This window comes from Coptis chinensis, chromosome 3 (assembly GCF_015680905.1).
Source record: "Coptis chinensis isolate HL-2020 chromosome 3, ASM1568090v1, whole genome shotgun sequence".
NCBI lineage: Eukaryota > Viridiplantae > Streptophyta > Magnoliopsida > Ranunculales > Ranunculaceae > Coptis > Coptis chinensis.
In genome coordinates, this window is record NC_141458.1 from 101,548,754 (window position 1) to 101,837,111 (window position 288,358).

Sequence of the window (288,358 nt, forward strand, 5' to 3'; positions counted from 1 at the left end):
TGATTATGCGAGTGTATTTGGGCTTGCATTGGAATACCTATAGGATATCTACACATGTTATATAAAATTGCTAACTTTCTTTTGCAGGAGGGTAGGACTTAATAATATTTTGTCTTGAGGGGACGGTCCTACCCCTTATGGCCAGATGGATATCGATAAGTGTTAATGTAATGATTTAGATATTAAAATGAGTGATTTGAATGAGTTAGTATAATGGAAGTCTTGCTTGGGAAGACGCTATGCCGGTTGAAATGACGGAACTACCTGTCTTCCAAGCTGATAATGATTAAGTTATGGGAAAATATAAAGTGATTGTTTGGATTATTAAAGTATGATAATGTTTATATGTGGTTAGTCTACTCATACCAGCAAATTTAATTTGCTGACCCATGTTTGCTTTGTTTTGGCAACGTGGGTGTGTTCTTGGGAACATAGGTGGAAGGCAGTGGAACCGCGGAGTGTGATTTGGATTCTTGCCTGGAGCAGTCCGGGAGTTTATTTTTATTAGGTCTGTTTTATTGGACGGATGTAATAACGTAGGTTACATTTTTATATGACATGAGAATATGATGTTGAGGACCTGTTATTCTTAGAATGTTATAGTGATGATTTTTGGATGGGAAATAGACTTTCATAAAGTAATAAAGAGAATTTTGGAGATTTTTGTTGTTAAGTTGATCCTGTTGTGATGTGGGTTTTAGGTTTTGACATGTGTTGTATCCCCCCGTCATAGCCTGGGTTTTTAGACAATTGAACTAAGTGATGGTTGAGATATTTATATTTCAATTATTCATTTTTTTTAATTGTTTAGAAATTCGGGCTGTGACATTTTGGTATCAGAGCTTAGGTTAGCCTAGATAGTGAAGGTCTAGGTGATCCTCGGATTGGGGTGAATGGGTAGTAGGAGTGTTTCTTTGTGGTATTTGGATTGGCTTGTTGTTTTGTGTTTACTTTTATAGTGGAATGTTGGGATATGATTAGGAAAATAAAATGCTTGTTTTAACGGTTAATTTCTTATGAAATTTATAGTCGAAATTTTTGCATGTTATAGTGTTGTTTTCCTAACGGAGTTTTTATTTTAAGTAAGTATTGACTAAAGAAGAAATTATTATTTTAAAATTTCATATTTGAGTAATTTGGAATTTACCCAAGGAATAAGGAAACCCTTTTGATAAAGGTTGGATTTGAAATATTTGATATTGTCCAAGTTATATATATCGTTGGTGTGTGATCCAATATACATAACATCTCTTAGTATGCATCGTTGGTGTGTGAACCAGTGTATACTTGCATATCGTTGGTGTGTGAGCCAGTATGCATACCACACATCGTTGGTGTTTGATCCTATGTGATGGTAGAGAGTTAGTATGCATCGTTGGTGTGTGAACCAGTGTATACTTGCATATCGTTGGTGTGTGAGCCAGTATGCATGCATCACATTGTAGGTGTTTGATCCTATGTGATAGTGGACATAGTATAAGTCGTTGATGATATGAATCTGTTGAACTGTAAAAGAATGATTTTAATTAAGTGTTGGCAATTGAAGAAATTAATTACGTTTATTCTTTTGAGTTGTGAATGCTAGCGTATACACGTATTTCTTGGGTTCAATACGTATATAGACACACTTTCAAAGTATGTGATTTGAATATTAGTATGCCTATCTATATGATATTGTATATGTGTATTCCTTTTAAGGTGTGTATACTTGCGTATACACGTATGTCTCTTTTTATTGGTTGACGTACTGTTGTTTGGTTAATCTACACTCTACCTTGAATCTCGGGACGAGATCCTTTTAAGGTGTGTATATTATAACACCCCGTGTTTTTATTCTTTCTTTTTCCTAATAATAATAATAATAGATAATAGATAAAATAAAATAGGATAAGTGTTAGTGGAAATAGGAGACGTGGGTTTATGGGATAAACCTTCCTCCCTATTTCGGGGGGTTTTGTTTTGAACAGAACAGAAACAGAATAGGGTTGGTCAAAAACACCGCGATAGTTTTATTCAGAAAAATGGGGGTTTTACTGAAGGAAGGAAAGGAAGGTTTTTCCTGGTAGCTAGTAGATAATCGGAGCGCGCTAAAGGTGAGTAGCTATTTTGCTATTTCACCGAACTTATGGTTTTCTGTGTACTGATACTGTTCATTATACTGTTGTGTTGGACTTCGTGTCATTTGTTTTATTAAATTTTATTAAATTTCAGATTTGATACAGAACTGTCGAAACTTTGGTAAAATTGGTTTTAAAAACTGTCGAAGCTATGAACAGGCGTTCATGGAGGCGCCGCCCATGAATCTTACTACCGTTATTATTTTGTTGTTTTTGTTGGTGGGTTAGAAACACTGAACTTAATTAAACTGTCGAAGCTCTGTAAAGCTTGCACGGTTCGTTAATGGCAGCCAAGAAATCGCCAGTAATAGTTTATGTAACTGTGATGGTTGTTTTTCGTTTTTGATTGGGTTGATGTTGGAGGTGAGTGGGGGTTTGAGTGAGTCTTTGTTGAGGCGGTTTGAAGCTCGAGAAATTCATTAATGGCGGCGACCAGTAACGCCCAGACGTCCTCCAGTAATTTGATTTTTATTGTTTTGTTGTTTGTTGATTGATTGAAGATGGATGAATGAATGTTGGGTTGATGTTGGGTGTGTGAGGGCTGTTGAGTGGGCTGTTGGAAGCTTGAGGCCAGCCATTAATGGTGGCCGAAATTCTTAGATCTAGTTTGAAGAAGAGTATTGAATCACTGATATTAGAGTTTTCGATTTTGTTAAAGATATAGGGGTTTCTATGAGGATCAAAACCGTGTGTTTGGAATTGGTGGTCGTGTGGAAGGTGTGGTGGTCGGTTTTTGGTGGCTGATGAGCTAGAGAAGATGAACAGTAACAAATTTCGGTTTGGGCTTTGGGCCTTGGGCCAAACCCTTTTGGTTTTGTTTGGGCCCGGATTCTATATTAAGTTTGTGGACCAGTTAAATTAAAGTTTGGGCCAGTTTCATTTGTTTTGTTTGGGCCCGATTTAATTAAGTTTTGTGGACCGGTTTAATTTAAAGTTTTGGGCGGTTTCAGTTCAAATTTTTGGGGCGGACCACTTAACCTGTTTTTGGGCCAGGTTCTAATATTGCTTGGGGCAGTCCATAGGACTTAATATAGATCCAAATTGGGTCTTTAAATAGTTAGACCTTTGGGCTTTGGTTTGAACTTTGATTGTGGACTTTTGACTGTTTAATTGTGCTACGTTTAGGTTGTAAGTTGTATGGACAAATCAAATGCTAAAATATTGCGGAAGCCTGCATAGATTGGTTTGTCTTTATCTAATAAAGATTTGACGTTGATATGGCGTATTTTAGACACGTGACAAGATTTATATTTTTAGAGACATAGTCATAAAGACCTTTGACTTGGCTATGATTAAGTCTATTGGGATAGGTGCTTGACTTTAGGCTAAAGCATGTATATATATACGTGTGTATGTGTATTAACTACTATGTGATTTTGCAATATTTTATGATATGCAACGTTATGACACTTAGACATCCTTGAAATTAACAACGCGTAAACCAAAAATACAGGAATCAAGATACTCCTTCGTCCTCTGAAATAATATATGTAATAATGTTCAATAATGCGTAAACAAAATTTACCGCACTCTTTTAGAACTCTCCACGCCTCAAGTTTTGGAATTTAGTTTTATGACTGTTGATGTCATATGATAGGTGGGCATTTATTGAATGTGCCATAAATGGCCCGTTAGCGTTATCTATGGGTATTCATTGAATGTGCCATGAATGACCCGGGTATTCATTGAATGTGCCATGAATGACCAGATTGTTTGGACTACCCTAGAGAGGAACTAAGGTATTCGCCTTGCGGGTTAGTTGTATTCCTTGAGTGTACGGGAATGAAAAGTTGGTATTCCTTGAATGTGGCGGGAATGACCTAAGGTACATAGGTTGTGAAATATGTGTATAAGAAAAGTAATTGATTAATTAATAAGATAAATTAATTTGATTATGCGAGTGTATTTGGGCTTGCATTGGAATACCTATAGGATATCTACACATGTTATATAAAATTGCTAACTTTCTTTTGCAGGAGGGTAGGACTTAATAATATTTTGTGCAGGGACGCGGTCCTACCCTTATACAGCAGTGGATATCGATAAGTGTTAATGCAATGATTTAGATATTAAAATGAGTGATTTGAATGAGTTAGTATAATGGAAGTCTTGCTTGGGAAGACGCTATGCCGGTTGAAATGACGGAACTAATTGCCTTCCAAGCCGATAAATGATTAAGTTATGGGAAAATATAAAGTGATTGTTTGGATTATTAAAGTATGATAATGTTTATATGTGGTTAGTCTACTCATACCAGCAAATTTAATTTCTGACCCATGTTTGCTTTGTTTTTTAACGTGGGTGTGTTCTTGGGAACATAGGTGTGGAAAGGCAAAGATGGAACCATGGCGTGTGATTTGGATTCTTGCCTGGAGCAGTCCGGGAGTTTATTTTTATTAGGTCTGTTTTATTGGACGGATGTAATAACGTAGGTTACATTTTTATATGACATGAGAATATGATGTTGAGGACCTGTTATTCTTAGAATGTTATAGTGATGATTTTTGGATGGGAAATAGACTTTCATAAAGTAATAAAGAGAATTTTGGAGATTTTTGTTGTTAAGTTGATCCTGTTGTGATGTGGGTTTTAGGTTTTGACATGTGTTGTATCTCCCCGTCATAGCCTGGGTTTTTAGACAATTGAACTAACTGATGGTTGAGATATTTATATTTCAATTATTCATTTTTTTTAATTGTTTAGAAATTCGGGCTGTGACAATTAGCCAAGCAGCGTGCCACTAAATCAGTGTTATGATTTCAGTTTGTGACTATGGTACACCTTCAGTATTCAGGTTAGGTCATTGCCTACACCGACAGTTTCACCTCCAGAACGTCTCAATAGTTGTTCGAGTTCTTCAACTAAAGACAGCTCTATGCAAAAGGGGGAGCAGTATTCTTATCTTTTGTTTTTTGTAATCCAAGCTGTAATTTGCATAGTTTGCGTAATTACAGCTTGAGGGGGAGTGTTAGAATATGTCAGTATTAGAATATGTCCAATATGGAAAGTCCCATATTTTCCATGTTTCTATAAGTGTGGACATTTATATCTAGTAGTTTCTATTATCATGTTTTAGTTTTAGTATAAGTATGTAACCCCGGGTAGAGAACACTATCTCAAACACCCAAGAACTCTCTAACCCTAATCAATCTCTAGTCTTCTCCATTGTTATTCTTGGTTTCTCTAATATATCAATATCACAACTCTCCTAGCATCACCACTAATATAGAATTCAACAGTAACTATCACTAAATACTACTTTTTATGAGTACTAATATACTAAGGATGCCAATGCGCAACTGACAGATCCCGCACACACCAAAATCTCTAGAGATTCATATCTATATTAGGAATAATATATTTTCACAATACACTTTTATAATATGCCATAGAAAGTTTATGTTAATTGGGAAGGTGACAAAATTTTCCTCATGACTGATTATCAATTTTCCTTTATAGAGGCTTGGGCGAGTTGACTAATTAAGTTTAGAATCACTAACATGGAATAGAATAATATGCTTATTCGCCCCTTGCCGGAATAATAGACAAGTTCAAGTTCCTTTTATGACCACGTAGCCACGATACGTCTAGTGCAGTACATATTCGTATATAATGATTGTAATTGGTTATTATGAAAAGTAATATTGTAAACTTGAAGAAATTCAACAATGTTGATCAACCATCAAAGAAAGCTTAGCAAAGCCTAAAATTTATACTTATATTTTTAATTGGACCAAACATAGGTTGTAGGAATTTCACAGATAAGAGTGGATAGAAAGAGTAGATCGAGGAAATATTACCAATCATATAGGAGTCCTGAGAAGACTCTTCAGCTGAATGGGAGGTTTTTTCCAATTGATGGAACCATGCTAGAAGGAAAGAGAGATAGCATATATAACATTTCCATATGGAATTGATAAGAACTAAAGAAACAAAACCACAGAGGCGATCACTCCCATCAAGAAAAGCAGTTTCCCAGTGTCGATCTGACATAACTTCTGATATTCAAGTGGAAAATCCATAACTAATGAACTACCAGCAACAAATGTAGCATAGAAACTAACCAATCAGCTGGAGGTTCAAAGTATCACTAATCCAACACTACAAAAATCCAAAATTCAGTCAGCTAATGGCTTTAACACGATAAGTACTTCAATCAATCTTAAAATGCACAGACATTGCTAATTGGTTGTTGGAATTTCTATTCAAAGAAGAAGAAAAATTACATTGTTTATAGTTTAGATTGAATAGATTTCAAAACCTCAAAAAATAAAGAATAGATGCGAAATAAATATGCTAAAAAAACGTACTTACAAATCAATAGACTGATTAAACTGCTTCTTTCTTCGTCAATTGTGAGTTCTTCAATCTTGGCGGTTGAGAACTCATGGGATTTTGGTCTTTTGTTGTTTAAGGATTCATAGCTTAAAACGAACCTTTTGATGTATTGTTTATCAAGCTAGGTTTTTTTTTTTTTGCTAAAGGTAGAAAAACATTATCAAATCATGAGATGGGTATCTAAAATTTTAAGTTTACTGGATAAATTTATACAATACATTCAACAAATAGAAAGAGAGAGAATAGTAACATGAACAAATCCACGCTAATACTATCATATTCCATGTAGGCTGTTGACGCCTTGATGGTAACCTGTCGGAAATGATTAACTTGGACACCCGATCTCAATGCTACCTATTAGTCCATCATGTAGACTTAGGCACTGGACATTCAACATCTTGCTATTGGGCATTGCCAAGCATTCAATTGAATTTGTATACTGAAGGTGGAACCAACATATTAATCTGATTCACTTATGGATAAAAACCCATGTCACTTGATTACATCAATTTGCATAGAAAAAAGTAGTATAACAAAATTGAAAAAAGAAAGTGTATCCCAACAACACAGATTTGAAAGTGCATAAACCCAATTCTTAGAATCAGTAAACTCGTAATCACTACTCACGCATAACGAAAGCATGAAACAATACCTGTCATGCTAGTAGCTAGTAATCCAAGGTACTTAGTAATTAGGAAAATATGAGTCACACTCATTTGATCCAGAAGCTTGTTCTGAAAAAACACACAGACACATTCCAATAAACTCAGCTCATACAAATTAATAACACAATCAATCAAACAAATAATACTTTCTTTTGAGTGATAACACAGACAGAATCCTTCCCTCGAACACCAATTGAAGTTATACCAGCCAACTTTACCGCCTTAAATGCATACTCTGCCAACCAATAAAAGATTAAATCTTTTCAATTGATCGATTCAAATTGTGAAGTTGTGAAAATGGATAGAGAATTTAGTTATTTCCACATCAATCATCCAATTGCAAGTTATAAAAAAAACACATTAAGCATGTTCCAGCATCAATGTCAATATGGCAAAAATTGCAAAGCTTCCATGATACCAAGCTACAACTAAGCAAACACTTGAATGGAAATGGCAAACATACATTACCGTGTCAGGAAAAGGAGCAATATTGCCTTCTTCTTCTTGCCCATCGACTTTATTAGCACTCAAACCACCACTATCTTCCGCCGCCATGACTTTCTCATAACTCTCAACATTTTTCCTTGAATTAGTATCACTCCCAACACCACCTTCTCCAATCCGACCACGCAATTCACTCTCCTCCTCCTCAGAAATCATAATAACAGTAGCAGCCTCTCACACCACTAATCTTCTTCTTACTACAACTCATCTTATTATTATTCTTAATCTCAATTCCAACTACCCCTCTCCCTTTCGCTGCAGCTGTCTCTTTAGCAATTGCAGCTCTAGTTCTAACACAATTACTAACTAAAACTTGTGGCTTCTTATTCTTCGTCGCAACAGCCCAGGCCCCGGCCCCTCCTCGACCTTTGAGCTACTTATGTGGCTGTTAATCTAGAATTTGAGCACGACCTTTACTTACTCCACTACACAGTTCAGGCATTCTTTACCCATACAATCCAAAACTACTCCTGATTTTAAACTAACCATTCTCTTTCTCAACAAAATTTTAAGCCCCCCATCACCACTAATTATTCTACTCACTACAAAAAACAATAATTTGATTAGAAATTGAAGTGATGAAATGATGAGATAGATCTTATAGTGGGAGAGAGAAGTATACCTGGTTGGTTTTGAAGGCTTGATGTGTGAGAGAGAAAAGACTCCACCGACTGTAGTAATAATGGAAGAGGAAAGAGGATTCAACTCTTTCCGTTTTTTTGGTTGAACAGAGGTAATCAATTAATCAATCTCTGCTCCTTCCAATTTCTCACCTTTGCAGGTAATAATTTATTTGTGTTTTGATGACAAAAAAAAAAATTGAAAGGGTTTAAAAAATATCTATATAATTGATTGGGTGAGATTTTGACGAAGAGTCTTTTGCTATTTTTTTTTTTAAAAAAGGTTGGTAGGTTTAAGGAAGGGTTTTGTTGAGAATGGAAGCGAACTCGGGAGGTTTTTAGTTTTGACGAAAGGTTTTTTTTTTATCTTTTTTTTTTATTTCGTATTGTTACGCGAACAGTTCCAAAAACTGGGCGTGAGTTTGTTTTTTTTTCGGCCGAATTATTAGAAAAGTTAAGGTGTCCACCTAAGAGAAAAAAAGGGGCTAACGTGTTTCACTGGGAGCATTTTTTACTAGTCAGTATTAATGGTCTTTGATTATCTATGATGTTTTTTTATAGAATCCGTGCCGAAGGCACTGGCATTAACTAGTACAGATACATTTTTTGGTACGCCCATCAAACAAAGGAGTAATGCTATATGTACCAACAGTTGTACCAACAAATAAACACCAACTGACGTGTGATCTAATTTTCCTAAAAACTCCATGCTGACTAGGATTTCCACTAACAAAGTTTACACTCCCATCCATGGTTTATGTCCAACACTTTTTTTGTTATATTTCGATGTACAAAAAAACCGAGATATATCGGATATATTAGAAATATCGGAAATATCCATTTTTTTGTTGATAAGTCAAAATTTTGTCTTGTATCGGATATATCGTCGATTATATCGAAAATATTATCAATATATCAGTCAAAGTCAACAATATTTGGTCAAAGTCAATAATATTAGTTAAAGTCAACAATTTATATCGAATATATGATATATATCGGTCGCTATATATCATTATATCGGAAATTACAAAATATATCGAGAAAAAATAGATTCAATATTCAATTGAGATATATCGGATTATTAGATATTTTTATCTCGATGTACCCAAAAAATGATATATATCGACAATATCTCAAATATCTCGGCGATATTTTGGGTCTTGTGGACAATAACCTATGTGATACTTGGAGTGTTGGACATAAACCATGGATGGGAGTGGAAACTTTATTAGTGGAAATCCTAGTCAGCATGGAGTTTTCAGGAAAATTGGGTAACACGTCAGTTGGTGTTTATTTGTTGAGTTCGTCTACCACGAGGATATCCCTATAGGGACGCCAGCCGAGACCGTTGGATCCGAGATCTAACGGTCCCGAAAATAAAAAACAAACCCATATTCTCTCTCTTCCTTTTTGTTTTTGATTTTCGGACCGTCGAGATCCAACGGTCCGAAAATAAAAAACAAACCCATATTCTCTCTCTCCCTTTTTGTTTTTGATTTTCGGACCGTTGGATCTCGGATCCAACGGTCTCGAAACACTCATCCCTATAGGGATATCCTCGTGGTAGCCCAGATCTTATTTGTTGGTACGTATAGCATTACTCCAAACAAAGAGACTAAAAAAACACACGTACTGCCGTGAGAATACCGCAAGTTTACATAGGCTCCTTGCCTGCCCACTGACGGACAGCGGACCATTAACAGGCTTGGCATTGCAGCTAAACCGGAATAGGCCGTATGAGAGCTTCAGTTTCTAATTTTTTTTTCTCTTTTGATAAAGTTCAGTTTCTATTTTCTAATTACTTTGATATTCTGGACCAAACGTCCAAATCTGATCTCTTCTACCGTTCTACTTAAGGCCGGGGCAACAAGCCCTTGCTACTCAAAGATACAATTTCGTCAAAGCAGTCACTGAAATGACACTAAACGTTATAAATCTGGGCCTCTAAAAAACCAAATGGTGAGGGTGTATTGGCCCATAAAGTCTATAACCAAGGGATGAGATGCAAGCGCACCCATACATCCCGTATATTCTAGAACTGCTAAAACATTATTATCGAAAAAAAACAAAATGACACTAAACCATTCTTTTTTTTGGAGTCATGACAAAAGTGTTAAATTAAATGTCAATTCACAATCGGGCATTATGGGTCCACATTGGCCTTTTTTTTTTGTTTCTTTTTGGTAGAGGGGTCACATTGACTCGTTTCTCTCAAATAGCGACTTTTTCTTTTTTGCTGGAATCTCAGTAAGAGATTTTGGCTAGGACGAGAGTTGCTTCCAACTTTCCAAGGAGTGGAGAAGTCTGTGCGTGTAACACTGTAACCGTGTGTACAGTAGTCCTTATGTAAGATTCCACATTGCAACACAACCTGATCCTAATTGCACATTACGGTTAAACGTGCCGACCCTACGCTGTGAGTTAAGTTTGTCATCAGAGCTGCTTGTTTGAAATACTTCAAATTTGCAACCTTGTGAGTTTGAGTTCCTCAAGTTATATACTAACTGTTCCGACTTCGAGATGCAATTCATAGATTTACTTCTTGGGAGGTGCCCACATTTGAAGTATGTCGCAATTAATCAATCATTTTGTGACGGCTGCACAAATTGTACTAATTATTATAGTATATGTACAATTTATATTGGAGATATCGAAATCTGAAGTGCATTCATCAACTGGAGAGAGCTGAGATCAGTTTGTGCTGCCCTGGAGACAATGCCTTTGAACTTCTCAAGTATTTGATCAAGAATGGAATAGGTTTGAAACATCTTTTCGTTCATTACTCCATAAGAATTTGGTATAATGTATACAGAGTTATAGACAGGATTAGACGGTTAGTGAAGTTAAAATTGAAAGTGGTTCTAAAGTACGCCTCCTTTACATCAAAGCCCCGTGAGAGCTAACACTTGAAGAACTAGCCCTTACAGACCTGGTTATTAAGTAAAAGTAAATTGTTTTCGCTAAATCACTAATAATTTATTCCATTAACAGATATAGCTTAATTCCCCGTAACTTTTGTGTTTCAGTTCATTGTTGTGAGGCACATAATGTCCAGAAGAAACAATGTACTTTTTTGTGTCAAGTTCAGTGCGCGAAATGGACGCTATAGAATAATCATTCTCTTTAAATAATTAAACAATCTTTTGATGAAGAATTCATAGTAGTTAAGAATTACATTACAAGTTTTGTGTACAGAAGAATTGGACTAAATCCCCCCAAAAAATACAGGCAGTATCAAAAAAGAAAAAGAATGGTCAGACTGTAACTTAAATGTCTGGCCAGCAGATTGAGGTCAGAAAAAAACCTACACTGGGTTAGTCCCTTCATCTTCGTTATTTGTCAAAAAGAAAAAAAGAATTCTTACTGAGTTAAGAGCACAAGCAGAGATCATAAGTGATTAAAAAGTTATGAAAATTGTTGGTTCATCAACAAACCAGAACCAAAGAGCAAGCAACTTCATGAGTTTTTGAGTTGGTTAAACTAGCAAGAAGTTGGGATAGGGATCCTTGGGCTAGGTTGTCCCATGTATGCAAGCCTAGGTGATAGTCTGATCTTTGGGCTAGGGCGCGGGGAAGGGATTGGAATGTTGTTCCGATAGGTTCCAGCTGTGACCCTTGGGGATAGGTTGACTTGCTCAAGGGCTCGGCATTGTAGCTCAACCGGATAGTCCCTGACACACCCAATACGTGGTCCAGCACCTGTACTCCATTTGCATGACAATCGTTTGGCAAAGTCGAAAGCTGGCACTTTCACTGTGCTTGCATTAGATACTGTTTGTTCTTCATCTTGCTTTGTGGCAGCAGTGGCCTCCTCTGTAGGCTTACTGACTTCAGCTGCAGCCAAATCTTCAGATGATGCAGTTGTACTGGTTTCCTCCACTGTCTCTGGATTGGAATTACCCGTCTTATTACTTTTGAATGAGTGATTATCATCGTCTACTGCATACCTCTGGAGATAGAATGAGATATCATTAGCATCTTGTTGAAAACTTTACAAACATTATTGGGCCTCTGAGGGCAACCATATGATAACTTGCATATATACCCTGCACCCTTCTAGAGTGCAATGCATACATAAACCCAAAATTCTTGAAATGCATATGTACATTTCTCAATGCATATACTGAGAAAGAAAGATCTAAGTACAAAAGTGTCAGAATGTTACCTTTACATTGGTGAGGTCAACATGGTGCTCCTCAAGGAATCCGAGGAATTCCTTGAAATTTTCTTCAGTCGGGAGGTAATGACCACTGTATGGCCATATAGCCTATGAAAGGGAAAAAAAATATTTTAGGAACCAAACAAATTGAACTTCATATAAGAAAATGGGTGAATGCAAGATAATGTAAATGTATATACCTCGAGAACACCGTCATGGGCAACTAATCTACCAGCAGCTGTTATAGCTCCTCCAGCAAGAAAACTGGAGTGCTGAAAATTGCCTTTCTTCTTCTGCCCGACATACAATGACCTTGACGTGCTGAGAACGAATATCCATTTAGAACCCTCTAAACTATTCACTACTGTCCCACTTTGTTTGTATTGAAGCTTGCCACTTTCAACAATTACTTCATAACACTCCCTTTCTTTCTGCAAAGACAAAGACACGAGACATGAATCAAACAGTGACGCCATATCATTGACAAATACTCACATGTAGTACGTAAATTGAACACACACAGCTATTGCTGAAGTTTTTGGGTGGTTAGAACTTACTGGTCCAAGATATTTGATGCATTGTCGTTGCAGATCACTCCTCGAACACCTTTCAAGATTTACTTCTTTTCCATCTCCGACGTCCAACCTTCATAGTTCAGAAATGAGTATTAGCCTATTAGGAATTGAAACATTTTGAAAAAATAAATTGTACTATGAATATGTCTTCATGTTTCTATCTGTTGTTACAATATTGTAAGGAGTTCTTACCAGTAGAAGAAAGGCTGGGTGCTCTCACTATCAAACCACACATCGTAATAGAAATGAAGATTGTGACCATAACGGTGGCGTGGATCAATCTACACAAACATAAGAGTCGTAAGAATAAGGCTTTGACTTTGATGTCATATAGATACATTAGACTTGAAACCACCATCAGCAGGTATTCAAATGTTTAAGGCACATCTTAATTCAAGATGGAAAAGATTTGGTTAAATGAAAATATTTAGTTGCTGTAGAAATTTTATAATAATGAAGGTTTGGAGCTTACAGCTTCGAGCCAATGTTGCAAGGCCAACTTTTGAGCTTTCTCATCCTTGGACAAGCCCTTACCCACCTGCAATGATGAAAATATCATACTTAGAGATTGTCCAACCATATATATACCCTAACTTTCAACGGATTACTAAGAGAACTGAAAATAGTACCTTTGCAGCCCTGGTCCTTGCCCTTGACCAACGTGAAACCGCAGTTTCTTGCTTGTCAATGTTAAAAAAAGAGACCGAGCTCCGTTTAAGAGCTGCAAAATCTAATGCTTTCCACCTGTAACCATTAAAAAGTACAACTCCATTAGACCACAAGGAGCATAGAAAAAGAAACAATAATTTGATAACATAAAACTACACTTAATTTAAAACAGAGCAAATTAGGAGGCTCACCAGAGCTCCTCGACCACGACAGCACAATCTGCAAGATTTCTTCGAGTTCTATAACTCTTATAGACTTTCTGAAGCGTAACTGCAGCTGCATCAAGCTCACTGACAGGCCTTGGAGAAGAAAGATACGCTGGCTCAGGAAGAGAAATAGTGGGCTTCAGTTTACGAATGGCTTGATTATCTTTACGCTTCGGAGTATTTAAACTAATGTTCAGATTGTCTAGAACAAGATCCTTGAATGAAATAGTTCTTTTTAGTTTCGAACGTTCAGGTTCCCATTTCTTGAAGGACATCGACCCCTCAGTCATCACCTTATCACATCCCTCTGACTTCAAATCAGTCTCAGAATCATTCTTCTTGAAGCTAAAAGTTCTCATTGTCATTTTTCCATCCTTTCTTTTGAAGCTGAAGGATCTCAATGTAACTGTTTGCACATTCTCTGTTGATCCAAAAATCATACTCTTCAGAATCTCTTTCCCAGTTGATATAAGTATTGAAAGCGATAAGCCCATAAAAGTACAATCAGCAACTCTTCTCTTTGTTTCGATGGTCAATCTGCTCAGTAAGATAACAGAACTTTGAAGTAAGCATTTGCAAATTCTTGACCAAAAAAATATTGTACGAAACAGAATAATTAGAATCAGACTTGATATTTAATTTGCAGAGAAAGGCGAGTTTAACGATAATTAACAAGAATGATCTACAATTATTAACACCTCTGGACTTCATTTGATAATGGTGTTCATGACCTTCAATGAACTTGTTGACCTTAAGTTGTTAGATTATTTTTCACTTCAATCTCTCTAAAAACTAAATAAAACACTATCTTAATCTGTTTAACAAGAATCCAAAGAAGACAAATTGAACTATCTTAATTCTAACACTAACATAGAACAATGACAGATCGAGAAACAAAAAGTTTGATTACCTTTCTAGTCCAAAAAAAATAGGTTTCAGAATCACTTTGCTTTCCTTGGAACTTCCTTTCAAGTTCCCTCACTTAAATACCAACAAAGATTCGAGAAGGTACAATATTAGTCTTTGGTACCTTCAAGCACGTATTCAAATTTCAAAACACAGAGTGGAAAATAAGAAACTAGTCTTTGAATCTTACAAGGAATTTTTTTTTTACACAAGAATACAAAATAAAGTTTTTTCACAGCCAGTTTTCTTTGGCAAAACCCGTAGCCTTTTGAGTTGAAGAATTCAAGGTTCAACTTCAAACACTAATAAAAGATTTTGAATCAAAAGTGATCAAAGGAGAAATGAAGTTTGTCTTGTGGTCAAAAGTGATGAACTGATGAACATGAGGTGTGTATATATACCAAAGTCAGCTGAGCATGCAAGTATGCAACAGACTCTAATAATGAGTTTCCATGAAAGAACAGAAATGACACGAGTTCTGTTATTCGTCTTTCTTCAACTTTTTTTCAATTATCACTTGGATGTTGTTTGTTGAGAAAATTTAAGACAGTCAACACATCCCTAGTCCCAGACGCCACTTTGAACAGCTATTTTTTTCTACAAGTTTGACGTTGCATGCTTTGACGTTAACTCGTATTAATTATCTTTGGACCATACCAAAAATTACATTTCAAAATAACCTTGTCGTGTCGTGAAGTGAAATAATTTTTAGTATGATGATCTATTATTAATATCGTGATTGAATTGATGCCAACTTACTTTATAATAATCGACTATTTGCATATTGACATATACTTTTGTATCGAACCTTGTCGGACGTTAGCTAGGTAACGAGCCCACTCTGTAACGCCCGCCATTGTGTATAATCCAATGGATATCTTTTTATGGTTTTTACATTTGGTGAACGTACTTCTATTTTTTTTGGTAAAGAATACCTACTTCTATTATAGAAAAAAAATAGAAAGTATACAATACATTGATAGATATACAATTGTTTTATTAATGCATTTTTCCACACGCTTCAATTATTAAATTTGTGCGAACTAAATAACTTATTTATATTTTATAGTACAACAAAAACAACAACAATCGAGATAAGGGACCGTTACCAAAAAAAAAATCGAGATAAGGGACGAGAGCAACTTGTTATTACTATACAAGCTAAGTATACATCAGGCACAATTAGTATATTTCATATTTTCATGTGGCTATTTGTTTTTCCATATTATATTGTGGACATAAGGGCAGTTGCCGATATACGGTTGGCAGTTTGTGCATTTTATTTTCTCAACTCGGCATCTAGAATAATACAATTAATAAATAAAAAACAATTTTGACATATAACCAAAAAAAAAGGCAGTACAATATAAAGGTTAAACTTTATTTACACTATATACTCTTTCTGCCATTCATATTCTTAGCAAATATATATTTCGCCAATTTCAAATTTTATGTCACTAAATTTGGAGAGGCTAATGAAAGCTGACTCTAAGAGCATTCCCAATGCAATTCACTATGAGGGGAATTTGAGAGTTTTCACCTTTGAATACTAAAAAACCATTGCTCAATGTAAAGGTGACAAAGTCGTTGACTTGTAACTAAGCCACAACGAGGGTAGCACTTGCTAATGAGATTTTTACTGAGTTGTGACCTTCCGATGGAATGTTTTATTCCGTCTCGTGCGTTTTTATATATTTTTTCGGCTTTTTTTTCGAACGGAATGAAATTCACATTCCGTCCCGATTTCATTCCGACCCGCGTGTTTTTTCGACTTTTTTTTTCGATTTTGTTTTTTTTTTTTTTCAGATTGGATGTTTCATTCCGTCCGCCCTTTTTTTTTATTTTTACATTCAGACGGAATCAAACATTCTGTCCGAGGCTTATAGTCACATCTGCATTGGGCAATCTTTTCTTGTTTTTCACCAAAAAGATACCAAAGAGGGAAAATAGTCCTACGTGGAGGTGAAAAAAAGTTGCTTGCATTAGGAATACTCTAACAGTGCTTCTTCTTTTTTGATAATAACTCTAAAGCGCTTCATGTGTGGAAAACCATCAGAAAAGAAAAACTTTGAGACCGTGTGAAATATATACACAGTGGCAGAGCCAGAAAATTAAGTAAGGGTGAGCCACCCAAACAACCAAAAAAAAAAAAAAAATACTCATTTTTTTAAAACTAATATTTCAAACACAATCACAAAACAAGTATAAGATAGATATCAAAATTCATATAAAACGGTAGCAATAAATATATTATAAAAAAGAAAAAAGGTGGGATGCTTTCGTAGAGTGTAACTATTTATGTACTTGGTATTTTTTGGTTTTTAAATATGATGAGAATTATTTGTTTAATGTTGTTATATGAGATAAGATTGGTTTTGAGATAGAGTCTTCATGTGATTTTTTTTATTTGGAGGAATCCAGTTCTGGAATTGGATCAACATGTATTTAACAAAAAATATTGAGAATCAACATGTTTAGCAATGACAACACATTTTAAATAATTAAAGAACATGGAAAGTCGACCAAAATCGTCATTATCTTGTGTCTCTAGAGGTGGTCAATCCAACGCCAAAGGTACTAGTAAGAATAAGAGTGTTCGATTGAATTTACTTGGTCGCTACTCGTTTTGAAGAGCGAAAAGGTGTAATCGGTCGGGGATTAATCGAGCGACTTTTCATAATACTATATTTCATTACAAAATACTTATTAAATATATTTAACTTTGAAATGACAACATAATGAAGCCAATTAAAAACCCAATCAATCAATAAACAATTAAAACACTTAAACAACTAAAATAAATATAATTTAAGTGTAAAACTTTACAGAATTGAGGGTTGGTCGGTGAAATGTCAAGTTAAATGTTTAACATTGAAATAGTTGAAATAATGAACACAATTATTCGGCTAATCGGCTGAGTACTCGGAGAGTTTTCGATCCCGATTGTGATCGGGAATTAAATTGTTAGTCGGGTCGGTTAAGCAGCGAATGGTCACCGATTTAATAGCCAATAGTGGGTAAGTGTTTTTGGGTGGGTTTGGTTTCTTTTTTGTTTTTTCTCTTCTCCTACTTGCTTGGGATTTTTTTTTTTTTTTGTTTGAGAAAGTGAGGGTGCGCCAGGGTGTACCCTACCCCTTAGCTCCGCCACTGGATATGCACATTTACTAAATATGTGCACGACGCTAGTATTATGAAGTCTGAACTTCTTGAGTATTATGGCTCTAGTTTAAACTGTAAATGGAAAGCACATTCAATATCCCATAAAATAAATCCTTGGACCAATATTTTCCATTACACACCTTTAATCAATTTGTCCTAAGTTGAGGTTCATTAAAGTTTGTGTAATATCTCTACTACTTATAAAAGGCATGGGCAAGTTAGCTGAATAAACTGTTTATTGGTTCTGCGGTTCTGCCTCTGCTTTTACATAATTTCGTAACACCGTGTTTATTTGAACCGGTTTTGTTTATGGGCGCGGTATTGGCACTCCTTTGGCAAAAAAATAATAATAACGGTTATTCTTTATATGTTCTTTTATACCCCACATACCCGATAGTTTTACGTCATCGGATTACCGCGAGATCTCATATTCTACGGCAAGCAGTTGCTGCGAAATCGCACAATCAATGGCATCGGGTTGCCACGATATCCCATATCCAACGGCAAGCAGTTGCCGCAGAATATTTTTTTTGTGTTTTTTGTTTTTTTTTCACTTCAAATTTTGTATATTGAACACACACGACATATGTATACCTCATTTTCTTCTTTAAAATTTCTTTATACACTTCACGAACAACACCAAAACCATGACAAAAAATATATACAATCGAGGCATAATTTTGCTATTTCGCGGCAAATATTTTCATATGTTATAAGAAAAACTTGTAATCAAATTAATGAAGAAGAGTTTTAATAATCAACACAAGCAAAAGTTCTATTTTAGTTAACATAACCATCTTGCGGCAACTAACTTTTTTTACGGTGACTATTAAAAAAAATTTAAAAGAAAAAATTATCCACAACAACCACATTCCGTAGAATATGAGATCTCGCGACAACCCGATGCCGTAGATTGTACGATCTCGTGACAATTTCTTAGAGTCAGTATTTTTTATATGATTAATAGATGGTGCTAGCACATTTGAATTAGTCAAAAGAGTACCAATTCCATAAAACATAAAACGGGGGGTTAATTTTGTCTTCTGTTGGCCCGCCAGAAAAAAAATTACAAGAGAGAGAGAGAGCATAAAAGAATAGAGAGAAGCGTTTCCGTTTACTAAGAGAGAGAAAGAGTGTAAAAGATGAGAGAGAGAGAGGCGACAAGACTAGTAAATATAAAGGACCAAGTAGATCGATCAGAGTTTCAAATGGCCGAATTGCCACGTACGTCTTATACTCTATTGTGCCATGAAATCAGAACTTCAGAACAATTTCCATAATCAACGTGTCTTATCGTTGGCAATCTAAAAACATGTCTTATCGCTTCCATCAATTGACTATAATCAATGAACAGAATGTCAGTCTGTCAGGAATTCTGATCAAATAGTTGACCCACGGGTGGCAAAGAGATATCTTATTTTTTGTGTCAAAATTATTATATATCCTGTGGTATGGGCATTCCGGCATTGTCACATTTACGTTCTCGATTGAATATGCTTCCTACATGCCAAACAGTAAATTTATAAAAGTGATCTAGATTTTTGCTATAGGGTTTGATAATATTATCCAGCATGAATCAGATTTTCAGCACGCAATGGACTAGCATTGGTCATCTAGGCCGACATATATTTTGACTTGGCCATATTATTTTAGATTAATTAATCTTACCTGTGATTTTTGTAATTGATTGTTCCGAGATGATTCCTGCAAATTATTTGGATGCAACATCAATGTTACATAGTGCTTTTTGTGTGTGAGGGACGGTGGACCAATGAAATACCCCGCTAAAATACATATATTCAATATTGTATTCTGAAACAGGTTTATATGTCCGGAATTATGCAGACGTGATTCCGTTATGATAATGACACACAATATGATAAGAGTGCCTATGTTATTGGCTAAACAGCTAGCAAGATTACTGGATAGTTGGGTAATTTCATAAATAGTAATCCATAATGTCAATTTGTTTCAATAGTAATTCACTTCTAATTTTGACTTTTCAAAGTAGTTTTTAACATTTTTGCCTTTCAAATAAAAATAAAATAATACTCTCTCTTCTTATACTTTTCTCTCTCCTTATCCCCTGTGTGATATTGACGTATTCGAGTTTTAACAAAACAGTACTCTCTCCTCTTACACTTTTCTCTCTCTTCTCACCATAGTTATCTGACCTAGCCCGGACACTAACCTGGCAAAGGAACTGGGTCACTGGGTCACCAGTTCGACCAGTGGGTCACTGGTTCAACCAATGGGTCAATACTTAAGTTGAAAATATTATATAATTCACTTAGTACATACATTTTCACAACTTTATTAGTGGCCCAGGTGGTCTTAAAGCCACTTCATTTTCCAATAAACCAAGGTTCGAGTCTATAAAAGTTGTTGTGGTGTAATGGTAGAGATCCTAGCTGTTTAATAGTCACCCAAGATCCGAGTCTTAGTACCAACAAATTAAAATTTTATAATTTCTAAAGTTACTATGTGACCCAATCCGGTTTGGTGACCGGGTCTGATAACACGACTTCTCACACTCAATCATTGATTTTTGAGTTTTTTTTTAAGTAATTAAAATGACTACAAATATAATAGATAAAAATAATAAAACAATAAATTTAACACAATCCATCTTCATTCATATAACAAAATTCATATTCCTTGCAAAATAATAAAAGATATCTCACAATAAAATTAATAAAAGATATATTCCATTAAAATGATAAAATTCATATTCTTTTCAAATTTATTACATCAATCCAACAAAACCGAAATTCTAAATCATGAAGTAGTTTCATCAGTATATGAGATAATTATTATTCAATGTACAACAGTAAAGTTGCTGATATACAATGCACATGAGTTTGTCAGCCCCTCACTTATAAGATGAAAATAGATAAATGAATTTGGCGGAAAAACTCTTAGTGGAAAAACAATTAACAATAGTAAAGTTGCTGATATACAATGCATATGAGTTTGTCAGTCTCTCACTTGTCAGGTGGACGGACGATGATGCATGCCATCATAAACCCAAACTCACTATTCTTTTCCTCTTAATGGTGTCCAATTCTAACTATATGTATCTATCATCATTTTTTTGTATACCAAAGTCATATACACATAGCTTACCGTCATCGATTGCCTTCATAGCATGGCTACAAAGAAGACAACCCTGCTGAAAGAAACCACAAGTGCAAGTCCTCTCCAAAAGGTGTACGGTGTCAGTACGATCCACTGATTGTACAGAGTAAATGTGCTCACTTGCCATTACCACTGTGAAAGGTCTACTTATATATCTCGACGAGATGAGCACATCCTAGGCTGATTTGGTCAGTTTTGTCTTCAGCTTTGACTCCATCACCCGGTAGTCATAGAAATATTTCATTATGTTCAACCTGATACCATTGACAAGAGATGTCACTGGCATAGCTCTCTCTAGAAGTATCATCTTGTTCCAGCTCTCTTGTGATTTTTGTAACAAATGACATACCTTCTCATTTTAGCAAAAACACAGCACCACGACTCTTTTGGAATCTTAACAATCTTTGTGTAACCTTTGCTGTCGTAACAGTAAATCTGGCCTATTAGTCTTACAAATTCTGCATGTTCGTAAGTTTCAGCTGCTCTCTTCACCTTCCCTTTTGTCTCTTGCTTAGTCACACAGTTTGAAATGTGTTGTGGACAAAAGCAATGAACCGCATTAGGAAGTATTTTAGGCATGACCTGAAGAATGCTTGCATGCCTATCAGAGAGAAGAACAAAGTTTTGCTCAGTCCCAACAACGTCTCTCAACTTTTCCATAAATCAATCCTAGTGGTCATTGTTTTCCTTTGGGACTATGGCAAAAGCAATTGGAAACGCGTGGCTATCACCATCCGTCGCAATAACAGTTAGTATGACTGACTTGCACCTACCTGTCATGAAAGTATCATGCATCAATCATAATTAATGGACGAAGACATCTTTTGTAAGCTCGGACAGTGACACCGTAGCTAACAAACAAACGTTCAAACTTGTGGGCAAGGGCGGACGACGTTAGCAGCTTGGTGAAACAATCTGAATCCACTATTTTAAGTTCTTTACAATAATTTGGCAACATTTGGTAAGACTGACTGAAGCTTCCCCTTATCTGCAAGCAAAAATGTCAAACGAACATAGGTTAGTAGTTGTTACTATTGCGTTCATCACTTGCTAATATAGCTAAGGCTACCTTTTGCATTGCAATTTCTTTCGCTTTCCAAGCAACTTTATACGACACATTTGTTTGGTGTGTGCTTTTCATCTCCAGCTGCAAATGTTTCGGAGCCATTTCAATATTGTCCCTAAGTTTCGATTTCACAACTTCTGAAACCCATTTTGCATCGACTTGTGGATTAGTTGCAATTGCTTGATCTTGTGGACATATTCCTCAGTATGTAACTCGCTCACAGTTTAACAAATTACAATGTAGATAAACTTCAAAATAAAATAAAATAAGAATAAGAATAATAATAATAATGTTAACTGAGTTCAATTCCAAAAACCATAAAAGTTACTGACATATGTTTTAAAAGTAACTACCATATACATACAATAGATCCAAGAGATACTTAACCCAAATTGTACTAGAAAAAACACGAGTTCAGCATTCAACCAATATCATTGATTACAGGTAAATAAATTACAACTTAGAGAAACTTAATAAAAAGAAATAATAACAAAATAATCATCACTATTTTAGTACCTAAAATATTAAAAATTACTGACAGATGTTTTGAAAGTAACTACCTAAATATGTGCATTAGATCCAAAAGATACTCAAACCAAAATGTACTAAAAAAACACGAGTTCCGCCTTCAACCAATATCATCGATCACAGGTCAATAAATTACAATTTAGAGAAACTTACTTGAAAAATATAAAAAAGACAAAAATAAATAATCTACATCATTTCAGTACCCAAAATCATAAAAGTTGCTAACAGATGTTTCAAAAGTAATTATTAAATATGTGCATTATATCCAAGAGATACTTAGCCCAAAATGTACTAAAAAAACACGAGTTCAGCGTTCAACCAAAATCATCAATCACAGATTAATAAATTAAAATTTATAGAAACTTAATTGAAAAAAATAACAAATAAAATAATCACCACCATTTCAGTACCCAAAATCATAAAAGTTGTTGACAGATGTTTTGAAAGTAACTACTAAATATGTGCACTAGATCCAAAAGATACATACCCAGCCTAAAATGTACTAAAAAAACACGAGTTCAATATTCAACCAACATCATCGATCACAGGTCAATAAATTACAACTTAGAGAAACTTATTTGAAAAATATAAAATAATAATAATAATAATAGATAACCTACATCATTTAAGTACCCAAAATCATAAAAGTTACTGACAGATGTTTCAAATGTAACTATTAAATATGTGCATTATATCCAAGAGATACTTAGCTTAAAATGTACTAAAAAAACACGAGTTCATCAATCAACCAATATCATAAATCACATATCAATAAATTAAATTTTATAGAACTTAATTGAAAAAAATAAAAAATAAAATAATTACCACCATTTTAGTACCCAAAATCATAAAAGTTGTTGACAGATGTTTTGAAAGTAACTACTAAATATATGTACTAGATCCAAAAGATACATACCCAACCTAAAATGTACTAAAAAAACACGAGTTTAACATTCAACCAATATCATCTATCACAGGTCAATAAATTACAACTTAGAGAAACTTACTTGAAAAATATAAAAATAAATAACCTACATCATTTCAGTACCCAAAATCATAAAAGTTGTTGACATATATTTCAAAAGTAACTATTAAATATGTGCATTATATCCAAGAGATATTTAGCTCAAAATGTACTAAAAAAAACACGAGTTCAGCGTTCAACCAATATCATCAATCACATATCAATAAATTAAAATTTATAGAAACTTAATTGAAAAAAATAAAAAATAAAATAATCATCACCATTTCAGTACCCAAAATCATAAAAGTTGTTGACAAGTGTTTTGAAAATAACTACTAAATATGTGCACTAGATCCAAAAGATACATACCCAGCCTAAAATGTACTAAAAAAGCACGAGTTCAACATTCAATCATATATATATATATATATATATATATATATATATATATATATATATATATATATATATATCATAAAAGTTCTTTGAAACATTTGTCGTAAAGAACTTTTATGATTTTTAGTATTGAAATGGTGAAGTATAAAAATGGTGAGTATATATATATACTCACCATTTCAATACCCAAAATCATAAAAGTTGCTGACAGATGTTTCAAAAGTAACTACTCAATATGTGCATTATATCCAAGAGATATTTAGCTTAAAATGTACTAAAAAAACACGAGTTTAACGTTCAACCAATATCATCAGTCACAGATCAATAAATTTCAATTTATAGAAACTTAATTGAAAAAAATAAAATAATCACCATCATTTCATTACCCGAAATCATAAAATATGCTGAAAGATGTTTTGAAAGTAACTACTAAATATGTGCACTAGATCCAAAAGATACATACCCATCCTAAAATGTACTAAAAAAACACGAGTTCAACATTCAACCAGTATCATTTAGAGAGACTTAATAAAGAAAAAATAATATAAAATAAAATAATAATCACCATTTCAGTACCCAAAATCATAAAAGTTGATGAGATATATTTCAAAAGTAATTATCAGATGTATACATAAGATCCAAAATATACTTAGCCCAAAATATACTTAAATAACACGAGTTCAACATTCAACTACTATTTATTTTCTATATGTGACAAATATATTTATCAGTTTATAACTCGATCACAAATCAATAAATTAAAACTCAGAGATATTTATGCTAAAAAAACAAGCATTTTAATATATATTTGGTATGTAAGAAAATAATATATATATATATATATATATATATATATATATATATATATATATATATATATATATATATATATATATATATATTTGTGTGTAAGAAATAATATTTATTAGTGACAAACAGATTTGTCATTATGTAGCTGATATATTGTTTGAAAGTAACTACCAAATTCGTACATTACAGGCAAGACATTTTTTACACAAAATATATTGAAAAAAAACACAAGTTCGTTTTTCAGGTTATTCTAAAACACCTGCTCCACAATCAATTATCCAACACTCATTGTCGATTCAACTTATCACATTAGAATTTATTCTCCATTGGATAATTTACCCTTCAATTTTAAACGTCTTCAAACTACTAAATGATAGGAGAGAGATTGGGAATACCTTTTGACAAAGTTGTTACTTGACAACTTACCTTTCTTTCGTCTTGGAACTATAATGATGTTTTAGCAAACACAAAGGTAAAACCTTTTTCATTTGTTGTACAACCTAACTTTTGACTGTAGCTAAACTAAATGATGGGTTTTACATCTTCTTTAAGTGATTTTTTCATATCAACAACAAAAATGGATTTTTGTAGATTAATGATGAAAATACAAGCAACCAAACTAAAATATGAAGTGAATATTTATTTATTTCATGTGAATTATATATGAACAAAAACTTTAAAATGGATAATATAATTGGTTATGAGAGAATTGTTATTCAAATGATGAAGATAAATGTAGGGATAATGAAAATGGTAAATGGGGAAAAGTGAGTAACAAGATAATTGAAGGATTAAGAGAAAAAGTTGAAAAAAAAAAATAAATCATGTGGAAATGAGTTGAGTAATAAGAAAATGAGATATATTGCTGCTTTACCGCCTAATTATTCCCGCCCAACAATTTTTCCACCCAATTCAATATGTCCTTTGTCACCTTACAAGTGAGAGACTGACAAACTTAGATGCACTGTATATCAGCAACTTTGCTACTGATAATTATTTTCTCGCTAACAGTTTTCCCGCTCAATTATTCCCACTTACCAATTTTCCTACCAAATTCATTTGTCTATTTTCATCTTATAAATGAGGGACTGACAAACTCATGTGCATTGTAAATCAGCAACTTTACTGTTGTATATTGACTAATAATTATCTCATCTACTGATGAAACTACTTCATGATTTAGAATTTCGGCTTTGTTTGATTGATGTAATAAATTTGGAAAGAATATGAATTTTATCATTTTAATAGAATATATCTTTTGTTAATTTTATTATGAGATATCTTTTATTATTTTGCAAGGAATATGAATTTTGTTATATTAATGAAAATGGATTGTGTTAAATTTATTGTTTTATTATTTATTAATTATTTTTATCTATTGTATTTTTAGTCATTTTAATTACTTAAGAAAAAAAAAACTCAAAAATCAATAATTGAGTGTAAGAGGAGAGAGAAAAGTGTAAAAGGAGAGAGTATTGTTTTGTTTTTATTGTTTTGTTAAAAACAAAACTCAAATATGTCAACATCATGGAGACAAGGTGAGAGAAAAGTGTAAGAGGAGAGAGAGTATTGTTTTGTTTTTATTAGAAGGGCAAAAATGTCAAAAACCACGTTGAAAAGTCAAAATTAGAAGTGAGTTACTACTTGGGAACAAATTGACATTATGGGTTACTATTTAGAAAATTACCATTACTAGATATCGAATTACACGACCTACTCTAAAAAGGGAGTTGGTGCTATGTTTTGAAAATCGAACCGGTGATCGAACCAATTTTGTGTTGAAATGGTTCAATCAAGTTCAACTATGGTTTGACTCGGTCGAACCGATTGATATTTATTTAGTAATTTTTTTTAATAATTACAATAATAAAATGAATAAATACATGTGTTCATTATAAATCAAAATGAATTTTTTGTACAAGAAACACAAAATAACATGTTTTTTTTTATAGATAAAGGAAAATACTTTCAAATTTTTTAGGAAGGGTTTCCTTCAAAGTTTTCATCAACAGACAACTGAATCAGAAATCTTACCGTAACTGGGTTCAAACTTAAAAAAAATTAGCTTGCCTTCGGCTTCCCCTACTAGCTAGGGCATAAGCAACAAAATTAGAGTCTCTACTCTTTACGAATAATAGCATGTTGGTTCGGAATTTAGATTATTTTATTTAGTGTTAGGTTCAACTCCTAACATTATCACTTTTTCAAAACAAATTTATAATAAGAGTGGTCCAGTTTTTCTTGGTTTAGAACTGAACCAATTCACCTGGTTTAACTACGGTTTAGTTTAGACCTCTGTTCAATCACCAATCCGGTCCGGTTTTCTAAACAGTAAGTAGGTGTCTTCCACAGTTCCTAGCCTCATACGCGAGAGGAACGGAACGAGAATAGGGTCTTTAGTCTAATTTCATATTGAATTATGAGCTCCTTGACTTATTTGGAGTAACTCTACATAAGCAATTCGAAAATGACATTTATCCAAAGACAGAATACACTAAAATGGTTACCAAAAGCAAAAAAAGATCAAAAAAGAATACTCTTTATAAACAATTTTTTTTTTGCATAATCAGAAAGGACACTGAAACAAAGGATTGTTTCATTCAATATAACGAGTAAGAATTTTCTCGTCCATTAGTCCATACTGCTTTATTTGTGCGTAGAGATCCACACGGTAGTGATGAGGGGTGAAGTCACTACCGTGTTTAAAATGTACGGTAGTGGTACCTTCTGCACGTACGGATGACTATGACTACCCCATTTCATGAGATTCCGCACTGCTGACTCAGTCTAGCTCCCAAATTTAGTGAGTCTAAAGTCTTAACATTCAACTATTCAAGATTGGAGGGTCGTTGGGCCGATTTCACATTTAAGGACTGAAGATCCAAATCAATGAATAGCACTGTGCATTCATGTAAATTTAAAACCGAAAAACTAGTGTGCACATGGTGTACCACTGTACCCATACACTGGCATTTGGACCATTTATATAGACAGAGGATTCATGTGTATTGCAACAAAGAAGTATTGTCAACGGCTCTCATTCCTGCGCACACATACATCGTGATGCACCCTAGATGCCCTCAATTTAAAATTATATGATAATTACCTAACATAATCTAATCAAGCTTAATAGAACTCTCAACTTCTCGAGTTACTAAATTGCTACAAATTAAATGGGCTGGATAAACATTTGGGTGGAGTCTGACTCTCAAGCCACAGTTCATGCATTTCAATCAGACAATGTTTATTAGAAGTCTAGAAGCGAAAATTAAAATTACATGATTGTTATAATCTAGTTTATTAGTGTAAGGCTGAACATCAATGCATTGTGGAGAGGTATATTTCTATGTTAATACTAGTATTCATGATTTCAAATGAAATATCAGAATTCCATTGGATATTTCAGTTTTTTTTTTAAAAACAAAACGGAATCAAAATTTTAATATAGTAAAAAATTACTAATTTTGAAATATGTTTGGAATAATTGAAATTTTGGTTTTTTCATAATTTGAAATTCTGAAGATTTCAAAATCTTGAACTATGACTGATACATGTGCTCGGAAAGGATGTGCGCTAGCTTTATGAACTAAACAATGGTGGAACAATAAGCCATAATTTCTGACAAAACTTGAGGACTCTGTTGCCACAATGTATATATTTATTTCTTGGTGAGCTATTGGAGTTACTCAATGAATTGTGTTTTATGCATTTTTTTTCTTTCTATTTACTTTTATGTAATTTTTCTCTTTCTAGTCAAAATTACCATTTAGCAAAAAAAAAAAAAATACAAATTAAATCACTGGTATGCAGGTAACAAGTTCTTAGATAGAGCATTTAAAACTCTAGCTGGGCATTGATGGCCTTATAAATAAGGTATTTGTTATTGCCGGACTCAAATTTGTGTTGGGCGGACTCCAAAAAAAAAACGATTATTACAAGTGTGCGATTAGTTTCAAAAAATCCAAAAAAAAAAAACAATTATTACAAGTATGTCATTGATTCCCAAAAAATTGAATTCGAAACCCTAAATTTAAACGGACGGCCGGTCGTTTGGATTAAGTCCCCAAACGATTGGCCACACCTTTGAGACTTAGTCCAAACGACCCTACTAGGTTAAGGTTAAAAAAAAATTTTGAATTTTTTCAAAGTTCAAATCGAATAAACGGCGTACGGCCACACGATGCGGGTGAGAAATCCAAAACGATGATGCAACGGTAGTATGGGAATTGAACTTATAAAAAAATAGTCACCGTTTGGACTTAGAAAAATCCCCAACGATATGGCCACACCATTTGAACTTAGAAAAATTTTCAACGATATGGCTACACCGTTTGGATTTAAGTCTCAACGATATATGGCCACACCGTTTGAACTTGGGTTCAAAAACAACGCTAAGTATCGTTTTAGGATTGAACTTTGAAAAAAATTCAAAGATTACGTTTTTCAGGCTCTTGACCGGTGTGGCCGAGTCGTTTAATTTAAGTCCTAAAAATGCTAAGTCGTTTGGGACTTAGTCCAAACGACTTAGCCGGATCGTTTAAGTTTGGGGTTTCGAATTCAATTTTTTGGAAATCAATGACATACTTGTAATAATTGTTTTTTTTTTGAATTTTTTGAAACCAATAATATACTTGTAATAATTGGTTTTTTTTGGTGGGAGTCCATTTAAATTGGGGTCCGGCACCATAAATAATGCGAGACAAACATTTTTGGAGTCGACCATTCATTGAATGTATGATGTGATAGTCTACGGCCCTGGTGCCACCATTTTGAAATTTCGATCTTAAAAGCAATAATTAGGGGTTAAGGACTTGAGGTAGACACGTGACATGTCTCACCTCAACTCTCCGAAAATCTGCCATAAGATATTTAATCGATGCATCTCATGCAAGTATATAGATATCTTTCCTTTAAATAACGCGCCCACTTACACTAAAATTAATATGCTGTTTTTCGTTTTCCGAGTATTACTCTCGCCAAACACTATTATTACAATTTATGTTATATCACTTACACTAAAATTCATACACTGTTTTTCGTTTTCCGAGTGTTACTCTCGCCAAACACTATTATTACAATTTATGTTATATCCATGCCATCCGAAATTTCATCGGAAATTATAGACAAATTTTCATCCTATTATTATAACCTATGCCATCTGAATTTTCAACAATTTCATCGGAAATTCCGGACAAATTTTCAGATATTATTTTTTTTTCCCGACAAATTTAACATATTTAGTCTAAATTAGTGGTTTAGTGGCATAGTTAGGAATTCGCAATACGGCAAAAATTCAAAGCGGAAAATATTCGAATAAAATTCGAGCTTCGATAAGAATTCATTTTTTCAATTCGGATTAAAAAAAACTGAGACGGCAAAAGTTTGGGTTCGTAAGAAATTCAAATATAATACGAAGCTAAAAATAAAAAAAATACGATAAAATTTGACAACATACTCAACAAACTTATAGTGACAATACGAACAATTCGCAAATAATTCGCCGAATTACAAACTATAGTTAGTAGGACCTTTTTACATCTAGAGCAACAAATCGGGTTGGGAATTTAAATTTTTAATGATCGATTCAAATTTAAATTTTGGAATCGGAGTTTTTTATTAACTCGATTAATTTCAGTTTCAGATAGGTAGCATAAAATAAGTATGAAAAACAATAGACACATTGCGCGTGCCAGAATAGATTTCACACTCATCGAGCCGTGCCCAGAATGCTAGTATATCTAAGGAATACGAAGGGCACTCCTCATTGTCAAGATTTATCTAAAGTGCTTGTTTAGAATCCACTTTCACTAGCAACTTTTGCACATGCAACTTTGAAATAGCCCCCATTGCTGCTTCCATTCCTTTAAGTTCCGGGCGTACTCCTTGTCTTTGAGCTTCCAAAATAAGTCATCACAGTACTACGATGCGATCATTTTTGAAATAGGCATTGCATGGTAGGCTCTAGGGGTGGGCAATGGGCTGGGTCGGGCTAGCCCGACCCTAAACATTTAAAGCCCTTCAGATATTAGGTAGGGTCGCCCCCCCTACCCCTAAAGTCGACAGATAGGGCGGGTCATAAGTCTAAATCTCAAGCCCTAAACCTGACCCTAGTCCTCTTTAAGGGCTTTAGGGTCGGGCTTTAGGGCCGGGCCTATATATTTTCTTTTTTTTTACTACATCAATTTTAAAACTCATTTATATTACAAAAATGTACAATAATCTACAAACTCAAAGTCCAACCAATCTAGTAATAATCCGTATAAGTCAAAAAATTTAAAATGCACATCCACAATCTAATGAATCAAGACATCGAGGAGTTGATTTTTGTTCTTCCTTGTACTCAAACCTCACTAAAATTACATTTAACATTGAAATACATAGACAAATAATTATATTATCATTTTAAAGGAAGAAGTAATAGATATAAAGAAGAAACATAATAGTTTTGGTTAAGGGTCATGGAAGTTGTTAAACTATTTGTAATATCATAAATTATTTCTATAATAGATTCAAACAAATATAATATTACCTTTCTTCTAATTTAAAAGTGATTCAAGCTTTGTATATGGAAATGAAAATATTGGCTTTTGAACAAGTGATGGAGAAAGGTTTGAGATTATAAATGTCATTTTTCTGACAAAGGGTGTTTTTTGTTTCTATGTTACAAATGTCCGCTCGTATTTTCTTTAATGGTGTGGAAGGAAACCTTAGTTTTAGACTTGGCTTGGATGTGAATAAAAATATAATTTATAAGAAAATAAGTGAGAAAAGAAATTGAGAATAATAAGTTATGGACTTTGACTTGATGATCAAAGGAATAAAGTCTTATTTTTATTAGGCTAGTGCTCATTGTTCTTCATGCCCCGCTAAGTTGACAAGTTTTTGTTATATAAAACAAGTTATTGGAAGTACCCTTGGGTGTAAGTGATAAATTACAAAGGACAATGTTATTTTAATTGAAAATATTTAACAAAGAGTTAGACAATTATAGTATGTGTATTTATAGTGAAAGTATGAAACAGGGCCGGTTAGGGCTTGGTTAGGGTCGGGCCTATGTTTTAGAATCTTAGCCCTAGCCCTGCCCTAGAAAGCATTAGGGCCGGCCCGGCCCGGCCCTAAACTCTGTGAGGGCTTTAGTTGTGAGGGCTTTATAGGGCTTAGGGTCGGGTCGGTCAGGGCCGGGTTAGGGTCATTAGGGCCAAATTCCCACCCCTAGTAGGCTCCATTATGAGTTGCATGGCTGCACCGTGAGCAGATCAAGTATCATCACATAAACTTCTGTGATGTTGAACTATATATTTCGGCTAAATCAGAATCACATTATCAAGTGCCACCCCTCCAACTCCTCCAAGGATTTGCTAACTCAGAAAGTCAAAATATCTAATTTAACTATTGGGGTGAAAATCATAATTAATGCACTGTGCCGATGACTAGGCAGCTGTATGCCGCGATTTGTATAGGGCCCAACCTACTCATCAATATAATATACTTATAGGGAGGGATCTATATGTTGGAGTTATTCTTCACATGAGGAGAAAATGATTTCTTCTTGCGTACGGAAGCCTTAGTGCGACCCGCGCTTTGAATAGGCTTTCCCAAGGCGCGACCCGTGCTCATGCCTTGGTCGACCTCCAGACACTTTAGCGCGACCAGCGCTCGACTTGGCCTTGGCCAAGGTGCGCCCCGTGCCCATGCCTATTTTTCGAAGAATTCTATTTTGGTGGACCACGAGTTTGCAATACAAGTTGGGGATTTTGACAAAACCTAACTAAGTCAGAAGACACGAGAGACTACACATAAGTCAGAGAAAACCCAATCTTGAAAGCTATCAAGATTGAGAGATAACCCTTACAGAGATACAAACCTGTAAAAAGAGAGGAGTGATCTAGTAAGGTGAGAGACTGCAAAGAGTGATTGTAATCTTTCTTCCTACTTTATAAAATGATTAGCTTTTGTGGAAGTAGGCATCATTGGCCGAACCACGATATATCTTTGTATTGTGGTTTGCTTTTACTACTTTACATTATTATCTGTTGTTAATAGTTGTTTAGCGAGTTGGGCATATTAGTTTGGTTGTAGGGAATATTGAGATTGTTGTATGGAGTTGAATTGTGTTCAAATACAAGTTATCTGTGTAGTGGGGAATCGATTGGTATCAGTGTTTAACCCCAACAAGTGGTATCAAAGTCAGGTTAGATTAGCCTAGGGTATTATCCAAATCTTGGCCGGAAGGTGTTTGACAAAACTCCTGAGAGAAGATTTGAGTTTAAATAACTTGTTGAGATGGACAATTCCATGAACACTCGCATGACGAACCTAAATAGGAAGAACTACACCATTTGGAAAGCCAAGATGGAATATTTGTTTTATTGTAAGGACTTGACACAACCAATTGAGAATGGAGGAGAAAGACTGGAAACGGTTGCTGCGGCTGAGTGGAGCAAGCTTGACAGAAAAGCAATTTGGTACATTCGACAGTGGATTGACAATAGTGTCTTTCACCATGTATCCCAAGAGACTACAGCTTTTGGCTTGTGGAAGAAACTCGAAGACCTCTATGAGAGGAAGTCGGGCGGAAACCAAATGCTGGTCGTTAAGAAGTTTGCCAACACGAAATACCAAGAAGGTTCTTCAATGTCTGAGCATCTTAACGAAATACATAATATCATCAATCAGATGCATTTGATGAAGATTAATTTCGGAGACGAAGTTGAGGCTTTGTTTCTATTATGCTCTCTACCCGAAAGTTGGGATACATTAGCAGTTTCTCTACGCGGAGCAACCAAAGATGGAATTGTTTCCATGGAGATGGCTACCACATCTTTGTTGAATGAGGAGACTAGAAGGAGTTCAAAAAGCAGCTCCTCTCATTCAGAGATCCTTGTCACAGAGAAACCAGGGAGAGGTAAAGGAAGAAAACCATCTCGTTTTAGAAGTGATGACAGAAGTAAACCTAGGGGTGAAGCTAGAACTCCTAAGGCAGAAAGACAATGTTACTATTGTGCCACCAAGGGTCACTTCAGATATGAGTACAGAATATTGAAGAGGGATGAGAAAAATAACTGCGTACATGAAGACATGGTATAGAGGAACGGAAACACAGGTAGAGATACTACCGCACTAGTCGACGACATAGTTGGAATTGTGTCAGATTGTGGTGTACTGTGTGATGTCTTAGTACCTCATGCCATGATACAGAGTGCGTGATAGATACAAGAGCATCCTATCACGTCACACCACACAGGGAATTCTTCACTACCTACAGCTGTGGTGAATATGGTGAAGTGAAGATGGGTAACAGTGGTGTCTCGAAGATTATAGGCATTGGAGATGTTTATGCAGAAACCAATGTCGGCTACACCTTGACACTCAAGGATGTAAGACGTGTCTCTGACATACGACTAAGCCTAATTTCGGCTGAGAAGTTAGATGACGATGGCTTTGTAAACTCGTTTGGTAACATGGTATGAAAACTGAGCAGAGGTTCCATTATAGCAGCCAGAGAGAAGAAAACTTGCTCTCTTTACAAAACACAGGCTAGTTTGTGTAAAACAGAAGTGAATGCGGCAGAAGAAAAAGCTTCCTCCGAACTGTGGCACAAGAGACTGTGTCATATAGGCATAAAAAGGATGGAAATTCTTGCTAAGTAAAAGGCATTGCTAGACATTAAAGGTACACATTTAAATACATGTACTCACTGTTTGGTAGGAAAGCAACACAGGGTGTCTTTCTAAAGATTTCCGTCTCACAGAAAGGACAATATCCTTGAACTAGTGCACACAGATTTATGTGATCCTATAAAAGCGAAGTCCCACGGGGGAGCTTTATACCTCGTGACCTTCATTGATGATACGTCAAGAAAGGTATGTGCATATAGTCTGAACACCAAGGATGAAGTACTTGGCGTGCTTGAGAAATTCCATTGCATGGTGGAAAGAGAGACAGGGAAGTTATTGAAGTGTATTCACTCAGATAATAGGGGTGAGTACATTGGGCCATCTGAAGTGTATTGCCAGAGTTATGGAATTCGTCATGAGCAGACCGTTCTCAAGACACCGCAACAGAATGAAATAGTAGAGAGAATGAACCGTACCATTATAGAGAGGATGAGATGCATGCTATCTCATTCTAAGCTACCTAGAACCTACTGGGTAGAAGCAATGCGTACAGCCGTACATGTGATCAACCTATCTCCATCGAAGCCTCTGAATAGTGACTATCCAGAGACAGTATGGTCAGGCAGAGATGTTGATTATGGATACTTGATGGTATTTGGGCAAAGGGCATTTGTGCATATTCCGAAGGATGAGAAATCCAAGCTTGATGACAAAGCCAAGCAGTGCATTTTTCTGGGTTATAGAGATGAAAAGTTTGGTTACAAACTCTATGATCTGATTATTAAGAAGGTAATCCGAAGTCGAGATATTGTGTTCTTTCACTAATGATCTTGTTGATTCAGAACCAGAAGTTCCTACTGTGGAACATGCAGAAGGCATTGAGAATGCAGAGAACCATGAGTTTGAAGCTCATGATGAGAATCATATTGCTCATGATGGGATAGAACCTATTAGTATAGAAAATGCAGATGAAGTGCATGAACCACCACCAGAGCAAGCAGAATTGCATCCTCCTGAGGCACCAGCAGATGGGACAAGGAGGTCAGACAGAGAGAAACTAGCTTCAACCAGGTATCCACCACATACGTACATTCTACTATCGGATGGTGGATAACCTATGTACTATCAAGAGGCACTTGAATGTATAGACAAAGAGAAGTGGTTGAAGGTCATGCATGACGAGATGGATTCTTTGCATAAGAATCACACTTATGAGTTAGTTGAGAAACCGCAAGGAAAAAAAATTCTCAAGAATAAATGGATCTACAAGGTTAAGCATGAGGAGAACAATCTACACCCAAGGCACAAAGCTCACCTTGTTGTGAAGGGATTTGGTCAAACGAAAGGTATTGACTTTGATGAGATTTTCTCTCCTGTAGTGAGGATGACTTCTATCCGGGTGGTATTGGATATGACTGCAAGTATGAACCTAGAGGTTGAGCAGCTAGATATTAAGACAGGTTTTCTTCATGGAGACCTTGAAGAAAGATGTCTATATGGACTAGCCAGAGGGGTTTGAGGTCAAAGGTAATGAGCACCTAGTATGCAAGCTGATAAAGAATTTGTATGGGTTGAAGTAAGCACCGAGACAGTGGTACATAAAGTTTGATTTCTTTATGGCGAAGCAAGGATACAAGAAGTCTGCTTGCGATCATTGTGTGTTTGTTCAGAGATTTCCAGATGGGGATTTCATAGTGCTCTTGTTGTATATGGATGATATGTTGATAGTTGGCCCAAACATCAACAAGATATCCAAGTTGAAGAAAGACTTGAGTAAGTCCTTTGAGATGAAAGATTTCAAGCAAAGTAGATACTTGGAATGCGGATCACTCGTGATAGAAAGAGTGGGAAGTTGTGGCTTTCTCAAGAAAGCTACATTGAGAAGGTGTTGAAGAGATTCAACATAGATCAAGCGAAGCCAGTCAGTTGTCCGCTTGGTGGTCAATTCCGCATGACCAAAGAGATGTGTCTAAAGGGTGAACATGAGTAGAATCAGATGGAAAAGATTCCTTATGCATCCGCAGTGGGCAGCTTGATGTACGCAATATTGTGTCCAAGACCGGATATTGCTTTCGCCGTTGGTGTTGTAAGCCGATTTCTTACAAATCCGGGTAAGGAACATTGGGAAGGTGTTAAGTGGATATTGAGATATCTCAAGGGCACTTCCAAATCATGTTTGTGTTTTGGTGAAAGTAATCCCTTACTTGAAGGTCACACTGATGCAGACATGGCAGGTGATGTTGACTCGATGAAGTTCACCTCCGGTTATCTGGTTACTTTTGCAAGGGGAGCAGTTTCTTGGCAATCTAAGTTGCAAAAGTGTGTTGCCCTCTCCACTATAGAAGTCGAGTATATTGCAGCCATTGAGTGTTACAAAGAGATGCTATGGATGAAGAGGTTCTTCGACGAACTAGGGCTAAAGTAGAAACAATTTGTAGATCTATTGACAATCAGAGCGCTATCCATCTGAGCAAGAATCCGAGTTTTCATTCTAGATCCAAGCACATACATGTGCGTTATTATTGGATTAGAGAAGTACTCGAATACAAGCATTTGTGTATCGAGAAGATCCATACCAACAATAACGGGTTTGATATGATGACCAAAGTTTTATCAAAAGGTAAGTTTGATGTTTGTTGTACTACCACCATAATGGTAGCAGACTCCTCCTGTTGATTTGGAAATTGCATGGAGGTATCCCCCCTCACTGTTTGGGAGGGGGAGATTGTTGGAGTTATCCCTCACATGTGAAGAAAAGCATTTCTGCTTGCGTACAGACAAAGCTTTTTTAGCGACCAGCTCTGAATAGGCTTGCCCAAGGCGCTGGGACTGCGGCGCAAGGCCATACCTTGTCAACCTCAGGGCACTTTTACCCGACCGGCCCATGCCTATTTTTTGGAGAATTCTATTTTTGTGGACTGCGAGTTTGCAATACAAGTTGGGTTTTTTGACAAAACCTAACTAAGTCAGAAGACATGAGAGACAACACATAAGTCAGAGAAAACCCAATCTTGAAAGCTATCAAGATTGAGATATAATATTTACAGAGATACAAGCCTGTAAAGAGAGAGGGGTGATCTAGTAAGGTGAGAGACTGCAAGAAGTGATTGTAATTTTCCTTCCCACTTTATAAAACAATTAGCTCTTGTGGAAGTAGGCACCATTGGTCGAACCACGATATATCTTTGTGTTGTGGTTTGCTTTTCCTGTTTTATATTAGGGTTATTTAGGGATTGGTCCTACTTATTTAGGGGTATTTAGGGATAGGTCATAAAATTATCGATTATTACGCTTTAGTCCTACTTTGATCGATTGACCTTGAGTCGTCTCAGTTGACCGTGGTCAACCCATTTTATAATATTATATTTTTCATTTTTTTATGAAAATGGCCAAACTACCCTTGAGCGGGCTTGACCAGACTATCTCTAAAATGGAAAGCCCATGAGTTTTATTCCAAATTTTGAGATTGTTCCGATATATATCGGTCAATTTAATTTGTTTTTCAGATTTCCGAAATTGAAGAAACTTGTCCAAATTTCTCACTTTCCACAAACCCTTCTCACAGACAATTCATCAAACACCTACTTTAAACCAACATGTCTCGATCTATTTCTCCTAAGCCGCCACTAGTTTTTCTCTCCACTTCCAACTCCAAATCAAACTACTTTTCTATCCAAATAAAACAACTCCAAATCAATCCCCCTTTTAACAATTTTCTCATAAACCAAATAGGAGCAGCATATATAAGAACTCAAGGAAGAAGAAAATAAAGATGTGTAGATCGACTGATAATAATGATTTTCCTACCAACGAGATCGTTTAAAGATCAAAGTGTTTTATCTCCGCTTATTGATCTTAAACGATGAGAGGCATATCCGGTGACTATTTCCTAAGAAGGTCCAAGTTAGGCTGGTTTCATTCCGTGTAGGCAATCTTGTTTATGGCCAACGAATCCCTTGCTTGTTTGGTGGTTGCAATTGTCTGGGATTTCAATATCAAGCGCACCTAGCAATAGGAAAGCAAGAAGAACTTATTGAGATAATCTATTCAAATCTTTCTTAACTCTGAGCTGTATGGGGTATGGCTGTAGGCGAACTGCTAGATCCATCTTTAGTTCCTAATTCCAATGCCTTTGTCAATCTTACAAAGATGCTTTTTGAAAACCTCTCCCTGAAATAATCACTCTTCGTTATCTCCCTCGCATTAGTGAAAATCATTTGGAAATCAATGATGCCAAGATTCAATCAGATGCATACGCTTACATAACTCTTCACCGAGTCAGGTCAGCTGAGAAGAACAAAGAAGCAGTTTTCGCGAGTCGCGAACGCGTTTGAGTGTTAGGATTAAAGTGAAATTTGGACAAAAACTCATGGGCTTTCCATTTTAGAGATAGTCTGGTCAAGCCCGCTCAAGGGTAGTTTGGCCATTTTTTATAAAAAACAAAAATTATATTATTATAAAATGGGTTGACCACGGTTAACTGAGATGATTCAAGGTCAATCGATAGAAGTATGACTAAAGCCTAATAATCGATAATTTTAGGACCTATTCCTAAATACCCCTAAATAAGTAGGACCAATCCCTAATTAACCCTTTTATATTATTATCTATTGTTAATAGTTGTTTAGCGAGTTGGGCATGTTAGTTTGGTTGTAGGAAATATTGAGATTGTTGTCTGAAGTTGAATTGTGTTCAAATACAAATTATCTGTGTAGTGGGAAATCGATTGGTATCGGTGTTTAACCCCAACACTATATACAACATTTTCTATATAACAGTTTATACATTTATTTATTTTTTAAAGTTGACCTAAGAGTTAATATTTTGTGGGTATGATCTTATCACTATATAGATCATATCCACAAAGTTTTAGTTTATTTTTGAAATCTCTATTCTTTTTAAAAGTAGATTTGAAAATATGATTTTTTTAATGGTTAGGATTTGAAATTTTGCAACTCTCTTTTGGCATGTTTAGAAATTTCCAAACGAACCTATTTTTAGTAGGAATGTTCTTTATGCCTCTATGGTGAGAATGTGAGATCCACAAAAAAATAAAATTTTATATGAATTTGTAGAATAAGATATAGACTATTGTATAAAGTGTTGTGTATAGATCCATGGGAGGACCCACTGTATAGGCAGGGTATTCAAGTGAATACCCTCAAGTTTCTCCCAAAAAAAATAAAAATAAAATAGTAGGCTTAAATGTTTAATATTTAACTTAACCCATTAGTATTTAGCCAAAAAAAAAACTTGGCTCATTAGTTAATGATTTTTAATATTTTGGATTAAGGACTTTGTAAGACTGTAAGGTAGGCCAAGTCCACACTTTTACTTTTACTCCAATGAGTAATTCATTTCGTTTTTTTCTAGTAAATTTTTCAAATGTTTTTGATTTCTCAATCACCTTCTCTATTATTTGGACATTTTCTCGGATTCATTTATCAAACCATCTTGAATTCTCATTTCAATTTCTCGCGGGTATCTTTTTGAAATCATATATTTATACCGTTATTTTTTTTTTATTTTTATTTTACATAACACTAAAGAAAATTTTTGTTGTTGAATTTTCGACTTAGCTTGAATACCTTCGAGGAAACTACGGAGTCTGCCCCTGTATAGATCCTTCCTAATATATTTATATAAATATAATTGTGCATCCCAAGAACTCTGCCACAATGTGTATTAATAACTGATATTAATAGTACATATCATTGCATAATCAATGGCATCTAATATGGGCTGATTGGCAGCATATATCCTAGATTCCTAGAGCTTTTCGTTGTAGAATCGGGTTTTTACCCAGAAGTTCATAACAGATATTTTGGACACACAATCAGTGAAGTGGAGTTTTCAGTTGCCCTCGCAAATGGGCCCACTGCACGACTCACCGCGTTAACATCCGACTTGGAGGTGACGCCAATATAACGACATGTGTTTGTTCAATAATACAATTTGACTTTTTCTTTCATCCTCAATCGGTTTAAACTTGGAATACAAGAAAATGTATGGGCTTGGGCCTAATGTTATGTATCTCTGATAGGGGAGGATACAAACTTCTTGTTCGGCTTAGGTGAGCTGAATGCTAGAATCAAACTCAACCTGTTAACATGCCTTTAAATTCAGCAAATCCTTCTTTTTTGGTTTGGCTTGGTTCAAGTTTGACGGGCATAATATTTTACAGAGATCCAAATCACATTTTTTGGTATGACTACAGTCTACAGTCCATAGCATTTTAATAGGTGTATGGGAAAAACAAAAAGAAATGAAAGAGAGGAAGGAAGAAAAGGAAGAGGAATTAGCCTGTTCATAACCAGTCATTTGGCTTCATTATATGTTTTTTAAAAATTTGTAAGGTACTTTAAAACCTATCCCTATCCCTATCCCTATCCCTATCCGGGCACCTTCTATTTTGTGTTGGATAGACCCAAAAAAAAAATATTACAAATTTATTATTATCCTAAAAATCTATTTTGTGTTGGATAGACCCAAAAAAAAAATATATTACAAATTTGTTATTATCCTAAAAAACATGTTTTGTGTTAACATATTACAACCTCCTTTTGCCTTTACCTTATTTGTCTTCTCCTACATCCCCACTTTTAAAACTCCAAATTCTAAATCAACTTTTTAATGTAATTCCAAAAAACAACATTTAATTGAAATCAACTTCTATATAAAACACAATTTTGAATACTCTTGAGTGGGGGGAGAAGAAGATGAAACCAAAACTGGTTGTAGCCGGTTTTCTTAGTTTTTTTTTTTTTTATTTAGATTCTATGTTGTGCCCAACATAATTAGATGCCATAAGTGGAGTCGGGTCCAACACAATTTGGAGTATGTGAATAACAAGAAAAACTATATAGATCGAAATGGTCAAATAGTAGTTTTCCAAAATAGTACACATGTCATAAAAAAAAAATGGTTATAATGATTGTAGAAGCATGCTTAGCACGGGACGAATTGCATTTAAAAAGACGATGGTCATTCAATGTGTATAAACGCGTCTGTTTAAAAAAATGTTTGACCTTCACCGTGCAAATTGCTAACATGGTATTAGAGTAGCACCAAATATACCCTTTCTGTGGATGTAGTTCAGCTAAACACAGCTAGGTATATTAGATTATTCTTTAACACAATGGAAATTTAACTAGCACAACAACAACAACAAAAATTACTTGTGGTGGTTGTATACTTGTATAAATTGGCAAATATGTATACGGTTTTTATATATTATGTACATATTTAGTTGCGTTCAAGCTAGCTTCAGGGAAGCATTAATTGCATGTATATGAAAAACACTATCGGATGGTGGTGTAAGAAAGAAACATAGCAAATACCTTGTTCAAGGAGTGACTCTCCAGGACAGATGGGGAAAAAGTAATTTTCAGAACCAACTTTTTTTTTAATCACTCACAAAGACTGAGTAGATAAAAGGTTAAATATTCCCTGCAAAATTAAAAACGGCTCGAATAGATGAAAAATCAAGTATATTCTTGACGCAAAATAATAAATGGGCCGACCCAACCAAATCGACCCAGTGTATATAGTATAAACAATCATTGTTCATACCTCAACATAATATGTGCTCAGTAAGAAACTAAGTATGAACAATTATCGTTCGCACCTATTGAAGTATGAATAACCATTGTTCGTATGAACAATCATTGTTCATACCTCAAACAATCACTGTTTATACATCAACATGAGCTATGAATAGTAATTGTCCATACCTATAATCATTGTTCATACCTCAACCTGAGCTACAAAAAATCATTGTTCATCATATACCTATTTGGGATATAAACCTCAACATAAATATGAACAATCATTATTCATATCTCAACATAATATATGGTCAGTAGGAACATTTATTAGAGTATGAATAATCATTGTTTATACCTATTTGAATTGGGATATGAACAATCATTGTTTATATGTTTATATCTCAACATAATGCATGATCCTTAACATAATATATGGTCAGTAGGAACACCTATTGAAATATGAATAATCATTGTTTATACATATATGAATTAGGGTATGAACAATCATTGTTTATACGTTTATATCTCAACATAATGCATGATCAGTAGGAACATATATTGGAGTATGAACAATCACATTGTTCATACCAAAACGACAAAAAAATGTAAAATTGGAAAATATTTATTTCAAATCCGAGCTATTTGTCCTTACAGATTATTTTTAATCGAAAATTGGTTTTTAGGGTTATTTTCACCCGAAAATTGTCCTTGAGAGTGATAAAAAAAACACACTGGTTCTGAGAGTGATTTTCACCCGAAAATGAGCCTTGGGACCAATTTCTTGTACTTGCTTTATGCCACTGCATTTACGGAAAGTATGCTTGGAGGAGTATACGGAGGCGGTACAAAGTTGAAAAACACTTCATTTGCCACAATCATACAAGTTTTCCTGGGAAAGTTGAAAGTTTAAGGTTATTTGGTCTGGTCTTGCCCTTCGTGATACGACACTGCAGTATTGACTTGTTCGCTTAAGGCGTTAAGAGTCAAGAGTCATGGTATCTTATACAAAATGTGATGGGACATGGGTGGTCGATGGTTGAATTGAGGACTAGAGATCGATGTCAGTGAAATAAATTCTTGCATTCATGCAACTGTAGTTTTCTTCAATAACGAGCTTCGATGGTTGAATTGAGGACTAGAGATCGATGTCAATGAAATAAATTCTTGCATTCATGCAACTGTAGTTTTCTTCAATAATGAGCTTATTATGCAATTTCATTCTCTTACTACATGCCTTCCTGCTTTTTTGTTGTATTCCTCCATCATTAGTATCTTCTGCAGCAAACATCTTAAGAAATGGAACAGATAAACATGCCTTAATTACCTATCAACGTTACAAGTTCATGGAATGAGTTTTACCAATTTTGTGAGTGGGAAGGAGTTGCATGCAGTCATAGACATCAAACATGAAAGGGTGTCAATGGAGTTTTCTGGATCCTTTCCTACTTCTTTATTTAATGCTTCAAAGCTCCAAGAGATTAATATGTATGATAACCAATTTACTGGAAACATTCGTCTTCATGTGGGAAATTTAAAGGAGCTTCTTATACTAAATTTAGCGCAAAATCATCTAGGAAGTGGTGAATTTGGTGATTTAGATTTCCTGACTTCTTCAATCAATTGTAGCAATCTAGAAAATCTCAGCTACAACAAACTTGGTGGTGCCCGGCCAGTGAGTCCACAAGTCATTCCGCAGATCAGCTCCTTCGGTTTTATGCACATGGAAATCAGATTTCTGAAAACATTATTCCTACTTAAATTACCAGTCTCCAAAACTTTATTTTATTGACACTATCTGCTAACTCCTTAACAGGTAGTATTCCCATAGACATTGGAAACCTGCAAAAGCTACAAATACTGATATTATTTGGGAACCGTTTATCGGGACAGTCGGACAGACCCTTCCTCCATAAGGAATATGTCTCAACTATTTGTTCTTCATTCCACAAACATGTTTGAAGAAAGTATCGCTTCAAGTCTAGATAACCAAATTTTACAAATATTGGACCTTTCTTCTAACAGGTTTACAGGCACCATACCAAAACAAAAAATTGGTCTTTCGTCTCATTTAATTACCCTTAACTTTGTCACATAATTCATTGAATGGACCCATACCCCACACTTGGTAGCAGTTCAAGTTTGGAATACATCTATTTTCAGGGTAATTTCTTCCAAGGAGCCCTTCCCTCGGCACTTAGTTCTTTGAATGGCCTTCAAGTATTGGATGTTTCACGCACCAACCTATCTGGAAATATTCCTATATGGACCTAGAGAGGTTCAATTCCCTTTACAAAGTTTAAACCTATCTTAACTTTCAATAACTTTGATGGAGTACCAACCATGCAAAGGGATCTTACTTTCTATTGTTGGAAACTACAAGACCTGTGGGGGCATTCCTAAACTTCAGTTACCTAAGTGAAACATTCAAATGTTCAAGAAAGGCCCTCTTGCTTTAAAGGTGGCACTAATTGTAGTTATCCCATCACTATTTATGGTGGCATTGTTTATTTTATTTTAATCTATTTGAGGAAAAAAAAAGGGGTCTAAAGGCCTTCTGAACAATTCCTTGGAGATCTTAGAAGGATTTCTTACAATGATCTTGAAAAAGCAACAAATGGTTTTTCCTCGTTAAACTTGATTGGTATGGGAAGCTACTGATCTCACACTTATGGAAGGTGGTGTTAGGTCTGACGCAACCACGCCTAGAGCCCACACAAGATATTGAAAATAGGTATTAAACTTAAAACCAATTAGTAAATCTGCTCTAGGATTTATATATTGATCAGCTAGGCATTTACAGATTTCTCTCCAAACTTGTCCCCAATTTTATCCACCACTGAGCCCAATTCACGATTGGGCTTCATCTATACATTGGGGGTTTTAACTCAAAAGGCCTTAGCGCTATTAGGTGTCAGAGCCCACTTTATCATTTGTAGTGTTGCTTCTTTGCTACTGGATGTCGACTATTCTGCTATTCATTCGGTCCACACCCAACACGTGGAGCTTCCAAAAGTTTGATGGCCGAATGTCATGCCTTGACAGCAGTTCGACATAGGAAATCTACTCAAGATCGTGACAGTTGCTCAAGTGTGGATTATGGTGGTTCAATTGAACAAATTCTACCAAGAAGTTTGAGCTTGCATCAAAGATTAAGCATAGCAACGGATGTTGCTTCTGCTTTGGATTACCTACATAACAATTGCGGGGGACCTATTGTTCACTGTGATCTGAAGCCAAATAATGTACTTCTCAACACTGACATGATTTCCCATGTTAGTGGCTTTGGATTAGCGTTATTTCTCCCCGAGGACACAAGCACTTCCAACAGAAGCGAAACTAGTTCAGTTTCTCTAAAAGGAACAATTGGTTACATTCCTACTGGTATGTTTTACTTACTTTATGTCATCACAATTTCGTTAAAGGCTTAAACTGTAAATAATGCAAACAAACTAATCCCTCGAACCGAATGTTGTGCTTAACAATTGAAGAAGTGAATTGGAATTTTGCAGAATATGGCATGGGGTGCAGAGGTACCTACACAAGGAGATGTGTACAGTTACGGTATACTTTTACTAGAGATCAACCGATCAAATGTTCAAGGATGGACTCAGCCTTCATGATTTCTGCAAAATAGCTTTAGAAGCTGACAGGTAATGGGACATCGTAGATACATGCTTGCTATCTGAAGAATCCAATAATGAATCTGCCATCTCGATAAATGAAATCAAAGAACGCTTGAGTTCCATATTTAGAATTGGAGTGGCATGTTCAGAGGAACTTGGAACTGAGAGGATGGACAACAAAGATGTTGTTAAGGCGCTGCCTTCGGCAAAAGAGGTTTTTCCTTAGGGTCTCTAATAAGGACTAACGAAGACAGTTCACTTGTTATAGGCGTAAGATGTAGTGCACATTATTAATTCGAAATGTTCAATTTTTTCAGTCTTCCTTTCAAGGTTATGAGACATCTCCTTAGCATTGAAATGGCTTTATTACGAGTTCACGGTTTTGAACTTGAAAGAAACTTAAGCATGGTGTAATGGTTAGTATAATTTGAATGACAAACAACAGGAAGAATTTCACATTCAACATAGAACAATTTGTTGGGGTTTATATGAATACCAATTGATTCTCCCACTACACAGATAATTTGTATTTGAGCACAATTCAACTCTAGACAAATTCCACATATCAATTACAACCTATACTAACATACCCAACTCGTTAAACAACTATTAACAACAGATAATAATGTAAAACAGAATTAAACGTATACCACAACACAAAGATATACTGTGGTTCGGCCAATGGTGCATATTTCCACAAGAGCTCGTCTTTATATAAAGTGGGAAGGAAAATTACAATCTCTCCTTTTAGTCTCTCATCTTACTAGATCACTCTTATCTCTTTACAAAGTTGTATCTCTGTAAATGTTATCTCTCAATCTTGATAGTTTTTAAGATTGGGTTTTCTCTGACTTTTGTGCTGCCTCTCTTGTATTTTCTGGGTGTTAGGTTTTGCCAAAAACTCTAACTCTTATTGCAAACTCGCGGTCCCAAATTTCTTCTGAAAAAAAAACTTGCTGGGCGCGGGTTGCGCCTTAGGCAAGACCAAGTCGAGCGCGGGTCGCGCTCGATATCTCCACACAGAATGAACTTCGTTTTCTCTCCTCATGTGAGAGATAACGCTAACAATCTCCCCCCTCCCGAATAGTGAGGGGGTTTCCTCCATGCAATTTCCAAATCAACAGAAAGAGTGTGCTTCCATTCCGGCAATAGCACAACAAACATCAAACTTACCTTTCTATAAGACTTTGGTCATCATATCCGACCCGTTATTGTCGGTATGGATCTTCTCGATACACAAATGTTTGTCTTCGAGTACTTCTCTAATTCAATGATAACGCACGTGTATATCCTTAGATCTAGAATGAAAACTTGGATTCTTGCTCAAATGGATGGCGCTCTGACTGTCACACAGAACTACAAACTGTTTCTGCTTTAGCCCTAGTTCGTCGAAGAACCTCTTCATCCATAGCAACTCTTTGCAACACTCAGTGGCTGCAATATACTCGGCTTCTGTAGTGGAGAAGGCAACACACTTTTGCAACTTTGATTGCCAAAAAACTGCTCCGCCTGCAAAAGTAACGAGATAACCGGAGGTAGACTTCATCGAGTCAACATTACCTGCCATGTCTGCATCAGTGTAGCCTTCAAGTAAGGGCTTACTTCCACCAAAGCACAAACACGATTTAGAAGTGTCTTTGAGATATCTCAATATCCACTTAACACCTTCCCAATGTTCCTTACCTGGATTTGACATAAAACGACTTACAACACCCACGGCGAAAGCTATATCCAGTCTTGTACACAGCATTGCGTACATCAAGCTACCCACTGCGGATGCATAAGAAATCTTTTCCATTTGACTCTGCTCATACTCACCCTTTGGACACATCTCTTTGGTCATGCAAAATTGGCCACCAAGCGGACAACTGACTGCCTTGGCTTGATCTATGTTGAATCTCTTCAACACCTTCTCAATGTAGTTTTTTTGAGAAAGCCACAACTTCCCAAACTTTCTATCACGAGTGATCCGCATCCCAAGTATCTGCTTTGCTTGACCCAAATCCTTCATCTCAAAGGACTTACTCAAGTCTTTCTTCAGCTTAGATATCTTGTTGATGTTTGGGCCAACTATCAACATATCATCCACATACAGCAATAGCACTATGAAATCCTCATATGGAAATCTCTGAACAAACACATAATGATCGGAAGCAGACTTCTTGTATCCTTGTTTTGCCATAAAGAAATTAAACTTTATGTACCACTGTCTCGGTGCTTGCTTCAACCCATACAAGCTTTTTATCAACTTGGATACTAGGTGTTCTTTGCCTTTGACCTCAAACCCCTCTGGCTGGTCCATGTAGACATCTTCTTCAAGGTCTCCATGAAAAAAAACTGTCTTAACATCTAGCTGCTCAACCTCTAAGTTCATACTTGCAGTCATACCCAATACCACCCGGATAGAAGTCATCTTCACTACAGGAGAGAAAATCTCATCAAAGTCAATCCCTTTCCTTTAACCGAATTCCTTCACAACAAGGCGAGCTTTGTACCTTGGGTGAGGATTGTTCTCCTCATGCTTGAATTTGTATATCCGCTTATTCTTGAGAATTTTTCGTCCTTGCGGTTTCTCAACTAACTCATAAGTGTGATTCTTATGCAAAGAATTCATCTCGTCATGCATGGCCTTCAACCACTTTTCTTTGTCTGTACCTTCAAGTGCCTCTTGATAGTACATAGGTTCTTCACCATCCGATAGTAGCATGTACGTATGTGGTGGATACATGGTTGAAGCTAGTCTCTCTCTGTTTGACCTCCTTGCCCCATCTGCTAGTACCTCAGGAGGATGCACTTCTGCTTGCTTTGGTGGTGGTTCATGCATCTCATCTGCATCTTCTATACCAATACGTTCTATCCCATCATGAGCAATAGGATTCTCATCATGAGCTTTAAACTCATGGTTCTCTGCATTCTCAATGCCTTCTGCACGTTCCACAGTAGGAACAACTTCTGGTTTTGAATCAACAAGATCATTAGTGAAAGCCTGTAGCTTCTCACCTCCCTCAAAGTCTGCTATGGTTTGGTCTTCCGGGGAACACAACATCTCGACCCATTATTACCTTCTTGTTAATCGGATCATAGAGTTTGTAACCAAATTTTTCATCTCCATAACCCAGAAAAATGCACTGCTTGGCTTTGTCATCAAGCTTGGATCTCTCATCCTTCGGAATATGCACAATATGCCCTGCACCCAAATACCCTTAAGTATCCATAATCAACATCTCTGCCTGACCATACTCTCTCTAGATAATCACTATTCAGAGGCTTTGACGGCGATAGGTTGATCACATGCACTACCAGACGCATTGCTTCTACCCAAGAGGGTCCTAGGTAGCTTAGAGTGAGACAAAGATGCATCTTATCCTCTCTACAATGGTACGGTTCATTCTCTCTGCTATTCCATTCTGTTGCGGTGTCTTGGGAACAGTCTGCTCATGACGAATCCCATGACTCTAGCAATACTCTTCAAACGGCCTAATGTACTCACTCCCATTATCTGAGCGAATACACTTCAACAACTTCCCAGTCTCTCTTTCCACCATGCTGTGGAATTTCTCAAACACGCCAAGGACTTCATCATTGGTCTTCAAACTATAGGCTCATATCTTTCTTGAAGCATCATCAATGATGGTCACGAAGTATGAAGCTCCCCTATGGGACTTCACTTTTATAGGACCACATAAGTTTGTGTGCAACTGTGCACTAGTTCAAGGACATTGTCCTTTCTATGAGACGGGAATCTCTGGAAAGACACCCTGTGTTGCTTTCCTACCAAACAGTGAGTGCATGTATTTAAATGAGTACCTTTAATGTCTGGCAAGGCTTTTTGCTTAGCAAGAACTTCCATCCCTTTTATACCCATATGACACAGTCTCTTGTGCCACAATTTGGAGGAAGCTTCTTCTTCTGCTGCATTCACTTCCACTTTACACAAACTAGCCTGTATTTTGTAAAGAGAGCAAATTTTCTTTCCTGTGGCTGCTACAATGGAACCTCTGCTTAGTTTCCATTCCCCATTCCCAAACGAGTTTACAAAGCCATCGTTATCTAATTTCCCAGCCGAAATTAGGCTTAACCGTATGTCAGGGACATGTCTTACATCCTTGAGTGTCAATATGTAGCCGACATTGGTTTCTACATGAACATCACCAATGCCTAGCCTATAATCTTCGAGACGCCACTGTTACCCATCTTCACTTCACCATATTCACCACCACTGTAGGTAGTGAAGAATTCCCAGTGCGGTGTGACGTGATAGGATGCTCCTATATCTATCACCCACTATGTATCCTAACATGAGGTACTAAGATAACACACACCACAATCTGACACAATTCCCACTAGGTCGTCGACTAGTGCGGTAGTATCTCTGCCTGTGTTTTCGTTCCTCTGCACCATGTCTTCATGTACCTTATTATTCTTCTCATCCCTTCTTGTTCTCGCGACTCATATCTGAAGTGGCCCTTGGTGGCACAATAGTAACATTGCCTTTTTGCCTTAGGAGTTCTAGCTTCACCCCTAGATTTACTTCTGTCATCACCTCTAGAATGAGATGGTTTTCTGTATCTATCTCTCACCTGTTTCTCAGTGACAAGGATCTCTGAGTGTGAGGAGCTGCCTTTTGAACTCCATCTAGTCTCCTCATTCAACAAACATGTGGTAGCCATTTCCATGGTAACAATTCTATTCTTGGCTGCTTCGTGTAGAGAGACTGCTAATGTCTCCCAACTTTTGGGTAGAGAGCCTAATAGAAACAAAGCCTCAACTTCGTCTCCCAAATCAATCTTCATCAAATGCATTTGATTGATGGTATTCTGTAATTCGTTAAGATACTTAGACATTAAAGAACCTTCTTGGTACTTCACGTCGGCAAACTTCTTAACGACCAGTACTTTGTTTCCGCCCGGCTTCCTCTAATAAAGGTCTTCGAGTTTCTTCTACAAGCCAAAAGTTGTAGTCTCTTGGGATACATGGTGAAAGACATTATCGTCAATCCACTGTCAAATGTACCCAATTGCTTTTCTGTCAAGCTTGCTCCACTCAGCTGCGGCAACCGTTTCCGATCTTTCTCCTCCATTCTCAATGAGTTGTGTTAAGTCCTTGCAATAAAGCAAGTCTTCCATCTTGGCTTTCCAAATGGTGTAGTTCTTCTTATTCAGACTCGTCATGCAAGTGTTCACGGAATGGTCCATTTCTACAAGTTATTCAAACTCAAATATTTTCTCAGGAATTTTGTCAAACACCTTCCGACCAAGATTTTGATAACACCCTAAGCTAATTTAACCCAGGCTCTGATACTACTTGTTGGAATTTATACAAATACCAATCGATTCCCCCACTACACAGATAACTTGTATTTGAACACAATTCGACTCCAGACAAAGTCCAAATATCAACTACAACCTATACTAACATGCCCAACTCGTTAAACAACTATTAACAACAGATAATAATGTAAAGCAGAATTAAACACATACCACAACACAAAGATATATCATGGTTCGGCCAATGGTGCCTACTTCCACAAAAGCTCGTCTTTATATAAAGTGAGAAGAAAGATTACAATCTCTCCTTTCAGTCTCTCACCTTACTAGATCACTCTTATATCTTTACAGGGTTGTATCTCTGTAAAGGTTATCTCTCAATCTTGATAGTTTTGAAGGTTGGGTTTTCTCTGATTTTTGTGCTACCTCTCTTGTATTTTCTGGGTGTTAGGTTTTGCCAAAAACTCTAACTCTTATTGCAAACTCGCGGTCCCAAATTTCTTCTGAAAATAAATTTGGGCGCGGGTCACACTTCGGGCAAGACCAAGTCGAGCGCGGGTCGCGCTAAAGGTACTGAAAGTCTTCCACGGCATGGGCGTGGGTTGCGCCTTGGTCAAGGCCAATCTGAACGCGGGTCGCACTCTGACATTTCCACGCAGAATGAACTTTGTTTTCTCTCCTCATGTGAGGGATAACGCCAACACAATTTCACGTATTAAATAAGTGTCACAATCTAGTCATCTAACGTAAATCACCCAATTGAAATTTTACGTATTTCAATTCGTTTTCCACCAATGGCTAGTGCAACTTTCAACAGTGCTGGTGCATGAACTTCTTCTAGTTCTTTCTTGTAAAACTCTATTTATATGCTCGTCAATCCGAATATGGGTTCAATCTACCATGTTGTAAAATCGAATGATGACACTTCCACGGTCCTTGCCTTCTTCATCATCGTTTGTGGCACCAGTGATCATATTGCTGAAAGACTTCTTCTCTTCTAAAGCACACCGACGATTCATGTCCAGAGGTTTTGATGGTAACGATAATTTGCTCAGGGTTTTAGGGTGGTTGAGCAGTGAAAATAGCAATGGAGGAATGGGTTCACTTATCCACGAATTACTTATTTACCAATAGAAAAGCCCAAATACAACATAACAAACAATTTTGTTTCTTTATTTCACTACAAGGTGATGTACCTATCTCAGTCATTCATCCGCAATCTGAACCATTGTTTACCGACATCAAGGTCCGAAAAAGAGTCCAATCGAGAGGCAGACGAGCCTCCTCTAGACCTTCCGCAATATCTTCAATATACACTATCTTCCTTTCTCTGATATACTGTACGACCAACTCGAGGAACTCTGGATACATATGCTTGTAGTCAGGTTCGATAAACCCTTGCATTCTGATACGCTTTGTGACAATGCAGAATAAGTTGCGTACATCCTCATGCTCGGTGAGGTTATATTGAGATATAAAACCACAAACTGCAATCCTACCATGGACATTCATGTTTAGAAGGAGCCCCCCACGTTCTCAAAGTAGATGTCTATCCCTTGGGGGAAACATCTGGTAAGAGTAACGACCAACATACGTATAAGCAGGCTTCAAGGGGAAAAATTCAAAACTCAAGAGAAATGATGTATCCATGACATGCAGATTCAGTTAATGCAAAATTGCTTAGTGAGTTAAAACATTTGTTTCCCCAAACAATGTTGTATTCGAAAATTGCACATTTATACCAAAAGTCGCCTCGGTTTTCCTCTTAATAAAGGACTGAAACTCATCATGTTATAGCGTTAAGGGAGATAATATAGCAGATGTCGTGTTATCAAAGCAAATATTTTGTACAGACCTTTTCAAAGTAGCTGTTAAATCCTGCTCCTCTTAGTAATTAAAAGCATCATCAAAGCCGAATTTGTTCTTCAAGAGTTCAACCTGAGTTCCATGGGAGCACAAAACGAAAATTTAACAACATATCGGCTTGAAATGTTATGGTTCATTGAGAGAGAGACAGTTTGTGTGTGTGCGCCTATATATCAGATTACCTTTTCGCTGGTACCAGCGCTTCCAACAACATAGCAGCCCATCAACTTAGCAAACTGACCAACAAGTTGGGCTAACGGATCGATGCACGGAAACATAAACGGTTTCCCCTTTCTTGGGAGAGCATATCTCATGAAATCCAGCATAAGCTGTAAGCCTCGGCATTCCTATATAACTAGATAACTGCAAGGCAGTGGAGGCGTGAGCGGAGGTGGAGAAGAGAGAGAGGGAGAGATGAGTTTGTGGTGGGAAGAGAGAGAGTTGGGTTTGGTTGAGAAGGAAGGAGGGAGAGGGAGAGAGAGAGGAAGAGTGAAGAGTGAAGGAGGGAGATTAAGACTGTCTAAATCACTCTTAGATTGTGAGTAGATTGTGAGAACAGTTTGGAGGAGAGATTGGAGGTGAAGACGGAAAAATGAAAAATGAGAGAAGAGGGGGTACGGTCAGACACAAAGTAAGGGTTATTTGGGGGTACGGACAGACACATGGGAGAGTGACACGTATGAAGTTGTTTTTTGGGTGACTTTAGAAAAGCGACCTCAAGAGTTCGCTCACGCTCACGGATAAACAACACAATCAAGAGAAATACCTTATTTCATTTCTATAATCACGAAATGGAGAGTGATTTCGAATAATAGTACCTAGAATGCCAGTGTAGTAGGAAAGAGGAACGTCAGTATATTTGATTTTGGTAAGAAGAGCAGGATTTGGATTGGGAAGCAGAGTGAACTGCTCCCATCCAGTGATCCCCCAAACCAAGTCACCCTCCTTATAATCTTTATGTCCCGACTCCACCACTTTAGATGCACCATAACCATTTATCGGCTATAACATAAAATATTGTAATAATCAAACCATAGAGGCAGTACAATAATCCTTATTCGATTACATAAAATGGCTAGCGGAATGAACAGAGGGAAGAGAAGGTTGAGATTGAGACATACGGATCCAGGGACGAAGGAAGTGGGGTAAGATTGGTTGTCGGGACGAGGCTTGGACATTCGAATTCTCATGTAAGGATCGCAGGACAGGTAGAGATTCTTCAACAGTACCACTCCTCCCCCTTCCATCACCTTTGGCTCGAGGCTGGAGCGTCTCAGCTCCATGTCCGTCTCTCTGGGGTACCCCACCACATAGTCCTTGAGCACTATCTGCTTGTTCTCCATTGATTGATTGCGTTTTTCTTCTCTCTCACTCTCAGGGCTATTTGTTTACACTAGTTTTCGAACCCGTCCTACGAACGGGTACCATTTAATAATATTATTTTAAAATATAAATTAGAAAATATATTCGTTTTGTTTTGACTATTTTACCCTTGTTTTTTTAGTAGAGATTGACGATATTATCCTTTTATGTAACGTGGATCAATCTAGTACATATAATAGGAACCAACTTCAATGAGAATGAAGTATTTTTCCTTGTTCGAAAATTATTTATTTTGTCACTCCAAATAGCCAAGCCAAGCCAAGGAGCTGATAAAATGATCCATCGGTATCGGTATCAACACCTGCAGCTCGTAAGTAGCCTAAGAACAGCGTAACTATCATCAGGGATTTTATCTGATTTCAATCCAGTTTGTGATTAATTTAGGGATCGGACTTAGAAATTCCATTTCATTTAGTGAACAAAGTAAAGAGGATTGGAAGAAACATCCAGTTAAGAAGTGTCGGGAAGAGAGTGCTAGTTAGGAAGATAATGGAAAGAACGTTTTGGCATTTTGTGTAAACTAAAGATTACTTTACAATTGAATATTTCGACAAATAAATAGGCAAAACATGATAAATTGTTTTCAAATAAATAGGCAAAACAGGATACAACACTGACAAATGAAAATTGCCTCACGAATCATGATACGAAACGAACTAAATAATTATGACCCGATATACATCTGTCTTAATAGGCAGAACTCAATACAACAAAGTATGAAATATGGTATGGTTCGTAATCAAAACCAAATAAATATTTGTTTCAAAGCAAGTGAAGAGACTCTCACAGGCCACATAAACAAATAAGTTCAGCATATCCAAAACTAACAAATATTTGTAAGCTTAAAAAAAAACACATAAACAGGTAAATCCGAACTACACAAACTGTAATTGCAAACCAGGGCTTAGTACGTTCCTAAGCTGTGAATGGACTTGCTTTACCATTTTCTTCTTTTGGTAGCATCTTCTGCTACCCATTCTTCCATTTGGATCATAAAAGCCATGATCATAATCGTAGTGTTTATGCTCATAGATGATGGTCATTTTCACAAAAGTGCTAGGCTATTGCGGAGCAAATAGTTTGTTAACTCGATTTCATGAGAAATACCTCAAAACCCAATAAGCATAATCTCCTTGAGGTCAGAAGGCCTACGCACTCTACAATTTCTATGGTTAAGTCTATGTCTAAATAATACAAATCCATATTCTACTTGTGGTATTGTACTCATCCATTCATTTGTTTGGGACTTAAGAGTGAGGTTCATTTTCTCGACTACCCAATAATGCGTTATAAGCTCAATCGAGATAAGGGAGGGTTAAAGTATTAAACTAAGAGTTTTAACCTATCTTACCATCCTGGATTTTATTTATAGCAAGAACGTTTGCATCCGAGGATGAAAGGAGGGTGAGAGAATACGTATAATGCATGGAGTATGCTCCAAAATAGTTATGTTAGATATACATATAACAATGTAAAATTTTAAATTAACTTCCCGTAGAGTTTTGCAACAAAGCAGATTAAAATTTTAAACTTCGTAACATCTATAATATACGACAAATATTTGTAATTTCATTAAAACTGACCTGGTTATCTTGGAGCTTCTCCAGTAACCTATTCTAACCACTTCATGATTAAAGATATTCTCTAAGAATTAAATATATGACAGAAGTATAAGTGTCTATACTTTCCAGTTAGAGCTCGGTGTGGATAGGGTCCTATTTAACGGGTTTTACTATACTAATACCTTAAGTACAAACATATAGATAACCTTAAGTACAAAAATTGATCCAGATAAGTGAGCACGTAAACCTTAAGGATTACTAAATGTTCATCGCCTTTTATAAAGGAGATTATGTTATTTTGTGGCTTAGAGTGTAAGTATAGGAATAGGAATTTATGAATTGTACCTGTCATAAACATAGCTTTCAGTTCATCCAAATCGCTTTCGGTTCATACGATCTAAACTGGTAACACGTATCAAGTTGTTCCTAAACAAATCAGATGCTAGACCTAAACTAAAAGTACATGGAAGTCATATGCTAAAAACAGTACTGGAGTAGTAAAGAAGAAACTGAAACACAAACCAGAGAATAGGTGTCAATGATATACCTGACTCTTGACTCCTGGAGAAGTATAAAATTCACCTGCAGCAGCGGAAGATAGTTGAAAATTATTTCGGCGACAACCAATAACATAACAAAGAAAAGACTCATAGATTCTAAAGCAATAACATGTTGAGATGTGTTAGAGAATATGAAGGTACGGTCCATGTTTGGGAGGAGAAGGACGATGCTTGGGCTGGTTCTGGTCGTTCCTATTGGGGTACGAAGCCAGGCAATCCCGCACTTTCTAGTGCTATTTCTACTGCCAGCTACATTATGTATGCCCTAAACCGATAGCTCCCTGTGAATACTTCAGCATAAATTAGTCCACGCCATTATATGTACCATTACTAACAATAACAATGCCATCATACCAACCTAAGTACGACAAATTGTAGCCAAAATATATAAATGCTTCCCCATCAGGCTTCATACACCGAAAAGAAATGAAAAAGAAAAACCTAGGTAATTGACGAAAAAATGAACACCACCACTTGCATATTTGGGAAAATATATTTCTTGTTAGAACCGACTATAAATCTTGAAATGATAAAATCAAACAACTCCAATATCACACGACTAAACTAATTCCCCCCATCAAGCTCATTTACAATTAAGAAGATCAAAAAGCTAGCAACCCAGCAAATGTAATGTTTGTTTATATATATCTGAACACTTGATGACCCGACTGAAGGCAAATAAAAGAAGAGAAATGCGATACTCAAGTTTTCTCCTAAAGTAGCTTATCCAACAACAATAACAACAACAACAACAACAACAACCAAATTGAATAATTAGAAAAATTGAAGTGAAAAGAAAGGAGATGCATACTCACGATAAGATAAAATTAATGAATAAAAGGTTTATGCTTGAGCTACCGACTAATGTCATATATCATCACTGAAAAAAATAACAGCATTTCAAATATGAAAACTCATAAAGACATCTTATATTTAGCATGAAATGATATATTTTTTTCATTTTATATGGCTATGCTTGCAATGAAGTGCCATGAAATTCCAGCCATCTGTCCAAATCAATCATGTGTTAAAGAACAACTCAAACACCACCAAAATATAAATCAGAAAGATAAACAAAGAAGAAAAAAAGTGAAGCACCCATAGCATAGTTTGTAGATGATTATAGGAAAACATTGCCAATAAAGAAATCAAATATACCCATATCGGAGAATCGAAGATATATAAAAGTAAACCATGAAACCCATGGCCGGAAACTCACATTTGATTGAACTTCAATATCTTCCTACCGGGTTTCTTGCTTCAGCTTGTTTAAAAATATACCAAACCTGTAAATTGTGCTGCTTGAGCCAATGTGATTACTATCAAGTCTCAACTGGTTTGCAATGAATATAGTTGATCGGCAGCAAACCTTTAGCACAATTTTAATCAATCAAAAACTTTGGAATTGTAAAATATCTAGAACATTACAACACAACAATCCAATCAGTTTCACACCGCTATTGAAGAAACTAACCTTTCAGCCAAATCAGGGAGTTATAGGCTTCTTCCTCACGTTGGCGTTCATCTCTAAATTTGATGTACCTCGATCAAAGATTACATGTGCTATACAGGAAGTCACCCTGTGAAGTATGAATCATTCCATGCAAGAAATAATAAAATACAAATCAGATAGCAAACATGAAAAATATTTCACAATATATTTCAAAGACAAAAAATCTTGAAAAAAAATAATTTGGAAATCACTTGAGTTCCTGCTTCTTAATTCAATCCCAAAACCCACTTACAATCTGGACAGCAGCATTACTGCTCCAACTGACACTTTTGATCAACTCATTCTCCGTACGTATACCAACACAATAGGAAGTGTTAACGGCTTCAGCGGGATAGTTATCCAGTTCCTAGTTTAACTCATCTGCAGATTTTTCGATGGGTTTCTTCTTCCACGTCGACTCTAGAAACCACCACACATCCTCCTAAACAAATGATAAATCGATCAGACTGTCAATATCCATAACAAAAAAATAAATAAAGATCCGTCAAGTTAACACCTACTAATTCCAAAAGTTTTCCACATAACTTTAAGAGGGATTCTCACAAATAATTCAAAAAAATAAATGAAAATAGTTAAAGAATAAATCAACAAACAAAAAAATCATTATTCGCATTCAATTGAGCCTGTAAGAAGTCTGCCGCTATATATAAAATAGGGTCCGATTTCAATTTCATTAAAATTGGATATATATATATATATATATATATATATATATATATATATATATATATATATATATATATATATATATATATATATGATATTTTTCTTCCTTTTTAATAAAAAATATACAAACACTCAATTAAAACATGTTAGAATTAAAAACCCATGGCTTGAACAATCAATCAATGAAATAATACCAATTAATGGTAAACTTGGCTCCACAATTATGGTCAAGATATCAATGTACTTGTTGTGAGTTGGGCTATACCTTCCATAGAAGCTACAGTAGAAAATGCCCAACAACTTCCTGAATTTTTGTGTATTTTCATATAAAAAAAAATTTATTAGCAAACAGAAAAATGGTACGGGTTTTACTATACTAATACCTTAAGTACAAACATATAGATAACCTTAAGTACAAAAATTGATCCAGATAAGTGAGCACGTAAACCTTAAGGATTACTAAATGTTCATCGCCTTTTATAAAGGAGATTATGTTATTTTGTGGCTTAGAGTGTAAGTATAGGAATAGGAATTTATGAATTGTACCTGTCATAAACATAGCTTTCAGTTCATCCAAATCGCTTTCGGTTCATACGATCTAAACTGGTAACACGTATCAAGTTGTTCCTAAACAAATCAGATGCTAGACCTAAACTAAAAGTACATGGAAGTCATATGCTAAAAACAGTACTGGAGTAGTAAAGAAGAAACTGAAACACAAACCAGAGAATAGGTGTCAATGATATACCTGACTCTTGACTCCTGGAGAAGTATAAAATTCACCTGCAGCAGCGGAAGATAGTTGAAAATTATTTCGGCGACAACCAATAACATAACAAAGAAAAGACTCAGAGATTCTAAAGCAATAACATGTTGAGATGTGTTAGAGAATATGAAGGTACGGTCCATGTTTGGGAGGAGAAGGACGATGCTTGGGCTGGTTCTGGTCGTTCCTATTGGGGTACGAAGCCAGGCAATCCCGCACTTTCTAGTGCTATTTCTACTGCTAGCTACATTATGTATGCCCTAAACCGATACACCACTATCTCCCTACAGTTGGCTCCCTGTGAATACTTCAGCATAAATTAGTCCACGCCATTATCTGTACCATTACTAACAATAACAATGCCATCATACCAACCTAAGTACGACAAATTGTAGCCAAAATATATAAATGCTTCCCCATCAGGCTTCATACACCGAAAAGAAATGAAAAAGAAAAACCTAGGTAATTGATGAAAAAATGAACACCACCACTTGCATATTTGGGAAAATATATTTCTTGTTAGAACCGACTATAAATCTTGAAATGATAAAATCAAACAACTCCAATGTCACACGACTAAACTAATTCCCCCCATCAAGCTCATTTACAATTAAGAAGATCAAAAAGCTAGCAACCCAGCAAATGTAATGTTTGTTTATATATATCTGAACACTTGATGACCCGACTGAAGGCAAATAAAAGAAGAGAAATGCGATACTCAAGTTTTCTCCTAAAGTAGCTTATCCAACAACAATAACAACAACAACAACAACAACAACAACAACAACCAAATTGAATAATTAGAAAAATTGAAGTGAAAAGAAAGGAGATGCATACTCACGATAAGATAAAATTAATGAATAAAAGGTTTATGCTTGAGCTACCGACTAATGTCATATATCATCACTGAAAAAAATAACAGCATTTCAAATATGAAAACTCATAAAGACGTCTTATATTTAGCATGAAATGATATATTTTTTTCATTTTATATGGCTATGCTTGCAATGAAGTGCCATGAAATTCCAGCCATCTGTCCAAATCAATCATGTGTTAAAGAACAACTCAAACACCACCAAAATATAAATCAGAAAGATAAACAAAGAAGAAAAAAAGTGAAGCACCCATAGCATAGTTTGTAGATGATTATAGGAAAACATTGCCAATAAAGAAATCAAATATACCCATATCGGAGAATCGAAGATATATAAAAGTAAACCATGAAACCCATGGCCGGAAACTCACATTTGATTGAACTTCAATATCTTCCTACCGGGTTTCTTCAAACTTGTTTAAAAATATACCAAACCTGTAAATTGTGCTGCTTGAGCCAATGTGATTACTATCAAGTCTCAACTGGTTTGCAATGAATATAGTTGATCGGCAGCAAACCTTTAGCACAATTTTAATCAATCAAAAACTTTGGAATTGTAAAATATCTAGAACATTACAACACAACAATCCAATCAGTTTCACACCGCTATTGAAGAAACTAACCTTTCAGCCAAATCAGGGAGTTATAGGCTTCTTCCTCACGTTGGCGTTCATCTCTAAATTTGATGTACCTCGATCAAAGATTACATGTGCTATACAGGAAGTCACCCTGTGAAGTATGAATCATTCCATGCAAGAAATAAAATACAAATCAGATAGCAAACATGAAAAATATTTCACAATATATTTCAAAGACAAAAAATCTTGAAAAAAAATAATTTGGAAATCACTTGAGTTCCTGCTTCTTAATTCAATCCCAAAACCCACTTACAATAACGGGCCAATGACATTCTTTGCTCCAACTGACACTTTTGATCAACTCATTCTCCGTACGTATACCAACACAATAGGAAGTGTTAACGGCTTCAGCGGGATAGTTATCCAGTTCCTAGTTTAACTCATCTGCAGATTTTTCGATGGGTTTCTTCTTCCACGTCGACTCTAGAAACCACCACACATCCTCCTAAACAAATGATAAATCGATCAGACTGTCAATATCCATAACAAAAAAATAAATAAAGATCCGTCAAGTTAACACCTACTATTCCAAAAGTTTTCCACATAACTTTAAGAGGGATTCTCACAAATAATTCAAAAAAATAAATGAAAATAGTTAAAGAATAAATCAACAAACAAAAAAATCATTATTCCCATTCAATTGAGCCTGTAAGAAGCTGTCGCTATATATAAATAGGGTCTGTTCAATTTCATTAAAATTGGATATATATATATATATATATATATGATATTTTTTCTTCCTTTTTAATAAAAAATATACAAACACTCAATTAAAACATGTTAGAATTAAAAACCCATGGCTTGAACAATCAATCAATGAAATAATACCAATTAATGGTAAACTTGGCTCCACAATTATGGTCAAGATATCAATGTACTTGTTGTGAGTTGGGCTATACCTTCCATAGAAGCTACAGTAGAAAATGCCCAACAACTTCCTGAATTTTTGTGTATTTTCATATAAAAAAAAATTTATTAGCAAACAGAAAAATGGTACGGGGGTGTCTTTTTAATAACCTAGATATGCCAAAAACCAAGAACAACTCATATTAGTATATAGCTTATTAGAACTTAGAAGTGTATGTTTCACTTACCACATTGGCCTTGGTCCTTGATTGGTGTAACAACTCCTTTCTTTCTCCAATCCATGCTAGATGGAACTACTGCAGCATTTTCGTACCTGAAAGATGTCTCCAACTTTCGTTCTTCAGAGGATTTCTTGTATCCATTTCGAGATGCTACAAACTTTTCATTGGTTTGGTCAGCAAAGCCATTGACACTTAGCACATAGGTTTGATCACCAACTTTGTTAAAAGTATCAATGTACTCGACGTTGATTTTGAATGTCTGGAAGCACATCTATTTCTCAACAGTCTTTGTAGACTCGTCTATAATTGGTCATCCATTACTCATGCCTATCTTCCATAGATAGTTCCCGGAGGTTACGTGACATAGCTTGAGGTGTATAGATACCCAAAATGATCAACGCCAAACTCATGCATTAAAGGCTTAAAAGTTATATATATATATATATATATATATATATATATATATATATATATATATATATATATATATATATATATATATATATATATATATATATATGCTAAATGCTAAATTTTTATGGGCGGTTTTGGCAAAACCGCGTGAGTGATTTGATACAGCATCAAACCTAGAACCAAATATTTGTCGATTTGTCGATTTGGTGTTTGGTTTGGTGTTTTGTTTGTGTTTTCATCAATATGTAACTCTCCTGAAGTTAAAAAAAACACTAAATTGTTGGAAATTTGGTGTTTGGTGCTAGGTTGATATCACTCCTAAAGATGCTCTTACATGTATACAAACAGTCCAAGTATTTCGAGTTCTCCATTTCAAGATTACAAAAACAACACTTTGAGCTGGTAATGACTTTTTTATGCATACAATAACTTGTCAATAAGCAAAATGCATTTTCGGCAAATATGATGAACGGTTTATGCAATCTATCATCGCGCATTCTCGTTGTACTATGTCTATATCACAGTATAAGAGTCTCTAGTAGTCTAGTCTCTACACGTTCACTTATCAATAATATATTGGTGTACGTGTAAATGGCAAACTCTGTTATTCGATTAAAGTCTACTTAAAAGTAGATTCACATCACACAGAAGCACTAACACATGTTACACCTGGACGTACAACACAAATCCATACTAAACTTCCTAGCTACACTATTACTTCCACATTAACCAGTACCAGTGACACCCAAATCTTGCTTATTCTCATCTTTCCCAGCACCAAAAACTGGACCTCCTTTACCCGCTGCATCTTCAACTTTGTCTTCAATTTTATCAATCTGTATCATTCCTTCATCTTCTTTTGATCTAATATCTGTCCCGGTCTTGTTTTCTCCTCCTTGTAATCGATTCATATGTGGTTGGTGTCAAGGCTCCCTTTGGTTGTGCTCCTTGTGCTCGGACATCTTTCTTTCTCTTCCTTTTATCTCTATTCTTCTTTTTTTTGGTGGAATTTTCTCTCTATTCTTTCGTCGATGCTATGCTCTCATCTTTCTTTCTCTTCCTTTTATCTCTATTCTTCTTCTTTTTTTGTGGAATTTTCTCTCTATTCTTTCGTCGATGCTATGCTCTTTCAATTTTGTTTCAGATCCTATCCTTTTAAATTAGTTTCTTATCCAATCCTATTGACACATGGGGAGCATCTCAGGTATGGGAGACACGTATATTGCCTATTTACATTCTCATTGATGTGAAAGTTTTGTTTGTCGAAGGGTTTCTCGCTGCTCGTTTTTCTTTTTTCTGGGCAATTTTTTTTTCTCCTTATTTATCGTAATTAATTTGTACACGTGGACACTCTAACAATGCTTTCTCAATTGAGGAGGTGACAGCTATAATATATATATAAAGAAAACTGAAAACGACGTAATTCCGAAATAACGAACCAAAAAACCACCCTCGTTTCAAAAACACTCTTAGCTACAACAGTTGACTTTGACTTTTGTCCCAAGTTACAACAGTTGAATTTTGTCCGAAAAATCCTTGTATGCACAAGTGGTTAGTATGCACTACTAACCACCTGTGCATACTAAGTATCTCAAAGAAAATAGTATGCACAGCATACCACCTCTTAGTATGCGAAGTATGCACCGACGTCTGTGCATATCAAGCATCACAAAAAAAATAGTATGCACAAATGTCAGTGCATACCACCTCTTGGAATCCGAAGTATGTATCGACGTCTGTGCATACCAAACATCACAAAGAAAATGGTATGCACAAGTGTTAGTACATACCACCTCTTGGTATGCAAAGTATGCACCGACGTCTGTGCATACCAAACACAGAAGAGTAAAATTGGAAAGAGTAAAAAATAAAAAAATTAAGTCTGTCCTTATTAATAATTAAAACGTGAAATATGGTTTTTCTAGTAGTTATAAGCCAAAAAATATCTTTTTCAATGGTTTCAAAACCAAACTGTCATAGACTATGATTAAAATTGGAAATTGGGCATTTTGGCTTATTTCTTGTTGTTTTTTTGGGTTAAATTATGAGAGGGTCTTATAAAGTGGTTTGTTTTTCATTTTAAATTCCTCTCATAAGCACTTGTATAAATGGAAAAAACATATACACAACATTCTATAGATGGATATTTGACAATTATAATCCTGTTTTACATTAAATTTAACTTGAATAAATTAATTTGAAACAAATGTATAATTTGATTTTCAGTTTCAAATCAATTTTGATAATTGGAATATTGATTTTAAAAAATTACCTTAATAGCAAGGTGGTGGTGGTAGCAATGGTCTTAATAGCACAATGGTAGTGGTGATGGTGGTAGTGGAGGTGATGATATTAGTCTTAATAACACAATGGTGGTGATGGTAGTGATTAGGGCTGTCAATGGGTTTCGAAAACTCGATAACCGACTCGACCCGAACTGATAAAAAACGGGTTCGGATTTGGTATTTCGGGTTTGGCTCGGTAATTGATCCACTTTTCAATTTCGACTAGCATTATGCACGTGCTATGCACGTTTTAACAATACGATCGTGAAATCACAAAGTTACAAATGGGAAGTGAAGTAACACACGCAAAAAAACCAACACTGATTTTTATTTTATTTTTCATTCAGGGTTCGAAAGGAATATTTAGTACATGGAAAGTCAACATGAAAACAACTCTTTACCCGAACATAAATCAACATGTAATAATTATCCGTTTTGCGTGCTCTTTGATCCTCCTCTTAAACTCGGGTTTGAAATGTCCGATAATACATTTGATCAGACAGCAGTATTGCCTAATGCACGATGGTGTGCACCACTATTTGCTTAGTCAATTTTTCAATGATCATCCATAGCAATATTGTCCCCTCTATACAAAGAGTGCACTGCCCACAACTCTCATGTTTTTAAAAATAAGGACTTGCAATTGCATCCCACAGCATATGTCGACTTGTCGTCCACAATAACTGCAGCAGTTCCTAGCCCAGACGTGAATAGCGGCATTGAGAGCATCATATTCCCTCTTTTGCTACCACATCAACAAAGCGTGTAAAAAATTCAATTATTCAAAATCTAAACTACACATCTGCCATTGTACATGTTATGAATCAATCTATTATGCACTATTCCCCATCGAAAAGAATATTGTGATTGAGATAAATATAAACTACTAAAATAGTACAAAAAACATAGCATTCTATTTTTTTTTCAAAAAATCGGCAGAGATTCCCTTGTTTTTTGACATTCAAACTAAATATGTTCCTTTAAATAAATGTATAGATAATCCTTGTTTTAATAATCTAAATCGAGATAAATATAAATTATAGAAAAAATACAAAAGCATAACACCTTTCTTTTGAATGAAGTCCAGAGAATGTACACAGAAGAAAAGAGCATGAAAATAATAGAAGACATGGTTTCATATAAAAGACTGGATAGAGATGTGACATAAAACTGGGAGGTAGCTTCTTCAAAATTCAGACCTCACTTTTAAATGGTTCACATTGCAATATCAAGTAAAAACTAATATAAACAACTTGGACAATATGGAAATGAATTTTAATGGAAATGAATTTTAGACTGTATAAGAGTGATAGATATGAGCATTAAGCTGCTAGTGGAAGTAACCTGACATCTCATGCACTCAAACTGTAAAGAGAAAACTGATGTGAGCAAAAAGGTGAATTTAACACTCAAATTTCTTGTATTCTATTTGAAGCATGTTTGGCAACTCAAAGAACGTATAAAAAAAAACATAGAAATAACGAAACACATGGCTTCATATACGCTTTTGAAGTTTAGAAAAGATATTACCATCAAGCCTATGAAAATTGAATCTTCCAAAGAGAGCTAGTAGAAATGAGCTTATGAAGAGAGCCAATAGAAATGAGGTCCTCATCCAATTTGTAAGATTGTACCTGGTTGCATTAGGAAGTAGATTATATAATGTATGCTGCATAACAACTTTTTCATAACGTATTGGAAACAAATAGCAGCAAATAGAAATAGGAGCTTAATTCAAATTATTAGGTACTATGATTTGTTTCATTATAATTAAAAAATCTCATCTTAATATCTTATAAACACAAAATTAAGATGTAGGTTATGAACCCGATCTTTAGCATGTTGAGCTCTCGAAGAGGTCACAGATAGAAGCAAAAAACTCAACATTTTCATCACAACAAATAGAACAATATTAACAACTGCAAGCACAAATAATATAAATATGTGCTGGATGAAAACCTCAATTACCTAGAAAAAGCTATGTATAATATACAGAGATTAGTTGCTCCTACCATATGTTATGTGTAACTGTCATAGATATAGCCTAAGTGATCTCAATATATGAAAAGTTAGAAAAAAGATCATGCAGAGTATCTTACATATACATATATATGATTACTGTGCACATTAAAATTGGTAGCTGCAAATTTGACAGGAGGAAAGCATGAACTTCATAGTAGCTGGCACACGATAGTCATTAGTGTTGCATATGTGAATGTGCCTTAAACGTTAAGGGCACCCAAATGCCTCAACCAAGCCCAAATTTATAAATATTGAATCAGAAACACTGACAAATATAAGAAGTAAAACTTTTATGCACTAAATCCCCATCGTATATACTACACAAAACATAATATCCTTGCATATCATACAATGAACTATATAGCAAGCACCAGTTGTTGACCATATATAAGAACAACATAAACCTATTGGGCTATCGCATCATAAAAAAAAAAGGTTAATATTATCACGACAGTAAGTAGCATCAAACAGAAGACAATGTGTTTAACCAGACCAAAAAAAAAAAAAAAAAAAAAACTGATTCAAAAGCACTAAGCTAGAATATAGGGAGAAGCAAAACGTGTGTGCATTACACCGTAATATAGGAAAGAACAACATAGTGTCAAAGAAAGTAGCAACCTATCACACTCACTTGAAAATTGGAGGTCAGAGTGTAGCTACATCAACTGCAACAAATTGCCCGAGACATAAAACTTAATGAGACAAAAATGACAATTCAATGTCATGGAAAAAGAAATGGACAAATTAAGAAGCAGAACATGAGATGTAATGTTGGTATAGCCCGGGAGGGTATAATTTATTCCGCCGTTCGAACTCCAAAGAGAGTTAGAACGCCTAGTCATCCATCGGGCCAGAATTTATATGACTTTGTTCTAATATCTAAATGCAATTATTGTAACATGAAAAATTAAGACTGACCTGAGTATATCATATGCTCGGATATTTTCCATAGGTTAAGAATGAAACTTGGAAGTGCCTTCGTCAAACACAAAACTTCAAGATCAAAGAACAGGCCAATAGGCCATCAACGAACCAATAGAACCAATACACATTAAAATGCAAGAGCCTCTGTAAAATGTGATAAAGAGAAATTAGTGAAATTGGTATTTACACTTCTAAAGTACTATTTGATTGAGAAGATTCGAAGCTACTTACAATAAAAAGAAGACAGAAAGAAGTACTATTTGACGCAGACGTTCACATTCTCAATGCGTGGAAAGTTGTTATACAATCATGTTTTGGCGTCCGTTCCGCTATCGCTGCGGCTCTCGAGGATTATGAATTGCATTGTCATTAAGTACTAATGAGCTCCCTCGGGCAGAGTTCTCCATTTTGAGTGCAACTGAATTATATGGTGGTCAAAAGAACACACAACTCGTAAATCATAAGCAAAACAAAAATCGTAAATCATACCATTCCCTCAAATATATAACAGGAGGCTAATACTCACATACAAAGTTAAGATGTATTTCTCAAATGTCTACTGCTTTAGTTAATCTTTGCAGCTTCTTCTTCACAGACAGAATCCAACTTATAATATTAGCAGAAATGTTTCAGTTTTGTCTTCAAATCCAACTTTGCCCACTCGTTATATATATGACACTTTTCCCCTGTAAAATCATAATTTATAAACAAAAGATTTGAAAATTAACTATTATACCTTTCAAAGTGGTAATCCAGTGCTAGTGGAGCACTTCATCTTTGATAAAAGTTCAGACAAAAATTCAAAGTAGTAATTATCTAAAGCTACATAGAATATACTATTGGGGCTATTGAAAGCATCAACATAGCTTGTTTTGTAGTAAAATCCTTAAAAGTCCTGAAAATGAATCCATTAAAGAATCACGGCTATCTATAGGAGGGACTTGTTTCATTTGTTAAAACCCATGACGATTAAGCTGAGGAACATACCTTGTCACTATTCAATAAAGAAACGTCATATAGAGGAGGCCAACCCTCTTTCTCAACCAACAAATAAACAACATCTTCAAAATGTTTCGGCGTGAATCTCGTCAAAGCCAGTTCTCACAACAACAAATCCTATTTTCATTTTTTTCAAATTCACTTCTCAGAACAACAATAAAACAATTCCAATGAACCTAGAACCCGAACGAGAGAGATAATGGAGGCGACGAAGTGAGAGACCGAGAGCAGAGAGAGGAATATTCGAGAGTTTTAGAGATAATATATGAAAAGACAAAAATGCACCCCGTAATAGAGAGCGAAAAGACTAAATTGCCCCTGTGACGTACGTGAAAACACTATTCATCATACCCCAGATTTTTCTAATATAGTAAGATAAGCTATCGGTTTGGTTTCAGTATTTGCTTCCACCGAACCAATATTAACCTTAATCGATAGAGTGGTATTGTAGTAATATCTGTAATTAGTTTGGTATAAGTTAAAACAAAATATGTGGCTAAGATCCACTGATGAAAAATATCTATGGCTAATATCCAATATTTTAGTGAGAATTTAGATCGACTGTCACACGCTTCACACCCCCTCTCTCACTCTCTCACTAATACAGCATGTTACTTCTACGAGCTAAAGCACCTGAGAGTTGTCTGCTTTGTCTCCTCTTGATGCACTGGAACTTGAAGGCTCACCAACGTACAACATCAGGAGAAGCTCCTGCCCTTGATGTCACCCCCTTCATTGATGTTGGCATGCCTGAGATCTCCTTCATTAAATGCAACCTCAAATCACAAGGACGAACACGTTTCCCAATAGACACCATAACAAACTGCAAATATTGGTACAGAACATCTACTAGCTACGGCTTGTTTTTTCTCTTCAATCTCGTAATCTTCCATGACTTAGAACTCATGCGGGAGGTTTTTCTTCTCTTAAATATTTGGTCCTAATTAGCGGTTCGGGTCGGATCGGTTTCAGGTTCACTAAATTCTTATCAGTTCGGATCGGTTTCAAATTCATTAAATTTTTATTGGTTCAGATTGGTTTCGGGTTCACTAAATTTTTATCGGTTTGGGTTCGAATTTTACAGAATCCGATCCAAACCGATCTATTGACACCCCTAGTAGTGATAATGACAATCTTAATAGCACGGTAGTAGTAGTGGTGGTGGTGGTGATAGTAGCGGCGGCGGCAGTGGTGATGGTGGTTAAGGCAATGAAGTTATTTAGAGAAAAAGATAGTGAAAAATGAAGAATAGAGAAATTGGGGCTATATGGACGGGAGTGTTTGAGTCATTTTCAAAGTTATAAGACTTATAGAATTGAAATAGATCTAATTTTGGTACGTATAGAATTAGAGCTTCTTATAACATTTATAGTAAAATACCTCTTATTAGAGGCAAAAAACAAACAAAAAAACTGTCCAAAATCACTGGTCCACATCTTATAAGAGATTATCTATCTAATAAAAAAGTTTGGTGTGGGGGCTGCAAGGCCCATCCAGGAGCTATTATTGTATTTTACAAGTTGTGACATGGGTAGATCCATAGTCTTATAGCGTATGTGCAATTTACAATGATAATTTGAAAGAGTACTCGATCATTGTTGATTTGGTCAACAATAACTACTTTATGGGCTGGGCTTTTATCAACATTCGGTTGGTTGGAATTTTTTGGGCCTAATTTAAAACAGTGCCGTGGGCATAGGCTATATAGTAGTGTCTTATATAACTAAGAGGCAAAAACAAATAACCACTCTCTCTACTTTTATTTTTACTGTACTTAAACTTTTTAAGTGTCACTGAATACTGCAACTGATAAATTACAGAGTTAGCATTTTTCCTTCCAAACGATATTTAATGATTGATTTGGGCTACTCCGCGGATATTCCTATAGAAATGAGTGTGCCGATACCGTTGGATTTTGGATCCAACGGTCCGAAAATCAAAAACAAAAAGGAAAAGAGAGAATGTGAATTTGTTTTTTATTTTCGGACTGTTGGACCAACGGTATCGGATGTCGTCCCTATAAGGATATCCTTGGGGTAGACGAACTCACTGAATGATTTTATCGATTTGGCTGATTGATAGATGCTGTGGCGCCTGGTCCGACTTTTGGTCCGACTTTTCTAACCTCACTTTAACTTTTGGCCAAATTCAATTTCATTGCGAAGGGGAGAGATTAAACACTGCCGTAGGAACTTTAAGGATACGTAAAGCAAGACGATGAATGGGCTTGGGCTTTCATAGAAACAAACAATTACCGCCGTTAGTTGTTTCGATTGGGTTGGATATAGTAAAGATTATTGGTCTGGCCAAGCCCATAAGGTTGATTAGGGCATCTCCAATGGAAGGTGTAAACCGTATAGAGTGGAAATTTTACACTCCAAATATCAAAAAACTCTTTTCAATGGGGTGCTATACCGTAGATAATAGTGTATTAGCTAATAGAGAGGGTGGGGAATTCCCCCTCTCGCTATTAGTTAATAAAAAATCCGGGCGACACTCGAACTGACGTTTGAGTGAAATAATTTTCGGACGTCACTTGAAGTAACGTCTCTTTCTAATTCTAAAGTAATTTTTTAACTCGGACGCCATTTCCAAGAACGCCCCGCGAGCCGACGGCCCAGGTTTAAATTAAAGAAGGATGTCACTTGGGTGACGCCCCGAGTTTAAAATCTATTTTTTTACACTCTTCCATTGGAGAAGTATAGAGTGTGGATATTTATAAGCTATACATACTATACAATTAGAGGTGTAAAATCCTAATGGCACCTACGTGAAACCTAGGTGGAGGTGTAATTTTACAGCCCCCATTGGAGATGCCCTTAGCCAAACAAGAACAAAGAAAATATCATAAATGTGTACTGGCATTGATTTGGTCCGTCGTATGCAGCTATGAGCTTCCTTACAGCTACAGGTCTCTCGACTTGGAAATACTTCTTGAAATGGTTGATGAATGCTTATTACCGGCCAGATGCAACAAGATCAACTTTGTGAAAATCCTTTACTATGTACCTAGAATTCTTTCTGTCAAGAAATTACAACAAAATTACGAAAACCAACAGAACTGATCAGGAGAAGCAACTCAATTTATTGAGTTGATGTGGATACTTGTACAAGAGATGTAAATCATAAATCAACTGATTTGAGTTATAGTTGCGAACAGCTTGTCTCATTCAAATTTTACAGAAGCTAGCTCGTATCAAACTATCAAATATCAATACATTCATTTTGATTTGTTCCACAATTCACAATCAGTCCAAAGAAAAAGTACGAGACAAAAAGAAGTTCCGGGCTCAATGTCCATCCATCCATCGTGTCCATAAGTCCTTTATCTGCAAAATATTAGTACAACTAAAGAGACAAAGAGTACTAATCTCTGAGGGCTGAGACTCTGATGAGGACTGTTTATAAGAAAGTAAGCAACGTATCAAAGAGTTGCATGCGTGCTACTCGGGCCAAAATATGTTGGGAACTCAACCACTAATGCGCAATTGGCATACCACAGTTCCAAATGTTCCCAGCAGCTCCATCGATGAGTGCATTTCTACAAGTAATCCTTGCTTGATTAGCACAACGTACGACGGACACTCAGAGTATGGAGGCCCACACCCATCACCATGCTGTACAGAGAAAAAGACACGACAGAAAACAACATAGAGACCCTTCACCGCGGTAAGATTGCATCAGAAATTCAGAACCATTAAAGAAGAGAGAGTAAGACAGAAGTAAAGACTAAGCAATCAGCATTTATTACTTATTACTTATTAGCACAATAACAGAACTCAGACATATTGCCATGCACTTAATGCACCATCACCATCGTCCATCGAGTTACTTCTGTAGTTCTGTCTTCATCATAATCACGTGCCTGTCCTCATAGTGGACAAAAGATTTGGCTGCATTGCCACCTATTTACCAAGTCCAGTTGTTGGGACCATTAAACAAGCTAGGAACATAATTCCCAACTATTAAACTTGACAAAGAACTTAACTCCCTCTTTTCAATTATGAATTCTGCTCAATTGGTTTGTTTTGCTTGTTCAGTGTGTAGATAATTGCAGTGGTCCGCTATGATTGGTGAACTTTGTTATGGCAAGACTGCAAGACTATTAAGTTTAATAAAGACTGCCAAAGTACCAGTAACTCTGATCTTTCTTTTTACAGTAGTTTATATATGTATATTTGAATTGCCTGAGCCACCATGCAAATCAGATTAAAACTAATTAACTGTTATATAAAGTCCTCCAAGATACATGTGAATTTTAAGTGAGATTTTTCTCAACTTTTCCTGATTAGTGATTACTCTTCGTTTTTTGTTTCCATTTAAGGGAATACGACTGTAGAAAAGGCTCAGCAGTCTATGCAAGAGTCTGCAGTTTTTATAGGTTGTACCTGCACCGTAGGCCTACAGGCTTTTGATAGCCAAAAGAGGAAGCCTGTTATTCTCAGCTGGAGGAACACTTAAAAGAGAAACAACTGATTTGTGGAGAAAGAGAGTAGTATTCACTATTCAAAGTGAAAACCAGCAGAGAAATAGTGAAGGGACTAATCGATCATAGGGTGTTCTGTGTTCAAGCTGGAAGTTGTATTAGAGCACCTTGACAGGTGAGAAGAATCACTTGTTGGTGAAGCAAGAATCTCACCACAGCTTCTGATATAGTTAGGGAGAGAATTCCAAGAAAAAATAATTTTAAAAGGAGGTTGATGAGAATTTCTGTAAGACAATTGCATTTCACCTTACATATAAACCAACAATCATGAATGTTGAGTCTCCACGAAGTGTGAGTAAAATAGTAAACACGACTTCTCCAAAACACTTTGAAGTCTGAAACTCTGAATCACAAATCATAATTTCATTGCACTCCCTCTCAAGTCTCATCATCACTATCATGTGGGGTGCTGAGGAACACAGGGAGAGAAGAATATGGTCCCTCCTTGCTATATCCCTTCTGCAACTAATGAGTTGGGTTTCTGCAACAAGCAGGCCTTTTGCAGCACATGATGCTGTATATCAACAAGGTTATTTACGATTTTCTTATATGATCTTAATCTTTATTGTTGCAGGTCAAAACTTTTTACTTTGATTATCTAATCGCTTTTGGTTGGGAAAAGCTTTACAGCATCTCAAGAACAGCTTAAAAGCTTCGTTTTTGACTTTTCTGTAATGCACAGTTGTGTAGATCATCAAGCCTTTCACTCTGAAAGGATTCTCATCTGTTACATTTTTCTACAAGTTAGACTAGCTTTTACTACCGAACGAACTAACTTCATATTCTGTATCTCAGGCCAAAGACCAATGTTCTTGCCCCATTCTTGGAACTCAAAAGAGGTACTCCCTCTCCCCCCCCACAACAAAAAAAATCCTCTCAATCGGTTGAGTTAACTCGTTTACTCATGTGCTTGATTTTGTTCTTGAAGGGATCTGCAAGCATGGAAAGGAAAATTGCAAACGAAGAAGCGTTTAAAGGGCTGAGTACACTTGGATCAAGGCCACCAAACTGTGAGCACAGATGTGGAGGATGTGTTCCATGTGAAGCAATACAAGTACCAACAACTAATGACCAATTGGGAGTTCAATATGCAAATTATGAGCCAGAAGGATGGAGATGCAAGTGTGGTGCTTCTGTATTTAGTCCCTGACAATATAGAGACCAACAAATAGAAGCCATCAATATTTTCCTATCTTCCATCTACATCAACTCTTTATGTAAAGGGGTTTGGTCGACACGAATTTTACCTATATCCATATGATTATGTGAAAAAGAATTGTGAAGAATCAGGATCTAGAGATGATACTCTTTTGCTATATGATTATGTGCAAAATTCAAGAATCAACCAGGATTCTCGTCTTTTGTTAACAATCTACTCAGCTATGAATCTAGGTCATTAACGATAAGAGACAGATCAAATGGTTAAGATCAACACTAGACCTGCCTGCCTACCTGCGTCTAAATCAGGCCATTTCACTTTCTTGAGGTTAAATGGTGTTGACTGGTCAGTCATTGTGCAATTGCACTGCATTTTAATACATAAGTAAGACTCAGTCTTTGCACCATCACAAATTACACCACTGCAACAAATTGTCTATGATTTCAAATTCTGGGTATGCGTTTGCATTCAGTTAGCTGTTTCACAGAAACAATGAGAAAGGCTGAACCAATTCAGTCCTGCTACAGTACTCATCAAAGGTCAATAAAATGAACCAAATCATGCCATATGCAAACTATTATCATTTTACTTCATCACTGTGATACTTTACAGAATTTCCTTGTTCTACAATATTAATAGTGGAACCAATTTATGAAAATAAATTGTAAGTTGTTCAAGTGTAACGCCACCAATAGAGTAGGGAATGAAAAATTCACCCATATCAATCCCTTAGTACCATAACTTAAGAAGGAACAGAAGTCCAACCTAGTAGGGTCTTTCGCTCGAGTGCCTGCATCTTGAATTTAGCACAGAAGTTTCAGTTTGTAAGTAGCTTTGCCTTCATGATACAGATTTAGATGACATTTGCCGAGGTGGGACTCGTAGCCATGATTTCATGACATCATATGCTGTAAAACCAATGGCTACAGAAGGGACAACCTGCAGCAAAGATCCATGGCTCGGTCAAAGAATTAAAAGAACATAATCCTGTTTGCAGAAGTAGCAATGACATTTTTCTTTATTGCGAACCATTATTTACTATGTCCAATTGCCCATAAATCAGCTTCGAATAGTTTCTTTTGACGGGAAAAGAAAACACATTTTCGGGACTTTTCATCTATTATCATTGGGATGGGTTCTTATCCAGGGCCAAGAAAACACCATTTAAATGAATTTCAATAATAAGAAAGCCCAAGTACTAGGACAATCCAGTGAAAAGGATTAAAACACCAACCATCCAATTTCTATTTTTTAAGCTATACGAGTTTTATGTGTTGCATGCATTGTAAAAGCACCAAAACAAAACATGATACCTTCAAATAGTTGATGCTTAAACCAGCAAACAACTGTCGCCATCCTTGATTCCTAACAATGGTTGTAAGCCCTTCCATTGTGCCCCTGTATCCTGGACCACCTTGTTCAATTGACGATTGCAAGCTCTGAACCTGAAAAATATTGATCCGGAAAACTAACTTAAACCCAATATGGAATTGAACTGAATCGAACTTAAAATGGTAAAATAGTAGGTTAAATGCACTCTCTAAGGACGGTCTCCAAGCCCAATGCAGTAATCCTGCAAGAATAGGACCCAAGTAACCAGACATGAAGAGGGTGTTGCAAGCAGGAAAGTGTCTAATTCAATATATCCTCAACTAAAGAACTTTTATTTACATTTACAACACCACTACATGGTCCCATATTGGGATGCGATTGTGGTGCAATGACAATCTTTATGGTTGGAGATAATCTTCACAATGAAATGTTCATTCTCACATTCTTAGCATAGCTAACATAAGATTTCAAAATTTAATGAAAGTACCCTGTGTAGGCCATCTACAAATAAAAAAACCAACTTTCACGTGATTGGAAATGCAGGAATGGTATTATAGATTTAAAAAATAAGGATCGAAAAATGCTGAAAGAACTGATAACTTTTGGGGATGATCTCCATGATGAGGATCATTTTTACAAAGATCATCCTTAACGTGAAGTAACAATTACTTTGCAGTGAGTGTAAAGATATATGAACCATTCAACGCTGGAGCTGCACACTAAAGCTCAGTGTCTTTCCCAAATCTTCCTTTTAGACACGTAAATCTATTTGTCTAACATCATCACAGTTGTTAAACCAGTCACCAACTTGAAAGATTAATCAACAGCGGATAATGCACTTGCCAAACCCTGTCTTTAATAGGAATGACCCTACATTTACATTTACGGATTTACCAATTACATTTACTACAAAACATTCCTTGTGGCCCACAACCGTGATTGGTGGCTGACAATGCAATGAATCGCAAGAGAAATCAGCCTGATAACTGATTTATCCGCATTCAGTTTTAAATACAATTCCTAACGAACAAGGCCAACTACATAAGATGGTGGTAAAATGCCATTAATGAAAAAATGCTCAACCCAAGACCCAAATGCTATTTATCAGGAAAACAAATTGCTAAAAATAACAGCGAGGTCAGTTTTGTATGGTGAGTTTGCCAATGGCTCACCAAATGTTGAATGGATCATTTAAGCATTGGCTAATAAGACTGGTCTATGCACAAAATATAAAAAAAGAAGAGAGGCCACACCTGCATCTGTCTCCTTACGACATCTAGTGGGTAGGTGAGCGTCTGCCCAAACAACCCAGCCAAAGCTCCACAAGAGAGACGCAACATAACAGATTTCTGGTGTTCTTCAGGGACCCGCCTCTTAAGTTCCTCATATATGTAGAACTTTAGACCAGCGTAAGGGAGTATTCCAATGAGAGTTGGACCTGTTCAATAAATATAAATTTGTTCACCCATACCGTTCAAATAAGCATGTCATTAGCTGACATAATCTATTTGGCTAATAACTGATCATGTTTGCACTCTCATCATATACTTTTGAAGATAAGGGTAACATAATTCTTCCTTCCTCCATATCGTCAAAGTAAACATTAGACGTTGCATGTTAGCAGCTTAGCTGGCATTTCTTGGACAAATCATTGGGGGAATACCTTGAACACGTGGCTTAGAATTTAGAGTCCACAAAAGACACCAGCTCTGCCTGTCAGGATGCCTCTCAAATAAGGGCAAGGGAACAGAAGGCCGAACCCATATGATATTGGTGCCAGCAAATACTATGTAAGGAGCAGCTTTGTTTGCTCCATATAGTCCTTGTCCTTAACCTTTTGGTGTCTTTCTTCCTCTAACCAGCCACGTTTCTCGGCTATTACCCCATTGTAATGTCCACACCACAAAAATCCTTATCTACTGCTAACAAAGCTGATGCATGACAGGAAAAGAAAAAGAATAATGACACTTTTTGTAAGAGATTAACAGTTTGAGCATAAATGTGAAATAAATGATCCTAATAAGGGCTAGCATGAAAATGCTGGATATGATCAATAGCACGGAAAACACATACCTACGCCTCGATACAATGCACGTACTCCACCTTCCTTGTAAACAGTCTTAAAGACATCTTTGATTCCATGATATGAAGGCTGGGTAAGAGAACTGCTAGTAGCTTTACTTCCAGTCACCTACAAAAGCATTAAGAGATGTATAAGAAATTAACTAGAAAAGATGATCAACTAAGTAAACCAACAAAAAATTCAATGGAGAAGATCAGCTTACCCAAGTGATCAGTATAGCATATACGACTTAATCAATACAAACATTAAGTAATGTCAATATTCTTATACTTCATAGCTTTCGGGGAGCAGGTGTATGTAGCATAAATGAAGAATATTGAACAAAAACAGAGATCTATACTTCAGAACAGCTTAGTTTTGCAGCAAAAAACTAAATCATTCTTGGAGTTTATCCCAAGTTTAAAGGTGGTGTATTCTCCATTGGAGCATCAGTGGTTCAAAGTTATTATTGTTTGATTTTGCAAACATGAATGTTGTTGCGCGACAATACATAATTTCGTTTCATTTTTTCTAGGAGACAGTTGCTTAGACCTTAATCCTCCAGGCATTCCAAAGCACTTTTAATTACATGTTTTCCCAACAGATACCAAAACTGATTATTTAGTCCGATCACCATGCATATATCGGCTTACATCATTTTCTCCACCTTCAATCTAAGAATTCCCAAACCATTTGCAGAAAGAATAATGTAAAGTCACAATAGATAATATGAGAAGACTAACTTTACAAATATCATTGATCTTGTGCATGGATTTTCAAAGAGAAAATCTGATGGAAAAATTCATTTAGAAGACTCACTTGGTAAGCAAGTTTAGTTCGGGCCAAATCTAGCGGGTAAGTGCATAACACTGCAGTTCCTCCAGCTGCTGAACCAGCTAAAAGATCTACTACAGGCCCTGTCCCCAAGGCAGAATAGTTATTCAAGATCCAACAGCGATATTGCTCATATGTCATGAAATGCAATGCTGCATACGGAACAATCCGAAGAACACTAGCACCATTTCCTCTGAAAAGCATGGCCAACAACAACGGTCAACAAAATGTTGCAGGAAAAACGATATAAACAGTACAGAAATGAAACCTATGCGTTTCCTACTTACTTGTAGAATCCTAGATAACCCTCTTCCTTCAAAACCTTCTTTAGAGATTGGTATACTCCAAGTGAATGATAACCTACAGTTCTTGTCTACTCACACGCATAAAAAAAAAAATTAGAATATTCGACAAGAACAAAATATGAAATGCACATGACACTACTATATAAAATAAGAGCTTAACAACAATAAGTGAAGCATTATGTTACCTGCAGAAGTATCTTAATCCGTTCCAACGGCGCAACTGCAGTTTTGGCAAAAGCTCCAGCAGCACCACCAGCAATCAACTCCTTAGCATAACTGGGCAAGTAATCCACAAAAGAAACATCTCTGCGTGGAGAAGAACCTTCCACATACTCAGCTACATTCGTTGTCGACAATGTAGACCCTTGAGAAGTACCCATCTCTTCCAATTTGGCAAATCCTTTGGTGATATCTAATATTTATCAGATACATCAACACTGATTTAATACGATTTCATTAATACCCATCTTAAAAATACGTTTAATAAAATGGAAGAATTTGATGGAATACGAGGAAAGTTTGTTCTTCTCCGGCGAAATAGAAAGTGGTGGTTTATTATTGTTAGATGTCTTCTCACGGGAAACTTGGAGGAAAGTATAGGACTCGCGCTTTCGGCGCCGACTCTTTGGACTTAATTTTTTTCACAAATGTGCTCTAATAATTAAGTCAAGTCTATATGCGTGTGTCACAGGTCTTCTGTTCTATAATTTTATATATACAAATCATGATTTGAGAAAAACATAAAATAATAAAATCTTAGACCTATTAATGCCCGCTTTTTTAACACTTATTTGTGCTAAATCGTCCAATTAATCGGCATAAATCTCGGGCTATTAATTTTAAATCTTGAGGCAAAGTTTAAGCTATGGAATGAGGAAAATGGAGTTTATATTAGGGGAACAATTGATTAGATATTATTGACACTTTTTTATTTTGTGGAAAGAATCATACTGCAATTTCCTTGGTTAGACTATGGAATGTGGAAAATGGAATTACTGTTAGGGGAACAACTGAGTAGTATCATTATTGTTGATGATCGTCGTGTAAGTCTAGGGTAGAGATGGTAAGGCCCCCTGTAGTTTGGCAATGACATCGTTAGCAATTGATTTACCTACTGTATTTCTTTGCATTTTGGGACAGCTTTCGTAGCTTTTACTTGTGTTGCCTCCTATTGTAGTTCGAAGAGGCCTTTGAAGGGAAATAGAAGGATTTGACCTTATCGTTCTTGTCTACTGTTTACTGTCTTTAGGTTAATTTTTTAATTTTTTTTCGTAAATGTAGCAATGTTTCTCAAATGTCTTATAGGCTTATGCCGTGAGGCTTGCAACTCACCAGAAATTAATTGAGGCTCTGAAGTAGCCTCTTCCTCTGAAATTTACTACTTAAAAAGACTCTGAGAGGCTTATACATAGGGAAGTCGGAAGGATTTATTTTTGTACCTTATGGGCTACACCATTCTTTCTGTTCTCCATGTTTTTAAATTGTCCCTAAATACAATCACTGTAGTTTGTTGTTCTGTCCATTTTATATGATGTGATATTCGTGAAAGTCCTAAATATATAACTCACTTCGTGTTTAAATAAATCACAGATACATCTTGCTGCACTGGATATCTATGTGCATTGTGCTTCATAGAAGTGGAGCCTTTCTTGGTTTATGTTGCGAAAAGTTTCACTTATATGAGAGCAGTGAACTGTAGATAATCTTTTAAAATAGATTTTCAATGAACTATAGAGAATGTTGATATTATGCATTCTCTAGAGAATAGATTCATGCATTCTCTAGAACCTATAGTCTCCTATAGATAATAGTTTTTCATTGAATGAGATCAGTAACTCTTTGATGCCAGCGGGTGATGCCGGCGGGGTTTGAGCCCCAGACCTCTGGTATTATCACCCAAAGATTTTACCGACTTTGCTAGTCGGTACCTGCAACACTATTGTGTATAAATTCATCAAGGACCTGCACTTTTTTGTTATTGGTGGTGACGACGAAAACGAGCTTATCTTAGGGAATGTTCTCCAGGGATTTTACGATGCAGTTGCCCTTCTCCTCACGTTTGTCACTGTCTAAACTGTTGTTCTTCACCTCCTATTTGATTGTTAAATTTCGCAATGAAGTTAGTTGTTGCTCTTTTTGTGCACAAATGTTGTCTAAACGTGTAAATCTTTGTTGCAGGGGCAATGTAGACAAAAGGGAGGCACGTGAAAACCTGGATCTTATCCTTCTTTGCCTCGATGAGATTGTTGATGGAGGGTATGCATGAAACTTTTTTAAATTGTTCTACTACTGGCTACTGTCTGTATAATCTTAAATCTAAATCTGTTAAATGATTCATTTATTCACAGGACAAATTATAGGTATCTAGATATCATTATTTGAAGCATAACTAGTTTTACCATGGAGACAATAGATTCCGAACTATAGATAATCTTTCAGCTCATTAGGATTCCTTAATTATCAACAAAATAAAATAATAATAATAATATTATTATTATTAATCATTAGGATTCCTTAATTATCAACAAAATAATAATAATAATAATAATAATAATTATTATTATTATTATTATTATTATTATTATTATAATTATTGTTATTATTATTGTTATTATTGTTAATAATATTAATAATTATAAATTTTTATTATTATCTTAAATTTTATTCTACTACTGGTCAGTGGCCGGCTTATGAGCCGTGGGGGGTTTGGACCCCTAGGTCCTGAGATCTATTCCCCACATTCACCTTATGGCGAGGTGTTTCGAGTTTAAGGGATAAGATTAAGTAAGTTCCACCATTACTACTGTTGTTGTTGGCCACATACAACTTGTGAACTGCCTCTACCACCTATTAGGCTTTAGCTGCTATAATCATTTTGTTTTATAAGTTCTTGTGTTTTTTTTGGTTCAACATATCTTGTGTTTTTGCTATAATCATGGTTCTTGTGTTTTTTTTTGGTTCAACATATCTTCATTTTGCGTGCAATCTTGCGTTTTTTAACGGCTGAATTCTAGTGAACTTATTCAATGACTGAGGTGATAGAGAATATCTTACTATCTTTCCACTTTTCGAAAGTTCCAAGAGTGTGATGCCAGTCTGCCAGATTGAGCAAATCTGAGGAATGACTATTTCTCTTCCCTATTTTATGATGCATAGAAGTTTGTTTAGACGGGAAGACGTGAAGGTCTCAAGGAAACCCAGTGGTATAACCATCTGGGTTTTCTGGTGCTCATCTGTTAGTGCCTGCCTGGCTCTGTTGGCTTCTATGGAAACTCTAGAAATAGTCGAGGACCTCATCTGCCACCACTGTATCAATTTCGAGTGAAATGCTCACTATATATATATTTTTTTGATTGGTAAGCCTGTTTTAAATGAGATCAATAACTCTTTGATGTTGGCGGGGTTCGAGCCCCAGACCTCTGGTATCATCACCCAAAGGTTTTACCAACTTTGCTAGTCGGCACCTGCAATGCTCACTATAATCATCGTAATTTATTGTTATAGAACTATAGGCCTACAGAAGTCCCGTGTCGGATAAGGAGACACATATCCATGTCAATGTAACTCAGAAATTAAATGAATATAGTTGATCTCTCTGCAATAAAACAACTATTACCATATGGTCTCTAACTGAGATACATCTGCATATATCAAAATGTATTTCTGAGTAGTGCATTTAAGGAAACTGAAGCGCATGAAGCTGAAGCATATTTCATATTTTAATCACATGAAGATGAAGCAAGCTATATTTCTTGTTTGATTAACAAGGAAGGACGAAGTCCCCCACATAATTATAAATGGTTAATTAACAAAGTCATTCAGTGTTGAAACTTCTGTCTCTGTCGCAGGATGGTTCTTGAAGCCGATGCGAACTTTATTGCGGGTAGCAGTAGTATGGATTCTACAGCACCTCTATCTGAGCAGGTATCTAACTTTTACTTCTACTCGAATAAGCAACATCAGTAGGAAATATCCGATTTCCTTCATATTGGTTGGAAATAACTTTTCCATGCTTTTTTTCTTTCTTGCAGACCATATCTCAGGCTCTTGCTACCGCACGTGAACATTTAACAAGATCTCTTCTTGTTTGATTTATCTGAGTTACATAAAAAGTGCGGAAAGGTTGTTCTTATGTTTTGTAATTTCACGTTTATCCATTTTCCAGGAGTGTGGGTACAAGATTTGAATAAACTTGAGATCTTAGGTTTTAGAAGATATGGTAATGTTGTTTGAGGTGTTAAAGAACCATTTTTTACCCCCTCTTTCTATTTCATTTCAGCCTTTACTCTATGTTTCACATTTCACAAATAGGTGAAGTAACTTGGAGAATCCAAAGTTTGATTGTGCTCACACTTCATCATAAATGGGTGCTGTCAGTTCTATGTGAAATCCAATGCATTGAGAGGGTCTGGGTCTTGCTAATGTATTGGAGGGTAGTTCTGAATGAAACATGGTTTTCAGTTTTCTTGAATAGATCTTGAAAGTGTTAGTCCCATCGATCTTAAGGCTGCTTCAATAACTTCTGCCAACCTTATTATTACGTGTGGATATCAATAGAGAATTAGCAAAATGAAATTAAGGACTTCAATTTACCGGGAAAAAGATCAGTTACGCTGGAAACATAATCAACTAGGGATATGAGCCAAAGTAAGCGAAAGCTGTTAAATTTTTTTAATGTTCACAAATCAGGATTTATGGCAAACATCCCTCCCCCTTGCCAAATTCGATCACCTCGGATATAAGAGAACTTCTTGCATGAAACTATGAAAGGCATCCCTTGCCAAATCTGGCTGAAATATGGGAGTGCGGACTGCGGAGAGTGTTCTCTTCTAGTTGGATCCTTGGCTTTAAGTAAATGGAGCTCCTGCTGCTCTTTCTGATTTCTATGTTTCTTTACCGGATAACATAGACCTCACCTTCATTTTTCCTGATGGGGATTGAGATTCCGTTGGGTTCTATACCTTACTTCCCTGAATTAGAGTGCATGACACCCAGAAGATTGAAGATGGACCTAGTATTGCAGAATGCAGACTCTGTGCTGGATCAATTCTAAAAATGGAAGTTCACTGTTAAGTCAGCCTACCACCTCACCAATCACACACTCACTAGTCATTAAGGCCAGACTTCAACACATCACCCTCCAAATGCTGTACGGAAGCTAAATGTACGTGCAAAGTAAAGAGTATTTTTATTTATTTATTTTTAAATTCTGGAAAATGGCCGCAGTGTGCGCTGCAGATAAACTCCTTAAAACAAACTCGTGATCGAGGAAGAGTGTAGCTTCAGCAAGCTACAGAGAGACACTTAGGAACATGTGTTGTTTTACTGTCCATGCATTAGAATTGTGTGGTTTTGCTCAATGATTGGAATGAGACTAGACGTCTGCAACAAATTTGGTGGCACAGATCGAAATGAAGGGAAGTTCAAAAATGTTAAGCCGTATATGCAGAGAAATATGATACAAGCAGCCAAGAACTGGAAGTAATTCATTGTGGAAGTGTGGATGCATTAACCCCAGCCCACAGCCTATGTAAGAACCTCCTGTGTACTTCAATTTGGAGCAGGGTGATTCGAAAGGTTTTAGTGATATTTTGAGCGAATGCAAAACACTTGATGGATAATACATTAAAAGCAAAAGCAAAACACTTTATTGATATAATGCATCTATATTAAAATGAATGCACAATACTTTATTGTTATAATGCACCTACATTTAAACATGTGTTATAATGAATGCACAACACTTGATTTATTGAATACATCTATATGAGAGCATGGATTTAAATGAATACAAATTACTTGATTGACTAAATGTATATTCAAAAAATGAATGCACAACACTTAATTGAATTAATGAATCTAAAAGAGACTAACTATGACGGGTGGAGATGGAAAACCATCATACATAATACTTTTCAATTTTTATTTAACAATACTATAGTCCATTAATGCCTATCAAAAAAAATATATAATCCATTAATTAGGTAAATGGGCATTAGAAGGCGGTAAGATATTTGTATATATCCGTGATTTTAGCATTTGAATGAAAAATTCCTTTTGTCTAACAGAAACAGAAAGTAGACAGCGGTCATTTGTTCCCAACGACTCCAAATTTTCAATGCTATTTTTCATACATTAAGTCTAAAAGCCTTATTAGATATCGAAAACAGTCACAATGCAATATTCATCTTGGCATCGAAGTACAGACTAAATTCATTAAACAATTCGTGTGTTTACAACCGAGTTAAAAAACAGGAGTTGCATGCTCTATTTGCTAATGTGGATACATATACTTGAAAAAATCTAGTATGTTTGGAAATTTTAATTAAAAAAAACAACAAATTATTCTAAACATGTAGAGTTCATCCAACAAATTTTTTTTCGGGAACAAACTGCAACAATGACACGGTTCAAAAAGCATAACTTTCATGGTATTATTAGGGTCATTTTTGCTTTTAGATTGAGCCATTTTTATTGTTATTTGTTTTATAAATTCACTTAAAAGCCAACAACATCTTTACTATTGGTATGATCAACAAGTTCCAATATATTATTTTTCTGAATGACTATATTGACTTCTTCATCCATGGCTTCATCCCATTTTTCATCTGTTGCTATTTCTTTGTATTGGTGCTAGTTCACAACAAGAAATGCAACATTACAAGATTCATAAATCTCTCTCACATATCAGATCTTCCTTGGCAATCAAAGCTTTCAGTTTAGAATTTTTGTGAAGTTTGGTGTTGTCATGGGCAACAACAACAACAATTTAAATTTCATTGAGATGGTAGATCATTATAACTAAATATTGCTTGAGAAGAAACGACATCAAAGCTATCAAACATGAGAATAATGGTAAATATGAGAAATGGTATATATGTTAAGAGAAACTTCAAATAATGTGTCTTGTACATGTATGAGAATAATGGTAAATATGAGAAATGGTATATATGTTAAGAGAAACTTCAAATAATGTGTCTTGTACATGTATGGGGCAAGAATCAACTTAATTAAGTTGGTTGCAAGGTTATATATACTTGATCGAATTTGGAGCTAGTTATAATTCTCAACATCAACAAGATTAGAAGAGTATTTTTTTTTGGAGATATCATATCTGATAAGTAGATAAAGATTACTTTGTGAGAGATCTCACTATATATTATATGGAATCATAATATCTCTACTTTCAAGTTTCAACACAGGAAGAAAAAAAGGTGAAATTTCTAAGCGGATCGGACTGGTCCATAATCATAGGGTTGGACACACCCATAAAAACACTCCCGTACCCTAATTTTAAAATAAATAAATAAAATTATTTTAGACACATTTAGATTCCTAAATTATCCTTGTTTTTTATTAGATGTACCCAAAACAAATGTTTTTTATTAGATGTACCCAAGACAAAACAAGTCATTTATTTAATATACATCGTGAGACTCCATACTAAATCCTATATATTTTACGTTATTTACTTGTAACTTAAAAGAAAACGTGTTCATCTTTGTATTCTCTATAAAGAAAAAAAATGTTATTGATTTCTTACTAGCTTTTGAACCCGTCCTACGAACGGGTGCCGTTACATTGAATTATTCTGGAAAATATTTGCAACTATATAGAGCTATGAGATATTAAATATTATATTGATCACTCATTCAAATTTCTTGCTACATAAAAGTCTCACTTTATAAAAAGAATTAAAGAACTCACTTTAGATAAAACACTTCGACTTCTTTTTGTTGTTTAATAATAGAAGTTATTGAAGTTTTGTGAAAATGCCCAATAAGATGAAAATCATATTAAAGTTGTTGAATAGCAAGACATTCCAAATCATACGAAAAGAGATATAATAAACATCATTTTAAATGCAAAACTATACCTATCGGGACATATATTCCCACTACATATAATACATTTATACAGCTATGCTTGAGGTTAGTTCAATGCATTTGCATCCAATTCCCGATTTTCCATTAATTATTTTTTGAAGTTAGTTAAATGCATTTGCATCCAATTTCCGATTTCCCGTTAATTATTTTTTGAGGTTAGTTCAATTTTTTTGCATTCAATTTCTGATGTCTTGTTAATTATTATTTGAGGTTATACATCTAGTTTCCGATTTCTCGTTAATTATTCTTAAAAATTTCCAATTTTCCGTTATTATTATTTGAGGTTATAGTTCAATTTGCAACCAATTTCTGATTTTCTGTTAATTATTATTTGAAGTTAGTTCAATTCATTTGCATCCTATTTCTGATTTCCCATTAATTATTTTTTGATGTTAGTTCAATGCAGTTCCATCTAGTATCTGATTTCCTATTAATTTTGTTCGAGGTTATAGTTTGATGCATTTGCATCCAATTTCTGGTTTTCCGTTAATTATTCTTTGAGATTAGTTCAATTCATTTGTATATAGTTTCTGATTTCCTGTTAATTAATTTTTTAGGTTAGTTCAATCTAGTTGCATCCAGAATCCGATTTCCCGTTATTTATTCTTTGAGGTTGTGCATATAGTTTTCGATTTCTCATTATTATTCTTTGAGGTTATAGTTCGATGCATTTGTATCTAATTTCTGATTTCCTGTTAATTATTCTTTGAGGTTAACGTAATATAGTTGCACCCAAAATCCGATTTCATGTTAATTATTATTTGATATTATGCATCCATTTTTTAATTTCCTGTTAATTATTTTCTTTAAGGTTAGTTCAATATTTTTGTATCTAGTTTATGATCTCCCATGAATTATATATTATTTGTAATTAAACATTCATACCAGTGGTAAAAATTATCCTAACAGTTGGTGAGAAAACGGTGCATTGTATTGAGTAAAAGCAATGGCTTTCGTCAACCATCGTTTTTCCAGTGACAACTTGTTGGCTAAAGAACTTTTTACATTGATCATTTTACTACATCATTCATAGATAGCATTTCAAGAGAGTATGTGCATTTTTTATAAGCAATTCCAATATATATAGTTTTCCCTTCCACAATTTGATATGTCCACACTACTAAATTGATTTGTCCATCCATACAGAGTGCAAGAACTTGTGTTGGGGTAAACACGAATAACCAAATCCACTTGCCAATCCTAATTGACATTTTAAAGCGACATTGAGGACTCAAAGGTATATACCATAGTTTTAGGGTGACCATGGTAATCAATTTTTCTCCGCCATTGAGATGTGGATATAATGGTAGAAAGAAAAATAAGAATATTTCTACAACGATCACTGCGTTCTACTCAAACCTTCACGCATCTACATTTTTGTGTTACTTTCTTTGATTCCTCATAATTCTAAGAGCCCTCCATATCTTGCTACCCTGGATTAATAGGCATATGGTAGCACACCACACTTCAATTTAGGACGATAAAAATGTCATTTCTGAAGCATATGTTCCTCTTCCAACCTGCAAGTACGGGATCACACGTTGTGAATTAGGTATACACATCCTTGTATTTGGAAATCATGGATATTAATAATACCACGAATTTAAAACCAAGAGCCCATTTAGTCTAAGACTACAAATACATACACCAACAATTATTAGTCCACGACTCTTTTTGTTAACTGTCATATTGTCCATAACATAATCACTTCACCATATATGCTCATACCATGTTTTAAATAAAATTTTCATTATATAGTGTCGTTCCATGTGTAATCCAGATTAGCAGTGATGGCAATTCATTAAGTAGTCTATACTTACCACTACTTTTCTTTTCCGATTAATTAGGATACCACTTTCGCGAACCATAACCACGTAAGTATATAGTCAATTTTTCATGCTAGCTGTATTGCAACAATGCCTTGTGTGGGAACCTATATTGACATTTTCATCAGCATAAAGTGTTATTCCAAAAGTCAATAATCTGCATCTATGTATTAAGTTAGTGGAGCTTTTACTTATTCTTTAGTATTATATGCAGGTATTATCAAGAAAAAAAAAAAGTAATATATGCAGGTAATCTACTTAACAATCTATGCATGAAGATGTAGAGCCAAGACAACTAAAGATGCACATCTAGCAACCTGACAACTAAAGATGCAATACATGAATGCTTGTATATCTAGCAGCCTTAGAACAACTTTTATATCAAGTACATTAAGGTGTCTCTCAATCTGAAGAATGCATAGCTTTCTAAAGTAAAATTACTCTTTCTATCTGCTGTAATAAAAAAATGTAAACATATAGAACTGAAGTTTGGGATTGTTAGAGAACATGTCAGGCAACTTGAACACTGATAGGATTAAGTTCATATAAATAAAATTCTTTTTGGAAAACCACATGTAGCGTAGTGAGCAAATGTGTGTTCACAGGTGATAAACATTTCTTTTTCTTGAATTGATGGATTGGTTAGAACTTGTGCACAATAGTAATTTGAGAAAGATGTAAAGAACTCATTTTACTTAATACACTAATATATCTCTCTGTCTCTCTATCCTTTGCATGAATTAACGTGTCTAATTTAACCTCTATATATGTAATTATTTGTACTTCATTATCCCTCAAGTCGTTAATTGATTGTTCATTATTTTAGAAAAGAAAACGAAATTCTATAGACATAGATAAACTTGCTTACCGCTGAGTGTGTTAATGGCCTATCCAGATGAGTGAGGTATATGCTTCCCATTTGCCTAAATATTAGAGCCTCAGAGATATGCACACCATACTTTTGGCAATGGCTCAAAAGCATATTGTCCACACCAAGATCAGGACACGTATCAAGGTTGTCCTCACAAATGCTTCCTCTGAAAAATAATGATATTCTAGATTTCATAACCTCATCATTGCAGCTGGACGGCTGGACCACCGCTCTCTCTATCATCCAGGATCATCTTCAAAGAAGGATCATCTTTTATGCGCGCCATTCTCTCCTCAAGCTCCTCTTTTTTACGTGCAGGATTGGCTAAACTTTCCAGTATGGAGGATGTAGTGTGTGGACAAAATCCACTCTAAGACACCATTATCATAACAAATTGTGCGAGAGCCAACTCATATTAAAGCAGAACCAAGGCGCTCAGCCATACTCAGGAATTTAGGATTTTGCATAACCTGCTGCATGGTAGAGTAATACTCTTGTGAATCGAACTGGGGGAAAGCATTATCACCTGCACCCCCAACAATTTTTTGGAGCTGCTCGCTGTGGTGAATGCACGATCTTTAGCAATCTGTGCAGCAAACTCCTTTATGGTTGGATCCTATATTATTCACCACAGTCGAATTATTTTACAGGAGAGGAAAAGTAAATGTACCCAAAAAATAAAACAGGGTCTCGCGTCAACACAGCTAGATATCAACACGAATAACCATAATAGGTGTCAAAAAGCTCCCATTCAATTTGGTGAGCATGTTTCAATAATTGTAAAGGTTTTAATGTGTTGGCTAGTCTATATCATCTAGCAGCTTCGTATGTGGCTAATCAAGGCTACAAAAAAAATGCATTGAGGTTTAAGACTCAAGTTGCCCCAACGAAATGATGATGCGACAAAGCTAGCAAATATCTAACCATCCAAAAGTATACATATGTTACTCTTCCAAATTAATGATAAAGAAAACGACAAAAACGGTTTGAAGAAGGTATAGTTAGTACATTGAGTAGGCCAGACATGGCAGAGAAAACTGAAGGATAGGTAGGCACAACTGCTGGTGAACTTTTGCTCCCTATCCAAATGTTAAATAATATCAAAATAAGTTAATTCAATTTTGACTAATATAAAAAAAATCTGATTACCTGAATTGGGATAGGTGGGGAGATATGTTTAACTATTTAACCTGGTGAACTTCCATTGCGCTCAAAGATCTGTCACATAAACAAACAAAATAATAACCATAATAAAATCAAAACTTTTGTATGTCTTTTCTTAGAGTACCTAATTCAAAAAATCCGACAGTTGAGAATGCTCCCAGTGAAACACGTTAGCATCCCTTTTTTCTCTAAGGTGGCCACCTCAACTTTTACAATGATTCGGCAGAAAAAATGAAATATACGTCTGTTTTTACTCTTTTCGATTGTTCACCACGATAAGTTAAAGAAAAAAAGGAACCAAAAAGGAAAGTCCAAAAGAAAAACCTTTCACGCCTCTTTCCCTCTCTCTCTCACCGAACAAAAATGATGGCTAAGAGAAGAGAAAGCTCTTACCACTTTCACACAACGGTACTCTAATTTGGGGATATACAATATCCATGTAACTGATGTGCAATAACAAAAGGCCAAACAGAGGGCATTTGGTCTAATTTGGTACTCTAATTTGGCCTTTGGATCTTTTCATGAGCAGTTTAGGTGGAGGGCGAAAAAGGCTCTCTTCCGTACAGGGGGGGGGGGGATACTACTCTTGAAGAGCTATAATTCTAATTAACCTTGCACCAGGACCTACAGCCAAGGGACAGTCTCAAGTAGACGATTTCTATGAGGGTGTAGGCCTCCCTAAAGGTAAAGGAGGTGACAACTATATGTGGCAATTAATCATTTTCGATAAACAAATCAATTAGTTATTCTAATATTGAAATTTGTAATTTACACCCTTATGACCATTATAGGGCAGTGGTACTTCAAGTACAATAAACATAAGTTCGCGTCAAACTAAACAAAAGGGTCAATAAACATAAGTTTGCGTCAAACTAAATAAAAGGGTTAGTAAGTTAATTGTCCGGCCTGTTGATGTAAAGAGCTGAAGACAGGGATGCAACATTAATCATCAAATATCTTGATAGTTGATGGAAATCTAAAAGCTGGTTAGTTTGCACAATGAACCCACTGACAGGGTAACTTCATCAAAGATAACATTTTCATTTTCATCGATTAGTGATAAATTTTTACTATACATGCATATGTTTGTTAGCACTAAGACCTTTTCAAAAACTCTTTTGAGAGATAGGACTATCGACTAAGTTCACACAAAGGTCCAACTCTGTACCTAACAAAGCACCTGCTCATAACCCTTAAATCAATTAATAAAGTAGTAGCACAAATAAAACTAAGAGTATCATTTTATTTATCCTAAAGTAGATTACCGATGATCATATGTACATTATGTAAAACTTTGATTCCTATCTAGATACCATATTAGTTATACATCATGAGCAGTACCAGTGTTGTAAACTTGTTCATGGCCTAGCTAAGATTGACGCATGCTTAAATGAATGTCAAATTACTACTTAAAGAAACAAACCAATGCTTTCTCCTAAGTGCATTGAGATGGGATTCACGCGTGCCTTCTTCTCATGAAGACGGTTCACAACTCTTCTTGATGTAACAACATGATTTTTTTTTCAAAACAGGAAGAGATGACTACTAAAGCCTAAGGCTTACCATAGAAAGAGAGACATGGAAAACTACTAATATTTAAGATGAGCAATAGTTGGTGCGCCCACTCACCATCTTACTCATCATCCCATCGCGTGCTACAATAACTTATATATGCAACTTAGTTCATCCAAAGGCATCGGTGACTCTGGTAACTTGCATAAAAGTATATAAGTTATTCATAACATGGTTCCATTACTGATTGGATATTTTGTTATAAGCAAAAAAAAATCCAATGAAACTGTTTTATGCGAGTGAGCACATTGAAAGATGGATATGGAATTATACAATGAAAACCTTGACTATCTTTTGATGAACAAATTTATCTGATTGAAGGAGTGAAGCATCCATCCACCAAAGGATAGTATCTACAATGGAATAACATCCTCCCAAATATCATGCTACAATATACAAATCATGTACTTATACACTTAGTCCATTTAACAGGTCTAATCAATTTTATAGAACATAATGTCTTACACAAAGGGCCAATGGAAATTTGCAAAGGGATACCAAAGGCAAATCTTCTGGCTCGAGAGGTTCAGGAGCCACATACCACAATACAATAAAATTAATTGCTTATGAATCTAATATTCATATGAGAAATCCTTTACATATATACTAATGGGATGAGGGTCATGCTACATCACTCAACAAAATGCAAATTGGAACCTACAAATTGGACAGTCTCTTCTAACTGGGTAGTGGTACAGATGCAACATGCACTTCTTTGCTTATATTCACAACCCCCTCCTTGTGATGTTGGTATTAAATGACCTGGAATTTGTTCTTAACGAATAAATATGATATCAATGAAACCTAGAAAAACATTGAGTTATTAGTTAAGTCTCAGAGATCTATTGATGGCCTTAGTTTCCTTGTGGATAGTGAGTACTATTTCAAAAGAAATATTGTAAAAAAACATTATCCTAAAAGTAGATATATACTATAAAGATCAAAAGCAAAGTAGCCTATCAAAAAAAAAATCTTCAAATCAAAGGTTGACAATTTACAAAAATTTAATAGTTTTAATAATTTGAAAGCCAAGAAATGGAACCAGCATCATGTCGTAAGGAGGAATCAATAATGCTAGAATATTTGACTGCTCACGTGGAATATTTTTGTTCAAAATCTTTAAGAACTTACATTAAGAATATTCATTGCTATCTGTTATTTGACTTGCATAGATAAAAAAAAAATGGATCAAAAAGTAAACTTGTATACTGGAATTGATTAAGGGTCAACTTAGATGATAAAATTATGGCACACATTTTAAAATTTTAGAACATGTTTTCTAATCACTAAAATAGGTATAATTTTAAATTTGAACCATTGGAATCATTGATCAATATTAGAGTTTCTTGGGAGCAGAAACTCTGCAAGTACGCTATGAAAGGGTTACACACTATCAAGAATAAAAAGTGAGGAGAGTGTAACTACCTTAGCTGTGAGTACATCAAAGTAAGTTTTCTTCATTAATCTCAAATTATGCGTAATCCAATTCAATAGTGATTCACAAACCATTACTTTTTGTTTACTGAACCTAAAGTTGTTGCTAACGTTGTGAATGATATATCACCATCACCAGACCTACATAAAAGTGACTGTGAGACATTCTAACGAATGCTTAGACCAATTCCATTCAACACAAACCATACCTATTTATTATTAAAAATTACAAATTTGAAACTAAGAATTGGTTTGTTCTTGGTAAAGTAATGAAAGAGGCTGAATTTGAAAAAGAGAGAAACTTAACATTTAGATTTAAGTGCCAGCGTGGCACTAATTATCCATCGAACATAATGGAGTAAATAATGGGCACATTTCCAAATAGATTTCCATGGAATGAAATTCGCTTAGTAGAAACGAAAATTGAAGGGAGTAAAAAATAATGGAATGATACCCGGAATCAACAGAGTACTCGAAAAGTTTTTCTTCCTTTAGTAGAGATAACAATCAAAGCGACATCTGCATTGCAAAGAACTGAAAAGCTTTCTTCAGTAACCTAGACTTTTTTTTTTCAAAATCAGGAGTTGCTCATATCCCATGTTCTCATAAGGGAGATGGTTTTAGTATGTGGGTTTTCTGTTTCATTCATTCACCAGAGAGGACTCTTAGTCTTGCGTTCTTCAACTGTATCCCTAAGTTTGGAGTTTTTTGTTGGAGACATGTATGGCGTGACTCGCGGTTTTCTCAATTAACAATTAGAAAAATTGAATAAACAAATAAATCATACCTATAATCAATTGAAGGAACTTGGCAGCTTTTTCAAGATGTATAGCTCTAAAATAAAATAAATCTTGTGAAAGAAGAAGAAGACGCACCTGTGATAGAGCATCCATCATGGTGAGAAGATGCAAATCTTCCCATTGATTGGGCAGTAGCAGGAAGGACAGGAATGAGGTAGTAGAAGCGGTTAAATAGGTATATCACCCTATCGAAGCGGCTTTTTCCTCTCCACAGTGTAGGCCGAGCTCTTCAATTGCTTCAAGCTCTTTACCAAACATACACAGTGTGATTCCTAATCTAAATCACACACTTTCATATTTTCAGAAGGCTTGAATATTTAAAAACTCCAATTTAAGCCCTTAGGATGAATCTTTATCTCCACCATCCTTAGAACCACTACTATTTTGATTTCCACCGCCACCACCCGAACGCACATTCACAACCTGCCCTTTGCTTCTTGCTTTGAACATTTGTAGGTCGCACTACAAAGTCTGCCATTTCCTCTTGCATTGTATGAAGGAGCACTCACATTTGTTTTCCTCATAAGCTTTTGACTGCCCACGAAGCTCATCTCCCAACTGTGAAAAGTTGAGCTGGTTCTCCATCTCAAAACCTTCACAAAATGAAAACGTGACATATCTTTGAATTATTATAAGCGGAATAAATGATTGGAATAAACCTGTAAGCTAGAAACAAATTTAACCAACTTGATCAAACCCCATTCTTCTTAGTGAGAGAGGTAGATGACGAAGGGAGAAGACAGAAAATGTACCTTCTTTGGGAACACAGAATCCATATGTATATGGTGTCCTCTTTTCTAGCTCGATATGCCTCCATTTTTTAGTTTAGAAACCTTTTGTTTTTGGAGAGAATAGTTTTTTTATCTTGAAAAAGGGTGAGATATGATTGATTTAGGATTTAGGATTAATATGATTGATATTCGGTTTTGAGAGAGAGTTTTTGCGGGGGGATCTTCGAGAGATTTCATTTTTTATAGGATTGTGGTGGTGATTCACCATTGAGAATAGAGAAATCTGTTTGAATTGAGGAAGATTTGGGAGTTTTTGGGAGGAAGAGTTTTTTTTAAGGGAGTTTCTTTTTTTCCCGATTTTTTTGTCCTTGAATATCTCTTGATTTCTCATGTCGACGTGGACACCCTGATGTTGGGTCTTCTTAAAAATTCATCTGATGAGTCTTCGACACTATCGTCTGGGCATTAGTTTGATGGTGTCTGGTATTGCTTGTAGCATATTTAAGTTAATGGGGCTTTAGCAGTACCGTTTGGGTTCAAGCAATCTTTCCAATTAGCAAGGAGATGGTGAGTATATATTTTTGTTGAAGTTCCCTTGAGATGTGAGTTCTGATTTGGTGGTTGTACTATGATGCTTTTGTTCGTTATGTTTTTACTTACTTTTTAAGACCATGCAAAGGAGCATGTAATCCAGTATTGTCCTTACTCCTTAGTAATGGTACCCTTTGTGATGATGGATAACTTCTAAGCTTTAGGTATTGGCCTTAGCTTATGCAAGTTTTATCATTGTTGCTGAAGTATGATTTTGTTTTTGGTCAGGATTGGTGATAATTGATTTGATTGCAAGTAGCACCTTGGATATTGTTAGACCAGGACTCCAACTGTCACTTCTGATCCTTCTAATTAGAAAAGGAACCTGTGCGGAGAGGTGGCATCACGACTTTCAACTTCGGAAGCATTAACCGTAGTGAGGAACTCACCATTATTACCATCTTCCTTCAACTCATTCAGCAATTCCCACATCGTAAATGTTCGTGTTCAGCTTCCTTCATCTTTACGGATCTCAGAACGCTCCATTTTTTTCAACCTTGAGCTAAGAAACATAGAGTTGGCAAATGGAAAAAACTTCACATTTTCCCCCATTCTATAACTCAACTTATTTTTGAAGGAAAAAAGATAATATGAACTATTTGTTTTACATATCTATCCATAAGGTTTTCACTATCTAAGATATCCTTTTTCTGATAATATAAAGGTTAAGAATGTGCAATAGTTACAAACCTCCATAAACCCTTCTATTAGGACTTTATATATACTCTTTATTCATGCCTCCCTATCTGATGTCAAGTTATTACAAACAAACTCAAGCTACTTTAAGCCTTAGTCCCTTGTATGATTATGCCTCACAGAGGAAACATTGAGTTCAAAGAATAACTTGAGGAGCAGCCAACTCAAGAGTCCTAGGGACAGTTATACTTGGAACTGCATTATGTCAACCAAAATATAGATGTATAAATTGAAACTAATCGAGCAGTATCGTGTAAAGAAAAATAAATGTAGACTTGAAATTATAAAAATAAGAAATAGAAAAAAGAAAAAAGAATAATCTTACACTTCTTAAATTTTAATTTCACCTGAAAATAAGCATCTTGCATGTCCTGCATGACACATTGAATCCTCCTCATATCGGCATCCTTTGCTTCATACCTAAATATCATTGAAATTCTAGGGAGGAACAGCCATCAACAAGGACTGAATCTGATGCTGATAAAGAACATTAGTCTTTATTTTCAGTTTTCTTATCACTTGGACTGTCTGAAACAAAGGTAGCTCCATTGGGTTCAGTAGAACATGCCAATCTTTCCATCTCAAGAAAATCATCCATAAGTTCCAGCCGATTCATGTGTTCTCAACCTTGACAGGTTTGTCAATGTTCCTCCCCTTCTTGACTTGTGAGAGTCAGAAACTAAGGTTGCAGCCCAAGAATCTATGCAGCTTCAATTCCTTCCTCGTCCCTCCCATCTTCAGACATAGACATCGAGCTTAGTGGATTGCTTTCACTCTCAATGGGTGTCTGAACATTCAATCTTGAGGAGGTTATTTAATTTGCTGATCAACAGACTCTAGTTGTGCCTCTAAACTTCTACGCTTGCTCATTGTTTTAGCACACATATTTCTCGACGCTTGCAGTTCATTGTTACATTTTGCCAAGGCTTTTTTTTTAGCATTTTCATTTCTTCCTCCATCTCCAAACAACGTCCCATGAAAAACTCATTTTATTTGTGGAACTTGTGATCCTACCAAATGGGGAAAAATAAAAAAAACTAAAACAAAAATAAAAACTCTGTTAGAGTTGATATGAAGTTACCCCTAATTAGAACAGATATACACCTCAAAAGGTAAAAAACTATGGTTTATTAGTTACTGAAACGTATCACAGTCCGAAGCCAAAGAAGGTCTTAGAAATGAAAATGAGACAATGAGTCTAAGCCTATGTATGAACCGATAACGACATAGTGCTTAAAGAGATTTACCAATGATCTCGCAGTTCGAGCTCTGATCCTCTTAAGTATGAGTGATTGGCCTCAAGCATCACACGCATCTCTGTCATTGTCACATGCTTTTGAAGATCATCTTGTATTGCCCACAACTTTTTGCTTTGAGCTTCCAGCTTACTTTTCAGATCAGATTTATTTGGTACATCCCCTACGGGAACATGTTCTTCAGATTTATGGACTTTTGATTTTTTGACCATCACTGGTACTAATTTTGCGTTTCATTCCACCTTTGGAAGGTTTTTTCAAAAGTTCATCATCCACATGTGCCTCAGAATTCAAATCTGAAGAGGGCATTTAAGTTTTAGTAAACTAAAATGATGAAGCCTCAAACTTTAAACTAACATTAGCAATACTTTCACAAAATTGGATGAATTCATACCGTTTTTGTTGGTGGAACATCCCTTCCTAGTCAGGGAACTAACAACTTCCTGATCTGAAACAGAAAGGCTATCCCACCCTAATAACTTCGTTCTCTACTTGGGTAGATGGAGATGATTCCATAAAACAGCTTGCATTGTGCCATGCCACCCCCCTTGAACCTTGCCCTTCTGGCTTGGTTGATATGCGAACCTAAAAAAAACAATAAACCATCTCAAAAGAATGGTAAAGAACAATTGAAATATATGGATACTTATGAAACCTCTTAAGGTCTACTAAACCTTCATTTCTAAGCTTTTGAGTACATTTAGTACCAATCATATCAGGACACTAAACCCTATTACCATAAACATATACTACAATGAATCTTTTTCAACTTTCAGGTACCCTAAGAAGTAGGTCCTTTTTCATCTGTGACTTTCTAAGATTAGCACTAATATGGTTTTTTATTGTCGGGGAAAATATGACTTACCTCTCCTCTTCTGCAAATTTAATAAAAGAAAAGCTGCCCATGGTAATCCCCGACATTCATAATTTCTGCAATTGATTCTAGAAGAGTTTCATATATCTGAGGATATTGAGCTCCTCCCAAAGCATGCTTCAGTATGTCCAAGAATCTTTGTTCTTTAGTTTTCTCTAATGCTTCGTCATCTCCAAATAAGCCATTGATAAGAGCCCAAAACTGTAGTTTTAACCCCTTAATAATCATACTTTTAGACCAATTATGTGAGTAATAATTAAGAGTTAATCCGACACGTGTTTTTATGTATTTTCGGACTTCAAAGTCCATTATAATGCAGATATGTACCACTTTAGCGAGATAATGGAGCAAGGGTTGGTTGCTAAGAAGTTCTATGATTAAAGGCCAAGATTCAAGAAGACAAAGCCTTTGTAAAAAGCCCGGTCAAAAGATGAAAAGTCAAAGTCCACGCGGGCGTAAAAGCTTGATTCTCTAAGTCGTGAGAACTTCGAAGACCATATCTTTGGACTCGGACCTCGGAATTGGGTCTACCTTATGTCAAAACGACCGACTCGGAAAGAGCTTTCCAATGGTCCAAGCCTTGACCCAATCAGAGGAGAAAAAGTGGACGAAACATCTGTCGAAGCCAACTGCAGCTGAAAAGCCTTTTTGATTTGAAGAATTGGGTTTTGGGCCTGATTCTCTGGCCCAAAACATGGCTCCAAGCCCATGCAAGATTTTTGGATCTGAAACATATAAAAACAAAGTAAAACTTAGTTCTTAAGTTATCTAGTTTTATTTAGAAAACTAGTTCCTTGTAATGGTAGCTAGGGTTAGGTTAGAAAAAGTAGATCTAGATCTAATTAGTTTTACATTCAATTAGTTAGTTTAAAATCATATTTAGTTTTTAGAATAAAGTATTAGTTCTTCATTTTCAATTTAGATTATTGCTTAAATTCTTATTTAGATTTAGTTGTCTTAAATTTATAAGTAGTTTTAGTTTAAACACCAAACACATCACTCTCACTGTTCCTTGTGTTTGATAAATTGAATTCTATTTAAGTCTTGAAGGTTTAAGAGTGGAACGAATCCTTACTCGTTGTATTGCATGATTTTGTTTTGAGAGTAAGAATAATTGATTTAAACGTAAGAACGGTAGGATTACGTATTAGTGTTCTTGTAGCATTAATATTTAGGATTTTACTGTTTTTTCGGGTTATCAAATGGCGCCGCTGCCATCTTAATCTCGTTCAAGACAAGAATTCAATTTCTTGAATCCAAGGGGCAATCCCCCATTCTCTACCCACCTACCCTTTTAATTTTTCATTCTTATTTCTTGATTTTTGGAACTGTTCACTGTTTTAGGTATTGGGGCTGCGGATTCACTGAGAAAAACACTGCGGTGAAGGTATTTCTAAATTTTCGAAAATTCTAAAATTTTTCATACATAATATTTAATGTGTTTTTGATTTACTGGAATATTTTTAGAATTTTCAAAGTTGGTTTACCTTGTGAAAAAAATACGATCTTTACAGTGCTGCATTTCAGTTTTCACACCGTATGTTCTTGAAAAACAGACGAATAAAGTTACTTAGGGAGTTCTAAAAATTCTATAATTTTTACAGGAGTATCTATCCTAAGTCAGGAGTTTGTAGTAAAAAAATTTGACGAGTTTTTATTTGTTTTGACCTCCTAAATAGTAGAGTGTTTCCAGTGTGTTTCTGCAGTGTTGCAAACATTTAATATCTGGAACACCAGCCAATAAGGAGAGGTTGTACAACTCCAATTGCTCTAAATTTTTTACAGAAACAATTAGGATCTGTCAGGAGTCTCCAGTAAAAATTTGGCAATTTTTGGATTTGTTTTGAAGGGTTAACCATTCGGTTGTTTGTATTGTGTCCGAAAACCGTTTCGCAAACTTTGGGGGGCAGTAGAGGGACTTTCACAGCTCCGATTGATCTGAAATTTTACAGGCTACTTGATAGACGTCTTAGAAAATTACTGTAAAAATTTCAGATTTTTTGGAGTACGATAAAAGGCCTAAAACTTGAAAACCCTGGAGCGCGACCCGCGCCCAAACTGAGCGCGACCGCGCCCAAAACACTGGACATTCGACAAAACAGAGGGCACTCGCGCCCAACCCGCGCCCTACAAGGAAATTCATCGTGAACAGCCCGATTTTCATAGGAAAGTTCAAATTTCTATTCCTTAAAGTTATAAAGTGTTTCTAACTTGTTAAATACACTGAAATCGCGTATACAAGACGCTATTCGTAAGCGAAGCAAGGAGGCATTCAGGTACTCCTTCTTTCACTCCTTGTTTCTTCTGTCAGAGGAGTTTTAATTCTAGTATAATCAGGCTTGTTTTCTTAAAACGAAATACCACACGCCTATCTAGAAATGTATGCTTAGAGTTGTGGTTGCATATTAATTGCCCTATAATATATTTGAAAACCAATATGGCATATCAATATGTAGACCAACAATCATATGATAATTATGCAAACCCTTCACCATGTTCATATTGTGGTAGTCGACCATTGGGCTTCTCAATGCCCATCATATCAAGAGCAATCTTGTAATTATTATGGGAACCCTTCACCATATTCATGTTGTGGTAGTCCCGACCATGGGGCTTCCCAATGCCTATCATATCAAGAGAGTCCGAGCCTACTATAGGATATAATAATAATTATGAGCCTCAATTTTCAAATTTTTATAGTGACTCATACAATCAAAAGTTTCCTAGTCATCCAAACTATTCATGTAATTCCACCAATAACAATCAACCACCATTCAAATTTCAACCTAACCCATCACGATGCGACATCAACCGAGTCACTCAAATGCCAATAACTATGACTATCAAACACCATACCAACCGGACCCACAACCATACCAACCGGATAGTCGACTAACAACATTCGATGAAATGATGGCCCAAAACAAATTAATAATTCAGAAATAAACCGAAACCTAAAGATACTAGGGGTTCACCACGCCCGGACATTTCTACCATGCCGGAGATCGACACTATTCCCATAACTAACCCAAATAAACCTAATTCACACCTACCCTACATTTCATGAACCATTACCAAAGAAAACCCTCCCATTAACCATGATATTAACTCCACACCCCACCGGATGAGGAAATTCTTGTAAAGCGACTCTTTAGGACTAGTTTGGGATGACCACTCAAACTTGAGCGATGTCTCCGAGGAACTTCCCACCGATCCACCGGATGATGAATGTAATGATTACACTTTAGAAGATATTTATAAAGATGTGACGAAGGAAGAATTTGATAACTATTGGCATTCTCGTAATATGGACCCTCACGGTTGAGCATGTCCGGGCCTTTGAGTTTGCAAACCGCGCTCGGTGGATGATGTCTCGACACATTCGAATGAGGCCATTGAGGATACTTGTAGTGTTTTAAAGGAAGAAGGTGAGGACATGGAGATTAACAATTCAAATCTAAGGCATGAACAAGTTAATGTGCAAGAAAATGAGAAAGTTACATCTTTAGAGCAATGTGAATCTCAATTCGGTTTGGCGGTGAGGAAATAACAATGGAAGAAATAGAGGAAAATCTTAAAGATAAAGCCACGAACCACAACCTTGTGGATTCAGCTAAGCCGATGTAGAGTTCTTAAGAGCATGTGAGGATCCACCACCCGATGAACCACTAACCAACCACCATCCACCGAAGTTACCACCTCCTATAATCCAACCATCTACCACAACTAAGCCATCCATTCACCCACCATTTAAAAGGAACCTCGATTTTGCCCTTGAGCCAATTGCCTCGAGAGACCATCTATAATTTTTTCAACCCTCACGGTGAAGAGTGTTTGCCTAGCACACAATCCCCATGAGTACACCATTCCGATAATTGAGAGACAAACTCGACCGAAAGTGTAGTGAAAACCTAGTTTGTCTTATTTTTTTTCATCTAAGCTTAATGAAAGACATCGGGGATCCACACTTCATTCCCTTCTCACCTAAAGTATCGCTAATTCATCTTTTTGGTCATTCCAACTATTTAAAACAATTACAACATGATGGTTTGCATATGTTCTTTGATAGGATGCATAAGTTTTCATTCCTTTGCTTACATGTTTGCTTCCAATTATACAACATTATTCTGTTTGTGGGTGCATTTAGTATCATATTTTTATGGCTAGACCCCCAACTCTTCCGACTATTTGTTTATAGTTGACCACGATCATCCACTTTGTGCCACCCCAGTTTCATGCTTGTTTGGGGGGGTGTGCACGATCTAGGAATCGGCGTAAAACGACCCCACATTAAGTCTCGAGAATCGACTTTAAAAGACCCGTTTTAAAACAAATTTTTACAAACCTATTTTTCAAAATTTGTTTTGGGGTGGGGTGTTTGGTTTTTCCATTCTTGATCACTCAAATTCCTATTCTTACCCCCACCTCGCTCCCTTGAAGAGTAGCTAGATTTCTTCTTGTTTGTTGTTTTGATGTTGTTTTTATTATTTTTAGTAGATAGGATGTTACGTTGTTAAATTCGTAGTTAACTTTGAATTTGGTAGTTAAATGTTGTTTGAATTTCAATTTTAATATAATGTTGTTCTTTTCAAATTGTGCATGGTTTTATTGTTAATCCCACCTTCCGAATTGTTTGGGGGTGGTATTATTTATTCTATCATGATTTGTAGAAGATCCTCCATTTTAGAGTTTGTTTTGGAGTGAAGGTTGAGAATATTGTCATAATTGGCATACCTATGATTAGATGTGGTGGTATGATGAAATCTAAGAGAGTTTAGAAGTTACTAGTCTAAATCCAAATTATAAAGATATTAGGGTTGTTATAGAATCAAGAATATGAGTTGTTTCGTTTTGGGTTCGGAAATTTTATTGTTTCCGAAATTGCCTTAAAGCTTTTGGCAACTTACCGATTCGTTTTAACAATTCAAAACCTATAAAACTTCATTCATTCTACACTCACAACCCACACTACACCTAACTTCAATTTCACCTTTCACTCCCACGTTTCCCACGTTTCGTCGTGATTTTTCACTTAATCATCACCTCGGGCCGGGGCTTCGAGGGAGGGCGCTCGCCTCTACACTTTTGTCGAGAAATTTTGTTGAGGCTAGCGCCCGCCTTCAAGGTCAGCGACTCAAGGCCAAACACTGGAATTCAAAATACGAGCGACTTCGGCGCTTCTAGTTAATGGCTGGCTTTCGGCGCCGACTTCCGTCGACCCGAGAAAAATTCCAGGTTTTCAGCGGGTTGTTCCCGGTTCATTCGCAAATTTGTTCCAGAGCGTAGTTCGAGATGACATCTCCTATAATAATCTTGGAACAGTCTTTCAAAGATTTGTTTCAAAGCACTACTTATGGTGCTTGGTTTTGTGAAAGTGATCACACACGTAAAGGTTTGGGAACCGCTTATGGTTCTTGCTAGCATTTGTTCTTGGACTTGCTATGCCCGCTAAAATACAAGACCCATGGTGCTATTGGGTAGATAATATATATGTCTACACTTATGAGTTTTGCATGAGTCAGTACAAGGGGGCATTTTCCGTATCGTCGACCAAGAGGAATATAACGTCGCCCTTGGTAGCTTTGTCCATGAACATAGGAACTGTTATGTTTTGGATCATGCTAAACATTTTAGGGAATGGCATTTTTCTTCGTGAATGATGCCACTTGCCGCGTCTTCCTTGCTTTAGCCACGGACGTATGTGCCATGACCTTCCCGAACTTTGATGTCTAGTTTAGCTCGAGCCCATAGCATGAGGCATAAGTACCTTCTTATGCCTGTTCTAATTTCCGTATTATGCTATGTTTCTTTCCTATTTTTTTGTGCCCATTTCACGGATTGGGTTGGGGTCGACATTGTGAGACCCACCAATTATATTATCAGATCTTTTCGATGCAATGACTTGGCAAGGGTGGAGGATACAACCTCATCGGGGTTGCACCTTACACCCCATCCGACCAAGTGGGCTTAACGGGTTAGCATCCGTAGATGATAAATGGCGGCAAGCTTGGTAAATTATAATGGCATGGCGGGGATGCGAAGGAACCTCACTTCTTTATAGAAGAGGGAGGATGACGAAAAAACGGCTGGAGTGGAGGTAAGTTTTTAGTTTCAGTTAGTGTAATCCGCTTATGTCCCAAGCAATTTCATTCTTGTTAACCCCATAAAGGGTAGAACTCTTATAGAGTTGAGTCGGTTTTTTTATTTCCTATATTAGTGCGTTCTAACTTTGTTTTGCAGATGTTCCTGAATTTCACATGTTTCAATGGTATTTTTCCTACCCTCTTTATTTACAATACTTTGAGGACAAAGCATGATTCTTGTTTGGGGGCATAGAAACACGTGTAATTGAGGCATCTGTTAGGATATAGATAGGTATAATATGCACTTGTTTTCTAGTTAGAATTTTAAAAAAAAAATCAAAAATATAAATAAATAAGTTATGCTATACACTTAGGAATATTGGTATTGTTTTCTTTCTCTATGCTCTTAACAATCTAGAAGTCTCACGTAGCTTTTGCATTAGAATAATTGTTAGAAACTTAGGTTAATATGTACACTACTACAGAAAAGCCCATATACCATTGTTATTTACAGTGGTAAAAAGCCTTTAGCCACTGTTTTCATACCGTGGTAACAACCACCGTGACAAATACTTCTAATAAAACCGTGGGGAAAAATATCTCTTATATACCACGGTTTTTAGTAAAATAGTGGTATTAGAATTTACAAACCGTGGTTAATAGCCCGAAAAGTCTGCCATATTCGATGTGAACCGTGGGGAATATGATGATATATACCACGGTTTGATACAAACCGTGGATTATATATACTGATTATACCTACCGTGGTGTATAGTCATTACATACCGTGGGTTATATAAATTGCTTATACCTCGGTTCTTATCAAACCGTGGTTTATAGTTTTTTTTTTTTTTTTTAATAAAAACCCCTAATTATTTGATTCTAATCATATTCATTCAACCTGCAACCTGCCCATTTTCACCATATATATATCCACTTTGGATTTAAAAACACATTGCTCAAATAAGCAATTCATAGTGCAACACAAACAAAAGAAATAAATTTACACATCCAACACAAAGACATTGAATTGCTAAAAGAATTTTGAACTTTTTTGAGTCGTCAATAATGAAAGAAACATCCAAATTTACTTGTTATATCAAAATAATAATGACCTAACTTGTTGTATCAATAAAAAAAACAATCTATTTGTTCTATCTAAAATATCAAAAAAAAATGGTGAGACCAAGCACCACACCTTAACTGGAAAGGGTCAAAACCTAGCTAAGACTCGACGCTTGGCTCGAACGCTCAATTGTGCTGAATGAATCTAAGAATTTCAAGTCGAACAACATCAAGTTCCTCTTGTGTGTATGTATCTTTGAGGGATAGATTTGTCATCATCATGACGATCAAAGATAAAAAAAGTATATAATAACTAAATAATGAAGAATAACACAAAATAGAGAATGCTAGTGTATGACTTAATTATACCTTATTTTCAAAAGAATTATCTGAACAAGCTTCCATTATTTCTCTCATAAACTTCATTACGTAATACCCACACTCTTTACTACCGGGTTGGTGCGGCCCTAAGTACAAACATGGAAAATATTCATAAACATATATTTTTCCAAACACACGGTATGTATGCATAAGAATTTGTTTATTACCATAATTTAGAAAAGGCGGCACAAAATCCAAACTATGCAAGCAATAGTTCAAAACTTGCTCGCAAAACAAACTTTCCACAACCCACAAAACTTTCCACCAATTGGCAAACTCAAGCAACAACGGATAATAACACCGCGACTTGAAGGTCTTATTCGGAAGTATCGCCACCACCATCGCATCACCCTCTTCCTCAACTTTGGCAAAGACCGGGGAGGTTGCTTCTTCTTGATTCCACTTACAATATCATCAATCCCGGAAGCATACAAGCAGCCTCAATGGCTGTTTTAAAAGTTTGTGCCTTCACATTATATGCATCCCAGATCTGAAAATTACCATTAAAATATAGTACTCATTATAATAACAGAACTTAAGTAGAGAGAGAGAGAGAGAGGGCATACCATATTTCCTTTCATATCTGTGACTTCCCCAGTATTACCATCAATGCCAATCCACGGGTTCTCACCATTAGCATGCTGCAACATGTAAATCAACATTACAGCAGCGACGGAGTATTTATAATTTCTCTCGTCATTATGTACCTAATACCCAAATTCATATAGCAAAGCAGGTGGAAGCCCTACCTTTCGTTGCAAAGAAGTTATCGCCCGGATGACATTGACCCCACAATTTTGTGCCAGAGTCCGTGGTATTGCTTCAAATGCTATTGCTGCAGCTTCATATGGCCACTGTAGGATGATCCGAAGCAAAAGTTTAAAGCATTTCAGTATATGCTTTGACAACTGCCTTCTAAGCGTGTGATTGTGCTCCACTGCTCTATTATGTACATATCACGTTTATCGGTTGTATCACAAGTCTTTGTAAAACCAATTCATTTCCTGTTTAGTAAGGCAAACAAGGTTTATCTATCACTTATATCTAATGGAGTTAATCACCGGTCCATCTTCTCCATCATGTAGACTGCAGATTCTTTGAGGGGTTGTTCAAAGAACATCCGGATCCATGTCAACATGTGCATCTTCATCAATATCATTATTTTCATCGGCATACGGGAGCTCACCACCGACCGAACAAATCCTTGTGTTTCAAGTTGCCTGTATCAATATCAATTGTTATCTTACCATCCAAGTTATCCCACGTTGTAAATTCATTCAATTTATGTAGACTTTGTGAGATACTACAACCAATGGGAAAACCACTTGAAGAAAAGGTATACCCATCCAAAATGTGCATCCATTTGACGTATTATGGAGGAGAGCCTTGACACGGAACAAAGAAGCTCCATGGGCGGCTTTGCAGCAGAATTTTAGTAGTTATCATTGTTCGTTTAGAGCCCTACCAAAACAAAAAAAATGTAATCGTAGAACTTTAGTCCAAATGGAGATCCCGTTCTTTCTTCTTTCTACCCCATTAAATATATTTTACTAGTACGAATAACCGATGGTTGCAAAATAATTTGTCAACCATTAAAAGGTATGGGATCAACCCCAAGTCTGAGAACTTAAAAATCACAACAGTTCGAGTATGCAATACTTAACCTTGGCTTCGTAACGAGAGAGTCGTATTGTTCTTGTCGCTCTTTGAAGCTCTTTGAGCTATGTCAAATGAGAGAGTTTATGTAAGGTTTGGAGTTTGGACCAACATTTTGAAGAATGTACCTCCACCTAGGTAAATTGTACTTCACGCCTTACCGGTTGTATAATTATTTCACCGTGCACTTGGAAATGAGCTTGTAGGAAGTCAAAAACTGAAAAAAGCGGTTGAATTTCATCATGCAAATGAAAGTTTTGTAGTTGCGCATTGTGTAAAGCAATTTAACATAATAATAAATGTATCTACCTTTCATAAAAGAATCGACAAACTTCCCACCATATTTCTTTGCCAATGCATGCATACTACGTATAGAAGCTAAAATAAATCAATATGTTTTTCTCAATACGTTTATCACACTAATCGAAAAGAATTGAGTCCAAAGTGGAAATTTGGAAGTCGCAAATCGATGAAGTAAAAATGTTTCATGCAAACAGATTTGAGTATCACCATCACAGATAAACAATCAATCTCTCCCAAAACTCTTGTGGAAACTCTTATCGAAATCCAATCAAGAGATCAATGCTCAAAGATAAGATAATTGTCCTACTTCTTAAATTTGAAATTCGACCTTACAAATAGATATCTCTCGATTTCTTTCCTAAAGTACCAACCTTATCATGAGCCTTGCACATATTAACCAAAGATACAACCACATTCCGAGGTGGTGTAGTTTACTTAGTACTCCTTTCACAGATTCGACTTGAATGTTTGCCCCGGATTTTTCTTTAGCAAAGTTACTTCTTTAACCTACTACGGATGCGGAAAAACAATAAAACCTCCAAAAATCTGTGGTTGTAGAATTGGTGCTAAAAGTATAATAAGATTCAGGTGCCTACCAACTTGTTGAATCGCGTGATTCTCTTCAGTCGCATTGCGGGATAGCTCCATGTGTAAATACTTTTCGATATATAAATTAGGTATACATGACAATTTAATATTGCCGGGACCACTTACCGATACCGATACCAAATTACAAATGTTGCAACAAGATAATGTTGGGAAACCATGAGGAGCTTCCTCGACGATCTAGTATTGCATGGGAGCACGAAACAGAAAATTAATTCTTAACATATCGGGTAGAGATTTTTGGAATGTGTTAAATAAGCTACGAATAACTATTGCATCGAGGAAAGATGTAAATGATTTGAGGAGTGGAAATTGTTTTTGAAAAACACAATTATAAAAGTTCTTATTGAAAGTAAGTTACCGAGACAAGATAGAACAAGCAAATTCCTCAAACAAATCAGATAGATTCACTTTGTTTTTCAAAGTAGATGTGCAATATCCTCTCAGATGATCTCTCCCGAAGAGTAAGTGTAATACAATAAGGTGTCGAGAAAAGCGTGTCAACATACGCTCCTAGATCTAATTGCAATCACATTTTAAAAATATAAGGAAAAGAAAATATGGTGCGAATAAACACTCACTTTACTCTTGAACCATTCTCAAAATTTTCCGAGTCCCGGTTATGTGTTAACAATTGGTGCGCATAAGTTCCAAGTCTCTTTTGCATTAAAGGAATGACTTTTCGGACAACTCCTAGGTGCGTACTTTTTTTCCTCCCTTCAAGCAACTTGTCAAGGAACGATTGAGCGAGAACTTACAATAGACTCTAGAGTAACTAGTACCTCGGATGCCGACAAAGCGGAATCTTAACAGTGCAAAGAGCGGTTTTAGTCAAAACCAAAAGAGAGGTCCCGACGCTTATCCATTAACTTCACAAAACACCATATGAAACAGATCTGACTTTACAAACCTGAGTCCAAGACACCTTCGAAATGAAAAAATGCCACAATACATGTAATCTATGTTTCCGGTGAAGGGATTGGTTGGATGCCGAAAAAAAGACTATCTAGGATTACGGTGGGGTCGGAAGGTGTTAAGCGGATCTAATAGTCTTGGAGTATTCATCTTGATATCGGGAAGATTTAACATCCGTGATTGAGAACTTATTTCCTCGGTGATTTTCTAAATCGAATCTTTTGGCAATTTCCTTGGGAAAGAAGCACAAAATCTGAAGCTCTTGCACCTTGCTTAAGCACCTAAGAACTTCTTTAAAAGTGAACCGACTCTTGAAGATTTAAAACCACCAAGCCCGGGCATATCCGGGTTTCAGTGAGAGGCAGATTGGAATTTCAATGCTCTTGACAAATTTCATCACCTACAACACCATAAAATTATGAAATGCTAATTGAAGCATTGATCCGTGGTTTTCCCCAAATTGTTAGCATATATATTGGTTGCGGCTTACCTTCACGAGAACACAAAACTAGCGATCGATCGAAATGTTTCTTCAAGCTTGGAAATAACTTCCGATTTTGTTCACGAATTCACGGATATCACTTTGTTGTTCTTGAATGGAACCCTTAAGCATCCAACTGAATTTTGTTTGGTCCGACGGGTCAAAGCAGTCAGATTAATGGCAAAGCTCACGCAGAAGGTAAAGATGCAGGGGTAACTAGTACAGAAATTAGATGTTAAGGCAAAGAAATTTGGTTACTACATATTTGCAAACACAAAATCGACATCCACCTAAAGCTAACGGGATTACCTCATTTGCGGGGATCGAACAACGATTACCTTGAGTCGCAATATAAAAGGATATATTCAACCGCATCAAGTAATTGTGGGCTCAAATCATTCAAAGTACTCCAAAAGTTTCACGTAAATCTAAAAAAAATAAATTTAGGCAACCATGGTGGAAAACATTTACTAAGAAGAGAAGACGAGAACATGGTTTAAAATCAAAATACAAATATATACTAACTATTCTCAATAGTAAACTGTTGTGAGCAAATATACATACCCTTGAAAAGGTTAGAATGGACAAACAAATAACCGATAATTCTCTAAATTTGAATCTCGCCCATCTAAAATCTTGGTAACTGCAGAGATTTCAACAGAGGGTGGACCATTAGAATCAAGCATGACAATCGAATCTTTGAGATTCGGTCCGCGTGCATGACCTGATCTGAAAATCCCTCATTTGGCACTTCGGCTCCGCGGCTCCAGCTCTTCAGAACTTCCAATATTGTAGGTCGCTTGAGGTTCCCATCGTCCGATGTGTTTGAACTCTTAAGTTTCAACTTTTTGTCCGATGAAGTGCTTTGTGATATAATGCTTTTCTCATTCTTCTTCTCAATGTGCCCCGACAAATTTGGCTTGCTCAAGTTAAAAGATTCAGATCGCTCCACAAAGAGGCTTAAGCTTCGAGGGAAGGTATAAAGGATGCATCTTGAGGTAGGTGTTTAGTAAGCTCTCCAAAAATCTATATAAGACAAGTTCCCACTTCAACATAAAAAAAAAAAGAGATCCTTAATCTGAAACTTCTGTGTGCTAATTGAGCTTTAGATGACATTCCCAAATTGTAAACTCAGCTACAACTCAAACCAACCACTTTGGCTTCGATAATACATGCAGAGAAATCACGAACTTTTGACGCCAAAAATAACAAAAAGAAGTGTTGGCTTCGATAATACATGCAGAGAAATCACGAACTTTTGACGCCAAAAATAACAAAAAGAAGTAAAGTAGGGAATGAAACAAAGAAAGAAAAGAAAAATGAAGAATGGAGTTTTAGATCAACTGGAATGATACCACGTATTCTAAGTTTATTGATTGATGGTCAGTAAGACAAGAGAAGCAGCAGTGCAGAATGATGCATCTTTATAAGTGAGGTGACACTATGCGACAACTGTGTAATAATACTCCCCAATGACTAACAAGATGTCAAGAACCAGCTGAGCGGAAGCAAGTTTTGCATGGGTTACATTGTTTTGATATACGGAAGAACCTTTTTATTAATCAATTGCTCGACCATCGGTCACAAGTCGCAACCTCTCCAAACTTGCACTCGAGAAAATTACAAGAAATTAAAATAAATTAACCAACTTCAAACATCACTCTTCACCTTTTCAATGCCTTCAATATTTGAACTTTTTCGCTTCAACGTTGCAGATATCTGATCAACTCGATGCACCGCCACCGGGGACAAGCTTTGGATGTTTAATAATGTTTCTTGCTACTTGACATGGCATCTGTTTAATAGGTACATCTTACGTGAGTGTTCACATGGGACAAAGAAGCATTCGACATAAGTTACAAAGGTACACGAAGGTTTCTCTCGACTTCGTTCAAGAGGTCCTTGCTAGCCCCTCTTAAAAGAACGATTGCAAGCTTTTTGGTCTTTGCACTCCACGATGAAGGCAAAGAACTCATCTCCGATCTTCCTTACCTCAAAGAGTCCTGCTCTACTCCCAATATCAGATTCACGAAGCTCCTCAGTCCGTTTCACAACAAGCTGCGCCCAGGGCCTTAGCTATCTGTTGCTATCGGTCTTCCTTAGCCTCGATAGCACTTACTCGGCTTTGCTTTAGGAAATGGCAAGCCGGATCACTAAGTCCTTTCTCTATGATTACCAAGTCGGGCTTGAACTTCAGAATCGAGCACAAATGTTCTCGATGTACCTCTTCCATCTTGAGCATAACTCCCCGGTGCACCACTAGCCAAAATGAGCGGGGAAAGTATACAGCCAAACACATAGTAAATCGACCTAGACCATGACAAGCGGCATTGATTACTACACCAAGGTTTGAACTATTTTTTTGCTTCATCGCCGGTTTATGTTGTCGGAAGAGGAGCCATGACAATCCAAGGCAACCACCAAGGAGACCGGTTTTTCGTGAAGATAGTTGCGGGACATGGTCAATGGTATTCCCAAGGTGGTGCCAAAGCGTTAGTTGAGAAACCTAACACCCGGCGAGAATTTTAGAGAGAGTCTCGGAAGTTAGAAGTTTTGAGAGTCTTGGAAGTTGAAAAGAGTAAGTTTTAGCGTAAACGGTGTTACTATTTTTCTGCGCGGGGAAGGAAAACACCAAAGACACACCCTTAAGCATAAAGCGTTATATCAATCCGAAATATTAGTAATACATGTCGGTGCATGTAAGTTAGTAAAGGCTAAAGACAAACTAGAAACTAAAGGGGTAACCACTTCTGAATAATTCTCTACTTCTCCAATAATAGTCTTATACTCTTTTAACTATTCTTAATTACACTCAAATAGAGCTACTCATTTCTGGACAAAAATTCATGAACAAAAGGTGCTATAAAGATTGATGCATATATTAATCAAACCAACCAAACCATCAAAAAAAAAAAAAAAAAAAATAACTAACTAAATTATCTTTGACCAACAAATCAAAGTAGACGCTTAATTCAAATAACCTAAAAACGGTTGCAATAAAACCCCAAACCAGTTTCCTATGCGGGCTTAGTTAGTTCAAAGTTAACTTAATTATATTACATAGTATAAACCATCTTGCTTCTATATTTCTCTTTACGACAAAGAGGGATAGAAAAACAATGGCTATGAAAACCAATAAACTATACACCATTATCAGTAACCTTTAGTCAAACACTTTATAGATTATTTGAAAACCCAAAACAGGAAGATAGCACCACCCAAACAACACAATATTTCCGCCATTTAAATTAAGAAATTAAGAAGAAGACAACTTATAGAGGATGTAATCTAAGTTTCAGATTGGTAGAACTACAATAATTTTTCCAAACCAACAAGGAAAGAACGAAATAGAACAACTCTTTCAAATTTAATTGCCAAGAAGACACGTTAGGATTTCTCAAAGGATCAGTAAAAAGAAACACGTCAAAATCGAACTAAAAGCGATAAACTCTTACCGGATGAATTGAAAAGGAAGCTTAATCAAACCTTAACCGAGCACGACGATTTTTGGAAGGACCCAAAACCTTTACAAGCTGTATCCAAAGCGAGAGATAGATTTTCCTATATGATGAACGCGGACTGGGAAAATTCTAGAGAGAGATAGAGCGAGAAACCAGTCTGCCGATTGAAAAGAGGGGTTTTAGCTATGTTTTTTGCCCTATTTTCAGTTTAATTTTTGGTTTTTCGATCGAGTGGTAGTTTTGGACTTTTGGAGACCCCCTTTATCCACGGTAGGTGTAATTTTTAGAAAAACATAAACCACCTTTTTCCAAGAAACAGTGGGGAATTCGAATATCTAAAAACAATTTAGCGATATTTGGTAGTACCGTGGCATATGGGATATTATTTACCACTATATCACGTAAACAGTGGCTTTTGCTTGTATCTAGATTAGAAATGCAAAATGTACCGTGGTAAATGACTATTACCCACTGTTATTATAAATACAGTGGTATATACTATTTCACCTACCGTGGCTAATGCCCTTTTTTGTAGTAGTGGTAGGTAATACTCTTTGCATCTATCTATAAATATATTACATGAGTATCTATGATTGTTAGCAGTAAGTTTCTGAAATCTAGGCTAGAGTACTTATTCTACAAATCCTGTGAGAATATAGCCTAAAGTCTTATATGAGTGAAACATTTGAGAAATGACACAAGGGAGAAGTAAAATCCGGATAGATAAATCACACGTCCACTTGCTTGATCACTAAACCATATCCTAAAAGCGAGAATTTAGGCCCTCTTTGGATCGATATAGCCAGAAATTCAAACCTATGAATTATTTTCCGCTAGTCACCTAATCGAGCCTTTCATTAGCCCTTCCATAAACCACAATTCCTTTACCATGTTAAAAAAAAAAAAAAAAAAATAAAAAATATATATAAAAAAAAAAAAATCAACCTACCCATTTTAGAATAAGTCCGAGAATAGAATGAGGAAGAAAAAAAAGAGAAAAACACGTGTAAACAAAAATTAGTTAGTTGCTTTAGGAAATAAAGAAAAGAAGTTTCCATCCAAAGAAAAAGAAAAATAGAAATAAATCAAAACTCCAAAAATAGAATAAAAGGGAGTCAAAAGCCAAAGAAAAGAAAAAGAAAAAGAAAAATATGGCTAAGGATGGAAACAAAGTGTAGAAGCAAAAGTAAATAACAAGGTTTCTCTAGTTACATAATATGAAGACTCTATTATCTCAGACTTGTCCTTTTTGAATATCCATTTCCTTCCTTCTTAAACCATCTCCTAATCCCGCGAACACCTAATAAAGACCTCTAGCTCGATTAGGAATAGGTTAGTGTGATAGTAAGTGGCAGATGTGTTTGATCGACTCGGCTTTCTTTGTGTGTCATTGAGATTGTAAGGTAAAGTGTGCCCACTTTCTTGCCTTTGGAGTAGTGAAACTTGAGCGGAAAAATCGAGAGTGATTTTTGTCTTGACTTTGATGTGAGGACCTACTTAAGGACGCTTATTCGAAGTTTCAGAAACTTGAACACGCTAGGCATTTCATAGTATTACTCATAGTATATATATTTGTATTATAGATGATTGATTATTATGCATATATTAGCTTAGGTTTTGACTTGGTTATTCTTATTCATTTGCTAGTGAGATGTATAGATAGTTGAGACATGAATGAGAAAACAATAGTTTTATTTCTTAGTCGTTGTAGTATAGAAGAAGTTTGTGAGTACCTTCACCGGAAAACTCTCACGAGGGTCAGAACTTCGTCCACTAGGGAATTCCTAGTGGTTTAAGGCCTTGTTGCATATGGTCAATGCAATCGCACTCAGCGAAACGAGAGTAGATAGAACTCCATTTTTGGTCACTTATTCTAATTTCTCATATTTGCTTGAGGGCAAGCAAAATGCTGTTTGGGGGTGGTTTGATAAGAGCCCAAAACTGTAGTTTTAACCCCTTAATAATCATACTTTTAGACCAATTATGTGAGTAATAATTAAGAGTTAATACTGATTACGTGTTTTTATGTATTTCAGACTTCAAAGTCCATTATGTGCAGATATGTACCACTTTAGCGAGATAATGGAGCAAGGGTTGGTTGCTAAGAAGTTCTATGATTAAAGGCCAAGATTCAAGAAGACAAAGCCTTTGTAAAGCCCGGTCAAAAGATGAAAAGTCAAAGTCCACGCGTAAAACAAAGGAAATCTAAGTCGAGAACTTCCGAAGACCCATATCTTTGGACTCAGACCTCGAATTGGGTCTACCTTATGTCAAAACGACCGACTCGGAAAGAGCTTTCCAATGGTCCAAGCCTTGACCCAATCAGAGGAGAAAAAGTGGACGAAACATCTGTCGAAGCCAACTGCAGCTGAAAAGCCCTTTTTGGACTGAAAGAATTGGGTTTTGGGCCTGATTCTCTGGCCCAAAACATGGCTCCAAGCCCATGCACGATTTTTGGATCTGAAACATATAAAAACAAAGTAAAACTTAGTTCTTAAGTTATCTAGTTTTATTTAGAAAACTAGTTCCTTGTAATGGTAGCTAGGGTTAGGTTAGAAAAAGTAGATCTAGATCTAATTAGTTTTTACATTCAATTAGTTAGTTTAAAATCATATTTAGTTTTTTAGAATAAAGTATTAGTTCTTCATTTTCAATTTAGATTATTGCTTAAATTCTTATTTAGATTTAGTTGTCTTAAATTTATAAGTAGTTTTAGTTTAAACACCAAACACATCACTCTCACTGTTCCTTGTGTTTGATAAATTGAATTCTATTTAAGTCTTGAAGGTTTAAGAGTGGAACGAATCCTTACTCGTTGTATTGCATGATTTTGTTTTGAGAGTAAGAATAATTGATTTAAACGTAAGAACGGTAGGATTACGTATTAGTGTTCTTGTAGCATTAATATTTAGGATTTTACTGTTTTTTTGGGTTATCAGCCATTTAAAATGGGGACCTCGAGGAAGCAACTGATCTGTGTGCAACCCTAGGCAGAGTTTCCACACAGGCAAGTTGAACTTCTTCTGATGACTCATCATAGAGAAGATCGAAAAAGAGATTGTATCTTCTCCAAATGGCTGGTTGAGCCATCCATTATACTTCGTATGTCAGGCAGACACAAAACTTTTTAACACTTATCGAGATCGCGCCCACTTCTTTTATCACACTTTGGACACCAGAGTTCTTCAGAGGTCTGACTCTATTTTTCACAGGCCCCATGTAGATACAATTCACATGAACTCTTATCAAAAGATCCATAAAGTCACACCAAATATCCAATAGAAAAGGGAATAAATCTATCAATTTGGCCACGCTTCTTCATACTCAGGAACCTGTCAATAGAAGAAGTTGAAATTAACGAAAAAATATATGGTAAATGTAGAATATTATTGGTGGTCTCATAACTGAGTCGGTTTTTTCAAACGGATCTTATGTCTACCATTCCATTAAGGGCTTTGATATCTTACATAACAGCAAAGACCAATTGACGGGGAGAAGAAAGGGTTTTGAACGGGGAAGAAAGAGTTTTTTTTAGTATTTAAGACGATGTTTTTTGGGTTTAATTGTTTAGCTTTTTTCGGGATCTACGGTAAAATTCCATTTTTCTCTCCCTTTTTTCGTATTTTTGGCTCTTGATTTCACGTAATTACCTCTCCCTATTTTATCGTAATTAGTTTTGCCCACGTGGACACTCTCAAAACTCTCCCTCAATTGATGAGGGGAGAGCTATAATATATATATAGAGATTTCAAAATAACGAATACCCAAAAGACGTGTTGTTATTATTATTTTTTTAATCATTTTGCCCCTATTAGAAATACCCCGAATTAATTTGAGAGATATTATTGGATTGAGATTGTTATTGAGGTATAACAAAAACTTACGTTAGTTATGGGGTATATGATTGTTTTTATGGGTGTGTCCAAGATCACTCTAATCATAACACAGAATACGTATTACGTACTAATTTCCATCCAAAATTGCCATATCTAACCGTTAAACCTCTAAATTATCGGGGAAAAAAAATTAAACCTCTTTGAAAAGGGACACTATTATCAGCTGATCCGCGTTCCACCACGAGTCGACCAAGTTAATTGCTTACGAAGTTGCCTGGTGCAGACGACCCATGCTTAAATTCAATAAAGATTCAAGGAATTCGTGCAGGCGCATTTTGGTTGGAATTTCTCTGCCACTCTAGTTAGACTTTAGACAACTTAGAACATCTCTAGGTGGTAGTATTACCTCTAAATTTATCAAAATTTGCTTTCAAAACTCAGAATTTTGCGGAAATCCAACTCTATATGGAAGTAAATCCGGTAGTATCACCTGTCTAGCCGTATCATTGGATGCAAATTTGGGATTTTGGATACGGATGCGGCGCGATAGTGGTAATGTCGCACGTCATTGCAAATGTCGTGTGGGGTTTTTTTTTTAACGCTACATTCGTGTGACAGTAGAAATGTTATGTGTGTGTGTTTTTTGTTTTTTTTTTAACTTGGAGCGACATTGGGAGTGTCGAGCGATAGTACAAATGACGCGGGGTGAAATTTGCGGCCACCTAGAATTAGTCAGATTTTGAGAAAAGTTATGTCAAATTTCAGAAATAAATCTACAGGTGATACGACCACCACCTAAACTAGACTCCCTAAATTGTTCTATAGTTTTCATTGGAATTTCGACAATCCGAATAAACGAAATTGTTGTCTATGACTAATAGTCTAATCTCTATCTCTACTGCTTATAAGTGGCGTGGCCTAGCCAGCCATATAAGCTGTCTCTCGGTTCTGCCCATTTCTATGTTTACGACACGTGTCTCTTTTACCAATTCTAATTTACTATTTATTTTTTGTTTTATTTCGTTTTTTCCGGTCTCCACCAATTATTTTTTGTCTTCTGTTTTTTTTCCTAGGTCCCACCAACGACCTTTTGTCTCCTATTTATCTGTTTTTATTTATATTAGGTCCCTCTACTAATGTTTTTAACCAAGACCAGCCACTGCCACGTCAAAATAAATAAGAGAAAGATGCAGGTGCTAACTTCATCACACGTGCACAGCACGTACCATTTTGCTAGTAGTAATAGTACTTGAATGTTGTATAGAAATAGTATGAGGCTTGGTCCTACTCGTCACTTTTGCTAAGAGTAAGACTCACGTTTACATATGCACCCAACCCGTTATGCACGTCTAATTGTCTAAATTCTGTCCCCACGATTGACCGTGATACCCACCAAATGATACTTTTATTTGAAAGTGGGGGTCTTGTTGAACGACTTCACTTTTCGTTTGAATCCAAGTCAAGAAAAAAAAAGTCCCAACTTCATGTTAATGTAGGGGAACAATCAATTGTTTTACAAGAACGACATGTGACATTCACATATACTAGCTACTGTATACATCTTAGCTTCTTTTTTTTTTTTTTCGCTAATTACATCTTAGCTTATACAAGACGTATTGAGTTGGGATTAGCTGGTCTTAATAGCATAATTTGGAAATAGAATAACTCATATTCACATTTTTAGACAAAAAAAAAAAAAATCAGAAATTTAAATAAAAAATAATTTTATTTGGCCAAAAAAAAAAAATCCTTGATAGTGGAATCAAATAAAATCTTTGACGATATTAAAGATGTTAATATTGGGGTATTACATGAAAAAGCTATAATTTGTAAAATTATTTACCACCAGATCAGATTTGTATTATTTATGTGGACTTTTAAGGATTCAATAATACTTATGTTGGAATTCTCTGAAAGAGGAAAGGAATTATTTGTTGACAAACCTTGCGTTCGGCTAGCTGATTATCCATGCACCATTAAATAAAATTTACATGATTAATTGGAGATTTGGAGTGGCAAAATGTTTTAACTCTGAGTTCCCAGCCATTTAATCTCCTCTCATACTACAACAAGTCCCCAATTTATTTCTTTATTCCTTCTGCTGGGAAATTTCCAGCGTAATCTGATCAAAATTCCCTCAAGCATAGTAAGTATGGCCGTATGGGCCAGCTAAGTTCGGATTCCACGGTCATAAAAGAGGCAAAAACGTCAAATGCAGCTCATCAACCATCAATTGGGTTGTGATCAATTAAAAAAGTGGATAGGCATATACCCATCTATATTTCTATCGAAACCACACACTACAAATTATGTCTGTTGTTTGACTTAGAGGTGTGATTAGTGGTTGTTTGACAAAGACATTAAAATCGCCTAATTAGGAGATTCTGTGGGCCTACAGACACACGTCCACACCACTATCCTTAGGAAACAAAGACTAATGTTCAACCTGGTACAGGTACTTTCCAGCATTATTCTCATAACGTCCAGAAAACAGTTACAAATATTATTTTCTGTTTTGAGCAATGTTTCTGTGCTCGTGATAGTATTATAGTTAAGCATCAACTCCTTACAAGTTACAACCAAACAACTTTTTCAATCCCCATGAAAAATTTCAATTGTGTACATGAATGAAAGAGAAAGATTTAAGGAAACAAAAGGATAAATTTTATGGTGATTCAAAAAAGTACAAAGAAATAGGCATTTGATCTCATATATTCCACGAATCGTTTTTTTTACATGATTTTAAGTGTGTATTCTTGATAATCATATAAATCCAACAATATTTACAATTAGGCTTCACTTTATTTCACCAAGTTTGAATATGAATGCGTCTATATTGTGTTTATTATTATTAAAGAAAATTGCATTCAATTTGTTTTGACGTATTTGAAAAATTAGAATATTAAGTTGTGAGGCCAAAGTCAATCCAAATAATGTGTTTTAATTGAGATAATATTTATATTTTAACAAAATTCAATAATACGTGCACCTTGTCACTCGACTTAAGTTCTTAAACAAGCAATATAGAAGTTGTCCAAAACTCAAATATGAGGCATAAACAAGTCAAGTCTTCTCCTAAAAAAAGAAAATTTAGTTTTTTATTTTCTTAAAAAAGAAAATTGTTGGGCTATAACAAAAAAAAAATAAATAAAAATAAAACAACTTAAAATGAGTCTAATGTAGCAGATCAAGATTGGAAAACAAATTTTACAAGAAACCAAATAACAAAAAAAAAAAAACACGCACACAAGAAACAAAAGCTGTAAACATTATAACCGGGAAATTCTGCTTTTCCCGTTCAAACCCAAGAATTATACCCTTCTTCTTGTTCCAACGTAAGCCTTCACAGAGTCCTTTTTTTTTCCTCGATCTAACGTATGTTTTTTCTAGTGATTTGATCACCATCCCAGGTTCAATTTATTTATTTATTGAATTGTTAGTTTGCCGTTATATTAATTTGTTGTTGTTGTTGTTGTTGTTATTGCAATGTGGGTTGAGTTTTGTTTTATGTTTATTTTTATTATTAGCTGGTTTGTTGCAGTTGGTTTCTTGGTTTTATTTAATATGTGAAGCTTTTGTTTTAGTTTAAATAAAAGATTTGGGTTTTGGAGTTTAGATGCAAATTTAGATACCCTAATACGTGTTTATAGAAATGTGTATAAACGTTTGAAGATTTTGAAACAAATTTGGTGTTTTTTGAATATGGCTAAGTTTTGATCTTTTGAGCTCTGGTTTTTATTTTTATTTTTATGCATGTTATAATCATATTTGGGTTTACGATCTGTTTAATATCATGTCAAATGTTTGATTCCATGCTAATGAAATGCGTGAATTCATAGGATGTTGGTTGTTTCTTCATACACGCATGTAATAAATTTTTGTTTTTTAACTGTTATTAATGATTGGAATATATTTCTTGCAGATCATAATTTTGAGGTTGGGGCAACTGTGATTCATTGTTGATGGGAGAACTTGTGCTTCTTCTGTGGTTATCTCTACCAGATTAGATTTTCGAGTCGAGTTCATGTTATATTTGATTGATTTGAGTTAAAGCTTAAAGGATGCCGATGGGAGGCGGGATAAAGGATAAGCTCAGATTGAGCAACCTCTACACTTTTTCTTGCCTCCGTCCAAGCATTTTACAATCAGAAGGACCTCACTCTCTTACAGGCCCAGGTTTTTCACGTGTTGTCTTCTGCAACAAACCACGTCTTCACCGGAGAGCGCCTCTAAATTACCCGTCAAATTATATTTCAACTACAAAATACAACATTGTTACGTTTCTTCCCAAGGCAATCTTTGAGCAGTTCCGACGGGTGGCCAACATGTACTTCCTCATGGCTGCAATATTGTCTCTTACAAAGGTATCCCCATTCTCTCCTGCGAGCATGATTGCTCCTTTGGCGTTTGTCGTTGGGCTGAGTATGGCAAAGGAGGCTTTAGAAGATTCGCGTAGATTTATTCAGGATGTGAAGGTTAATAGTCGAAAGGTAAGTATACATAGGGGAGATGGAAGGTTTCGGTACAAGCCATGGCAGAAGCTCCGCGTGGGAGATATAGTGAAAGTGGAGAAGGATCAATTTTTTCCTGCAGACTTGCTTCTTTTGTCATCAAGTTATGAAGATGGGATATGCTATGTGGAGACAATGAATTTGGATGGCGAGACAAACTTGAAAGTGAAGAGGTCTTTGGAGGTAACCTTGCCACTGGACGATGATGCAACTTTCAAGAATTTCACGGGAACGGTCAGATGTGAAGACCCCAATCCTAACCTCTATACATTTATAGGTAATCTTGAGTATGAAGGTGAGGTGCATGCCCTCGACCCTAGCCAGATTCTCCTCAGAGATTCTAAGCTCAGGAACACAACTTATGTCTATGGAGTTGTAATATTCACTGGACATGATAGCAAAGTTATGCAGAATTCAACCGATTCTCCTTCCAAAAGGAGTACAATTGAAAAGAAAATGGACTACATCATCTATTGCCTTTTTTCACTTCTCGTTTTGATATCAATAATTAGCTCATCAGGCTTTGCTTGGAATACTGAGAGAAAAATGCCACAGTGGTGGTACATGCGACCAGACAGAGCAGTTGTATATTTTAGTCCAGAGAATGCTCCCTTGGCAGGCTTTTACCATCTGGTCACTGCTTTTATCCTATATGGATACTTAATACCCATCTCACTTTACGTTTCAATTGAGGTTGTGAAGGTTCTCCAAGCATCATTCATTAATCATGATATACACATGTATGATGAAGAAAGTGGGGTTGCTGCACAAGCACGGACTTCAAATTTGAATGAGGAACTGGGTCAGGTTGATACAATCCTTTCTGATAAGACAGGAACTTTAACATGCAATCAGATGGATTTTCTCAAGTGTTCCATTGCTGGCGTTCCGTATGGTGTAGGTACCAGTGAAGTGGAACTTGCGGCAGCAAAACAAATGGGCCTTGATCTTAGTCCACACGGGTCAGAATATTCTAGCATCCCCATTCGTGAGAGTAGGGCACAAGACTTACGGCAGAAAAGTGAAAGCGATATTGAGGAATCAGAAATCGAACTAGAGACAGTTATCACATCAATGGATGACAAGGAATTGAAACATGCAATAAAGGGATTCAGTTTTGAGGACAATCGCCTGATGGGTGGAAACTGGTTACAGGATCCCAATGCAGGTGACATTTTGTTATTCTTTCGGATACTGGCTCTTTGTCACACAGCACTCCCTGAATTGAATGAGGAAAATGGCAGCATAAGCTATGAAGCAGAATCACCGGATGAAGGATCATTTTTGGTTGCTGCCAGGGAGTTTGGTTTTGAGTTCTACAAACGAACACAAGCAAGTGTATTCATCAGAGAGCAGTATCCTTCTTGTGGTCATCCTATCGAAAGGTAAGAAATAGATCATCGGTGCTTTAACATAGATTCTGTTTGCTGTTTCCTTTTTCACATCTATTTCCGGTACAATTTCAGGGAATTCAAGATTCTGAATCTATTGGATTTTAGTAGCAAAAGGAAGCGGATGTCCGTAATTGTTCAGGATGAAGATGGGAACATTCTTCTTTTGTGCAAGGGTGCAGACAGGTGTGGTTCACAAAACCCATGTGTTTCTATGTATTTGTGAACCTCTCTCTCTCTCTCTCATCAATTCTGTTAGAGGGTTAGTACCTGGGTCGTTGTGTTATGTCCGTAAAAAGAAATACTGCCGAAATGAGCCTTATAGTGGCTACCAAACCAATCATTATCAGTCAAATAGGCCGTACAACTTTCTTAAACAGAAATGTTTCAGACCTTTACGGTTTCCTACCATTTTCCACCATTATGCAGCTGTTATAATGATCAAATTGTTAATAGACCCTTGACATATGGCACCTTGCAATTATGTTGTTATTATAATAGGCCACATTGGACTGGTATGTCGCCAATTTTCCATAACCACACTGGTGCTTCTTGTGCCATTTTCTGAATCTTGGAAGATATCGAGCTGTCTCAAAGATATCATGGCACTTTAGGTTTTTATAATTATTTATTTATTATTTATTTTTTTATAATTCAAAAATATATTTTATTGAATATCCAAAAAATCACACATGTAGTAGAGGACAAGTGCGCTACAAGTTGCACAGCTAGTCCTTTTTGAATAGCAAATCTTATCCTTCTAAATACATACTCATTAGAGCTAGCTGTCATCACAGTGCTGTCCATTACTTTCTGCAACCTCTGGAGGAGTGCAACTGCTTTTAGTGCTAAACACCACAAAGTATCAAAAGCAAAAGTCTGTGAAGCTGTGTTGGTTAACCTCAAAGGCTCTATCATTTTTTCATTTTATTTTAGGGTAGCCGCCTACATTTGTTAGTTTGCAGATGACTGTTATAATGCTGCAATAGCCAGGGGCTTTGCCATTGCAACCCAACATAACTTTCTTCCCTGGTGCTTCGTTGTGTGAAAGCATTTAAATATACTATTTATATTCGTTGTATATGAGCTCATTTGGGTGTTTCCCTGCCTCCTGAAATAAATGCATTGGTACTGCTCGAACAATTAGCAAGTATTCCTTTTCTTTTCCCTGCCTTGAAGCAACTGGTCGTGCTAATTTAGTTTATGTTGAATGATAGTAGCTGTGCAGTTACTGTTTTATGTGATTGTGAGACATACTAATTACTAAGCATTGCCCTGTCATTTGGTGTAATTCTTTTTGTTAATATATATGTATATATAATGGTACTCTAAGTCCCACCATCAAAATTCAAGGACGCTAGAAATTTGTGCTAACACAACTTTCCATCACAAGTTATATGGTTCCTGTAAAGTCTAATACATCTCAATGGGGCTCTGGTTCACCTTTTTTCCAGACCATATAGTGATATGCAGATCTGTTTCTTTTTGCATTTGCTAAATAACTCCTTCTCTTGTACCATACAGCATTATCTTTGATCGGTTATCAGAAGATGGTCGAATGTATGAAGTGGTTACAAGAAGGCATCTTAATGTATATGGAGAAGCAGGCTTGCGAACATTGGCACTTGCATACAAGAAACTTGAGGAGTCAGAGTATCTTGCGTGGAATAGTGAGTTTCAAAAAGCAAAAACTACTGTTGGGGCTAATAGAGAAGCTATGCTCGAACGCGTATCAGATATGATGGAAACGGAGTTGATTCTCGTGGGTGCCACTGCTGTTGAGGACAAATTACAGAAAGGGGTAAGATATAGTCAGTTCTATCATATTAAGTATCCTAATGATGTCAGAGCTTGGATTAGGTGAACCCATGGTACTCTTATTTGATCAGAAAAAGCCATTGAAGGGGTTGTCCAGCACATCCTTTCTATGGGTGAACCCATAAGGAGTCCCATTATATTCTACACTATATTTTGGTGTAATTAGATTTTGTTTATATAGTCTTACCAATGCATTAGGTAGTCTCGCAATGGGCTTATCATAAATGTATAATGTGGTTCTTCTAGTCCGAAATTCTGAAGTATGTCAGCCTTTCACAAATACAATGAATACTTTTTCTTTCTTGTTTTTTCCTTGGTAAAACTGTAAAAGTGAAATTCATTAGTAAATACAAAGTAGGCCAAGAATGCCTACAAGTACAAGAGCAAAATACAAATATCGGGTCTATGCAAAGTACCCATATCACCCCTCAAGGAAAAACAAATGAGAATTTCATCTCGCCACAAAAATACGCAAAAGGTGAACTCCGAAACTCCTTGAAAAACATAGACCACTGAAATAGGAAATTCTTTGGAAACTGCGCAGTGAATACTAAAACCTATTAAATTTACTGCAATTTTCTTGATAAGCATCTCTGCACTCTGTTCTTGATGTTGTTTGCCATGCCATTCTGATGAAAGAAGCTTCATTTTGTTGGTAGACGTTGATTCTACAATGAATGCAGTTCAACTCAAGGCAAGGTTGACAAAACCTATGAAGTTTAAAGCTTTTGATGGCAGATGTCATTGTAGTTAGAGTGGTAGTGGCACTGAAAAGCTATAACCAAAGTTCATGCACTTGTATGATCCTCATAATTTATGGCTACTCTCATATAGTTTTATTTGGCTTAATTGGTAGTTGGAATGTCGAATACTTAGACAACAATTTTGTTGGGATATTTTTGAAAATTTTCATTTTTTCAAGTATTTGGCATGAATTGTACGTCACTCGGACACAGTACAGGACAGTACCAAAAAGTCCCAAAAATTACCGAAGACTTGAATTTTTTTGGGCTTTGGCCTGTTGGAAATTTCAAATTCCGAAATAGATGACTATGGTCAGAGTTTACCTATTTCTACCCTGTCTGCAGAACATTAGCAAGTAGCAATGCTAAATGCCTTCGATCTCATAGTGAATAGTTGAGGATTTCATTTAGAACAATAATTGATGGTGTTATTTTTGTTTAAAATGCAACACGCTACTTTTCGAGGACTTAGTCCTGTTTGATATTGTGATTTATGAGATTCATGATTTTGCTAAGAGGTACCATCGTTCTTATTGAACTGTTCCTTTTGGCTTTTCGTTCAGTTTTTGTCTTCATTTTGTCTTTTATTTTATTTATTTTTCCATCATTTTTATTTTTGTCATCATATGTATTTTCTTTTAATTCTTAACAGGTGCCTCAATGCATAGATAAGCTGGCACAAGCGGGTTTAAAGATATGGGTGCTTACTGGTGACAAAATGGAAACCGCAATCAACATAGGGTTTGTTTCTTTTCCCTACACAGTCGTTATTTATTTATTTATTTATTATTATTATTGTTGTTGTTGTTGTTATTACTTTTTTTTTTGGGGGGTGGTGAGAGGATATTATGATGAGGCAGCTCATTTAAAATGGACTTATTTTCTGTACGTTGCAGATTTGCGTGCAGTCTGCTTCGGCAAGGTATGAAACAGATAAGCATAACGACAATGAATATAAATCCAACAGTCGTAAACGCCGACAAGGTACATAGTTTTGTTGTCTTTGGTCAGTTTGAATTACTCTTAACCGACTAGGATGGACTTAAGCACACATACGACATTGTTAAAATAGATCAATGATGGTACATTGCGTTGATTACATGTTAAAAGTTACTGCTTTCTTTCCTTATTGATCAGGTTGTGAAAGAAAATATTTTGATGCAAATCACCAATGCGTCGGACATGATCAAGCAAGAGAAGGACCGTCATGCTGCTTTTGCTTTAGTCATTGATGGGAAAACTCTATCTTATGCTTTAAAGGAGGACATGAAACATCAGTTGTTGAGTTTAGCAGTTGCTTGTGCATCTGTTATATGCTGCCGAGTCTCTCCAAAGCAGAAGGCACTGGTAGGTGCTTTCTTTTCTCTTTCTGAGGAAGTTTGTTAGAGATAGATAAGGCTTTCATGAGAATGAGGACAAAGCAATGAACTATTTTATGATATGTATCTATAGTGATATTCTAAGTAGCACTTTCACATGGCAATTTGACCAGGTGACAAAGTTGGTTAAAGAAGGATCTGGAAAAATAACTTTAGCGATCGGTGATGGTGCAAATGATGTTGGCATGATTCAAGAGGCAGACATTGGCATTGGAATCAGTGGGGTAGAAGGAATGCAGGTTGGTAACGTGTGATTAGGAACAGTTTCTTTACCTGAAAAAGACATTCTTTTTAAGCACTCCATGCTCCTCTCTTTGGTTTTCTATTCCACAAAAAACATTGCAAATGTTTATAGGCTTATTACTTTCCTGGTTCATTTGTAATTGTTGTTCAATTTCTTCGCTCTTTTGCCAAATTTAGCTTATCTTGCAAGGGCAACATCAGTTTCCCAACTTTTTATCCTTGCCTATTTTACTTGGATCCATTGGTATCGTGATTCAGTAATGGTGACCTTTAGTATCTGGACAATATTTAAGAATTAGTTGTGCTCAGTGCTAGCCTACAATCAATGGAACTTCTACTTTTCAGCACTTGCCCATCTTTCCAATAGAGCTTTTTGCCACAGCGTAGCTAAGTCCTCAAGGTTGATAAGTTTATTTTGTTTTATAAGTTTTGAAGTCAAATAATATATATTATTCATTCATCTGAGGTAAGTGTTTCTTTTAAAATGATTCTGGCAAGATTACAAATACTCAGTATTTTGCAGGCTGTAATGGCTAGTGATTATGCAGTTTCTCAGTTTCGGTTTCTGGAGAGACTTCTGCTTGTCCATGGGCACTGGTGCTACAAGAGGATAGCTCAGATGGTAAGAACAAAATCGGCCCCGGTTTCATATAAAGGTACCTAATTCAGGTTGGCGTGTGCACTTTTCCGGAACTTAATCTCATTCTTTTGAAATGGCTTGATACTTCTTTAGGTCTGTTACTTCTTCTACAAGAACATAGCCTTTGGGCTCACCATTTTCTACTTTGAGGCATTTGCTGGCTTTTCTGGGCAGTCAATATATGATGATTGGTACATGATACTTTTCAATGTCATTCTTACTTCATTGCCTGTCATTTCGCTTGGAGTTTTTGAGCAAGATGTTTCTTCAGAAGTCTGTTCAGAGGTGAGGTCCCAGTTTCCCCCTTTACCGCCTCATCAGTTCAGTTCATACACTTGTAGTATTAACAATCTAACAGTTATGGATATCGCTGTTGCCTTGCAGTTCCCAGCACTATATCAGCAAGGACCAAAAAACTTGTTCTTTGACTGGACTAGAATATTTGGATGGATGGCAAATGGTCTGTATGCATCCCTGACGATCTTCTTTCTCAATTTACTTATCTTTTGTAACCAGGCTTTCCGCGAAGACGGCCAGACAGCAGATATGGCCGCAGTGGGGGCCACGATGTTTACCTGCATCATTTGGGCTGTAAACTGCCAAATTGCCCTCACGATGAGCCATTTCACGTGGATCCAACACCTCTTTGTCTGGGGCAGCATCATTACTTGGTACCTCTTTCTTTTCCTTTATGGTATGCTCCCACCAATCAAAAGCCACAATGCTTACCAACTCCTAGTTGAGGTTCTCTGGCCAGCGGCTACATTCTGGTCATCCACTCTCCTAGTGACTGCAGTATGTATTCTCCCTTATATGGCATACATATCTTACCAAAGATGTGTCAACCCCATGGACCACCACATAATCCAAGAGATAAAACACTATAAGAAAGACGTGACAGATCAGCATATGTGGAGAAGGGAACGTTCCAAAGCAAGGCAAGAGACTAAGATAGGTTTCACAGCAAGAGTCGATGCAAAGATTAGGCAGTTGAAGGGAAGATTGCAGAAGAAGTGCTCATCCTTGAGTCTAAGTACATTGACCACTTCATAACAAATATAGGGTTTGGCAGCCTAGTCAATTTTTGGTCATTGCCCCATCCATCTCAGTATATACACCTGTTTTTTCATTCAGTTGTATGGGGTTGGTTCTTGACCTTCTGAGCCTCATTTTGTCAATCGCCACTAGAGTTCTCTGTAAAAGTTTGTAAGCTTGATATGATGAGTTGCAGCTTAAAAAATAGTTGATATTTACTAAAATCTTGTTCTCTTGCCCCTTCATCACATCTGTTAACTAGATATAACCCAAATTTTCTCTCTCGTTTTAACAATGACGCCTACAGATTGATTTCATTTCTTCCGGAAAATAAAAGTTTAACTAAACACAAAGTGACTCAGTTTAAAAACACCTTAATAATATTAACCTAAAAATTTCAATTGTTTAAGAAATTTAAATATCTTTTACCTGTACACGAGTTGAACGTTAAATAAAGTAATAAACTACAACGTGTAGGCTGGGGCCGCAAATAGGGAGGCCCATGGGCCATTCGAAAAACAAAGTCAAAGCCCTGATTCGTTATAAAGAACGGCTCACTTATTTTTCTCATCTCAAGTCTCAAGTCTCAAGTCTCAACAACAAGTCTTTTTTTACAACTCTCTCCCCCAATTCTCAATCTCTCCGATCAAGGTGATTTTCTTTTTGTTAGATCAGTTACATCTTTATTTGTTCATGCATGCAATAACGATTCGATCTGTTTTATTTATTTATTTAGTTAGTTAAACTCATATATGCATATTTGATCGTTGAAAAAACCTTTTTTTTTTTTTAATTTTGCTATGTGATTATTTATGGAGGAATTAAAGGGGGTGTTAGAATTGACGAAAAAGCCCTAAACTTTACTTGTCTTAGTACAGATCTTATTAGATCCCCCTTTTGTTTTGAAATTTTGATAGAAATGGCTGAGGAATCGAAGCAAGGTATGAGGAAACCAGTGTTTGCTAAGGTGGAACATTTGCGACCTGGGACTAGTGGACATACTCTTACTGTTAAGGTGGTGGATACTAAGATGGTGATGCAGAAAGGTCGACCTGATGGTCCTCAAATGCGTCAAATGCGTATTGCTGAAAGCTTGGTTGGTGACGAGACTGGAATTATTGTCTTCACTGCTAGGAACGATCAAGGTATAAGCTTTTGTTATTGGTTAATTTGGTGTTATTAATATTGTGACCTGCTTACTACTGCATGTTACTAATTTTGGCTTCCATATTTATATTAACTGGACACGAGATTAGTTTTACCCTACTTTCTATAATGTTAATCTTATTTTTGTGTTTTATATGCTATTAATGTTCTTTACTTATATGAGTTTACATGTGGAACACCTTACTTTTTTCCAAGAGACGTTGATGTTTCCTTGTTTTGTAAACACTATTATTTATTAAGAAACATTGACATGACAAATAGTTTGAAACGTGTAGACAATGTTTACTGTAGAAGGAAGCAGGATTGTGTGTATCGACCGAGTGCTTGATTCAATGCACTTGCTGCCGAAAGTGTTTTCTGCAATAGTCATTTGGGGAAGGTGGGCAGTTAAGTATCATTTTTCAAATTGATACCTTAACAATCATCATCCTCACATTACTTATATCTTTGGTTTGAAGTTCTTATTATAATTTCAAATTCCCTATGTACATGAGCACAACTTCTTTATTTGTAGGATCAAAATAGACGTTTTATGAACAAGGGAAAATAGACTGGGTATTCCCAGTACCATATCTGCAATCTGGGTCCCAACTCTAATTTAAAGGGAAGGATATCGTGGTCCTAACACTAGAATTTTAAATTTAAGCTGGCTTATCCTATGTGTTAGACATGTTAAGGACCCACACACGAGTCACATTAAATAGTCTCACGAGTCACTGGATTATGAAAGGGAGGCGTGATTTTAAAGTAACACTGTTTTAGAAATATATTTAGAATAATTAATTTAGCAAATTTATGCTTAGCTGTTCTGCATTGTTGGCCTTTATCATCTTTGTGTCTGACACCTCGACTAGGGTTAGACAATGACATGAATTCATGTTATTGTTCCTTCAATAATTTATCCATCTGCTTTTTGCTCCATATGCTTTCATTTAGTTGTTCTGTTCGTTTAATCAAGTGAATCCTTTGTTTTGGCATGCGCTCTCAGTATTTTTTTTGGTGCGTAATTTGCATTTTACTCTAGGATGAACTGCATAAAAGTGTAAGCCTTTTGACTCCAACTTAGGCGCGGTTCATAATACTAAGACTGGTAACAGTGTTCAGTTCAGATGACTTTGTAACTTGAATGTACTTAATGTGCTTCTTCATTTAACATTTCCCTAAAAATAAGCTCTTACTTGACTGGAAATACTAGTGTGGATGATATCGATTCGCTGAAGACTAAGAATGACCCCAACCCGGCATGGAAGACTGCCGGGTTTCCCTGCTCGCCTGTATAAAAAAAGAGATTGAAGATTTTACTTAAATACCAGTAGGAGCTAGACATGTCATTGGCATGTAATGTGACTAATTGTTGCGAATGAATATATTACTTAACATGAAAAGCTAAATATGAGTCAGTCTTGCATATTAATTAAGATCCTTGCATCATGTTGTATACACTTTTTCAAAGCAGTGTCCCCATATCTATGATCTGGGCATCTTAGGAATGTACGGTAGATGGGAATTTAATCATTTTGATCGATATCTGAGTTAGTGAGAGGTTTAAACCATTAATGACGAATCTAGTAGGATTTTAAGGTTTCTGTCAACCTGAATCTAGATGGAAGAATATTTTTAGTAGTTCGAGGGTGGGGTATGGTCTTTAAGATGATTACTTGTTCTGTTTTATGCGTGTGTCATGGGTGGATGTGATCGGTTGTACAAACTACATAGTGGTGGTGCTTTATGTGATCTCAGAACTTGCTCTAGTTGCAGAAGGTGAGAGATGATGAGCAAGTGAAGTAAGATAAATGCGAATGGTGTTATTAGTAGTTAAGTAATGCATCATTTTTTTTTAATGACTTGACCTTCAATATTTCTTTCAAAGTTCCAAATCAGGTAGGTTCGTACTTGGTATTAATTTGGCTTACATGTATGTCAGATATCACTTTTTTTTGTCCTTTACTGACTCCGTGAAGCAATAAATATTAACTTTACATAAATACAAGCTTGAAGACCTCCACAGAACCGAGTACTGGTTATGGTTGCGACAGATGTGAGTTGATATATTCAACTGGTAATTTATATGCACATATTAGCTATTAAGTATGGGATTGATTGCGATTTTTTGTGGTTTTTGACGTTAGGATTAGTAAGGGCCCAGGGAGGGATGTATACGATTATACAGACCCACGACCAGCTAATCTTATAGGTGGACTGCATATTGATTATCGTCCTTTTTTGGCAATTTGTTCTTTCTACCAGAAGTTATACGGCTTAGAATAATTAAGCAACAAATGAGTAAATACAATTAGCAGTCCTATATACTTTTGGTTTCTTTTGTTAATTGTTATCATATCTATTATTGATGGTTAAATGTTTTAATGTCCAGTTGACTTGATGAAGGCTGGTACTACCGTAATTCTCCGCAATGCAAAAATAGACATGTTTAAAGGATCAATGAGACTTGCTGTGGACAAGTGGGGCCGTGTTGAAGTTTCCGAACCGGCTAGTTTTACTGTGAAGGAAGATAACAACCTGTCTTTAATTGAATATGAATTGGTTAATGTTGTCGAAGAGTAGCTTTTGGAAATTGGTTTTTCCGCTATTACCACCAGAGTGAAGAAAAAAGGTGCAAGTAGATTTTGTGGTTTTTTGAGGTTGACAAAGTGTTAGTTCTGCTTTTTCCTAGACATCTTGAATCCAAGTTGGCAAGAGAATCTCTTTGGAGAAAGTCTTGAAGTTTAATCCTACCAAAGAAAGATGGGGTCTATCCATTGCAGCATGCAAGGAAGCCTGTGGAACCTTCTGGAGATTGTTGCTATGCAACCTAGAGTTGACTACAAAATGAGCAACTAGCTTCAGATTGCGATTTTGTTGGTTTACTTGTCTAGTTGCTTTTGGTTGTTTATCCCAGACATGCGAATCCGTTTTAAGTTATAGATACTAGACATACTATCCAATATGGTTCTTACTGCATTTATATATAATGTGGTTCTTTCTGCATTTATATATACTGTCAATTCTGTTTAATCTGTTTTTCAACTCTTTAGGTCGTTATGCTCTTTTAAATGTAATATGTGGTTCTTGATCTTTTAATGTGCAAAATACAGGGACCATGGTCCTAGACGAGGCTTCTGCAGGTTGCTAAATGCATTACAATTTTTGGTTACGTAACAACTGAAAGTAGGTAATGCATTTAGCAATCTGCACAAGCATTAACAACAGCAAAGTAAGTTTTTGGAACCATGCTTTTTATAAATTACTGGTTAGGTTATTTTGGATTGTAGGTGAGGTGAGGTGAGGTGAGCCTTTGGGTTATGATGTATATTTTATAGGAAGGTTGTGTTCTTGTATGAAACTCATCCAGCTCGGGCAACTGTTACATAGTAATATTTTTCAGTTTTTGACCCAAAGAAAATCTAATTAGCAGTAATTTCTCTCTTGTTATATGCTTGGCATTTGAGTACCGGAGGAGTTTTGCATAGCCATCAGGCAGACCCCCAAAGGAATAGCTTCATTTACTCTTGTGTTCGATAAAATTAGTATAGTTTCAATCACTCTTCGCTCCCGTAGATGTAAGAGCCAAGAAAGCCAAGAGTTATCATGCATGAACTCCTAGAGTGGACAGTGGACAGATTAAATTAAGTAGATATGAATCCGACAGTTAGGAAAATCGGGAGAGCTGGTAAAGTTCCTATACACTTCACCTGCACAAATGCCATTCAATAAACATGTGTTTTAACAGCACACGAAGTTTTGCTTGCACGAAAGTGTGTGTATTACGGACATATTTTAAGATCAGTCCACACGGGAAAGAAGTTCAGACAAGTTCATTATTTGTCAGTGGCATTTAGAAATTTTAGATTAGACTCATTTATTGTGACAGAGATCTCTAAACTATACAAAAAGAAAAAATGTTAATATGAAAAGTTTCTACCCCATCATATTATATAGGAAACTCTATTATATATATGTCACGATTACACAAAGGAAATTCTCACGTCTATGGTCTAGCACTCTAGCTAGACATTTTAGACAAAGTTGTAATAATAATAAATGTAAAAAGGAAAGACGTAAAAGAAAGGGTGTTTCGTATAAATATATATAAATAAAGAGAGTAAATGGTCGTGGTAGCGCGTGCGATAGAACAAAGTCGAGAACTCCTTGTTGTGTTGTTGGTAGGCAATTGCATTATGACGTCGCTTTTTCTTTGTTGAGTCTCTTTCTCTTTTTTATTTCTCTCTCCTACTTTTCATTCTTTCTTCTTTTTCTTCATCCAATTTTTTTTTTAAAAAAAAAACCCACCCCCGATCCCGATCAATTGATATGGTGTGATTATTGAATTGAATTTTAATTGATGGAGCCACGTGTTGGGAATAAGTTCCGGCTTGGTCGTAAGATCGGTAGCGGCTCTTTTGGAGAGATCTATCTTGGTTTGTCTTCAATTTCATCTTCTTCTAATTTTTGTTTTTTTTTCATGTAATGAAAATATAAGTTTGGATGACTTTATTTGCAGGTACTAATATTCAAACTAATGAAGAGGTTGCCATAAAGCTTGTAAGATTTCTTTTAATGAATTGAGCTTGGGCTTAAATATCGTACCTTTACAAGGAATTGAGCACTAGTTTTTTTTTTTTATTATTAGTGTGTAATTACTTGAGCTTAATTAAATGGGTGGTTTGAAACAAATTAGGATAAGCGATTATACTGCTAAAGCCATGACACTGTCATCTTAAGTTCAAGCACTGATGGTTTACTGTAGATTAATCGTTAACTTAATAGCTATGCCTGTCCTACAATTCTACCCTTAGCATACTACAGAGGATAAGATCTTTGACCACTCTGACAAAACTGACTCCGGTTAGATGGGACTATGGTATTTCTAATGGAAAACGATGAATTGATTTATGTGTATATAGTAGTTGGTAACAATGTGATGTGCGCTTGAAAATTGCAATGAAGACCCAGTTAAAGAAAACCACAGAGAATGAAGAGGTTAGTAATGTTTTGAGCCATACCCAGAAGAAGTCTTTCATTTAATGATTTTCTAAGAGAGAAGCATAAAGGGGTACTCGGATTGAAGTAAAAAGATGCATAACCTTTCTCTAAGAAGACCTGAACATATAACTACATCCAGAGGCCTTTTCTTCTAGTTACATGGACATGCCATATTTTAAAAATAATCTCTAATGGACACGTGGACCACATGTCCGTGTTGGATGTACCACGGACAGGTACTGCATGTGATATATCTCAATTTTTTATATTTAGCCGTGTCAGACAGTTTGTATTCGTGTGGGATACGGACACGTATCCGTGTCAATGTAACTTAGCATTTCTTTGCATTTTGGTGGAGTTTCTTAATATGGAGGAAGAAGCTGCAATTTGGGCAAGTTAATAACTCTGTGTATCCTATATTTGGGTGTAAACTTGTTACTATTTCATGTTTATATATGTTCAAGAAGGAACTGTTACATGACACTTTTGCCCCAAGCACTTTGAGAAAGAGATCGGGGCTTTGCCACCTTGGTATCTTGTATTTCCTCCTTGTTACTATTGATAACATGTAATAACAAAAATATAAATGTGAAAAGTGCTCACTATTGTATTTCCCATAGTAATTGTTGTAATCACTGTTAATACTTAATAGAAATGATGTAAGATTGTAGATATAACGGCTACAATGTCATTAGTTCTCTCGTATTAAACATTTTTTTTCCTTCAGGAAAATGTTAAGACAAAGCATCCTCAGTTGCTGTACGAGTCGAAGTTGTACAGAATTCTACAAGGAGGAAGTAAGAAGTTTTTTTTATTGATATCGGTTTCATGAATCTGTAAGAAGTCATATGTATGTGATCTTTTAAAATTTGTGGTACTCAAATATTTCTTAAACTTGCAGCTGGAATTCCAAACGTCAGATGGTTTGGTGTTGAAGGGGATTACAATGTTCTTGTGATGGATTTGCTTGGACCTAGTCTTGAAGACCTCTTTAATTTTTGCAGCAGGAAGTTGTCTTTGAAGACGGTTCTCATGCTTGCAGACCAGATGGTATACTTTCCTCTGTGTTGCTGATTGTGGTTCTAGACTGCTTTATTACCTTATATCTCTTACTGATTTTCTCAATGCTCCTTTCAGATAAATCGGGTAGAGTTTGTTCATTCCAAATCCTTTCTACATCGAGATATCAAACCAGATAATTTCCTCATGGGCTTGGGGAGGCGTGCTAATCAGGTTTTGGTTTTTATCTTCATTTTCTAAGTATGTGATTTTTTTTTGAAAATATCTTTTCTAATGTACTATGTGCTATTTACATATGCATGCAGGTTTACGTCATTGATTTTGGTCTAGCTAAGAAGTACAGGGATTCTTCAACCCATCAACATATCCCGTATAGGTAAAAGTAGTTTTGATTGTTTAATGTTAAGCTTGTTAGCTAATTTTATGCATATTTGTTTCTATTTTTAACATTTAGAACTCATTAACTGTGAACTTTGTAACACTATAGAGATTGGGCATCTATCAGTGGCATTCAAGTTGCAACTGGTTTGGTACCAATCAAAAAATAAAAATAAAAAACTGGTTTGGTACAGATGCTTCTCAAACTGTGGAGTGGAGGCGTGTTATAATATACTATTTACACGCTTTTTGACTACTCGAATAATTTTCTCCAGAAAATATACATGTTCTTATGGAGTATTTCTTATTTGATTGTGTACGAAAAAGTGTTTGATACCAACAAGTTTTTCTCCAGAAAAATGTTTTGTTACTTTGTTGGGTCTAAAGTTGGGGAAACACATGATTAAAGCGGCGGGGAATAACTCTTATTTCACCGCAAAACTTTTCTCCTGGGGGGGGGGGGGGGGAGGGGTATGATTAAGTTTTCTATAGGAGGTGGATTTTATTTTATTTATTTATATTTTTTGTTTCTAATTTCCGTGCCTACTTTTACTCAATTACACGAAAGACACTAGTATTTATCCGGAGAATTCTAAATTTTCCACTGGTAAATAATGAATCAAACATCAAATTGCAGAAAAGTACAACAAAGTTGCCTACTTTCTTCAATTTGGGTAACAAAAATCTTTTCAAAATGTAGGTTTCAAGTACACAATGTGTGTGTGTTTCTCTTCTTCTTTCCCTGCGGGGGGGGGGGGGGGATTGCTGTGACTGTGTTGGTATGTGTATTTTTTTTGTTGATTCACCTTGATGGAGGAGCTTGAAATTTTGTCTATATTTTTCTGTACTGGTTTCTTGTTTTTTTGGGTACTTGGTTATGAAGTTTGCTTTGTGGAAAAGCCAGCAATTGTTTTTTTTTATGTTGATGTAATTTTCAGGAATTTATCAATATATTAACTTTTATCAGCAAAAAGAGAGAGAGAGAGACATGTAAGCATGCCTTATTGTTGACAATTTACTCCAATGGCGCTACACAATCCCTTGGAGCATTGCGACAAATGACTTCAAGTTTTGTCCTCACACTGAGTTGACCTGCCTTGGTTATCTCGATCTTGTTACAGACATGGCTGTGTTCCATCTATCAGTTGCAAGTTGAATTATATCTGACCTCCTGGGATATTTGGAGGTTGTTTGGTTGGTGAAGGAACTATTAACATCCTGGTGAGAGTTAATTCTCCAAAGGTCGCAGATTATAGGGTATTGCATCATCTGTGGTCATGTGGCGTCTGGTAAGAAGGGGTCATGAGGCATGTGAGGGAAGATCCTTAAGGTCAAGGAGGTGTTACGTCGGTAAGAGGGCCAGTCTTAAATTTGGGATGTAGTTGTGTTTTGAAGTCTAGCAATTTGGGACAGCTTCAGCCTTCACTAGTTGTTACACGTTTTTTGAATCTGGTTTTGTGGTGGTCATATTTGGAGTCTCAGTGTGCACTTTTTTTGGTCACCTTCGCAGAAGAGAGAAATACTGACAAAATTCCGTGATGATGAATGGATTTATTATGATGTAGTTATAGATTTTCTTTGTCTCTATATCAGGATTGACGTCTGTTTTTATATGCTTATTGAACTTTTCTTCTTTGATGGGTATGCTTATTGAACTATTTCCTTGGGATAGGGTGCCAAAATTGATGATGCAGTATCTGTGGTTCATTGCAGTTGTTCAGGAATTTATTGTGTCAGCCTTTCCTCTTCAAATAGTTAGAAATGATAAACTGATTTATAGAAACCAACTTGTGTTGTGGGTGCTCTATGTTACCCTTTTCAAATATGTGGACATTTGTGGAATCTCTTTGTATATCGAAAATTGAATTTTTTTAACTTTCCTAATTTCTGGGATAAGTTTGAAACTTGAAACATGAAATATTCAACCGACCAAGGTTTCTCTACCTCAAACTACCATGTAAAACCTGTGCTATCTTGTGAATCTAGTGTTCATTTAATTGTATTCGACAGAAATTGTTGTTAAGCCACCTCCTTTGACCATCTTTGTCTAAAACGTTGGTTTTACTCTATAGTATTTTACTGTTGTGTAAGCTGCAGTGAGTCCCATGCGTTACTTCAGGGCTCTGTTTATTTTTTTTTTCTCTCCTTCATTATCTCATTTGGTGTAATTACTGCAGAGAGAATAAGAACTTGACCGGCACCGCACGATATGCAAGCATGAATACCCACCTTGGGATCGGTACGTAAAATACAATTTTGGGGTATATGTTCTTAGTTCCCTAATGTGTTTGTTAAAAGTCTGTTTAGTTTTAATTTTTACACACTAATGAGGGATATTTACCGAGAATATTTACGAATTTTCACTTTACCTTTTTGGTTGAATGTGGATCTGATTGTTCTTGGTATGCACAGAGCAAAGCCGGAGGGACGATTTGGAATCCCTGGGATATGTCCTTATGTACTTCCTTAGAGGAAGGTGCAATCTCTTGACCAACCTTTTCTTTTAAGTTCCACTTTTTCTTTGTTGCAATATCATTTAGTTATTCTCTTTGTTTTCGCCCATTTTCTTACAGTCTTCCTTGGCAAGGACTTAAAGCAGGGACTAAAAAACAGAAATACGAAAAAATAAGTGAGAGGAAGGTTTCGACATCAATTGAGGTGATTCATATTAATTATCTTTGGCACTTATTCCATTTATGTTGGATTTGTTAAACTACGAAATCCTGACTGGACTGTCGCTAATCCTTTGTCAGGCCTTATGTCGTGGTTATCCCACAGAGTTTGCATCTTACTTCCATTACTGTCGATCACTGCGATTTGATGATAAGCCAGATTATCCTTATCTTAAAAGAATATTTCGTGACCTTTTTATCCGAGAAGGTTTGTCTGCTTTTCTGTTTTTCCCTTGTTATTTGTTTTTTGAGAGTTGTCAGCTTAAGAAGTTCCACAGTAATACTTATTTACTATTATTGAATGATCTCCATTGCATCTTTATCATCCAGGTTTTCAGTTTGATTATGTGTTTGATTGGACTATTTTGAAATACCAGCAGTCACAAATTGCTACACCTCCTACACGTGCTCTTGTAAGTGATGCAGTATGATTGTTTTGACCTCTTTTGTGGTTTATACCCTTTTTTCCCTTTATAATGAGTGTGCAAATGGATATATCTTCTAGGGTCCTCCTGGCGGAACAAGCTCTGGTATGGCTCCTGGTGTTGCAAATGCTGACAGACAGACAGGTGGGCCATTGACGTTCTTGCTCCTTATTTGTACTTTGGCCATCCCATTTCAGGAAACTATTGCTCATAGTAAATGAATATATTTATTTTGCTATTGCAGTCTTCTCTTATTGAGCTTATGACTATGATATGTCGTATTAGTCTCACTGTCAAAATCTCCATCTTTCTGGTCGGAGTATTTTTTTATACCTGAGATGTGGGTGGTGAGGGATGGAGGGCGGTTATAGGGTATGGAGTTATGGACGTTGTGGGAACAACATCCAGAGAAGGGGATGGGGTTTTGTGTGTGTGTGTGTTGTTGGGGAGGGGAGAGGAAGAGGAGGAAGGAGAGACTATATACAGTGAAGGTGGTGGTACACAAAGTGGGGAAGGGTGAGAAGAAAAACGAGAGATGCATAGAGGAGAGAAAGAGAAAAAGGGAGGGAGTTCATGGAGGTCGAGGTGCCAGTAAATGCCAAGATGTGGCGGGAGGCTATGATATCTAATACGTCCTCTGAACTAATGACACTGTGTGGTGGAGAGCTTTTAATGAACCTTCCAATTTAATGTGGAAGCGAATAGTCAACCTTTGCATTACAAAGGCTATGTTCTTCGTTGATGAAACTGATTCATGTAGGAAATTCTAGTGAGAAAGGATATCGTCCGTGAGGGGCTTTGGGTCAAATTTAGCAAATGGTGGGCTAACACTAATGTTTTAGTGAAGGAATGATTCGAGAGGAAATGACAATGGATATACTTGCTGGGATTACTATTTCATTTATGGAGTGTGGACATCGTAACAAGCCTGGCAAGGAGGTGTTGGGAGGTGGACGTCCTAGATCAAGCTACTCTTTTCTTATTGGATGTTAAGGTGTCGGTGGAAATGGAGAAACCGAAATTAAACTTTGGTGACGTTATAATGGTTGTGGTGGTAAGGCGGATGATCAGGAGAACAACAGTACTGATAAAGGAAGGGATTCGAAGAAACAGGGGGCAAAGAGTGGTAAGAAGCATGAAGATGTTGTGAACAAGGGGAAGTAGCCAGTATTGACTATGGAGATTAGTTCTAAGCTGTGGAGACTGGAGATATGTGGGGTGTAACGGTATCGAGGCTAGTAGAGAAGATATTGTTGCTGGTTTTTAGAAAATTACAGAGAATTCCATGATATAGACGAGGAGACAAATGTTTGAATGCCATACTCTCAGATGATTGGAAGCTGGTAATGAGATATTGGATCAGGAAGTGGTGAATGATTGGATGAGGCTATGAGGGTGGCGTATATCCGATTTGTTTAGAGTCTAGTTGGACTGTTTCTGGGTGTTCCTGGGCTATGTCATTTTGACATTAGCAGCTTGCTATTGTCTAAAGAGTTATGGGATTGAAGTAATTGGTTTTGGTTAATATTATCAAACTTATACTTTATCGATAAAAAAGATAATCATTTGTTGAGTTAGAAGTTTTTATTATTATCCAATCTCGGCAGTTTGTGTTGTTTCTTTTCATTGATTGAAACTTGTAAAGGCAGGCTCAGTAAGCTTTCTTGAGATGGCCATGATTATCTCTTTTAGGAACTGCATAATTTCATTAATTAATACTACATCTTCTTTTTGAACTCTTCTCTTTTGTAACTCTCAGTTATTTCTTTCTTTTTCTTCCTAGGACCTTCAAGTGAATTCTTCTTTATTGGTTCTCTTATAATATTGACTTGAATCTACTATATTAGTATGTCTAACTCATCTTCTGTTACTTGTGCTTTATGAAGAAAAATTGTAGTTTCCTTATTTCTATAGTCACGTGAGAAGGTCAGTTTGGTACTTCCTGTTGTTGATGTTTGAAAGATGGAATTTTACTGTGGAGAACCATTAGAAATTGCTTATATCTTCAATCTTCCACAAAGAAATCCCAATCCCAGTCTATTTTTATTTTGTCATAAAACATAAGACACCCATATCAATGGTTCTTATGGCTGAAATTGAGGTACAAAATAGAGAATGATAAAATTGCAAGATTATATCCTTCTTCCTCGAAATGACCATGATAATTTTTATTCGTAAAAACTGCTTTAGTAGTTTAGTGAAGTAGTTGAGTTTTGCATGTACCGAGTTCCTGCTTTCCAAGACTCAAAGCTTTGTTTGATTATGCTATTGTAGGTGGTGAAGATGGGAAACCATCTGGTTGGGCTTCAGTGGATCCATCTCGTAGGAGAGTGTCAGGGCCAATTGTAAATTCAGGCAACATATCTAATAAGCAGAAGAGTCCAGTTGCACCTGATTCATCTCTGACTAAAGATGCCTTGGTATGTTCATTTAGTTGTTCCCATATACGTGTTTCATAATACCTTGATTTTTTTGTCAATTACGCAACTTCAATCCAGCATATGACTATTCTCAGGAATGCACGAATGTACTGATCTGTTTTAAAAAAATCACTTGATAAGTTTATCACATGTTGAAGTGTAACTGTCACTTGGTAAACTCTCAAGGGACTGGTCCTATCATTGTTTGCTCAAAAGTTTTTTGTTTGTTCGTTGTTTTTTTTAGCTCAGTATTTATCATCATACAATAATTGGGGAAGAAATACTTGGTTCTTAGAAGCAACTTTAAAATAGTTATTTTGGTACCAATCCTCCCATAATCCCATTCTTTCTCTTGACTTCCTTTCTGGCACACTTTTTTGTGCTTAGGTGCTTCCAGTGGTTGAGCATTATACCTTTTTAGAAATAATTTTCCTCATAAATTACATGTATTTATTTCCTAAATCTGTATTACAGAAGTTAAAATGATTATGAACGTGGTTACTAGTTTGCTACTGATTGGTTGATATTTTTATGCTAAAAAAGTTACTGATATTTCGCCTTCTATTCTTGATGTCATTTCTCTTGACGACTAATTCATCTTTATCCAATGCAGTTATCTAGTTCAGGTTTTCTGGGACGGTCTAGTGGATCGTCAAGGCGAGCTGCAGTCTCTAGCAGCCGTGATGCAATGGTGGTTGGGAGTGAGACCGACCCATCTCGTCCCCGTACTACAGAGGCAAGCCCAGGATCACTCAGGAAGGTTGTAAGTGGGCAGAGAAGTTCGCCAATAAGTTCGTTGGATGCCAAGCGCACATCTTCTAGCCGGAATCCCACAAACATAAAGAACTTTGAGTCAACTCTCAAGGGCATTGAAGGTCTGAACTTTGAGAATGATGAGAGATTGCATTATTAGTTACCTGCTGCAGGTTGATTCAATCTCCATCTGTTGTAAATCATAAACTGTTGGACCACTACTTCAGTTAAGGTGGGAGTTCTTATTCTGAGGAAAGCTGTGATTTCAATTTGTGTTACAGCAGATTGGGGACTGCGTCAAAAAGTAGGCAGAGAGCCTTGAGGAGCTTTACCCAACTGAAAAATCAACCGAGCTAGTCTCGCCAATACAACACTCGAGTTGTGTCTCTAAGCTTCCCTTAATGTTTCTCCATTATTTTTCATTTTAACTTATCCTTGGTATTCATGATTTTTAAGCCGTGTTTGCCTGGATGAACATTTCCAATTGCTCAATTGTATGTATTATTATTTATGGTCTTAACAATGCTTTCGGACGTGATATAGTTCTTCACCAATGTTATACTTCAAATTATAAATTATAAATTATAGGCAAGGACCGAAATTTCATGGGCAACCTTTTGGTCTTAAACTTTTGGTTTTCTCACTTGGAATATTGAAATGTTTATTTGTTGATGTGATAAAGTATCATGCCGAATGATATGACTCCACAGAACTGAACTCAAAAACCAGCAAGCCAATTTTTTGTTCCCATGGCGACAAATCTGAAAACCCTAATAATTTCCCAAAGCCGAAATTTGTCATTGTGGTCGATGAAGAAAGACCCATTCCTGGAAACATCCCTGTCCCGGAGGCGTCGTTGGGTAGTAAACAACCAAATAAAAAACATACTCCTCCGTTATCCAAACCAAACTGCTCCAGTTAAATTCCTACAGAAAAAATTCAAAACACTTGACCTCCAAGGTAAAGCTTTAAACTGGCTTAAAAAATATCCATGTTGTTTTGATGTGTATCTCGAGGAAGATGATTATTATTTCAGACTAACTAAAAGAATGATGTGTTTAGTTGAAGAGGAAGAATGTATTAAAGACGAACAAGAGCCATTGCTTGTTAATAGACTGGCTAAGTTGTTAATGATGACTTTTAATCATAGGCTTAATGTTGTCAAGTTTAATGAGTTGAAAAGATATTTTGGCTTTCCTGATGATTATTTGATTAGGATTTTGCCCAAGTATCCGGAACTGTTTAGGATTCTTAATTTTACTGGGAAAAGAACTTGTATGGAAATTGAACTTGTTAAGTGGGATTCTACTTTAGCTGTTTCTGTTATCCAGAGTTTAGCCAGAGAGCGTGGGGAGGTTGAGCCGTGTTTTACTTGTTGTTTACCGTCTACTTGGGAGAAGTCTTGGGAGAGGTTTAATGAGTTTAATAGGAGTCCTTATATTTCGCCGTATGTAGATGGGAGGCAGTTTGTTGAGGGGTCGAGGGAAATGGAGAAGAGGTCTGTGGGTTTGTTGCATGAGTTGTTGTCGTTGACGTTGTGGAAGAAGGCTTCAATTTTGAAGTTGGGTCATTTTAGTAGAGAGTTTCGTTTACCGGCGAAGTTGAATGTTTTCCTATTGCGGCATCCAGGGATTTTTTATGTATCGAATAGGTATCAGATTTACACTGTTGTTCTTAGAGAGGGATATAATGGGTCGGAGTTGATCGATAAGGATCCACTTGTCCTTGTGAAGAAGAAATTTGGAGAGTTGATGCAGGAAGGACGACATGAATATAATCAAAGACGGCGTGCATTGAATTTGGAAAAGAAGAAGAAGAAAGGTATGGTTATTGCGAAGTCGGGCACAAAGGAGCAAAGAAGCATTTCACAAGAATCTGAAGAAGATGACCGTAAGGGAAAGCAAAGGGATCTGTACAACCCGGAAGAAAGGAAGAGGTTTTATGATGTTCTTTTTGAAGAAGATTCCCATTAAGTTAGCAGTCGAAGAAACTTGCAATTATTTGTATAGCACTGCAATCTGTTGTTGCTTATTCACGTTGAGCTCAACTGCGAACTAGAGGTGAGACTGCTAATGGAATTCTGAAGAGAGCTATCGGGTTAGTGTAGTCCAAGGGAGAAGCCACATGCAAAATCAAACTCGTAAAAGCGGGTTCCATTATCTGCTAAAATAGGTAAGTTCATGGAAATTTTCTACATGTTTATATGTTAGTATTCCTCAAATGCTGTTTGTCTTTCACATTCAATATGTAGCATATATATTTGACATAAATATATTTTTCTGTCCCACTCGGTATATCTGCTTATTTCAGTATGTTGATCCCTTGGACCTGTCAAGTGTTGCATGGTCAAATTTGTCAAAAAAAAAAATCTTGAGTAGCGTGTTATTTGTGGTGCATTTGGCATTACTGAAGTTACAAACAGCTTTTTCTTAGAATGTTTGTACTAAATTGTAAATTCTCTAGTACTGAACTAAGAAGATGTAGTCCAACAAAAAAGGTGTTTAGAAGAAGCATGAAATTCGGATAATCGTTAATTCACCCTCGTAGGTATGAGGAATATATGACTTGAGTTCAGAAAAGGAGAATGAGCAAGCTAGGAAATTAAATGAAAAAGCAACTCGTTCATTTTCCAAAACGTTGGATAATTTTCTATTCACTTTCTGTCTTGGAATGACCTTTTGTTCATTTGGTAACCATAAAGTCTAAAAATCAGACTCATGGATAATCACTTAATCAGTAATATAGTGCAGATAATAAAATTATTTCAAGCATTTTTTTAATAACAACAAACGAATTACTTTCGCCAAGTACCATATGTGGAGTGTGGACATATTGTGACCAAAATTTCTTTAAACTTTAGAGCAAACTTAAAGAAAGTATTTGGTCAGGTACTCTGCCTTCGAAGAGCGTGAAAGTACTTTTATCCAGGTCCATCTGGCCCTCTCAGATACATGCTGGAAATCTGGTACCAAATTCCACTGTAAACTTTAGATCTCTCAGTGTATAACTTTCTATAATAGGAATTTGATTGCTATCAAATGCTGATCTCATCCCACTTTTGTGCCATTACATTACTTGATGCATGTGTATTGGCTGATGCGATAACTTTTTCCCATTTTTTAGGGTCGTGAAGTTTCTGTTTAAGGTGACCCGTGGTGTCACACAAGGGGTGACCAGGAGTCTGTGTTTGTCACTTTGGCTAATGTTTATAAATTAAAAGTGTGTCAAGAGGAAATCAATCCTTCTTTCCTAGAGAACCACAAAGGAGAGCCTGAAGACAGGAGTCTCCACTATGCAATGCTCATATCATCCAGCCAGAACACCTCCACCATAAATAATTTTGAGACTAATCCCAAGGGGAAGTGCCTGATTTTAGAGAAGGTAACCGCTTCAGTTCGTGTGCTTATTAGAAAGTTTCTCTGAAGACTGCTAGTATGTTACAGTGGAATTGGTTTCTTTGAGTTGCTTCTCCAGATATGGTTCACTTGGAATACAAGTATCGGGAGTTTTGTGCAAATTGTCTATTCTGAACCATCCTCTTTGAAGTCTAAGATGAGTTGTCCCAGGCTGCGACATCTGCAAAGTCTGCATGGGTGAGTCTTAACCAAATTATTGTGCCAGTTGTCCATCTATTGTTTCTTTTGTGCTTTCGGAAATATCTTTGCAACAATTGGCAAAATTGTTCCTAAAATATAATTTATATGTATGAGTTGGAGATTGAATGGAGGCAGCAAGCATGGTACTGTATATCGATAATTGGAGATTTTTGGACGAATGGAGTACCTTTTTTTTTATTGGCAAGCCTGTTTTAAGTGAGATCAGTAACTCTTTGATGCTGGCAGGGTTCAACCCACAGACCTCTGGTATCATCACCCAAAGGTTTTACCGACTTTGCTAGTCGGCACCTGCAAAAGATGGTTAAAGAGATCAGTAACTCAATAGTGTGTAGTGGGTTCGGACCCTAGACCTCTGGTATCATCACCCAAAGGTTTTACCAACTAAGCTAGAAGGCACTTACGAATGGAGCACCTTGCTGCTTGAGATGTTCTTTATTGCTTTTTTATTTATTTATTTACCATGTAGTTGAGTGATGAAGTTGAATTTCTCTCGAAATTTTAGTGCACTATATGCAGATGATGACAGTTTATTCATTTATCTGACTTGAGAGTAATAATGGATTGCAATGCCTTAGGTTGTCTCTGTGTTCTAACTTTAAACTAATTGTGCTGCTGGATGAGTTTTGAATCAGTCTTAAGCCATGACTTTTCACATTGCAGGGTGATATTCTCTATTGCCTGCCATATTTTAGGATGAACTTGGCCACATTTCTATTTTCAAGCAAGTGTTTATGTCCTTTAAAGGTTTTTGGTCTCTGACAGCGACCTTGTTCACAAGCACTGCATCTAGTTTGGGTTCTGATGGAGCTAGGTTGGGTTTTTTATGGAACTATAAGGTCATCCTGGTCGTATATGTCAATTGATTTAGCTGAAACATATAAATACTCCCGTTGGATATCTAAAACCCTCAGAGGATTGATCATTCTTTATATCTCTTTCAAGTTGTCTGAGATTCTGAGATCCAAGGCTGTGAAGATCATTATTGAGTAATTCTCCAACACAGGGGGCACCAGTTAGCTAATGTTACAAACTTACAGTTTCTACTTGATGTAGATGATAGTAAATACACAATTGTCCTTGAACGAAAAACTAATTCAATTTCAAAAGTTGTGATTGGGAACATTTAGGGGCACCAGTTAGCTAATGTTACAAACTTACAGTTTCTACTTGATGTAGATGATTGTAAATACACAATTGTCCTTGAACGAGAAACTAATTCAATTTCAAAAGTTGTGATTGGGAACATTTAGTCAGTCGACTCCAAAAGCTTGATTGCTTTGTGGATCATTAGCTCCCATGAATCCACATTTCGAAGCGATAACAGCCTTCTGCCTTGGTGAAATGTGATTGATCGTCACAGGGATGTCCATTGCAGCTTTCTTATGAAGGGAGTGAGAATGAGTTTGATCGAGACACTGGCAGCGATCTTGGTGTCCTGACGGGGTACGCTGAAAGTCGGTTGCCCCTCTCATCGTAAATGATGGCATCTTCCTCATCAGGAACTTTACACTTTTCCCCTAGCATGATTGTTTTCGTCCATATTGAATCCTCTGGCTTTGATTCCATTTGTTTTGGTTGTTGCTGTTCTTCCTTCCGAGACAGAATTCCACTCAGCTTCACGCTTAGGCTTGCACTAAGTCTCCGCCTCTGCGTTCGGATAGTTAACAATGGAGATTTTGGTGGTGATTGTTGTTGGACTTGTGGAGTTATTCTCTCTGTTTCTAGTACAAATGTTGGTGGCGGTGATGGTGAGGGGAATGGGGGTGGTGATCCTGATGGTGGTGATGGTGCTGGTGATTTTGTATTTGTTGCTTCTGTTCTGGTGACATCTTGCATGGAAGATTTTGACGCAAGTGGTGATGAGGATTTTCTATTTCGCGACCGAGCTCTAGCACCACATAGCGCCGCTATTATGAGGATTGTTGCAGCAACAGATGCAGTAAGGAAAGAGAAAGAGAATGCTGGATGAATTGATGCATTATTGTTGGAAGGAATTCTCCTTCCCATGGTAAAATATTTGTACGGAATATAAATGCGTCTATCTCTTCCGTAAAATATTGAAGTCTCTTTATGGTTTGATATTCGAAGATCTCAAAGGTTGTTTGATTATTAAAAGAAATTAATACCAGTCTTGAAAGAAGTTTTTCTTCCTTTTGATTTTTCTTTTTCTTCTCACTTTCCAACAAAATATGCTTGTTTTGAGGTAAAGAATGTTAGAAGCAGAGGAGGTGAAGAAGGATAGAGACAATGTTAAGAACTGTTTTTCCATGTTTGGTAAATTAGCTGTCAGGTATGTAGGATTTCTCTTTTCTGTTACTGTAAAATTTGTGGTGTGACTTTGTACATGTGGTTTGACCCAAGAGCTCGACTCCGTTTGTGTTGTTACTGTTGAACAAAAAACCTGCCAACAATCTAAGGCCAGGGCTTACATTTAATTTCAGTCTGAAGTAGCTGTTTTTCATAAGCATAATGCGTAAAGGGTACTTATCGATCCATTTCACTGAACCATTTATTAATTATTAATTAATTGATATGGAATCATTAACTTAACAGATCAGACCTCTGTGAATAAAATTCAATCCAACAGTAATATTGATCTGGATCCTATTTATCCTCTTTTTACTTTTCTTGTTGAGCTGGATCCTATTTATCCTCCCTTTTTTTTGGTGAATAAACTAGAGGTTGATTTGAGTTTAGTTGGTACACCAGGCAAGCATTCAGGAAAAAGGGGAGAAAATGAGGTGAGGGAGCTCATTATGACTTTGGAACCCAATTTAAAGTGAATCATCACATGAAAGACAAGGTCTCCCCCTCCCTTTTCATTTGAACTCCAGAGTCCATTGTGTTTAGATGAGCGTGGAAATCTTTGTTCTTCAAATAACTAAAGACACCAAATAAAGAAAGAGACATAGTCTCTTTATCAATTATATAGCCGACACGGAAACATTTACATTTAAAAACAAAGGAGAGTAGAGGATGTGGTCTACAATGCTAACCTCTCAAATGAAAGAGAATGTCATATTGTCTCTCTAATTAGAGACAACTGTTTTATTTCTCTCACGTTATAAAACTAACAGTTAGTTATTGAGATACAACAAAGATATCCCAACACAGACACTTAAGTTCCTTTTCATTACATGATTTTGAAAATCTGGAATGGAAGGAAGCAGCAGGCAAAGGAGCAAATTCAAGACAGTTTGTGTGTTTTGTGGGAGCAGTTCTGGCAATAAAAAGGTCTTCAGTGATGCTGCTCTTGATCTGGGAAATGAACTGGTTTGCATTTCTGGTCACAACTATCAATCTATCATATTTGCTTTATTGTTTGGAATTGCTTTGAGTTATGGTTTTTGTTATTTGGAGTTGTTATTGAGCTTAAATTAAAAGGTAGACTGCTGTAAGATATATGTTAACGACGATGTATTTTACAGGTGAAGAGAAGAATAAATTTGGTTTATGGTGGTGGGAGCATTGGGTTGATGGGTTTGATCTCTCAAAGAGTCCATGATGGTGGTCGCCATGTTCTTGGGTAACTATGCGTTGACGGTTACATATTTTATTCAGGCAAGCTGTACGCTAGCTTATGGTCTCATTAACTATTTCTTTTTCTTTTTGGCTTAACTTCTTAATGCAGAGTAATTCCAACAGCTCTTTTGCCTATTGAGGTATGTCTGTGTTCTGAACTGTTTTTGTGCTATAGATGAATAGATTATTTCACTTTCTTAAGATCGTCGAAACTACCACGTACACTGATCTTTGAAGCTATTGTTGTTCTACAACGATTCTGCATATATTCTATGAGATTCTACTTTTTGGTTCTTCTTTAATCAACTGTGAACATGCATGTTTCCTTTAAGGCAACTCATTTTTGTTTAAAAAATGTTCACATATATCATTTGTATGGAGTCCTTACTAAGGCTATATATGTTACCTTAAATCTCGAGAGTAATCAAAATCAACTTTTTCAACATGAATGAGCACAGATTTTGGGACCGAGCATGGGTGAAGTAAAAGTAGTTACAAACATGCATGAGCGAAAAGCAGAAATGGCTCGACAGTCGGATGCCTTTATTGCTCTTCCTGGTAAGTTCATCTTTAAAAGGGAATAGTTACCTTAATCAATACAATGGTCACAGTATAACCATGTATATAATTGATTTTGTTTAGGGGGCTATGGAACCATGGAAGAGCTCTTGGAGATTATAACGTGGTCACAGCTTGGAATCCATAACAAACCGGTACATCTATATGTATGTTGAGAAGGATTTCAAAGAAAGAGATTGTTTAGATAGTGCTAAAAACCTGGTAATTCTCCACAGATTGGTCTTGTAAATGTTGAGGGATACTACAATTCTTTGCTGGAAGTGTTCGACAATGGTGTTAGAGAAGGCTTCATCAAGCCTTCTGATCGGCATATAATTGTCTCTGCACCAACTGCAAAAGAACTTTTAGCGAATATGGAGGTAAGAACCTAAATTGTTATCACTGTGCAAATGTTTATCTAAACGACTCTAATCTGTCAAAAACTCAAAATATTGCAGCAAGACTCTCAATCCCATCAACATGCTTAGTTGACAATCGGAGGATTATGGTGGTTAAAGGTGACCGAATGCACTGACAATCAAGTCGATTAAAATTCGATCAATATCTGTATTCCTGTTTTTTTTCGGCTAACATTAATATATGTATACCATACGATGGCTTTCATTTATTATTTTCATTCAATTTGTATATGAGATTCCTTGCGAGTGAAGTTACTCGCCATTGTTTTATTATTATTTTTTTTTTCCCGCTAAGTGAGCATTAAGATTTATATTTAATAAGAAGCCATTGTTTTGAAGTTACTCGCCATTGTTTTATCTGATTATGTACATGGTTATGTATCTTTTCCTAATTCAGCTGAGCAACAATAAGTCCTACTCCTACATCACTTAGATGTGATTTCTCAATTTCTCAAATAGTCCTCAGCCTTCTTGGTTTCTGCGGTGACTTCCTGCTTCCTCTTCAAACTCCACAACTGAGATTGAAAGGCCATATTATCGAGTCGTACCTGCAACTCCACCTTGATCGTGGTCGTAAAGAACTGTAGACGTCTATAGGAATGTAAACACACTTTCCAAACTGCATGAGTAGAATTGAAGCACAAAGTTTCCTGTGTGTGTGTTCATGCATGCGCACGCGCTTCACATTAGTTTGTAGTTTTTAGTTGCATATCCACTTTGCCCAAAACCTTAGTTTTTAGTTTTTAGTTGCTTCACATTAGTTGCATATCCAGACATGGTTGAAACTTGAAAGTACAACAGTTTTATGTATATTGCTTTATTGAGTTGAACCGCATTTGACAAATCCAACTGCCCCTCACATAGTCACATGGTCACATGGACATCTTAAGATTTAAGTCTTTGTGAAGAGTCTCATTGTCTCAATGCTCATTGAGTACAAAACTGGATAACTCTGCCTAGAGCTGTCAAAGTGTCAATGCATCCCATGTCCTAGGCATTGTGGGCCTTAACGGTCAGAGATTTCATGAAGAAAAAGAAAACGTTCGAGTAAGCTAGTTCCGGGCAAGGGCCCCTTCCTTCCTTTATCTGAAGTGGATCCTGTTAACTTTGGAAAGATGGTAACTGCTAACTATACAAAGACAAAGCATTGATGCAGAGGTCTTCAATGCAATCTGCCCCTCCTGTGTCCATTGCTCTGGACCTCTTGTGTTTCTCTTTTATTAATATTCGTTTCTGTCCTTCGGAAGTATGAGTTCCCCCCTCAAGTCCTCAACACTACCCCTCACTCCATTAGAATTAGACCGACGTAAGTGAGAGAGTAATTCCGCTTAGAACTTTTTCTGAAAATGAGCTCTTATTGAGCTATTATACTGTTCTCCATAGATGATGTCTGGCCACCAACTCAAAGATTCTAAGGTCCCATTTATCATGTCAATTGTTCGCATATCCTGCTGAAGTTTTTTAGTCAAAAGTCTGTTCGTGGCTGTCGTCAGAATGTTTAGTCAAGCATTCAAGGTGTGTCATGACTAATGCGCTGTTAGAGAAGACGTATTAGTATATGATGGATGCCTTATCAAGCTTACCGAGTCTGGAAACATATGATACGTTAACGTTTTACCATTCTACTCTATAACCATATCCTACTCTAAGATAGGCATATTCATATTGTTGTGTTATTTTCAATAAAACAAGTGGTGAAGTTTGGAGTGACTTTGTGGTGGTTTGATCCCTTGACCTTTTCGTGGGATAGTTGTTTAAGTAGAAAACTTTAGTCCGGAGAGTAACACTAGTAAATAGTGTTTATAACTGAAAGTCCCATACTAAGGGCATGCCCTTAGGGTACAAAGGCTTTTGGGTTAGGAAGGAGGACTCACACAAAGCCAAACCGAACTGGGCTTGAGCTCTCTTTGATCCCTTATCTTTTTTTTGGTAAACTATTTCCGGATAAGTTTGGAAATATGGATTGGGAAATAGAAACGTGATGGACTTGTAGAATTCAATCTTTATCGGGAAACTGAAGCAGTTCCCTACAATTCGGATCTACTAAGTGCTCCACGTTTTTTCTCTATAAAAACTCCTCTATTAGCAGCCTATAATATCAGCGAAAAAACTACTTTCTAAACTACGTTTTGGGCAATCATAAGATCAGTATCGTGGTTCTTCATTTTCTTCTTTGGTTTATCTGCAGTAAACAAAAGAGAGTAATAACTGGCTATTGTATCTTGGGAGTTGACGTGGTCTATCTGCATAAAGAGGAACAGACGCGAAACAACCTTAAAGAGAGCGTACCGATCCGTGTCTCAGCCAACCTTATTTATATTCACTGTTTGTTCTTATTGCAGAAATTATATTTTAATAATTTTAAGGTTGTTTAACAATGGAACATTAAGAAGGTAACACGTTTAGGTCCCACAATAACAATAGCCATAATCGACCGTTCAAGTTTGCTGGTGAGCACTTCAAGCGGTGGAAGGCGAAGATGATGTTCTATCTGACCCTGGTAAAAGTGGAAACCATTCTAAGTGAACCGATTCCTGATGAAGATGTCCTGCTGGAAGTTGCTATATCTGTTGCTGTTGATAAGTGGATCGCTGCGGATTTCAAGTGTAAAAATTACATCCTGAACTCGCTTGCTGATGATCTATAATACTTATACTTTGAACTTCCATCTACTTCTGATGTTTGGGAAGCCCTGCAAAAAAAGTATGATACAGAGGAAGATGGCTCCAAAAAATATACTGTAAGTCGTTATCTTAAGTTTCATATGGTAGATGACAAATCTATTGTGTCTCAATGCCATGACCTACATATTATTAATTGTTCATGAGATACTTTCAGAAGGGATGAAAATTGACAATCAATTTCAGGTTGCTGTCATCATTGATAAGCTTCCTCCCTCTTGGAAGGATTTCAGGAACATACTTAGGCATAAGTCTAAGGAGTTTTCGATGGAGAGTCTTATTATGAGACTTCGTAGAGAAGAAGAATCATGAAAACAAGACCTTAATAAGGAAGTTGTCATGTCATCTACTAAGGCTAAGGTTAATGTGGTAAACCAACAAACTAGTAAGACTAAATCTAGTTTGAAACCTAATAAGAAAGCCATGAAGAACAAACCTGTTAACAAGACAACTCCACAAAATCAGAACCAGAATCAGGTGCATATGAATCAGAAACCACCCGTTGACATGTCAGAAGTTGTTTGTTATACTTATAAGAAGAAAGGGCATTATGCTAGGAATTGTAAGTTTCGTAAAGTCAATGAGGCTAATGTTACTAAGGAACCTTTTGTTGTTATGATAACTGAGGTCAATTCTGTTAATGTCTGTGCGGGGTGGTGGGCTGATACTGGTGCTTCTAGGCACATTTGCTATAATAGGAACTGGTTCAAAAGTTATACCACAACTACGAATCAGGAAGTTCTACTTGGTGATAATCATACGACCAAGGTTCTGGGTACTGGTGATGTTGAGCTACAGTTCACTTATGGGAAGAAACTGCTGTTAAAAGATGTCTTCATACTCCTGAAATTAGGAAAAATTTGGTTTCTGGTTTTATTTTGAACAAGGCTGGTTTTCAACAAGTCATAGGTAGTGATTAGTATGTGATCACTAAGCCTGGGGTTTTTATTGGTAAGGGCTATGCATGTAATTGGATGTTTAAGTTGAATGTTGCTGATCTGAATAAAACTTCTACTTCTGCTTACATGATCTCTTGTTTTGTTAATGTTTGGCATGGTAGATTATGTCATATTAATAGGAAGTATGTTAAGAACATGAGCATACTTGGTTTAATTCCTAACTTGAATGATGATTTTGCACATTGTGAATCTTGTACTAAGGCGAAAATCACAAAGAAGCCTTACAAATTAGTTGAGAGAAGTACAAATCTGCTAGACTTGGTACATACTAATCTGTGAGCTTGAAAGAGTTCTGACTAGAGGTGGTAAAAGATATTTTTATTACTTTTACTGATGATTGCTCGAAGTTTGCATATGTTTATTTGCTGAATAATAAAAGTGATGCGTTTGATGATTTTAAAGCTTATATACTTGAGGTTCAAAATCAGCGTGATAGGAACATTAAAGTAATTCGAAGTGATAGAGGTACTGAATATGGTTCTGCTGATTTTAACCTTTCTTGCAATCACATGGTATAATCTATGAGACGACAACTCCTTATTCACCTGAAATGAATGGAGTAGCTGAACGTAAGAACATAACTTTTAAGAAATTAACTGTTGCTATGCTATTTAGTTCTGGAACACCCTCAAATTTATGGGGTGAAGCTGTTTTGACTGTATGCTATGTGTTGAATAGAATTGCTAATTCTAAGACAAATGTTAATCCTTATGAGTTATGGAAGAACAGGAAGCCTAATTTGAGTTACTTTAGAACATGGGAATGTTTGGCTTTTGTAAGGAAGCATGATCCCAAGATATCAAAGCTTGAGAGCAAAGCTTATGAGTGTGTCTTTCTAGGCTATGCTATGAACAGTAAGGCCTACAGGTTTCTAGATATGAAAACTAATATCTTGTTTGAATCATCTGATGCTAAATTTCTTGAAGACAAGTTTCCATACCTATCTAGAAATAGTGGGGGTGCGTCTTCCTCCAAGGCACCTACTTCTGATATTTCTGACACTTATATACCTAGATTACATGACAGAGACACTGTTACAGAGTCTGAACTGAGAAGAGGTAAGAGAGCAAGGGTTACTAAGGAACTGGGACTCGATTTTGTCACTTTTTCTTTGGAAGGAGATCCCCCTCCATTGAAGAAGCTCTCACATCTTCTGACTCTGAGTTTTGGAGAGAAGCCATACATAATGAGCTTGATTCTCTCATGGATAACAAAACTTGGGAGCTTGTTGATTTGCATCCTAGTTGCAAGACTATAGGAAACAAATGGGTTTTAAGAAGGAAGTTTAAAACCGATGGTTCAGTAGACAAGTTTAAAACAAAGCTTGTTATCAAAGGTTTTCGACAGAGAGAGAACTTTGATTTCTTTGACACGTATTCACCTGTTACGAGGATAACATCCATTAGAGTATTATTTTCTATTGCTGCTGTTCATAATCTTGTTATTCATCAGATGGATGTTAAGACAGCCTTTCGAAATGGGGATTTAGAAGAGGAGATTTACATGGAGCAGCCAACAGGCCGGTTTCATGGAACCAGGTAAAGGTAAAAAGGTATGCAAATTACTTAAGTCACTTTATGGGTTGAAACATGCACCTAAACAGTGGCATATATGAGAAATTTGATAACTTTATCATTACCAATGGGTTCAAGATAAATGAAAGTGATAAGTGCATTTATTATAAGTACTCTGATGGGATATGTGTTATTATATGCTTATATGTTGATGATCTGCTAATCTTTGGTTTTAATTTACATGTTATGAAAGAGACCAAGAACCTGTTGTCTTCTAACTTTGATATGAAGGGCTTAGGTGAGGCTGATGTAATATTGGAAATCAAAATTACACGATCGTCTGATGGCATATGGCTAGATCAGTCACACTACATTGAGAAAATGTTGAAGAAGTATAACTACTTCGACTGCGTGGCTGTTAGTACTATTTTTGATTCCTGTGTTAAATTATTTGCGAATAATAGTGAACGTGAACGGTGAACTTGTGAATCAGAAAGAATATACAAGTATCATTGGTAGTTTGAGATATTCTACAGATTGTACTAGACCTGACATTGCCTATGCAGTAGGTGTTCTTTGCAGGTATACTAGTAATCCTGGCGCTGAGCATTGGCGAGCAATTGGCAAATTAATGAGATACCTAAAGAGAACCATTGATTTGGGTATTCATTATCAGAGATATCCTGCTGTTCTTGAGGGGTATACATATGCTGACTGGAACACTCTCTCAAAAGACTCTAAGGCCATCAGTGGCTATGTGTTTAGCATTGGTGGAGGTGTTGTATCTTGGAAGTCCAAGAAGCAGACCATTATAACACAATTTACCATGGAGTATGAACTGATTGCTTTGGCTAGAGGCTGGTTGGTTATAAAATCTTCTCATTCATATTCTGATTTTGCATAAATTGGTACCAGCCACTTTGATACACTGTGATAGCACTGTTGCTATTGGACGAGTCCACAGTAAGTTTTATAATGGTAAATCACGACAGATTCGACGTAAACATAGTACTGTCAAGGATTTTATATCTAAAGGTGCAGTGACTATTGATTTTGTCAGATCTGATGATAATCTAGCAGGTCCATTTACCAAAGCTTTGGCCAAAGAAAAACTGTGGACTACTGCCATAAGCATGGGACTGAAGCCAATTGAAAGATGAACATCTATGATGGTAACCCAACCTAGGGACTGGAGATCCCAAGAACTAGGTTCAAAAGGAAGAACAAGTCATAGAATGTTGGTTGTGAGACATGCATTGTTACTTATCTGTCCCGTAGTTGGATAGTAAAATGTATAAAATCCTGAAGAGATAAATAAAAGTTGAGGTTTTTTGGGAAAAACTCTTAAAGAAGTTCTATGGTCCTTATGGGCGGAGTGCATAGCTACAGGAGCACTCTTGATAGACTCGCCTAATGAATGTGAAAGTACAGGCTGCTTTCTATGAGAATGATGACTGATTCCCTAGATCATTCACGAATCCAGGAAGAGAGCACAGGGCCTTTAATGTGCAGAACATGAAAGGAGAACACTGGAGATATTATGCGTGATTCTAACTTATTGTATACTCAAGACCTAAGTTTAAGACTTGGTCACTTGTGGCTCTTATACTTTGAGTAATTTTCACTACATAAAAGTTTAAGTCTTGGACACCTTCATCTATGCATAACATGTTGATACTGATATTGATTGCCCTTAAATATATTTTATATTTTGTTTTTATCAAAAATAAGTGGGGGATTGTTGTGTTATTTTCAAGAAAACAAGTGGTGAAGTTTTTAGTGACTTTGTGGTGGTTTGATCCCTTGACCTCTTTGTGGGATAGTTATTTAAGTAGAGAACTTTAGTCTCGCATTGGAAAGGAAACACTAGTGAATAGTGTTTATAAGTGAAAGTCCCATATTAAGGGCGTCCCCTTAGGGTACAAAGACTTTTGGGTTATGAGGGAGGTCTCACACAAAGCCACATACGCACTCGCGCGTGCAGAATAGAAACCGGGCTGGCTGGCTCAAGTTTGAGGCTTGATCCTTTATCTTCTTTTTGGTAAACTATTTCCGGTTAAGTTTGGAAACATAATTGGATATGGATTGGGAAACAAAAACATGATGAACTTGTAGAATTCAATCCTTATCGGGAAACTGAAGCAGTTCTCTACAATTCGGATATACTAAGTGCTCCACATTTTTTCTCTATAAAAACTCCTCTATCAGCAGCCTATAGTATCAGCGAAAAAACTACTTTCTAAACTACGTTTTGGGCAATCATAAGATCAGTATCGTGATTTTTTTTTCTTTGGTTTATCTGTAGTAAATAAAGGAGTGTAATAACTGGCTGTTGTATCCTAGGGGTTGACGTGGTCTGTCTGCATAAAGAGGAACAGATGTGAAACAACCTTAAAGAGAGCGTACCGATCCGTGCCTCAGCCAGCCTTCTTTGTATTCACTGTTTGTTCTTGTTGCAGAAATTATATTCCAATATGTCTCTATGATCAAAATGTTTCACAACGGAATAGTGCATACTGCATACAGATTATGGCCGTTGGATGCATGTCCAAAGACTTGTGCACATAATTACATTTGTTGGATAATTAATCACACTCTAAAATGAGGATTGCTGTGAAATTAGTAGGAGTACTGGCAAATCAAACACTTAAAGAGTGAAATCAACACCTAAAGTTCAGACGTCCACCATCTTTTTTTGTCTTCAACATCTATGGTAGCCGCACTTGCAAGTGTACTGATATGAGAATGTCCAAATTCCATTTATTGCAATTTCTTCGTACATTTATGAGTTACCCCATGGTGCCTTCACCACGCATGCATGTAGGACCTCCTTAGAGAAGGAGCAATGGTCCATTCAGCATATAATGTAAATTTAGTGTGTGTTTGTTAAATTTTAACTCATGGAAAGGAAAGGAAATAAAATGGGTGGTCAACTATGGAATGGAATGGAATGGAATGGAAAGGAAATAATTTTAAATGGTATGTGTTTGGTAAACTGGGGAAAGAAAAGTAAAAACTAGGGAAATGAATAATCATTTTTGTTTGCAAAAGCTATGGAAAGGAATAATTGTATTGTTGAGTGGAGTGTATTAGTAGTAAGTTTCTATTTATCTATTTCCTTTCCTTTCCTTTCCACAAAAATTTCAGGGGTTAGCTAAAGACACAAAACCTTTTCCATTTGTTTCCATATGGAAAAGCCCATTTCCTTTCCATGGGTAAACAAACGCCTTAAAAACTATGGAAAAGGTGGACCACTCTTATTTTCCTTTCCTTTCTATAGTATTTCCTTTCCTTTCCATCATAACAAACACACCCTTAATGAATATGAATTAGTACTTTAGTAGTTAAAAAAAGTCTCTCCCCAGTAAATCGTTTATTGGTTTCTATAGATTCTAGGTGTACCCGTTCCATTGACAATTAATAATACAATTTTTTAGACTTCTATCTCTATCAATTTTGCCAATTAAACTTTCACTTCCAGTTCTTTCATTATTAGATTTCCACCCCCAATTTTAATATAGGACCAAGTCAGCTCTCTTTGACTAGATTTCGTCTATTTTGTGCTTGTGCAATGTCAAATTCACCCCTCACCAAATAAAATGTCCAAAATACCCATTGACTCTTCCAATATAATATCATGTCAATTGCCACGTGTCATCATCTTATCCATTTAATCCAATACACACAATTTTTTTTTCTTAAATGACTTAAGTTATCCTGCTCACCTAAAATTACCTAATTATCCTCACTCATGTTTACCTCTTTTTGCCACATGGCATCATCCTAATCTTTTGATACTGAAGATAATGAGATGTCAAGGTTTTGTGGAAATTATGTGGGCTGGAAAAAACAAAATATAAGAGTTTAAGCCCAACTAATTAATGATGATGTCATCATGCATCACAGGAGGTGTGGAGAACGAACAAATCCATAATAAATTTGTGTCTTGCTCATGGCCTATTGGCTACAACCAAAGTCATTTAATTGGAGTCTTACATTATTTTTCAAGGGGAATTGAAGAGGATGATCCTCTCTTTGTTTTAAATAATCAAATCGAGTTTATTGGGAGTAAAATCTCAGCAAACGAAATCAATTGAAGAAACCTTAGTGCTGAATATTTCAACCAATTGAAGAACACAGTGATCCTTATCTCTGGAATTGGAACAGGATTGAACACAATTAGAGTATCTCATTTACACTCGCAAAATCTAACTATTCTAAAGGAAAGAAATCAACTACAGCATCCATGTCCACTATCCAGCCCTCAACTCAAAAATTTCCAGGATTGAAATTCAAATATAGTACTACAAACATTTAAGGTCTCTCTTCTAGATCTCCTACGTGGAGAAGCAAAATCTTCTTTCTCGTTCCCTTCTTCATTCTCTCCACTGGTGCCATGGCCTTGGCCATCACTTGTTTCTGCAGCCATAGCCTTCTTTGTTTCCTTAGCGACGACCTTAGCCTGTAAAGTGTACAAATATCTTATGAAAAACTTCTTGCCAAAGTAACTAAATGATAAGAGCTCAAAATTGTAGTTTTAACCCCTTAACAATAATACTTTTAGACCAATTATGCGAGTAATAAATAAGAGTTAATGCTAATTACGTGCTTTTATGTATTTCAAGCATTGAAAGTCAATTATGTGCAGAAATGTGTCACTTTGGCGATATAAAAAAGTAAGGGTTGGTTGCTAAGAAGTTCTGTGATTAAAGGCCAAGATTTAAGGAGAAAAGCCTTTTTTGTAAAGCCCCGGTCGGCTGAAAAAGTCGAGTCAACTTGGCGTAAACATCACACAAAAGTCAGCAAAACTTCCGAAGACCGTATCTTTGGACTCAGGTCTCGGAATTGGGCATACCATATGTCAAAACGACCGGCTCGGAAAGAGCTTTCCAATGGTCCAAACCTTGACCCAATCAAAGGAGCAGAAGTGGACGAAAATCCTGTTGAAGTCAAAACTAGCTGAAAAGGGCCCTATGGACTGAAGAAATTGGGCTTTGGGCTCGATTTTCCTGCCCAAAACATGGACCCTCAGCCCATACACGAAAATGTGGATCTAGTCTCCTCCATTTCCACACATAAGACTTAGCTCTTAAGTATCAATTAGGTCAGGATAGAGAGTAGCCATTAAAGCTTAGTTCTAGATCTAGTTTTTTTCAATTAATTAATTAGTTGTTATTCTTGTTTTAATTTCAGTATTGAATGATTGTTATTTAGTTGTTAGATTAATAAAATATTTATTTCTTGATAATCTAATTTTGTTTTCTATTAATTATTAGCTTCAATTATTATATTTACTTATTTGTCATTATTAGTTTAAATCAATTATTGCATGAGTAGTTTCCATTTGAGTTTAAATAAGCAAAGTTCTATTATTTTTATGATGTCTAGTTTTAATTCATTTGGAAATTATAGTTTGATGAATCAAGACTAAACCTCCATTAGAGGGGTTTGATGAAACCTTGATGAAAACTTGATTTTGTAGTATAGAATCGTTGTAAGAGTCTATTCCACTCTAGAAAGTCGTTGATTCGCCATGAGAATGGGTTGGACTTCCTCACATGCTAGTTATGAATTGGTAGAGATTCCATGTATAATTAGGGATTCAAACGACCAATTCTTACCATAAGAATGTAAGAATTAGATTACAACAATCTATGCTAGTTTATTAAGTTGGATTCAAGGTGGATTCAATTCCCCCATAATTCTTATTCTAGATTCAAATTTTAATATTCCGTAGCATTTCGTAGTTGAATCATTATAGTTAGTATCTTGTTCTTAGAATTCACATCGTAGTATAATCTCTTCGTAAAACTCTCATTGACTTTGGTAGGATTGATAGTCGTAGAAAACTTGAATGCTAAAGAACTAGGAGTGGAACGAATCTTCTATTCCAACTCTACTTCAATAGTATCGAGAGTAGAAATCTTTGATAAGAATTGTTACGATAAAGTTTTAGTTTTACTTCCGTTTGATATTCATTATTTATTCGGAGTAGAATCATATTCAATTTCATCGGATTATCAAATAGCACCGCTGCCATCTTAGTTCCTTTTAGTATTGTTTTCTTTAGAATTGTTAGTTTTCCAAAGTCCTATAACCCACCCACCCTTGTTTGATTCTCACTGTGGTTGTCTGTTTTAGCATTGAAAATTTTCCTCGCAGAATTACACGGAGCTCCGCGCCCTGGGCAAGCTAAATTGGAGTGCCACCCGCGCCCAAATGCCTGGAACTCCACTTTTTGGCTGAGCGCGACCCGCGCCTTGCTAAGGCAAAACACGAGCGCCCCCTGCGCTAAAGCGCCTGGACCTTGAGGTTTTCCCTGAGTGCGACCCGCGCCCTACCAAGGCTAACTTCGAGCGCGACCCGCACCCAAACGCCTAGAACTCCAGCTTGACCTGAGCACGACCTGCGCCCTACTTAGGCCTATTCTGAGCGCGACCTGTGCCCTCTGTTGAAATTGCCCTATTTCCATAGGTTTGTTTCAAATTTCCTTTTCTTCATAGTTTTCAGTGTTCTAACTTGTTATACACACTGAACACGCGTAAACAAGATGCTATTCATAAGCGAAGCAAGGAGGCATTCAGGTACTCTTTTCTTCCACACCTCGCATCTCCTGTTAGAGGTTCATACTAGCATATCAGGATTGTTTGGAGTGTTGTTGTGTTTCGTTAAGATTGGCTTAGCCTTGCATGAGATTAAGGTCAGGACGAAGAAAAATGCCTAACGTAATTAACCGGCAACGTCAACAAACACGCCTTTCTAGTATACCACTTACTACACCTCTAGCTAATATACCACCACGGACCACTGAAATAATGGTCAAGAAAGAGAGTCTCCTCTCTCTGACTTTTACAAAGCCTTGAACGATAGCCCTAAATCTTGCATCATTCTATCAGACCCAGTGGGGGATTTCCAAATCCCCCCAAATATATTTAATTTGTTACCCATTTTTCATGGGTTAGACCATAAAAAGCCTTATCAGCACATGCGTAGGATTGACCAAGTCCTTACTACATTCCACCATCCTACAGTTGGTGCTGAACAAATTAAACTGAGGGTATTTCCCTTCACTTTAGCCGATAAGGCGGCGTCTTGGTTAACTACCCAAGCGCTTAATTCTGTGGACTCGTGGGCTAAACTTGTTCAACTATTTATGGAACATTTTTACCCACCACTGAAGACCGATGAAATGCTTTCAAAGATTCATTTCTTTCGACAAAATCCTCATGAATCATTTTCAGAGGCTTGGAATCGTTTCACCGATCTTCTTATAGAGTGTCTACACCATAACCTCGCGAAAGACACACTAGTTCGTGCCTTTTTCAAAGGACTTCTACACCACCATAAAGAAGTCTTTGACATAATGAATGGGGGAAGTTTCCTAAGTAAGGGAGCCTCAGAGGCTTATAATTTTTGGAAGATCAAACTAAGTGTAATAATAACTAAGGGGGGTAGTGACGATATCTCCCGTTCCGCTAGTTCTTCTATAACAGTTAAGGCCGCCGGTATGTTTGAGATGAAACCCGATCCGGAACTTAAAAATTTAATCGAATCTCTCACTAAAAAGGTAGAGGCTATTTATGTTTAACAACAGCCTATCCCCGTCATGAATGTCAACATCAATCCATATAATTTCTGTTTGAGTCCAGAGCATCCAGACTCCTATTGTCCTTTCGCCTATGAATAACAACAATCACAACAAGATAATATTTGTTCCATTAATAGCGAACCTAACGCAGCTTGGCGACAAAACCCCAACTTCGGTTGGTGAAATAATCAACAACCTCCAAGGTTGTTTAACCCAAATGTTAGGCCAACGAACAATTACAACCAAGGTCCACCAAGGTGATAAAACAGAATTTACACACGTTTATTGGTTTCAGTTACTTATTTTCTTAAGTCCGAGGTCCACAGTCCAAAGTCCAAAGTCCAAAGACCCAAGTCCAAAGTCCAAAGTCCAACGTCCGTATAGTCGTACGTTTTAGTCAAGTTACCTTACTCACGTGGGATTGGTAGGATAGGTCGAGTAAGGGATCGTCCAAACCTTAGGGCTCGGATAGGTTCACAACTGGAATTACAACTTTTGGTGAGTAGGATTTTTAGGTTTTTTAATTGGTTTAATAAATTTTACGGTAATGCAATTAATGTAAATTACTACGGTGATTTTTATGTAGGTAAACAAAGGTGGAGAAACAGGGAGAGAGTTAATCATGCTCATGCAAGAATCATTTTTCAACAGTTTTTATTACCAAATCACTACATCTCTAGTTCGTCTCGTTTCGGAGACGACGTCGAGTATTGATCCCTAGTGCATGCCCACATCTCTAGGTCGCATTTTACTAGCATAAGGAGTTTCAATAATACCTCATCTTTGGTATATTATTTAAGCTCCTAGCTCGATTCACATCATTTGACGAAATGGAGAGAGCTGTTTGACACCGTAGAGTCGTAGACGACCGTCTGGGAGCATCGGCTGATCCAACTTTTATGCGATCTCGATCATTTTGGGACCGGATGTCAATTCTATGCCTAATTTCTAAGTAGTGATTCTAGAATATTAACGAGTCAATCCGGATTTTCACATGAGCAGCGTAACCCTCCCCCTGAGGGGGGGGATTAGCTCATGGTCATAGAAGGAATAATAAAACTTGCTGTATACATTAAGTAAATAAATGCAAGACAGAAATTAAACTAGAAAAGAAATGACTGTTATTAAGGGTAAAATAACTTACAGTATTTACGCTGCTGAAATGGAAATGACAAAATGTAAGTATTGAAGAAGAAAATCTAACTAGGCGTAGCTAAAGCATTAATATGCTGAAGGGGTCATAATGAAGGCGACCCCCTCATATATATATAGGCGATCTGAGTGCTATCCGTGAATGTTTTAGATTTTGGTTTTATGCTAATTGAATGGTTCGAAATAAAACTTTGTTTTAACTGTTTTAATTTGTGTCCTTTTGCTGATTTAAGGTTTTGTTTTTAGCTCATGTCAATTCAAACCACCTGGTTTGAATTGGTACGTCTCTTCTTTTGCCGGGTGGTATCAAATTGAAACCATCCTTTGCCACCTGCCTATCTTTGACTCATCATGCCCCTCGGGCCCAGAGTGGATCCACTTAGTGTGTCCGATGGTCATTACCCGATTTTAGCGTTTTACGACTTTTTGTCCTTATATTTGAAGTTCATCGCCGTCGTCGCTATGGCAGACTTCACTAGCCAACGTCGGCATCTAGATTTATCCGATTTGAGCTTCGGAAGTTTGCTGCTTCTTTATATGTGAACCCGCTCTGCACTGGTTTTGTTCTTTTGGAAACTTCGGCTCTAGTCAGGCTTTGTTGGGCTTCACGGGGATTGAGTGAGAAACTTCAAATATTCCCGTATTCCTGTACTTGGCAGCTTCACTAGCCAACGTCGGCATCTAGATTTATCCGATTTGAGCTTCGAAAGTTTGCTGCGTCTTTATATGTGGACCTGCTCTGCACTGGTTTTGTTCTTTTGGAAACTTCGGCTCTAGTCAGGCTTTGTTGGGCTTCACGGGGGTTGAGTGGGAAACTTCAATTATTCCCGTATTCCCATACTTCGATACATGTTTTATCACTATATTTATTTTAATTGCGAAAACCGGCAAAAGTACGAAAATATAATTATTACATGATTATTAAACACATAATCGACCAAAATGCTATGTTTCTCGGGGTTTAATATTACAGTTTTGGGTGCTTATCATACCACCCCCAAATAGCACTTTGCTTGTCCTCAAGCAAAAAAGAGACATTAAAATGATAAGTGGTCAAAAATGTGTTTTCCTAAGCTAAATCTCTTTTCGCAGAGTGCGGTTGCATTGACCGTATGCAACAAGGCCTTGAACCACTAGGAATTCCCTAGTGGACGAGTTATAGCCTCGTGAGAGTTTTCCAGAGAAGATACTCTTAAACTTCATTTATACTACAACGACTCAGTAACAAAGGCTTGTTTCCTTAATTAATCTCAGGTATCTAGACATCTCACTAGCAGGGGAAACAAGGATTTTATTCTTTCGAAATTCAAGTTAATATACATACAATAATTGAAACATCTACGTATGAGCATGAATGCAGTAATCTAATAATGAAATGTACGAGCAGGGCCGTTTCTGGATCCTTTGGATAGCGTCCTTAATTAGGTTCTCACAGGTATGTGTCGAAACAGAATTTCTCTCTTATTTTTCCACTCAAGTTTTGCTATCTCCAGTGTGCAGTGGGCACACGTTTCCTCACATACTCAATGACAGTTAGAGGAGCCAAGGTCGAGAAGTCACAACTACTACTTATTATCACACTATCCTATTCCTAATTGAGCTAGAGGTCTTTATTAGGTGTTATGGGGCTTAGGTGGTAGTGTAGAAGAAAATGGAATGGAAAGTTCAAAAATGATAAGTATCGAGAGAATAAGGTCTTGAGATATTTATACTAGAGAATCCTTATTTTCTTTCCCCGCTTCTAACATGGGTTTCCATACTTGGATTTTTCAAGCTTTTGTATTCCTTTTTGATTTGATTTTTGGAAACATATTTCTATTTTTCTTTTTCTTTTTTTTTCCGAAACAGTGGCGATTTTGATTTGTGACAAGGTTTTTCTCTTCATTTTTCTGCAAGACTTCATCCTATTTCTCATACTCATCATCTAGGTAGGCTTATTTATTTGTGGTTACTAGATGGGAATGATTTTTTGGTGAAGTAGAAAGGATTAATGAAAGGTTCAATTGGGGCGACTAGCGGTAATTTTTTTTCTGGTGCGAATTTTTGGCTATATCGATCCAAAGAAGGCCTAAATTCTCGCCTAGGATTTGGGTAGTGATCAAGTAAGTAGGCGTGTGAACTTCTCTATTAGGAAGAATTACTCCTCGTGTCATTACTCATATATCATACATTTTGAGGCTTTTGGTTAGATTCTTACGGGATATGGAAACTAAGTTGTCTAACCGTGGGTCCGAAGTAAACTTTACTTTGCTGTGTACATTTAATGATAGTCGGTGCATGAATGCTCATGAAAAGATGTAAAAACTATTGCATCATTATTAAATTAAGTTTCTAAGAACAAGTCCTAATTTTGATGCTAGGGTGAGATTTCTAAATATTTTTCATCATAGAAAGAGAAACGAGAATTTGTCACTAAATACGTTTATTTAGACATTAAGTAACTATATACAACTATGCATGCCTAATTTTTGCAAAAGGTTTTCACCACCCCCAAACAGTCGGATACTGTGTCCTCAAAGTGTTAAGAGGAAGAAAGAGTATACCTGAGAGGCTTTGAGCAAAAATAAAGCTGACATCTTCCACATAAATTTATTGTAACACACTATATATTATACATCATAAAAGTAGAAGCACACTGCTAGGTTAATTATTTATTTCACATCAAAACGTAAAACAAATATGTACATGCATCAACTCACATTGCCCCAACCTTGAACTGGGGGATAGTCCCTCCTTGCCTCGTCCCTGTAGAAATGTCATTCCTTTGCATCCCGCCAATCTATCATAGCTTTCCAGACTTCACTCCACTTCCTCTTCTTTGCATTGTCTAGATGAGCTATCATTTTATCATCGTTAGGGAAAGAACGAACTTTCTTAAGATACCTTGCAGGGCGTGTCCATGTCCGAAATCACAAAAAACGAATTATCTTGTTTGTTGGACACATAGAGTCGACCTTTACCCGGTCCGAAAGGTGGTCGCAAACTTTCGGGAATGCGTCCCCTCACTATCACGCATCAGAATGGCTGGCGGGGTGATATAGTGTTACCCGAAAAGACCGAGCCTTCTTAAGATTCTCAATTACTAGTTACAGAATGTCGAAGGTGGTATGTTCTTTGGGCCAATGCATGGAATGTCTTACATGCTGACTTTGATGCAGTGGAAAAATGCCAATCCCCATGATGTTGAAGAATAAATAACATGGCGGTTCAACATTCATGGTCATGCGGCTAGTGGAATAGTGAATTCGGCCATCGGCCGACCGCACGACGTTCTTTGACATGGGCAAGGCCATCGCCATACCGGGCAGCAAAATCTTCCCTAGAATAGTCATTAAGGTCATTCTTTATCATGTATTGAATGGGGAGATCGGGTGAAGAGGAGGAAGGTCTAGAGCCATAGCCACCTGTTGGCTCATAAAAGCGTGTCGGGTGTTACCAATACGTAGTGTAAAACCATTCAAAGGGAAACCACGGGACGGTGGTAGATCTTCCATGTTATCATAAAAATAAGTTGCCAAACACGGGGAGTATGTTTGCTCGGGTGTAGAATGAGAGAGTTCAACCAACTTGAGTTATGTAGTCTCGAAAAGATGTCCATATGGGAGAATTCAAAGAATGAATGGAAAGATTGTTCTGGAATCATCTTCGGAGCTTCCATTGTGTGAAAAAAATTGTGACCTGTTTAGACAAGGATAAACAAATATTAGAGGATGATGAGAATAATTAAGTAAAAACAAATTACCATACGAAAATTAAAAACTGAAAGGAAAATGATAAATAATATAGAATTGCAAAATTTAAATGGTTTCATTGGCCCAAGTAACGGCGATGATCCTTTTGTGGGAGGGATCCGTTTATAAGATTTTCTATGCCGTCAATCCGTACACTTGACTGTTCCAACATTTTGCTTTAAATGCGGTAAATCTCGAGTGGTTCTCCATTATGAGAGTGTGATTTGCCAAGAATTGGTTGTGGTGTGCAAGAATTGTGCTTGTTCCTCTTCGTTTATTGTCCGCAGTCACGAAATTCAAAGAAGGCTGGTGATAATAATGTTTCGACGTTTGAATAATGTCATCAGTCCTTATTGAATTAAGCGAAGCCCTTCCATTGGATTAAATACGTTGCATAATGCATTTTTAGTAAAGATGTTGTCGATTGGAACAATCTTCGTTTGGTCCTCAGATCGACATGGTTCTTTAACAACGTCGAGGTTCGAGAATCCGTTCCTACATCTTGAGTGAATGGTAAGAATGTTAGCTGTTGAAGAGGTGTATGAGGAGAAGTACTAGAAAAACCCCAATGTATCATGATAAGTGTCACAATGGTTGGTAAAGGAGCTGCCTTTTTCCGCACGCGTCGATCGCATTCGAGGAGAAATTTAATAATGCAAAAATCATTGCAGTTACTCTGCAAAACCCAGAGTAAATGGAGGAGGGGTTTGGTTATTTCGGAAGTCTTAGACGTGCTTAGGATATTATGAGCTACCCATTGGATCACAGATAATTGGTTCTTTTGTAAAGATCTCTGATAAACAATACGGTTTTTCCGGTTGTATTCGCCGTGAAGGATAGTTGCAAACATCAGATGCCAGATATTATCGAAAGGTGAATCTTGAAGGTGTACTCCTTGGTTTGTAATAGGAATTTGAAGTATCTCAGAGATGATTTCCATAGTCAATTCATGTTCGCATCCGTTAGCACGAACAAAGAATTGTCCGTTTTGGAAATAACCTCTTTTATAAAATAACAAGACCAATTCTCTGGAATAAAATGCTTGCTTATGGTGTAAAAGAGGGTACCATCCTCGACGTAATATTTCAGTGTAAAAAAAGGGATGAAAAATACCATTTTGGAAATTTTCCATAAAATTTTGCTCGGGCACGAAACTTCGAGTGAGGGCCATTAAAGATGGAGTGGTGAAAAAAAGATTATTTTGGAAAAAGGGAAGTTAAAATTTTGAGGTGTCTATCCTTGTTATAAATAGGCACCCATCCGAAAAATGTAAAAGATATCGTTTCGAGGTGTCCGCGGGGGTAGTTAGACCACGTGTATCTTCTAAGATATCTTAAAAGTGGGTGTAGTGTGGATAAGAAGAATGGGGCATGTGACAAGGAGTGTTTTTTTTTAGTTTTTTTTTTTTTTGAAAAGCGTAAGTAGAAGGACAAAGGAAACTGTAGATATCACGATTACAAAAGATGTAAGAACGTACAACGGTATGGAAACACAACATAATGATACGATGACTTAAATACAAACCTAAATGTTAGATAGAACTATATGCCACATGAACAACATGACTATAATAAAACAACCGAGCATGAAGACTTGAGTAGCATATTCAATCTACTGCTGCTCAAACTTTTCTAGTGCATCCATGAATCTTGAGCTTGGAGTGATCCAAAAACGGTTTTTAGAATAAGAAGTGTAGAGGGAAGAATATGAAATGAGTGAAAGAGTTGAACTTATTTATAGAAAGAAAATTGCCGTTTTCTGACCGTTTTCTAGATGTGGTCATGACCGTTTTCTAACCGTTTTTTAGATGTGGTTCATGACCGTTTTCTGACCGTTTTTTATATGTGGTTCATGACCGTTTTTTGATGCGTTTTCATTATCGGTTTCTGAACGTGTTAGTTACGTTAAAATTTGTTGTTTAAGTATGACATGTAAAATATATTTATATATATGTATATAATTTATTATTACCAATATATGTTCCTACCTATATACTATAATATTAGATATAGCTAATATATCAAGATAGAAATATTTAGGAACCATCTACTATTAAGCTAGAAAATGCAAACACGTAAATAAAATATCTGATATAAATATTATACAAGACCGGAAAAAATAAATCTAGCTCCGATGATCCCTGGTGTGTAGCGAGAATCCTCGGGGCCGCGGAAGAAGAACCGGGGAGTCTGCGGCGTCGTGCGATCTGAGCTCCCGTGGAGGCTAACTGCTCCTGGATATCACCAAGAGTGTCCATCACTTGAGCCTGAAACTAATGCTGGCTCGCCATGAACATTCGCTGAAACTGGTTCGGCGAGTAAGCATATTGTCTGAAATGCGAGTCATGGAGGCTCTCATTTCTTTGGAATCGCCCATCTTTGTCGTCATCGACTTCGTGGCGAAAGTGGTCATATCTGTCCTTAACTTCGCCCAAAGGTACGTCTCATCGATACGGCGAGTGTACATGTCTCTCGGACCATCGTTCCACAGACGTAGGGCCTCTGGGTTGGGTGATCTTACTCATGGCGGTCTCATCAAAGTATGGTGGGTGAGAGGATCCTACGCTAAGCGTGCTTTCGGCAGCCCTAGGTCTTTGTGGGTTCCCAAGGGTCCTGTATGCATTTCTTGAAGACAAGCATATTCTCATATTGTGGTATAGGGAGTAGTGGGGTGGTGGATTAAAACCCCAGTTAATCGGGACTTGCGTTACTAGAAGCGGCAAGGGGCTGACCTAAGAGTGGCATGTGTGATAATATCAAAAAGAAAGGTAACAATGCAGAAGTTACCCTTTGGCTCCTAGAGAGGATCGAGAGAAGGTGGAGGAAGGTCTTATTGATGTCCGAAGGCCGAGGTGCCAATGACGCGTTTAGTCCGACCATTGGGTCTTTGCTAGCTGATTCCGTCGCGACCGTCACCGTCTGGCGCATTTCCGTCGATGTTGTACTCTCCCTCGATTAGCGTGTTGAGCATTAGGTCGTAAGTCCGTGGGTACCGGACTGCTCTTCTTCGAAGTCGATGCACTGGTCGACCCGGAGGAATGCCCGTGATCGGGAGAGCAACACAGGTGTGACCGTGGCGCACACCCTCGATGGTGACCAAAAAATGGTCGCCATTAAAGCTCCCATTGTCGTAGAATTTCATCACCAAATCCTTGGAATAAAGCCCTCCATTGGCATATAACAAACTCTCCCATCCTCTAGAGTGAATTTCGTGATCAAAGAATGGAGCAAACATCCCGTTTTCAAACAAATTCCCAAAAATTTTTCAACACAAATCCATGTTTCCGGCCATTGCTGGTAGTAGAGAGGATGGCTATTGATTCTTGATGAGGGGAGAATTGGGATGATCGGACGGAAGGAAATCTTGATCGAAGCTGTGAGGGTCGTCGCGAGACCGGTTTTAGTGTGGGCTGTCTCGTCGCGAGACTAATTCGAGAGGTGCATGATCCGGTTTTAGGAAGAAGAATAGTGTATTTTGTGGCGTGTTTTCGGTTTTGAGTTTAAATGGACCGAGAAATCGGTATTTTGGTTGGGCCAAAAATTTCCCGAAGCCCAAATCAAGCCTAAAGCCCGATTTAAACCTAAAAATCTAAATGCTTACCCCGACTTCGTTTGGACTCGAATTGGACGAATGAGATACCGAAATGATCGGCACGAAAAATGCTATCCAATTGTATGAGTCTTTCTTGAAAGTCACAATTTTTTTTTAGAGGAGAGTGTTTTATTTATAAACAAAGGTTTTATTTACATACAAGGGAGATATACGTGAAAAACATTGGATGTCCAGGGGAGTCACTATCTATAATCATAGACAACTATCATGTCAGCTCTAGAGCGAACCCAATCCAGCCAGACTGTGGCTTCACCTCTATGTATTATGGGGTTAGGGGCAGGATGGTACCATCCTGGACCATGTCTTACGGGTCTAATAAAATTGCCCTTATTACATACGGCTATCCTCAAACCGCCCCAAAGGGACTCAAAGTAACCAATTCTAGGGTTGGTGCGGTGGAATCCATTGCCCGTTTGTGTTCCAAGTATGCAACATCGAGGTTTGACACGAATCCCATGTGCAAAACTTAATGCAAAGGGAAAAGGCAACAATATAAACATATTTACAAGGTGAGTCTTTTAGCGTCGGATCCTCAAGGCGAATCCCAACCTGTGGGAGAAAGCGGTAGCGGCGGCGAAGAAGATTATCTGCCGCGGGTGGTGTTAGACAAAAGTATACCTTAAACTGGCTAGTATCGGATAGGAAGTCAGGGCCTAGACAGAAGGGTGTTTGGCAATGCATACACCAGCCCATTCTTCGCGCACGTCGTTTACGAGCAAAAGAACTATGACCATTCCCTATTCGTGATGAGTGAGACTTACACCAAATGATTAGCTGAAGTTCACGAGGTAGAGAGTAGAAAAGGGAAGAGAAGGAAGGAGGTGAAATTTTAGGTACCCATCGTTTACCGAAAAGCACGTTTGCTCGTGTTGCAGAAGACATTTATACTCAGTTCTGAAAAAGAGTTTTCGTGGACTAAGGTTCCGGCGCTTGCAACCACACACTTCAAAGAACTTTGGAGATCATAAGATAGAAGATGGCCCGGCTACCAAAATGGCGTACCCTCTATAGAAACAAGATCGAAGTGCGTAAGCGAAACATCTAGTCGATGTATATCTTTGGATTGAAGAAGAAGAGTCGATTTCAACATCGGTGGCGTAATTTCGTGGTAATGTTTTAGGCGTTGTCCATTGACTTGAAATTCAATTTGTTATCTTTTGGATTAAGCAAAGAGATTGCCCCATAATGTTTCACGGTGACACAATGAAAGGACCGGACCATCGTGTTTTCAATTTACCGGGGAAAGATGTATAATCTAGAGTTATCTGTAAAACTTTTGGCCAATTTTGAAATCCTTACGCCAAAATGTGCTTGTCATGCACTCTTTTCATATTAGCTTTGTAGGATTTGAGAGATCATAAGCATCACTCGAATCTCCTCCGGCTCATTTAATTGCGGTTTTAAGCTTCCTGCCTCGATGATATTGTAATTGAGGCTTTTGATGGCCCAAAATGCCACGATGCTCAAGTTCATTTGGCGGATGACAAGGTTTTCCAAAACAATGCGGTAAGGAGACATCCCTATAGGTGTCTTAAATGCTGTTCGGTATGCCCACAAGGCATCCGATAAGCGGAGAGACCAGTCCTTCCTTGAGGGGTTGACAGTTTTCTCCATAATAGACTTTATCTCTCTGTTGAAGACTTCCACTTGGCCATTTGTGGGTGGTATGGAGTAGCAATCTTGTGAGTAACTCCATATTTCTTCATTAAAAACCCAAAAATTTTGTTACAAAAATGTATACCCCCATCACTGATGATAGCTTTGGGAACACCAAAACGAGAGAATATATTTTCTTTCACAAATCTCACGACAGTCTTATAGTCATTTAAGCGGCATGTGAGTGCCTCAATCCATTTTGACACATAGTCTACAGCGACTAAAATGTATAGAAAACCTTGAGAAATAGGGAAGGGTCCCATAAAATCAATGCCCCAAACATAAAAAAATTCCACAATCAAGATAGGATTTAGGGGCATCATATTTCCTTTGGTAATTCATCCTAGGTGCTGACAACGAATGCAAGCTATGCAATGTTCGTGTGCATCGCGAAAAAGGGTAGGCCAGTAAAAACCACATTGTAACACCTTAGCCGCAATTTTCTTTCCACTGAAATGACCTCCGCAAGATTGTTCATGACAAAAGGATAATCGTCGGTGTGTTCCCGGTCGGGAATCAGGCGAACGAATGAATTAATCGGAACAATACTTAAAAAGATAGGGTTCATCGAAATAATATTTTACTGATGGATAAGAACTTTTTATGATCGGGGCGTGACCAAAAGGAGGGACTTCCTCGGTAACTAGGTAGTTAACGATATCCGCGTACCATGGAGATGAAAATAGAGTACAAGTATTCGTCCAGGAAGGAATCACCGATAGCTTGAGAAATCATTATCGATGTCACCAACCAGCCTTGATAAATGGTCGGCTCGACATTTTCGGTTCCTTTCTTGTCTTTGATTTCGGGGTGAATTCTTGTAAGAGAAGGATCAGCGGAACAATCGTTGTTTTCGTCCTTTTTCGCAGTAAGTACCGAATTGCTGCATGGTCGGTATATCACGATGGTCAATGTTCTAACTAGGTAGGGGCGAAACTTATCCAAAGTATAGACAACAGCTAGGAACTCTTTCTCGGTTGTGGTATAATTACGTTGGCGTCGTTAAGAGTTTTACTAAGCGTAGTAAATGACAATGGGTTTGTCGTCGCGTCGTTGGCCCTATACGACACTAATAGCAAAGTCGTTAGCGTCACACATCAGTTCGAATGGTTGAGACCAATCAGGGGGTTGAATGATAGGTGCGGTAGTCAGAGCGGTTTTTAGAGTATCAAAAGCTTGTTTGCAATTGAAATTGAAGTCGAATACTGCATCCTTAAGTAGGAAATTGGTTAAGGGTCGAAAGCAACTTTAGAAAAATTCTGAATGAATCTCTGTAAAACCGGTATTGGCCTAAAAGGCGCGGATATCCGCGAAAGTATGCGTGGGAAAGGTAGCGAAGAAATTTTAACAATTTTAGCTTTATCGACCTCTATCCGTCTTTTGAAACAATATGACCTAGAACAAGTCCTTTGGTAACCATGAAATGACACTTCTCCCAATTGAGTACCAGATTTTTCTCTTCTTGGCAACGCGTTAATACTTTAGAAAGGTTGGATAAGCGATCGTTAAAGGAATTTACGTAAATGGAAAAGTCGTCCATGAAGACTTCCATATAACGTTCCACCATATCACTAAAATGTGAAGCATGCAGCGTTGGAAAGTGCAGGGCATTACAAAGACCAAAGGCAAGGCGATGCGTATGCAAAGGTTCAAAGGGACCGTGAAAGTTGTCTTTTCTTGATGTGGGATCGATGACAATTTGGAAGTATCGGAATAGCCATCAAGAAAACGTAGTAAAGCATGACCCATTTCGCGTTCTAGCATCCGGTCAATGAATGGGAGAGGGAAGTGATCTTTACGGGTTACGGCATTAAGTTTCGCGATAGTCAATGCAAATTCTCCATTTCAAAGGAATGGGAGTGGAGATGCACTCACCATTTTCATTTTGCACAACTTGAATGCGGACTTTTTGGGAACAACGTGGACAGGACTAACCCAGTCACTATCTGAGATAGGGTATATGATACCCGCATCAAGTAAACGTAAAACTTCCTCTCTCGCGATGTCTTTGTGCCGTCATCAAGATGTATACGATGCGTGCATATGCTAGGGTCTATTCCCTTGATATCATCTAAGGACCATCCGATAGCGGAGCGGTGTTCACGAATGACATGAATCAAACGTGCCTCTTCGTCTGTAGTCAAGTGAGCAGAAATTATTACAGAAATTATTACAGGGTGACTACCATCGAGATCGAGATGCACGTACTTCAAATCAGAGGGTAGATGTTTTAAATTCGGAGTTGGAGGATTGGGGATCAAGGATTCGTGAAGAATCATCTCTTCAATGGAAAAGAGTGAATCGGTTCTTACGAATCGGTTTTTTGCGAAGCATTAGGGTCAAATAGTGGTAACCGACTCTAATAATGCATGGACATCCCTTATGCGAGTCATCGTCAAACTCGGATTATCAAAAGAAAGAAATTGGTGTATCTCGTGCTGGGGAAAAGAGTTTGTGAAATAATCATGTTCCGGACTATCAACTAGGCTAATCTAAGCCCTCCATTATAGGATCGGAAGCTGTTTCATTAATTTGAACACGTTGAGTTAAATGAGAAAGGTTCGAAAGACAATGTCATTGAACCGTCGACAATTTATGAGGCGTTAGCGATTGCAAGAAAAGGGCGTCCCAAGATGATAGGGATGGAGTCACGAGGCTACCGGTATCTAGAATGACAAAATCCACTAGGTAGTAAAAATCTTGGACCTTTACTATAGCGTTCTCTACTATGCCTTTTGGGTACTTGATGGAGCGATCCAGCGAGTTTGAGAGTCATATTGGTAGGTTTTAATCCATGAAGACCTAACTGCTTAAATAAGTAGTAGGAAGTAGGTTAACACCGGCACCTAAGTCTAAAAGTCGCGATAGCGGTATACTTGTGCATGGCGTGCATGAATACGGTTAAGTCGACACGGGTCCTATACTTTACCACACCATTGGTAGTGGTGTCGAGAAGCGCTTTCGATGAGGAGCGCTTGTTGAGGTACATTAAATGCGTCGTTTGGTGGTGCACATGTCCTTCAAAAACTTGGCATGCTTGGGCAAATGCTTTAAGCATCTAGGAAAGGTAAGTTTATGGTTAAATTTTTGAAGGTTTCACGGATCTCATCAAAATGTTCATCATGTTTGTTCTTTACCAAGCGGGCAGGGGAGCGGAGCTTTTGGACGGAATCGGCATATATAAGGATTAGTGGCGTCTTTCCCTAGGGGCGTAGGTGTAGATTTTGAAGGTACTGACCGTCCGTTATAGGTTCTTGAGGTAGGAGTTGGAAGGGCGTTAGTCGTGACTTCCGTCGATTCCTCGTCGGCATCATAATATATTATTGTCGATGGTTGGACGGAGCGAAGAGTGGTAATGGCATTTACCTCACCACGGCTTGGATTACTAGATCTGGTGCATTGTTGAGTTCAAAGCGGTGTTTGTAGGCTTAGGGTTTGGAAGCTGCTTGCCCGGGGAACCGCCGCTTTTGACTTTTATCTGAGCTAACAATTTGAAGAAGAGCTGTTGGATAGAAGCGGGGATTTGATTATGTTGATTCATGTATGTCGGGGAAAGTTTTAGCCGTTTTATCGGTACATGGATTATACCAAAGGAGTAGCGGGGAACTAGTTCCACGGTTATTATTCACGGGTTGATTTTGGTAGACATATCCTTGATTAAGCGGGAACAAGGTTGCGGTTGTTTTGGTACCCTATATTTGCGTTGTTGGGAAAATTACTTTGCCCTTGCTGGAATTGTGGAGGATTTCCTTGGCGATAGGAATTGTAGTTAGCGGGTGGTCATATAGGAGCGTTGTTGCCCACGAAGGAGCTTGTTGTTGGACGGGGGTGCCCAAGCTAAATTCGGATGTTTATCGCAAAGGTGCATTAGGGATGTTGAAAGCACAAGCCTCTTGAAGGTTGGGGAGGACACTTTCGTATACCAAAAGGACAATAAGAATCGGTGTGCTTTCGGGACTTAAACAAAGAGGGCATGGGGAAGCGTTGGCGGCCATGACTGTTTGGGTTTTGTTCATTTACTTGTACCGAAAGAGCATCGGCCTTTTTGTTTAGGGACTTCGATTAGAGTTTTAATTCGGATCGGGTTTGACCTCGAACATAGGCGTAACTTTGGTAGGAGTGTCTTTAGAAGATCTAGAAGAATCGGTGTTTCCCCGATGGGTGCCCGTGAGGGCTGTTTCTCAAAGAAAAAGTGTATGCTTTAGTGGCGCCCTTGTCCATGAAACAACCGCCGTTCATGATATCTAATGTTTCCTTTTGATGGTCGGAGAGACCATTAAAGAATGAAACGGACTAATCTGGTGATTGTCGAGTTGATGATGGGGACATTCGAGAAGATAGATCGATAAATCTGCTCCCGCTCGAAAAGGATTCACGAAGTCTTTGGCGAAAAGAATTGAATCTTTTGAAGCATTTTTGTAGTTTTCTTACGAGTATAAAACTTTATCATGAATGCTTGAACAAGTTTGGCCCATGTGTCAATGGATTGCGGTGCTTGTCCGACGAGCCAAACTGAAGCTTTATCAGCCAAGGTGAAGGGAAACAACCTAAGCAAGACTTGTTCGTTGGTAACGGTCGGATGGCGGAAAGTGGTGACTACTTGTTGCATCCGACGAAGATGATTGTACGGTTTTTCATGGTCTAACCCATGGTAAACAAGTAACAAACCGAAAATGTTTGGCGGAATACGAAAATCACCTACAATCGCATCGAGTTTAATGGAGGAAGCATGTCCTTCCTGTAAAGGCGATATAGAAATCGAAAGGGTTTTCGATTGTGAGATTTTCCTCACCATAATTAAAGGAGATAATGGCAGCGGAGATGTTTGCGAGGTTGATTCACGGAGGAGGGACTATGTCTAGGAGATAACATAAGCAGTTGTTTCTTGTATTTTCGGCGATGATATGTAAGTTCTAATTCCTTATGTTTACGGACCGTAGTCTCATACAAATATAAATTTTAATTTAAGGCTCATAAGGAGCGAATAATGACTAGAGGTTTAGAATTTAGGAAGGAGGGAGTTGAAACCGCGTCTTCGGACATTTGCTAACTTTCGGCGAGGGAAGCTAGGATAGCGTGTGAATATTCCGACAAGTCGCTGTCACCGAGAGAATTGAGGGAGGTTGTTCGTGCTAACACGTTCCTTAATTAGGCAACCTCAATTTTTTTTCAAGTTTCCTAGGCACTGATGGAATAGGATGATGATTTATGATGGTGTATTATGCGGGGTGTTATTAAGATGAAAATTTTAATTATTATGATTTTTTTTATTTATTTTTTTATTTATTTATTTTAATTTACGTAATTAGTGTATTATGGAGACGTGATTACGAAATATGCAATTAAAAACGATAGATGCCAAAATAGAAACTAACTAACATATACTAGTTTTGAGAAAGTCTACCCATGCAAATCTATATTACCTATCGTGTACTATGTGTAAGTTATACGTGAGCTAGGGGGATGTCGAGAACGAACTCATGCAATTGAATACCGTGTACGTGAATTGATGTAACATACACATACAAAAACATTCTAAGCAGGTGGTTTGACGCTACGCATATATCAAAATATATTCGAATCATATTAATTGTGTTACGTGAATATGTAATGACGAACCACCTTTACATGCAAGGAGTCCTCATGCCAACATACAAATATACGAGGTAAAACAGGTTATAACAAATAATATCCTCGACAAAGTTTGAGGAGTTTAAGAGTTTGAAACCTGGCGTCCCGCGATTCCTCGTATAGCGATCGACTACTCCCGAGCTTATGCTTTACTAGCAAAACAGGACCAAAGAGCCCAAAAGAGTACTGAAAAGGAAAGTGGCATGTACCTGAAAATCGGTGTTGATACTCGAGGTTAGTCTCGCGTGCTACTAATTCAGTCTCGTCGAGACTCTTTTTGTCTGTTGATTACTTCAAATTCCTACGGATTACTTAGATTCGTGCTAATGAAAAATAAACAAACTTGGTTCACGGATATTTGTTAGTAGAAAAAGTTAAGGTAAACTGTTCCATAACTTCGTTAGTATTATATGAGAAATGAAAATTAAAAAGATGAGGGTGTAGGGGGAGGGGTTTTATGGATGTATTCTAGTTATTACGTTAAGTCGAGTCCCCCAGTGTAAGCGGCGCCATTTGATAAAACAAATTTTTACACCGTTTATTGGTTTGAGTTACTTATTTTTAAGTCCGAGGTCAGCAGTCCAAAGTCAAAGACCCAAGTCCAAAGTCCAAAGTCCAACGTCCGTATAGTAAATGCGTTTTAGTCAAGTTACCTTACTCCGTGGGATTGGTAGGATAGGTCGAGTAAGGGATCGTCAAACCTTAGGGCTCGGATAGGTTCACATTTGGAATTACAACTTTTGGTGAGTAGGATTTTTAGGTTTTTAATTGGTTTAATAAATTTTACGGTAATGCAATTAATGTAAATTACTACGGTGATTTTTATGTAGGTAAACAAAGGTGGAGAAACGAGGGGAGAGTTAATCATGCTCATGCAAGAATCATTTTCAACAGTTTTTATTACCAAATCACTACATCTCTGGTTCGTCTCGTTTTGGGAGGCGGCGTCGAGTATTGATCCCTAGTGCATGCCCACATCTCTAGGTCGCATTTTACTAGCATAAGGAGTTTCAATAATACCTCATCTACGGTGTATTATTTCAGCTCTGGCTCGATTCACATCAATTTGGGCCGAATTGGAATTTATCGACACCAGAGTAGCAAGCATGAGACATTTTAGGGTCGTAGCTATCTTAGAGCATTTGATCCAACTTTGTGCAGTCTCGATCATTTTGGGACCGGATGTCAATTCTATGCCTAATTCCTAAGTAGTGATTCTAGAATATTAACGAGTCAATCCACGGATTTTCACCGCGGCGGCATAACCCTCCCCGAGGGGATTAGCTCATGGTCATAGAAGGAATAATAAAACTTGCTGTATACATTAAGTAAATAAATGCGGGACAGAAATTAAACTAGAAAAAAATGGAATTATTAAGGGTAAAATAACTTATAGTATTTTGTTTTCTTTGAAATGGAAATGGCAAAATGTAAATCTTGAAGAAAAAATCTAACTAAGTAGCTAAAGCATTAATATCTTTGAAGGGGTCATAATGAAGGCGACCCCTCATATATTTAGGCTGATCTGAGGAGTGCTATCCGTGAATGTTTTAGATTTTGGTTTTATGCTAATTGAATGGTTGAAACAAAACTTTGTTTTAAGCTGTTTTAATTTTTGTCCTTTTTTGATTTAAGGTTTTGTTTTAGCTCATGTCAATTCAAACCACTTGGTTTGAATTAGTGCGTCTTCTTTCTCTTCCCAGGTGGTATCAAATTGAAACCATCCTTTACCACCTACCTATCTTTGACTCATCATGCCTCACGGGCCCATGAAGTGGATCCACCTAGTGTGTCGATGGGCTGCGCCCGATTTTTGGCGTTTTACGACTTTTTGTCCTTCTACCGGAGTTAAATGCCCCCGTCGGCTATGGCAGCTTCACTAGCCAGCGTCGGCATCTAGATTTATCCGATTTGAGCGGAAGTTTCTTTGCTTCTTTATATGTGGACCGCTCTGCCTTTGGTTTTGTTCTTTTGGAAACCGGCTCTAGTCGGGCTTTGTTGGGCTTCACGGGATTGAGTGGGAAACTTCAAATATTCAAAGTATTCGTACTTGGCGGCTTCACTAGCTAGCGTCGGCATCTAGATTTATCCGATTTGAGCCGGAAGTTTCTTTGCGTCTTTATATGTGGACCGCTTTCTGCCTTTGGTTTTGTTCTTTTGGAAACTTAGGCTCTAGTCGGGGCTTTGTTGGGCTTCCACGAGGGTTGAGTGGGAAACTTCAATTATTCCGTATTCCGTGCCCGATGCATGTTTTATCACTATATTTATTTTAATTGCGGAATCCTGCAAAGAAATGCGAAAATATAATTATTACATAATTATTAAACACATAATCGACCAAAATGCTATGTCTACCGGGGTTTAATATTACAGTTTTGGGTGCTTATCACAAGGCAAAGGACAAGGTCGAGTAATTATAATTATAACAACCAAGCTCAACACGCAAGGACAAGGTCGGGGGTAATTATAATAATTATAACAATAATAATTATAATACTAATAGAGGTATCATTCGGTAAATAATAACTACCAAAATCCACCCATTAATAATCAGCGTGACATAGTTCTGTCACACAACCCGATGTAACAAATACTACTTCACAATCGGATTATTTTGATACCTTTATGCAATATCAACAACAGATTTTACAAGCCATCTAACTTTTTTCTTACGGTTAGCTCAAAGAGAAAGTACAATCCAAAGGTGTGTTTCGGGACAAGCGATACCTAATCCTAAAACACCAAATACAGCCTTTGGGGTAAGCGGTAATACTAGTAGCGAAAATGCAAGCGTGGGGTGAGATAAATTCCATCACCACTCTCCGTTCGGTGAGTGGTGGATAACAAAATAACTATGTCTATAGTTACTCCATTGAGTTTAAAATGTTAAACCTAAAAAATCTAAATGCTTACCCACGACTCGCTTGAATCTTAATCGATCGAATGAGATACCGAAATGATCGGCACGAAAAATGCTATCCAATTGTATGAGTCTTTCTTGAAAGTCACAATTTTTTTTTAGAGGAGAGTGTTTTATTTATAAACAAAGGTTTTATTTACATACAAGGGAGATATACGTGAAAAACATTGGATGTCCAGGGGAGTCACTATCTATAATCATAGACAACTATCATGTCAGCTCTAGAGCTTAACCCAATCCAGCCGCATCATGGCTTCACCTCTATGTATTATGGGGTTAGGGCAGGATGGTACCATCCTCGACCATGCGCTTACTTCGTCTAATAAAATTGCCCTTATTACATACGCGGCTATCCTCAAACCGCCCCCAGCGGACTCAAAGTAACCAATTCTAGGGTTGGTCCGGTGGAATCCATTGCCCGCTTGTGTTCCAAGTATGCAACATCTGAGGTTTGACACCTAATCCCATGTGCAAAACTTAATGCAAAGGAAAAGGCAACAATATAAACATATTTACAAGGTGAGTCTTTTAACGCCGATCCTCAAGACGAATCCCAACCTGTGGAGAAACGGGCGCGGCGGCGAAGATTATCCCCGCATACCGGTGTTAGACAAAAAGTATACCTTAAACCGGCTAGTATCGGATAGGAAGTCGTGGGGCCTAGACGTATGGGTGTTTGGCAATGCATACACCCGCCCCCGTTCTTCGCGCCGCCGCTTACGAAAGCAAAAGAACTATGACCATTCCCTATTCGCGGATGAGTGAGACTTACACCAAATGATTAGCTGAAGTTCACGAGGTAGAGAGTAGAAAAGGGAAGAGAAGGAAGGAGGTGAAATTTTAGGTACCCATCGCTTACCGAAAAGACGCTTTGCTCGTGTTCGGTAAGACATTTATACTCGGCTCAAAAAGAGTTTTCGTGGACTAAGGTTCCGGGCGCTTTGCAACCACACACTTCAAAGAACTTTGGAGATCATAAGATAGAAGATGGCCCGTTACCAAAATGGCGCCCTTCTATAGAAACAAGATCGAAAGCACGCCAAACGAAAACATCTAGTCGGATAATCGGATTCCTCAAGAAGAGTCCGCTCAACATCCGTGAGCCGAATTGCGGTAATGTTTTAGGCGCTGTCCATCGACTTGAAATTCAATCGTATCTTTGATTAAGCAAAGAGATTGCCCCATAATGTTTCAATACCGACACAATGAAAGGACCGTACCATCGTGTTTTCAATTTACCAGAAAGATGTATAATCTAGAGTTGTACAAGAAAACTTTTTGGCCAATTTTGAAATCCCACGCAAAATGTGCTTTTGTCATGCACTCTTTTCATATTAGCTTTGTAGATTTCGAGAGATCATAAGCATCACTCACGAATCTCCTCCAAACCATTTAATTGCATAGTTTTAAACTTCTCACCTTTCCGATGATATTGTAATTGAGGCTTTGATGGCCCAAAATGCACGATGCTCAAGTTCAACCGGCATGACAAGGTTTTCCAAAAACAATGCGTAAGGAGACATCCCTATAGGTGTCTTAAATGTCGCTCGGTATGCCCACAAGGCATCCGATAAGCCGGAGAGACCAAATTCTTCCTTGAGGGGTTGACAGGTTTCCATAATAGACTTTATCTCTCTGAAAGACTTCCACTTGGCCATTTGTGGGTGGTATGGAGTAGCAATCTTGTGAGTAACTCCATATTTCTTCATTAAAACCCAAAATTTTGTTACAAAATGTATACCCCCATCATCGATGATAGCTTTGGGAACACCAAAACGAGAATATATTTTCTTTCACAAATCTCACGACAGTCTTTATAGTCATTTAAGCGGCATGTGAGTGCCTCAATCCATTTTGACACATAGTCTACAAATGACTAAAATGTATAGAAAACCTTGAGAAATAGGAAGGGTCCCATAAAATCAATGCCCCAAACATAAAAAATTCCACAATCAAGATAGGGATTTAGGGGCATCATATTTCCTTTGGTAATTCATCCTAGGTGCGCGACAACGAATGCAAGCTATGCAATGTTCGTGTGCATCGCGAAAAAGGGTAGGCCAGTAAAACCACATTGTAACACCTTAGCCGCAATTTTCTTTCCACTCGAATGACCTCCATAGAGATTGTTCATGACAAAAGGATAATACGCCGGTGTGTTCCCGCCGGGAATGCAAATGCATTTAATGAGTTGGTCGGAACAATACTTAAAGAGATAGGGTTCATCCCGAAATAATATTTTACAAAGTGGATAAGAACTTTTATGATCGACGCGACCAAAAGGAGGGGACTTCCTCAAGAATCAGGTAGTTAACGATATCCGCATTCATGGAGATGAGAAAATAGAGTACAAGTATTCGTCCGGGAAGGAATCACCGATAGCTTCAGAATCATTATCGATGTCACCAACCAGCCTTGATAAATGGTCGGCTACGACATTTTCGGTTCCTTTCTTGTCTTTGATTTCCAGGGTGAATTCTTGTAAGAGAAGGATCCAGCGGAACAATCGTTGTTTTGCGTCCTTTTTCGCGAGTAAGTACCGAATTGCTGCATGGTCAGTATATACGATGGTCAATGTTCTAACTAGGTAGGGGCGAAACTTATCCAAAGTATAGACAACAGCTAGGAACTCTTTCTCAGTTGTGGTATAATTACGTTGAGCGTCGTTAAGAGTTTTACTAGCGTAGTAAATGACAATGGGTTTGTCGTCACGTCGTTGGCCTAGCACGACACTAATAGCAAAGTCGTTAAGCCACACACGGGCCGAATGGTTGAGACCAATCGGGGGTTGAATGATAGGTGCGGTAGTCGAGCGTTTTAGAGTATCAAAAGCTTGTTTGCAATTGAAATTGAAGTCGATATCGCATCCTTAAGTAGGAAATTGGTTAAGGGTCGAAAGCAACTTTAGAAAAATTCTGAATGAATCTCCTCAGAAACCCAAATGGGGCCTAAAAAGGCACGATATCACTTAATCTGACGCGGGAAAGGTAGCTAAGAAATTTTAACAATTTTAGCTTTATCGACCTCTATCCCGCCTTTTGAAACAATATGACCTAGAACAAGTCCTTTGGTAACCATGAAATGACACTTCTCCCAATTGAGTACCAGATTTTTCTTCGCAACGCTGCTAATACTTTAGAAAGGTTGGATAAACAAATCGTTAAAGGAATTTCTCAGAAATGGAAAAGTCAGCCCATGAAGACTTCCATATAACGCTCCACCATATCACTAAAAATGTGAAGCATGCAGCGTTGAAAGTGCCCGGGGCATTACAAAGACCAAAAGGCATTCGTCAGATGCAAAGGTTCCAAAGGGGACACGGAAAGTTGTCTTTTCTTGATCGGGCGGATCGATGACAATTTGGAAGTATCCGAATAGCCATCAAGAAAACAAGAGTAAGCATGACCGCTAAACGCTCTAGCATCCGGTCAATGAATGGGAGAGGGAAGTGATCTTTACGGGTTCGCATTAAGTTTGGCGATAGTCAATGCAAATTCTCCATTTCAAAGGAATGGGAGTGGAGATGCACTCACCATTTTCATTTTGCACAACTTGAATGCCGGACTTTTTTGGGAACAACGCGGACGGACTAACCCGCCACTATCCGAGATAGGTATATGATACCCGCATCAAGTAAACGTAAAACTTCCTCTCGCGATGTCTTTGTGCCGCCATCAAGATGTATACGACGCGCGGCATATGCTAGGGTCTATTCCCTTGATATCATCTAAGGACCATCCGATAGCGGAGCGGTGTTCACTTAATGACATGAATCAAACGCGCCTCTTCGCCCCAGAGTCAAGTGAGCAGAAATTATTACGAAATTATTACGGTGACTACCATCGGATCGAGATGCACGTGACTTCAAATCGAGGGTAGATGTTTTAAATTCGAGTTGAGGATTGGGGATCAAGGATTCGTGAAGAATCATCTCTTCAATGGAAAAGAGTGAATCCGGTTCTTCGAATCGGTTTGCACCAAGCATTAGGGTCAATAGTGGTAATCGACTCTAATAATGCATGGACATCCCTTATGTACGAAGTCATCGCAAACTCCGATTATCAAAAGAAAGAAATTGGTGTATCTCGCCCTGGGGAAAAGAGTTTGTGAAATAATCATGTTCCGACATATCAACTAGGCTAATCTCGCCCATCCATTATAGGATCGAAAACTGTTTCATTAATTTGAACACGCTGAGTTCGGCCGTAAAAGGTTCCCGAAAAGACAATGTCATTGAACCGGCCCCGACAATTTATGAGAGCGCTAGCAGTTGCAAGAAAAGGACGCCCCAAGATGATAGGGATGGAGTCACGTGCTACTTCAAGATCTAGAATGACAAAATCCACTAGGTAGTAAAAATCTTGGACCTTTACTATAACGTTCTCTACTATGCCTTTTGGGTACTTGATGGAGCATCCGCGAAGTTGCAGAGTCATATTGGTAGGTTTTAATCCATGAAGACCTAACCGCTAAATAAGTAGTAGTAGGAAGTAGGTTAACACCGCACCTAAGTCTAAAAGTCAAGATAGCGATAATTTGTCGCCCAACGCATGGTATACTGGTCGAATTGGTCCTTGTAATTTTACCACACCATTGGTAGTGGTAATCGAGGGAAACCGCCAAATGAGGAACGCTTGTTGAGGTACATTCGTGACGCCGCTTGGTGGTGCACATGTCCTTCAAAAACTTGGCATGCTTGGGCAAATGCTTTAGCGCGATCTAGGAAAGGTAAGTTTATGGTTAAATTTTTGAAGGTTTCACCGGATCTCATCAAAATGTTCATCATGTTTGTTCTTTACCAAACGGGCAGTGGAACGGAGCTTTTGGACGAATCGCGATATAAGGATTAGTGGCGTCTTTCCCTAGGGACGTAGGTGTAGATTTTGAAGGTACAACTTCGTCCGCTATAGGTTCATGCGGTAGGAGTTGGAAGGACGTTAGTCGCGGACTTCCGTCGATTCCTCGTCCGCATAATGATATTATTGTCGATGGTTCGGACGGAACGAAGAGTGGTAATGGCATTTACCTCACCCCGCGGCTTGGATTACTAGATCCCGGTGCATTGTTGAAGTTCAAAGGCGGTGTTTGTAGGCTTAGGGTTTGAACCGCTGCCCGTGGAACACGCCTTCTTTTGACTTTTATCCCGGAAACAACAAACCAAGAGACCGGCTGGATAGAAGCCGATTTGATTATGTTGATTCATGTATGTCGTGAAAGTTTTAGCCGCTTTATCGGGCCGGGATTGTACCAAAGGAGTAGCAGGAACTAGTTCACGGTTATTATTCACGGGTTGATTTTGGTAGACATATCCTTGATTAGCGGAACAAGGTTGCGTTGTTTTGGTACCCTATATTTCGCGTTGTTGGGAAAATTACTTTGCCCTTTGCTGGAATTGTGGAGGATTTCCTTGACGATAGGAATTGTAGTTCATGGGTGGTCATATAGAACGCTGTTGCCACCGGCGGAGCTTGTTGTTGGGCGACAAGCCCAAGCTAAATTCGGATGTTGTCGCCAAGGTGCATTAGGGATGTTGAAAGCACAAGCCTCTTCGTGAAGGTTGGGAGGACACTCGTTATACCAAAGGACAATAAGAATCGGTGTGTCGGGACTTAAACAAAGAGGGCATGGGGAAGCATTGGCGCCATGACCCATTTGGGTTTTGTTCATTTACTTTGTACCGAAAGAGCATCGGCCTTTTGTTTAGGGACTCGATTAGAGTTTTTAATTCGGATCGGTTTGACCTCGAACATAGACGTAACTTTGGTAGGAGTGTCTTTAGAAGATCTAGAAGAATCGCTGTTTCCCCAATGGGTGCTTCGTGGAGGCCTCGTTTCTCAAGAAAAGTGTATGCTTTAGTAAGCCCTTGTCCATGAAACAACCGCCGCTCATGATATCTAATGTTTCCTTTTGATGGTCGAGAGACCATTAAAGAATGAACGGACTAATACAAAATGTGTCGAAGTTGATGATGGGGACATTCGAGAAGTAGATCAAGAAATCGCTCCACGCTTCAAAAGGATTCCCGGGGTGCCGGGCGAAAAGAATTGAATCTTTTGAAGCATTTCAGTAGTTTTCTTCGAGTATAAAACTTTATCATGAATGCTTGAACAAGTTTGGCCCATGTGTCAATGGATTGGCGGTGCTTGTCCGACGAGCCAAACCGGGCTTTATCGCCAAGGTGAAGGGAAACAACCTAAGCAAGACTTGTTCGTTGGTAACGGTCGGATGGCGGAAAGTGGTGACTACTTGTTGCATCCGGACGAAGATGATTGTACGGTTTTTCATGGTCTAACCCATGGTAAACAAGTAACAAACCGAAAATGTTTGGCATGAATACTGAAAATCACCTACAATCGCGATCGAAGTTTAATGGAGGAAGCATGTCCTTCCCCAGAAGGCAAAGATAGAAATCCGAAAGGGGTTTCTCGATCATGAGATTTTCCTCACCCATAATTAAAGGAGATAATGGCAAATGGAGATGTTTGACGAGGTTGATTTACTTGAGGAGGGACTATGTCTAGGAGATAACATAAAACAAATTGTTTCTTGTATTTTCGACGATGATATGTAAGTTCTAATTCCTTATGTTTACCGGACCGTAGTCTCATACAAATATAAATTTTAATTTAAGGCTCATAAGGAACGAATAATGACTAGAGGTTTAGAATTTAGGAAGGAGGGAGTTGAAGCACGCCTTCCCGAAATTGTTGCTAACCTCGAAAGGCGTGGAAGCTAGGATAACGCGGTGAATATTCCAAAGAGCCGTGTCACCGAGAGAATCGAGGGAGGTTGTTCGTGCTAACACGCTCCTTAATTAGGGCAACCTCAATTTTTTTTCAAGTTTCCTAGGCAATCGATGGAATAGGATGATGATTTATGATGGTGTATTATGCGGGTGTTATTAAGATGAAAATTTTAATTATTATGATTTTTTTATTTATTTTTTATTTATTTATTTTAATTTTTACGTAATTAGTGTATTATGGAGACGGATTACTTAAATATGCAATTAAAAAACGATAGATGCCAAAATAGAAACTAACTAACATATACTAGTTTACGCAAAAGTCTACCCATGCAAATCTATATTACCTATAATGTACTATGTGTAAGTTATAATGTGGAGCTAGGGGGATGTCGAACTTAACTCATGCAATTGAATACCGCGGTAATGCGAATTGATGTAACATACACATACAAAAACATTCTAAGCAGGTGGTTTGACGCCACGATATATCAAAATATATTCAATCATATTAATTGTGTTACGTGAATATGTAATGACGAACCACCTTTACATGCAAGGAGTCCTCATGCCAACATACAAATATAATGAGGTAAAACAGGTTATAACAAATAATATCCTCGACAAAGTTTGAGGAGTTTAAGAGTTTGAAACCCGGCGGCCCCGATTCCTCGTATAGCGATCGACTACTCCCCGAGCTTATGCTTTACTAGCAAAACAGACCAAAGAGCCCAAAAGAGTAATCGAAAAGGAAAGTGGCCTCAGACCTGAAAATCGGAGTGTTGATACTCTCGTGTTAGTCTCACGTGCTACTAATTCAGTCCTCGTCCCGAGACTCTTTTGTCCGCTCAAGATTTCCAAATTCCTACGGAGTACTTAGACTGTGCTAATGAAAATAAACAAACTTGGTTCACAGATATTTGTTAGTAGAAAAAGTTAAGGTAAACTGTTCCATAACTCGTTAGTATTGTAACAGAAATGAAAATTAAAAAGATGAGGGTGTAGGGGAGGGGGTTTTTATGGATGTATTCTAGTTATTACGTTAAGTCCAGAGTCCTTCGGCGTGTAGCGGCGCCATTTGATAAAACAAAATTTACACACGTTTATTGGTTTGAGTTACTTATTTTTTTAAGTCCGAGGTCAACAGTCCAAAGTCCAAAGACCCAAGTCCAAAGTCCAAAGTCCAACGTCCGTATAGTCGTACGTTTTAGTCAAGTTACCTTACTCACGTGGGATTGGTAGGATAGGTCGAGTAAGGGATCGTCCAAACCTTAGGGCTCGGATAGGTTCACAACTGGAATTACAACTTTTGGTGAGTAGGATTTTTAGGTTTTTTAATTGGTTTAATAAATTTTACGGTAATGCAATTAATGTAAATTACTACGGTGATTTTATGTAGGTAAACAAAGGTGGAGAAACAGGGAGAGAGTTAATCATGCTCATGCAAGAATCATTTTTCAACAGTTTTATTACCAAATCACTACATCTCTAGTTTCGCCTCGCTTTGGAGACGACGTCGAGTATTGATCCCTAGTGCATGCCCACATCTCTAGGTCGCATTTTACTAGCATAAGGAGTTTCAATAATACCTCATCTCTGGTGTATTATTTCAGCTCCTGGCTCGATTTCACATCAGCTGGACGAATTGGAGAGTCGTCGACACCGTAGAGTCGCGATGAGACATTTTTTGGTCGCTACGACCTGTCTTAGAGCATTAGCAGTCCAACTTTGTACAGTCTCAGTCATTTTGGGACCGGATGTCAATTCTATGCCTAATTCCTAAGTAGTGATTCTAGAATATTAACGAGTCAATCTGGATTTTCACACGAAGCAAAGAAACCCCCCCGGGGGATTAGCTCATGGTCATAGAAGGAATAATAAAACTTGTCAGTATACATTAAGTAAATAAATGCAGACGTAAATTAAACTAGAAAAGAAATGATCATATTAAGGGTAAAATAACTTACGATTTTACGTTTGAAATGGAAATGGCAAAATGTAAGTCTTGAAGAAGAAAAATCTAACTAGGGCGTAGCTTTAAAGCATTAATATCTTTGAAGGGTCATAATGAAGGCGACCCTATATATTTAGGCTGATACAGAGTGCTATCCGTGAATGTTTTAGATTTTGGTTTTATGCTAATTGAATGGTTCAAACAAAACTTTGTTTTAACCGCTTTTAATTTTTGTCCTTTTGCCGATTTAAGGTTTTGTTTTAGCTTCATGTCAATTCAAACCACTTGGTTTGAATTGGTAATGCGTCTTCTTCTCTTCCCAGGTGGTATCAAATTGAAACCATCCTTTACCACCTACCTATGCCGACTCATCATGCCCTCTCGGGCCCGCAGAGGGATCCACCTTAGTGTGTCCAGCTGGTCGCTACCGATTTTGGCGCTTTTACTTTTTTTGTCCTTTACCGAAGTTCATCGCCGCCTGGTCGCTATGGCAGCTTCACTAGCCAACGCCGGCATCTAGATTTATCCGATTTGAGCTTCGAAGTTTGTCGCTTTTTATATGTGGACCCGCCTCGCGACCGGTTTTGTTCTTTTGGAAACTTCGCTCTAGTCGGGCTTTGTTGGGCTTCACCGGGATTGAGTGGGAAACTTCAAATATTCCCCGTATTCTCAGATTGGCAGCTTCACTAGCCAACGCCGCATCTAGATTTATCCGATTTGAGCTTCTCTAAGTTTGTGCGTCTTTATATGTGGACTCGCCTCGCGACCGGTTTTGTTCTTTTGGAAACTTAGGCTCTAGTCAGGCTTTGTTGGGCTTCACGAGGGTTGAGTGGGAAACTTCAATTATTCCCGTATTCCCGTACTTCGATGCATGTTTTATCACTATATTTATTTTAATTGCGGAAACCTGCAAAAGTACGAAAATATAATTATTACATAATTATTAAACACATAATCGACCAAAATGCTATGTCTCTCGGGGTTTAATATTACAGTTTTGGGTGCTTATCACAAGGCAAGGACAAGGTCAGAGTAATTATAATTATAACAACCAAGCTCAACCACGACAAGGACAAGGTCAGGGTAATTATAATAATTATAACAATAATAATTATAATACTAATAGAGGTATCATTCCGGTAAATAATAACTACCAAAATCCACCCATTAATAATCAACGTGACATAGTTCCTGTCACACAACCAGTAGCAAATACTACTTCACAATCGGATTATTTTGATACCTTTATGCAATATCAACAACAGATTTTACAAGCCATCTAACTTTTCTTACAGCAGTTAGCTCAAGAGAAAGTACAATCCAAAGGTGTGTTTCCAGGACAAGCGATACCTAATCCTAAAACACCAAATACAGCCTTTGAGGTAAACGGTAATACTAGTAACGAAAATGCAAACGTAGGTGAGATAAATTCCATCACCACTCTCCGTTCCGGCAGAGTGGTGGATAACAAAATAACTATGTCTATAGTTACTCCACCAGTAGTCCCTATACCAGATATTACACTAGATACTGAAATAGAAACTAAAGATCCTACCCCTGTAGAGGTACCAGTTAAACCACAGCCTAAGAAACAGAAAAGCAAGGTTAACCATCCTGTTGATCCATATGCTAAATATAGAGAGAAACCATCGTTTCCTCATAAATTAGCTATGTTAAACAAGGATACAAATTTTGACGAGATTAGGGAAGTTTTTAAAAATCTAACAATAAACTTACCTTTTCTTGACCCGATTAAAAAGTTACCTCACCATGCTAAGTTTCTTAAAGAGTTGTGCACTACTAAGTGTAAGACAAAGATTCCTAAAGACGCCTTTTTAACTGAACAATTTCCAACTTCAACGGAACATAATGGAATCGTTAAGTACAAGGACCCTAGTCGTCCTACTGTACAATGCACCTTAGGGGATACTCACATGACCACTGCTTTATTAGACCTCGGGGCGAGTGTTAACTTACTCTCTTATTATTTATATAAGCAAATAGGTCTACAGGAAATACAACCTACAACAATGACGTTGCAATTAGCTGATAGGTCTATCAAGTATCCTAAGGGCGTAGTGGAAAACGTGCTGGTTAAGGTTCAGGATTTCTACTATCCTGCAGATTTTGTTATCCTTGATACAAAAGTCGCTAACGATTCTGTTCCAATCATTTTAGGGCGCCCTTTCTTGGCAACTGCCAACGCGCTTATAAACTGCCGTGATGGTTCAATGTCCTTGTCCTTTGGCCATCTTTCCATTGAGGTAAACGTTTTTAAAACGATCAAACAGTTGCCTTATCCAAATATCGATGGAGAGGTTAGCATGATCGAGAGCTTAGCTCATGATTATTTCAAAACCACGTTTCCGAATGACCAGATGCACAAATTCCTTTCCTTTGGAAGTTCCAACTTCGACAAATACTCCTTGGACGTAGAGGAAATTGAGGAAGATTTTCTTCAACTTTTTTGCAACTCTTCCCTGCCACCTCTCAAGTCCCACCCTGCCAACATCCATTTATCCCTTGAAGCTATGATGGAAGATGAATTTTTCACTCTCTATCCTAAATTTTTCACTCTCTATCCTAGTGATTCTTTTGACCCACCTATTGAGGAATGTCTAGCATATCTCAAGGCTTCTAATGATCTAGACCTGAGAGCTCTAGTTGACACTCATTCATCTTCCCTCACCAATATTCCCCACCTTCCACCCTTTCAAAGGAACCTGGAGTTTGCGCTTGACCCTTTTGTTTCTTCTGTACTTAATGATTTTCTAAATCCTCTTAATATAGAAATAATTCCCAAGGGAAAGGCACTTGACCCTTCATTTTCAGAATTGAGACAGTTCCCACCTACACCATGAATGAGTTTTGTGCCAAACCCACATTCTCATTTCTTCCATTCCTTACGTCTAAAATTCATCCATATCCACCATATCTTCCACAAACATCCATTTTCTCATGATCATTCACTTGGACACCCTCTCGTTCAAAGATGAAAAAGAAGGTGCATGCGCGGTTACGTTCAAGATCTATCAGACTTTGTTTTCATTTCAATAAGTTGCATCGTAGAGAATCTTGGTGTTTGATTCTGTTTGGGGGTGCATTCTATGTTATTTATTTATGGAAATACCCACAACTCTTTAGGTTGTTGATATATGAAAAACTGAAGGATATATATATATATATATATATATATATATATATATATATATATATATATATATATATATAAACGGCTCATTTTGTTGTTTGGTGTACTTCCTTACAATTCCATATATTGGTAAGTGCACCATTCAGGTAACCGGGCCCTCCCTATGGAGTGTGTGGTTGTAAGTATCGGATCCTAAGTCCACGTTAAACATAATTCATGTTTTCCACTCTTGCATGTTTTCTCGGATTTTGAGTCATGTTCCTCTATGGTGTGAATTATGCTTTTATTGCTTTATTGTTTTTCTTAGATTAAATCTTAGGGTTAGTTAGACTTACCCCCCCTATTACTAGTTGCAATTAGTGTTACCCCATTTTGTATGATCCAACGGTTAGATTTCTTCATCTGAAAAAAAAAAAAATCATCTCGTAACCGTTGGATCTTGCAACTAGTAAGTCTAACTAACCCTAAATCTTATTCATAAAAATAAAAATTGTTAAAATCATAAAAATAGTAATTTAGGAAGTCTCGGGAATCTGACTTTAAAAGACCTGCTTTCAAAACAAATTTCTAAACTTCGTTGCCAAAAATTTGTTTGGGGGTGGGGTGTTCGTTTTCCATACTGGATTGTTCAACTTTCCATTTGAGTTGCTTAGGCCCTTTAATCGTATTTTGATTCAAGTTGACATTATCTATGAAATTAGATTTCATTCGTTCGCATAACTTACGTCATGCACACACTTGGAGGCGTTTTCCATCTACTTATATGTCACCCTAAGTTGGAATAGAGTGTTTTATATATCATTGGATTGGAAATTCTCTCCTGATCGTTTCCATATCTTATTCGCATAAATCGGATCGGTAACGAAGCGGCAATTTTAGGTTGAAGTTGAGCAAAAAATCGACGAATTTCAAAATCGATTTGGGCTTGGGCCCAAGGTACGCACGTGTCACGCGCGTATGTTTCCTTCTTCCAAACAAAACAGAATCGCGATTTCTTTCCAATTCCGCTATTACCAAATTTAAAACCATAACCTTAAAAAAAAAAAAAAAAAAAAAAAAGAAGAGAAACCTAAACCTAAATACAACCACGCCCAAATTCAAAACCTTAAACAAAACACTCCCACCACCATCCCTAACATTTGCAACCACCAAAAATTAGAAAAAAAAAAAACCCACAAAATATTTGAACTGCTGCGCAACAGCTGTCCCACCACCATCGTTTTTTTATTTTTTATTTTTTATTTTTATTTTTTATTTTTTATTAAGTATGGTTGTTTCACATCATTTCCTACACCATATACAAACCTTCAAATCAGTTCAAAACTTTCAATGGCTCTAAGACGGAGAATTCTACCGGAACAAGCTTTTACGGCCGACCGCTTTGCGCCGTTTTTTCGTGACGAGATGATTAGGAGGAATTGGAATAGGTTGTGGTACTCGACAGATAATTTCTACCACTCCGATTTGGTCGAACAATTCTATAAGAAGAAAGAGATGGATGGTCGGAAAGTTTTCATGAAGGTGGCTGGGGTTAGGAGAGAATTATCGAGAGAGAAGTTAGCTGAGATTCTAGGCATTACGCCTGAACGCCACCTCGACGCCACCGTGCAGGAATCCCAGTATACTAGAGTTCCTGCATTGATGAACAACACTCTCATGGAAGTTCAATACAATCCGAATTCTCATTGTGCTCGACAGTCATCTCTACGAACCAACCAACTTGATGTAGCTCAGTGGATTGGTAAGAACGTCATTGGGAAGGAGAAAGTGAGTGACATCGGTTTGACATGTCTGCACGTTATCTGGATATTGCAAGAGAAGAAGTATGAATTATGTATCCTCGAGTTTTTGATAAATATGATTAGAGGAGTTGGGAAGAGTATTACACCATTCCCTGCTTTAATTACAAAGATAATGTTGTCTTGGGGGGGGGAGGGGGGGGGGGGAACCAAGAACTGAGCGGACTATGTTGAAATTGTATTCAAATAAAATCATTTATATGGAGTGCATCCAAAAGACTTGGATGTTGCCGGAGGATAGGGTGGTTGATTCGGATGAGGAAATGGATGACATAACATGTTTGGATGAAGATGCCTTAAAAAAGTGTACGTCTAATTCAGAATGCATGACAGTGTTGCATACTGGCATGCGTTGCATTTATGCTATTTGTGAAGATGTACGGGATAGGTAGATTATAATTTGAAATAAACAAAAGAACCTTCAGACTAGTTTTGAAAACCTTAAAAAGGGTCAGGAAGATATTTTGTGTAACATGGAGACACTCCTTCGGGGTCACTATGAGCAATATAAAGAGATGAAAGCATCAATGGAAGCACAACGCTTGTTCCAAGTAGAAATTCTACGACACATGCCACCACTGGAGGTTTCTATTTCAGATGAGTCTGAGAGGCATGAGCGTCATCGTCAAAGGACAGATGGCTCGAGCCCTTCTTCATCTCAGGCCCTATCTTCATCCCAGGCCCAATCTCCATCTTCATCACGTGGCTAGGTTTTCTAAAAATATGTTGTTTCAATGTTATTTAGTTGTTTTTATTGTTTGTATTAGTTCGGATACTAAGTTTTTTTTTTTAAAATTCAGTAGTTAATTGTATTTGAATTAGAATTTTAATATAATTTGGTTCTTTTCAAATTGTGCATTATTTTTATCGTTAATCCCACCTTCCCGAATTGTTTAGGGGTGGTATAATTTACTCTAGCATGATTTGTTATAGAATCCTCCATTTTAGTAGTTGGTTTGACATGAGGGTTGAGAATATTGCCGATATGGGCATACCTATGATTAGATGCTGTGGTAGGATGAAATCTAAAAGAATTTAGAAGTTACTATTCTAAATTCAATCTAAAAGATATTAGGGTTGTTTTAGAATCAAGAATATGGGGTGTTTCCGTTTTCAGTTTTGGAAATCTTTTTGTTTCCGGCAATTGCCTTAAAGCTTTTTGGCAACTTCCCGATTCGTTTTAGCAACTTAAAACCTATAAAAATTTCATTCATTCTACACTCACAACCCACACTACACCTCACTTTCATCTCTCACCTTTCATTCCCACGTTTCCCATTTTTCTTCTCTATTTTAGCAACTCGCAGCTTTTTGGCTGCGTCAAGGCTTCTGCCGATGGAGGCGCTACCGCCCTAAACGGCACCGCCAAATTTCATCGAGGCGACCAGCCAGCCTACCAAGCCCATAGCTGAGTGCACCCTGCGCCCAAAACACTGGAATTCCAGTTTTCATTCGGAGTGCAACCCGCGCCTATCCCAGGCAAAAAGTGAGTGCGCCCTGCGCCCAAGTGCTTAGAACTCGAAATTCACCAGAGCGCACCCCGCGCCCATCCCAGGCATAGGTTGAGCGCACCCTGCGCCCTGACCCCGTGGGCACGTAAAAATCCGATTTTTTGTGGGTTGTTCCAGGATCCTTTGCAGCTATTCCAGCGAGTTTATTGGGGATGACATTCCCTCGTATCATACCGGAACAGTCTTTTGAAGACTTGTTCCAAAGTGACACCTATGGTGCGTGGTTTCACAAAGTGATCATTCTAGCAGGCTGGGAGCCACTATTGGTAAGTCCTGATGAACTTTATTCTCCCGCACTTACATCTTATTTTTATGATAATTGTAAGTTCTTTGATAGACAAGATGGAGAACAAGTGTTCTCCATCACCATCGGGGATGAACCAATGGAAATTTCCAGGTTCTTGCTAGCCTTTGTGCTTGGACTTGCTATGCCGGCCGAAATACAAGACTCATGGGCCTATTTGGTAGATAATATGTACATGTATAACTATGATGATTTGCATGAGCATTACGGGGCAAGAATCTTTAAGATAGAGGACCAAGGGGATTATAACGTTGCCCTTGGTAGCCTGTCTATGAACGTGGGCAGTGTTATGTTTTGGATCATGCTAAACATTAGAGGGGAATGGCGTTACTCTTCTGTGAATGACGAAACTTGTGATATTTTCCTTGCTTTAGCTGGGGGACGTACACTCTATGATATTCCCCAGACCCTAATGTCTAGTTTAGCCTGAGCCCATACCAAACGGCATAAGTACCTTCTTATGCCTGTTTTAATTTGCCGTATTATGCTATGTTTCTTCCTTGTTTTTTGTGCCCATTTCACGGATTGGGTTGGGGTCGACATTGTGAGACCCACCAATTGTATTATTCAATCGTTCCGTGCAATGACTTAGCAAGGGTAGAGGATACAACCTCATCAGGTTGCACCTTACACCCCATCCGACCAAGTGGCGCTTGACAGGTTAGCTATTGTAGACAATAAGTGGCGTGAAGCTTGACAAATTACCATGGCGTGGCAGAATGCGAAGGAACCTCATTTCTTTATAGAGGGAAATGAGAAAAATGCTTAAATGGGAGTTAATGTTAGTTTTTATTTCAGTTAGTGTCTGCTTATGTCCCAAGCAATTTATTTCTCATTAACCCCATTACGGGTGGAGAGTTGTGTCAGTTTTTCTTTTCTATATTAGTATGTTTAACCTTGTTTTGCAGATGTTCCAGAATTTCACGCGTTTCCATGGTATTTCTCTACCCTATTTATTTAAATACTTTGAGGACAAAACATGTTTCTTGTTTGGGGGGGGGGGGGGGGCATAGAAACACGTGTAATTAAGACATCTGTTAGGATATAGATATGTATAATATGCACTTGTTTTCTAGTTAAAAATTTAAAAATTTAATATATATATATATATATTAATAAAAAGTTTATGCTATACACTTAGGAATATTGGTATTGTTCCCTTCTCTAGGCCCTTGATAATCTAGAAAACTCACGTAGCTTTTGCATTAGAATAGTTTTTAGAAACTTAGGTTAATATGTAGGTAATAATCCTTGCATCTATCTATAAATATGTTACATGAGTATCTATGATTGTTGGCAATAAGTTTCTGAAATCTAGGCTAGAATACTTATTCTACAAATCCTGTGAGAATATAGCCTAAAACCTTATATGAGTGAACATTTAAGAAATGACACAAGGGAGAAGTAAATCCAGATAGAAAAATCACACGTCCACTTGCTTGATCACTATACCATATCCTAAGCGAGAATTTAGGCCCTCTTTGGATCGACATAGCCAGAAATTCAAACCTTATGAAATTAATTTCCGCTAGTCGCCCCTCTGAGCCTTTCTTTAGCCTTTCATAAACCACAATTTCTTTAACCTTTTACAAAACAAAATAAAAATAAAAATCAGCCTACCCATTATTTGAATAAGTCTGAGAATAGAAATGAATAATAGAAAAGAGAAAGACCTTTGAAATCAAGAATTTGTTAGTCGCTTCAAATAAGAAAAGAAAGTTTCCATCCAAAAAAAAATAATAAATAAATAAATAAAATAAAATAAAAAGTTAGAACTCCAAAAATAGAATCAAAGGAGTCAAAAGCCAAAGAAAAATAAAAATATGGCTAAGGATGGAAACAAAGTGTAGAAGCAAAAGTAAAGAACAAGGTTTTCTCTAGTTACATAATATGAAGACTCTATTATCTCAGACTTGTCCTTTTTGAATATCCATTTTCTTCCTTCTTAAACCATCTCTTAATCCCCGCAACACCTAATAAAGACCTCTAGCTCAATTAGGAATAGGTTAGTGTAATAGTAAGTGGCAGATGTGTTTGATAGACTCCGGCTTCCTTGTGTGTCATTGAGTTTGTAAGGTAAAGTGTGCCCACTACACACTGGAGTAGCGAAACTTGAGCGGAAAAATCAGAGTGGTTTTTGTCTTGACATTTATGTGAGGACCTACTTAAAGACGCTATTCTGAGTTTTCAAAAATGGACCTGCTAGTTCATCTCATAGTATTACTCATTGTATATAAGTTTATTCGTAGATGATTGATTATTATGCATATATTAGCTTAGGTTTCGACTTGATTATTCTGTATTCATTGCTAGTGAGATGTATAGATAATTGAGACATAGATAAGAAAACAATAGTTTTATTTCTGAGTCGTTGTAGTATAGATGAAGTTTGTGAGTATCTTCGCTGGAAAACTCTCAAGAGGCTATAACTTGTCCACTAGGGAATTCTTTGTGGTTTAAGCCCTTATTGCATATGGTCAATGCAATCGCACTCGGCGAAACGAGATTAGTTAGAACTTCATTTTTGATCACTTATGCTAAAATCTCATATTTGCTTGAGGACAAGCAAAATGCTGTTTGGGGGTGGTTTGATAAGAGCCCAAAACTGTAGTTTTAACCCCTTAACAATAATACTTTTAGACCAATTATGCGAGTAATAAATAAGAGTTAATACTAATTATACGTGCTTTTATGTATTCCAGGCATTGAAAGTCAATTATGTGCAGAAATGTGCCACTTTGGCGATATAAAGGAGTACGGGTTGGTTGCTAAGAAGTTCTGTAATTAAAGGCCAAGATTCAAGGAGAAAAAGTCTTTGTAAAGCCCGGTCAGAAGCTGAAAAGTCAGAGTCAACGCGGGCAGAAACAGCACCCAAAAGTTAGCAGAACTTCCAAAGACCGTATCTTTGGACTTAGGCCTCATAATTGGGCGTACCTTATGTCAAAACGACCGTCTCGGAAATAGGTTTCCAATGGTCCAAACCTTAACTCAATAAGAGGAGAATAAGTGGACGAAAAGCCTATTAAAGTCAAAGCTAGCTGAAAAAGGCCCTGTGGACTAAAGAAATTGGGCTTTGGGATCGATTTTTCGGCCCAAAACATGGACCCTCAGCCCATGCACGAAAATGTGGATCTGGTCTCTTCCATTTCCACACACAAGACTTAGCTCTTAAGTATCAATTAGATCAGGATAGAGAGTAGCCATTAAAGCTTAATTCTAGATCTAGTTTTTTTCAATTAATTAATTAGTTGTTATTCTTGTTTTAATTTTAGTATTGAATGATTGTTATTTAGTTGTTAGATCAATAAAATATTTAGTTCTTGATAATCTAATTTTGTTTTCCATTAATTATTAGCTTCAATTCTTAGATTTACTTATTTGTCATTATTAGTTTAAATCAATTATTACATGAGTAGTTTCCATTTGAGTTTAAATAAGCAAAGTTCTAATCTTTTTATGATGTCTAGTTTTAATTCATATGAAAATGATAGTTTGATAAATCAAGGCTAAACCTCTATTAGAAGGGTTTAATGAAACCTTGATGAAAACTTGATTTTGTAGTGTAGAATCATTGTAAGAGTCTATTCCACTCTAGAAGATCGTTGATTTGCCATGAGAATGGGTTGGACTTCCTCACATGCTAGTTATGAATTGGTAGAGATGCCATGTATAATTGGAATTAGAACGACCAATTCTTACCGTAAGAACATAAGAATTAGATTACAACAATCTATGCTAGTTTATTAAGGTGGATTCAATTCCCCCCTAATTCTTATTCTAGATTCAAACTTTAGTATTCTGTAGCATTTCGTAGTTGAATCATTATAGTTAGTATCTTGTTCTTAGAATTCACATCGTAGTATAATCTCTTCGTAAAACTCTCATTGACTTTGGTAGGATTGATAGTCGTAGAAAACTTGAATGTTAAAGAACTAGGAGTGAAACGAATATTCTATTCCAACTCTACTTCAATAATATCGAGAGTAGAAATCTTTGATAAGAACTGTTACGATAAAGTTTTAGTTTTACTTCCGTTTGATATTCATTATTTATTCGGAGTAGAATTATATTCAATTTCATCGGATTATCACTAAACACTTACACCCAACTCATAGACGAATATTTATGTAACTTACCACTGGTTTCTTCTCATAAAAAATAATCCTGTAGAATACGGTCAAGAAAACAACCACCGAAACGATGATGCCTATTGAAAAGTTATACTAGTATGGCGAAACCCCTTTTCGTATTCCAACCAATTGAAGAACCTTAATGCTGAATCCCCTACTTTAAAATACCTTTTCTCAACAATCTCAGCATCAAACTCAAAACCTGCTTTCTCTAATCAGTCCTCCATCAAAATGTCAGCATTGTTAGCTCGTACAATCTCAGTTATTGTGTGAAAAATTGGACTCACATCATTTACAATTGAATTGGCCAAATGGGTCTTTGCCAAAACCAATGTTTCATTCTTTTCAAGTTATGCACTCTCTTTGACATTTCTACAAACTGTTGAGCTACAATTTGGGTCTGGATAATTTTTCTCTGCCATGCTGATTTCTCTAAATGAGTGTTATTGACTGCTGATTTGGTTTGTTAGGATGATGACACGTGCCACAAGATGTAAACAAGAGTGAGGGCAGTTTGGTAATTTTACTTGAGCATGAGTAGTAGATGTCATTTAAGAAAAATATTTGTGTGCATTGGATTAAATGCTTAGGATGGTGACACGTGACAATTGGCATGATTTTGGTCTTAGGAGAGTCAATGGATATTTTGGTCATTTTATATAGTGAGGGGTAGATTTGACATTGCATATGCACCAAAAGGATATTTAATTGGGGGTGGAGGTCTAATAATTGAAGAATTGGGGGTGGAAGTCTAATTGGCAAACTTGGTGGGGGTGGAAGTCTAACAAACTGTTAATAATAATCCAACTGGACTTAAAACAAATAGACATTCAACTGAAATCAACACAACCTCAACACCAAGAACATGGCCAAGGCACATGAAATGTCTACAATACCATGTATATTGGGCACTACTTTCTTGCCTTCTTGATGTAGCAAGGCCACCATTTTTATTCCAAGTATAATTAGAATGAAGTGTCATGGCTCGCAACTCTAGCTAGAGTTTTTCAGCAACTCTTGGTCGGACAGTGAATGTCTTATGTATACACGTATTAGTTCATCCACCTGCTCCAAGAGTGATGTAGATGTTGGTGTTTTATGCCTATGAACTGATGTTGAGGTTGAAGGGGAATGGCTGCACTCTTCTTGGGATAAGAGTTGTCTACGTATCAAGTTTCTTGGGGTAAACTTGAATCAAGCCTTACATAGTTCATCTCTCTCTATTTATAGATGTTTGAGCTGACCTTCCATTTTTGCTCTAGGCCGTTATGAAGTGTAGATCCACCTTGTGTGCTATCTTGGAGATTCGTCATTATTCTGATGTTACAAAGTAAATGTCTCCTTGATTGTTGTGTTGACTGAGCTCCAGGATTGCACTAGATGATTTGCTTCCATAAATGGCTGTAATTGATGTTGGGGACGTTTTGGAGTTGGGTCGCTGGTACGCTCTGATGAATTGGCACAAGCTGATAGACTGTGACCTGGTGTGTGGACACGTGTATTGTAGTGTAGAACGGATAGTACTTACACAGCCCCCTTTATTTTATACGTTCTATGTACAACCTCGGTGGTAAAAGTATGTGTAAAATAAAGCTTGACAACATGTGTCAGACAGCTGGTTATTTGAATTGGGTTTTGAAAAATGTGCGAGAACTGTTGGGCTGGATTCATGGACTCAAAATTGCAGCGATTTGTGGGTGAGTCATGATTGCAGTTGTGGGAATACAAAAAGGTTTGTTTTTCTTCGAGGTTTGTGCTATCAAAGGGTTTTGTTTTGTTAGAAAGGTCATTTGTGTCTTCATTCTACCAGTTCAATGAAGAAAAGGAAGAGAAAAAAAACTCAACAACCCTTATTTGCTTTTTCGTTTTCCAGGTGCGTTCTTTGAAAAAAAAACTTGATCTTTATTTCTTTTTGCTTTTATAATGTCTATGACCAGTGATAATTTAAGTGGTGAAGTTGAGATAGATGAGTGGAGAGAGAGAGAACAGTAAGTGCTGAAGAAGTTGAAGCTAGGGTTTGTAATGGTGATGAGGCTTCCTCGTCTTCGTCATTGGAGATGATGGCTGATGATGTGAGGAGGCCTAGGTCGGAGGATTGTTATGCTTCTTTGAGGGAGGAGTTTGGTTGGGTGGAGGCCGACCTGGCCATGTACGACCTGAGTGGGGAGAAGAACTTGTATAGTAGTGACTACGTTCCTTGAGGTGGAGGGGTAGTGGTTTGTTTTGGGCAGTTGAAGGCTGGGATGAGATTGCCTTTTCCCGTCTTACTGTGGAGGTGTTGAATTTTTTGGGAAAAGCCCCTTGTCAGTTCGTAGGGAACAGTTGGAAGATTTTCCATGTGTTGGATTTGTTGAATGAGATGGGTTATAACATATGCTTATCAGATGTGCTGGAGCATTTCACTGTGAAGAGGTTGGCTGCTCTGAACTTCAGTTTTCAGGTCGGGAAGGGGAAGTCTCATGTTATTGTGGGAGTGAGTAATGAGAATTGGGGGCATAGGCCGTTGTTGGTTGTGGGTATATATGGTCATTCTCATTATAAGTTTAACACTTGTGTTATACGGTTGGAGGGTAGGTCGTTTGTTCTAGGTCATACTGTGTGTATGTTATATTATACTTTGGACGTTCTGACCTATTTGTTTTGTTTGTGCAGAGGTTCATATTCTTGACCGTATTGAGACCGGTGCTATAAAAATGTTTTCTTGTTTGAGCTTGGAGGAGAAACAAGCTTTGTTGGGGGAGGTTGCGCATTATTTTAAGAGGCGTGGAGGAGAGAAAATCAACCGTAAAAAACTGGAGCAAAAGAAGAGGGCTCGCAAGGCTGTTGTTGATATATCTGATTCTAGCTCAGATTTTACAATGGAGAGGGAGAGCCACAAGAAGGCACTTGTTTCTGGAGGGAGAATGGCTGGAGGAGTTGCTGATAGCCATTCTGCTTCAGTGAGGATGGCTGGAGGAGCTGCTGATAGCCGTTCTGCCTCCAATCGCTCTGAGGTGGGTGATGGTGATCGTTTTGCTGGTATTGCTGATGGAAGTGGTGCTGCTTCCACTTCGTTCCGGAGGCATAATCTGAAGAGGTGCTCCGAAGTGGTTGAGACTGAGGGGTCAAAGAGGTCCCGTTCTGAGTCTGAAGAACGACTTGTTGCTGGTGAAGGTTGTGCTTCTTCAGGTTGGGTACCTTTGAAGAGGATGAACTTGAGTGATTTAGCTGTTGATGCTGGGGTGGCTGAGGCCCGTGGTAAGAAGAAAGCTGGGGATGCTGAGCCAGCTGCCCAAAAATGTTATGGGTCGGGGAGTGCGGCCCTAGGTGACAAGAGTGGAGATGACGTTCTGAGTAGGCTTGTCATGTATGATGACCCTACGAGTGGGATGAGGAAGTTTGTGAAGAATGGGGATTGTAGTTTGAAGTCCACTTTGGTGGCAGGAGGGTTGCTGGAGAGCATTGCTCTTGATGGAGATAGGTGTAAGCTGGACTCTAGGAAAGGCTTGGATGCGCACCTGAAAGAGATAGACCGGTCGTTGTGCTTTGTGAGTGCTCTGCTGATTTGAGCTTGTTTTCTTTATGCATTGTAAGTGTTGCGGATCTAACTTATTTTGTTGGTTGTTAGGTGCTGGCCATGTACAGGAAGTTGAGGAATATGGCAGCCATCTCTGACCTGTACAAGAAGGAGCTGGATGCCGCCAAGGAGTCCTATGACAAGCTGGTGGCTGTGCAACAAGTGGAGAGGGTTAAGGTTGTTGGGCTGAGGGCTCAGGTGCACGATCTGGCTGGGAATGTGGCCTTGTTGCGACCTACTCTCGATGCTTCAAAGCTAGAGACTCAGCACTGGGCTGGTGAGTTCAGAAAGGCACAGGTCGTCGCTGAAAAAGCTTAGGCTGAGTACAACGACCTGGTTGATTTGGTGGAGAGTGGGGTTGAGTACGTTCTGATTGAAGATTTTATAGAGCTGGATCGTAAGTACAACGCCCTGAAAAGATATGTCGAAAGTGGGGCTATAGTGGTAACTGGTGGAAGTACCGCTGCAGATGCTAGTAGACGATCTGATCTGCCCTCCGACCTAGGTGCTGCTCCAGTTGCCTCTCCTGATGATGTTGTCTTGGATGTTTTGAAAGTGGCTGATGATTCGACTAGAAGCTCTGCTGCTGTAGAGGGTTGTGAGTTGGATCCTTTGAATGTAGAGCAAGTTTCTAATGTTGTGTAGTTTTGATATCCTTTGGTAAGTTTATTTGTTTGCAGGCTCTTGGAACAATATTTAAATCTGTTTGTTTGTTTGCTACTGATACACTGTATTTTTTATGATGGGGATACTGAGGTCGGTTTCCCGGGATAGTCTGGGGGCCTCTAGTATCTATCCAAATTTGTATTTAAGTAGCAATATTTAAATTACTTACTTGCTGAGATTGTGTTTGATGTTTGCCTGCATATGATTGTTTTTGCTGTTTTTGATTTGTTGTATGACAACCTGTGTTCAGAATTGATGAACTGTTAGACTTTGATAGGTCGTCTAGTTGTAACAGGTCGTAAAGCGTTCGTGGATGACCTGATATATTTGCGTAGTTGATACCTAGGCTTTCTAAATTTGTATTTAAGTAGCAATATTTAAATTACTTACTTGCTGAGATTGTGTTTGATGTTTGCTTGCATATGATTGTTTTTGTTGTTTTTTTATTTGTTGTATGATGACCTGTGTTCAGAATTGATGAACTGTTGGACTTTGATAGGTCGTCTAGTTGTAACAGGTCGTAAAGCGTTCGTGGATGACCTGATATATTTGCGTAGTTGATACCTAGGCTTTCTCGTGCCCTTAGGTGTGTGTGTTGAATCATTCCTTCTTGGGGGAATTTTTTTTTTTTATATAATTAGCCTTTGAATGGCCATTATAGTTGAGTCTAGCTTAAACCCTGTCGAGGTCGCAAGCTGGCTTGGGGTCTATTTGGAGGACCCCTGGATTGTATTTGTCTGATAATTGGCCTTTGAATGGCAATTCCAGTTGAATCATGCTTAACCTTGGCGTTGGTGTTAAGTTAATTTAGGGTCCTTTTGGGGGACCTTGGGTTGAATTGATTGATAACTAACCACTGCGTGGTTGTTGTAGTTGAGTCGTTCTTGACTCCACCTTTGATGTACAACCTGACATTGTGATATTCGAGGTCGTTTTGTGTAGTGCAAGATGCCTGGTACTCATGTAAAGCAAAATATGACATCTGTACTCAATATGTTGATGAAAATTTATTCATGACTGATATATCTGGAAGAAAAACTTATTTATAAAATCGCTTGAGGAGAGCTGTATTCCAAGGTCGGGGAAGCACATCACCGAGCTGAGTTTTGATCCAGTATGCACCATTTCCTTCGACTTTGTCAACAATGTAGGGGCCTTCCCATGTTGGGTTGAGTTTGGCAGGAGCGAGTGTCTTTTTAAGAACTAGGTCGCCAGCTTGAAAAGATCTTGGGACGACCTTCTTGTTGTAAGATCATTGGATTGTTTGGTGGTATCGAACTAGGGATATTGCAGCTGTTTCCCTTTGTTTTTCTAGGAGATTGACCTCTTTTGCCAAGATGCTATCATTTTCTCCTGATTTGACGATGTCAGAATGTGTGGTTGTGATCGTGAGTTCTGATGGTATGACTGATTCTGTTCCGAAGCAAAGTATGAACGGAGACTCATTGGTACTGGCTCTAGCTGTTGTTCTGTATGACCATAGAATGTTCTCGAGTTGTTCCGGCCATTGGCTTTTCTTGCTTTCCAACTTCTTTTGGAGATTTTCCTTGATTGCTTTGTTGGTAGCTTCTGCTTAGCCATTACTGTGTGCATATCTAGGTGTATAAAATGCTTGAATGATGCGCCATTTTTGTAAAAACGCTTTGACTTGCGAGCCAGCAAATTGAGTTCCGTTGTCCATGACAAGGGTGTGGGGGAGGCCAAATCTTGTGATGATATTGGTCCATATGAAGTTGATAACGTGGACTTCTTTGACTTAAACTAAAGGGATTGTTTCTACCAATTTGGTGAAGTAATCAGTGGTTGCTAGAACGTATTTGAGTCCTGTTTTCTTTTGTGGGATGAATGGTCCCATGATGTCTAGCCCCCACATGTGGAAAGGCCAAGGGCTGGCTATATTGACCAACTCCCGTGTTGGGCTTAGGTGGTTGACATTGGTGGCATTTGAGAACGTATATTTTTGCTTCGATATGAATGCCTGGCCAGTAGTACCCTTGGGCTATTGCTTTATGTGCCAGGGATCTTGCTCTTGCATGGTTGCCACATTCGCCCTTGTAAATCTCGTTGAAGATGAGTTGGCCTTCGCGTGGAGTGATACACCTGAGGTGGGGTCCGCCTACTGATTTACAGAACAAGCATCCGTTGATTACGGTGTATCTGAGAGCTCGACATTGTATGACACATGCATTCTTTGTCTCTGATGGGAGCTCGCCATGTAAGATGAACTTGACAAATGGGCCTATCCAAGATTGACTGATCTCTTCCTCGGATGAGGGCTGGAAATCTGTGAGGCTATTAACACTTTCTTGTTGGTAGGCGGGCCTCTCTAAAATGTCAATGTAGATTGTGCTGGGGCAAACCTCTTCTGTCTTTGAGGTTAAGAAGGCTAGATTGTCTGCATGTCTGTTATCTTCCCTTGGAATATGCTCTAATGAGAACGTTTTGAACAATTTGATGAGGTTACTGAGGACCTGAGCGTACTTTGCAAGGTTTCCTCCATTTGTGACATATTCCTTGGTGATCTGCTTGACTATTAGCTGTGAGTCACTGTAAGCTTTAAGCTTTGGGACTTGTAGTTGTTGTGCCATGCGGAGGCCTATGATCAATGCTTCGTACTCCGCTTTGTTGTTGGACATTGCAAAATTGATCTTGATTGATTTTTGTAGTTGGGTGTCTTCTGGTGAAGTCAACACAGCCCCCAGTCCACTACCGTTGTTGTTGCACGCTCCATCTACGTAGAGGTGCCATGTGTCTGGGGTTGCTGATTGATGGAGTGAAGTGATGGGCTCAGGTTCCCAGTTGACGTCTTCGACGGGGAAATCCGCAAGGAAGTTAGCAACGACCTGTCCTTTGCGAGATGTTCTGAGAACGAACTCGATGTGGTGCTCTCCGAGCTCTTCAGCCCATTTGGCCATTCGAGCCATTTTTTTGTTGGAACTCAAAACTTGCTTGATAGGTACATCGCTTATTACCTTTATGTTGTGGGCCTGAAAGTAAGGACGGAATTTCCGAGCTGAGTATAACAGAGATAACATTGTTTTCTCCATTGCGGAGTAATGTTTCTCTGCATCTGCCAATGTCTTGCTCGTGAAGTAAACAAGCTTTTCGATCCCCTCGTTCTCGCAAAAGAGGACCGAGCTGATTGCAAAGTCAGTAGTTACAAGATAAAGTCCCAGCATTTCTCCTTCTTCTGGTTTGGACAGGACGGGTGGAGTTGATAAATACACTTTCAGGTCGTTGAAAGCTTTTTGGCATTCATCTGTCCATGTGAATGTTGCACCTTTTTTGAGTATTTGCAGGAATGGTCTACACTTATCAGATGCTCGTGAGATGAATCTGTTGAGGGCTGAAACCATCCCAGATAACTTGTGGATTTGTTACTTTGTAGTTGGCTCTGGCATGTCAAGGAGAGCTCGTATCTGTTCTGGATTTGCTTCAATGCGTCTTTGTGAAACGAGATAACCTAAGAACTTTCCTAAGGCTACTCCGAATATGCATTTGGCTGGGTTGAGCTTCATCTTGTTTTGGTGTAACCTTTCAAAGGCTTCTTGTAGGTAAGAAATGTGATTGCCCGCCTTCTCGCTTTTAACCACCATGTCGTCTATGTAGACTTCCATGGTGTCGCCTAGCAAGTCTTTGAATATTTTGGTGACCAGTCTTTGGTAAGTCGCACCGGAGTTCTTCAAGCCGAATGGTAGGACGTTGTAACAGAACGTTCCTTGCTCGGTGATGAAGGACATTTTTCCTGATCTTCCTCTGTTAGTGGTATCTGATTATATCCGCTGTATGCGTCCATAAATGATAAAAGCTCGTGACCGCAGGTTTGATCTACCATAGTGTCGATTCTTTGTATAGGGAAACTATCCTTTGGGCAGTGCTTGTTGGCGTTGGTGAAGTCTATGCAAAGTCGTATCTGACCATTCTTTTTTGGAACGGCTACAATATTGGCTAGCCAAGTCGGATATTCAACCTCTCTGATGAATCCCACATTTTTTAGCTTTTCTATCTCTTCATTGATGGCCTTTTGAAATTTGAGTGCTAGTTTCCTTGGTCGTTGTTTGATATGCTTGACAGTTGGATATACATTTAACTTGTGGCAAGCGACCTGAAGGTCGATTCCTAGCATATCGATATACAACCAAGCAAAAACATCTTTATTGAGAGATAGGAATTTGACAAGTTGCTCCTTGAGCATGGGGTATAAGTCAGCCCCTATATAAACAAATTTTGTGTCATCATCTGTGCCCAGATTGACTTTTTCTCCTGGTTCTATTTGAGCTTGTTTTCCTTTGAGCTTGTTTGCTGCAATTGCTAGAGGGCTGGATGCTTGAGGATCTTGTTTCTTTGGGATGTCCTTCTCTTCGACGACCTGAGGCTTGGGTAAGGTCGTTGTGCTGATGTGATTGCATCGGTGAGCTTCTAGTTGGTTGCTTTTGAGCTCCATGATGCCTCGAGGTCCGGGGAACCGTAGGACTTGGTGCAATGTTGATGGAATTGCTTGGATCTTGTGAATCTATCTGCGTCGTCCTAAGATGGCAGTGTAGGACAACTTGGCATCGATCACACTGAAACGTGTTGAAGTTTTGACCATGTCTTCCTTTTCGCCAATGGAGACTGGTAGGATAACGTCTCTGATGGCATCTGTGCGATCTCCGTTGAATCAATAGAGTGGTGCATTTGATTCTATCATCACCGAGTCTGGCAGGTGCATATCCTTGTAAGTTTGATAGAAAAGTATGTCGCACGAGCTGCCTCGATCGATGAGAACTCTTTTGACTGTCCACCCATTGATTGTGATGTGCACTACCAGGGCATCATTGTGGGGTAGCCACACCTTGTCCAGATCCTCCTCAGTGAATGAAATTGTTGTTGTTGTTTGAGGGTTGGTGGGATTGATCACCTTAGCTTTGTGGGAGAGGTGATAGATTTCTTGAAGCGCTCCAACTCTTCGGCGCTTTTCACGACCTGAGGTTTCGTCATTGGAGGTGTCTGTAATCATGTTGATAACCTTTTTCTCATCATGGTAGGAGGAGTGTTGTCTCCTGTTATGCCTCGACCGACCTGGTGATTTAGATCGTCGGGTCATTTGGCTCCTGTTTCTATTGTTAGCAACTCGTTCATGGCTACGGCTCCTATTTCTATGTCGCTTGGCATCTAGCTTATACCTGAGGTCCCTGTCTGGCAGGAACTCTTTCAATTTGCCCTCTTTAACTAAGTCTTGGAGGTAGTGCTTCAGGCTCCAACAATCATTGGTGTCATGGTGGTGGAGCTTGTGGAAATGGCAGTATGGACGTTCTGGAATGGCGATCACCTTGTTGATGTTGGGCTTGAAGTATGATGTTGTATATATCTTATTTAGGATCTGGCTTGGCGTCCTGGAGAAGTTGGAGAATTCCCATTTTGTGTAAGAGCGTTTGTGGGAGCTGAAGCTCTTGTTGTTGTTCCCAGAATAGTGGATGCTTCCTTTGGGCTCTTGTTTGTCGCTCACTGCGAGGACTTCTTTGCCCTTACGCTGGGCCAACCATTCCTCATACTTGATGTACTTGTCTATTATGTGATATAGGTCATCTAAGCGTTCTGGCTTGTTTCGCATTAGAGACCCTGCTAGGTCGGAGTCATCCGGGAGAGCATTGGTGAATGCAGAAGTTGCAAAGCTGTCTTTTAAGCCTGGCTCTATTGAGAGGAGCTCCTTTTTGAAACGTCCTAGGAAGGCATAGATCGTCTCGCCATGTGCTTGCTTGAGCTGAAACAGGGAGTCCAGGTCGGCTTGCTTTTTCCTGTTGTGGACAAACTCTACTGCGAACGACTCAGCTAGCTTGTCGAAGTTGCTAATTGAATCAAGAGTGAGCGTATAAAACCATTCCCAAGCTCCGTCTTTCAGGCTGGTTGGAAAAAGTTTGCACTTCAAGTAGTCGTACTCTGTAGCGATGTATAGTATGAGGATCTGGGTGTAACGAGCTATGTGCTGGCCTGGACACGAGCTGTCGTCGTACTGCGGGAAATTTGGTTGGATGAACTCTGATGGAGGTTGCTTATCTCTGATTTTAGTTATGAATGGAGGATCTTCTGAGCGATCTGGAGCGCGCTAGCCTTGTCATTCGACTTCTCCAATCTTTGTTCGAAGTCTTCTAACCTTTTGTTTGTGGTGGTGGTGAAGGCTGTGATAGCGTTGTTCTCCACTGCGTCTGGAGTGCCATTGTTGTTGTTGGAGGTGGCTTGTTCCGACATCGTCTGGTTCTCTTATTGCAAGGTTAGGAAGGCTTCTTGGAGTGTCTTCATCTGATCTGCCAACATTTGAAGTGAGGGGTCCATGGTGGTTTTTCTGACCAGCTTCGTGGGCTTGAGAAAAGAGTGGTTGTTCTTTTCTTAAGGAAACGAACCGGGAGACGGCGCCAATGTAGATGTTGGTGTTTTATGCCTACGACCTGATGTTGAGGTTGAAGGGGAATGGATGCATTCTTCTTGGGATAAGAGTTGCCTACGTATCAAGTTTCTTGGGGTAAACTTGAATCAAGCCTTATGTAGTTTATCTCTCTTTATTTATAAATGTTTGAACTGACCTTCCATATTTGATCCAGGCCGTTATGAAGTGTAGATCCACCTTGTGTGCTATCTTGGAGATTCGCCATTACTCTGATGTTACAAAGTAAATATCTCCTTGATTATTGCGTTGACTGAGCTTGAGGATTGCACTGACTAATTTGCTTCCATAAATGGTTGTAACTGATGTTGGGGACGTTCTGGGGTTGGGTCGCTGGTACACTCTGATGAATTGGTACGAGCTGATAGTCTGCGACCTGGTGTGTGGACACGTGTACTATAGTGTAGAATGGAGGGTACTTACAAGTGATCATGTGATCGAATAACCTACTTACCAAAGAAAGATAAAATGTGATCGAACCGGTTGCACATCTAACCTAAGCATAGTGTCACAACTCGAATTTCTAAACAATTACAAAGTGAATATTTGAAATATAAATATCTCAAACATCGCTATGTTCAATTGTCTAAAAGCCCAGGCTATGACGGGGTGGATACAACACATGCCAAAACCTAAAACCTACATTATAAAAGAATAAACCCAAGAATTTTCCACCATCACTTTATTAAGCTACCTTCCGTCCAAGCAAAACATCAAACAAACTCTAAGAATAAAAGTCTTCACTACCATGTTTTCATGTCATTCAAAAATGTAAACTACGCTATTACATCCTTCCAATAAGAATTGGACCTAATAAAAGAACCAACGGACTGCTCCAGGCAAGAATCCAAATCACACGTCGTGGTTCCATTGCCTTCCACCTATGTTCCCAAGAACACACCCACGTTGCCAAAACAAAGCAAACATGGGTCAGCAAAATGGAATTTGCTGGTATGAGTAGACTAACATCATAGTTCATTCTAGACTTTAATCATCCAACAAATACTTTATATGTACCCATATCTTAATCATTCTCAGCTTAGAAGACAGGTAGTTCCGTCATTTCAACCGGCATAGTTTCTTTCCAAGCAAGACTTTCATTATATTAACTCATTATAATAACTCGTTTTAATAACTAAGTAATTGAATTAAAACTTACCGATATCCACTTCTGTATAAGGGTAGGACCGCGTCCCTGCACAAAATATTATTAAGTCATACCCTCCTGCAAACGAAAGTTATAAATTTTATATAACATATGTAGATATCCTATAGGTATTCAAATGTAAGCCCAAACACACTCGCATAATTAAATCAATTTCTTTTATCAATTAATCAATTACTTTTCTTATACACCCACCCTTTAGTACCTACTCCACGATTTGCACTCCGCACATTTGCCAAATCACACATTTTTGTGTGCCTCTTTCTCACCGAATACCACAATATCATAGCCATCTCTGGGCTTTCATACACATATTTCATAGCCTCTTTGGGCATAAAACTCAGGTCATTCATAGCACATTCAATGAATACTTTAGGTCATTCCCGCTACATTCAAGGAATACCGATCATATCACTAATGGGCCATTCATGGCACATTCAATGAATTCCCTGGGTCATTCCCGCCACATTCAAGGAATACCCAACCCTACATTCCCGTACCCTCAAGGAAAACAACTAACCCGCAAGGGGAATACCTTAGTTCCTCTCTAGGGTAGTCCAAACAATCTGGTCATTCATGGCACATTCAATAAATACCCATTTATAATGCTAACGGGCCATTTATGGCACATTCAATAAATGCCCACCTAGTATATGACATCATCAGTCATAAAAATTCATTTCCAAAACTTGAGGAGTGGAGAGTTCTAAAAGGGTGCGGTAAATTTGTTTACACATTATTGAACTTTATTGCATATATTATTTCAGAGAACGGAGGAGTATCTTGTTTCATGTATTTTTGTTTATGCGTTATTAATTATATGGATGTCTAAGTGTCATAACGTCGTATATCATAAAAGACTGAAATATCACATCGTAGTTAATACACGTACACACGTATATATAGAAAGGTCTTAGCCTAAAGCCAAACATGCTAATAGCCCTAGACCTATCCTAATAGACCAAATCATCATCCGAGTTAAAAGTCAACTCTGGTCAACTATTCAAAGTCAACTCTTGTCAACAGTCAAAGTCAACCCTGGTCAACAGTCAAAGTCAACCAGTCCTAAAGTTAATCTAACCAAAAACCCAAAGACTAAGGCCCAAAACTCTTGGCCTTTCCCAAGCCCAATCTAAACTTAAGCCCATGAGCCCATGAGTGAATATCCAAAAAAATCACTCAAGCCCACTTGCCTGATTCGGCCCAAGCCCAAACAAAACTCACTGTTCACCTTCTTCTTCCTCACAGCACCTCTCCTCCACCTCCAGCCACCACCGGCCATCCAACAAGACTAGTTGGTTCGGCCCAAACAACAATATGAATGGTTCGGCCCAATCTCAAACCCAACCAAGGGTCGTCTCCCCTCACTCAAATTTCGCAGCTCTCCACCGATCAGCCACCACCAATTCCCATCCACCCACACTTCCAACCTAACCGAAATTAACCTAAATCAAAACCCCTACTACTTTAATTAACACAAAAACTCAACTCATTGATTTACCAATTCCTCCATCAAAACTGGATCGATATTTCGACCTCCATTAACGCCTGTTCCAAAGCTTCAACCTCACACTCTCCAACACCAAATCCATCATCAACAATCAACATCAAACCAACAGTATAATATCACAACAAAATTCAAACAAAACAAATCATCCAAACAAAACAAAACAGGACGATTTGGTTCTTTTGGTGAAAATGCGAAAACGCGTAGCCAATACATAAATTGACAAATTTGTTTACAACAACCATAATTGATTTATTACCCTCGTTTTATCACTGGATATGGACAAGTTTTCCGGAGACAGACGGTTCTTCAAACGATAGTCAAGATGTATACGCAGTTAACACTAAATAGTATACAATATAAAAGAGAATCTTACAACAGTATGTGAACAATAAAAATCATATTTTTTCCATCCTCATGCAATCTACAGTAAAAGATAACTTTATAAAAACATAATATATCTACTCACCCGTAGTACGCTCCGACTATCAACTAGCTATCAGAAAAATCTTCTTTTTCTTCTTTCAGTAAAACTTTTTTTTTTTTTCTCTGTATAAAATTCTCTGTGTTTTTCTCCAAAAAAAAACAAGGATGAAAGTTATTTATTTACCTACGCGGCTTTTATCCTTAACTAATAGTTATCATATATTTTGTTTTAGCTATTATTATTATTATTATACTAGGTAAAAAAATAAAAGAAAAAGACGGGGTGTTATACATAGCCACTGAAGTGCACTCACTCTCTTCGTATAAGAGCCATACTGTTATTTTACATTATTACCACTTTGATTTCTAGTTTTTTGGCTCAAACATGCTGAAATATAAATGTCTAATTCAAGCTGCCACATGTTTTTATTTTTACTTTTTGAAGGAACTGGACTTTAAGTCAAAGCGACATAAAAGAAGAAAAATTCATTAAGTCCGACTAGTTAATTACTCCTTATCAGATACCGTTCTGCTTATCTCGATATAAAATCAATGGTCCCTGGTCCCCAGTTAATTAGCCAGAGAGGTCCTTAAAGAGTTAAAGGAGTTTAAATTTAGAGAATTGTTGTAACTTGTAACAGATCACCACAAAAAACAGCTTTCAAAATTGGTTTACAAAATGACTGTGGACCATTCGTATGTTTGGTTTGAAATTGCAAAAATAGGCTAACTGATTTTTTTCGTTGGAGACTGTCTATAAGGGCCAGTGGGAATGCACGCCCTCCCGACGTGTTCCTGATTACATTACATAACGTTTTACAAGTGCATCAGATAAAGAAGTTCAACTATAAGCGCCAGAGAAATTTTAAAAAAGTGCGTGAAGTTTTATTTATGTATCTTTGTTTCATGTGGTTTTCCGTTGCAGGAAAAATGTCCCCAAGTAGTTTTCTATCTTTGAATTTATCTAGATTTTTTTTTTTTTTTTATATCTTTGATATAAGTACCTTTACGATTATCATATATAGCATTTTTGTAAATTGTTCTTATCTTAACAAGCATAATCAAATTATATGGCAGATTTTTTCTTAAAGTGTGGTAGAGTTCGATCAACATGGACACATGCAACGGACCACAGAACAAAAAACAGGTACTGTTCATCATTGGCGCAACTGGAACTGGTAAATCAAAGCTTTCTATCTACCTAGCAACGCATTTCCCAGCTGAAATTGTGAATTCCGATAAAATGCAAGTCTATCGGGGACTTGACGTTGTCACAAATAAGGTCCCTGAAGAAGAGCAATGTGGAGTCCCGCACCATCTCATAGGGATGTTAGACCCTAATGCGGATTTCAAGGTGGCTGATTTTTGTTTCCTAGCTTCAGAAACTATTGAGTCAATCTTGGAACGTGATCGACTACCAATTATTGTAGGGGGTTCTAACACATATATAGAAGCATTGGTGGATGCTGAAAGTTTTGAGTTCCGTTCCAAGTATGATTGTTGTTTCATTTGGATGGACGTGTCGTTGGAGGTTTTGGACGCATATGTCTCAAAGCGGGTTGATCAAATGGTGCATGCTGGATTAGTCAACGAGGTGAAAAATATGTTTGAACCAGAGGCAGACTATAATAGTGGCATTAGACGTTCAATTGGCGTCCCAGAGATGGATCGGTACATTAGATTGGAGTCTACTGCTGATGAAGAAACTCGCAAAGAGCTACTAAAGGCGGCGATTGATGAGACGAAGAGCAATACATATAAGCTTGCATGCCGTCAGTACAAAAAGATCCAACGTCTACAGAACCTACCTTGGTGGAACGTACACCGCATTGATGCTACCAATGTGTTTCTTAAGGAAGGAAGAGAAGCCGCTGAGTTGTGGGAGTTGCTTGTGGGGAAGCCAAGCATCGAAATAGTGGAGAAATTTCTTTATGGCTGCAATGTATGTATAGCTTCTGCATGAAATAGTTAGAACCAAGCAAAGGTTATCAAGAATAATGAGAAAAGGAAGTCTTCTTCCGTCATATACAAATATACAATATATGTTGTATACACGAGAAATTGCAAAACAATATAGTGTTTGTTGAATTAAATAGCTAAGCGAAAATATGATGATAACAGCTGAGACATACGAGAAGATTTAAACCTTGACTATGTAATTCAGTAGTGACTGGACTGCTGGAGGTTAAGAGAGGTTATGGTAGATTTATTTTCTACACAAGCTTATTAGCTTATATACACACACGTTGTAATTCAGTAATTGTAGGCTACCTGTCACACCCCAAATTTTCAGAAAATTTAAAATAGGGAATTATCCACACCCTATTCCATCTTCTGAAAATCCAGGATGAAACGAAACCCTAATAACCCATTATCAACCACGATATTAAAATATAAGTTCAAATTTAAAACCAAAAGGAACAATCCTTCAATCACATTACTAAACTACAAAGAAACTAACCAACTTTATTACATCTGTCTCAAAACAAAACCGTACACTTAAGAAAAACTTAAACCAGAAGACTCCAAGAGCAAATCCAAATCAAACGTCTTCATCCACTGCATTCTACCATTTATGTTTCTAATAACACACCCACGTTGCAAAACAAAGCGAACACGGGTTAGCAAATTGAATTTGTTGGTATGAGTAAGACTAAATATAAAAACAATATGTTCAATATTTCAAATAAATGAATATACTATTACAATCATTTCAACTTGGAAGACAAGTTAGTTCTGTTTTCTCAAAACGGCATGTAGTTTCTTCCCAAGTAAGATTTTACCCCCAATATACAATTTCAAGAATCTCATATAACAGTACTAATCATTTTTACTTTCCAAAATAACTCACAACATAAATACCACTTACATTCCACTTAGTAAATGCACATATGATAACCTAATTAAATATGAGTTTGATACACCTTACCTTTAAGCCAACACGTCGTCTTTGGGTAGGATATTTACGTCCCTGCATAAAAGATTAATAGATTCTACCCTCCTGCAAAACAGAGTTAGACATTACAATAAAATGATTTATCTCAGTCAGTCAAATTTCCATTTTTAATCAAACCTCATATAAGACATTTAAGTCTAATTTATACAATTTGGTTCGTCCTGCATATTCAGGGAATACCACTTATTATAATACCTATATCAAGGGTAGTCATTCACATGACATCATTACGTCATAAAGTTTATATATGCATGCATAACCATAGATCTTAGACTATCACAAGTCATTAATATTTTTGTAATAACATATCAAGTTATAGTCATTTCACAATCACATAAAAGATCACCAGCATTCACTAATATTATTCACAGTCACACTTCACATCCATAACATCACACAAATTCACATACTTTTAGTTCATTCAATTCCACAATGCATCTTGTTTATTAATCACTTATTTACTAACCTCACCTTTAGTTCCTACTCTACGATTTGCACATTACACATTTGTCAAATCACACATACCTGTGTGCCTCTCTCACACCGAGTACCACTATAAGACATATGTCCCAAGTGGGAATATCGCCTCTAGGAACATATTTACATCTTGCAAACTCGTAACTTGTGAGTCACAACCATCTTTGGGTTTCCCATGCGCATAATCATAGTCTCTTATGGGCATTCAATGTATATCTCAGGTCATTCATGGCACATTCAATGAATATCTTGGGTCATTCCCGCCACATTCGAGGAATACACATCATATACTAACAGGTCATTCATGGCACATTCAATGAATACCTTGGGTCATTCCCGCCACATTCAAGGAATACCCATTATAACTCTAACAGGTTATTCATGGCACATTCAATGAATACCTTGGGTCATTCCTGCCACATTCAAGGAATACCCATCATAACACTAACAGGTCATTCATAGCACATTCAATAAATACCTTCCTATCACATAACATCTCAAGTCATAATATATCATTACCAAATCCTGAGGCATGGAGAGTTCTAAAGGTGTGGTCGACTCGTTGAAAGTATTATTCTCAACTCACTTATCATTGTACTAGCATTAATCATGCACAACTATTGATCACACGTGTAGAAAGTTATTTTTACACATTAATGCAAATCAATCACACATTTAAATATCATTGAACGCAACACGAATGGTCATCAATCAAATACAATTCAAACAATCACAATCTCGCACACAATTACATACTAACATTATACACATATAGTTATCGCAAAAACTAATATATAATATAGTGGTTGCACCTGTACACAAGGCTACCTACGTATCCAATCTTTCAAGATTAGAATCAAGCCTTACGTAGCTCTTATCAGCCACATAGTCAAAATCAAAGTCCATCAGTGCCAATATATATTATTGCATAATACCACGCCAAATCTTTATTAGATAATGACAAACATGTTTATACAAGTTTCGATATTGGATTAGATAATGACAAACATGTTTATACAACATCCCATTATTGGATTGGTCCACCAAGTTCAATATTTAAAAAGTTCGAAAAGATTAAAACAAAAACCCTGCCATGACAACGAACTAAAATAGATCCACATAAAAACACTTAATATGATAATGGCCCAGCCCACACAAAGTTAAGAACCGCCCTATAACTAGACCAAGCCTAACTAGAACAGATTCAGCCCAAAAACAAACTCTAACCAAAGCCCATCTAAATTAATAGAATCCGGTCCACTTAAAAAAGGACCCAGCCCACAAAAATAATAGAAACCAGCCCAATAACTCAAGGCCCAAAACCATAAACTAAATTTAAGCCCAAAAATTTATAACTTAAAAACAAACTCAAGCCCACAAGTTATATTTCGGCCCAAGCCCAACTAAAAGAAATTAAAGCCCTGGAGCACTAGATCGGAGTCTCTTTCTTCCTCAAACAGCTTACACCACCACCAAACCAGCAAACCCTAAGCACTAACCCACCGACCGCCACCACCAATCGGCCCAAAAATCATTCGAAATTGGTTAGGGTGAAAAACCCAATAACTTTAATTAATCAAAAATGCTAAAATCATCAACTGAAAAATCCTCCAAAAAAACATATCTAAACTTATACGTACAACACTTCTAAGTCAGTCACTAGCCAACGGTTTACCAAATACCAAATATCGTGCACATTGAAATATAGTATACAAAGTTGAACTGATGAGCCTGTTGGTGCTATGTTAATTCATTGTTATTGTCACAATCTGTTAACAAACTGCACGTGCACTTGGAGTATTAACTGGCATGAGTATAATCAACAAGTGATCCATACCAAAAATTTGGCAGTACTTCACAATTTGTTCGAGTTTTATAGGTAAAACTTATTAATGATTAGATGGTCTTAGATGACATCAATGATGTGATCTGTTTTGGATTCTTCATAACTATGGTTATATCATTTTGCTGAAACCATATATCTACCGGTAAATTATCACAACTCCACATTTCTCACATGTACAGTCTCACATGTACAGGTACGTTAGATACTTCAAGACAAAGGAAGTGGAATATAACCACTTCACACAATGCAATAAATTTCATACAGACTACAATGGGGAATATCTAACCATACCAATGAAACAAATAGATAAAAATGACAGTATATTCTGCATAACTATGAATAGATTTTCATCTCTTGTATCCAAACAAATTAACTTAAACCATTAACTAACTAATGAAATCATTTGGTAATCCATTAAGATTTAAAACAAATAAAAATTAGACTACTCACAGGTTATACGCTCTATCGGTATCTCCAGCAAAAAGATTTTTTTCCCTCTATCAGTAAAACTCTTTTTTTTTTTCTTATTTTTATTTTTGTCTTTCTGTAAAAATTCTTTCTCTTTTCAAACTCGTATATTTATTTTTCATTTATTTTATTTTATTTTTGAAAACTACTGAATAGGGAATGAGGTTTATCCTCTTTATCTTATCTCTTTGTAATCTTTATCCTTTTTATTTTTATCTATTATTATTTTTATTTTTATTGTACTAGTAAATTATGAGAAAAATATACTGGTGTTATACTATACTACCTGACAAGATAAACATCAATATATGTTGAAATGAATGATTAAATCGATTATTAAGGTTTTGACAGATGACAGGTGACTGCTGGAGCAAACATGTATGGTGGCTAGATTTGTAACAAAAAGTAAAAGTTGGTATTTGTTTGTGTGCCAGGTCCCAATGCAATGAGGCCAAAATAGGCCATAGCCAAATAAAAAATATGAATGGTATAAGAATCCTTAAACATAATCAAGGGATTAGATTGGAATATATGAACTAAGATGAGCTGACAGCAAAGGGATGTACATGTACTGATGTACATACCTTATGTACCTAACGCGCAAATCTTCAAAGCTTCTTAGTTTTCTGTTTTGATCTGTCAAATGCCCTTTTAGTCGTAGATTCACATAGCACATGTAAAGGAGTATTTTGGTTTTCCTTAAGGTTTCGCAAAGGGAGAGAGAAAAGGGGGTTGAGATTTTCTGATGGGACCGAGTTCGCTAAGGAGCGAGCTGCCTACGTATCCTCTCTTTGTTTTTCTCTTCTAGGGGAAAGAAGAATCAGGTCCGACGTAGTTCCAGTTGGTGGTATTTATAGGCTTGTGGAAGTGTAAATCTTAGAGACACGTGCGTCTCTTGCCCACGTGTAAGGTGGATATTGTGAATGAGTGTTGGGCTGGTTGTAGTATAAGTCGTGTGCTGATTGGGAGTTGACGCGGTAGTCCCTATTTCCCGGTGGTGGGAAATACAAGTAAGATTTTGGTAATGATTACCCCTGGTGGTGACCTTATTTGAGGCGTTCTGTCTCTGGCCATGTGTTCGTACTAAGACATCCTTGTTCATACCACCTACATGAAAGGAGCTGCTCACAGATCGGCCTTGGAGGTCGATGTCCTGAGTTCACCTATGTTGCGCGCGTGTGTGTTCATAAGGGAGCTGCTCACAGGTCGGTCTTGGAGGTCGATGTCCTGAGTTCGCTTATGCTTCACGAGTGCGTGGTAACTTAATGAGGATATTACTCCCTTACACAGCCCCCTCTCAGTAGAGTGTTTATGTCGCAGGAAACGCTCTGCTGAGAGAAAAAGTGGAAGAACGTGTGGAGCATGAGCGAGCTGTGGTGGACGATCCGACTGGGATGGCGCAACTTTTGAATCATGCAGCATGATGATTTGGCGGGAAAGGGAAGTTGTGCCGTAATTCGCACGTGACAGAATCGTAGCAGTTGAGGAAGAAACGTGTCGCCGCGTTATACAGAACTGCTGAAAAGACAGTACCTTGGAACACGTGTGCGGGCTAGAGCTTAGGCTGTAATCATAACTTCTTGGTAACTGAACGGGCTGTTTGTACAAAATCAAATTTGGGACAATCAAAAAGGTATTTCCTATTTCCTTCTTCCGCCAAAACGCAAGCTAGGGTTCCTCAAGTGAGTGCTTCTGCTGTTGTTACTTTTCCATTTTCAATTTGCTTTCCTCTCTTTCAAGTGCGATTTGTTAAGTAGGTAGGTCATTGTAAGGTTGTAGAAGCTTGAGTAATTGATAAAAAGGACTCGTTATAATGTCTGATTCTGATGATACTCGATCGGAAGAAGTTTGGGAGATATCATTAAGTTGCGGAGAGTATGAGGATGAAGAAGCGGTAAGTGTTGGCATTGAGGCTGAGTTGGATGAGGAAGCTAGGGTAGATGAGGGTAATACTCGATCTAGGTCAGAAGGTGGCGTGGCCAGTACGACAGGTCGAGGGGAGATGTCGTCATCAAGTGATTTGCCCCTTAAAATGGTAAACCGTCATGCTACAAACTCGTTTCCCGAACTGAGGGCAGTGTACGGGATCAATGTCCCCGACCTGGAGATATACGAACCACGGTTGAGTGAAAATGTACGTAGTGAGGAGTACAACCCACCGAATGGTAGAATAATCATCTGTGAGGGCCAGCTGAGAGTGCATATGCAAATACCATTCTCGAAACTGGTATGTGACTTCTTGGCCCATTGTTGGAAGTCTCCTTGTCAGCTCGTTGGTAACACCTGGCGATTGTTTAAGGTGTTTAACATGTTGAATGCGAGTGGGGAATACGATATAGGGGTATCCGACATAGTTGAGCATTATGTTGTGAGGCGATCTGGTAATTTGAACTTTAGCTTGCAAACGATGACGACGCGTTCTGCGGTGATCGATGGTGTAAGCAACGAGGCCTGGACAAAGAGGCCGTTACTGCTAGTTGGCAACTACTGTGCTAACAGGTGTAGGTTGCAAACTAGGATTTGTAATATATCCGGTGGGTAGGAATATTTTTCTTTTGTTGCTTTACTTAACGACTGATAGTTATTCTAATAGACCCATGTTTTTCTTTGTCTGTAGATTTTTCTGTGAAGAAGCGAACTGATCGTGGGGAGATAGAGAGGTTCGCACGGCTGACTCGTGAAGAAAAACAAGCGAAGTTGCCTGAGGTTGCTCATTTCTTTGTGGAAAGGGGTGGGCCTGCGATCCGGGAAAAAAGAAAAGCGCAAAAAGACTGAGCTCGAGGTCAGACAAGGCAAGAGGTGATGGAGTCGCGAACGAGTGACTTGGTAATGCGGGAAGATAGGCATCGGGCGCATGGCGGCGCGAGGCGACCTGCTAGAGGTGGTGCCTCAGGAGCTGGAGGATCGAGCTCCCGACCTGAAGGGGGTTCGATCGATGCTCCTGTAGAGTTGGAAACGGTGGTTTTCAACCCTCGTGCAAGGAGCAGGTCAGAAAAGAGGCTGCGTGACGCCTCTAAGCAAGACATTGTCCGAGTTGCGAAAGTAGCGCGGCACGCTCTTAGGGAAAGCTCCAGCGCAGGGGGCGGTTCTGATGGTGGCCCGGCTGGGGTTACGGTTTCTCGCCGGAGTCGGGCGCGACCCGAGTAGGTCATGGACTTGGCCACTTTTGGGGCGGGGTCTAGTACGTCTCGATGGGGGCGTGAACCCAGTCCGCTGGCGAAAGCGAAGGCTCCGCGCAAGGCGAATGGAAAAGCTATTGTGGTTGTTGACGACCTAGAGGGACAGTTTGTGTATCTGGATGAGCATGGGGCACAACGAACTGTGAAGCAAAGTGATTGTAGCTTCAGATTGAGTAAGGTATCGGCCTGTCTGTTAGAACAGATAGCTCTGGATGGCAACCGTAGGGAGCTGGATGAGAAAGGGCTGGCTGATAACCTGAGACGAATGGAAATTGCACAATGTTTGGTACGCGTGTTTGTCTTCTTTTGATGTAACTGTTCACTTATACACGTTGTTATGTTGTGGCTATTAATCATGTGTGTGTCTTTGCAGCTGGTAAGTGGGTTTCAGAAATTGAAAGAGATTGCTCAGTTCGCGGAGGCAGATAGAGAAGCTGTGGTGAAGCTATCTGAGGAACTGAAAAATGTTCAGGAGGCCTCAAAGATGGAACGCGAGGAACTGGAAGATCTGAAGAAAGCACATCAAGCTAAGTCCGCCAAGATCTTTGAAAGATCTTTGAAACGTAAGATCTGAGGCAAAAAGCTACTGGGAGTCAAGAGAATGTCCCGACAATGATCGTGGGAAATTGGTAGGTCAACGAAGTATGCCTTACACTGCAAGAAGGTTGCCCAGGACGCTACCAAGGCCTATGACGTTCTGGATGCAGACTTCGTTAAACTGGAGGTGGACTACAATGCTTTGAAGGCAGATCATGCACGCTGTACATCTCAGACTGTGGTAGAACAAGTGCAGGGAGATGCCAGCAGTGTGTTTGCGTCTTCAGTGATCCTTCCAGAAGCGGTGGTACCGCGAGTTGAGGCTGCTGCGTCTGATGTGCTAATGAGTTTGAACTTTGATGGACTGTCGGTTGTGGTTGATGGGAGAGATGCGGAAATTGATGAATCGCTCGTGCCTGGAGAATTAACTGTCGTGCCAAGAGAGGACGAGCTGTAAATTTGTTTTGTTTTGCTGTCAGCTTATAAGCTGTGATACAATAGAGCTGGTTTCCTGGGGTAACCTGTGCAGTTCGTCTTTTTATTTGTATGTACCAGTAGTGTGAGTGATCTGGTACCCTGTTCTGGTTTGGGGTAATCATGTGATGACGAATATTGTTTAGTCGGGTTGGATTTCCTGAGTAGTCTCAGCAACTCGGCTAACGAACTATGTTTCAAGCTTGTTAGAACAGGTCGTTGTTTGTTTGTATGCTACACTTGTTGTTTGTTTCCCTATTATGTGTGAGTCGCTTGCTTGATCATATTTGTGCGTGATTATACTGCATATAACAAAGCATGGCGGCTGCATTGCGGTGACAACTTCCCTGCAAATGACTGGTAAGCTTTCATGAGCGTCTTGTTGTTAAATTGTTTTCAGCGTTAGGGTGTTGCTTCAGAACGATGCCACCGGATCGCTGGACTCTGGTACGTGAAGTAGGCCGAATTGTGTTGTGTTCAGTGCCGCAAACGGCAGTGTTCCCTCGCGTGCGTGACACGTGTAGGAAAACGAGCGGTTCAAGGAACATAATGATGGCGGGCAGATGGCGTTTGGCGTCTCAAGGTAATTATGAGGTGCTTAGGGAAAAGACGTTTCCTATTGAATAAAACTGCTCATCGAATACCAAAAAGGTATTTGCTCATCTTCTTGCCGGCTTATCTCTCTCTTCGCTCGCCCTTTCGGTTGCACTACCTTCGTTCTTTGCTCCTTCAGTAATGCGTTCATTCTCATCTGTGAATGTTATTCCGTTGAGAAGGGCTTGGATTAAAACTTTAGCTTATGTGACAGCATCTTTGTTTCTAGGTTTTATCATGGCAAGATGTCGCCCATTCGTAAGAGGAGAAGGAAGTGTGAGGGAAATGTCGCCTCTGATAATGGAGGAGATGGAGTTTGATCCTCATGTGCACAGTGATTGTGGTAAGAGAAAAGATGTTGCTGTAGAAGCCAAGGGTCATAAACGACCTAGGAGAGCTGGTCGTCCGGCTGGCGGCATTGTTTTTAGGTCGCCCCAGCAAGCAGGCGACACTGATCGTCAGGCTGCGGAGCGGAGCGACCTGAGGCAAGGTCGCCAAGTCGCTGGTGAGAGTTCGTCCCCGCGATGTGGGGATGTGGGGAGCGAATTCTACTACATGGGGAAGACGGGGAAGAAGCGTATGGTGAAACGCTTAGACTATAGCTTCCACTCGGCGCCCATAGCGATTAGCGTTCTAAAGGGGATTGTGCTGGATGGTGACAAGGCAGAGGTGAAAGATGAGGACATGGAGACGCTGTTGGGGACGATGGACATGGCCGCTTGTTTGGTGAGTTCATGACACACTAGGTTGTTATGTCGGTTTCCAAGGCAATCTGATTCTTTAACTTCGTTCGTGCAGTTTCTTGCAGGATATGATAAGTTGAAAGATGTTGTACAAAACACCGAGACTGATGATAACCCTCACGTCGAGCTAGGGTGTATGCGACCTACGTGGGGGGCTGACAAGAGGAAGCTGGAAGTGATGACTACCAAGTACCAGAATGTTGCTGCTGAGAATGTTGTGTTAGTGACTGACGTGACTGAGCTAGAAAGGAAATTAGCTGTAGTAACTGCTTATGCTAAGAAATGCTAGAAGGTGGCGCCAAGCAAAAGCCGCGGATATGATACTAAAGCCATGTAAAGCCTCTACCCCTCGGGCCGGAAGTATGACCTCAAGAAAGCGACTATCAGAAGCAGGAACACGGGCAGGGAATGCGTGATGTGATCTTTGATCTGCACGCCGCTTCTACTACTAGCACCGAAAGATAAGCATGTCGTAACTGATATTTGATGATGTGATCTACCTTTGTCTCTGTCAGCAAGAAGTTGTAAGTGTTGTTTATGTTCTCCTCTCTTATATGAGAGTTAACAATAGAGCTGTGTCTTCAGGCTTGCCTGAGCAGTTCGCCCTTTTAGTTCAGAGAACTGGTTTCCACGGAAGTGACAGTTCAATACTTTGTTAATTTTGTAGTAGACACCGATTTGGATTTTCTGGGTAATCCCAGCAGATCGGTGGATGTAGTTGTTGTGGCGATTGGTCATATATTGTTACTGGTTATGCTCCGAATGCATGATGCTGCTTACTTGTGTGTAGCTAGCGTCCTGCTTATTATGCATGTGGCTTGCAATAACTGAGGAGCTTGAAAGTTAGTTTAGAAACATGATCTACTTGTGTTTAGCGCTGTCTTTCTTGTTTATCATGTTATAAGAGCAGAGATGTTAGGAGTATGCTAGATGCCCTGAGTCTAGGACTGAGAGTTCTTCCTTAAGCCTATACCGAAGTTTTTAAAGTAAGATTAAAAAATGCTCTAGTCGGGGCCGCGTGTGGGCAGTATAAAGCGTGAAAGCACATGGAGAACGCTTTCGTATAGTCGACTCTAGGAGTATAGGATCATCGACGAACGATGCTCTAGGGGTTTGTAGAGTCTGCGACCTCCAGAGAGATGTCTGCACGCGGAGAGCGTTCTCATTTAGTCGATCCTAGAAATATAGGTCCTCAACGTGACAAGAATGGGATAGGCTATGGAGCCTGTAAGCTCCATAGAGTTGTCTGCTCGCGGAGAGCGTTCTCGTTTAGTCGATCCTAGAAATATAGGTCCTCGACGTGACAAGAATTGGATAGGCTATGTAGCCTGTAAGCTCCGAGTCGCGCTTTCATGAGGAGCGTTCTTGTTTAGTCGATCCTAGAAATATAGGTCCTCGACGTGACAAGAATTGGAGAGGCTATGTAGCCTGTAAGCTCCAGAGAGTTGTCTGCTCGCGGAGAGCGTTCTCGTTTAGTCGATCCTAGAAATATAGGTCCTCGACGTGACAAGAATTGGAGAGGCTATGTAGCCTGTAAGCTCCAGAGAGCAGTCTGCTCGTGGAGAGCGTTCTCGTTTAGTCGATCTTAGAAATATAGGTCCTCGACGTGACAAGAATTGGAGAGGATATGTAGCCTGTAAGCTCCAGAGAGCTATCTGCTCGCGGAGAGCGTTCTCGTTTAGTCGATCCTAAAAATATAGGTCCTCGACGTGACAAGAATTGGAGAGGCTATGTAGCCTGTAAGCTCTAGAGAGCAGTATGCTCGCGGAGAGCGTTCTCGTTTAGTCGATCCTAGAAATATAGGTCCTCGACGTGACAAGAATTGGAGAGGCTATGTAGCCTGTAAGCTCCAGAGAGCTGTCTACTCGCGGAGAGCGTTTTCGTTTATGAGAGCGTATGGCGCGCTAAGCGTGTTGGATCAGGGAAGTATGCTGGTCGTGCATCTGATGCGAGCTGTAGAACTTTTTGATGCCAGTAAATGGAATACCTTATACTAGGTAACATAAAAATTTAACCTTAAACTTACAGTGCTTGAAAAACAGAATATACAACAACAATGGTTTTATTGATAAAATCTTTTCAGCAGATAAGTATTCCATGGGCGAGGTAACAATTTCCCTTCTTGAGTTTTTATCCAGTATGCTCCATTGCCTACAACGCGTTCTACGATGTATGGGCCTTCCCAAGTAGGGGCTAGCTTGGAGTCGTCTTGCATCTTTTTTAGTACTAGATCGCCAGGCTGGAAAGATCGAGGATGCACTCGTTTATTGTAGGAGTTCTTCAGGGTTTGCTGATAAGATGCGACTCTGATGGCGGCTAAGTCACGCCGTTTTTCGAGCAAATCGACCTCTCGTGCTAAGACAGAATCATTGTGTCCTGTCTTAACGAGCTTAGACCGAGTCGTAGTGACTGTCAGCTCGGTGGGAATGACAGCTTCTGTGCCATAACACAAGAAGAATGGAGATTCGCCTGTACTGGACCGCGCTGTGGTGCGATGAGCCCACAAGATGTTCTCCAACTGGTTCGGCCATTGGCTCTTGTTCTTTTCAATCTTTTTCTTCAAATTTTCTAAGATAGCCTTGTTGCTGGCTTCTGCTTGACCATTACTCTGAGCGTACTGTGGAGTAGAAAATGCATGAACTATCTTCCACTTTGCTAGAAAGTCTTTAACTGTTCTGCCTTTGAATTGGGGTCCATTGTCCATCACTAGTGTATGTGGCAAACCAAATCTGGTGATGATGTGAGTCCAGATGAAGTTTCAGACATGTGATTCTTTGACATGTGCTAAAGGAATGACCTCGACCCACTTAGTGAAATAGTCTGTTGCAGCTAAGACGAATCGAAAACCAGTGCTCTTCTGGGGGACAAATGGTCCCATGATGTCCATACCCCACATGTGAAATGGCCATGGGCTTGCTATATTGATCAGCTCGCGTGCGGGCTAAATGATGTTGTGGCCGAATGTTTGACATTTTAAGCACTTGAGGACGTATGCGTTGGCATCGATCTGCATACGGGGCCAAAAGTAGCCTTGGGAAATTGCCTTGTGGGCTAAAGAGCGACCTCCGGCATGGTTTCCACATTCTCCCTCATGAATTTCGGCAAATATCAATTGGCCCTGCTCTGGAGTAATACATCGCAAGTGCGGTCCACCAGCAGATTTTCTAAACAACTTATTGTGCAACACGCAATAACGACGTGCTTGATATTGGATTTGTCTGGCTTTGGCATGCTCTGCAGGGAGCGTGCCCTGGTGGATGTAGTCCATGATGGGTTGCATCCAGGTCTGGCTCAACTGATCTTCGGAGAGAGGGAACAGATCGGCTATAACTAGGGCATGCTCGACCTGGTATGCAGGTCGGTTGACTACCTCAATGAGGAGTTGTTGTGGAACGCAACTCGGTGTTTGAGTGGCTAGGTAAGCTAGGCTGTCTGCATAACGGTTCTCATCACGCAAAAAATGATGTACGGTAGATTTTTTAAAAAAAGGCAACAAATGATGAACGACCTGAAGATACTTCGAAAGGTTACCTTCCTGAGTAGTGTACTCTTTAGCAATCTGGCGAACGACCAATTGCGAGTCACTAAAGACTTGAAGTTCTTGCACACCGAGCTGTAGCGCCATACGAAGGCCCATGATCAACGCTTCGTATTCTGCCTCGTTGTTGGAAGATGCGAAGTCGAGTTGAACTGATTTTTCAACCATAATTCCTTCGGGGGACACTAAGACGACCCCGATGCCACTCCTTCCGGGTTGCTAGAACCATCTACAAAGAGAGACCAGATTGGTTTGACACGCTCCTTGGCATCTGCGAGCTCCATCTCTGGTTCCCAGTGTGGGTCCTGAGCAGGGAAATCTGCTAGGAAATCGGCGACGACTTGACCTTTTTGAGAGGTGCGAGATACAAACTCCATGTGGTGTTCACCGAGCTCCTCGGCCCATACTGCCATACGAGTAGTCTTGTTTTCTTTATGGAGAATTTTCTTCAACGGGAGGTCGGTCAGTACTTTGATCGGATGTGCTTGAAAGTACGGCCTGAATTTTCTTGCCGAATACACCAAAGCAAGTACAGCTCTTTCAAGGAAAGAATAATTCGTCTCAGCTGGCATGAGCGTCTTACTTGTGAAGTAGATCGGCTTTTCTGAGTTGTTTCTTCTTTGAAGAGAACTGAGCTGATGGCGAAGTCTGATATTGCCAGGTATAACCCCAGTATTTCTCCATCTACTGGCTTGGCTAAGACAGGAGGTGTGGTGAGGTAGTCTTTAAGAGTGGCGAATGCTTGGTGGCATTGATCGGTCCATGAGAACTGCTCGCCTTTTTTGAGTAGTTGTAAGAACGGGCGACATTTGTCTGACGCCCTGGATATGAAACGGTTAAGTGCAACGACCATGCCTGACAACTTCTGTATCTGCTTCTTTGTCTGTGGATCAGGCATGTCTAAGAACGCTCGGATTTGGTCTGGGTTTGCTTCGATTCCGCGCTGTGAGACCTGATATCCAAGAAATTTACCAGGGGATGCTCCAAAGAGGCATTTATCTGGGTTCAACTTCATTCGAGTGCAGCACAACTGGGAGAACGCTTGCTCAAGGTGAGTGATGTGGCCGCCTGCTTTCTTGCTTTTGACGACCATGTCATCGATGTAAACCTCCATGGTCTTACCTAACATGTCTTGGAACATGTCGGTTACTAGACGCTGATATGTCGCTCCGGCGTTCTTAAGGCCAAACGGGAGGACGTTGTAACAATAAATCCCTTGCTCGGTAGTGAGCGGTCTTCTCTTGATCTTCTTCGGCGAGTGGGATTTGGTTATAGCCGCTGTACGCGTCCATGAAGGAGAGAAGTTCATGCCCACAGGTCTGGTCGACAAGTCGGTCAATACGAGGTAGGGGAAAACTATCTTTCGGGGTTTCCTGATTGACATTTGTAAAATCGACACAGAGGTATACTGTGCCATTCTTTTTGGGGACGGCAACGATGTTCGCGATCCAGTCTGGATAGTCGACCTTTCTGATGAAACCGACCTGTTTGAGTTTGTCGACCTCGTCGTTAATGGCTTGTTGAAACCGCAGGGATAAGCGGCGAGGTCGTTGGCGAACTGGTCTAGCACCGGGGTTTACATTTAATCGATGACATGCTACGTTGGGATCTATTCCAGGTACATCGATGTACGACCAAGCAAAAACATCTTTATTCATGGCCAAAAAGTTTACAAGTTGGGCCTTGAGTGTAGGGTCAAGGTTAGCCCCTACATATACAAACTTGGGATCATCATCAGTTCCTAAGTTCACCCGCTCTCTGTCGACCTGTTGAGGTGCTGGCTTGGGTGGCGACGCTTCTTCGTGTGGTGACACTTCAGCGACCTGAGGGAGAGTGAACTTACTCGCCCGAACTGGACCGGTATCTGTGGTGACGAGAACAGGGACTGGAATGGCGTCTGTGGTCATGATAGCAGGGGCTGGAGTGACTGTCGGAATGGAGATTTGTTGTGCGACACATGGCGGTGAGGCTATTGGAATGCTAACTGGTGAGGTAACAATAGTGGAGGGGTCCTCTGGGGGCGTGACTACGGTATTGACACCAACTGACGCCACTTCTGGGATCCGTTCTGATGGAGCGACAATGGCTGGATTGACTTCTGGAGTGGATATAGACGACTACATCTTCTTACTGGAGCCCCCAGTGTGCTGCTTTGATTTGTTGGTTCTGACCTCGGCAATCAGATCTTTAGCCATGGTATAACTGGTGGGCTCGTTGCTTGTGTGGATTGGTCCACTATCAATCCTTCCTGCTGTCAAGATTTGGTTACAATGATATGCTTCTAGTTGATTGCTTCTCAGCTCCATCATTCCTCTGGGGCCTGGGAAACGGAGAACTTGATGCAATGTTGACGGTACAGCTCGCATTTGGTGGATCCATCGTCGTCCTAGTATGGCATTGTAGGACGACTTGATGTCTAGGACGCTGAAGCGTGTATTGCAGCTGACTTTGTCCTCTTTAGATCCTACTGATACTGGAAGGATGATATCACCGACAGGGTCGGCCCTGGAGCCATTGAACCCATAAAGGGGGGCAATCGGATCTATAAGAACTGACTTGGGTAAACTCATTTCTTGGATGGTGTGATAGAATAAAATGTTGCATGAACTTCCCGGGTCGATCAAGACGCGCTTTACTGTCCCAATCCATCGATCTTGGCGTGGGCGACCACCGTCGTTTTGAGGAAGACAGACCTTGTTGAGGTCGGCCTGCGTGAAAATGATATCTCCCGAATGGCGACTGAATCTGCGGAGGCGTCTTTGGGAAGTAAAATGATACACTTCCTGAAGGGCGCCGACACGACGTCTTTTCTCTCTGGATGAGGTGACAAAATCATCGGGGAAAGTAATCATGTGAATTGTTCGAGCATTGTCACAATCTGAGGAGTGTTGTTCTTCGCCGTGGCGAAATCGATCTCGGGGGCCCTCTACCGTGGGCGAAGCTTGAAAGTCTTGATGGTGACGGCGAGGTGGAGATCGACTGCGCACTCGGCGAGCCCTGAGCTTATGACGCAAATCACCGTCAAAAATGTTGGTGTACTGTTTAATATGACCAGCTTCGACAAGGTCTTGAAGATAGTGCTTAAGCCCCCAGCACGCATTGATTTCATGGCATTTTGCTTTGTGGAATGCACAGTATGGCTTGTCAGGTCGATCTATTGGCTGCCTCACATCTGGGCGGAAGTATGAGGCTTGCTGGATCTTGTCCAGTATGTAGCTAGGGGCGCGGTCAAGACAAAAATCTCTTCGTTGTTATCCTGGCGGGTACCTGCCTTTGGTGCCAGCGACCTGGATCGCTTTTTGGCACGCGGGGTATGATCAGAGATCGCTGCCACCTCCTAGTTCTCGGCTAAGCCACTGGACTTCAAACTTTCTTGCAGTTTGATATACTTGACGACCGGTATCTGGTTCGGACCGCGTTTAAAGCTTCTTTCATCAGTGATCTGGAGAGGTCGGTATTACGCACTCGACAGGCGTTAGAGAATGCCAGTGTGGCAAAAGACTCTTTCAATCCGCTTTCCATACATAACAGTTCGGCCTTGAACCGTCCTAAGAATTGGCGAATGGTTTCATCTTCCCTGAATGATAGCTGGAACAGCGAGTCAAGGTCTGCCTTCTTTCGTCTGTTGTGCACGTATTGGCTAGCAAACAGATCAGTAAGCTGCTCAAAGGTTTTAATAGAATCAGGTTCAAGAGAGAAGAACCAATCAAGTGCGCCATCCTTGAGACTGGCCAGAAATAGTCGACAGTGAAGATGATCAAACTCAGGAGAACTGTAGAGGGTCAGACTTTAAATGTACCGAGCCACATGCTGACCGGGGCATGTGCTGCCATCATACATGGGGAAGCGTGGCTGGATAAAATCTTGAGGAGAGGGTTTATTGAGAACCTCAGCACTGAACGGAGACGCGCGGTACGTCTTGAGCATCTTTTGAACAATTTGGGTCGCATCCTTTCGGACTGCACTCTGGCCTATTCTGTGTGATAACTCGTTAATCTGTTGATTAACCTTGTTGATGCCGTTTTCAGCAACGTTACCGACTGGTTGCTGTTGGTAATCGTCCACTTGGGCCCGTAGAGCAGCATTTTCTTGCCGGAGCAAGGAAATGCTCTCATTTGTTAAACCCAGCTGGTCTACAAGGTTTTGAACTTGAGCTTCGAGGCTGACCATGCTTCGTGGGCTTGAGAATTGTAGATTTTTGAGTTGGGTTAACGTGATTTCTCAAGTAATCGAAACCACAGACGGCGCCAATGTAAAGGGGTATTTTGGTTTTCCTTAAGGTTTCGCAAAGGGAGAGAGAAAAGGGGGTTGAGATTTTCTGATGGGACCGAGTTCGCTAAGGAGCGAGCTGCCTACATATCCTCTCTTTGTTTTTCTCTTCTAGGGGAAAGAGGAATCAGGTCCGACGTAGTTCCAGTAGGTGGTATTTATAGGCTTGTGGAAGTGTAAATCTTAGAGACACGTGCGTCTCTTGCCCACGTGTAAGGTGGAGATTGTGAATGAGTGTTGGGCTGGTTGTAGTATAAGTCGTGTGCTGATTGGGAGTTGACGCGGTAGTCCCTATTTCCCGGTGGTGGGAAGTACAAGTAAGATTTTGGTAATGATTACCCCTGGTGGTGACCTTATTTGAGGCGTTCTGTCTCTGGTCATGTGTTCGTACTGAGACATCATTGTTCGTACCACCTACATGAAAGGAGTTGCTCACAAATCGGCCTTGGAGGTCGATATCCTGAGTTCACCTATGCTGCGCGCGTGTGTGTTCATAAGGGAGCTGCTCACAGGTCGGTCTTGGAGGTCGATGTCCTGAGTTCGCTTGTGCTTCACGCGTGCGTGATAACTTAATGAGGATATTACTCCCCTACAGCACATATAAGTCTCGTATACATCAATGATCAATTATATATACTTATTACTCGCATTCCAAGAGTAAAGTATGAAGTTCTGGATATCAAACGAAAATGCCATTATGTTTAATGTTCTATTGTTCTATTGTTCTACACAATTGCCGCCAGTATTGATAAGGACAGCAGAAAGGAGATCAGCTACTTCCAGCCATCTCACTTGAATTTCACCACTATGTTGAGTTGACTGCAAGCTCTAGAAATGAACAACACTAGATCACAAAATGTTCATTCAAACAGTTACACACATACAGTGATACAGGGCAAGATGTCCCTCAAGGTTGAGGTTATTTCCAAAGCAGCTATCAAACCATCCTCTCCTACACCACCTCACCTTAGAAACTTCAAACTCTCCCTTGTAGATCAGTACGCTCCTCCAATTTACGTGTCTCTTGTTCTATTCTACTCTTCCGACAATGACAATGTCAAAACTGATAAGCGACCTGATCGGTTAAAAAAATCACTATCAGATACCTTAACACATTTCTACCCCTGAGGGGGAAGGATCAATGGCAATGAAGTTATCAATTGTACCGATGAGGGTGTTAACTTCTTTGAAGCGCGAGTTCATTGTGAGCTCTCCCATGTTCTGAACCATCCTATAGCCGAAGAGCTGGACAAATTACTTCCAAGAGATAACTTTTATGGATTAGGCTCAAAGCCATTATTATCCATTCAAGTCAACATCTTCGGCTGTGGAGGAATGGCACTTGGTGTGCAGGGACGGACCCACGGTATACTGAAGGTATTCAGTTGAATACCCTCAATTTGGGGGGAAAAAATTAAACATGTGACGAGTATTCAAACCTTTGCTATTTAGCTTCTATTTAAGCTAGCTTTGTTTGCTTGATTATTTAATCACTTATTTTATAAATCGTGTTTCTCTACATATTCAATTATATTGTCCACCCTACCATGCAACCAGTACATAATTATTTATTTGTATGATACACAAATGTAATATTGAACTTAGCATCTTTCTAAAACATTTCCTGCTTATATATACTGGTTGCATGGTAGGGTGGACAATATAATTGAATATGTAGAGAAACACGATTTATAAAATAAGTGATTAAATAATCAAGCAAACAAAGCTAGCTTAAATAGCAAACGTTGAATTAACATATACCAAGGTTGAATACAAGAATCATCCGGCAAGCAGAAGCTAAATAGCAAAGGTTTGAATACTCGTCACATGATATATATATATATATATATGGGGTGGCTACCTTGACAGCTTAAAATGACAGCCCATCTTAACAGCTCATCACGTCCATTCGATTATACCCGATCCAACGTCCAGATCTTGCACTAATTTCACAAAGCAAATACGAGAGGGTACAATAGTCATTTTATTTTTCTTTCACAAATTAGATTAGAAAATTGGATAAAAACTGACGCCTCTTTCTTCTTCCTCATCCTCTTTCTCTCTCCTCACTCTGAGGGACACCCACCACCAAGTTTTCGAGAAACCCACTACCACGTTTTTTTCATGAAAACTCTGCCTGAAACTCAATGGAACCGGTTAACCCACAATCAAATCTTAAGAATCAAAAGAAAATATAATTAAAGTTGAATCCTTGAAACCCAACTCAATCAAGTTTGAAGAACTCATTTGAAAATTGATTACCTCCTGCTCAACAATAGAATCAAAGAGATACAAAAACTCATCAAGATTCTCAACTCAACCATCCATATCTTTAATTCCTTCCAATGGTTTACATAAAAAAAGGTGTCATAACTATATAAGATATTTCTTTATCAATGATTCAATGGAAGTCAAAAAATTCACTTCAACAGATAACCGATCACCCACTTCATATTTATGAGGATAACTCCAAGGTAAATTAAACCCATCTCCAAATTGAAGAATTATACACAAATCAATACCCAACTATGAAATTTTATGCAGAGATGGCTTTTGTTATGAGGAAGAAGAATGGGGTCGTGGATTTTTTGTGGATCTATTTTTTTTTGTGTGAATAGAAAGTCAAATGACCATTGTACCCTCTCTTATTTGGGGTATGAACAATCACTGTTCATACCCCAATATGAGCTATGAACACTCATTGTTCATATGAACACTCATTGTTCATATGAACATTCATTGTTCATACATATTTGGGGTATGAACAATCAATGTTCATACCTCACTATATAAGCTGTGTACAACACTATATAACAGAGAAAGTTTATATACGACAATGTACAAGCTGTGCACGTGTGGAAGACTACCAAAATGGTTAGATCTAATCTCGACCGCCGATCTAAAATAAATTAGATGATCTAATCTCAACCGTTTACCAAAACAAAAATAAAGATGATATTATTATCGGGAAAAATCACTCCTCTCAACCGCAAAACAAGGGGGTATCTCAAATTAACCATTCTTTGTTCATACCACAGTCATGAGCTATGAACATTTTTGTTCATATCACAATTGAACTATGAGCGATGAGTGTTCATAGTCCATACCATGCGTATTATAAACAATCAATGTTTATAGTCATGAGCTATGAATATTCTTTGTGCATACTACAATTGGACTATGAACAATGATTGTTCATAAGATGCATAAATATGGACTATGAACACTCATTGTTCATAGCTATGTTCATAGCTCATATAGCTATGGACAATGAGTGTTCATAGCTACCGAACTATGAACAATCACTGTTCATAGTCCAATTGTGATATGAACAAAGAATGTTCATAGCCCATAATATGATTAACTCTTAATATCATTGTTCATAGTCCAATTGTAGTAACTCTTAATATGATTAACTCAAAACCAAAACTGAAAACTTTAATACAAACTACCAGCCTTTATATAGGCGAAATACCCTAATTTCCACAAAACTCAAAATTTTCCAAAAATGGAAAGTTTTGGGATAACCATATATTAAGAAACTACTAATCAAAATAGAATTAACCCAATTGACCAAATCGAAAACGGAATCTCCTATCAAAAGATATAGCAAAAACAAAATTTTCCTAAAACGGCAAAAACATGATTTTGAAGGCCTAAATGATGGATTTAGGGACTGAGAGGGTGGTGCCCACAACAAAACTGTGGGTTATGCTTATTTTGACATTTCCAATTAAATATGGGCACGTCCATGTCTTTCCGACTTTGTTACCCGCTTTTCCAGTTCATTGACGTATGTCAACTTCATTGACATACACATCATATGCCAACTTCATTGACATCATTGGCAAATCAGATAGATCGACTATGAACACTGAATGTTCATAGTCTAACAAGAGTATGAACATTCAATGTTCATAGTCCACTAGGAGTATGAACACTGAATGTTCATAGTCCAACAAGATAACATACCTTTTCCTATTTTTCACCATAGAAAACAAAACGCAAATAATCATTCTCCGTTTATTAATAATCCAACTTTTGACAACTTTATGTCACATGCTTTATTTGCTTTGCTGTACAGGCGGCAGTTTCTCTGAATAAAAAAAAAAATGGACTCATATATATATATATATAAACTATACATGGAGCATAGATTATTAATGTGTACCTTTTTTCGTGAAGAGAAAAATGAACATCACTCAAAGCAGTCCTGTTTAGCAATCAGGTGTGACATAGAGATGGTTTGGAAAACATCAAGAAACTTGTGAATAGAATCTTAAATTATAACACTAAAGAAGAAAAAAAGTGCAAAAAATACCCCATTTTGATAAAACATGGAGAAATAGTTGTTCATACTTGAGAAACAAAAAGAATCATCACAGATTTCCATTTTTAAATAAAAATTCACAAACAAAAATATAACAACTTACTCTGATTTAGGACCATAATTTATCCAAGCTAATTTAGCACAAGACTTCAATTTCGCCCAACGATTAAAAGGGTCTAAAAATCCAATGGCTCTTTTCAAAGCAGATTTGGTCCTTGTTTCTTCACCTCTTGGTCCACTGCATTTCCAATAACTAAAGAAGATATTATGAAAACAAGGATCAGTAGATTAACAACTATTCCATATTTGTTCATGACTCTGGCAATGGAATGAGGAATATAATAGTTTTACAGAGAAATCGACTCTGAAAACATGACTTCCGATGGTCGTAGAGTGGAGTATATACGTGGTGGCATGGTTCAAGCTCCAAGTGACACGTAACTGACCACGTATACTTGGGTTGGGCCGACACATAACATATTTTACTCTCATTTTGAACAAATAAGTTGATGGGATTTTTTCGCAGAAACGATAATGACAAATTTCGCTTTGCAAGAAACTGAGAAACGTACTACATATATGGGAAGATATGGTGGGTGAACAGAAAGTTTGGATCTAGCTCCAGTAAGAAATATACAGCAAACGCATTCATATGCACAAGGAGATAAACTCATTATAGTGCCTGGGATATAGGCGCATGCTGACAATATTGCACCAACTCATTTTTTGAATGATATGAACAAAGAATGTTTATAGCTCATGACTATGAACAATCATTGTTCATAGTCCAATTGTGATATGAACAAAGAATGTTCATTGCTCATGACTATGAACATAAATTGTTCATTGCTCATGACTATGAACATTGATTGTTCATAGTACAGTATGGACTATGAACAATCACTGTTCATAGTCCAATTGTGATAAAAACAAAGAATGTTCATAGCTCATGACTATGAACATTGATTGTTCATAGTACAGTATGGACTATGAACACTCATTGTTCATAGTCCAATTGTTCATAGCTCATACAATTGGGACAACAATTTTACTAATATAAGTTTGATGAAACAAAGACATTTCTCCTAATAACAAATGACGGTTTAAAAACAAATGACTTTTAATGGATTATAAAATAATCCATTAAAAAACAAGACAGTAAGAACATAACCAACGGTCCTTCCACACTCAACAAGCATGTCATTCCACACTCTTGTTTTCTAATTTTTCTGGACAATTTCTGGAGTCGTGCTTAGCAATCTTATTACAAGATTTACACATTCTTCCTGGATTCTCTAAGGCTTCCTCCCTGGGGCCTTTCATTCTCTCCGTTTTCTTCTTCCTCCCCTTCGTTTGAGAAATGTTGGGATTTAAAACCAAGAGCTGAAAAGAAGATTTAAGAGTTAAAATCAAATAGGATTTTTATCATTGCAAAGATAAAAAAAAAAAAAAAAAAAAAAAAAAAAAAAAACTAAATAAATTACCTGTGAGGTATCAACTATAGGCTCTTCAACTGGAGGTGCTTCATTATTCATTGCATCCGTTTTGTTGATAGTTTCCTTGAGCTCCGAAACTCCAATAGACATTTCACTCATCTTCTGAATAAAATATGCATATGTCTCAACACTAGTTGATGCATCATAAGCCAATTGAGTAGCAACCTTGATACAATGGGCAACTCTTAATGGCTCATGGTCTTCATGACCGACCACTAGTCCACCATCAAACACCGCTCAGATGTGTTTGCCTTTTAAGGCCCACCGTTTCAAAATAAAATGATCCGAATCTCTTCGATGTCATAACGCTAAAAAACTTTAAAATGTGAGCACAAAGTAATCCTTCGAACTGAAAATTCTTACATTCACAATTACCCTCCAAAGTTCCTCTATTAAAAGTCACTTTCCAAATTGAAGTTTGCTTAATGTCTCTTGTCTTCACCGTATAAATTCCTGTTCCATGTATATCTATCTCTTCTCCAACAATTCTATACTTCATCTTAGCCTTTTCTAAATGTTTCTTGAATTTATTGAAAGCACTAATGGTATAAACTTTACCTGCATGCTTGAGGAGGAAAGCCATCCTTAGCCACAATGCGAGAAGTATGTTCGTTGCGGTAATCAGATTCCCTTTCATTCCTGGCTATCGATTCCAAAGACCTCTCATTACCATGGACAAATTCCATAAGTGTAGTCGTCGAACTAACGAATTGATCATAATGAGAATTCATTGATTCACTTCGCCCAGTCGTATGCATACCAGCAAAAAAAATGTCATTGTGATAAGCCGGAACCCAAGACGTACGGTTTTTATATATTTCTGTCAACCAAGTATTTTCAGTCAAGTTATACTTCAACAAGTAGTCTGACCACACCTTTTCAAAATCAACAATCCTATATGACTTCCAAATAATATATGTAAGCTCTGAACACAAAGCATCGAGCCTATGGTAGACAAATGACAACTTCTCTGAAAATTTCTGCATAATGTGCCAAAGACAAAATCGATGTCGAATAGTAGGGAAAACTCTTCTAACTGCTGCAGTCATCGCTAAATCTTGGTCAGTAAGTATTGAAGTTGGTGGACGACCACCCATAGCTGCAAGCCATGTCTGAAACAACCACACAAATGTCTCTTCGTCTCTCATCAAGTAGCGGGGGCACAACCAAACTGAATGGACCTGCATGTGGTGGTTGACTCCATAAAAGGGGCAAACGGCATACCGTAAACATTAGTTCTATATGTTGTATCAAAAGATATGACATCCCCAAAGTACTCATATTGGACACGGGACCTTCCATCAACCCAAAAGAAATTTACTACTACACCTTTTGTATCTAATTGAACGGCATAGTAGAACTGAGGATTTTCAGCACTCTTCTGCCTAAAATAGTGAAGCACGGCTGTTGCATCATTATCTTTAGGCATTTTTCTCGTCAAACCATAATGATGGTTCCAACAATGCTTTCTCCGAAACCCAATCTCATCCCCATGGAAAACGTCTGCCACTTTCCCTACGTATATACGTTGTCATGAAAAACCTCTCAAAACTCTTTTGCGAAACGGGGCATATTTTTGTTACCTTTCATATATTGTCTCTTTGATGGAGTGATTTAAACCATGGCTATGGCGATTTTCAGCCAAACTCACATCATATATATCTTCAAGTTTTCTTTTTGTAACTCGCATTCTAGCTTGGCAACCACATCTAATAGTCGAAGTACTTCTCGAAGCTACACCTTCAATTTCTTCTTTCTTGTTATGGACCCCTCGTGAGCAAACCAATAGACAACTAGAAGGCAATTCCACACCCGTTTGTTTTTATCCGTAGTCCCAACACGAATCTCAAATCCCTCCTTTTACCAAACTCTCTCAGTAGTAAGTCTTTGCTTCATCAACACTATTAAATTTCATACCTAAGTGTGGAGCAACTAATTTATTAACGCCATTATTTTGAGAATCGAGACAACAAGAAGAAGTGCCAACAAAGCTCTAACATTTTCTTCCATTTCTAGCAAAAAAAAACAGAGAAAAATATCAAATGACGAAAATAGATATTAATGACTCCCATATATTAAATTGACAATTTTAACGCGTCTATTCTAATTAGCAAAAAGCGATTATGGTATAAAAGAGGGCTATAGAGCAATTCTTCGAGAACAAACAACTAAGAATTCTAATTCAAAAAGAAAGCACTTAAGTTCAAAAGGACAATATCAAAGCAAAGAATATTAACTTCTTACAAAATCGGAAAACCAAAAGAACGATAAAATAAAGATTAACTTACCTTGGTTTCTGAGAGATGACTAATTCCAAAAAAATAGTATAGTGATTTTTTTGTGAAAAAAGAAAGATAATGGGCTCTAATTGAATAGTCGGGTGATCTTTTGTGAAGAAGAAACCGGGCGTGGGTTTCTCTGTAGAGAGTGAGTGAGGAAGAGAGAGGAAGAAGAAGTCTCGGGGTGTTTTGTTGGGTTTTGTTTTTTATGAATAGAAAATCAAAATGACCATTATACCCACTCTGATTCTTTGTTTGATAAGGAATAGTTCTTGGGCGTTGGATGGGTTGTGATCAAACGGACGTGACGAAATCAAAGATAAGTCATCAATTGGAGTTGTCAAGGTAGCCAGCCCTATATATATATATATATATATATATATATATATATATATATATATATATATATATAAAAATTATTTATGTGTGTGTGTGTGTGTTTTTCTAAGAATATAATATAGTTTGGTTATCCAAAGACAAAAACAGAGAAAAAAGTAATTAAGTTGATTATTGCAAAAAAAAAAATATGAAATTCAGTTTTGCATTCTAGTATTTTTTTTTTTTTTTTTTTTTTATTTGTTTTCAAGTAGAAAACTTCCAAAGTAAATTTGGCATATTAACTATTCTTTTTTTTTTTTTTTTTTTTTTTTTAAATTATAATTTTTTTAAAATACAACTTAAATTTTCTTAATAAATGTATAAAATAATATTGATTGACCTTAAATACTCTGGGTGAAAATCCTGGGTCCGTCGCTATTGGTGTGTACATAGCTCATAAAGCCGTTGATGCCTCCTCTTTCAGTTTATTCCTCAATAATTGGGCTTCCATTGCAAAGGAGAACAATGAAATTCTTCATCACCCAAAACTTGACCAGACATCTCTATTTCCACCTAAAGAGGTATCATCATATATACCTGCTACTGGAAGTGCAATACACAAGGTTGTTAGTAAAAGGTTTGTCTTCGACTCGTCGAATATAGCTGCACTCAGAGCTAAGTCTTCCAACAAATCATGTGTAGAACACCCAACGAGGGTGGAGGCAGTTTCTGCATTGATATGGAGGTGTGCCATGAATGTAGTAAGAATGAGACCCGTGTCTGCAAATCTGATATCTGTGGCACAGCTGGCAGTGAATTTGCGTGGAAGAATGCTTCCGCCTCTGTCTAATCTATTTTTCGGAAATCTCATGATTAGTACAGTGGCAACATCAACAACAGACAGCACCCCAGAATTGCATTGTTTGGTGGGTCAGTTGCGGGATGCAATAAAGAAAATTGACAGTGACTACGTAAGAAAACTTCAAGCTGATGATGAGCTTTCAATGTTTTTTAATTCTCTCAAAGATTTGAATGAACAATATGCCAAAGGTGAGCTGGAATTTTACACATTTTCCAGTTGGTGCAGATTCCCTTTCTATGAAGCTGATTTTGGGTGGGGAAAACCTATTTGGATAAGTACTAATAATACTGTCTCTAAGAATGTAATTATGTTCATGGATACTAAATGTGGCAAGGGAGTCGAAGCATGGGTTGCGTTGAATGAAGAAGACATGGCTAGATTTGAATGTGAACCTGAGCTCATTGCTTTCACTAAGATGGCATGAAACTCAAATATACAAATTAATTGTACGTGTTAACTCAGAAGTCTACGTATTTGTAAACACGAGGTGTAATCTTAGTCACACAAACCGTGTGAAGTGCCTATCGCGCTCCGCTCTAAAACCTCACTCTCGAGGTTTAGGTGCCAAACCGCCATAAAACCGCACTCTGAGATTTTTAAAACCGCGCTCTCAATTTTTGTAACCGCGCTCTCCGAAATCTCAACAAAAATCGCCTCTTTCCTTCAACAAAAAAGATTGATAACTATCTTAGAACTTATTTTAGGTCTATCTACAAGAAATTTCAGTTAAAAGAAGTAATATTTGGGTCGAGATGATAAAAAAATCAAACTTGACATGTGTGTGTTCACTGGTTTACATGACTTCTGGCAAACAAAGAAAGGAAAAAAAGAAGAGAATGGAGTTGGATATTTTATATTAAAAAAAATAATAAAAAACTAAAGATAATGAATTAGTAGTAATCTGGACTAAGAAATTTCATATGTTTATTTTCTTTTTATTTTTTTGTAACTATATTTCGAATATCTAAACTTTATTTTGTTTGAATAATTTTTCTTACTACTTTGTTTTACAAATATATGTATTATTTATATGTTATATACACCGCTCTCAAGGCGCTCTGAAACACAGAGCTCCCGCTTCCGCTCTGGTGACTAAGGGTGTAATCAGATGGACCATAATATGAAAAAATTAAAGTTCAGAATTGGGGAACAAGGGTAGAGATTTGGAAGAACGAGACTCAGATATCTCAGATTAGAAAAGACGAAGGAGATAAAAGAAATGAAGATTTGATTGAATGAGAATAGGGCTTGTAGAAGATAATAGAATAAATAATTTGGTTGACAATTGGATCCAATTTGGCTGTAAACTATAGCCTTATTATCCAACATCAGAGATTCACTCTTTGACTTTAAGCTCGAAATAAAATGAACAGTGAAGAACTTATTAATTATTAACTCCAAGTTTCAATAAACAATTCGAATAGTTGACATTGGTATCTGATTTCCTCATGGAAGAAGTCTAGGTCCAAAATAGCTCAACTTGAAAGTTGAAACTCCGTGATGTTTTAAGCCTAACAACAATAATTTTGATTCAACGACTTTAATGACTAATGGTATCTAACTACAAAGAAATTTTGTGATACAAGATACTGTATACCAGAAGTCCAGAACTACCTCCAAAATACCAAAACTATACATGATAATGTCTCTATCCAAGCTAAAGAAGATTGGCAGTAGACTGATATATATCCCCTACAAGAATAGAAGTACAATCTAGTTAACAAATTCAGGACACTTAACACAAAGAAATGATGAAATATGGTTCTATATTCACCTTAACAAAATTCAGACAACCTATCCATGTCCAATGCATGCTAAATCATCAAACACACATACTAGCTACAAAAACAACAAATCCAAAAACCTCATAAGTATAAATACTCACAAGTTTCCAGTACCAAGAGTTGATGAATACAGACATACAGTCAAATTAGAACATCAAGAACAATTTACAACAACATCAAACTTTGTGCTAAACCAACTTCAAGAATCTCATCATCAATACACAAAACCCCAAGAAATAAAGCTACCAAAAAATCCAAAATAATTCATAAAATCAAAAACCAATTTTACAAAAGTAGAAGAAGAAATGGGACTATTAACAAGCAACCAACATCATATCATCCATCAGATATACCCATATAGTCCATACTACTAAGATCATTTTGATAACATAACCTTCAAGGATTTCAAGCACATACAACTCTTAAAACAGCTCAAAAAACAGTAAGAATCACAAACTCACAAATACCCATTAATAATCACCACCATCCATAGACCACTTGAGTGTATCTTTCTTTAAGCCACCTAAAATTCTTCCTAAAACTCCCCTTAACTTTCCCTTCAACTGAATACACCTTATAACTAGCTACCCTTTTCTTCCTTTGCAGCTCAGGATCATTAAAGTTCCATATTTTTGAAGACGACCCATTACTAGTTTTTTCTTTCTTGAACTTCATTTCTTTGTTTTGAACTTGAGGTTGTGATGTTGCATATGAAGCACTGTAACATCTAAGATCTTGAGGACCATATGAAGAAGGTCTACTGTTGTAGTTGTAGTTGTTGTTGTTGTTTCCATAGTAAGTTTGAATCTGCATCCTTCCATCTCCGCATGACTTGGATCTAAAATCATCCATTTTACAACTCAAAGATTGAAACTTTGAGATGAAAGATTTCTTCAAACCAAGTGTGGAATGTTGGAAAAAAAAATAGCAGAGCCAAATGAACAAGTAAAAGCAGGATGGCCCTCTTTTTTATTTCTTTCTTTTTCTAACAACTAAAAGGCATTCTTGTTCTTTTTTATTTAGTTCAGGTTCGCATGGATCCAGAAGTTAAACATAATCTTGTTACGGGTCACTGCATAAACACGTGGAAGATTGAGATAGTTTATTAGTGAGTCAAAATTTTGGATGACCGTGATGCTGGGTTAGGAAAGAACATTAGGGAGTATGGGATGTCTTTCTCATTACTGGTTGAAAGTGCTTTATTACTGTCACTTTTTTACGTTTCGGAAATGCGTTTCACGCGTAGATTCGAGGTGGGATTCCCAAGTAAGAACACAACGGTTAAAAATCTCAAAATATTTTTTTTTGGAAGGCAAAAATCTCAAAATATTCGGTGGAGAGAGTACATTATGACTTTATTAACAGTCGATTCCTTTTTCACTTTGTTATTCCAGCCCGTGGTTTTTTTAGGGGCGGCAGTTTTATACAAGACCCAAAATATCGAACTCGATCAATATATCGGTGTACTCAAAAACCGATATATATCGGATATATTCATTATTTTGGTTACCATTCCAAACTATTTAAAATATCGGAAATATTAGATATATCGGACATATAATATCGGAAATATTGGAAATATATCGAAAATATATTGGAAATATCAGATTTATATTAAAAAAATGGTCAAAAAGTCAACCGATATATATCGTAAATATCGAATATATCGATTATATTGGCGATATAAAGTTTTATATCGGAAATTCCGATATATATCGGGAAAAAAGAGTTATATATTCGGTGGATATATGTCTGAAATATCGATGTCGGTGTACCAAAATATCGATATATATCGGATATATCGGCGATATTTTGGTCCATGGTTTTATATGCGACATGCTAACCAGACACGAATCCGATACGAAATTAGTAGGTTTAGATTAGAAAAAAAGACTTTTGGGTCATTCAAGCATTGACCCGCTGAACCATCATATCACTGGATTGTATTAGAGTCACATATGTTAACCCGAATAATCCGTTAGTAGACCCAATTAGTTATGAATATGATAGATCGGGTCATCAATCCAAGATAAGTTTCTTTATATTTTAAGATCTCATCATCCCAATTATCTAAAATAACCAAAGAGAAAGATTAGTCGTCATATTGATTCATTCAATAATTATATGTTTCATTATTCAATTTTCATTGATATGTAATTAAATTATAAATGATTTTTAAAAATTAATACTTGTTATATATATATATAGTAGGTTCCGTTTACAACACTTTTTATACAAACGTTTTATACAATACCATTTGAAAATATGAACTAAGCCTTGATTATTTGTAGATATGATCTTCACACCATGGAGATCATCTCTACAAAAATTCAACTCATTTAAAAACTCCTAACCATAAGAAAAATTGTTTTCAGCCTATCAATTTTTATTAACGACCTAGATATATCGATTTTGTAACTCTTTTTTGGCAAACTTAGAAATAGTCAAATGACCCGATTTTTTGTGGAGGTTATATCCACAGTGAGAGCATCTTATCCACGAAATATTAGCCCTTAAATCATCTTGAAGACTCCAGTAGAGAGTATTGTACAAAATGTTGTATAAAAAGTGTTGTAAACGAAATCTATATATACTAGCTAAAATGCACGCGCTCGCACGTGGATGAAAAATAAAAGTGTAGGATGAATTTTTAGTATTTACAGATGTCAAAATAATATAAAAGCAACATGCATCAACATTAGGTTGCAAATTTTAGGCTTTCATGACTATACAACAGAAGTAAAGCTCAGTTCAAAAGTACTAAATTGTTTATACAACTAATTTGTCAGCCTCTTGCAAGGTTTAATACTTTTATAACTTAGTTGCCAATGATGGTCCAAAGTTATTGCACCAAAGTTGTTTACAGTACTCACGCAGCTTGTTCTTGACCAACCCTGCCAAAAAATAAAATGAGTCCAAATTCAATCTAATATAAGAAGGAAGAGCATATATAGTACAAAAAAAATATAGAGAAGAGCTTACTAAAACTGTCATGCAATTAAATTAGTCTGCCTAAACATAAATGTATAAAACAACCTCATTCATGTCGCCATCCATAATTTTAAACCTTTTTATAATGATTTGTAGCAACTCACCGCATGTAGTGGCATGGTGAAAAAAAAATAAAATTGTCGTTAGCTATAAACTAAATATTGTACTCGTCGTCTTGGAAATAAAGCTATGGAAAGAGATTTAGTTTGCAGAAGAAAAACATAATAAGAGATATCAACACATGATGATTAAGGATAAAGTGATAACTTAATTTTTTTGAAAGGACACTACCTAAAAAGAGAAAATTGATACATGAACCGCCAGGAATTTTTGACATTGCAGAGCTTTATCAGATTGTAACTATATGTGCATAAATGGTTCTCTTGGTAGACAATGCCTGAATATCTTGATCATCTGCATGGTAGTTAAGCCTTTATAATTAGCTTGCAAAATGCACGTATAATATATTCAACCAGCTGGATATTCAAACAATATCAAAATCCCTAACATTTTTTCCCTTTTAAACTGATGATACATGAACATGATGATCAGGAGAACTTGATACTTGATATGATCCTCAAGTCACCCTCTCCCCAAACTAAATTTGATGACTCAGTTACAAAACCATGTGTTGAAGGGAATCTAAAGTGCTTGAAGTGTCACAATAGAAACGAATATCTTTAAAAAGTCCGAGCCTTTTGCTAATCCCAGTTGAATTGTAGATGTAATAATGGTGTCTTTGAAGGAGAGCTTCTATGGGATTGCAGAATCATTAGGAGGGATTAACAATCGGCAAAGCCATCCAAGGGTAGATACATAGCACCTAAGCAGTTTCAGAAAAGTTATCAAACTTAGAGGAGTGACATACTTTAGTTTTTCGGTAAGGTTGAGATGAAAGGTTCATGTCAAACCAAAGAAAGTTTTCCTCATGACTACCCACAATAAGATGATCACTGATGGAAAGTTAACACCATAAAAGCAAGTTTGGTGTGTAACTCGAGAAGATTTGTCAACAAAGAAAAGTGATAAACAAACAAATTGAGCAATGATAACAAAACCTGTAGGATGAATTGCAATGGAGGAAACCTCACGAATGCCTGGCTCCAGCGTCCTGATGAGCTTAATCTTTCCATCACATTTGATCCATATATTTGGTGCTATTGACATCAAAGATGTCAGACATTTCTAGGTAACTTGTTTCAAGTGCTCCAGTCTAAAATGTAATCAGATCATATCATTGTTTTTATGGAATAGGTAATTTGTTATTCAATATAGCAAAAATGCACGTCCAGCACGTGTGAATCTGAGTGAATACTAAATAGTCAATGTATAGAGCATCGCCTTCAAACCTAATAAGTAATAGAAATAAAATAGGAAAACGAAAGAATAAAAGGAAAAAAGGAAAGAGAAAAATCCCAAGATAACCCATTTAAAAGCCAACTATTGCAAAACGGGGCTACAAATTTGTAAATAATATTGGCTGATTATTGAGAGGTGACTATAGCAAACTTATACAACCTAGTGGTTAATGGGCCGAGTACTCAAAGCTCTGCCACATCTCATTGTAATGTGTCCTAATAGAGAAAAGAAATGCAATAATTCATATTGAATCAGCTTAATCGCCTACAAAGCAAAGAATAATTTTGTGGTTGTTTGAAGAATAATTTCGTGTTGTTTGTATAAGGAAAGGAAAATATATCCACCAGTTTCTCCAGAGTAAGCAAGCTAGGAGTAGACTTCAGCTATTAACTTCTAATGACCTTGCATTACAAAAGCGAGAATTAAAAGTTTAACATTTTTCATGGAAATTAAAACACCATTTATATGTATCAAGAACACGAATAATTGCTAAGCTAATTCAATATGTGACACCCCAATCTTACACTGGTTAGGAGGGTGGTTTTCCTATCTAGTTCAATTATCATCAACGGTGTTTAATAGAATGTCAAATCAGTAATAAATCAATATTAAACTCTTCAGACAAAATTTCCTTCCTAAACCCATCAATACTTCTATGTTACATAAATTAGCATACCAAGTGATTAGAAGTAGCTTCGGCCTAAACTTAATAAAGTTATTGTACTACATAGTTCACATGCTAGTCAATTCTAATAGAAATTGTAAAGTACTTGAATCAAACCAGTAACAATACCATGAAAGTGCGGTCTCATCGTAGGAAGGATCATCCCGAGATACTGAAGCAATTTATGGCCACGCTAGGAGAGATGAGAGTTTATTCTTCGCACTACTTTAGTGAGGACCCTTTGTGGTATGTGTAGTGAGTATTCTCATGTATGTCAAGCTAGTGTCTTTAGATCTTGGAAGTCTTTGTGTGCCTCCTTTGAATGATCCAACTCTTATAACTCTTATGGAGGCTTGTAAGTTTCAACTTTTAATAAAGCAGGTGGGGTCTTAACCCCATAACTATATAAAAAAATGAAAAAATAATAAAAAACACCAAGAAAGTGAGAAGCAATGATCTAGGACATTTAAGATCTGCCGACAAACCAAATCAGACCTAAAGTAATGCCAATTATTACTTGGTTTCTTACTTTTAACTAAATATGCCATCATTTACTTGGTGTACTGATGCGAAAGTTGAACAGCAGAAATTAAAGCCTCTTTTGCATAGTATACAAATTATTTGCCTTATAGCGACTTAGCAGACATTGCAGTATTTGTATTGCTTCATCGCGGTTTTCTCCTTGTATTTTAAAATAGCTCTGGTTAAATAGGAAAGTCATATCAATCATCCGTTACCAACTCAATCGTTTGAACCATTTAACCACCACCTACAAAATACATAAAACATGTAAAATACTAATTAAAATTGATGTAATGAGTTATGTTGCTTAGAGCTTCAGTGGCATTAATCTTACAAGTAAACTTCATATATAACTCTGCCCCTGGGAAGATGATCAGACTTCTGCAAAATGCCTGAATCCTGTAATTCTAAAGCCAAAACTCTGTCACTTGAGTTGTACACTTGTACTGGAAACTGAAATGTTGGTACATGTTATTGCATGGCAACTCTTACTCTGTACGAACTATTGCTACAATTTAGGTTGATTGATTAGTATTCCAGGTATAGTGTCACCATTTTCACTGATTCAAATGGCAGCTTCAATCGCCAATCCTTCCATTTTCAGCTCATTGGTCTTCCTTTACTTAAAGGATCTCTGTTCTCGATGAAGACTTACACAGACACAAACATTATTAGATATTAGTTGTTTCTATTAAATCAAGTCCATATTTGATAAAAGAAGAAGAAAAATATTGTTAGACATCAACAATATTGTTAGACATCAACAATTAATTTAACACACCTGTTTTGCAGTTTTGCTTTGAAGATCAAGAAGATCAAGAGCTCTTTTGATCGCCAAGGAATGCAATTTCTGATCCGCAAAACCCTTCTCGTGCTTAATTTTCTTGACTCGTGTTGACATGAGGTTGCTCCAGCCAGCCTAACCACACCCCAATTCTCTTGAATTCTTGACATGCCATTTCTGTTTCATCAAAGCAATCCAAACCTCAATTTCAGAATATTTCATAAAAAAATACATAAATCATAAGTGACGAACTCCAAACAAATTGAAAAGTTTCACCTTTCAGCCAAATCAGGAGTTATAGGCTAGAATGGGGATATAGAGAGTAATACACAAATAAACCATGCAACACCTTGGCGTAGTGAGCGGGGAAAATATTCAAGAGTTACGGAACCCGAGATAGCGGTTTGTCTTCCCTTTCTCCCAAATCTGTAAAAGCTAAAGTAGTGGTAGTATCTATCTAGAGTCATCTTAAATGATCCAATCAACACCGGCTCCAACAGGCACACCGTGATCTTACGTGCAAGTGATGCCTTCGACTTGATTCTTTATCTCTAACCTATCACTTGGTGGCGGGGACCGCAGGTTTTTCCTAAAACAATTTTCTTGAGGAAAATCTGGTGCGATCTTCCAATCAGCCCGGGAGGCCAATTAGTATTGACACTTGGTTTCTTCTTAGACTTTAACCGGTTTTGGTTATCGGTTGTGAAACGAAACAAAAGTGGGCTGGTAATTACCATCATCTATCTTCGAGATAATAAAGAGGAAATGAACCAAACAGGGTTCATCATCCGGAAGCTTTGAAATTTTTGACTATTTACAATGAAGAACTCATGCGCTCCTCCTCCGTGGAGTTTGACTCTGCCATGGTTGTAATCATGTGGAGGAAATTTGCTAAGTGTAGTTCCGGAGCTCCATTGAAAAAAAGGCGTGAAAGCTCCATGAATATCTGATGCAGAACCTCTTTGGACCCATCCCATGTTGTAGTGTTGCCTGAATACAAAGGTTAACAATGTCTAAAGTCTAAACAAATGACATATTACAAAGAAAAGCATACCTCTGCAACCGCCCTACAGACCGTTGGATGAGAACTCAAGCCTAGATAATCATTTCCTGAAAAGAGAATAAGTTTTCGCAACGACCCTGGTGGTTTCATATTTCCATTACCTCCTATAAAAATCACAAGAGCCACTGTCTTTCAACCCAAAATTTACTCTAACTATCTAAAAAAGAATGAATGGTTACTTACCAGAGCTAGGAACATTATGAACCCATTCCTGGAAAGTGAATTCTGAGAGTTGAATTTCAACTGAAGAACGGTCCCATGATTGTAACCCATCGAAAGTCTTGAAATCTTTTTCATGTGTAGTTGTTGTTGAGACTGAAATGGGTCGAGAGTGAGCGAAGTAGATTGAGTGTATCTAGTTTAGATAATTGCTCTCTACCAATGTGTCCTAAGAAGAAGTCATTTTCTCGAGACAAACAAAACTAAACCGATTCTAAACCGATCCGAGAAACCAATTTAGAGCACCCCCAATAATTTAAACAACAAAACAAAAAAAACTAAAACCAACATAAATACACAAACCTATTGTAACAATGGAAGGATCTACATATCTCTAGAAACACACTCCACAAGATTGGGTGGGGTATTGTAACGATATGTGTAGGCGAGGACTCATATTTCTCTGTTTTAGTAAAAACCAAAAGCAACTTTACAAAAATAAATTATGAGCAAAGAAACTTTTACCAAAGAGCCTAGAGAAAAAAACTTCATAACTCAACAATTATGCATTGTTACATATATTTTTTTCACGACTTGGTGTTATACACGACTTGAGATTCCTCGAGTGGTGGTGAAAGACTTCAAATAACAGCTACTGAAGAAGCCAAGCGGATGCAATAGTAGTGTTTCAATCTCATCTTTATTAGTGATTTTTTATGTGACTTGAGATGGAAACAATGGACAGACATTCGGTTATGCAACATGATTGTACTTTAATAACGGGAAGCAAAAAGTTGAATTAAGAAAGTACACCATGTCTCCAAAGCATTGAGTTTTATAAGCTGCGGTATGGGAGTTCAATACATAGGCACGAGAGAAATCTTGCAGCTATCTCACTTGCTTGTTAGCTAGTATCAACAGAGGTGCCCCTAATAGATCCCCGGTGTGCGAAGTATTTTTTTCTGCACAAACCATTCATATATGAAACACTATTCATCCAAACTTAACTTTCGGGCAAAGAAATATAATGGACACAAAGGCTAAACAGCAATAAAAAAATCGGGAGAGAACATCACTAACCCAATGCAGATTTGAATCTTGAGCGAGGACGGACAAGCGAAGATCAATCACATAAATTACAGCATGTGCCTCATCATAATATTTTTTTTCCAAATTGTCGCATGACCAACCTTTCAATGCAAATTTATGCATCACAATGACAGAAGTTCATGACCTACAAACTTGCGGGAGGAGCTTATGTCGCTTTACACCGCCACCTAAATCCCAAAACACAAGCTTTGTTTTTATGCTTCTACGACCAATGTTAAGGCCAACTGTGGGGACTATTCGATCGGGGAAGACCCTCCAAGTTTGAATACAATGCCTTCAATTTCTCTAACAATGTGCGAAACAACGGATCCGCGATGAGTAAACGTGAACATTCTAGAAAACATGACGCACCACTTGAGCAACTCATATTGAAAAGGAATCTACTACAAAGACAGAATTAAAAGAGAAAAGTACAACATACACTTCCGCTTAAAATGAGGTCACACATATACGTAGAGAGATACATAACTATCACATTCTGATGCAAAACTGGTGTAGCTTTACTACCGGAAAATATGTCATTACAACGTAACTATTAGATGAGAAAATTTTACATAACTGAAGCAAATCAAGTCTAAGCATGAAAGATCACATTTCACAATTGAGAAAAGGCTCTTTAATGTCAATGAAGAACTGTGCGATCAACACCAATCGACAATCTAGACATAAAGATGTGGATTGCTTAGTTTGGGAGTCTGGCTGCCCAGCCTGTTTCTCGGGCAAGGTCATAGCTTGGGTGAAGCCGTTCATCACTATCAAACCAAGAGGAATCAAGTACATCCATTGCAACAAAAGAGGGAACAAAAGGAGGGGAAAGGAAAATGAGGTTTAGAACTAAATAAACTGAAAATTCAAAAGAACCTGCCTAAATAAATTTTAAAAAATCTCCAAACCATTCAAAAGAACCGAGTTGGCAACTTTGAATGGTTGCTAACAATAGCACGAACCAGTAGATCCTTGGCGTCCTCGTGTTTCTTTTTCAGCATGTTATATATCTGCAAGAATAAAAGGTGGGATACGTAGAGATTGTGAGAGGGAGACGAAAAGGGAAAGGATTAGTATATTTATGGTAATTTAAGTCTTAATTTATGACTAATAAATATAGGCGTACAATTCATATAGTAATATAGTGCGTGCATTTGGTTTTCAATCTGAATTTACACGAAACTCCATTGTGAGTGTGTTATAACTTAAGGGTATAAATGGAAATAAAAGTTGAAATGACAGAATAGTCCTTTTTAAAGGCATTGAATATGAATATTTTAATATATAATCAAGGGTATTTAGTGGTAGATAAAAGGTTGGTCTAATTTAAAAGGTCAGGTTAATTATAGTGTACTTTACTAATAGAGATATATATATATATATATATATATATATATAAAAGATATCATTATATGGACTTCATAAAGAAAAAACTAACTAAAAGCCCGTGCCCAAAAAAAATAAAAAATAAACCCCCCACCATTCTCTCACCTTCGTGTGACTTTCTCTTTCCATAATAATCTCTAGGGGTGCGCCCGATTATCCGAAACAGAACCAAAACCGAAACCGAATGTTTCGGTTCTAGGTCTTAAAAAATTAAACCCATTTAAAATAGGTCATTAAAAACCGAACCGATAAAAAACTGAAACCGTTGAACTGAATAGTAAAAAACATGTGGGTACCCGAACCGAAATCGAAACTGATTATTATGATTTCGATATTTAAAATTTAGTATTATATTACATTTAAGATAATCAAACTCATACATTATAATATAAAATATATTTTTTACGTGTAAAAGTCTATTAAATATATATAGCATAATAGTGAATGTATATTGTTAAATGTATATTTTATAACTATACGTTAAACAAGTGTATCATAGATGTTAATAATAATGTCAACGTGTATATTATGAATTAACTAATACATTTTATATTTATTAACTTATGCATGTGTATATTTAAATATGATATACATGTTTGATATATTGTGGTACACACACTTATTATAAACCAATATATAGTGTTCATGTTAAAAATTAGTGATGAGATGTAATTGTAAGACGCATGTACTCGCATGCTCGATTTAAAATGCAAGTTAATACACGTGTACAAATATATGTGTATGCACGTAAAATATATCAAGGTAACAAATATATGTGATTGTACGTGTACACGATCGAGTTAATACAAAGAAACAAATATATATGTATGCAGTATGCACATAAAAAAAAATCAAAATTATAAAGTTAGATATTTGATTATTTTAATTTCTATTCAAAAGTTTAAATTATCACATGAATTGTAAATATTTTAACATGTATGATTGATACGTATTCATAAATTGATGTAAATATGATTGTTGATACATCACTAATTATATATAAAATATTATCATGTAGGAAAATAAAAAAATAAAAATAAAAATAAGTTTTAGTGTTTAAATGATTGAAATTGTTTAATAATCATAATAAATAATAAAGACCCGAATTAGAACCGAAACCGATAAAAATCCGTTAAAAATCCGTGGGTTTTTATGGTTTTGAATTGGATTCTATAATTCTCATACTAAAACCGTTGAGAACCAAAATCGATAAAACCGTAAATAATAAAACTCAAACCGAAACCGCTAAAGCCTGACCCAAAACCGACCCATTGGCACCCCTAATAATCTCTCGCTTTCTCTCTCCTATTTTTTCTTTCTCCACTCTTTCCTCTCTCGTTTTTCTCTTGATATTAAGTAGGATGATATTGTGTTTACCCATACAAATTAAGACCATTGATTCAAAAATCATTTTCTTGACTTATATGAATGCATGGCTTGGTGTAGTTGAAACTTGAGATTCATTCTTTCTCTGTGTGTTGTGCCATTTGATAAAAACGAGACCCTTGCTAAAGAAAAGATCGAAGATGTATCTCCAGTTCTACATCAACGAAGATGGAAATAAAGTCTACACCACCGAGGAGTCACCGCTTGGGTCGGCAACACAATCTGCTCATCTATCTAGCTCGCTTTTCCCCCCGATGACAAGTACTCGAGGCAGAGGGTTCTTTTGAAGAAAAGGTTTGGATTGTTGCCAAGTGCCAACGCAAAAACCAGTGCCAAAGTACTAAATCGGTCTATTATCATTACCAACTGTCAGAGTTATGCGTAGTATGGACTTATTATGTATGGCAAAATTGTTTTTAGTTTCATCTTCTGGTGACCAGAACATTGCAATCTAATGTGATGCAGAAATCTTGTTCACTTTTCAGTTTGTAATGAAAACATATGATTTAATCTATATCTTAATATTAAAACTCCCACAACCGAGTATTTTTCGAGCTTTATTAAAATTCTACGTCATTTCTTATTAAAACATGAATTTCTCTCCTATTGTAACGGGAAGTCTTCTCCTATTAAAATAAATTATAACACTTCTAATTAAAGCGGGAATCCTTCTCCTATTAAAATGAGAATTCCTCCCCTATTGAAAATTAAAGAAAATTTTGCGTATCTAATTAAAACGGGAATCATTCTCCTATTAAAATCATAGTTCGGAATTTCAAAATTTTTGGAATTCCGACAAATCCAAAAACCGAAATTCATTAAATTTCGACCCTTATCACATTCGGAATTTCGGATATTTCGACTCTATATTCGGAATTCCATTTTTTTGAAAAACCGAAATTCCGGGCGGAATTCCGAAGTTTCGTTCGGAATCACGAACTATGATTAAAATAGAATCTCTCTCTCAATTGAAAAAATGGGTTAAAACTTAATTAAAACTTCATTTAAAATAATTTGTTAGAAAATTAAAACGGATTAGCGTACCAAAACGGTAGTTCCAATTTTCTAAAAAAAATCTAAATGTTTTCAAAAGAACCGGTGCGTATGCATGGGCCTACACGCTAGTCTTTAAATTAGTACTGACGTACTATTGAAAAAAAAAGGTGAGACAAGGCGAACATGGTTTGGTTTCGTAAGACCAAATTCCTTTACTACACATAAGAAGGACTTTAATTTGATTAGTAATATGACCTAGCAGCAAGCTAAACACTCTCAAATTAATGTTGGTTATCTCTAACAACACTCCCAGTGTCACTACAACAGGAGCAATCTGCAGACTCAGTTACCCATCACTATCTAACTTCAGAGCATTTCTTGTGATCAAGGATATTGTAGGAGGGATTTTCAGTCACTGAACAGATGACACGTGTATGAGAAATAACCTAAGACTATAGATGTCCAGAATGAGACGAGGACCATCGGATCAGTTATGTGAATAAATGATCTCGTGCTTAGCACGAGTATTTAGTGGACATGTGCAAGGCACATGACTGACCGCCTTCAAACATAACAGTTACCCCAGTCGTTAGGAACTGATATAGACATTTCATGAACAGAAGGAAACTGAAGATGGCGATATTTGATAATAAGGAAGGAATCGTGATGACATATCTTAGGAGTTACCTTTTAGATATAATCTTTTCATACACGATAGGACATTATGATCAACAAAGAAACTTACCTCTCATAAGATATGGTTTAGATTCAAACTTCCATAAGAAGAGGAATCCTAATAGGAAGGCAGAGTCCAAAAATGGAAGGGAACTCACAAGTGGTGATAACAGCCCTAACCCTAGGACTCTTGTAGCACTCCCTATATAAATCATAGGGATTCGCTCTTAGGAACTACGCAAAATAGGGTTTGATTATCCTTAAAAATAAAGGAGATATGTAGACAACCGTCAGACGGTTCAACCTTGAACTCACCATCATCTCATCCCGTCTCTATTCAGTAGAAATGCTTCAAGATCACAAGGCACAGAGGAAGATCAGGGGATACATGGAATTTCCCCTACAGATATGATGCCTGAGCCTTTACTTGGGTTGATTTTTTGTAGGGAGATTCTCTATTATGAGAAGACTATCTTCACAAAAAAATCAAACCTCAATTCATTTTATAAATCCACTTTTGGTGGTGGAGTTCATATAAGGCGGAGTTTATATACAGCCCGGCTCCTAAAAGGACCTTAAATAATGACCAAATCTAAAACAATCACAACTTCACTTACAAAATGATTTAAAACCTAATATTTTGTGCATATGATCTACTGACCATAAAGAACATTTCTACAAAAATTTAACTCGTTTGACAATTTTTAACATTGGCAAAAGATGATTGCAAAAACTAGACATTTCTAGACCGTTAGATATTTTTAAAAAATGGACAACAATTTTTATCTAAGTTAGAGGATATCAAACGAGTTGAATTTTTGTAGAGATGTTCTTTATGGTTAATAGATCATATGCACAAAAAATTAGGTTTTAAATCATTTTGTAGGTGAAGTTGTGGTTGTTTTAGATTTTGTCCTTATTTAAGGTCTTTTTAGGAGCCGGGCTGTATATATATATATATATATATATATATACACACACACCCTCTTTTAAAAACTTGCTCAACAATCATAACTATATATATAAAAAATTTCTAACAAATTTGATGATTTATGTTTTCATTGCTAACCAATTTTAATTTATTAACAAATTGTTTTAATCAAGTCTTAAAAACGCGCTTTAATTTATCAACAAATTATTTTAATTAAGTTTTAAAAACCCGTTTTTTAATTAGGAGAGGGATCCCATTTTAATTTAGAAGTGTGATTCATGTTTTTAATAGGAGAAAGATTTACGTTTTAATTAGAAGTGTTAGATTTTTATTTTTCAATAGGAGATGAATTCCCATTATAATAGGAAAAATATTCTCGTTTTAATTAAAAGTGCTAGAATTTTTCTTTTCAATTGGAGATGAATTCATATTTTAATATGAGTTGATAATGTAGAATTTTAAGAGAGCTAGAAAAATACCCTTTGTGAGAATTTTAATATTAACTAGCTTGTAGGCCCGTGTAGACGCACCGGCTCTTTTGAAAATATTTAGATTTTTTTTAGAAAATTGAGACTACCGTTTTAGTCGCTAACCCGTTTTAATTTTCTAACAAATTGTTTTAATTAAGTTTTAAAACCCCATTTTTTTCAATTGAGAGAGAGAGATCATGTTTTAATAGGAGAATAATTTCCGTTTTAATTAGATATGCTAGATTTCCCCTTTTAAATAGGGGAGGAATTCCCATTTTAATAGGATAATGATTCCTGCTTTAATTAGAAGTGCTAGAATTTGTTAGGAATTTTCGTTATAATAGGAGAGGAATTTCCGTTGTAAAAAAGGATTCCCGTTTTTCAAATATGAGAAAAATTCCAGTTTTTATATGAGAGAAATTTTCGTTTTAATAGGAGATGACGTGAAATTTTAATAGAGCTCAAAAAATACCCTTTGTGGGAGCTTTAATATTAAGGTATAGATATATTGATATTTTTGATAAATAAAATTGTAAAATACTAAATATTTTGCATACAAGTTATATGTGAGTTTGGTTCGAAACTGATATGAAATTGACTCAGTGGCTTAGCGGGTCACTCGTTGGATAACCCGTTATATAGATAGGTTGGGTTTGGATTTGACAAACTCGACACAATTAGTAATTGAGTCAGATCTGGGTTTACTCTCCTAACACGACCCATTGTCACCCTAGTTTTTTTTTGGTTAACAGTGAACTATTCTTCTAAGAAGAATGCTAGCGAGCCAGTTATTTTTGTCATGGGTTCGGAGCCCATCAACTACACGACAAACATATTTAGTTGGCTACTCTTTGAACCGGTTCATTGTCTAAAACTCAAAACTCAAATACTTCTCTCTACTAGTCTATTTTATAGGAGTTTGATGCCACTTAAATTTTAAACGAATTGTAGTTTGCTACATGAACGAGTAATTGTCAATAAACTAAAGGGAGAGGTTCTAGGGACATATTTTATCTTGACACGTAAACAAACTCAAAATCGTTAGGGCATTTATAAGTTTTGGATTAGCCTAATATTTTGTAGATATGATCTCTTAACTATTCTAAACATTGTCACACATAATCAAAAAAATTAAAAATTTCTAAACTTGCCAAATATAGTATCAAAAATGGTGAAAATGAACGATTTATAATTAACCAAATTTTGTAAATTGTTAACTACATTTGACAAGTTTGGAATTTTTTGATTTTTTTTTATTATTTGTGACAATGTTTAGAATAGTTAGGAAATCATATCTACAAAAATATTAGCCTAATCCGAAACTTATAAATACTATAACAATTTTGAATTTGATAAAATATGTCCCTAGAACCCCTCCCTAAACTAAAAGCTTTTTTGCTAATTTTTGAAGAATAATTCTCACATAAAGTTGAAGAACACAACTCTAGATTAACAAGATTTAATGTCCATCAAACTCAAATTGATGGTATGAACTTCGATGCATTTGTTTTAATCATAAGTTCCGAGATTTTATACTAATCCGATGAACACAATCATGAGCACCAAACAAATTAACTATCACTCAAAACCAAATTTCACCAAGAATTTCATGATTAAACCCCATTAAACTCAATTAAATCGCTTGCTGAGATTAACATAATCTTCTCCATTGTTATTTGATAAATTCATAAGATAATCTGGAAAGAAAGAAGTGTGATCTGTCTCCTTTATCGATTTTTCTTAGTCTGCCTGCACAAGAGGGTGGGTTGTGGAGCAATGATGCTAGATAACGTACAGTGAGAAACTCGGTCAACAAATAATTTTTCTTGTCTTGTAGTAGATGGGCACCGAACCCATTACTAAAGTAACGGGCTCGCTAGCATTCCTATCAATTGGTTTTCGTGAAAAATGAAAAATGATGCGTTTCATAGGAGTGGAATAAACAATGTTTAAAATCCTAAGTAATAGACTAAGTCAAAAATGCAGATATGTACACAATACCACGCCACAAAACAAAGCAGAAAAATGCATATGTACACGCCAAATATCTTCTAAAGATTTTATCAAAAATAAAGGTAAAAATTTAGTATGATTGAAATTAGGTATGAATGTATAATTTATCATATTGCTGGCAGGTTTTGAATCATGGTCCCTACAAAATGTGTTTAATATGCATATGTGGTGGCTAAAGCAGTAATGCCTGTGAAGGCTGTGATCATATAGTATAGACTTGACTTACCATAAAAAAAAAATATAGTATAGACTTGTAGCACAATTCATCTATTAAAAGGGAAAACATTCCATACTATTGTAGTAGGGGACCCATGTTTTTTTTTGGTGCATATGCGCCACGCGCACCTAAATGAAAACACATCAATTGATAATTTTATCTTTGGACTTTCTGGTGCATGTCTGTGCCGTTATACCTGGTCACCTGGAAGAATCAATATTATTTTTTTTTGGTAAAATAATCAATATTATTACTTGCTTTGAAATGGTCGATAGTGCACTATTCCCTAAGTAACTCCCAATTATTTATCTTAACCAAAAAGAAACTCCTAATTATTTCTTTGAGGGGACCTAATTTTTGTGATTCTATTGACACTAATTAGGAAGTTTACACCAAGACAATATAAATGAGAATACAAAAACAAACATCGTTGTGAATAGTGATTGAATTCCAAGTTTTAATATCTATAATTGAATTCAAATTCGTAGGCGACAGCTTACACCAATTGTGGGGAGTTCGTTTCAAAATTCAAGGACATGTTGTACGACGAGTTAGCTGCAGATGTATGGAGTTTTACCTCTTCAATCACATTCCTAAATGTCTTGTCCAGACTACAGAGCATAATAATATGCTAAGAAAAAAACAGATAGTTCGAAACTTCGAATGACCAATTTGATGAGCACTTTGTCAACGGTTGGAGTTCTGCGCAAAGATTCTTCATAAAAAGATCTCCCGGCCACCATATCTATCTGCCTATTAGGACTTGCCACTGTACACGTGAATGAAAAACGGCCAATGGGTGTTTAATAGGCACGATTGCAACAGGCATTACAGAACCACCGAATATAGTAATTAAGAGGGATATGATTGATTGACCAAGAAGTCAAGAAGATTATTGAAAGCCCAATTTCTGTTCCACGTTCCACAGCCCCTACCTGAATTGACAAGTCTGACAGAGTTTCAGGGTCCATATCAGAATTATTTTTTTCGATGATAATCCTCCTTCTGAGTCCATATCAAAATTGAGCCATACCTTTGTAGTTTGAAAATTTTAGGCTGAAGAAAATATCAAGTTCGCAAGCATTTTAGGAGTGTTTTGAATTCTCGTAGAAAAAGGCTTATTTACAGTATGCTTTTCGATGTTTACTATTACTCTCCAAGAACTCTTTGTTCCCTGCCTTCCATCCAAAGATTGCCCACATATATGTTGGATAGGATGTTATCTAATTCGTATAATGAACTAATGGCTATGGCTATGAATACCAATTACCCTGGTATTTTTATTAGATTACATCTGTACAGTTCATGATATTCGTGCAGAAAGGCAGTGCCAACTCATACAAAAAGGGACCGCAAAAGGAAAACCTCTCGGGCCAGATCACCTGAAAATTTCCAAGCGATCCACTTCAATATGCGTCTAATTAAGTTTGGAAGCAATTATATTACAAGTTAGTGTTGCGCCTTGGACCCTTGTGAGATTATCTTCGTAATAAGCAACAGGCTCGGGTGAAGGCCTATATGTTTGAGTACTGTAAACTTTCAGCAGGTACTCGACGGCAGGTGCATCAAAAGATGGTAGCCAACTTCGCACCTAATTGTTGACAAGGCTTTATCCTATCAAGGATATGGGTTTTACTCTTTCAACTTCTTGCCTTCCGATTCATCAAGTCATGGTAATAAAGGAGGATACTCATCGGTTGTCCAAGAATGCAGAAAATGAACCAGAAGATCATATTTCCCACCTGCCAAATATAGAACAAGTAACATTAGTAACAACCAAGTAATCAGATAGTTTCGGATTTTTAGTATTGACATGTAATTCAGACATTGTGATTCACAAGAAATGATAATGGTTGCCATGGTATGAAGTCAAAAGGACGCCTAGACTCCAGATTAGTTCCTAGGCGGCCAAAGATTTGCCCCCAACAACTACTCAAACATTAGCAGTCCTTAGTATGTGGAAGTTAGATTCCAACGTGAACAAGCTAAAACAGAATCAGGGTGACTTTGTGAAAAGCAGAAGCTTACCATAGCATTTCTGAATTTGTCATACAAATAGTTTGTCAATATAACCAAGGGAACCTGATAAACATCAGGTGAAACTTGTAAGGGAACATGGAAAAATTCACATTCGTTACACAGTTACAAATAAAGATATTCAAAAGGGATAAAGAAGAACAAGAGAAACAAAGTTTAAGTAAATAAACCATCCTACGAATAAAGTCACCCTTCTTTTAGTTTGTCCAGCGATGCCACAAGTAACATTAGTAGCATGACATATCATGAACTTTTTCCTTTGATATGTAATCATTCGGAATTACTTTAGGGGTGAAATTACCTGAAGCATAATTCCTATGAATGCCCACAGCTTGAAAATGTGGCACGGGACAGCAACGCATAGCTGCATATAACACATGAGAAAAAGATAAGACTCTTGAAAACAGCATACTTGAAGAATACAAGAATAAAATAAGCAATAAAAGGAATATTATCAAAAATATCAATCATAAATAAAGAGACGCAACAAGCGCACACCAAAAAGAAAACATAAATTCATCTAAAGAGTCTTAATCTAGTTATTCTCTCTGACAAGCGTCTGAATTTACTATTATTGTAGTAATAATGACTATTAAGATCTTACTGTTTACCTTTTCTTTTCCTTTATTTTTTCTCTTTTGAAAGCACCACCAATTTTAGTTTGCACCACTTAGTTGGGACATGCATCCCAGTGCTGCCACTGGCCCATTGCCAGACTGTCAAGGCACCCACTCAGTTCTCACTAACGGTGCATACCCGAATAAGCTGGGATTCAACAAGGAAAATTAAATTGAGGTCTCCTTAAAAGTGTAATGCACTTCGACCAACTCAGCTAGGAGCTGCTTTGCTTCTGAGTTATATAATTCATTGAGAAAAAGCAATTGCAAAAGTAAAGAATTGCAACACAGTCACCAGTTCTGAAGGGAGAATAATCCTCTTCCACCTATGGATATTACAGGTATTCCATGGTAGGAAGGCACCTGGACTGGTTTTTCAAAACCACTGCTGCATATAAAAAGATACAAAAGTATTTCCGTTTCTACAACTTCAAACAAATCTTAAATCATTCACACATTTTGTTCTTTAGCTGAAACCTTATTCATATACCAGGATTTAGCGCATATTACTCAAAGTACTTTTATATACCAATAGAAAATTTTCTTAAACGCAGTATAAAGGGATGATATATATATAGCCCGGCTCCTAAAAGGACCTTAAAATAAGTACCAAACTAAGTACCAAATCTAAAACAACCCACAACCTTCTTTTTTTTTTTTTTTTTTTTTTTTTTTTTTTTTTTTTTTTTTTTAGTAACTCTTTGATGCTTGGCGGGGTTCGAGCCCCAGACCTCTGGTATCATCACCCAAAGGATTTACCGACTTTGCTAGTCGGCACCTGCAACAACCCAACCCACAACTTCACCTACACAATGATTTAAAACCTAATGTTTTGTGGATATGATCTACTAACCATAAAATACATCTCTACAAAAATTCAACTCATTCGATGTCCTCTAACTTAAATAAAAATTGTTGTCCACTTTTGAAAAAATATCTAACGGTTTAGAAATGTCGAGTTTTTGCAATCATCTTTTGCTAATGTTAAAAATTGTCAAACAAGTTGAATTTTTGTAGAGATGATCTTTACGGTTAGTAGATCATATCCACAAAAAATTAGGTTTTAAATCATTTTGAAGGTGAAGTTGTGGGTTGTTTTAGATTTTGTACTTAGTTTGGTACTTATTTTAAGGTCCTTTTAAGAGCCGGGCTGAGTTGTATATATATATATACACACACACACATAAGGTTTCATACAAAAGGATTTCAATGGGCTGTACAAAAATGACAATAAATGATCTAATTGCCGATTAAATAATTGAACAAAGCATAGATGAAAATGGTATAGATGATGGTATTCAACATTAATCCATTTTATAAACCATTCTCTAAACTCTAAAAGGACTATGGAGTAGCCACCAAAAATGTACGATACCATAGTGAATTAGCGATCCTTGTTTTGCTAGCATGAAGTGAAAAGAAAACTTATAGTAAAATCAAAATGAAAATCATAGCATTATCTTTCAGATTATAATGGAGGATACTCCCCTTATATCACCAGTTTTTAGTTAAGAAAATAAAAAACCATTTACCTCATGGAATACAGCAGAAAGAAAGAACGCAATCAGGCCGGAAACTCCCTGAATGGAAAAAAATAAGCATATACATTAAGGAAAGAATCTTACTTAAAATAAAATATGGAAATAAAGTCAAAGTTTAATGAACAGGTGCCTGCTGAATATATATATATATATATATAAAAGTAAACAGCTGAATAAATAATTCCCTGCAATAATTAAGAGCCCGATCTTTGCCCTCATTTGATGACGGATAAACAAAGTAAGAGAATCACTTAAACTGATAATAATAATAATAATAATAATAATAATAATAATAATAAAACACCTAGGTAGGCAAAATTTGCTAGTAGTTAGCCCAAGAAAGAAAAATAAAAAGGTCTTGGTCGGAAACAGCTCTCAGGATCTTACAATCAATACCGTTCTATTTCTGTCATTGGCTTTAGACCCCTCCATTAGATATTTTACTGTGATCATTTATCAGTCAATCATTTCTCCTTGATCCCAACAGACAAAACAGGTTGCGCCAGAATTTTGAAAAGAAATCATAAAAACTACAATACTGCAAGTCATCTCTTATTATTCTGGCAAATATTTCACACTTGATCAACTACAATACTTTCTTACCCCGACATCTACCCTTTGCATCATAATACACTTTTTTTTGCCTCTGGAACAAAAGGTACATCGAAGATATTGTCCTACCGATTCAAGAAACCAGTTAACAACTTTATAACACATCCAAGTAACTTTACTTCCATCATTAATGAAGTAAGTATTTAACATGCTCTGGCAAGATTTTAGAAAACAAGACACATAGATCAGAAACTTGAAAGAGCTCACTTGGGTATGCTTTGCAATTCACGCTTGAAATTGAAATATTGGTCATAACATAATGTAAAAACACAAAACAAGGTAATATGTAAACCAATTAGCAATACAAAATACTTATAAGTTATAACTAAAGATCGTCCCAAAAGCAATTTTCAAATTCTATTAAAATTCCAATAAAAAGGGAATCCTTTCTCTTACAACAACTGAAACTTCTAAATAAAAAACAAGCGAGAAAGGAGTTCTACAAGCAACTCGACGCTGTTAAAAAGAAACAACTATTAAAACGGGATACCCCCCACTTGTAGTTTCGCTACTCTTGGACATCAACACCAACTCAGGCTCCAGTTCTAGCTTCATTTAGATTCAACTTAGAATTAGGCTTCAAGCATAGATGATATTAGGTAAAGAAATTCTCATAATTTTTTTGATAAGCACACAAGCTAATTACAAGCTGGGATGTGTACGCACAGGCATACTGCTGCTAATTAAATAAAAAACAACTTTTATTGTTAAACGCACAAGGAAAGATGAAATTAAACAATCATGAACATAAACATCCCACCATCCTTATACTCTGATACTGAAAACCAACTTATTATTGTTTCTGTACACGAAGTCAATTATAAATTGTGTCCTTCGGCTTACAAAATGCATTTCCAAACTTGTAACTTTAACATGTTTTGTTTTGGGGCTTTTTATATGTGAGATGTTGAAGAGGCCAGCGCCTGGTGTCTAGCAGATCGTAAATACTTTTTACTCATGGTTTTAAACTTGTATTAAAGATCCACTAAATTGTGATGGGAAGCGCAATGACCTAAAAGCACAAAACAGTCCAAGAGACAAGGAAAAAGGAAGAACAGTCGAGCATAATTCAACAAATATATAACTGGAACAGAGCTTTGGAGGCCAAACAAATTAGCTTACTTGAATTTAAAAAAAACCTAACAAGAAATCAGTCACCTTTGGTATTCCATTTCGTAAGCATGGAAAGTATATATGGCGAACAATCCATTTGTGAACAGGCTGCAGTTCCAGAAATATTTCATTAGTACCCGCCTTCCATCATGATCGTCGAGGTGGATTTCTATGAATTAAATTGTCATATAGAAGAATCTCGTTTCTCTAACAATACCAGGAAGTGTTGAAACAAAATTGTTCTAAATCTTGAAGAATGGGAACCAAATCATTAACCTAGTTGTATTGCCCAAAATTACGATTTACGACTGCATAACTTTGAAGAATGAGTGTAGACAGAAAATGTCAATGCACGCAACAGAAAATATTATTTGAGATGGCATATTATGTAGACCATATTGAACACAAGATTGTATCTGTGTCTACCAAATCCTACTGCCTTCTGGTTGAAAAATGTTTACAGTTATCTGTTGTATAAAGAAAAAGTCTATTGTCACAAAAAGGTCATGTGCTAAAAAACAAAGGGTTAACTAGTATTACCCACCCCCCCCCCCCCCACCCAACAAGATTAGCCAATTAGGATTTCCCCCTTACTAGATGGGGAAATTAGGGTCTCCCCCCTAAGTACACACAAAAAAAAAATCAACTTGAGTTGACCGTGTTTTTTTTGTGTGTATGGGGTAATATTCGTTAACCCAAAAACAAATGGATGAAAATTTTATTCGTTACTCAAGAATCTAAGTATGTTATGATGGTCCCCTAGTTGCTTCTTTTATTTCTAGGCCCACAAATTCATAGGAACAAACGAAACAAAATAATAAATGAAAATTGTAGAATTACGTCTTTATGTTCTAAGTCATGAGTTAAAAGAGGATGTAAATATATACACCATGCTTAAATCTTTAAAGCCCTAACCAATTTGCCGTAAACTCATCATATCTATAACATACGTTCTAAAACTTGAATCAGTTTTATAACACCAATCATTGAATGATGTACATGGATAACAGATTAACAGCTGATGTAAAAAAACGGAGGAAGAGGTAAGAAACACACCATATTCCACATTCTCCAATACTTGTAGAAGCCCAATAAAGAGGAAAAAAAAGTAAATTAGCAAACCATATAAGTTGTGGAAATGACAAATCACAACCATGACAAGACAAGTTTTCAAATAACCCAACCTCTTCAACAGTTTTTGCATTCCACCAATCTTTGTAAAACTCACGGTCACCAAAGCAAAGGAGCTCAGCAAGTATATTTAACCTACATATATGCAACATTCATGTAAACAAAAATCCTAAGTGAAAAAGATTTAATTAAGTAACCGTTTCAAATTCCATAAAATAATGTCCGAATACTAAGAGCAAGATAATAGAAATGAAGAAAGAAAAGGTCACTGTCATTCCCATGGTTAAAGTGTTTGACGTTTTCAAAATGAGCTAAATTTGTCTCTGATTGATCTCCATAGTGGGGAGATTATATTAACTGAAAAATCATCCCTTAACTTTCTCTAAAGACTTAACCATAGAACAAAGTTTCAAGAGAATTCGTTTCAGAATACAGGCGATGTTTTGGTAAAACAGTCTAGAATTTCAGTTATACTTCAAGTGATATCTCGGTTTCCAACAATTCGAAATTTCACCCAATTCAAGATTTTAGACAGTGGGGTTTACTTTTAGAATTCCAGTAGGTCGTATAAATATTGCCTTGTTATATCTGGTCCAAGTCCAAGTCAAAATCTCAAAAAAAAAAAAAAAAAAAAAAAAAAAAAAAAGGAAAAGGGACAAGGATCAGTATATATTGATATCGGATTAGTATATATTGACAAGGATCAAATATGAAAGGTTGAAAACCAGATGTTGCAAATAAACAAAAACACTAGAAATGCTCACTAAATCAGGAAAAGGGACATACCAGAGATGGAAAAAGCAATAGAACATGCAGAACCAAACGTAGATGGTAGGAACTGAGAGCTTCAAAACTCTCTCTATGGCATTTAAAAGGTTCCCTTTCAATGGGTGTTGAGAGTTCTGGACAATTGGATTGATGTACTGCAAAATACTTCCATCAATACTATCTTAGAAACAATGCTCTGAGGTGAATTTCCAAATCCGAAAAGAGGGTAATCAGAAAACTAACAGTTGAAGAGAAACTTACTTGCTCTATGATAAATCCCATAAACCCTGTAAATATCACCAGTTTAATAAGTTGGCGGGTTACCCAACCTTTCCGAATGCATGCAGTACGTGGATAGCTTGTCTACAAGTAATAATTCAAAATATAAGAACCTAAACAATCATTTTGCTGCAGAAATTTAGCTGCTCTTGAAAACAAACAATAATATATATGATAGGACTCAAAAACCATTTACGTTTGGCCAACCTTGCCATCATAAGTGTAATCACTACACATCTACACCCACTTCTTCCAAATATTTCTATTTTTCCACTCAAGGAGAAACAAAGTATTTTGATCTAGTAAGCTTATATTACTACAGCAGTTCTCTGTCTTACAACAATTTGCAATGAAAAAACTTATGTCCTCAGATTACTTTTTTTGACATATCTGCATATTTCAAACTTTATGACCCTGTGAGATTCTTGTCTAAGACCTGACATGCATTAGAGTGTAAGACATAAACAACTGTCAGAATACCAAAAACATGGCAGTTTAAAGGGAATCTTGCTAACATCAAAGTTAAATGTTTGAGTTTTTTGAGGTTTTCCATATTGTAAACACACTATTTTCCTATATTAGAAGTGTGAGAGAAAGCCGAAACTAATTAAGCCGTACTCTCTTTTCTCTCTCCTTTCTCTCTAAACTTTCTTCTTCATTAGCAATAATACAATAATATAATTTTACTTTAACCATATCTACTTAATGAAAATTTACTCCCAAACTTCCATCAAGAAGAAATCTAAGTGGGGGGTTACCTGGTAACACAATGTCGGAGCCACCATAAAGTATACCAAACTATTGAAACTAACATCAAATGAGTAATCCACATCTGGCACATCCTCCTAACATCATGAACATATTGCATTATAATACATCTTCAAATTATACCAAAAAATACTAACTACTAATCGTAGAAATTTTACACTGGTAGTAGACCCAAAAAAAAAAAAAGTGTTGCTTCGTCCCATTTGCATTTGATACATTTGGTTTTTTGGCGCCAGATGCGGCTAAGTTGCTTAGGAGGGTGCAAAAAGTGTTAGACAACAATGTGATGACAGCTGGTTCTCACAAATATGTGTTTAGGAGGATTGGGTGTGCTATTCAAAAGGGGCTAGCGGCACAATTTATAGCACGCTTGACCTCTAAATCATTTGTTTGATTTATTTTTCACATCAATAATTTTTTTTATTTCAGAAAAAAACACACACACGCACACACACACAGTTTCATCTGTATGCACTTAAGAACTACGAAAAGGTGGATAAAGAGCAGATAAGGAGGTGCAAATCTGGAGGGTGCTGGCATTAGCCATGCCTTTGGTGGTGTTAGTGATTGAGTTCTTTTCTGATAGGAGGTATTTTCCAAAGCATGCAGAGGTGAAATGTCACTTCTTCAGAGGACTTGGTTCTGGGCAAACGGATTGTCAATTCTATAATCCTGTGGTGAACTCTGAAGACCAGCTTTGGATATTCTTACCAAGCCTTTAATATATGGTACATTCAATTCTCTTTGTGACAAGTTGGGCATATGTGATCACTATGCTCCAGCTTGAGGGGGAGTCTTGGGGTTTTTTTTAGATAGGAGACATTTCCCAAAGGGAGTGTGAAGGCCCGAACTCAATCACAGTACAGCTTACAGTTCTTGCTAAGTGTAACATCCAGCACTTAATTTGGCCCTGAATGGAAGGTGCAATTTTTTTTTCAACTCCGAAGTGTTAAGTTATTTTGCACATACCCTTATGTTCTTCAATCACGTTCAGAGAATACAATTAGGCGCCTTCTCTTGGCAGGTAAAGATGCCACTTTTAATAATGTAGTATTGTTCACTATGACCATTGACCACACTAAGAATGACAATTTCCTGTAAATATTCCTCCGGTTGCACTAAAAGAAACCTTGAGAAAGTTTACATCCCTAGATATACGAACATCTCTAACTCCATATAGGGAAGAAAAAACACTTGCCTTAACAACTGGCTTGGAGAGATCTCTCATATCATAATTCGTATGAGCATAAGATACAAGCTTTAACCATACAATGCTTGCAAATAGCATCAAGATGATTCCAGATTGAACGGCGGAATCAAACCTGTTAAACAGTTACAGTTATAAGTATTCAAGAGGTATGCAAACTTTAATCTTGCTTGATATGGATTCCACTTGGACAGACAATGTTTACTGTGTTGATTTAATGCTTTATTTCATATGTAAATATGTAATAGTAACGAATTGGCAACCAGTCTTGGCATCTGATGCATCCTAGAGCTAATTATCACCAAATTACTATCAGCATCATTTCGTAAAAACTGTAAATGTGAAATGCAGAACATACATCCAATGGTTGATGTGTTGGGTGATGACACCTGATACTACAGTAACAATTATAATGGTTGATGAAAATACTATAGAATCAAAAACCAGTCTAGGCATCATTTGTGAATGGTGGACATGTGAAATGCTGAAGATATGTCGTACAATAACATGTGAAAGGCCAGCCTTGTACAGTTGTGCCAGTTGTTTGAGGAAAAGTTCTAATGCAGATACCAATGTTACGGTAACTTATAAAACTTTTAAACCAAAACTGATTTCCTTGTGGAATCAATAAACATGTCACTTACAATTTGACTCGCTTATACTAGAAACTTGTTAATGGTGGATATCAAACTGTTCACCATTCGGTCTTTCATTTCAGAAAAGATTATCAAATCAAGACTTCTTTCTTTCCAAAGATATAGTGCAATCAATGCAGTGGAGTGGTGGTTAAAAACTCAAAGGACATGGTGTGATTGTGTGCATTTCAGATTAGAGAAGAATAAAAGGGATCTATTGACTAAAAACAATATCAGCTAACCTGAGAATCATATTAACTGGATACAGAATTGAAGCCGTGGTTATTATCACATGGAAAGATACAACAACCTGCGATGAAAAAAAAAAGATAAGAGAAAAACTTCCTTTAGTATGAATAGTTTGATTTTAAGTTTTCCGTTAAGGTGACCACCATCAGTATGTATATTTCTTGAATCTTAATTGCTAACATCAACTAAGAAATGGTCAGTTTCACATATCTTTTGCAAACTCAAAATAAATCCAGCTCTGCACAGGTTTTCCATCATAAATGTAAACAAAGACATGGAAAAACTTAGCTAGGAAACAATAAGATAGTCTACATGATGTAGAACATTAGGATTGCTGATGTTGAGGGTGTGCGCCTCTTAGTCGAGTCCAAGCCCATGGGCCGTGGGCCCACTAGTTTAGTTGTTGATTGTTATTAGTATAAATAAGGACTTGTAATTAGGAGTTGTTTGAGTTGTGTTTATGTGTGTTATGAATTATTCTAGGTTATATTGACACGAGCTCGCGTGTCGACGTCCGATACGGATACGGGGTGTCGGATACGGCGAGCAGTTGAAGATCGACACGGGGACACAGATAGGAATAATAATATTTTTTTTAATAATTATAAATTAGAAATTTTTTCAGAAAAACAATAATAAATAGGGGAGAAAAGTCTTACATACAAAACAAATATTAAAAATATTAAACTGATGAAATAGAAAACAAAATGAGCTTACAAAGTTCAGGAACTTACATAGTTACAAACTGGACTGTTTTATTGGCTCAATTTGTATTTTGGCCCAATTTGTTTTTGAAATGTCTGTCCATAATATAAGGCAGACTGAAGTCTTTTTAAACATTAAGTTACAAGCCCAATTAAAAGGCCCACTAGGGCTTAAAAACAAACCAATCTCTCTCTCCCATCTCCTTTTCTTTTCTACTGGTGGCTGCTCTCTGGAGCATCTCTCCCATCTCCTACTCGGCAACAATCAAGTACGATTCTCTCTCCCATCTCCTCTCCTGCTCTCTCTCTCCCATCTACTGCCGTATCTAAACGTTTTTAGCCGTGTCAACACGGTGTCGATACACATTTTTTCTAGAATATGCCGTGTCCATGTAACCTAGGAATTATTGAGTGATTATCAATAAAGGTGAGACTTTTACGGTTTTACAAAGTGTAGATTTTGATTAAGTATTGCTTCTGCCACTTTAATCTACATTATTTGGTATCAGAGCAGGTTACTTTTTGGGAGATTTGCACAGAAACATTGTTCACGGCACCGTTCACTCCGGTTACTGTTCACCGCAAATCCAATTTTATTTTTGTAAATCAAGATATGTCTACAACGTCAGAGATGAAGAATTCATGGAGAACTCATGGATTCATATTAACCCCTAGAGTACGGGTTGCTCAATTAGAAGAGTGGAGAGAAGCCTTGAATCTTGATGCAAAACAAATTTGATCGATTAGAAGAAGCGACTAGTCGACTTAGGGAGGCTATGGTGGAACTTTTGCAGCCCAAACCCCCCATCGTTGGTGGAGCTTCTATAACCCAACGTAAAACACCGGTTGTTGTCGATGACAACAAAGAGAAAGAAGGAATTTACGAAGCCGTTGTGTCATGTCTTGAGCGTAATAACAAACGAAATCAGCAAGTTCATCACCTTCCTTTGCAACAAAGATGTCTTGCTGACCAGATCTATGAAGGTCTTGTTCCTCCAGTTCAGCAAGCACAAAGTGGTGGTTATATTGATCCTTTTCTAACCAATTTTGAGAAGGTTTTTTATCACAATCACAAAGCACTTCAACGCATATTTTGTGACTTCCAGTATCCATTGTGTTTCAAGAAAGGAGTCCTAGTAGCATTATGGTGTCATGTTATTTGTTTGAGCCGATATTTGGGCAAGATTCGAGGTCGAATTCCTCAGAACCACGGGAGAGTGACGTATACAAGTTTGAAGAGCTTTTGCATATTGGTGGGTTTTCATGTCAACAAGCTTATGGACAAACTTCTTCAACATGGGGAGAGTGATGTAGAACATTAGGGTTGCTGATGTTGAGGGCGTGCGCCCCTCAGGGCCAGCCCTGGGCCTATGTTGTCTAAGCCCTTGCATAGGGCCCCCAAATTAAACCGAAACTAAAGGCCCCATTAAGCTATACAAAGCCCACAATGATATTAAAACCCCAAACAATAGCCCAGAAAAAGTAAACAAATAGGCCCATTTTGCGGACTTTGCATTGGGCCTTTCGAAACTTAGGGCCGACCCTGGCGCCCCTTAGTCGAGTTCAAGCCCATGGGTAGTTTAGTTGTTGCTTTATTGTTATTAATATAAATAAGGACTTGTAATTAGGAGTTGTTTGAGTTGTGCTTATGTGTGTTATGAACTATTGAGTGATTATCAATAAAAGTGAGACTTTTAGGATTTTACAAAGTGTAGATTTTGATTAAGTGTTGCTTCCGCCACTTCAATCTACATTACAACTGTTACCCTAATGAGTGGGGTCATTTCCCTAATTTATTTTCTGGCTTCCACTATCTCATTCATTGATTGATGATTCTCACGCATATGAGTGTATGGTCACGCACTCCAAATGTGAGTATTTCTACCCAAATTTTAGCTTTCCACAAAATGATAAAACCCCCCAAGTTGCCAAAGCTCGGACTGATAAGGATAGAATAGATGTATCAGCTAAACATGAGATATGCCAGCCCTCATGGTAGCTGGTTAAAAAAGCATGTATTCCCATTGATGTCAGATGGTTTCCCATGACCAGCAGGTGTGTCTAAAACTTTTCAAATGGTGTGAAACAGTTGGCCAAGGCACGGTTCAAATGATTCAATATATAGGAGGATGGTCAAAGCAGAGCACAAAATCAAGCTAATAACACCATGTTGATCAAGAGCACTGAGTTTACTGCATATCTCTCACCTCAGGGAGGTTTATTGCATAATACTATTTAGGGAAGCACCATAGTTTTTGGAGACAGAGTGGTCCTCTCATTGAAACCGGAGACTGGCCGCTGGGATCTAAGCAGCCAAATACTCCAATTAAGTAGTGAGTAGAATCATCAACTTAAGAATCAGATTATGGAAGCCGCTCCAAAATGACTACATGATAATTAGTCGGTAATCATTTTTCTTACCTTCGAACAAACATTGATATGCTGCAAACTCTACTAGCCAGTATAACCACTCTTCCCGACATCTCATCTTACAGTTTCGTCTATGATGCTTTAATATGCTTTCTTGCCTGTAATAAGAAGCAACATATTGTTGCTTGTTTGAGCATTGACATTGAGTTCAGACGGAGGACCATGGCGTTTGTGAGCTACTATAGCCTAAGGTCTTCTTTCTGACATTTGGTTTCCTAGTGGAGGATTGATGCTAGTGTAGCGTCCAATGATGTTATGGGAACCATTAGTTTCGCTTATGATGTATTGTTACCCCTGGGAATATATGCATGCTTTATGTGGAGATCAGACAAAAGGTTGTACTCATTATGGATTTCACTGTCATGCTTCAATATTTGTCTAAACATCTCGTCTGTTTCTTTTCTTTTCTTCTCTTTCTATACGCAGTCTACTTGCATACTGATTTTCTTTCCAGATCAAACTAAATCTCTCAACATATTATATCCGAAGTCATTACTCCAGACAGCTCAACAATGCAGCAAAACTATATTATAATAAATTAATTAATTAATCAACCCTGTCAGACCATTGAAGATATGACCATTAGAATGGATTTATATAATATGCTAGTCACCCATAGACTGAGTGATGCGACTATTTGTGTGCAGCAAAACCCTGTCTAAATTGAAATTAATATTTTGTTTAAAGTTTCAATAGCTCATTGATTATATATATTTTTTTCACAGACATTGTTGTGCGAAGGAGATGGTTATCACTTCCCACCATGTTACATGCTAGATTTATGTGGGTATCACATATTACTTGAATGCCCACTTGACTTGTCAACTTTGAAAATATTCTCTCCAGTTCCATCTCACTGTAATCAAGTTCTAAATGTCGAAACATTGGATATAAAATCTTTATCTTCTGAGGAAAGAATGCGGAAGAAGCAAAAAACGGAATGACCTATTGAAGCGAAGGATTTGATATGTGCAGAGCCTTGGTACAAAATGGTTGCTAATTTACATTTGTGGGGCTTGCCTTTATTGACATTGTATTAATTTCTAGCCCAATGGGTATGCTTGCATTACCGTTTTTAACACGAGCGAAGAATTTCTCTGCTAAGGTAAGAAAAAATGGTTGGATCTATTTTGACTTGTTTGTATTGTGTATGGTTCTATTGGATTTTGAATCGGTTGTAATGTTTGTCGGATTTATGTGACAAAAGCTACAGTCACTAACTAGATAATACCATTGAAGTGAGCATGGAAACGATTCCGCCACTAAGGAACATAAATAATAGATAATAATCAGGCAGTTTTTCATTAGCTGTTAAAAATGCAGAGCATGGAATAGCAAAAGAGTTATGGTATCACTCACTGGTTCAGAGATGTACTTATGTTTTGCCAACTTCTCCACCACGAAAGCACCTAGAGGAAATATAGGTAGGCTGGCACTGCAAATAAAAGATGTGTAATGTACAAGTATACTATGCTAAACCCAACAATACTAGGATAACACTAAATTCGTCAAAAAGGAGCACAAAGAATTTTACCAGCACATAAAAAGTGGCCAATCTCTTAGCGATTTTGAACTGAACCAAAAGCCAGCTCTGATTAATAATCCATACTGCACTAGAAATCAAGAATAAGGCATCTAACACAACTAGAAACATCTGGTAATATAAACAACAAAGAACAAACCTTCATTATATTCTCGATGATAAGCCTGCTGTTCACCGCAACAAGCACAACAATACAGAGATTAAATAAACCTGCATGACTCTGCCATGAAATATCAAATCACATTAGCATTTCATCATAAACATGAAAATACAAGTAAGAGAAAGAATTGGCACCTGTCTAAAAATAGCGTCAGAACTAAGAGGACTCTCTTTAACTCTCCTATGAGCCGGAACCGACGCTCTATAAGCATATTTCAATGTATTATTATTACTTTTCCCACTTCTTCCATTCTCCTTCTCACTCTCTTTATCCCTCCGATCATCATCAGTCTGTTTAACATTTTCTGAACAACTCGTATCTACACTAGAAGAATCAATCCCTGATATATTATTATTATCATCATCTGCTGCTGTTTCCAGTTTACTTGTCATTGAAGATGAGTCTGGAATATTGTTTGAAATAGCGATCGGTCTTCTTCTTATACTGTTTTGAGGATCTGGTGAAGAAGACGATGAATCTTTTTCAAGATTCGTTTCCGAAGTTTCTAGTTCCATTAATGAAGAAGAGAGAGAGAGAGAAAAATGTAAAATGGAGAGTTTGGCGGTGAAGTTTTGTGTTTTGTAGACTGAAGAATAATATTGCAAAACGACAAGACTGATATTGTCAGGAATCTTTTTTCTGTTTAGGCACAGAAGTTGTTGTGAACCAGTCGTTTTGTCACTTACGAATCTCGGAGTTTATTGATTATGTCATCTTCGAAGGTAACAAGTATCACACAAAAGCCCGCATGGAATATGTTGAACGGATTTGTATTGCAAGTCACTTAAAGCAGTACACATATATATGGCGTGCGTGAGTTGATCGACATATAGTGCTAGTCGGCTAGGCGCAACTAGTATTCATACTGTCCGTTGATTCCATTACAATTTATAATGCTTTGCTAACTTGCTTGCTCTCATGTTACTAAAATATTAAACAATTAAACTGTGTTGTAGACTTGTAGTAGGTATTTATCATTTTTGGATTGGAGCTTCGGAGGTTTATACAAAAGAGCACTGATAGGTGCTTTGTCTGTCAGCAATTCCGGTATAGTAGTGGTTTGATTCTCAATAGTTGGAGTTGCTTTTAGAATTGACCTGGTAATATAGAAAAACGAACTGATAGAATCAATGCCTAAAACTGGGCTGTGAAAGGAGTGATTTTTTTGCTCCCAGAGTTTTTTACTCTAAGAGCTCCAAGCGAAATCTGGGCCATACACGTGTCTGTAAACACAAGAGTGGAAGTTGTCACAAATTTTCCCTTACATAATTGCCCTTGAGTGAAATTGGGACCTCAAAGCCTTTTCACCAACAGAAGCATGAGCGTTGATTGTCACGAGGTTTCTCATTCTATTTTCATCCCTTAGTTCAATTTGAATGTTTTGAAAGTGTGGAGATCCACAAGTGAGCATCTCGGTCTTAATTAATGTTACTTGATTGTTAAACCGCGATGGGAAAAGTAATGTTGTTATTGGTTCTTCTTGTTGAGATTGCCAATTTGATGCAAGAATCCTTACCCAAAAAACACCTGAGATAGTAGTACATTTCTTACCCAACAATAATACTGAAATAGATAATAGCTCTAGTTTGTGTAATCTCTTGTTGTAAAATTGCAGTGGATAAAACTTGAATTGGTTCTGAATCAACAATAGGACACTAATTTACATTGATATGTTAGATGCAATGATCCTTTCAGGATGATAAAGAATTTGACGCTAGCAGTGAAATATTAGCAACCATCACAATAATGAGGAACAATGTTCTAGGAAGAAGAAGTCGGGTGTGTTTCAGTCGCACAACAATAGGTGTGAAAGATTTCCTTCTATTTTAGTTTCCTTTAGCAAGAGTAAAATAGTATTTGACTAACTTGGAAAAGAATGTGCGAGTTGTCAGGGGTGATTGGGTGAAACGTGTGGCCCAGATTTCGCTTGGAGCAAAAAATCACTCTTGTGAAAGTTCTCTTTTCTCTTCAGCGAAAAAAAGACTCGGCCGCTTCTGGTGGCACGTGTGTACAGAAAAAGATCCAGAGATTGCGTTTAATCTCCTTGCTTAAAAAACCGGTACATTAAAACCCCTTCAAATCCTAACCACTCACAAAACCTCCCTGTTTTTTTTTAAATATTAAGCTGACAAAAATACCCTCCTACTTAACAGACCCGTGAATCTGTGAATCCTTCTATTTTCTCTCTTCTTTCTCTTTAGCTTTTTAGATCTAAAATTTCTTCTCCTACAAATCTAAATTCACATAGTTAAGATGGCAAAACAAAAGAAAAAAATGGTTGAATCACCAACAAAAACTATGAAAGCAACAAAAGAGAAAATGAAGAACTCTACAATCTCGAAAAAAGCTGGAAAAAAAAAAAAAAAAAAATAATAATAATAAAAAAATCAAACTTTCAAGTTCTAGAAGAGATGGAGATGAAATTGAGAAAATGACTGCTCCAAAAACTTCGGCGAACAAACCAAATCCGGTGAGAATCTTCAACCTTTAATCATATTTCTATAAATTTGTATGAAAAAATTAAATTTTCATATGCTTGTAAATACAAATTTACGTTTGTTTAGTGATTTTACTATGTATTTTCTAGTTTTCATAGTTTTGCAATTTCATTATGCATTTTTATGTTTGTGTAGTAGTTAATGAAGTTGAATGGGTAGTCTGTGGTTAGTCTGCATTCTTATATTTGCAAACTAAATTCACAAAATCTCTGAAGATGTAGTCTGTGGTTACTCTGCATTCTTATATTTGCGTAGTAGTTTTAGTCTTGAAGTTGAATGTGTAGTCTGTGGTTACTCTGCATTCTTATATTTGCATAGTAGTTTTAGTCTTGAAGTTTAATGGGTAGTCTGTGGTTAGTTGAGATTCTTATATTTGCAAACTAAATTCACAAAATCTCAAAGATGTAGTCTGTGTGGTTACTCTGCATTCTTATATTTCGTAGTAGTTTTAGTCTTGAAGTTGAATGTGTAGTCTGCATGGTTACTCTGCATTTTTATATTTGCATAGTAGTTTTAGTCTTGAAGTTGAATGTGTAGTGTCATGTGGTTAGTCCATTTCTTATATTTGCGACTAAATTTACAAAATCTCTCAAGATGTAGTATGTGGTTACTCTGCATTCTTATACATTTACATAGTTTTGGTTTTTTTTGTTCAATTGAATGCAAGAAGAGGGGTGGTGGGATCTATTAGATGTAGGCGGCCGGAGCTAAGGTTGCCAGATGTGGATTTGATGAAAGATATCAAAGTTGGAGCATGCCCACAACAAAGAGCATCGTAAGAACTTCACTTCCTGAACTTAAATGTCTTTTTAATCTCTTATCTCTTATTTGAAACTTCTTTTTTAGCATTTTCAGTTCAGATTGTAGATTATTCATCATTATGTTCGTGAATGCTATAATATGTGGAAAAGTTATGCAAGATATAACGGTAGAAGACGCGAGACAATTGAGGGTTGACCTGACATATGAGATTGTATCAAGCCAACAAGAAAAATGGGATCCAAAAGAAGAATGCAAGAAATGAAGAGCTGATTTTCCGTATTTCTAGTTGATTACGTTGTGTTTATTTGTGGTAAAATATTGGAACCATTCTAACTTGGGAGTGTTCGATTATGATGTACTATTACTGTTAATGTGTTGGAGTTGTTTAGTATTCATGTTATGCATATTCAGTCTTTGATGGATTATACTTTTTTGTATAATTACTTTGCCAAAACATTTTATTATGATGGATGAAATGTTTATAGCTTTTCTGGAAATATTATGTGTACATAGTCCCTTTCTCTATCAGGTTAAGTACCAATATAATTATCTATATTTGTGAATCCAAGATTACTTGAAAATCACTTTTTGTCATAATAACATGCTTCATTATGGTAGTTATTAAGAAGCTATTTATTGTCGTCGCAAACACATAATCTCCAAACAACCGATTACCATTTCATCCTCTATCGCTAAATTGGATAGCAAAGCTAGCTTAAACATCTACTAGTTGACCTTTTTCTTTTGGTTCTAGCTTTCACAAAGATTGGAGAGTTAAACTATGCAAATTAAAATTTTCATAGTGGTATTATGTAATTTTAAGTTTGTATAGTACTACTACTATACATTTTTACGTTTGCATAGTACCAATCTAGCTAATGTTGTATGATTAGTTTAGTTGATTACAATGGTAATGCATGAATGGTATCCGTTATTCATCTTCGTGTATGAAAATAAATGCAGTTAAATGTCGAAAAAAAATTATAAAATAGGAAGAAAGTGTTATTGTTAATCTTCTCATCTTTTCAGTAGCCATTTTCTAGAACAAAATATTCACATGTACATACAAATTTGCATAGTTTAAACTAGTATGAAAATATAAATTTTCATATGTAAATATAATTTTACATAGTTTAACTAGTATGACAATATATGTTTGCATATGTAAATATAAAATTGCATATGTTAACTACTATGAAAATATAAACTTTCATACGCTATCTCAAATTTACAGACATGTTCAGTTTCAATAACTACTATGTAAATGACAGTTTTCATATGTAAAAAAAATAAATCATGTTAACCAACTATGTAAATATAAATTTTCACAGGAAAAATCAGAAGTCATATTTGTTCAAATTTAAAAATTTGGTACAGTGCCAATTGCTAGTTTAATTGCTTATGCTTATGCTTTTTATTTTCCTCTTGCAACACTACTGCTTTCATTCATTTTATTTCCCTCTTGGGCATTTCCACAAATACGTAGTGAGCATATTCAACTTCTCCCCCACCTTGAATATATACCACTCAAATTTGTACCTATAAAATATGGTTATCCATGAACCCATTTTATATCACAAGAAATCAGTGTTATTTTTTTAGTGTAACGAAGAATCTTCGCTGCTTTATTGGAAAAGGTAGTTTGTCTCTGAACGATCTTGATTTATTGAAAAGGGTATAATAGGAAACCAAAAATTTAAGGGGATAAAAATTAGACCGTAAATTGCTTACAATTTCAAAAGCGAGGAGTTTATTTGGCAAGGCCTAAATAATAGGGAGGTTTTACATATACCTTCGTGACTGAGGAGTTTATATATAACCAGATTTGATTGAGGGGGCTGAGGCCCATTTCTTGGAAAAAGATCACGGACGTAACACGTGGAAAAATCTCAACCCCTACAGTCAATTCTGGCAATCTCGTACAACAGAGTACACTTAATTACATGGCAACTTAAACTTACTGCTTATAGAGAGTAACTCCAGTGAACAAATTGGACAAAAAAAGGCTTGTGAACAAATTAGACGAAAAAATCACTCTAAACACTGCATTTGTTTTTTAATCACTCATACAGATCAGGTAGATAAAAGGTTAAACATATTTTTGATGTGAAATAATAAACAATCTGACTCAACCAAAACAATATAGTGTATGAGGTATATTCACTTATTTTGATATGAACAATCACCAAATTTTCCTACTTTATAAATATAATACTAAGAAATAAAATTAGTATTTAAAAATAAAAATTTATATGTTTTATATCTATAATAATACGGGAGATAAAAGAGATATTTAAAAAAAAATAAAAAAAAGTCGAGCTAACTTATTTTGTCTTTGAAGATTATTAAAATTGAAATCGTGGGTTCGTAGATTATTTAATGCTGAAATTTGTCTTTGTGAGTTATTAAAAATACAGTGTCCTCTACAATTGTTTTGGCCCGAAATTAGTCTCCTAAACTATTTTCTTGTACTGCTTAATTACATGGCAATGGAAGTTCTTAATTTTTTTGGGAGTTCTTATTTATTTATTTATTTTTGTTAGTAAACTGCATTTTATTTATTTAAACTTTCCGAGAAATACAAATATCAGTTAAGTCATTATTATAAACTAAACTAGATAGACTAGTTGGGGATCGATAACACCATATAGACTAGTGTTCTAGATACATGAACAGTAGTTCTGAATTTTGATAGGACCACAGATCTCTTCATAAATTTAACGGTTTAGAATTTGTATTTTTCATCATCATAGGGTGGGACCCTTAGACATGCATGTTTCGCCAAGGTGGACTAGAACTTAAAACTGCTGACAAACTATCTCGGCAAACTATAGTGGAATTTTGTTCTTTGTTTATGCGTGATTCATGAATCAAAAGAAAAGGATGCTTCAGTATCCAGCTAGGGTCACGAATTTAACAGGTGCCATTATTTTAATTTCACTTTTTGGAACACATAATTTGACAACTTTTGCATCTTATTAGAGACTTAAACTGATGGAGCTGGCTTTTGATAAAATCTGGTTAATGTAAAAGAGTTAAAAACACAACAAAAATATATGTCCAATTACATCAAGTCATGGATCTCTTTAAATAAGGAGTAAAACAAATGAAATCCAGTTCATCTCTTGCTTTGTAAATAGCCGCCATAAAGAACCAATTACTGTCCTGCCGTCCTGCTACTCTGCTACACAGAGACTACCGGACTTTACCAAATTAAGTTAATGTAGAGTAGGTTTCAGGGTATTGATTGCAAAACATATTTCCTAGGCAGTTACGCTACAAGTTTACCACACAGAATATCTGGCTTAAGACAGAGAGAAAAGAGACAATGCTGGATCTCCACCTTCCAAAATCCAAATATTGGAAGACTTGAATTGTCTTCATGGTTGGAGCATAGTACAAAATATCAGGATATAGGTATTTATCGATATTCAATTTCTAGATATGTATCGTGGATATATCCTCCTTTTTGGGGATATTTGACATTGTTTCACATGCAAATATCGTGGATATATCTAAAATATCGACAAATATCATGGATATTGTGGATATTTATTGATATATCATGATACATTATTTATATTTATTTGAAATATAATGGTAAATATTAAATAAAATTGTTATATACACAAAATATTGCAAAATATCTTCAAATATCACAAATATCGTAAATATCGTCAAAATATCACCAATATTTACAGTCGTATATATCTCTAAACATATCGTGATATTTATATATCTTTCTCTGAAATCTGAATAGATATCCCTAAATATCGCGATATATCGGGATATTTTGTACTATGGGTTGGACTATATCAAGTACTAAAAAGTTTGTTAATGATACCCTTATTAAATGGTATCACCCAGGAGGCACCCAGGAGGCCAGGAGTAACTGAGTAAGGAATGTCTTGGACGTAGTGGCATGGTTTCTTTGGCTGTCATAGTGTCATGTGGCCTTTAAGCATGTTCTTAGGGACCATTTGTTTTTGCTTCTTATAAGACCTTGAGGTCTTAAAACCTATTATAAGATGTGGCCCAGTGATTTTAGACATTTTTTTGGTTTGTTTTTTGCCTCTTATAAGAGGCATTCTCCTAGAAATGTCTTATAAAAGGCTCTAATTCTATAAGTACCAAAATTGGATCTACTTCAATTCTATAAATCTTATAACTTGAAAAATGACTCAAACACCCCCGTCCATATACCCCTAGCCTCATTTCTCTCTTCTTTTTTCATTATCTTCTTCTCCAAATAACTCCATTGCCCTAACCACTACTACCACCACTGCCGCCACTACTACCACCACCACCTCTACCACCACCATCAACACCTCCACCACCACCACTACCATCGTACTATTAAGACTATCACCACCACCACCGTGCTATTAAAACTGCCACCACTTCTACTACCACCATCACTACCACCGTGCTATTAAGACCAATATCATCATTTCTATTACCACCACCACCACTACCACCATACTATTAAGACTATCCCCACTATCACCACCGTGCTATTAAGACATCAACCACTTCTACTACTACCACTATCACCGTGCTATTAAAACTAATATCATCACCTCCACTACTACCACCACCGTGCTATTAAGACCACTACCACCACTGCCAATTAAGGTAGTTTTCTAAAATCGATATTCTAATTATCAAAATTGATTTGAAATCGAAAATCAAACTATACGCTTGTTTCAAATTAATCTATTCAAGTTAAATGTGATGTAAAGTAGGGTTATATTTGTCAAATAACCATCTATAAGATGTTATGTATTTGTTTTTTCAATTTTTACAAGTGCTTATAAGAGGAACTTAAAATGAAAAACAAACCACTTTATAAGACCATCTTATAAAACCCTCTTATAACACATGGTCTTATAAGACCCTCTTATAACTTAACCCAAAAAAACAAATAGACCTTACTCTCTAATGGTAGTTAAGAATGTTCCATATGATTGTGACATTTTTATTTCGTAAAAGCCGTATGATTGCAACATGAAAACTTTCAATTTGGCAGTACTCTTTCGCCTAAAATCTACGCCACTTATATTAATAACGTAAGGTCGAGGTCATACTCGAACATGCGTTTCATACCTTACATAAATTAAAGTCGTGCCATAAAAACTGGGTTGTAAGGAAGTGCGGAGTTCATAATAACTACAAAATCGTAACATCCATCCTTTGCAGATTGGGGAAGAGACAGAACATGTACACTCTGGACATACCCCACCCCACCCTCTACCCTTTTTCACGCACTGTCCAAGTCAACACATCTTGATTGTTATTTCTGTGATCAACTGCAGTGAAAATAGCCCAATACTCCAATACAATATTTTCCAATTTCATCCAACATTTTCACTGTAGTTGAGGGTATTAAGGTATTTTCATTACAGTTGACCATGGAGATAATGGTGAAGATGTGTTGCCTAACTAACCCTATAATAGTGTGAATTATTGAATTTAGAAGTAATTGCAAAAGCGAACGAGCTCTCCACAATATGAATTGAGTTTATTGTAATCTAATGGACCAATGTTTTACACAACACTTACAATGTTTGAGAGAACACTTACAATGTTGAGAAAACACTCATACTTGTTGATAAGCTCTTTAGAATATCTCGAAGTGATTTTCCTCCTCAGTAATAATGAAATGAGGTTGGCAGGTACCGACTAGCAAAGTCGGTAAAACCTTTGAGTGATGATACCAGAGGTCTGGGGCTTGAACCCCGCTAGCATCAAAGAGTTACTTATCTCATTTAAAACAGACTTACCAATAAAAAAAAATGAAATGAGATTTTAATCGTAGATACTAAATTGGTTATAGTAAGCAAACTTCGATGTAATTTGATTCCCCTCAACTAATGTTTCATTTATGCGCCTAAAAAAACAATAGAGCAATCTATAAAATCTAAAGAAACTTCCAAACATGTCAATAGCCACAGAAACCTATTCTAGAGAGATTGAAAATCTTTATGCCTTCTCTCATCTTGTAATGGTTTGTGGCCGAAGGAACTAAAGCTTTCAAGGCAAACATGAATCTCCAAGGCCTAAACTCTTGTTTCTTTTGATGTTATCTCCACACAACTCTATTCTTCATGGCTACAAAATGGTGATGGCGACGCTGGAAATTGTGGTGGAGAGGAGAATGTCAAATGGAAGTGGGAAGCCCTTAGATCGAGGCTGGTTGTTTTGGTGTGTGTGTGTGTGTGTGTGTGTGTGTGTTTTTTTTTTTTTTTTTTTTTCAAGAAAATTGGGCAGCTCCTTGTAAAACATGTGGAGCGTACATTAACACCCTATAATATACATGTTTGTCCTTTGCAATGCAAAGTGCTCTATCCTGGAACCCAAGTAAGACCTGTCTAAAATGGAGATCTCAAGAAACAATACAAATTGCTATTAATCTATTTCAATCTTGCATTTTGAACAACTATCAAAAAGCAAAGACAACTTACTACAGAAATAATAAGGTTGGGTACAATGGCTCCGCATTCTCTTAAAATCGGTAAGAGTTGTGGTGGTTTTCTCCTCCTATCTCTATATAACTCTCTATATATATAGAGTATTATTGAGAAATGAAGAGTGCATTCCATGTGAGTTGAAATGACGTGGTTTGTAAAAACCCAAACGGCGCCACTTGAAGTGGCGTGGAATGTAAAATACAATTTCATATGACGCCATTTGAAGTGGAGTGGTTTGCGAAGTGTCCCCACCAAACCACATACTTATTATGAGAACAACGAATTACTACACTACCCCCACTACTTCTATTTTATTATAGATGTATCGTCTTTTGCTAGTTATGTTTAAGAGGGCACAGGGACAGTTTTGTCTTTTGCGAAATATGGGTTTCTATTCTACA

General features: G+C 37.1%; 15 protein-coding genes, 10 long non-coding RNA genes, 1 other non-coding gene and 3 pseudogenes across 40 annotated transcripts; 13 read left to right on the forward strand and 16 right to left on the reverse strand.

Annotated features, from left to right (window-relative positions):
• Positions 1–11,361: 11,361 nt before the first annotated feature.
• Positions 11,362–15,359, reverse strand: LOC147512233 (IQ domain-containing protein IQM1-like). Its single transcript, XM_086595217.1, has 9 exons — positions 14,763–15,359; positions 13,838–14,389; positions 13,607–13,721; positions 13,450–13,515; positions 13,170–13,258; positions 12,960–13,047; positions 12,603–12,833; positions 12,409–12,510; positions 11,362–12,192 (listed from the first exon to the last, which is right to left on the reverse strand). Exons 2-9 carry the CDS (start codon positions 14,344–14,346, stop codon positions 11,725–11,727), a joined length of 1,668 nt encoding a protein of 555 aa, XP_086451343.1. The 5' UTR covers positions 14,347–14,389; positions 14,763–15,359; the 3' UTR covers positions 11,362–11,724.
• A 28,044-nt stretch (positions 15,360–43,403) lies between these two features.
• On the forward strand, positions 43,404–44,254 carry LOC147512234 (receptor-like protein 41). Its single transcript, XM_086598684.1, has 2 exons — positions 43,404–43,655; positions 44,144–44,254. Exons 1-2 carry the CDS (start codon positions 43,404–43,406, stop codon positions 44,252–44,254), a joined length of 363 nt encoding a protein of 120 aa, XP_086454810.1.
• A 791-nt stretch (positions 44,255–45,045) lies between these two features.
• LOC147512235 (uncharacterized) lies at positions 45,046–46,066 on the forward strand. Its single transcript, XR_015217154.1, has 2 exons — positions 45,046–45,364; positions 45,493–46,066. It is a non-coding gene; the product is annotated as an uncharacterized LOC147512235 (long non-coding RNA).
• A 6,016-nt stretch (positions 46,067–52,082) lies between these two features.
• On the reverse strand, positions 52,083–54,128 carry LOC147512236 (NADPH-dependent oxidoreductase 2-alkenal reductase-like; annotated as a pseudogene). Its single transcript, XR_015216072.1, has 5 exons — positions 53,861–54,128; positions 53,558–53,741; positions 52,922–53,086; positions 52,729–52,811; positions 52,083–52,442 (listed from the first exon to the last, which is right to left on the reverse strand). The product of XR_015216072.1 is annotated as an NADPH-dependent oxidoreductase 2-alkenal reductase-like (transcript).
• An 8,657-nt stretch (positions 54,129–62,785) lies between these two features.
• LOC147512237 (uncharacterized) lies at positions 62,786–63,445 on the reverse strand (annotated as a pseudogene).
• A 1,746-nt stretch (positions 63,446–65,191) lies between these two features.
• LOC147512238 (uncharacterized) lies at positions 65,192–68,144 on the reverse strand. 3 transcript variants are annotated; one of them, XR_015214850.1, is made up of 6 exons: positions 67,961–68,144; positions 67,666–67,852; positions 67,429–67,578; positions 67,142–67,175; positions 66,019–66,122; positions 65,192–65,233 (listed from the first exon to the last, which is right to left on the reverse strand). It is a non-coding gene; the product is annotated as an uncharacterized LOC147512238 (long non-coding RNA). The 3 variants fall into 3 exon arrangements; XR_015214851.1 differs by having other exon boundaries at positions 65,203–65,227; XR_015214849.1 differs by lacking the exon at positions 65,192–65,233 and having other exon boundaries at positions 65,268–66,122; positions 67,961–68,142.
• Positions 68,145–72,768: 4,624 nt separating this feature from the next.
• Positions 72,769–74,294, forward strand: LOC147512239 (EPIDERMAL PATTERNING FACTOR-like protein 6). Its single transcript, XM_086595219.1, has 3 exons — positions 72,769–73,448; positions 73,715–73,758; positions 73,848–74,294. Exons 1-3 carry the CDS (start codon positions 73,319–73,321, stop codon positions 74,067–74,069), a joined length of 396 nt encoding a protein of 131 aa, XP_086451345.1. The 5' UTR covers positions 72,769–73,318; the 3' UTR covers positions 74,070–74,294.
• Positions 74,295–74,644: 350 nt separating this feature from the next.
• Positions 74,645–79,288, reverse strand: LOC147512240 (Mitochondrial substrate carrier family protein). Of its 2 annotated transcripts, none has more exons than XR_015214852.1 (7): positions 78,797–79,264; positions 78,594–78,679; positions 78,292–78,499; positions 77,484–77,601; positions 76,664–76,848; positions 75,392–75,651; positions 74,645–75,017 (listed from the first exon to the last, which is right to left on the reverse strand). XR_015214852.1 is itself a non-coding variant. In XM_086595218.1 (7 exons), the coding sequence occupies exons 1-7, from the start codon at positions 78,989–78,991 to the stop codon at positions 74,919–74,921; spliced, it is 1,023 nt and encodes a 340-aa protein (XP_086451344.1). In that variant the 5' UTR covers positions 78,992–79,288; the 3' UTR covers positions 74,645–74,918. The 2 variants fall into 2 exon arrangements, 1 of the variants encoding a protein (XP_086451344.1); XM_086595218.1 differs by having other exon boundaries at positions 75,392–75,523; positions 78,797–79,288.
• Positions 79,289–80,753: 1,465 nt separating this feature from the next.
• On the forward strand, positions 80,754–82,856 carry LOC147512241 (uncharacterized). The gene is made up of 3 exons (XR_015214853.1): positions 80,754–80,867; positions 82,460–82,535; positions 82,643–82,856. It is a non-coding gene; the product is annotated as an uncharacterized LOC147512241 (long non-coding RNA).
• A 6,335-nt stretch (positions 82,857–89,191) lies between these two features.
• Positions 89,192–93,412, reverse strand: LOC147512242 (uncharacterized). Its single transcript, XR_015217155.1, has 3 exons — positions 90,344–93,412; positions 90,203–90,273; positions 89,192–89,810 (listed from the first exon to the last, which is right to left on the reverse strand). It is a non-coding gene; the product is annotated as an uncharacterized LOC147512242 (long non-coding RNA).
• Positions 93,413–97,158: 3,746 nt separating this feature from the next.
• LOC147512243 (uncharacterized) lies at positions 97,159–98,019 on the reverse strand. The gene is made up of 2 exons (XR_015217156.1): positions 97,833–98,019; positions 97,159–97,734 (listed from the first exon to the last, which is right to left on the reverse strand). It is a non-coding gene; the product is annotated as an uncharacterized LOC147512243 (long non-coding RNA).
• An 8,221-nt stretch (positions 98,020–106,240) lies between these two features.
• On the reverse strand, positions 106,241–106,884 carry LOC147512244 (uncharacterized). The gene is made up of 3 exons (XR_015217157.1): positions 106,591–106,884; positions 106,408–106,482; positions 106,241–106,331 (listed from the first exon to the last, which is right to left on the reverse strand). It is a non-coding gene; the product is annotated as an uncharacterized LOC147512244 (long non-coding RNA).
• A 13,410-nt stretch (positions 106,885–120,294) lies between these two features.
• LOC147512245 (putative phospholipid-transporting ATPase 4) lies at positions 120,295–129,104 on the forward strand. Of its 3 annotated transcripts, none has more exons than XM_086595222.1 (11): positions 120,295–120,434; positions 121,022–122,995; positions 123,077–123,187; positions 124,526–124,802; positions 126,215–126,303; positions 126,459–126,546; positions 126,700–126,909; positions 127,055–127,180; positions 127,708–127,806; positions 127,918–128,109; positions 128,209–129,104. In XM_086595222.1, exons 2-11 carry the CDS (start codon positions 121,161–121,163, stop codon positions 128,875–128,877), a joined length of 3,696 nt encoding a protein of 1,231 aa, XP_086451348.1. In that variant the 5' UTR covers positions 120,295–120,434; positions 121,022–121,160; the 3' UTR covers positions 128,878–129,104. The 3 variants fall into 3 exon arrangements, with proteins under 3 accessions (XP_086451348.1, XP_086451349.1, XP_086451347.1); XM_086595223.1 differs by having other exon boundaries at positions 120,335–120,474; XM_086595221.1 differs by having other exon boundaries at positions 120,369–120,509.
• A 260-nt stretch (positions 129,105–129,364) lies between these two features.
• Positions 129,365–133,041, forward strand: LOC147512246 (uncharacterized protein At4g28440-like). The gene is made up of 3 exons (XM_086595235.1): positions 129,365–129,510; positions 129,777–130,004; positions 132,401–133,041. Exons 2-3 carry the CDS (start codon positions 129,779–129,781, stop codon positions 132,589–132,591), a joined length of 417 nt encoding a protein of 138 aa, XP_086451361.1. The 5' UTR covers positions 129,365–129,510; positions 129,777–129,778; the 3' UTR covers positions 132,592–133,041.
• Positions 130,321–130,464, forward strand: LOC147512247 (small nucleolar RNA snoR135). Its single transcript, XR_015219705.1, has one exon. It is a non-coding gene; the product is annotated as a small nucleolar RNA snoR135 (small nucleolar RNA).
• Positions 133,042–133,833: 792 nt separating the features above from the next.
• LOC147512248 (casein kinase 1-like protein 2) lies at positions 133,834–143,290 on the forward strand. Its single transcript, XM_086595224.1, has 14 exons — positions 133,834–134,444; positions 134,528–134,568; positions 135,737–135,806; positions 135,911–136,059; positions 136,147–136,242; positions 136,335–136,405; positions 138,585–138,646; positions 138,820–138,883; positions 138,981–139,065; positions 139,161–139,287; positions 139,410–139,492; positions 139,585–139,648; positions 141,779–141,924; positions 142,538–143,290. The coding sequence occupies exons 1-14, from the start codon at positions 134,369–134,371 to the stop codon at positions 142,835–142,837; spliced, it is 1,434 nt and encodes a 477-aa protein (XP_086451350.1). The 5' UTR covers positions 133,834–134,368; the 3' UTR covers positions 142,838–143,290.
• A 73-nt stretch (positions 143,291–143,363) lies between these two features.
• Positions 143,364–146,894, forward strand: LOC147512249 (Ubiquitin carboxyl-terminal hydrolase family protein). Of its 3 annotated transcripts, XM_086595227.1 has the most exons (4): positions 143,364–144,849; positions 145,801–146,058; positions 146,152–146,270; positions 146,520–146,894. In XM_086595227.1, exon 1 carries the CDS (start codon positions 143,427–143,429, stop codon positions 144,648–144,650), a length of 1,224 nt encoding a protein of 407 aa, XP_086451353.1. In that variant the 5' UTR covers positions 143,364–143,426; the 3' UTR covers positions 144,651–144,849; positions 145,801–146,058; positions 146,152–146,270; positions 146,520–146,894. The 3 variants fall into 3 exon arrangements, with proteins under 3 accessions (XP_086451353.1, XP_086451351.1, XP_086451352.1); XM_086595225.1 differs by adding an exon at positions 145,566–145,642 and having other exon boundaries at positions 145,801–146,894; XM_086595226.1 differs by having other exon boundaries at positions 145,801–146,270.
• A 477-nt stretch (positions 146,895–147,371) lies between these two features.
• Positions 147,372–148,301, reverse strand: LOC147512250 (uncharacterized). Its single transcript, XM_086595234.1, has one exon. It carries the CDS (start codon positions 148,299–148,301, stop codon positions 147,675–147,677), a length of 627 nt encoding a protein of 208 aa, XP_086451360.1. The 3' UTR covers positions 147,372–147,674.
• Positions 148,171–151,135, forward strand: LOC147512251 (cytokinin riboside 5'-monophosphate phosphoribohydrolase LOG8-like). 6 transcript variants are annotated; one of them, XM_086595230.1, is made up of 9 exons: positions 148,171–148,302; positions 148,504–148,584; positions 149,465–149,567; positions 149,723–149,820; positions 149,926–149,956; positions 150,275–150,374; positions 150,459–150,541; positions 150,611–150,754; positions 150,833–151,135. In XM_086595230.1, exons 2-9 carry the CDS (start codon positions 148,505–148,507, stop codon positions 150,860–150,862), a joined length of 669 nt encoding a protein of 222 aa, XP_086451356.1. In that variant the 5' UTR covers positions 148,171–148,302; position 148,504; the 3' UTR covers positions 150,863–151,135. The 6 variants fall into 6 exon arrangements, with proteins under 6 accessions (XP_086451356.1, XP_086451358.1, XP_086451355.1 ...); XM_086595232.1 differs by having other exon boundaries at positions 148,176–148,313; positions 150,459–150,529; XM_086595229.1 differs by having other exon boundaries at positions 148,253–148,391.
• A 65,377-nt stretch (positions 151,136–216,512) lies between these two features.
• LOC147512252 (adenylate isopentenyltransferase 3, chloroplastic-like) lies at positions 216,513–217,587 on the forward strand. Its single transcript, XM_086599457.1, has one exon. It carries the CDS (start codon positions 216,684–216,686, stop codon positions 217,533–217,535), a length of 852 nt encoding a protein of 283 aa, XP_086455583.1. The 5' UTR covers positions 216,513–216,683; the 3' UTR covers positions 217,536–217,587.
• Positions 217,588–235,485: 17,898 nt separating this feature from the next.
• On the reverse strand, positions 235,486–236,470 carry LOC147512253 (uncharacterized). Its single transcript, XR_015214856.1, has 2 exons — positions 235,820–236,470; positions 235,486–235,728 (listed from the first exon to the last, which is right to left on the reverse strand). It is a non-coding gene; the product is annotated as an uncharacterized LOC147512253 (long non-coding RNA).
• Positions 236,471–241,033: 4,563 nt separating this feature from the next.
• On the reverse strand, positions 241,034–241,908 carry LOC147512254 (protein FAR1-RELATED SEQUENCE 5-like). The gene is made up of 2 exons (XM_086598686.1): positions 241,704–241,908; positions 241,034–241,578 (listed from the first exon to the last, which is right to left on the reverse strand). Exons 1-2 carry the CDS (start codon positions 241,906–241,908, stop codon positions 241,034–241,036), a joined length of 750 nt encoding a protein of 249 aa, XP_086454812.1.
• Positions 241,909–243,477: 1,569 nt separating this feature from the next.
• Positions 243,478–246,709, forward strand: LOC147512255 (limonoid 1-O-acetyltransferse-like; the record flags this gene model as incomplete). The annotated part of the gene is made up of 1 exon (XM_086598687.1): positions 243,478–246,709. A coding segment is annotated over one exon (885 nt), but the record flags the coding sequence as incomplete, so codon positions are not given.
• LOC147512256 (uncharacterized) lies at positions 245,960–246,705 on the reverse strand. The gene has a single exon (XM_086595236.1). The coding sequence runs from the start codon at positions 246,572–246,574 to the stop codon at positions 246,200–246,202; it is 375 nt and encodes a 124-aa protein (XP_086451362.1). The 5' UTR covers positions 246,575–246,705; the 3' UTR covers positions 245,960–246,199.
• Positions 246,710–248,284: 1,575 nt separating the features above from the next.
• LOC147512257 (uncharacterized) lies at positions 248,285–248,841 on the reverse strand. The gene is made up of 2 exons (XR_015214855.1): positions 248,759–248,841; positions 248,285–248,616 (listed from the first exon to the last, which is right to left on the reverse strand). It is a non-coding gene; the product is annotated as an uncharacterized LOC147512257 (long non-coding RNA).
• An 803-nt stretch (positions 248,842–249,644) lies between these two features.
• Positions 249,645–251,528, reverse strand: LOC147512258 (uncharacterized). Its single transcript, XR_015214857.1, has 3 exons — positions 250,866–251,528; positions 250,417–250,473; positions 249,645–249,870 (listed from the first exon to the last, which is right to left on the reverse strand). It is a non-coding gene; the product is annotated as an uncharacterized LOC147512258 (long non-coding RNA).
• A 62-nt stretch (positions 251,529–251,590) lies between these two features.
• Positions 251,591–252,361, reverse strand: LOC147512259 (uncharacterized). The gene is made up of 3 exons (XR_015217158.1): positions 252,040–252,361; positions 251,751–251,908; positions 251,591–251,665 (listed from the first exon to the last, which is right to left on the reverse strand). It is a non-coding gene; the product is annotated as an uncharacterized LOC147512259 (long non-coding RNA).
• A 4,685-nt stretch (positions 252,362–257,046) lies between these two features.
• Positions 257,047–257,667, forward strand: LOC147512260 (H/ACA ribonucleoprotein complex subunit 3-like protein pseudogene; annotated as a pseudogene).
• A 6,016-nt stretch (positions 257,668–263,683) lies between these two features.
• TAG1 (membrane bound O-acyl transferase (MBOAT) family protein) lies at positions 263,684–278,817 on the reverse strand. Of its 2 annotated transcripts, none has more exons than XM_086595238.1 (16): positions 278,362–278,817; positions 278,207–278,287; positions 278,059–278,132; positions 277,884–277,959; positions 273,384–273,451; positions 272,498–272,621; positions 271,290–271,376; positions 270,514–270,615; positions 270,271–270,407; positions 269,538–269,619; positions 269,410–269,430; positions 268,399–268,461; positions 266,620–266,667; positions 264,772–264,834; positions 264,462–264,515; positions 263,684–264,175 (listed from the first exon to the last, which is right to left on the reverse strand). In XM_086595238.1, the coding sequence occupies exons 1-16, from the start codon at positions 278,740–278,742 to the stop codon at positions 264,074–264,076; spliced, it is 1,563 nt and encodes a 520-aa protein (XP_086451364.1). In that variant the 5' UTR covers positions 278,743–278,817; the 3' UTR covers positions 263,684–264,073. The 2 variants fall into 2 exon arrangements, 1 of the variants encoding a protein (XP_086451364.1); XR_015214858.1 differs by lacking the exon at positions 263,684–264,175 and adding an exon at positions 265,082–265,235.
• Positions 278,818–288,358: the final 9,541 nt, after the last annotated feature.

Excerpts from the sequence above, each read along its gene's own strand:
- LOC147512251 (XM_086595232.1), top strand. Across the intron at positions 149,821-149,925 it reads GGTGGTCGCCATGTTCTTGG|AGTAATTCCAACAGCTCTTT; the intron begins GTAACTATGCGT and ends TTCTTAATGCAG. Across the intron at positions 150,530-150,610 it reads TTGGAATCCATAACAAACCG|ATTGGTCTTGTAAATGTTGA; the intron begins GTACATCTATAT and ends AATTCTCCACAG.
- LOC147512252 (XM_086599457.1), top strand. The coding sequence starts at position 216,684 with ATGGACACATGCAACGGACCACAGAACAAAAAACAGGTACTGTTCATC.
- LOC147512239 (XM_086595219.1), top strand. The coding sequence starts at position 73,319 with ATGTGGGGTGCTGAGGAACACAGGGAGAGAAGAATATGGTCCCTCCTT. Across the intron at positions 73,449-73,714 it reads TGATGCTGTATATCAACAAG|GCCAAAGACCAATGTTCTTG; the intron begins GTTATTTACGAT and ends TCTGTATCTCAG. Across the intron at positions 73,759-73,847 it reads ATTCTTGGAACTCAAAAGAG|GGATCTGCAAGCATGGAAAG; the intron begins GTACTCCCTCTC and ends TTGTTCTTGAAG.
- LOC147512240 (XM_086595218.1), bottom strand. The coding sequence starts at position 78,991 with ATGGGTACTTCTCAAGGGTCTACATTGTCGACAACGAATGTAGCTGAG. Across the intron at positions 78,680-78,796 it reads GGATTAAGATACTTCTGCAG|ACAAGAACTGTAGGTTATCA; the intron begins GTAACATAATGC and ends GCGTGTGAGTAG. Across the intron at positions 77,602-78,291 it reads GAACTAAACTTGCTTACCAA|GTGACTGGAAGTAAAGCTAC; the intron begins GTGAGTCTTCTA and ends ATGCTTTTGTAG.
- LOC147512234 (XM_086598684.1), top strand. The coding sequence starts at position 43,404 with ATGGAGTTTTCTGGATCCTTTCCTACTTCTTTATTTAATGCTTCAAAG. Across the intron at positions 43,656-44,143 it reads AACTTGGTGGTGCCCGGCCA|GGTAATTTCTTCCAAGGAGC; the intron begins GTGAGTCCACAA and ends ATCTATTTTCAG.
- LOC147512233 (XM_086595217.1), bottom strand. The coding sequence starts at position 14,346 with ATGGGCTTATCGCTTTCAATACTTATATCAACTGGGAAAGAGATTCTG. Across the intron at positions 13,048-13,169 it reads ACCCAGCCTTTCTTCTACTG|GTTGGACGTCGGAGATGGAA; the intron begins GTAAGAACTCCT and ends TGAACTATGAAG. Across the intron at positions 12,511-12,602 it reads CCCATGACGGTGTTCTCGAG|GCTATATGGCCATACAGTGG; the intron begins GTATATACATTT and ends TCCCTTTCATAG.
- LOC147512245 (XM_086595222.1), top strand. The coding sequence starts at position 121,161 with ATGCCGATGGGAGGCGGGATAAAGGATAAGCTCAGATTGAGCAACCTC. Across the intron at positions 123,188-124,525 it reads TTGTGCAAGGGTGCAGACAG|CATTATCTTTGATCGGTTAT; the intron begins GTGTGGTTCACA and ends TGTACCATACAG. Across the intron at positions 127,181-127,707 it reads GTGGGGTAGAAGGAATGCAG|GCTGTAATGGCTAGTGATTA; the intron begins GTTGGTAACGTG and ends AGTATTTTGCAG.
- LOC147512246 (XM_086595235.1), top strand. The coding sequence starts at position 129,779 with ATGGCTGAGGAATCGAAGCAAGGTATGAGGAAACCAGTGTTTGCTAAG. Across the intron at positions 130,005-132,400 it reads CACTGCTAGGAACGATCAAG|TTGACTTGATGAAGGCTGGT; the intron begins GTATAAGCTTTT and ends TTTAATGTCCAG.
- LOC147512248 (XM_086595224.1), top strand. The coding sequence starts at position 134,369 with ATGGAGCCACGTGTTGGGAATAAGTTCCGGCTTGGTCGTAAGATCGGT. Across the intron at positions 139,493-139,584 it reads CACCTCCTACACGTGCTCTT|GGTCCTCCTGGCGGAACAAG; the intron begins GTAAGTGATGCA and ends TATATCTTCTAG. Across the intron at positions 141,925-142,537 it reads CTCTGACTAAAGATGCCTTG|TTATCTAGTTCAGGTTTTCT; the intron begins GTATGTTCATTT and ends TATCCAATGCAG.
- LOC147512249 (XM_086595225.1), top strand. The coding sequence starts at position 143,427 with ATGGCGACAAATCTGAAAACCCTAATAATTTCCCAAAGCCGAAATTTG.
- TAG1 (XM_086595238.1), bottom strand. The coding sequence starts at position 278,742 with ATGGAACTAGAAACTTCGGAAACGAATCTTGAAAAAGATTCATCGTCT. Across the intron at positions 269,431-269,537 it reads ATGCAAAAACTGTTGAAGAG|TATTGGAGAATGTGGAATAT; the intron begins GTTGGGTTATTT and ends GGCTTCTACAAG. Across the intron at positions 264,516-264,771 it reads TCATAGGAATTATGCTTCAG|GTTCCCTTGGTTATATTGAC; the intron begins GTAATTTCACCC and ends GATGTTTATCAG.
- LOC147512254 (XM_086598686.1), bottom strand. The coding sequence starts at position 241,908 with ATGCCTAAAGATAATGATGCAACAGCCGTGCTTCACTATTTTAGGCAG. Across the intron at positions 241,579-241,703 it reads ATATAGAACTAATGTTTACG|CTATGGGTGGTCGTCCACCA; the intron begins GTATGCCGTTTG and ends CATGGCTTGCAG.
- LOC147512256 (XM_086595236.1), bottom strand. The coding sequence starts at position 246,574 with ATGGATGATTTTAGATCCAAGTCATGCGGAGATGGAAGGATGCAGATT.
- LOC147512250 (XM_086595234.1), bottom strand. The coding sequence starts at position 148,301 with ATGGGAAGGAGAATTCCTTCCAACAATAATGCATCAATTCATCCAGCA.